Source organism: Chrysemys picta, chromosome 10, assembly GCF_011386835.1.
Source record: "Chrysemys picta bellii isolate R12L10 chromosome 10, ASM1138683v2, whole genome shotgun sequence".
Lineage (NCBI taxonomy): Eukaryota > Metazoa > Chordata > Testudines > Emydidae > Chrysemys > Chrysemys picta.
Window position 1 is genome coordinate 7,656,720 of NC_088800.1, and position 288,358 is coordinate 7,945,077.

Here is a 288,358-nt window from a genome sequence, read left to right on the forward strand (position 1 = left end):
AGGATGAGATAGCAGGAGCTGGCAATGCTATACTGGGTACGGCAGCCTCCTGTTAACTCTGCCATGGGCATCATTCCCACCACACCTTTCCCCACCTGGGCCTGACTTGGTACTCACCATATGGCCCAGAGATTGTTTGTGGGCCTTAGCCGTAGCTCTGACAGGCCCTGTCAGTGGATAAGGCCAAGGGGCTGTGTGGAAGCTGCTTAAGTGCATGGCCAGGCCTTTTGGGACAGTGATTTGTGCTTGATTTCTGGGCCTCGGAGCGTGATCATTTGAGCCTTTGACAGCGAGTATTATGGGGGCTCAGTCTTCAGTCCCTTCGGGCAAATCCAGAAGTGGGGCAACTGGAGAAAGTTTCTGCCAAACACAGAAATGGGAAAGAACATGGCCTGGCAACTTCCATCAGTTGGTGAGGGACCGAGGCGCACCTTCTACTAGGGGCTGCTGGGAGGGGGGCTGAAACTGGAGTGATGGGAGAGACTGGAAGCAATGAGAGGAAGGTGTTGGGGTTTCTTTATTCTCTCATGCGACAAGCAGGCCTGAAAGTGCTAGGCCGAGCACAGGCCCTGTGTTCTGAGACTAGGAGTTTGTAGAATGTCACTGGCCCATTTTATCCCTTTCTCGGGCACAAAGCTCTCCAGTAGCATGGACAGTGGCTTCTAGCAACACAGTCCCTCTCGCTCTCCCCCCGCCATCTTTGTTTCATGTTTCAGGAACATGCTTTGCAGGCTGTTGTGTGGAGATAATTGGCCCTTAGATGTGGGAGCATTTGACCTGCGGATCCCTCTTCCCTCCAGAATAGTGGAACTTGTGTCTCCTTGTGAGAAAAGCCTAAGAGAAGCTTGTTACGTTGAGGACGTGTTTTGAATCCAGCCCAGGTCCCCAGCGACTGAAATCTGTTACCACCTGATGGCTTCGGGCGGGTGCGCCGAGCAATAGAAATAGGGTGTGGCCATTACGAGGCGTGTCCAGTGGCTGTTTCTAAAGTGACATAAGACATTTTCATTTTGGGGAGGCGGTCACCGTTCGACACCTGAGCCAATCTCAATTCAGGAAGGAAAAGATGATAAACACAAGAGTTAGCAGCTGTTTGACCAGGGGCCAACAGGTGTGTCTGCTGTGCACCCCTTTGGGTAGAGGCTACAGAGTCCTATCACCCCGGCCACTGGGGAGAGCCATCTACAACTAACCCAAGATCGGGAATGCTGCCAGCTGTAAGGATCCCAGCCAACAAGACACTGCAGAGCTTGGGAAAGAACCGAGACGCTGCCATTCTTGTGAAGCTCTGAAGAGTCCGGGTGACACATGCTGCATGTGGGTCCCCTCTGGAAGAAGATCAGAGGGGAATGTGTGTCCTAATTAGGAGCGATGGAGGCTCCCTAAAAGTGGGGGGGGGCCACGGGTGCCTGAACCATGGCCCTGCCCTTGCACTGTCCCCTTTCCCCCAAGACCCCACCCTCCATTCGCTCCTCTCTACCTCGCCCTTACAGCCAGTAAAAAGTGATGGGGCCATGGCCCCATTTCCCCCCCGCCTCCCCCTGTTCCAGTGCCCTGGTCCCAATGTATAGAAATGTAAATGTTATCCTGCATTTAAATATATACAACAGCAACTAAGTGGGAAAGTCTATATAAGAATCAGTAGATTTGCTACCTAATAAGTTTTATTTAAAAATTATACAGAGGGTTTCCCAATATTGTTCACAGTGTTTTCTTTCATACGTTCTCAGGCCAGAAGGGACCATTGGGATCATCTACTCTGACCTCCTGGATAACACAAACCAGAGAACTTTCCTGAATGAATTCCTTTTGAACCCGAAAAACATCCCCTCTTGATTTTAAAATGTCCAGCCATGGACCATCTCCCCCAGCCTCCGGTAAGTTTTTTCAATGGTCAGTTACTCGCTCTGTTAGAAGCTGGCACCACATTTCTTGTTTGTGTATGAAATGTCTGTTTGCGAAGGAATTGTACAGTGGTCTGTCTTTGACGCTGATTGGGAACTGTTATTAGCTGTTACAGTCAGGATTTTACATACAGCAGCCCTAAGGTTTGACTCTGTGTTAGGCGTCCTGAAAAGCCAAATCTCTGGCCTTTGCTTCAGCAGAGAGTTAGGCTGAGATGCAGAGAGAAGAGGAGTTAAACATGTTCTCAGGGTCCCCTACCCTATTACACCTGCCCGTACTCTCTCCTTCTCTGCATTCGAGATTTTCCCCTCATCAGTGCTGTAAAGAAACCTGGACAGCTCGCGGAGGCTCTGTCATTCGGTTGCAGCCTTTCTCCTCAATGCTGAGTGACAAATAGGGGCCTGGAAGGCGCCTCGCTCTATTTGCCAGTCAGAGGCTTGGCTCCGGATACCAAACATATGTCTGTCTTTTCTCCTGTGGCTGCTGCAGCATTATTGGGTAAGGAGGAGGCGGAGTGCACCGAGCAGAGGAGGAACCAGCTCTCTGGGACACAGGCAACATTTACCTTTTCCGACAAAACTCTGGCTTGTGCTGTTTACCTTCTTTTGCCCTCTTTTCTTAAGTAAACTTGAGGGCAGTAAATTGTGAAGAGGCTGATCTGGGTCTTATCACTCACTGTGGGTTGTATTCATCTCCCATGATCTGTGACCTCCTGACTGCATCAGCAGTTGGCAGGAGCAGAAGGTCATAGATCATTATTCCTTAACCGGTCCCAGAAGGTTTTTCTGTTCTGCAGGGGTTTGATTGTGAAGAGCCACACAAGACTGGCAAGTGTATGCTTAGTAAATGACTCCATCCATCTTTCCTCATTGCCTCTGCCCCCTCGGCTACGGGAGCTTAAAATTGGCTCGCTCTTAAACTTTAAAAGCCAAATGCATTTTAAACGGGGTGCCAGGACCTACTCTAGCTGGCAAGAAATATTTCTTATACAGAACCGGTGTCTCCTTTCACAGCTGGCAATTGAAAAGCCCCGGATCAGTCTTTTTCTCTCCAGAACCTTTAATTGGTATCATTCACTTGGGCTAGAAACTCCCTCCTGGAGTTCAATTAACATAAAATAGGAGCCAATTAGCCTTTCCCGGTGCCCTCGGGAGCATGCTCCGTATAATTCACCGAGACAATAATTCACTGAGACAATGGCTTTGTTTTATGGAGACCCCTCAAGGATATGTTGTCCTTAGGAGTGTTTGGGCACATTCATTGCTCCAACGGACGGACGGATGTCCCAACTCGAAAGCCCTGAACCCTGCCCTGCCACATAGAGCTGATAAAGATTGTTCACATTTTTGGCAAAAATTTGAAATAAATAAAAAGTTAAACAAAAATTTGGAGCAATTTCCCTCCCCCTTCCATGGTTTGACCAGTAATGACGCTGATTGGCAATCTTCAGATATTTCAAAATGCAAATAATTTAAAATTTTTAAACTTTCCAATTACGGGGGGAAGGAAAGTTTTATTTTTATTTTTTTAAGTCACTGACGTATTTCCCTTTTTCTCTAGCCAGCTCTGCTGCCCCATCATGAATTTTTTTGCGACGGGCCCTCCCACAGCTGGGAATTGGAGATGAATACAGCCCTTGATATTGAAATGACATCTCAGATTTGTCCTGACTACACTGGAAAGCTTTGTGTGGTTTTACTTTCCCATAGATGGCTGGTCGAACGTCAAGGTTTTCTATGGGCCAGGTAGAATACAAGGTGATGACAGAGGATGAGCAGTCTGGATTGTGGGTATTTCATAGCTGGTGGGGCATACTGGTGAACAGATCAAATATCAGGGCTCCCTACGCAAAGGGTTAGTGTGATGGGGTGTGGCCCCCACACAGGCAACGAGAGAGTTAATTGCGTCTGAGGCCAATTTACCATATACCTAACCCCTGGAGAGTGGGCCAGGCCTAGTTAAGGATGCAGCCCAGCTGGCAAAAGAGCTGCATGGTGACCTTAAAGAAAGGACGTCTGGAGCAGAAGGGGCCTGTGGACGGACAGGGAAGTGCTAGAGAATAGAGTGACCAGGGGAGTTAAGGAGGGAAGGCCAGGGGGAGAGTTGGCCCTGGGAGTCAACCTGAATAACAAAGTCTGGCCAGAGGCCAGGGGAGACAGAGCAGCTCCGGGGGTAGGGCTGCCTCTTATCCGGGTTTTATAGGATGGTCCCATTTTTGAGGTAGCAGACCTGTGTCCAGTTATAAGGGCTCAGGTTCATCCCAGAGGTCCAGGTTTCTTGCACCTCAGAGGTGGCAATCCCACACTGGGGTGGAGCATGCTCAGGCAGTGAGGAGCCTGGATAAAAGAGCAGGATCTGGACTCCCAGGGAGGAACGGAGCCAGGGGACATTCAAAGGGAGGAAAGGTCAGGCCTGAGGCGGGCAGAGTGGGTTTTCACTTTTACTTTGGGGTTGGTTTTGCTGGGGCATTCCAGGGGGATCCCTGCAAATTCCTGCAAGAAGGGCGAACCCGGCGAAGCGGTGGGAGAGGCCTGCCGACAGGCCTGGGTGGTAGGAAGAAGTCCAAGGAGGTGGCAGCAGGGAGTTTGGCGGAGTGAACCTTGATTGTCTGTCCTGGGCTCCCTGGCCTGGAACACAGTGTAGAGGGCGGGCCTGGGGTCACCTACCAGCCACTCATGAGGTGGCATGAAGCCTCTGAGGCAGGAATATGGACTACGGCAAGCCCTGAGACAAGGGTGTATGGACCACAGGGCCCCGAATCAAGGGCGGCAGACGTGACTGAGGGAGCGGACTCTTGGTTTAGTTGGACTTTTTTACCCTGGAAGGCGTGGGACTGAATGTGACCTGGCCGGAGAGCTGAGTCATGAGAAAAGGTGAACCACCGTAGGACCTGGGTGCCATAGGCAGGGGGCACAGGGGAGGAGAGCCAGCTATGCCACGCCCAGCCAGGAGTCCACCCTTCCACCGTTAAATAATCAATGGATGTTTATGGTATTCAGCTTTGGGATGCACAACTGCTGCAGGCAGTAGCATCCAATTGGGAGGGATAGTAGTAATGGAGGTATTATTTATGAGGGAGGCAATGTGGTGTCGTGACTAGAGCCCTGGACTGGGACTCACAAGACCTGGGTGACCTTGGGCAAGTCATTTCTCGTCCCCGTGCCTCAGTTTCCCTATCTGTAAAAGAGGGATAATGATGCTGACCTCCTTTGTACAGCGATTTGAGATCGACCGATGAGAAGCGCTAGAGATGAGCGTAGAGAGACAAGGTGGGTGAGGTAACATCTGTTACCGGACTAACTTCGGTTGGTGAGAGAGACAAGCTTTTGAGCCAGGCCGAGCTCTTTGTCAGGTCTGGGAGCTCTGTGTGGCTTGAAAGCTTGTCTCTCACACCAACCGAACAAAGTTAGTCCAATGACAGATATTACCTCACCCACCTTGTCTCTCTAATATCCTGGGACCGGCATGACAACAACTGCACTGCATAGATAAGAGCCTGGCATTGTTATTTTTATTTATTGTTTGTATTATGGTAGCACTAGGAACCCCATGCCTGGACAAGGTCCCATTGCGCTAGGCACTTCCAGTGATGATAATTCCATGTATTTATAAGGCACACACCACTCAGTACCTGCTCTTACTAAGGCGGTACGTGTTTTATTCATCTCTCTGCTGCTTCTCGACAAGAATAGAACGGTCTCTTTTAAAGGTAACTTTGACTTTTATGGCACATTTGATACAAATCAGACCTTACCCCTGATCATGCTGCTTCTGCAGAAGGGGAGGAGGTTGTGGCACATCAGAGTGGGTTGCAGAAGAGACGGTGCTCGGCATCAGACCAGCTTAGACAGCAGCAAAACAAGTGCTGCTTTATGCAAATCCTCAGCATCGCATTGCCATCTTAGGCTTTGATTCAGCAAAGCACTTAAGCAGGTAGGCAAGTCCCACCAGTTCAGTAGGATTGAAGTAGCTCTGTAAGTGCTTTCTAAATCAAGGTCTTAGATCTGTTGTTCTCCACCCTTTGCCTTCCTCTCCAAGCAGAATTAGGTTGTGTAAGATCCAAAATAAAAAGAACATCAGAAATCTGGAGAGGTAATGGGGTTCTGCAGGCTGCGACAGGTGAATAATATACTATCTCCTGTAGGGATGAAACCTACCTTGAGCTGGTGAGGGTCTGGAAGATGTAGATGGAAAGAGGAATTAATTGGGAAAACGTTCAGTGAATCCCATTATAAGTAGCAAAAGCTGGGGAAAATATAACTCAGATACTTAAACGTTTGAATCTGAATCAGCTTCGTCCTTTAAAACAATTAACTGGGGTTTCTTTTAGTCATTCATCAACATCTACTCCAGGAAGAAGGCTGTTTCCTTTCTCATCTGTAATGGAAATGTGACTGAGCTGCTGCGGAGACAAGCTGATAGGCGTGGGTGGAGATAAGGACTTCTTGGTGATGGTTAAGCTGAAGCCGCTCATGAGGTTTTATTCTCTGAGTGATCACAGCCTCCTCTCTTGGCTACTTAGCTGTTTATTTAAAAGTTCAGAGAATTCCACTTCATTTGAAGTGACTTGAGTACGGAGTTCCAGTTAGACGCCAGGGTCGTGTTCTGACGCTGTTGCTGTCTCCACCAAGAGACTGCTTGTGTGAGTTAAGATTGTGATCAGTAAAGATTTTGGGACTGGGCTAAAATGCAATCACCTCTGGGGTGGAGTGCTCAAGGCGCGGGTGAGGCAGCCATCTACTCCTCACTGAAAGTGCCAGGGGACCTTGAAGACGTACCTGGCCCCTGAGTTTTCATCCAAAAAAGTCAAATTCTGAAGCCAGAGATACTGACCTTTAACTTGGCTTTAACCTTTAATGGGCTTTAACTTGAGAAGTAGAGTGTGCATGTGTGACACAGAGAGCGCATGCTTTGCTCACCCCGTGTGCATGTAATTTTCTCGGGCACGCCCTCTCAGAGGGAGCATGTACACATGTCCTAACCTGGATTTTAAAAAGGGAGATAGGTCCTGAACCTGAGCAAAGGCCTGCTGGTCTGCACCCTGCTCCATCTCTTTGCAAATTCTCTTTGTAAATCATTTGCTCCATTGTTTGCTTGGGGGTTGTTTAGCGCGGGAGACCTTGACACACGATGGAAGAAGCCTATCAAACCAATTTAACTGGGCTTTTGCAGCCATTGGGCAGTGTTCCACAGGCCCTGGATGTGATGGTGAAATAAGTAGATGGTACCGGAGAGATCCAGTAGCTTTGACCCGCTCAGCTCAGGGCAATGGGTCTAGCAAAATCACACTCCCGTTCTCGCTCAACAGATCAGCCATCGCTGGTGGCCATTCTCACCCCTGTCAGCCATAATAATACTAACGGTGACAAACTGACAGTGAGGCATTAGTGGAATAATGGGCAGTGATGTCTTGGTTTTGTGTCCAAGCACCGTGAGCCTTTCCAAACGGAACGGACATTCTCAATGGCCACAGACAAAGCGCAGGAGGTTGAATTGTTTATAAATCTAAAATGACTTTGCTTCACTTGCAAGATTATGGACTGAGGATCCAAATTCGCTTGCCGCTAACGGAGAAAATATTCGTTTGTTTAGATGTGGTGATGGCTCCCCGGCCCCAGTCCCACTGGAGTGTCCCAGACATTCCCTGCTCTGGTTTGTTGATTGCCAAGGATCTTAAATCCTGGTTGGCTGCCCTGTTGTCACTGCAAAGTGGTGGCCGTTCCAAGTAGTTTGCACTCTTCCCCTGTGCCAGCACTGAACCAGTGCCTCAGTCTGATGTACCAAGGCCCCTTCATTGGTGGAGGTAGCAGCTCTCAAGTTGCATCAAACAAAAATCTGGCCCTGGGGGGGGGGGGGGGGCATCCTAGAGCCCAGGACACTTTTCACACAAAAAAGGGAGGTGTTAGCCCCACATGTACTGGCTAAATTCCCCCTCAGCTATTGCTTAAAATACTCCCTTCAGCCTCTGTTGCTTAGGATGTTCTTCACTTCACGTTCCCACTGTTGTGTACTGTTTCTGTGCACTGTTAAACAGCTGGCATGTCTCTCCCCAGAGTAGGCTGCATTTCAAGAGGGGTGCGAAATGGTCTGTATACACCTCCCAGTTCGTCTTTGCAGTGCCCCAGTGTTGTGATGCAGGTGGGGTGGGCTAAGCAGGGCAGGCAGAGAGGAGAGGGACTTGGGTACAGGTATTGATATAAGTACCTGGATGGATAGCTTTTTACACCTGGAATGTCCTTGGAACAAGCCAGCGTTACTCACTGCGCAAACTGACTTTCAGACCAGAGCTGTCAATTGGCCTGGGTTGAGCTCTTTTAATAAGCAGCTGTTAGTCCTTATTAAATTGCATGTCCCCAGATGTGTGCTGCGTATCTAAGCACACTGTAATGAATTGATACTGCAATGTGATTAACACGCTCACAAAATGCTCTGCTGTTGTTTTGCCCCTGAAATACTGACATCTGTGCTGGGCATTCCCCAGGGACATTGCTAACAGCGTTCCCCTATGCTATGCCCTCACTGTCAAAGCAAAGGTACTTCAACCTATGAGCCCCTTCCCAGTTTCTTTTCTTTCTCAGGCCTGTGCAGGTGCTGGTCTCGGTCTGGTCATGTCCAGGCACGGGAACGCACACAGCTGTAAATCGAATTGCCCAAGGAAGGCTTTGGTCCTTCAGTCCAATGTCAAATTGAAAGCAGGATTTTTAAACGTCACTTATCTGAATCCAAAAGGGCAGAGAACTCTGCTTTCTCTGGGTGTAAAATTCAGCTCTCCCATGCAAAGAGCGTGGAGATTGTCCAGAGGCATGGGCCGATGCCAACTACACTGCACTAGCTCATGGGCGACAGACAAGTTTCCGTTGAAAAAAAAAATAGTTTTTTTCCATTATGTGGTTTATTTAGAGACTGAATCGCTCTGGCTACTCCTGAATCAGCGTCAGAGCATGAGCCGGGTCCGAATGGTTCTTACTTAGACAAAAGCTCCTTTGAGATTGAGCGGCGTTTCACCTAAGGAAGGGCTGCAGGATTGGGCCCCGTAGGTGACCCGAATGTTGAGAGAAATCGGTGGGAAAGACATAGCTCAACACCCCAGAAATGTTCCCTGGTTGCCCACATGCGAAGGGACCCTACAACCAGAGCGAAGGCCTCTTGTGATGTGACAACAATGACCGACTCCCAGCCATGGGCCTTTCCAGTCTCTTTCCTTTCTCCCTTCTAGCCTATCGCTGCTCAATGCAAGGTGGTGGGTCCTGATTCCCAGCCATGATCTGACCCCTTTCTGCTGCTGGTGCCGTGTAACCAGCATAGGAGAGCTCCCCGAGCGAGATATGGCTGATTATACCACCTCCCTCTTGCAGCCCCCGAGACGGGGGAATGCTGGGAATCGGGAGGGGGCTGTCAGGGACAAGGGGGTAGTGTGATCAGTGACTCTGCACTCCAGCTGTTCTGAGCAGTGGAGCTGCAGCTTATAGGTGGCTGCGGGAAGTGGGGGCCCTGATATAAAGACACCATAGGCCCCTCCCTTTTGGGCTGAGCTTCCTTGGAGATGCTCCAATCAGAATCTGGCCCATTCTCTTCAGATAACGCAATCCCACTTGAAATGGCCCCGTTGATGGGGTCCCATTGCTTCCCTCAGATGTCATCTGCACTGTGTTGACTGGTAATAGATCTCACCGTTGGGGAGAAAAGGGTGCTGGGAAGAGAAGTGCCCTGTCGCACGCGGTTTTCCCTGGGTACAGCGTCTTGCAGACACGGCCAGTGGGCATCTTTGATCTTTATTTTATTTGAAGCTTTGTTTATTTCTGGAAAGGGAAAATATGTTTTCACTCTTCTTTTCAGCTGCCCCTCCGGGCAGTGGCACATGGACAGTGCCTGCTGGATCACTTCGAGCGGCCGCTTTCTCTGCAGGACCCAGAAGCTGTGTGCAAACCAAGAGCTCGACAAAGTGGCTGTTTTCAAACTGAAAGTATAAATATTTTTGGAAAATTTAACATTTTTACCAAAATGATCCATTTTTATTGGGTAATAACCCTCCCCCACCCCCTATGTGTTCACAGTACACCCAGGCAAACAGCTTTCCTGCAGTATCATGGATTCGAGATTGTAACAGGCCGACAAGGTCTGTCCAGGACACCCTCATCTTGGGAGCTGATGTTGGGAATTAAGTGGGTTCTCATGGATATGAGGGAGGTTAGGTTGGGTTGGGTGGGGTGGGGTGGGTGTAGGTTCTCTGGGTATTTAGTGTGTGGGCTGTGTCGTCCTGAGGGTGAAATGAAAAAGAGGGATCGGAAGGTTTGAGATGAATTTCTTAATTTGTTTTTCATAAAGCCCAACCTCCGGCAGCCGGGGGTGAATTTGAATGTTGCACCCTGTGTTTGCAGAGTACATTGGGAATAGTACCTGCTAACAGGGATGTCACAGGAAATGGACAATGTCCAAAGCAGTCGAGTCGGCCAGCCCTCGGAACCAGCAACAGTGTCCTGCCAAGGCACCTCTGACCTGGCCATTAACGTCCTTCTAGTCTTAGGCCTTCCTTGCGCCACAGCTTGCAGTCATGGTGCACTTCTGATGATGTGGATAAACTAGCGCTAGGGATTAGGGTGAGCTCATCAGTGTGGTTTATCTCCATGGAAACCTGGGTTGCTAGAGGCTGGAATAACCAGTCTTCAGAGAATATTTTATTCGGAACCAAAAGATAATTTGGAAGTGTTTAATAGCATTACAACCTGGAAATAGCTCCATTAATCTTCGCCTTTACTAAAATCCGGAGAAAAGAGAGCCTGGAGATTAACTGTGTGATAACTAATCTCACTCGACCCAGGTGTAGCTTCATTCTGCTCAGTGGTTTGAGCAAAAGCACAATTGGGCCCTTCGCTTTTAAATCTCTGTGCCCTGGTATCAATAACTCTTTAGACACACTCCAGCCCAGTGGTTCTCAAACATTTGCATTGCTGACCCCTTTCAGGCATCAAGTCTCTGAGTCCGACCCCTCCTTAGACATTAAAAACACATGTTTTTATGTTTAACACTATTATAAACAGCAAAGTGGGGCTTGGGGGTGGAGGCTGACCGCTCACAACCCCCATGTAATAATCTTGTGACCCCCTGAGGGGTCGAGAACCCCTGCTCTAGCCTGTGGGTAATATCTGTGAATCACCATCACTACTCGGTAGTGTAACTAATCAGCACACTAGTGGTTTCCCGGCCATTGTTGGTTTTCCTCTGCTGGAAGCAAAAATTCTGACTCAGAACGAGTGTAAAGGAACCTATTGTCAAGAAGAACTAAAAAATATAAAGGCGCCTTCGACGTCTAATATTTTTCATATGGGGCAATCCCTAAAGGAGGAGGGGTAGGGAGACGGAAAGGACTTTGAAGCCGTGCAGCAGAATGATCCTCTACGTTATACCTTAATGTTTCACTCCAAAATTGTTCGGCTATAAAGTGCCCCTTTATGGTTCTCTTGAGCTCTGGGATGAATGGGGCCCTGTAGCCTCGCTGTGCGGTCTGGGGCCTGCAGGTAGTGATTTATTTTCATTCTCACACAGTTAGCGAGGGCGGTGGGGGTGGGGTGGGGCTTGCAATAGGAGAACAATATCAGTCATTAATCAAGACTGGTTAAAGAAAACCGCAAAGCCAGTATAAAGAGAGATGTAGGATTCAGAGCCTCTCGGCAGTGTCATCTGGATTGAATAAGGGATGAACCCACGTGATATTGCAAAGACACTAGCTGCGCTGGCCCCTCCTCTTGGTACAAATGACAAATATACAGATGGCCTGAGGGAAGGTTTGAAACACTGGAACTGGGCTTCCCCAAACGGCGTCCAAGTCCCTTTCACAAAGTCGGAGGGCTACCCCCTCGCATCCCGACAGCCGGGACTCAGAATCACTGGGCCGCCCTAGGTCTTTGCGAGGTTGGAAGGACAATAGCCATGGAGATTTGGGGGGAAATAGCTGTCTCAGTTGCCCATCCCCTGCTTACCACAAAATTGCCAAGCCCTGCAAATATGTCACCGCGTAGAGGTCAGTCGTTCATCAGAAGGTTTAGAGCTGTGAAATCTCCATTGAGCTTCCAGGATCTGCTAGTTTTCCAAAGCTTGCCCTTCGTTTTTCTCGCCTGAGCATATCCCTGTGTTGCACTTTCAGAGCCAAGAGACTATTTCAGTTTCTGATTTTTTGGGGCGAGGGGGAGTTGTATAATCCTCTGAATGTGCTTCGTAATGCTGGACGTGAAAATCATCCAGTTCTAGGCAAATGTATAGCTAGGAGGGCGTGGGAGTAGATACAAATATCAGCTGTATGGTCTGCCATTGGGGCCCAATCCTGCAAGGTGCTAAGTGCCTCGTGAGGGGTGCCAAGCACCTTCTGCTCCCACTAAAGCAAACAGGAGCTGAGGGCACTCGGCACACTGCAGGATTGGGCCCTTCCCTAATAATGATTAATTGCTTTCTAATGAGCCAGAGAACCAGATCTAATGCCTGAAGAGAAACCAGAAGCTTGAGGATCAAAAAGGTGTTCTGTAACTGAGGCTAGTAGTTATACCTCATGGTAACGTCTTTGTTTTGACACTTTCCTTCTGTGGCAATATAAACATGACGTGGCAGATCTGACGTGGCTTCAGTGAAGTCAATTTACGCCAGTCAATCGTTAGAACATAAGAATGGCCCTACTGGGTCAGACCAAAGGTCCATCTAGCCCCGTGTCCTGTCTACCGACAGTGGCCAATGCCCGGTGTCCCAGCAGGAATGAACAGGCGGCTTCCACGTCTCAGCTACATTCTCCTGTAACGCTGTTATCACTCCTCTGAGTGTGTCGGCTTTTACTACTGCAGGGAGGCCAGGCTTCCCTTAATGCACATCGGCGGAGACGAGCATTTGTATCCAAACCTCTGTCCTGGGAGAGGAAAAAAAACGCTGCACTTTAACTGCCCCAAGTCAGACACCCCCGTCCACTCTTGTGACATTAATGGAGTTATACTGGGAATGAATGTGTCCTGCTGCCCCTCCCCCCACCATCCCCGTGCTCCTAGCCAGAGTACAGCACTCAATGCCTGATTTATTACATCTCCCCAGGTCTCAAGAGCTTCAGCCTGATTCCTTCTTGATAACATTTCTACATTGAACAAAGAGTCCCGTTTATAACTTGAACCAAGGAACTAATAATAATGCCTCGCTCTTATCTGGCAGTTTTCAGCCGTAGATGAAAATGACTCTGTCCCTTTGCATCCATCCAAGAATTTTAAGGTCCTTCTCTGAATCTCGGAACCCTTTACTGTTCTCCTATCACTAGTGCAAATCCGAGCTTTACGCAACGTTAGTGGAGAAGAAGGAAGGGTCATGAGCTTCGCTGGGTTTCCTCTGTCACCATGCTGCTCTTTAGCACGGAGCCCTGTGGCCAGGCCCTTACCGAAGCAGCAGTGGGTAGAATGTGATTTTATTGTTCTATAAAATATCCTGGAGGAGCCCAAACCATTTAACAAAATATGTGTGCACACATGCAGAGGCAGGGCATTGAAATGCAGCCACTTCTGGGGGTGGAAGGCAGCAGTGACTGGCGCACAAGGCACTGAAGGGCAGGGATGTTTTTGCTTTCCAGAGCTCTAATTCAAAAACCTATTCGTATACGACATTTATGTCCCCAGAGAACCTCCGGGTTTAAAGTCTCGTTTGAAAGACCCTAATATCATAAACTGTGGGATCAATTTGCCCTAGAAGGGTCCAGGGCTCAGTGGGTCCTGCTGGGATGGGACTGTGCTGTTTCGGGACATGCTTTGCTAGCTATTCCACCCCTGGTACTAATCCCACTAAGCCAGGGGTCGGTAACGTTTGGCACGCGGCTCGCCAGGGTAAATACCCTGGCGGGTCGGGCCAGTTTATTTACCTGCTGACGCGGCAGGTTTGGCTGATCGTGGCCCCCACTGGCCACGGTTTGCCGTCCCGGGCCAATGGGGGCAGCAGGAAGCCGCGGCCAGCACATCCCTCACCTGCGCCGCTTCTCGCCGCCCCCATTGGCCCGGGACGGCGAACCACGGCCAGTGGGGGCCACGATCGGCCGAACCTGCCGCGTCAGCAGGTAAATAAACTGGCCCGGCCCGCCAGGGTGCTTACCCTGGTGAGCCGCGTGCCAAACGTTGCCGACCCCTGCACTAAGCCATCTGCCATGCCTAAAAGCATCAGAGCTGGTAGGAATGGCCATGTTATAGAACACACAGAGGGAAGCAATTGCCTAACTTTTCTGCCCCTGGGATGTTTCTGTGATCAGCAGACCCAAACCTCCAACTGGAAGAGAAGAAGTCTCTTATTTTTCACCCTAAAAATAGCAAACAAGCTGGGCATTGATGGTTCAGCCACAAGGACTGAACTTGTGACTGGCTGCATTGCGAATAATTATATCAGAGGATCTTATGACAGCAAAGAAAGCCCTGGTCTCCTCTACGCCTGTCTTGGTGATTTCCACAGTATTTCAATGCCTTCTTCCCCTCCCTGTGTAACTTCGGCTTGGTCTACACTAAACCCCCAAATCGAACTAAGGTACGCAACTTCAGCTACGTGAATAACGTAGCTGAAGTTCGAAGTACCTTAGTTCGAACTTACCTCGGTCCACACGCGGCAGGCAGGCTCCCCCGTCGACTCCGCGGTACTCCTCTCGTCTAGCAGGAGTACCGCAGTCGACGGCGAGCACTTCCGGGTTCGACTTATCGCATCCAGACAAGACGCGATAAGTCGAACCCAGAACTTCGATTGCCAGCCGCCGAATTAGCGGCTGGGTGTAGACATACCCTTACTTACCAGCTACACTTCAAAGTGCCTCGCATTACCTTTCTCCACCTTCTGCCCTGCTATCCCTTATACTCTATGCATACAAAGGGCCTCTCGCAAAGTCTATTGAAGTCAATGGAAAGTCAAATATCAACTCATTTGTCTATCACCCTTTAGAGAACCAGGCTAGCTCTAAAAAAGAACAGGAGTACTTGTGGCACCTTAGAGACTAACAAATTTAGCTAGCTCTAGTGACTACTAATCGGCGCAGTTTCTTCCCCAGGCTACTGTATCACTTTACCTACAGCAATGGCCTTCCCCCAACCCCCCAGCTGGGAGCCTGTGGCAATGGCATTGTGTAAGAGCTGTGCAGCAAAGCAGTTCAGGAGACTAGTCAACAAGAGGAACTGCATACTCCTACTTATGACTAAAGTTTCATAGGGCGAGGCTGGTGCCCCACATGCATGGCAGTACCTGCTTTCCCAGGTGGAGTTACTCTAATCATGTGCCTAAACGGGCTGTGGGTCCCTTTTGCCCACCCGAAGGTCCAGTTTATGAAAATCTGGCCCTTGCGATTCTCCCGGGGTAGTCATTGATACATACAGTGAAATAGCTAGACCCTTCCTTGGCCGTCCTTAGGAGCAGATCTCTGGCAGTGTCTTGCTGTTGGACCTCTCAGTTCATAAAGAGGTGAATTTAGGGGCTTCATGACATCTCGGGTGAGAAGAGAGGGCCCGTGAAAGCTTCACTTTCCCTAGTTTCTTGCATTTTTCTTTGATCTTGAAGGAAATCTGAAATCATTTTGGTCATTTCCTGCAGGCTTCTGGGAATTCTTTCCTGTGTATACATTTCAGGAGCAGAAGGGTGCTCTGTGAACACTTTACCGTAAACTCTCTCCATGCCAGTGAAGCTAGAGTGCACAAATGTACATATCAAGACCTTATATACAAGTTGGAATCATTATTAGCTCTTCTAGTAAATCCTCATCTGTAAAACATATGGTTTATATCTCTTCTAGCAGCAGAGCTCAATTGAATGTTCTGCTAAACTTTCATGATACGTTGTGGTTTTAAATGGGTGGTATTAGCAGAGAAATAATGCGTGGCCTTTTTCTATTTGTATTATAGCCAAGCTTCTGAATCATCCGAGAAAGTCCATGAAAAGAATTGCTGTGTCCCTTCTTAAAACATGTTAATGTAATTCCTGCCCTTTGATGATTCACTAGATGTGCAGCAAGAGACAGAAAGCTCAGGGAAATGTTGACCAACTGTGCAGGTTATGTTGTTGTAGTGAGAGATCATTACTGTCTTCTCAGGTTTTGAAACTATTCCTATATTCCAAGCCTCATGCTCCTGATAAGATATAGGACTTTATGGTTAATAAACTACAAGATCTACACGGGTTTAAGAAAGCTAAAAGAACTAGAGTTACTCCAGTTTTGGGTCTCCCACTATAAAAAGGATGTGGACGAATTGGAGAGAGTTCAGCGGAGGGCAACGAAAATGACTAGGGGGCTGGGGCACATGACTTATGAGGAGAGGCTGAGGGAACTGGACTTATTTAGTCTGCAGAAGAGTGAGGGGGGATTTGATAGCAGCCTTCAACTACCTGAAGGGGGGTTTCAAAGAGGTCGGAGCTAGGCTGTTCTCAGTGGTGGCAGATGACAGAACAAGGAGTAATGGTCTCAAGTTGCAGTGGGGGAGGTTTATGTTGGATATTTGGAAACACTATTTCACTAGGAGGGTGGTGAAGCACTGGAATGGGTTACCTAGGGAGGTGCTGGACTCTCCATCCTTAGAGGTTTTTAAGGCCTGGCTTGACAAAGCTCTGGCTGGGATGATTTTAGTTGGGGTTGGACCTGCTTTGAGCAGGGGGTTGGACTAGATGACCTCCTGAGGTGTCTTCCAACCCTAATCTTCTATGATTCTAGGGGTATGTCTACACTACCCGCCGGATCAGTGGGCAGCAATCGATCCAGCAGGGATTGATAGACACGATAAATCAACCCCCCGAGCCCTCTCCCGTCGACTCCTGTACTCCAGCGCCGCGAGAGGCACAAGCAGAGTCGATGGAGGAGCGGCAGTAGTCGACTCATCGCGGCGAAGACACCACGGTAAGTTGATCTAAGTACGTCGACTTCAGCTACGTTATTGACATAGATGAAGTTGCATAACTTAGATCGATTTCCCCCCCCCCCCCCTCCCAGTGTAGACCAGGGCTAAGATTCACTTGCAGATCTGTGTGCAACATACAGAGATCAGGGAGAAAAGAAATGCTATGACTGAAGAAAGGGAGAGTTCAGTTATTCTCCTGCTGTTTTGTTAAATTTTGTTTCTCAGATGGCGTGCCAGCAGCTCACTTCCTTAAAATAAAACCTGTTTGCAGCTCATCTGGTTTAAACAAAATGCAAATGACTGAGCAAAATCAGCCAACAGCGCAGAAAAAACTGTCAGAATTATGAGTTAAATCCTGCTCCCCGTGTAAAGCTGGAGTCATTCTCCTGAATTTATTGGCAACTCCCTGGCATTTCACCTGTGTTCCTGAGAGCAGAACCTGGCTCAACAGAACCAGGAAAGGAAGATTTGATGCTCTGGAAATGAAGTTTTTCTTGTAACCCTTTCAGATTAGAGTGGCCACCTTCCCGTGAAAGGACTCCAATACTTTACTGCTTGCAGTTTCAGGAGCAGCATTGTAAACCTGCGCTCTGCTGTGCCAAACATCAAGGTTTAATTATCTTCAGCTGTGTCTCTGGGGAATAGGGTAAAACTCTTCACTAACACATACATACTGGAACTGATGGTCTCCATGGTGTTCCTGGAGGGAAAGGAAATGGACAGGCTAACAGAGGTAGGGTGACCAGACAGCAAGTGTGAAAAATGGGGACAGGGGTAGGGGGTAATAGGAGCCTATATAAGAAAAAGACCCCAAAATCGGGACTGTCCCTATAAAATCAGGACATCTGGTCACCCTAGGGGCTGCAACTTTTAAAAGTAGATAATTGCCATAATTCCAAAAATTGCTTAACAACTTATACATACAACCAGGAGCCTTTCATGACTGATCTCTCTCACACACAAGCACTTGTAAAATGTAGCTTACAAAACCATGTTGATTATTTTCTAAAAGATTCATCGATGCTTCATGGTTTCAATTCTGTTTAGAAACAATTTGCTGTAATAATAATGAACCTGATACTGCAGGCAAACCCCGGCATCCCAACAGAACAGGGCTGTGGGCCTTAACTCTTCTAATTGTGGAGGGATGTTTCCTATGGCCCAGATTCTGGGTTCCATTCTACTGGTGTAAATGCAGGAGAGGTCCACTGAAGTCAAACAAGTTATTCCAGATTGACTCTGGTTTAGCTGAGGTCAGAGCCTGATTCAGAGAAAATGTCCCTCTACAAGTAGGACAGCTGAAATTCATGGTCCTGATCCTGTGAGCTGATCCATTTGGAGGCTGGGGGTTGCCTACAGGGATAAGAATCTGACAAGCTGCATGACGGCGGCTGCTCCGTCCTGAGCGTATCAGAAAAGCTGGCCCTGTGCTCTAATGAAAATGCTGTACTAAATTTTTAGCAAAACATTTAACCATTTTTGTAGTCTGCCACACCTTCAAAAAATCCATCTACTCTAATCTGTCTCAATGGAAGCTAAAAGGGTTTCTCTGGGGTTTTTTTGCTTAGGAATGTTCCTATTAATTGCAATTGAATGTTGAATCTGATGTACTTGTAAGCCCTAGAGAGTAGGGAGCTCGCTATTGACACCTGCTGGTGAATAGAGAAAAGAGGCCACAGCTGCTCGACCGCTTCAGAGGGCCCACAGGCTCCAGAGGGGAGGAAGCTGTTAGCCACCACGGCGAAATGAGTGCGTGGGCCCGGTGTCATCTGCATTGCAGTTATGTGACTGTTTGGGTCATCTGGGTTAAAACACCATTACATTTTGCGTTTGGGGGCAATAAACGCTGTTGTCCCTGTTGGGAAATAAAAGGACAAGAGAACTTCACCCCTGAAAGGCACAGTTGGTGTGCGGGTCACCCTGACCGTGACTATGGGCTGGCAGAGTCGGGTAATGGTACCTGGACAAAGCATGAGCCAGCAGAGAGACTGCTAGTGGCCTTCTATTATTGCATAACCTTTGCTGAAGGCTCAGCACAGAGGAAACTTCCAGACAGAAGATGGCTTTGAGGGGGTGGACGGAGTGGAGCTGAAGGCACCTTTGAGGGTCAGGGTGGCGCTGAGCTGGCTTGGAGCTGTAGCCGCAGAGAGCAACAGCCTGCCTGAGGGACTCCAGTGGGAGCCCCCTACTCAGCAATCCAAGCTGAAATCACTGGAGCAGCCCAGGGAGCTCCCTCCTGAGGGGCTGGAGACTGACCTGACCAAAATTTTGGACTCCATCAACCCTGGACAAGAGACTGTGAGGGGGAGCTGGACAGGAGGTAAAGTGGCTAGAACACATTAGCTACTCAGGCTTGTTAATTGCTGGCTTTCCTCAGTCTATTCAGTTGTCATTCTTTGTTTTAAAGCCCTGGACTCAATGCTTGTGAGTGGGGAAGTATTGCCTATCACAGTGCTCTGGGGGAGGGGCGGTATATATATATATAGATAGATAGATAGATCGATCGGGGCTGGAGGCATTTAAGTTTTCAGAAGGAACTAGGAAATTAGACCCAGCCCTTTTTGCTCCTGACAACACCTGCCCAAAAGGTTACAAAGGACACCCAAGGCTTTGTATAACAAAGGAGACGGTATCCTGAAAACAGGGCCTGTACAGGACTTCATCCACTCCTGCTTCAGCCATGAAAGCAATTCCTTGTTTGAGATCACAGTGCAGTAGATTAACTTTATATGAATTTAAAAACTGGCAGAAACTGTTGTGAAACAGCAAGCAATAAAGATCTGGATCGGCTTATCATGTAAATGTCCTCGGCACTAATCAAATAAATAAACGGAATAAAAAATGAAGGAAATAAAACTTGAAAACGGTTTGTCGAAGGCAGAAATTATGTGAAATTTTAGAAGTGGAATAGTTTCTAAATGCACTTGGCTATTTTCCAGGAGACATCAGCATGAGGGTTGGGAGGGAGAGGGGAGCGAACAGATTTATTAAAGCCTGTCTGAATTTTGCTTTGTGAACATGTTGTTAATATCAATTGTCTGCTGATTTTCTTTATTTAATTATTTTTAATTTTCATGACGTTTTGTTAGAAATTAGGAGTGAAGCAATGCCCAGGACTAGAAATCCTCCTTGATTAGAGAAAACATCTTGGTTGGTTGTTTAAAATAAAAGAATTAGGTTGAATGCTTGACTTTAAACCAACAGAAATCAGTGAAAATTCATATGCGAGTTGAATATTCAGATTCAACCTCCCCCCACCCCCCCGCACTGTCCCCACACCCTCCCCTCTGCTTTTACCTAGGACACAGGGTTTTCATTGCAGTCTGCAAGACCATATTTGTTGAAATATCTGTGTGTACTTATGGCAGGGTGAGCTAAGGACAGACTGGCAGCCTAAAATCCGAATTTCCTGTCCTTTAAAGTTAGTCTTTAAAAGTTAATTTCCTTTGTCTATTTGGTAGCAGAATACAAATCAGAAAATTGTCCTTTGTTTTGTTTTTTAAGCACATAGCATTGGGCCTGTTCCTGTTCCCGCTGAAGCCAATGAGAGTTTTATCATTGACTTCAATAGAATCAGTCCCATTTCCCATAACTTTCAGCGCACCCTTAATGTCACCTTAACTGATGATTTCCAGGTGTGATGGTCTTACAGGGCCTGATCCTGTTCCCAATAGTCAGTGGGAGGAAAACTCCTACTGATTTCAATGGTGCAGGATAGTTCAGGGTCCACCAAGTTCCAGTTCAGGTTTAAAGGCTGAGTTTTGAGGATTTGTGGGAAAGAACAGCCAGGAGGTTCAATCTCGTTTTCATATTGTGGCAGATTTGGCATCCTCTGCCAAGCTGGAGGGAAGATGCTAGTGATGAGATCCTGTTAGGAAACTCAGAGATTCCTAGGCCAGAAGGGACCATTGTGATCATTTAGTCTGACCTCCTGAATCACACAGGCTGTTGAACTTCATCAAGGTAATTCCTAAAGCAGATCTTTTAAAAAAAACACCCAATCTGGATTTACAAATTGTCAGTGAAGGAGAATCCACCATGACCCTTGGTAAATTGTTCCAATGGTTAATTACTCGCACTGTTAAAAATTTGCACCTTATTTCCAGTCTGTATGTCTAGCTTCAATTTCCAGCCATTGGATCATGTTAGACCTTTCTCTGCTAGATCGAAGAGCCCATTATTAAATATTGATTCCTTACCGACAGTGAGCAAGTCTCCCCTCAACCTTCTCCTTGTCAGATCAAAGAGATCAATCTATTTAGCTTCTCTCTGTAAAGCAGGTGTGTTTTTTTTATCCTTTAACCATTTTCAGGGCTCTTCATAGATTCATAGATTCTAGGACTGGAAGGGACCTCGAGAGGTCATCGAGTCCAGTCCCCTGCCCGCATGGCAGGACCAAATACTGTCTTCTCTGAACCCATTCCAATTGATCAACATCTTTCTTGAATTTTGGACACCAGAACTGGACTATTACAACAGTGGTTGCCTCAGTGCCAAATACAAAGATACAAGAACTCATTATGCCGTTTGGGGTTGTTGTTTTTCCCTGCATGTGGTTTGGTTTTTGTTACAACACACATGACTTAGGGTTGTGCGAAACATTCTTGCTTCAATGGCTCAAGGCTATGCTATTTTTTTTTATCATCGGCATGCATTTGACACTTCCTGGCTTTTCAGAAGCCTTGTGTGTTCATAATCTAGTGTCCCTGCATTGGAATGGGGGGAAGGAGACCTGCCACTGACTTCCTGTGACATTAGCCAAGTCACGTTGTCTCTCCACACCTTGTGTTCCCCTCCTGTAAAATGAGGACATTGCTCTTCACCCTCCTTGGTCATCCACTTTCGGAATGAGAACCACTATGGAGGAGCTGAAGTATCATTCTATCGATTTGGCTTAGGTCGGAAAGTGTATTTCAAAATACTTTGCCAGGTGGGGAATATCTCCAAAGCACCAGGGATGTGAACTGTGACTTTTTAGCTCAGGTCTATAGTGACTTCAATTATTGCCATCTTGACTGGCATCTCCTTGGGAGCTTTAGCAGGAAAGCTCCAGGATGGCTCAACACAGAGATTGAATGATCCTGAAGCATCTTTTACTGGCATTTAGTTCACAGTAGAATTGCTTTTTCTCATGGGATAAAGCCCAAGACAGGGTGGTCCAGCGGCTGGCGTATTATTTGGTGTTTCCATTGAGTCAGCATTGATCTGTATCAAAATGTGCAGTGTTCCAGTTGGGGAGAAGGAGCAGAAGGTTTGTCTTTTCTGCAGGCTATGTGCTGCCTTCTTCCCCTCCGGCGTCTGCAGATTCCATCACGCTGCTAACTGAATGCACCGCAGTGCATGGGGGAATGTTTGGATTTAAAATAAACTTTTGCAGGGCAGGACCATTTGGCAGCTGTTTTGTCTGCTGGAGGATCTGCAATCTGTCCTTTCTGAGCAGGCTTTCAGTGAGTTTCAAGTCGCCACGAAATTGTGCTGGCCTGGTGTGTTGCTTCCTTTCTTCCCCTCTCTGCACTGGCTCAGTCAACGGAGTGGGCTGTATTGCTTGGAGTCATAAACAGTAGCTGTTCCTCATGCACTCATATTTGCTCTGCATGACCCCTTGTGTTCCCAAAAGCTTTATATCGAACAGCTGAATATGGTTTTCTATTAATCGCATATGGAGAAGGGAAAACGTAAGTGTAGTTTTCTTCATACTGACCTTCTGCACGAGACAGACAGGCAGAACTTTGGTAAAAACCATCACTCGAGGCACACGGATATTTAGCACTGAGTAGAGAGATGCATGCGAGGGGAAAGATGAGGGAGAAATTTAATTAAACAACATCCTACCTTGCAAAATTGGCAGATTATGATGATGCATTACAGACGTGTCTAGAGGTCCAGCCAAAATAAAGAGTCTCTTGTACCGGGTGCTGTGCAAACACATCATGGGAGAGCTTGAAATGTAAGTAGCTGGGAGAAGGAAGGGAAAGTGACGTCTAATTTCACTCATCAGAGCAGGACTAGAACTCGGATCATCTAGTGCGCTACCCGCTAGACCCTGCTCCCTCTCTGGCTCTATCTCAAGCTGCTGACGCATGAAAACTTTGAATCCATTTCCGGTGCAGTAATTATTCTGCCTACCTCTCCTGTGTGGCCTCTGCCCTCTTTCTTCATTAGTTATTAGGAAACTGATCCCTCATTGCTTAACAACTCACTTTCTCTCCCCCCTCTGAAGCTCCAGGCCTGCGCTGGTGCTGCCCTACTCCTTTCCCGACAAGCCGGTTGGGATATCACAGAGAGCGATTGTTTCATTCGGGGGCAGAAGCAGGAAGAGCAGATGGAGGCCGAAGAAAGCTGCCGCTAAAGTCTGCTTTCAAATTGTCCCTATTCATAAAGAAGTAGGAGAGAGAAATACGGGGAATAAATGAAAGAGGAGAATTGATTTCTCTCTCTAAATGAAAGTGGCTTTAACGTGTGAGACAGGCCTGTTGCACGCTCTCCCTGAGGACCTCCGTTTAGCCACAGGCCATGTTAGCCAGGCTGGATTCACACTAGCCTTTGTTTAGCACCAGCAAGGTTTCTGGCACTGTACGGTACCTGAAGATCGAGAGATCACGTGACCAGACATGCCGCAATCTAAGGCTCTGACTCTTGTGTGTGGACAGGGGTGCCCAATGAGTCCGTCCACGTGGTGCCCCATTGCTTGTGTGGAGTGGTGCGTGGCCTGAGCTGCTACTCACTGCTGGTCACAAGAGCTGCCAGATCAGACTTCAACATAGATACAGGGAAGATGGCATGCACGGGGGACCCAGAGCTGGATGGGTTAACGTATTACACGTACATATGCAAGGATTGGCACTGTTCCCTCCACTCCACGCTCAAACGCGTTTTCCTTGGACAAGCTTTTTTTTTAAACGGAAACCAAACCAAACAAGTTTTGAATTTGATTTTTAAAATGTAGTGTCAGGCAGGAAAATCAGGAAATTCACTGCCAAGGCTTGCTCTTTAGAGGAACTTTTTCTCCTGGGTATGACAGCTGAGAGGGCGTGTCAAATGACCCCCTGTTCACACACCTGGTAGCAAAGGGGACAAGTGGAGATGGCATTGCTGACTTTCCTAATATTGGAATGACAAGGTGGGTGAGGTAATATCTTTTATTGGACCAACTTCTGCTGGTGAGAGAGACAAGCTTTTGAGCTGTTCTTCGGGTCTAGGGAAGGTACTCAGGGTCAGAGCTAAATACAGTACAAGGTCAACAGATAGGGAATATTGTTAACTACTTATGCTAAACTAAGGGACCATTCAAGGTGAAGTGACCCGTTCACACCATTGTAGTCATAGGACAAAAACGGGGGTTAGTGAGTTACAGATGGTTGTAATAAGCCATAAATCCAGTGTCTTTATTAAGACCATAATTTTTAGTGTCTAGCAAAGTTAGGAATTTCAGCTCCCAGGCTCGTCTTCTGAAAGTGTTGTGCAGGAGGAGTGATAGGTCAGAGAGAGAGAGCGATCACTGTGTGAAAAGTGTTCACCCACCGGTGCTGTGGGGTGTTTGTCTTTTAGGGTTTTCCTGCGTGAGTTCATTCGACAGCATGGTGATTGTCTGAGATACAACCCACGTTGTGATAGGCACGTGTTAGACCCATGGATCTGGAAAGATGGGGCGTGGGGGGTGTTGATCATTGCAGCAGCGGAGATATGTTTGCGGGTTTTGCATCTGTTGTTCTGGCAGGGTGCCACTTTGAGTTGGGGTGGCCTGGTCTGTGGTCCTAATATAGGTCAGTTTCCCCACGAGCGAGGATATTCTCATCACACAGTCTCTCAGGGCTGACTTCTCTTGCTCTCCCCTCTGGTGATTAGCAGCGCAGGCATTTCGCATTTGCTTCTTTGCATTTATTCGGCTTTCTTGACAAAAAAGGAAAACCTAGAGGAGAAAGAGAGCTGCCTGCCTGGTAACTGGTGTCACTCTCCTGCAGACAGCAATGGCTTAAGAATACAAATGACTCTAGCAAGGTAGACATGATTGCTTCTAAATCGAGACTTCCTAGCAAGCTCATTTGCAAGGCATGCCTCTGAGGAGAAGGCTTTTCTTGTGGGTACTTTCAATCATCACAGAAGCTATTTCCCCTCTGTCAGAGGACATGAACGTGAGAATGTATAATGCTGTCTGGGCATATTTGCTGATGACTTTGCATTCTCTCCTCCCAAATCTAGTATCCCTGAAGGTTATGTTATCTGTAACAAGCATACAATACCCCTCCACATGGCATTTTGAGAAACTACAGAGAACAGAGCAGACAAACAGAGTCAATTGGCAACCACAGACTGGAAGAAATTGATAGGCAGGAAAGCTGACACAAGTTGGAAAATTTGGACTCCAATTTGTACATGAACATCCCCAAAGTTTTTGGATTTGAATCCAGTTTGAAACCATTCTACAAATTGTGGCCAGCTGCAACATTCGAGTCTGGATCAGAATTTCCCCTAAGTTTGGGGGCGTGGGATCCAAGTTTGGGTTCACTTGGAACTAGGAAGGAGCTTGAAATCTGCCCCAAAGACTCTAAAAATGTGTTGGACAAAGAGACTTTGAATTTGCCAATGGGGGAAAAGACTCCTTAGCAACACAGCTGTGAATAGTTTGATTAAACGTCTCTGTCTCATTTTTATTGGTCCAATGTAATTCCTTGTGGTATCCTGAGTGGAGGGGTAACTTGGAACCACTCACAGGAGGGGCGCTTAATGTCATGCAAATTAGGTGACAAAAGCCAGAACATAACTAAATACAGCATATTTCCCAGTTAGCCGTTACTGGATCGTTCCGATTTGTTTCTTTTGAAAAATATATATGAATTATGGAGTTTTCAACCTTTGAATAGGAGTGAAAATAAATCTGCCACTTGTTTGGGCCTGTTAATCAAGAACAGGCAATGCTTAAATTCCTTCATCCACCCGAATCCAACATATCCAAGGCTAACCTAATACAACAGTGGTACTATTGTCCTGCGAGACACACAGTGATGGAAGAGGTGAAAGCAGAAAGGTTCTCAATAAAACTCAATTTCCTCTTTGCCCCTCCCCTTCCCGATTTATTACATCCCAGGAAAGGGGGAAGGAGATTTGCCCTGGAAATGGAGAGAAGTAATGGTGGCTCTTTTTAGCAGCTAAAGGCATCCTCACAATCCCCTGTGTTGTTGTGATTACCAGAGGCTTTCCTGTTAGCTATCTGCTCTGCTTGGATCCAGATGGAGAAACAAAGCTTTGTAAACAAAGAGCTGTCATGGGTCTTTAAGCAGATTGGGGGAAGGGAGGGGAGGGGGGAAAGCTGCTTTCTGGGAAGGCTGCAGCGCTTTGTGTTTTCAGTCAGCCCCTTTGAGTGAGTAGCTTCCTGTCAGACTTTACTCTGAGAGCGAACCAGCCACTTCTATCCCTTATTAGCTAAAGAATCAGGCAGTGTTAGGCCATCCCAATGACATCAGCCCTGCAAGCGAAGTGAGGGTGTATAAATAAATGGAAAGGAAGCCAGACGGCTGTCCTGCTTATCCAGACTTAGCCAGGAGCATAGTAGCCAGTTGGACTCCTGCACGCCGACCGTCCCCTAAGACGGCATTAGCAGCACTGTTGGCATGGAATCAGCAGGCCGATAAGCTGATCAGCGGGGAAGTGGGTCCCACAGTGGGTGGGAGCAGTAGGCAGAGGTTCTTGCCTTTATATCTGAGCTCGGTAAGATGCTTTGTCTTTTAACCTCCCCCTGGGTGGCCTCTCCTGGCCTGTTAGCTTAATGCCCCATAGGAATGACACTCTGTGCCTCTATACCGCCTTTTCCCAGGAGGTCAGGGCACGCCACATCAACTAGCTAATAGTAAAACTTACAGCATCCTTCATCTGAGGCTCTCAAAGCACCCCGCAAAAATTAATGAGCTCAGCCACTCTGAGAAGTGTTGTTATCCTCACGATAGCAATGGGGAAACTGAGGCACATAGGTTAAGTGGCTTGACTAAGGTCACACAGGAAGCCCGGTTGGGAGTCACAGTAGTATCCTTCCCGTCTCCATAAAGCCTCACAGCACATTGGTGTGGTGGCTGAGAGAGTGAGAGAAAGGAATCCCACTACTGAAATGCAACCACCTCTGGTGTGAAACGTGGCAAAAAATCGACAGGAATTAAGAAATATCATATCCCATTGAAATAGCAAGGGGCAGGAGAGTTAGGAAGGTGGGGTGGAATCACCTCAGCTGGAATCTGACAAGGATGTAGGGCTAGCCCCTCTAACTGTGATGGGAATGGTGCCCAAGGGTATTGAACCACTAAGGCTATGTCTACACTACTGCCGTAAGTCAACCTACGCTACGCAGCTCCAGCTATGTGAATAATGTAGCTGGAGTCGACGTACCTTAGGTCGAGTTACCGCGGGGTCTACACCATGGGGGGGTCAATGGGAGAAAATCTCCCGTCAACTTACCTTACTCGTCTCGTTGGGGGTAGAGTACAGGGATTGACTGGAGAGTGATCTGCAGTCGATTTGGCGAGTCTTTACTAGACCCGCCAAATCGACCACTGGTGGATCGATCTCAGAGCATCGATCCCGGCTCTAGTGTAGACCTGCCCATGCCCTTTTCCATCTCCTCCGTGGATCTCCAGCAGCACAGCGCCCCCTAATGGCACACTGAAGCATTTGCTCATTGCTGATTTAGTGCCATGTAATGAATCGCCTGCTGTCCTTCCTATAGCACCTTGCAGGTTCCCCATCCAAGTACTGAGCCAGAGACCTACAAGGGTCAAAGCACATTGTGGTAAGATTGCAGGCCATCAAGATTCGACTCCTATGCTACAAGTTACATGCTCCATTGGATTCATTTTCAGAGGCAGCATTAGCCAATTGGTTGAAACAAAGGGCTGGGGGTCAGGAGACCTGGAGTCTGTCCCCTGGTCTGCCACTGGCTCACTTGGGTGGCCTTGACAAGTTGCTTAACCGCTCTGTGCCTCAGTTCTACCATCATCTTTCCCTACCGCACCCATCACTATTCGTCAAATGTTTGGAGAGCCTCTGAGATAAGCCACCTACAAAGGTGCAAAGTCTCCTTCTCCTTCTTTCTTTCTTTGTTATTGTCCCTAAGCTTCAAGATGAACTAGATAAATTCATGGAGGATAGGTCCATCAATGGTTGTTAGCCAGGATGGGCAGGGATGGTGTCCCTAGCCTCTGTTTGCCAGAAGCTGGGAATGGGCAACAGGGGATGGATCACTTGATGATTATCTGTTCTGCTCATTCCCTCTGGGACACCTGGCACTGGCCACTGTCAGAAGACAGGATATTGGGCTAGATGGACTTTTGGTCTGACCCAGTATGGCCGTTCTTATGTTCAAACCCTGCTGCCAGACCTGCCACAGGTCTTCCCCCCCCCCTCATTGATGGGCTTTCCAGCTGCTTCCACGGAACTGGAGAGTCCCATGCTATGTCCCATCCAAGTGTAAGGTTTGCTCCGGCTTCAGGCGCAGATCCAGAAAGCTGAGGGAGGACAAATTGAAGTTACTCCTTATGGAGTCCTCCCTAAGTCCTGCCACCTCTTCAGGGGTCTGACTCTCTCCCATACATCAGCCTCAATCTCAGGATGCTCCAGCGACTTCTTCAGATCTGGCTCCAGTGAGCAAAAACCAAATAGTTGCTTCAGAGACTTTGAAGCCTTAAAAAAGGAGGAAAATGTAAATCTCCTGGCAGTGAAGCTAAAAAGGGAAAAAATCGCGCCAGGGCTTGGGACTAAGGTGACCTTGCAGCTTAATATGGCTGCAGAAGAGGCTCCTATCTCCTGTGGGAGGGAGATGTCACTACTGATGGAAATTGGGCATATAGAGAAGTCTCAGGATAAACAACCCCATTTGGCACTATGGTTGGTACATATGGTACCACCCAAGCACGGGGCTCAAAGAAACGGCCTCCAACCCCACCTCAAGGCACAGCGGGGTGAAATGATGTGCCCAAAGTCAAAGAGCACGTCAGCGGTGGAACCAGGAATAGATCCTAGACTCCCAGTTCAGTAGACCCTACTGTCGCTCAAAAAGGGCCAATTTCTGTCCTCAGTTTTGAGCCTCAGACACTGGGGTGATTAGTTTTATCGTTATTATCTGTATTGCTGTGGTGCCGAGGGTCCACAGACATATGCCAGGTGCTGTACACTCAAAACACGTTTGCTCATGATGGTGGTCATGTTTGATGCTATAAAATTGTACTTCCGAAGGTGATAGATTCCTCCACTCGGATATTGCAACATACTTCTAATGTCATGGAATCCTCTGATTTACCAAACCCTATAAAAATGGCAAGGAACATTTTTTTAGTGTGAACTAACTTCCTCTTGCTGTGTTTCGGGCCCAAGTGACAGCAATGCCACAAAAGGGCCTGAGAACCAGAAAGGGAAATTCACGCTAAACAAAAGAGGAAGTGTCCAAGCTGGCTTCATCATCCAAGCTGATTAAAAGGCAAAAAGTAAACCTCATAAATGGGAAAAGCCAGTGAAATGTTTATTCTTTCTGTTTTGGTAACCTAACAGATTGCTAGTAACAAAGACAGCAGTGCCAACCCCACAGGTTCAAAAATCACGAATCAGACTCCCCGGATCACGCAATTGGCTTAAAAGCCACCAGATTTGTAACGAGTAATGAGTTTGGGCTTTTTATTTGTCTTCTAGCTCCTGAGTTTTTCAGTGCATTTGAATCACACTTCCAAGCTTTTCTCTCCAGCCAGGAGGGCTAGAAACTTACTTAAAAAAAAAAAATTATAAAAGCTTAGATTCTCCCCTAATCAACTGCCTGCAATTATAACCCATCCTGCAACCAGGCCATGCCCGTTAGCTCCTAGCACAGCTGGAAAGGCTAGTGTGGATGCTAGCATTTATTCCAGGATAATGTTTGTGGTTCATTCTCAAAATCACTCCACAGGAATGCTTGTGGCATGTCCAGAGTTGTCTTTACAAAGTAAGTCGAGGTAACTGGCAATCAATTGATTGGAGATTAAAAAAAACCCAGAACTCTAGTGCAGGGATCGGCAATCTTTAGCATGTGGCTCGCCAGGGTAAGCACCCTGGAGGGCCGGGCCGGTTTGTTTACCTGCCATGTCCGCAGATTCGGCCGATCGCGACTCCCTGGCCGTGGTTCGCTGCTCCAGGCCAATGGGGGTGGCGGGAAGTGGCGTGAGCCGAGGGATGTGCTGGCTGCCGCTTCCCGCAGCCCCCATTGGCCTGGGATGGCGAACCGCGGCCAGTGGGAGCCGCGATCGGCCGAACCTGCGGATCAGGCAGGTAAACAAACTGGCCTGGCCCACCAGGGTGCTTACCCTGGCGAGCCGCATGCTAAAGGTTGCCGACCCCTGCTCTAGTGTATATATACCCCTAGAGGGTGGTAGGTGTAGGGACAGGGGAAAATGTGCCTGTCTGAAGGCAGTGTTGTAGGTTTAATTGGTTAACATTTGTGAAGTGCCTTGAGATTCCCGAATGGCGTGTGTTGTTGAAGGGTAAAGCCCTATTTTTGTTTACTCAAACTCTTGCCCTTTAGACAAGAAACAGGTTGGTGGATGGTTTGATTTTTTTTTTTTTTTTTGTTCAGTGTTCCTTTGGAAATGGTGAACTGTTCTGTCAAGAGTTAAGGAAAGCATGGAGCTGGCTCAGGATTTCCCATAAAGGAAGAGAGCGAGGTTGCTTTCCAAGGCCTTGAGCTCGTCAATCATTTCCACTGTCCTGTGAGGACTGGGGCTGAACCAGGAAGTCACGAGGAGAACCGTTCGACTCCTAAAATATTTAAGATACAAATTGTCAGGGACTGGGGGTGGGGGAGGAGAGCCAGATGCAAACATTGTCTTTCCAGCTGTGGCTGAGGGAGTAATTTCTTCCCTTGCATCCAGTAGAAGTTAGACTTAAATGGAAATAATATTAGTGCCATGTTTCATTATGAGCTGGTCTCAGCTCCGGCAGAGAGCAGAAGACTGATGTATTACCAGTTTGTGCTGGCACAGGCCCCATACCACAACGACTGTAGCGGCTAGACTGGCACCCTGCCAAAGGTTAGCTCTTTATATACTGTCCTAAGGAACATGCCACAGAAAAATTGGCCCATTAAGGGTTCTGGAAATAAAGCCGTTTTTATTTTCTAATCATGCTGAAAGGTTACAAAATATAATTGGAGTTGCTATTCTCCCAAGTCCTGCTTCTGATACTGAGTTTATAAAGGAGCCTTTGTCTTCGCAGAGAGTTCAAAGTCAGCACTCTAAAAGGAAAATTATTAGCAATTAAAAGTTGGAGACTCGCCGTTTTACAGCCACTGGCTGTCGGAGTGAAAATATGTTACAAATCAAATTTTCTGCAAAGGCACAAAAAATATAGAGGGGCAGGACTGCTCAAGCTCCCTTTAATGGCTTTTCACGGGAGTAGGTTAATGTAAGTGTTTAACGCACACCCGCAATGAGAGGGACTGGCACTTTTCAAAACGAAATCAGACCTATGGCATGAAGTCATTCGGATACCACCAAAGATTAGGGTTCAGCAGTCCTAGAACTTATTCTGGAGCCAGCCCAGGGGCTGGACTGATCCCAAACTAAACTTGGTCTTGATTGGACACGGAACCTGGCTGGTAGATCTGTGTAAAGTAAAAATGGATGATGGGGATGTTGTCCCACAGACATCCGAGTCTGTCTTAACAAACGCACATATTAAGCTTCTTGTTTTTAAATCCCCCAGTCCACATAGGGCTGAGCAGAGCAGGATGTCCTGCCCGATATCTGCCAGATATATCATCTAGCAATTGACACCATTTTCATCCTTACTTCCACTCATGCACTTCACGAGCTGCGCTGCTTCAAAGATGAGCGATCATTATTAGTCCTATTAAGAGGGATCAAGTTTCCCCATCAATGTTTTAGATTAAGACCCAGTGAAAACATTTCTGCATCTCTCAGCAGGATCAGTCGATGCCCTGTCAAAGCTGACATGCTAAGTCTTCTACCATTGCCGTGGCTGGTGCAGAAAAAAACCTTTGCTCTTCCCAGCACAGAGGTAAAACCTATCCCTTCCCAGTGCATGCTGCAGACTCCGCTTTAAGATACAGAAGGCAACTCAGGCAAAGCCACAGAGCTCAGCCGCATTGGCTTGCGCAGCACCTACCGTGCTGGCTTTAGAAACAGCATCCACAGAATTTACAGGGTGCTAATGTGGAGATGAGGGTTTGGCTTGCATCTCTCATCTGAGACGTTTTCTGGATTCCGATGGTTTCCTTGTTGTCATAATGCCACATGAAACCTGAGCATGGGAATGAAAAGCCCGGGCTGGTTCTGATTAATTTAAAAAGAAAGAAAAAACCCCCAATTTTGTATTAATTTTTAAAAGAAAAGCAGGATCACCCTGAACTGGGGGGAGATTCTTATCATGAACTGGGCTATGAACGCCTCTCGGGGGGGAAAGCATTATCACTGGTGCTAACCTCCTCAGCAGTAGTGCAGAAAGTTGCCTCCTGTGGCAGGAGAACTTCAAGAAGAGAGGATCCCAGCACACTTGGAATGGGGCAGCTGTATTATGACATATATATATAGTGCCAACAATGGGTGTACAATGAATAGGTCCAATAGATGGCATGGGCTATACTTCAGCTAGGTTTTTGGCTCTACCAGTGAGATCGCTGACCCCAAGTACCGCAAAGATTGCGCCCGCCAAACTAACCGCTGGGAGTTTCCATATCCAGAGCTGTCTGTGAGACCCGCATTCTTCTGCTCCTTTGTATTTTTACAAGGCAGAGACGTCAACAAATAAAATAAACAGGCAAGGCTTGTGGTTAAAGGCCGGCTGGAGAGAGGAAAGGAACGGACCGAGCGGGTTATTTTTAAAGGAGAATCAACCCACCCTCTAATTTTTGCACCCACAATGAATGTGTACAGTTAAGGGAGGAGGCAAAGGTTAGTGTGTCGCTGCTACCTAGCTGATTCCCGAGTGCTGTCAGGGAGAAGTCTAAAGTCTGACATTTGTGCCTACAATTCCCAAGTTTGGGCTGAGGTCGATTGGTTTTTTTTGTTTTAAATATGAGCCCCGCGTATCATGTCACTGCCAAGCTGGATTACCAGGGCATCAGGATGATCATCGCCATTTACCTAGTCAAGTTAATCCTCAGCTGTCTCCTATAGCGAGCTGCCTCATTGCATCATGGCCGTGAGGTTGTTGAATCAGAGGTAGCTGGTTGTTTCCAGTTGTCTATTGCACCACTGATCAATCTTAGGGGATGTGTGACGTTTTCCAAGTTGTCAGAATTGAATGGCCTGTCTGCCAGGTCCCTTGCTGAATTATCACTCACCTTCTGCTGAAAATAATCTGACAGCCATCTGCCCCAGCTGGCTCAAGCCAGGCATCCTGAATCACAAGGTCTTTGTTTGTGCCCGCTGCACACCTGGCCAGAGCAATCAAAGGCTCCCGCAAATCAAGGATGGCAATTAAAGCCCGATGAAAGAGTCATTTAATGACATGTGCATGAGACTATTTAGAAACACAATAACAATTCTCTAATGTGCATTGGCAGAATAATTCCCTTGGGGGGGGGGGAAATGCATCCATGCCAGGCATTTGGGGGTCAGCCAAGGTCATTTGCCATTGATTCCACTCTTCAGAAGATCCACCTCCAATCACAGATGAGTTTTGTTTTTCCTGTGTGAGGGCCTGAAGTTCAGACTCTTAGAAACATACAGTTATGGGTAGGGTCCTACCAAATTCAAGGTCCATTTTGGTAAATTTCAGTCATAGGATTTTTAAAATCTTAAATTTTACAGTTTTGGATATTTAAATCTGAAATTTCACGTGTTGTAGCTGTGGGGGTCCCAATCCAAAAAAGGCTCATGGGGAGGGGGGTGTTGCAAGGCTATTTTAGGGGGCTCATGGTATTGGCACCCTTACTTCTGCACTGCTGCTGGTGGCAGCGCTGCCTTCAGAGCTGAGTGCCTGGCCAGCAGCCCCTGCTCTCCAGCTGCCCAACTCTGAAGGCAGCACAGAAGTAAGTGTGGCAATACCGTGACCCCCCTAGAATAGCCCGATGTCATGGGGGAGACCAGATTTCACGGTCCGTGATGTGTTTTTCATGGCCATGAATTTGGTAGGGCCCTAGTTATGGGCCTTCTGTGCACATGCACCGTTGGACATGCTCATGCACTTGTGATTTGAACACTCTTGTGTCTCTAGGCATTTAGCCGTGTATGTTCACTGAAGGGGGTTTGTGTGTCCACACCTGCCAGGCCTCTGGAAAATAGCCATTTAAATGCCTGCCTGCTACTGCAGCGTATGTATCTACCTGTGGCTGTCTTGTCCTTGTGTCCTCTGTTCTGCACCGTAGCATCTCTGCGGACTCTTCCAGCTACAGCTATTTTGTGTATCGTGCAGAATCAACTAGACGAGATACTCAAACAGGGCCTGACTCTCTGTTGCCCTGTAGCTTGTTATAGTCAGTTACACCCAGGACCGGCTCCAGGGTTTTTGCCGCCCCAAGTGGCGGGAAAAAAAGCCGCGATCGCAATTGCGATCTGTGCACTCCGGCGTCAGCTCCACTGCGCCGCTTTCTTCTTTGGCGGGAATTTGGTGGCAGGTGCTTCCCTCCGAGAGGGACCCGCCGCCGAATTGCCGCCGAACAGCCCGACGTGCCGCCCCTTCCCCTTGGCCGCCCCAAGCACCTGCTTGCTGGGCTGGTGCCGGGAGCTGGCCCTGGTTACACCAGTGCAAAGTGAGCACAAAATGCTACCCTTGCATTTTAAATTCACTCTCTGTGGATGTAGATGACTGTACCAGTGGGAGGGGGACAGACAGTTCCCCAACGAGCTCTGGCAGACAGTCTTCTTTCTTGTTTTGTTGTTTGCTTAATATAAAATGAAGGTCATTTAACTGGAAGGGTCTGTTTGCTCTGTTCATGCATATAAAAAATATACCAACCCAGGACCTGAAAATCAGGCCTTAATGTGAATTGATTTTAACCTAGCTTTCAATTAGAGATAGCATGTTGGTCTGTGATCTGCAGCTTTTAAATATCAAATGGTGCTTGAGTTCACCCTTTTAAGTCTTTCCTGAAAGCAACTGGCTCAAATGGCACTGAACTCCCTACAGTACAGGGTCAGAGACCCGAGCCTGCTCCCACTGGCTCCAATTGGAACAAGATTTGGCCCGTAACATGTGGCTGTAGACCGCCAACAGAGTAAATGTAAACGATGCTGCTGCTTGTCCCTGGTTGCTTCCTTATAGGTCTGCAATAGATTGGGGGCGGGGCCATAACTGGACCAAATGTTGGGCCTCATATTAGTGAATCGCTGGGCCAGATGTGATTTCATTTATTTAGATTTATGCAAATATTTTTAAAAGGGGCATCTAGCCACACACACTGAAGGTGCCTTGACAGTAAACCCCAAAGTACACTAAGTGCAATAAAAAACACACACCTGCAGGAGACAGTCAACAGAACAGTCCCACTACCCCCTCCATCAGTTCCCCACCGTACATCTTTCTCCTTCCTTTAGTGGGTAATCACTGGGATTGCTCACGTGAGTAGAAAGTGCAGGATCAGGTACTTTGGTACACTTGGCACCATATTTCTCTCTGTAAATCTTTATAACATCCAGGGCCAATCAGAGGGGCCGGGCAGGAGGGCCATTTGGCCTGGGCCTCGAGCTCAAAGAGGGCCTCAAATTTAGACACTTGTTAATATTTTGGCATTAGATACGTTTCGCAACTAGTTTTTATGCACATACCTATTGGACCAAAATGTGACACATACTCTCTCAGTTCAGAGCTGCAGATTTAAGCAAATAAGAGATGTGATGTGGTAAAAGACATAATTTTTTTGTTAACTGCGATGCATTTTGTCATATTAAAGAATTAAAAATGTTCATCAATATTAATAAAAATATGTCGGTTCTGATGGCACAAGATGAGACCGTGATGAACTCTTCCTCTCAGATCAGCTGATTATATAAACAAGCCACTACTAGATTTTTCCTCAATAATTAATGCATTTGCACAGAAAAAGGCTAGAAAAGCATTTGTTAAATAAAAAAATATTCAAACTATGTCTAACTCTTTTTTTTTTTTTTTTTGGTGCCTTATTTTGTTTTCATGTGTCGTCGTTTTTTATTTTTATTATGGCTAGCGGCCTCAAAAGCTGGAAGTGGCCTGGGCCTCTCTGGACCTCTGAGAGGGCCTGATAACATCTCTGTGTGAGAGAGGGAAATGGGGATGGGCCTGAATTGAAACTCCAGCCCCACTCCCTCCCCTGAACTTTGGGAAAGTTTGGGGCATAAACCTTCTGCCTTCATTCATTTCTTCCTTATCAGCTGGATAGCAATGGGGCCTGGCACACAACACAGCCATCCATGTTGGCTAGGTGCCAGCAGCCGTGAAGAACCCGATTTGTAACAATAACATAGAGGAAGTTGCAGTGTGGTAAACTCTCGCGATTTTGTTACAAGTCTCCCAATATTTGGTGTTTTTCTGAAAGCTGCCGCTCCGTGAGTCAATTGCGTGGGGCCTGATTCTTGCTTTCAATGCTTGGGGTGGCGGTTCTGGCGTTCATCCTTTTCCCAGCGCAAAGCCGATTCCAGAGCCCTCGGGGATCAGAGTGCATGTTAGAGGCTTTGTTTTATTCATAGTGCTGATGGCGTGCCGCAGACCTCGACGCCGCTCAGGGAGTCCGTAAGCACTTCTTCATTCTTTTCTCACATTCGTTCCAAGCATAGGCACCGACTCTGTGGGTGCTCCGGGGCTGAAGTACCCACAGGGAAAAATTAGTGGGTGCTCTGCACCCACCGGCAGCCAAGCTCGTACATTGATCGGGACACAGGACAAAGGGTTAAATATCGGGACAGTCCCAATTTTATCAGGACATCTGGTCACCCTAGTGTCATCTCAGTCCCTGGCCAGCCGTCTCTGCTCTGGGGAGTCCCAGGAACTGAACAGAAGCTTTTGCAGCTGGCTAGTTCTGATGTGTTGTTGCAGAGCAGTACGTGGGGGCAGGGTCAATTGCACAGCACCTGCTGGGTTGTGCCTAATGCAAGACGATCCCTTCCCCAAGTAAGCCAGGTTCTAAAATAATGATCAGAAACACTGTGTAAAACTGTCATTTGACTGAGAGTGCAAAGTCTTTGGGACAGGGGCTTGGTGGGCTGCCTTCTTGCTAAATAGGCTGAGAAGGATTCGATTTTTATTGGTAACTGGCGGTAAACATTGATTGCACTGAATGCAGTGAAGAAAAAATATTTCCATAGATGATCATTGCAATGTATAGATAGGAAAAGTATGAAAAATGCCCCTTGAGAAATGATTAGCATTTGATTTAAGGGTACTTACGTTGTAGATTTTGACATGTGATGTTGACAATTTGTATATTAATGGTTATAAAGTTTTAAACGTTTTGAATCTCAGTGTCTCCGGTCATTAAATAATTATGGTCTGATGCCCCCTCATTGTCTGACCTCCCAATAATTTCTCCCATCGGTGTGTGACGCATGGCTAGAAAGGGTTAAACATCCAGCAAAATAAATAATCCTCAAAAGCCACGTGGGAAGATAATATTTGTGTTTTTGTGTATTTACATACGTAGGAGTAGGGTGGACAGTCCCTGTCTATGCTGTATTCTGATATCATGTAAATGAATTGAAAACACGGGCTAGCTCGGTATTCATCTTTCTTTGAAATGTGCTGTGAATGGTGGAGGAAAAAGCAAATGGCCTTACGTGAATTCATATTGCTAAGTACCGGTGACGGACCTCCTGCAAGGTCAGCCTAATTCCCTTTTGTTCTCCGAGGAAATCCCAACTTGTCAAAGAGGACATGAAATTACAGTCAAACCTCGCAATAACGCGCCCTGTCATAATGCGAAATCACATATAACGCAATCATAAGTTGGCTCCCCTTTAAGGCCTAATACCAGTGGTCCCCAACGCCATGACGCCCGTTGGGACATTGATGTGCCCCCGCCTAGTGCCCAGCAGGGGGGGAGAAGCTGTGGCCCTGCGCCTGCCAGGGACAGAGAGCACCGGTGCCCGCAGCCTCGGAGTTCTCTGTCCCCGGCAGGCGCGGGGTCGCGGCTTCTCTCCCCTGCTGGGCACTAGGCACTAGGCGGTGCACATCAATGCACTGCACTGGGGACCACTGACTTAAACTGACCGGCTTGAAACCCCGCTATACCGCGACCCCGCATTTATCACGATGGAATTTTTTGGACCCCAAGCATCGCGTTATAGCAGGGTTTCATTGTATATAAAAGATCCTTGGGTCCTGATTCTGTCATCTCCTATCTGCTTCAGCTTCTTCCGGGGAAGTTTGAGTCGCACGATTGAGGTCCCAGTTATGCTGGTACCGCCCTGAATGTGAGATTTGGACATTGGACTATAAACTATGAACTATTTCTGAAAGAACTCTTTGCAACCACAAAGCTCACCATATCTGCTACGAATCTGCACCTAAATGAATTGAACTCATGTCTGTCTGTATATTGATCTTTTAACCAGACTCTCTCTCTCTCTCTTGTTTTTTAATACATTTTAGTTTAGTTCATAAGAATTGGCTGTAGCGTGTATTTGGGTAAGATCTGAAACATTCCTTAACCTGGGAGGTGATGTGTCCGATCCTCTGGGATTGGTAGAACCTTTTCTTTTATATGATGAAATAAGATTTACAGAAATTTTCATCATATTTGACCTGGGGACCTGGATGGAGGCCTGAGGCTGGATCACTTTAAGGGAACTGTGTTGTTGACTTCTGAGTAACCAGTGAGGTAGTAAAGAAGCTGTTTTGTGCTGGCTTGGTGAATTGAAGTATTGGAATAGCCACCAGCATGGCTGCCCCGGTCTCACTGTGAAAATGTAAATTGATAAAAATGGGAAAAAAGCTTAAAACCCATAATTTTGTGCACATGTGAACACGTCAATCCATCATCTAACAAAAATGCTTCAAATAAGACTTGATATTATCTGTCAAAATGATCAAAAAAACCCAACCCAGAAATGCACCATGCCTATTGCTGAAGCGCTATGCATACCTATGATGCTGTATAGATAACAAAGTGCTAGTCATTGTGAGCAGCTGCCTTTTGAGCAGGGCCGGAGCGTCTACTAGACGCCAGCAAAGGTTAGTTCCAGGAATCCTACTTGTCTTTCCTATAGGGCAGAACAATATAGTCAAAGTCATTTTCTATTAAATTCTACAGGCTTATTTTTTTCTATAAAGCCTCATTAAGTTTCTATAGAAATCGTATCGGTTTGTCCCTATTACTATCTATGGGACTTTCCCTGAAGGGTCTAGTTGCTGCAGAGAAATTCTGCAAAAAATTGTAGGCTTGGGTAGATGACACCAAAATCCTCTGACAGCTGCTCAAGGGGTGCATGGAGTCTTCCATTTAGCTCGTGTGCCATATGCGCAGCACACGTGATCATATCAGAAAAGCAATTTAAACACAAATCCAGACTGCACCACTCCTACACCCTCCCCTGTTCTGTCTCTTGATAGAGCTCTGCTATGCCCTGTCTTATGACTGACTGGGTATTCGTTATCTAATGAAAGCTAGAGAAGGGATTAAACAGAGATTCCTTTTAATTATAGCACCGGGGCAGCCATGTGGCTTAGCCCGGGTCCTGTTATACTTCTCAACAGGTCTGATTGCTGCACTCTGTGCTGTCTTGATGCCGGAAGAACAAATTCACACAGGACGACCTGCATGGACTTAGAGAGCGATAAAGAATGATAAAGGTCACCAGGAGGAGCGGAAGGGGAGCGGGACATGAAAGCCACACAGCTAAAAGGGGCCATAACAGCTGCATCATGTTGTCGGAGGCTGTATGTGGGAGAAACTGGCTGATTCCCAGCGACAAAGCCCATTCGAATGCTTTTAAGGTTGGCCTAGGTGTGCATGTCCGTCCGTCAGTAGGAGAGCAGGGGGCCCCAACGCTGCAAACAGCAAGGTCTCTAGTCCCCCGTCCTTTGGTGCACTGAATGAAAGACACTATAGAAAAATATACAGTGCACGAGTTGCTAAATAAATAGGAATCCTCATCAAAATGTAAATACAAGTGATTGTGGGTGGCAAGGCCGGGGACTTAAATAAAGTAGGAGCTTGTTTCCAAAGGTGAGAGGGATGCAGTCTAAAACAACTGCATGGTGCACAGTTTTGCAATGAAAAGGCCCTATTGTGTGCAGTGGCTTTTAATAAGAATGGGTTTATTTCTAAGGGAGCTGTGGGTGGCAATTCTTTCTCATGGAAATGCTCTCAGGTCTTGTTCTACTTCACTGTAGTGCATAGGGTTTCTTTTACAGCTGTACTCACTTTTTTCCACCTTTCATTTGAGGATTCCAAAGCACTTCACAGTTAATTGATCGTGAAGCCTCATCATCCCTCTGAAGTAGATCAGTGTGCGCCTCGTTTTACAGGGGGAAACTGAGGCACAGAACGGTGGCGTGACTTGTTTCAGGTCAGGTGCTGCATCAGTGGCAGTGCCAGGAACAAAACTATGGGGGTCAGACTCCCAGCCCCCTGCTTTAACCACGGGATCAGTAGCCCGTGACATTGCTTGTCTAGTGAGCAAGGAGTAATTAACCTTTTAGTAACAGCAGTCCAGATTTTGAAACAGGAACAGCCCAGGCACTAGAGTGGGGTGAATGAAGGGTGTATGGGGTTCTCACTGCTAGCACTGGGAAACGCTCACCTGTGGCGCTGTAACATTACTTACATAGGGCCGGAGTCTGTTCTCACACCAATTTTACACTGGGGTCATTCCCACCAGCTTCAGTGGAGTCCGTTACTCCCAGTGTCTCCAGCAATCTGAACATGTCCCAAGCGCCCTTCGCCACTCTGGTTTGTTTTGCATGGTTTACCGAAGTGTAAACCAGCCAGTCCTCTAATTGAAACCCTAAAGCCTATTGGAGGTGGCAGTGCCTATGAACACACGAATCGGCTACCTCCTGCACCTCCCCACCTGCTTCCAAATGTCACTCTTGGAAGGCGGCCTCTGTTTCCTAGTTACTAGGCCTTTCTGCTTTCCCACCTTTGCTCTGAATTCTTCTGGGATGTTAAACTGTGCTCAGCCAAAGGGCTCCTGCCGTTGTGTAACTCTGGGTCTAGCACAATGCTTTCCAACTCCTCTTCCTGCACCCAATGGCTTTGCATTTCCCAGCGGGCATCTGCCAAATGAGTGGTTTTCTAATAACCGCTCTTCTCGAACCGAATCCCCTGGGCATGTCGTGTTGTCTTTTGTGCAGCAAAATTCCCTCTAGGCAGAACGCTGCATGTTGCCAAAATGGTGCCCCCTCGAAAAAGAAAAGCCTGCGTCTCAGTTGGTACAGCCCGTTACAATAAAATCTCATGACAGTCCTTAGCACAGGAGGAACTGAATTGCCATTAGCACACATTATTTTTCCATTAGAATATTTGCCCTCTATTACTGAGCAAACATGCCAGCTCCAAGGAGTGGGGCTAGAAGAATGGTGACGTTAAGCAATTACGTAACAAGGAATCGTCCCAAGCAAAGCTACCTGAGCCATTCCCAATGCAAGACTAGGGTGACCAGATGTCCCAATTTTATAGGGACAGTCCCGATTGTGGGGTCTTTTTCTTATATAGGCTCCTATTACCCCCCACCCCCATCCCGATTTTTCACACTTGCTGTCTGGTCACCCTATGCAAGACACACTCAGCAGCCCAGACTAAATATGAATGGTAAATAATAAAAATACTTGTTGCCTATAAGTACCAGTTTAGGGTGACCAGATGTCCCGATTTTATAGGGACAGTCCTGATATTTGGGGCTTTTTCTTATATAGGTGTCTATTACCCTCCAACCGCTGTCCTGATTTTTCACACTTGCTATCTGGTCAGCCTATATCAGTTCCTTGTTTTACAGGTGGGGGGAACTGAGGCAGTGAGGTGCTGTGACCCACCCAATCATTAACACATTTATTTTATTAACCTGAATGACCCATAAACTGCAGGGCCAGGCCGTGATCTCAGTGAGGGTAAAACTGGAGTAACTCCAGGGACTTCAATGATCCTGAGACTCAGATTCTCAAGGTTATTCAGGTGCCGAACTGCCATCAATTTCAATAGGAGTTAGCACTGAAATACCTTTAGGGCTCTGGGCCCAAGAGCCTGCAGCGTCCATTCTTGGAAGAGAATCCATGCCGGAGGGTGAGGCTTGGGGTAAGGGTACCTGGAGCTGCGGGTGCTCAGCCATCTCAGGGTTTGCTGCTGATGAGGGAGAGGACTCGTGTGGCATGGTAGATGAGGGGGTATTACTAGGAGTGACGGGGAGCGATGCAAAATTGAGACTGTGCAATCTCCCCGACACCGCATTAGCCTGGGGAATAATCTGCCCAGGGCAGTGGAGGAATCCCTGTTCCTTGGGATTTTTCGCACTAGAGAGGACAAAAGTCTTTACGGAGCAGCTGTGACAGAGATTGCAATCCCAGGCGCTGTCTTTGGGGGCCACGTTGTATTAAAGCTCTGAATGGTGTGTGTGGCCTTCTCCACGGAGAGGGCTCCCGCAGCACTGACAGGAACTAGCAACAGTGCGGTGGGCTATGGTGAGCCCGAAGGGCCCAGCCCAGCTGCATTCCAGCCACGCCCTGTCCCCTCCCGCCTTCAGCTACATTCCCTTTGGCCAGTGGACGGCACGGGTAGCAGTGGCACTGAGCGTTCTAAGGAATTCCTTGGACCAAGGACATTCAAACTCTCCCCACTCCCAGGTGGTGCATTCCGGGGAAGAGCACCTCGAGAGAAAATTACCCGGCAGCCTAAAAAGTGCAGCAGTCTCTGGTCCTGAGGAAGCTGCTGCCTCCAGCAATTTCCCTAACTGCTGCCTGCTTTCCAGCCTCCCTTTTCTTGGCAAGGTCACTGGAGAAGTTGTGGCATCCAAGCTCCAGCAGCGAGTCCCCTCTGCCAGCTGCCTGGCTCCCTCGCAGGCTGGTCTCAGCCCAGCCCACAGCACAGAAACGGTGCTGATGGATGGCCTTGGATATGAAGCAAACCAATGTCTTGCTGCCTCTCCCTGTCTCTCTGGCCTGTGACACCATTCAGGATGAGATGCTGGAGACACATGCGGCAGACTGCAGGAATAAACAGGGCAGTGCTCAGCTGAATTCGTTCATGCCTGAAGAACAGACCCCTGAGGTTTGTCCAGCTGCTCCCCATCGCCTAATGGCTGTTCAGAGAGGCGGTGAGAGGCCACAGACCCATGTGCCACCAATATGCAGGTGGCACCCAACTGTACATCTCTTCTACTGACACTGCTTCTGTTTTCTTCCCAGCAGTTGGAAGAAACCAGCAGCTGGATGAAGCTCAGCCCACGTGATGTAAATAGGAAATTGGGAAACACGCGGAAGAGCTTGCAAATGTGCTGACCTCACCAGTGACTGAAGGCATCAGATCAGTGTGTCCTAGTGGTGCCTGAGAGAGTTGCTTTCCCATGGGCAATGCAGATGGCCACAGAGAGAAGTGCTATTTCTCACCTCTGACTGACTGCGAACTGTGCCCTTTCTTGTCAGATGAGGACCAACCCTGAGGTCCATGCTTTCATCTCCTCCCCGACAGGCTGCTACAACTCCTCCTGCTTCAGGCTGAATGAGGTCCATGCAGCATCGAGATACACGCCTTGTGCCTCTGCTTCACAAACACCACTGGCTCCCCCTTCACTTTGGTACAGAATTCAAAGTCTTGATCCTACTGTACAAAACCCTTATCAGACTGGGACCTGGCTCCACCCCTGAGGGTCTCGCCCTCCGTGACCGTCCTGCATGTCTACATTTCACAAGTGTGACCGAGCTGGGGAGACCCAGATGGAGCCACTCAGCAGCTGGAGACAGAGTGTTCCCAGCAGTGGGAGCCTGGGTATGGAATGCCTTGCTGGATGAGGTCAGGCTCATGCCAAGCATGACAACATGCAGATGGAAGTGTGTAGGACATGCATTTCCCATTAGTTGTCTTTTCCCAGGAATGACACCCAAGCAATGAAATAATAAACTTTAAAAAACCCCTGAATGTAGAAACTCCTACACAGCTGAACCCATCGCCACAGAGCGAGAGCAAGGCTTGTTCCAGCCTCGCTTGTTCGGTGCTGTGATATTGAGGTGAATGGGCACTTTAGAAACACCATGGAGAGGATTCTTCTCCATTCTTCATTACCCCAGCAAGGACAACCACAGAGGGAGAGGAATCGGCCATTAACCCTTTGCGTGCTACAAATGCTCATGTTTTCTGGAGACATGGTGAAGTGTGCTTAACCTTTCCTTGTGCCCTCCAGATAGGGGATCTGGGTTTTGGTCCTGCCTCAACCACTGCCCTGCTGCATGACCTTGGTCAAGTCCCTTCCCCTCTGTCTCCTCTCCCACCCCTATTTAGATTATTAGCTCTTTGGGGACAGAACCTGTTGCTTATTATGGACATCACCCCATGCAACGGGGCTCTGAGCTGAGTCAGGGCTGCTTGGTATCCCCATAACACAAACGGATAATGGCAGTGTCTAAAGGAGGATTTGAAGACAGGCAGGGAGCAGGGCTCATTACTGTGTGATGAATTGTAAAGGCTGCAAATGTTCGCACTGAATGCAGTTCTTGTTTCCATTAGGGTGTCATGCTTTAGAACGAAAACCCATTTTTTCAGGCATTATTGTGAAATCAATAATCTTAATGAACGCTGGATGTGGAGGGAGACTTCCTAGGAAAGATTTTTTCAGTTCCAACCCTGCTTAGCCTGTGAGAAATAACAATGGGCTTTCGAGTACAATCAATCTCTAGCAAAGAAAATAATAGCACATAATGAATGAATGATTCAGGTGTGTAGGAATAGCTTCCAAATAGACCCAGCCTTGATAAGGGCCTGATTGCTGAAAAGTCCTGATTCCTATTAGTACATTTTGTAGATGTGCCCCAGCCGGATCCCCGGCTAGTGTAAACTGGCACCGCTCCACTGCTGGCCATGTAGCTAGATCCATTTGCACCAGCTGAGGACTTGGCCTGCCTGTTCAGAACCAATATTGAGAAAAGAGGGTGCTGACCATGTCCCCAGCATAATCCTTCCTTTCCTGACTACATAGAGGGGTCTTTCACTTCGAGCTGCATTGTTAGCAGGGAGGAGACCTTGATTTCCCATCTCCCCTCATGCAATGCACCTCTTTCACCCAGCACAGCGCAAGTGTTAGCCCGTGAGTCTGGGTCTTCCATTTGTTACCATCTAGCACAGAGCCAACAGTGCTCCCCAATGACATCCTATATGCATGCATAATTCTGTCCACTCTGTGACTTTCCCATGCAAATTCCAATGTTAGTATTCAGCCTCCAGAGTGGAGCACAAAAGAGCCTCTTGCTGTCACCAAAAAAATTCACAGAACCGTTTTGGTAATCATTAAGTCCCCTTGATGCTAGTGTGAGCCTATTAACTCTGTAACCAAAAGCTCTTGTTGAAACATCTGCAACTGATAGAATCGCAGAGAAAGAGACACAGCAAGGATCAGCGGTGGGCAACTCCCGGGAGTGAACTAATGAGCTGATTCAAGCGCTCGGCTGCCAAACTGCACATTTCATTGCTGGGGGGAAGCGGCCAGTGCCAAGTTGCAGCTGCAGGAAAACCTGTGGCTTCAAAGGAGAGCCACGTAGAAAGAATCGTCATGGAACGAGGGACTGGCATGAGTGGGAGACAAGCTGGGGGGGACCTCCCCGAGACGGAAAGATAAACCCATGCCTGCTGAACAGCCTTGTTTGAATTTTGAGGGCCAGGCCCTGTGTATCGCTCTGTGTTGTAACCAGAGTGCGTGCCTACAGAGAAGGGATGGGACACTGAACTGGGGCTCAGGAGACCTGGAGCCAATGCCAGCATGGCCAGAGCTGTGTGACTTCAGGCCAGTCCCTTCATCTAGCCCGGGGCTCAGTTGTGAAAAGAAGATAATATTTTCCTGTCTGCAGGGGTGGTTGGATAAACTCCATTAATGAGTATGAGACTCTCACATGGTAGGAAGAGGTAGATAGACCCTGCATGGTGGATTCGTTCGGTGGATATATTAGGGCATGTCTATACTACTGACACTCTAATGGCACAACTCCTGCACTGGAGCTGTAGTGCCCTAGTCTAGACACTTCAGGTTGCCCATCGCTGTAGTGGATCCACCTCTCCAAGTGGCAGGAACTTGCTCCACAGCAGAATTCCTCCATTGACCTAGCCACGTCTACACTGCATGTTAGGTCAGTTTAACAACGGCGCTTAGGAGTGTGACTTTTTCACACCCGTAGCAACGTAGCTAGGTCGATCTAAATGTTAAGTGTACAGCAGGGCATTTTACTGGTGATAAGGGGCAATGTTCTGTGCAGATAAATGGGTCTGGCTGGGATTGGAGAAACTCTTAATACAGTTAAATTACCCTTTCTCTTCCTTTCTTAATAGACAAAGTGTGGATTACGATACGACTGATAAAACTCTCATAGCATAATCCTGGGAGCAGTATTGCTGCATATCAACGTGAAAGCCAAAGTAATGACGCTAAATTGTTGGATTACTGGACAATGGAAAAGGCAGCACAGACTTTAATCATCAGAATTCAGAAATATGAATGAAATGCAGTTGGTGCGGCAGACTGGGGAAACCTAAATACTTCTGCTATTCCTTGTCATCTGCAAATAATTCTGCAAGTATATGCTGCATTTAAGCCCTTTATTTCAACCAAGCTCTGTAACTTGTTCATCCCATAGTCAAGGAAGCAGCTGATGTAGTAGAAACTAAAGGCGCATTTGACAATTTACAGCCAGATTCTGAACTTGGTTACCTGGGGTAAATCCAGAGAAACTCCGCTCACGTCAACAAAGTTAATCCTAGCACAAAATTGTGCAAGCCAGCTCAGAAACAGGCCTCTTAGGGCTAAACAGCTGCCAAAGAAACGCTCCGGGGGCTGGGTAAGTCAGTGAATAAATATACATTAATTAAATAAACCTCTTGCTTAACCCTTTTGCAAGCCGATGCTGTGGGATACAGACCAATGGGGTTTGCATTGGCAGATCCAACAACTCTCACTTCGGGGACGGCTTTTCTTCTTGGCCTGACTGAAAGCCTGGCATGCTCTTTGCATCAGAGAGTAAATAAATGAGGTGTTGGGAACGCCAGTGTCAGCTCGACAGTCTCAGTGCCGTCTTTCCGGAAGCTGCTTCTTCCCCCTCCCCCGTCTGTGCTTCTGCTTCCCTGCTGCTAACACTGTGTTTAAGGCATCTCGGTCCCATCTGTTCATTTCTAGCGCTGATCCCCTCTAATTTAAGCAACTCTCTTTATTAGCAGTCCCAATTTGTCATCAGGCTGGCCCCAGCATGGGCGGGCAGCGTCTGAAAAGGATTATTAGCCCTTGGGGCCTTGCATGAAAACTCAAGCTCTCCCCTTTAAAACAGGGGTCGCTGTCAGTGGCACTGAATGGAGCGAATGTGTGTGCCTGTCAGGCCTGGGCCGTGACAGCTCGGACTACAGCTAACAAGCCCCTTGCTCCCAGGTGCTGGGTGGTTCCTGCACCCCTCACTCTCTGGGACCATGCATGCGCGTAAGAGCTGCTCGCAGGATTTGGGCCTTGCAGACTTGGGCCCTCAGGTTATGTGGCACGTGATAAGTCATGACATTGGGCTGCGCCCCTCAGGCAGTGTTCCGTTGCCGGCCTGCTTTGGCAGCTGAGCAGCGAGGCCAGGCCAGGCACCAAAGGCCTTCAATTTGTAGGTGTCGGCGAGTCAACGTCTCTCTTTTTGATGGCGAGTTGTTTAGGGACAGAGGTAGCCTCTCTGATTCATAATCCAGGGGCAGCCGTCTGGCCCGTCCTGCACAGCGTGTGCTTGTGTTTAAAAAGAAAAGACACTAAGCCAGTGGTCCCCAAACTTTTCAGGGTCATGCCCCAACCCCCACTTACTCGGTCCGTGCTCCCCCCACCCCCGCCAGGGCCGCAGCTCCATGTGGGAGGGGGACAGGGGTAAGAGGACTGAGGCTGGGGCCACAGGGCTGAGGCTGGGGGCGGGCCAGGAGCCAGGCTAGGTGTGGCGCTGGGGCTGGGCTGCGGTCAGAGGGTGAGGCTGGGGCAGGGTGGTGTAGAGCTCAGAGTGGAGGGGTTCCCTTCTGTCCTCTCCCCGCTTCTCCCCCCCCCATTGCAGGAGGGCTGGAACAATGTTTATAATGGGGGTGCTGCGTGCCATTGAACCGAACTATAAACCCTGTATATAATGGAAACCACGTCAAGCTGGGGGGTGCTGCGGCACCGTAGCATGGGCGGTGGGTGAACTCCCCACTTCTGCCTGAGGCCCCTCCCCCCCATTGACCAGTGCCCTGAGCTCCTCCCTCTGCTCAGGGAGCTCAGAGCTGCCGGCTGGAGCTGAATCCCCACCCGCACCCGCCGCTTCAGGTACAGGGGCAGGGAGGGCGGGGCCTCGTGGCGGAACATGGGCGGGGCCGCAATCCGGTTCAGGGGAGGCTTAGCCTGCTATGATACCTGCCCCCCATGCCCAGTACCCCTGGGTCCAGCACCCATGTCCCCGTTGGGGCTGGCTCAGGCCCCACTGCACCTCCCAGGGCGCGCATCCCCCAGTTTGGGGACCTCTGCACTAAGCAAACCCTCCTGGAGGGACAATTGCAAACTGATTAGCCTGAAATGATTGGGTCTGTGAAAGGCTAGCCGATACATCCTCCCCGCCCACCGGCCCGGCTGCATTACTAGTTCTCTAGGTGGGGACGATGCTTTACAAACCAACAGCCACGCTGGCAGGCTCAGTCTGTTCCTACAGCACGGTCACTGCGTAGCACCTACACAACTAGGCCCACTGAGTGAAGCTGCGTCTACACTGCAGAAAGGGGGTGTTCTTAACTAGGTTCAGCTCGCCGTGACGCTGCAGCAAATCGGCTTTGAACGTGGCTTAGCCCAGGTTGAAACCCCAAGCGCCCTTCTAGGCTTTGTTACCCTGCGTGAAAAGCCAACAGCTCGCGTCAAGGCCAAGCTGGGCGTCTGGGGCTGAATCTGAGCAAAGTTCAAAGCCGCGTTGGCTGGGCTGTGTGGCTAGTTTAACACGCGTTTGCTAACTTGGGTGACTCCACACCGCTTGTTGCGTTTCTTTCCTGGCCATGTAGCCTGCACCATGGCAGAACAAAGGGAACCAGCGAACCTGCCTGTGACTGGCTTGGCCTTAGGCAAGAGCTGCAGCTTACCCCAAGCTCCGTTACATCCGCAGCCCCTGCCATTGGGCCTGCCGCCCCACGTCACGCCGCCCCGTTGGGCAGGCCGCAAAGGGAGGATGTCGTGCTGGGGCGGGGGGTGTACCAGCAAATGCAGGGGCACTTCACTGGGTATTCTGCCTCCCGGGTTCCCCCATGGTGCCCCACTGCCCCCAGAACACCAACTGCCACCACAGAGCCCAACCGGTACCAGCTCCATGCACCCACACAGCCCTCATCACTCCCATGTGGCAACGGGCCCATGTAGCCAGCGCCGCGCCAAACCGCCTCTCCTGAGACGCTTGTCGGGGGTGTGGGCACTGTCAGAATGACGCTGCGCTCCAGCCATCTCCTGATTAGGGTGACCAGCCAGCAAGTGTGAAAAATCGGGATGGGGTAGGGGATAATAGGAGCCTATATAAAAAAAAGATCCAAAAATCGGGACTGTCCCTATAAAATCGGAACATCTGGTCACACTGCTCCTGAGGCCAGAACAGTCCCTCAGGGCCTTTGCAGCTGAGCACAAGCGAGCGGAGCCACGGGGGACGGGGCACATCAGTAGCCAGAAAGCTTCAGCAGCTGGGACATGAAGGGGACATACACCTGGAGACCAGGCATGAAATCCTGGCCCCATTCATCCAGGGGGGGGGAAAGGGGGTGTGTGTCTTGCTTTAGCTGCCGCCACATTGTGACAATTGTATTGTTTAAGTGGGTTTGTGTGTGCAGTTTTTAGTTACTGTCCTTTGCAATGCTGGTCATTTGAAGAAGCACAGGTCAGAAGGCAGGAGTTGAGGTCATCGGCCCTGCACAGGGGGGCTTAAACCACAGAGCGAGGAGTCGAGCTGAGCCGGATTATTAAAGGGGCGCCTGCCACGTCTCAGCTGGCACGAGGCCACTGAAGTAACTGGAGCTGTGGATTTTCTTGGCTTTGTGGCTGGTGTGTCACATCTTTGATGTGTGCTGGGCAGAGAGCGTTTGTATTAATATGTCCACAGAACTGAGGCAGTGACATATGCCAGTGTAGGCACTTAGTGGTGAAGTTCAAGTGTGCTTTTATTTTTCACTCAGGTGCTGGCCGTACCCAGGGCTTCCTGGCAGTTGCCAGTGATCAATAATAAATGGTGATGACTTCTGCAGCTCTCACCAGCTGCGGTATAATGGCTAATACTGTACGGCTCAGATTACTGAGCACAGAGTGTCTGGGCAAGTTTGTACCCTAAAAAAAAAAAAAAAAAAAAAGCGGTCAGCTAAGGATCTTTGTGCTTAGTGAGGAGTCCCTGAACATGCTCAGTAGCGGCTCTGAAAGCTCTTAATAGCTCATCTGCACCCTCTTCTTTTACGGTGAAATTCACCCCGTGCAAAGATCCCACCCTAAACCCCTGCACCGCTCTAAGGCCTCACACTAGAGTGTAAATGGGGCATAAGCATTGGGCAGCTCCTCTGGGGAGGGGTGAATTCTACCCCAAGTTCTCTTTGGGGAGGAAATGCTCCTCCGGCGTTCTGTGGTTCAGCTGATGACGTGGCGAATAGGGGCCCAAGTGTGTGTGTGGCTAGAATCGGCTCAGACCTGTGCAAAGAGGGCCAGACGCCTAACCCCGTTCGGCTTTGTTAGACTTCAAAATGTAACCAAACTGCAAGAAACCAACTGCCAAGCCGAAAGTGGTCGGGCCAAGGATTAGCTAGGTATGGTAACACACAATGAGCGCCTTAAGAAGAGGCAGGCAGGGCTGGGCAGGAGCTGAGGGAGCGTTAGGGAAAAATTGACTTACACAAATCAATGTGCTGTCCAGACACTGAGGAAAGATGAGTAGGGAAGCAGCTCTCCCCTTGTGCACTGCTCAACACACAGGTGCTAGCTGCAGGGGCAGGGAGCTACAGTGCAGGTCTGAATGGGACTGACTTTGCGAGCTGGATTTATTTAGTCTGGAACAAAACAGAACCCTCCTATTGTCTGAATCACCTTGAAGCTCGAGCGCCCTCTAGTGCCCAGATGGGGGAAAACACCCAAACCTCATTCAAAACCAAGGCCTGGTCTACACTTAAAAGTTAGGTCAAAACGTAGCTATGTCAGCGGGGGTGTGAAACACACACTCCTGAGCGCCACCATTATGGCCACGTAAGAGTGTAGACGCAGCTATGGCAATGGACGATTGCTTCCACCTGGTGTTGCCACACACTGATGACAAAAACCCATCTGTCAGCGTAGGCTGCATCTCAAGCACTGGGTAATGACAGCATAGCGACGGTAGCCTAGCTGGACCGGGAGAGTCTCCATAGTGTAGCCATACCCTGAGTTAGCAGATGATGTCTCTCTTTTGCTGGTAACAGGGACAAAGCTGCAATAGCGAGAGATGTAAACTCATTCATGATTAGCAAAAACCACCACCTTTGCCGGTCATCGACGCCAATGCTGGCAGCCAGAAACAGACGACGGGCTTGCCTACAGTCAGAGTTATTCAGGCACAGCTATTGCCCTTGAAACTCACACCCTACCGTCAGCCAAATTGCCTTTCAAGTGACGACAAGCCCTTAGTTAACAATCAAAGAGCTGCTTCCCTCGCATTAGAAATGCAGGCCCCAGATCTTAATGCAGGAGGAGAATCTAGGGTTACCATACGTCCGGATTTTCCCAGACATGTCCGGCTTTTTGCTGCTCAAATCGCCGTCCGGGGGGAATTGCCAAAAAGCCGAACATGTCCGGGAAAATGCCGGCATCCCTGCCCCAGTCCCCTGCTTACCTTAGAGCGGCTCCAGCAGGCTGCGAGCTGCAGGCGGATTCCCCCGCGGTGGCGGCTGCTCCCCGCCAGACACCTCAGCTCTGTGCAGCTGAAGAGTCGAGCTGTCCGAGCGCTACTGGCTTCACGGTTTGCCGGGCAGCCCCCAGACCTCCAGACCCTGTGCCCCCGGCCGGGCGCTTCCCTTCCCGGGCTCCGGCTGCGCTGGGGAAGCACCCGGCCCAGGGCGCAGGGCCTGGAGGTCTGGGGGCTGTCCAGCAAACCGTGAAGCCAGTAGCACTCAGGCAGCCCTTTTCGCGTGGCTGGGAGAGAGAAGGAGGGGGACTGCAGGGCGCTCAGGGGAGGGGGCGGAGTTGGGGCAGGGACTTTGGAGAAGGGGCGGAGTTGGGCGGGGCTGGTGTGGGGAAGGGGTGGAGTTGGGATGGAGACTTTGGGGAAGGGGCGGGGCCAAGGGTGGGGAAGGAGCAAGGCCAGGGCCCTGTGGAGTGTCCTCTTTTTAAAAACCTTTAATATGGCAACCCTAGAGAATCAGCATAGACGTTTGAGCCAGATCCTCAGCTGCTGTAAATTAATGTCACACCACTGGTGTCACCGCTCTGTTCCCCTCATCCTCAACCCGCTGGCCACCAGGCCGAGCCCCTGACACTACAGTAGCCTGAGGACAGTGCCAATGCACGGGGGCTTGCCAAGGACTGGAGATTAATGGGGTGCAGGGAAACCGTGGCCATTCCCTGGTCATGCTCCCTGTGTCATAGCTCTGTGTGATGAGGAGCCGTTGGTTACCAGTTGTAAGGTCACGTGTGCAGAGAACACAGAGCAAAGCACCCTGAGCCTGGGGGAGAACCTGGGCCTAGATTTTTTTTACACCAGTAAATCAGACCGACCCTGGGAGCTAATGAGCAAAGCCGCGGAGAGGCCTCAGCCCTACATGCAGCCAGCACAGGCTGAGGGCAGACCCACGGCTCCATTAGCGAAGAGATGGGCTCGCGCTAGTTGTGGTGGGTTCATTACGTTATAATTGCACTTGCCCTTCATTAGCGTCTCTTCCTTTAACATCAGTGCCGTTTGGCAAAGAACTGGGGCTTTGAGTTGCCTCCCCTGTTCCGGTCGCTTGCCTTTACACCGACCTTGTCTTTCTGCAATGTTTTCTTAATTGTCTTTGGTTATGCTAGCGCTCTGCTTTCTCTTTATTAATGAATGCCACAAAGTAATCACATGCAAGGCAACTAAAATTGCGTATTAAAGAACAGTGGGAGCCGCGATCGGCCAAACCTGCGGATGCTGCAGGTAAACAAACCGGCCCGCCAGGGGCTTTCCCTGATGGGCCATGTGCCAAAGGTTGTTGATCCCTGTTTCAAACAGAGGAATACTGCTAGAAGCAGGTGGCTTTTTTTTTTAATGGTAGATAAAAGACATCTGATTAAATGTTAAGCACTTAAAAATCCAGACCTGCTTTGTGCACGCCCCACGACAGACTAGGGAACAGATTTCACCTGCAGGAACACGTTGTGTCCCCTTGGCGGCATCTAGCTAAGTGCTCAGTCTTCCTGAGCCGCACTGGACATGGAACTAAGTGGGCAATTTGCTAAGGCCGTTGCAAGGCTGAAATACGGGAGCTGTTACACTTTTCTTTGCCACTGAAGTAGCTAATGATACGAGCCAGGCTAGTAATGTGTCTGTCAGGTAAGTTGAGGAGAGGTTAAGACACTTATCAAACAGCTATGTTCAAATGGTAGCCCGTGTCTATTCTGATTTGATTAAACATGACTGTAGTGTATTCAGGACGATGCAGGGATATTATTCTTCTATGTATAGGCAATGGTGTCAATAAACTTGGGGTGGGGTGAAACAGGCAGGATTTTCCGTGGCAGTGTATGCAAACACAGAAATGCCCACACATTTTTAGTAGCATTAACGCCGCCATCATGAACCTGGATTCCTTGAAGACATGGTCATACCTGAAGGATAGTTAGGCCTCGAGCCCTACAGAGGTGTCTCTTAAATCTTCCTTGATTCACCTTTTTTCCTGTAGTGACTGACTGGCCTTTTAAAACAGCAACATTGCTGTAGCCTATTCCTGTGCTGAGTGGTCTAACAGGGCATTCATTCATTTGGAAAATGGTTCCTGTGTATTTCCTTATTTAGGCTTTCTTGTTAATTGACAGAATTAAAAATACTCTGGGTTTTATTGTCTGTGATGGATTAATCTAATTTGAGTGCAGCTTTTTGGCTTGAGGCATCTGCAACCCTTCTATACATTCCTGCAGCAGGGAGAGGGGCTTGAGAAAATGTGCACCTACAGGCCTCGACTTAGTACAATTTACAAAACAAGGCTGAGCCGTGGGCTTGCTCCAGTTGGTCAACAGAGGAAGTAATTCACTTTCTGTTTAAAAAAATATGTTGTAACAGATATCAAACTACACTGCCCAAATGCACTGCCTCTTGGGCAGTACTTGCAAATGGTCTGAATTCCCTCTCCCTGAGGCTGGAATGCCTAACCGGGGAGATCCCCACCCCAAAGGCTCTAACCCTCTAGCTGCTGTTTTACCAGCCACTGATTTTGACAGCGCAATCTTTGGGCCAGATCCTGATGCTGTTATTCATCTTGAATGACGCCTGAGTTCATGACACTATTAACCAGAACCTGGCCCTGCTGTTTCCCCTGCACTCCTGCTCCACAATATCCTTTTGTCTTAAACAAATGATGCTTTTCAACGTACATGGAGTGGGTGCATGACCTGATCCACTCTGTGCCCTTCATCCAGCCCAGTGGAGAAAGAGGCCTCACGGTGTGGATTAATTCTGCTCTGATTGTGGCTGGGTTGTATTGGGGGGAGGGATGGGAGTTGCAGAGTTTGGGGGAGTCTTATGAAAATTGTTTTTTAATCCTCTAGCTCGTGTTTTTTCCTTTGGGGCGTTACTACATCAGCCTAGAGCTTGCTAACTGAAGAGAGGCCCGTGCTAATAATCAGTCAGGTCTTGTCCTGCTCCAAGGAAAACCAGGGAATAAAATATAAGCACCCCCATCTGCACAGCCCCCAGAACTGGTTTTCATGCCTGAGCCAATGGAACGCAGGTCTCATAGCCGGTAAGGCCAGAAGGGACCATTCTGATCATCTAATCCGCAGGCCACAGAACGTCACCCACCCCCTCCGCTAATCGGCCCAGACCCGCAAAGTGCTGTGTTCTAAACCTCGAGCCCCCTGCACTCAAGCAGGTTCTACAATTGGCAGGAGACGTTCTCCCTGCTCCAAATGACAGGCTGCTTTACCTCGACCGTGGAGGGTCAACAGCACAGAAATAGGTCAAGAGCTCCAGTCTATACCTACACGGTCACGTCCCACTGCTGGCTTCAGAACTTTCCCCCACTGCCTGGAATGGTCTCGGCTGGGTGAAGACCTCTTCACTTCTTTCACCTCCCTGCTAAGAGCCACACGCTCTGAGCTGCCCACAAGAAGTGAGTCGAGAACAGTGACCAGTATAACCCCCTCCCTTAGTCATTCCCGGGGTGGCCCTTGCTCAATTGTTGGCTGGCTTTTGGAGATGGTAAGAGTTTTTGGGAGAGGGGGAGGCAAGGGCTGTGCACACAGGTGGTACGTAATAACTAATAATAATACTACGCCGCACTGCTGAAAGCAGAGACTCTTTCATGCTACCGGGGCCTGATCCGGGGCCCACTGAAGTCAATGGAACGATTCCAATTGATTTCAGCTGGGTGTTGGATCAAGCCCACATAGCGCACAGCCAAACACAGGCCTGGGGAAACAGTAGTACGTGCGGCCTGAATGCATGCGCAAGAGTTACTGCTTGAGAAAGAAGCCACCACAGTGTGAAATTCCCACTGCTGAAGGAATGCGAGGTGTGCACGAACAGATGCTTACATTTCAGCCATCTCGGCTCTCTCCTGCCCTCCGACATGTGTCCGGATTGCTGGTGTTTCCTGCTTGCTTTGATCATCTGAGTTATTATTTGCTCTCAAAGAAACGTACAAGGCAATGCTGCTTTGGAACACACCAGCTTTTGGCAAGTTCGAGCCCATTTTTGGCCTCTGTGTGGTTTAAGGCCTGCTAATAACATAATAATAAATAAGCACTTATAGAGCTCTTTACAACCATTCAGGCTCTCACCTATTGAATGCGTCTCCCTCGGGGCTCGAATACCAGCCCGGGACTCAGGAGACCTGGGTTCTATTCCTGGCTCTGCTGCTGATCTGCTGGGTGACCTTTGGCAAGTCATTTAGCCTGTCCGGGTCTCAGGTGCCTCATCTGTAAAATGGGGATAATGATACTGCCCTCCTTTGTAAGTGTACAGATGGGAAGGGCTACATAACAACTAGGGGTTGTTATTGCCATCCAATGGAGGAGGCCTGGGACACGGTACAAACGGGCTTAATGTTAGTGTATAGCTCACTGTGGAAGCCCCGGCTTGGTTTCTCAGGCCCCACCCTGGGGAGGCAATGGCATGGTGGAGGCTGGCAGAGCACACTGAATACAACCTCCATGCAGGGGCTGAGTCGTCTCTGCTCTGATAAATATGGGGCATCCCCAGATGTTTTCTGGGTCTACGCAGCCTGTCTAGCTGAGCGCACTCTGGTGCTAGTGTCTGGACTGGGATTGGATGGCGCGGACACAATTCCAGCCTGACGAGATCGCTTGCTACAAATGTAGCTATTTTGGGGGCTACGCCTCAGCGGAGGTCGCGCCATTGCCTGCAGTGGAGTTACTCTGCTTTACACGAGCTGGGGATTTGGCACCTTAGCGTTTCACTCTCCGTGTGTCGTGCTCCCCTTTACTGCAGTTGTATCAAGTAACCCCTGCCCATCACCATGAGACGGACGGAAGGGGCTCCAGGAAGGATCATCCAAGCTGCATTACTCAATGGCTCCAAGTCCCACTCTACAGTTGGAATAGCTTTAAGTTGGAGTCCAGCTTCTCCCCAAAGTGTTTGTGTCATACAGTAGCACAGCGGATGGGATCAGGTCTTTCACATTCATGGGGCTGCTTTTGGTCCTTCCCAAATGTCGTTTTTTTAATACCCATAGTCCCTTGCACCATTCCTAACTGGTATCCAGGCAGATTGTATCTGTAACCCTGATGTGGTTTAAAATATCTCAGTTATGGGATACTCTTGTTAGCAGTGCTGGAGAATCCAAGGGGGAGGGACCCCGTCTTCTCCCCGCCATTCAGATATCTAGTGGGGGAGAGAGAAAGCCTGCATTTTAATCAGATGCAACAACTCTTGAATTGATCATGGAGCTGTGCAAGCCTCCAGTGGCTGATGCAGTGACCAGCTGCCAATAAACAGTGACACTGACGCAATGTAATTCTTGGAGGAGTCTGTTTATTTGGAGATACATTTTGCTTCTGATGGTTATTTTAACAGCCTGCAGTAAAAGTGTAAATCTGACATTTAACCTGCTAATTCTACATCAAGCAGCCTTGCAGATATGTTCAAACTTAGTATAAGTTTCTCAGTATAAAAACAGTTCAATACACAGTACACATTCACGCATCAGGAGTTGATTCACTTTTTACACTCTTCTGTACATGCTATGATAATGTGATTGTGTGTACACCGGGTACAATGCTTTCCAGGGTCCAGTGTGACCTTAGTGATGTGAAAAATAAACTATATAAGAACCTCTATCTAAAAAATAACACACTTTTATATACCAGTAAACTCAGCTTACTTCCAAATGTATTTACAGAGAAAAGTAACAGAGGGACAAGGACCATTTCCAAGTTCTGCTGATTAAATTACTCCCTTCAACTGGTAAAGCATCTGAAATGCTGACGTGTTTTGCTCTGAATTCGATCTATGTACAATTTACTTTGCAACAGTGCAATTAAATAGCTCATTAATGTACTGAGATTGTGCAGTATTCATTGGCAGATCATCATCTTTGGGTCTTTCACAGTAACTCTATCACAATATCTTTTACAGATCGGAAATACATTGGGCACTGAAGGATTATTGCCCATTGGGACAGCAGGTGATAGGAGTATTGTGTAAAAGCTCAGTCTCTGAGGGAGAGAGATGCATATCTGTGTAGTTAGTAAAGCTCTTTTGGATGAGGACCTAAGCAGCAGCTGCCCAGATGTGCGGGGGTTGTGAGGGAATTTACAGTGGAAGAAAGGAGGCTCAAAAGACAGAAGTGAATGGAAATGGGTGGAGGGATAGGGAGGGTGGTACACATTAGAGCAATATTGTTGAGAGACCACCCGCTTTCTGGACTTAATACATCTCTATCCCCTGCTGAAAAGAAAGGAAGAAACAAACAGAATGGTATCTAGTTTGGTCTTCTGCGTCTCTGGCAAATACACTGCAGGGGAGATAGCTTCTGCAAGAGCCCTGCAGTGTTCCTTAGCAGCAAATGTGGAAAAAAAAAAAAAAAACACCCACAACCCAAACCCTTCTCTAAGGATACAAAAGTGCCCAGGCTGGAATGCTGTTTCTGTTCCCTGTAGTCCATCCTTCCTGGATGCTGGATTTTAAATTCGACAAGCACTACCTTCTTTTTCGCATGCAGGTTTCAAGCCTTCCCAGCTCTTCATAGGACTGGTAGAAAATGTCAAACTCTCGAGCACCCCAGCTCCTCCAGACAGCAAGGCACCATTCCATGTTTTTGTTCTCAAAGCAGCACACAACAGTGTCCCTTGCTACGATAGCAGCTTCGACCAGCGCCCTGGGAAAGCAAGAACAGGGTTGGAGAATGGAGTGTGAACTGGGGTGCTGCTCTCCCAGAAAACAGACAGCCTCGCAAAAGTGAGACCCAAAAGTGCTTAGGGTTTGTCTTACAGTCAACGAATCTGCTTTTCTAAGAGGGCTGGAGATATTTAACACAGGAAAACATAAAGTAGTGTAACTACTCGTTACATTATAGCCACCTCCACCTCCCCCCAAAACCCCAAACCACCCCAAAAAACCCCAACAGTGACATAGTTCTACAAGGCTCTTTTGATTACAGCAGTACCGTGCAGTAATGTAAGGCCAGATTCGACAGACCTTCATCCCATTGATTTCAATGGGGCTGCTCACAAAGTGGGGGACTCTTCAATGGGAGGAAAGGTGGCAGAATTGATAAAGGAGCGCTGGGGTAAAGGAAAGAGACCTGCCCCAGCACAGGGACAGGGGAAACAGGAATGGCAGGAGTAGCTAGAGAGTTTGGTATTTGGCAGCTGTGGGGAAGCTGTCCTAACTCAGAGCAGTCCCCCAGGAAGTCACCCTTATCTCTCCCCCTCCCCCCGACTCCTCAGAGGCACAGTACAGTATCTGGCTCCATCTTAGTGATATTGCAGCCTTGCAGACGCCTCCACACCCAGGGGAAGTAAGTTGTTGTCACTGGGAGAGCAATATTGTTGGATTTTTCATCATATTCATCCTGCTGGTAGAGGATGAGCCGATGGACTTTGTGCCTGAATCAGCAAGGCTGCAATATTGTAAAATGGGACACGTCTAGCAACGGCCACTTCATCTGGTCTTCGACTCCCCATACTTTTCCTTCCTGTTTTTTTTAAATAAGGTGAATCTCTGAAACGAGTCCACCTAGCTAAATGGGCCTATGCAGGCAATAAAAGGGACCAAGCACTATACCTGACATGACATGGAAGTGAATGAAAGGAAGGCTTTGATTTCATGTTATCTGTGCCGTTTATTAATAAATGGCCATTCATAACACACAGCCCAGCTTAACTTCTCTTTGCTTTGTCTTGCCATGAATAGCACAATCACATATGGGTGTTTAAAGGGTCAGCAACCCCCCCCCCCAACACTATACCCTGGTTATTTATTTACTTGGAAGCTCAGTTGCTACATGAAGCATTTTAAATTAATGTCCATAACGGTTTTCCACAGAGTGCCAGGAGCCACAGCTGGTACAAAGGTGCTTATTTAGAGCCAGAACGTCAACCTGCTCTGAGTGAATGAAGCCACAGACAAGCACTGCGCTCTGTAGTAAATACACTTCTTGTTCTTCACGCAGGGACTGAGTCTGCCGAGCACTGAGGACCTCCTGCCAGGTGCTGGGTGCCTGCAAAGCCCAGGGAAGTCAGCACCTGGCAGGATTGGGCCAAGAGTTATCGCAACATCACCTTTTGCAAAATGAGAGGCGCTATCTTCACACTGATCCCAGCTTGGGAAACAAGGCAGCCAGTTAGTGCTCTGGAGGTGTAACTTGCTATGATGTTTCTGGGGCAGATCATGACCATTGCCTGAAAAGCCAATTTGGATTGATCTGGCATGCGGGAGAGGATCTATCCCAACTTCTCCTGCTTGTTCCAGTATAAGGAGCAGGAGGGGCCATCCCAGCCTCAGGGCATGCTCTGCTCTACCAATCCTGGGCCATCCCAGCCTCAGGGCTGCTCTAACTTGCACTGAGGGCCTGTCTGTGTAACTGAAGCCTAATCACAGTGACTCCTCCAGCTGGGAGCTTGCTCTATGGAAGGGATTGGCAACCTTAAGCCCGCGGCCCACCAGGGTAAGCCCCCTGGCGGGCTGGGTTGTTTACCTGCCACGTCCGCAGGTTCGGCCAATCGTGGCTCCCACTGGCCGTGGTTCGCCGTTCCAGGCCAATAGGGGCTGCGGGAAGTGGCGGCCAGCACATCCCTTGGTGCCCGCTGCTTCCTGCAGCCCCCATTGGCCTGGAGCAGTGAACCGCAGCCAGTGGGAGCTGCAATCGGCCAGACCTGCAGACGCAGCAAGTAAACAAACTGGCCTGGCCTGCCGGGGGCTTACCCTGGCGGGCCGCGTGCCAAAGGTTGCCGATCCCTGCTCTATGGCATAGAATCCACACTAGAATGCCCCGAAGGGAGAGAGGCCAATTGGAGGATTGCAGGCCTTGCACCCTGACACTGATGGTATATTTCCCCTGATGGAATCCTTTGTGAACATGCAATACAGGCTCTAATTCAATCTCACCCATAGGGAGCCAGTTCTCCGGCCTTCAATACGGCAATGACTCTGCCGCGCTGCGTGCCACATTCCTTCTCCAGCCCGATAACTATGATGTCGCCACCTCGCCTGCAGACAAAAGTGAGACAATCATGCTCAACAACATGGGCCAGGGACAGGCAGGGAAAGCACTGTACAGTAGCTTTTCCGATTACATATGCTGAAGCTGCCAGCAGGGGGGTAGGTCTGAAATCCAGAGAGGCTCACAGACCTGGTTAAAGACAATGGGTGTACCAAACACTCTCTTTCAGGCTCAAAAGGAGGAGCAATCAAGTTCCTTATGTCATAAAAACAATTGCCGACAATTGCCCACTCAAAGCAATAGGCCAGTGAAGGCCCTGGTAGGTCAGCACTAAGCCATGTGGACTGAGGGGTTTCTCTGGCTGCAAATGCAGGGATATTGGCAGCAGGGTGTGTGCAGGTTAGGGTACATCTACACTGCAATGTAGGCCCAGGGGGGTTGCACTCAGGCTCAAGCCTAACCCCCTTCTCTTTACACACACATCACGCTAACCCATGGCACCAAGAATACACCTGATTTGTATCAGGATTTCTTGTCCTAATGGAAACAATCCTGCCAGACCTCAAATTTGCCAAATGGGCAACGCTAGATACCATCCAAAAGTTGTAGAAATGTTGGTTTCTAACTTGAAATTCTGGGACAGTTACGTAGTTTTTTTTGTTGAATCTTACTGCTAGACACCGCCCTGGGTAAGTTTGATGTGAAATTACAATTAGAAACAAAACCCAAGTCCTTGAGAGCTTCCCTAAAGCCAAACTAACTCATGCTCCACTTGTGACTCGGATCTGGTTTGCTGAGTATGTGTTTACCTCGGGATCCAGATGAGGTCTTTTACTGGAAGAATCTTTACAGCTTGGAGATGAGATGTGTTCTCATCTGTTGGTGTAGAATCATTTTCAGATCTGTCTGGGGAAGGGATAAGTTCATGAAACTTGTCGGACTCCTCGCAATCCATGGAGAAAGGCGCGCTGGATGAGCTTGCAGGAGAGCTCGGCAGACTGGAGAAGGACCTAGTTATTCTGTTAGAAGGGGAGGATGAGTAAGAAGACACGGAGCAATAGTCTGTGAGGGAGTCCTGATGGTTTAATATTTGTGTGCCCAGCTCCGGGCTGTAGATAATGCTCATATCAGCCAGAGAGTTACTCTCAAGCACCGTCCTGTGTACAGCTGTTGTAGCAGGGATCCCTGCGGAAGGCTGCTGGATTGTAAACATGTCTCTTAAAGGGCTGCAGTCACCACAGAAGTACCGCGCGCAGAGCTGATAGGTTGCAGTATGGTACATCACCAGGTAGTTCGTTTTATCATCCAGGCACCAAATCACTTCCTCCCCATGGTACTCCGAGTTACACGCCATAGATGTGATCACAGATGGAGGGTTGTAGGGCTCCAGCCTCCTGTTTATATCTATGGTCACGCAGTCTATGATGAGAATCCCAGGGCCATTGCTGTACCAGACCTCGGCGCCGCTGTTTGTTATTTCCATGGCTTTCACAGGGTAGGGGTTCTGCCGGGGATCACTGTCCAAGATGTTGAACTTGGACCTATTCGCAGTGTGTGAGCACAAGTAGGAGCAGCTGTCCTCTGGGATGCCACGTGCCACTGAAAAAACTGCCACAAGTCCATCTGACAGTCCAGCCAGCACCAGGTAGGAGTTCTGTGGGGGAGAGAGATTTGTTTCTCCATGTAGACGTTTACTGTTTTGCAATAAGAGAGCTCCCGACCCAACGTTCTGGATGCCCCAACAATATCAGAATAGACCGATCCGTTACCCCAAAAGCAAATTAAATTACCCCGCAACAACATCACTACCTAAAAAACCTAATGAACCTATACACACAATCCCCTCACTCCCTCTCCCCAGCCCTACCCATCCCCCATCACCTTACAGGTATGGGAGAAAAGATGGGCCATGCAGCCCACAACACACAGCTAGAGGGTCTCCTTTGTGTGGCAGCCAAAGTCAGGTGTTAAATTATGCACAGCACAGATTGCTGTTCTGCAACATTGCTCCCCGGCAGAATGCTCAAAGTATAACAAAACAGCCAGCAAGAGAGAATGTTACAGCCTGTCAGAACTTCTGCCTGGCCTGGTCATCCCAACGACAGTGAAAACCTGGGAGACAGCAGTTAGAGGACGGGGAAATGGGTATCTTGGGAATCTGACTCACTGTGTGACCATGGGCACATGCCAGAACCCTCCCTATGTCTCGGCTCCCTCAGCTGTGAAACAGATAGAATAACGCTCACCTCACAGAAAGGGAGTTGGGTTTTTCCAATGTATCAGACTGTAAGAATGTGTCTATCCCAGATGCTTGGTGCCTCTTAACACTTTATCATACTGTGAAAACCAAACCCAGCAGCCTGACCCTGACAAGTACCTTACCCTTCCTAGGTACCAACCCTCAAACCAGGACCCACTCCTGGTACAAACATGTATTTTGCAGCATGCCCAAAAGGACAGCAAATTCAGGCGATTTCAGACCAAGGCAGGGGGAATGAGTTCCAAGGCCAAGGGCCGTCCTAGAGGCCCCTCTGCCGAGTATAACTATGTCTACGTCTGCACGTGTAGCGTAGACACGATAAATCGATTCCCGATCGCTCTCCCGTCGACTGCTGTACTCCAGCTCGGCAAGAGGCGGAAGCAAAGTTGACGGGGCAGCCGCAGCAATTGACTCCGCGCCGTGAGGACGCGAGGTAAGTCAAACTAAGATACGCCGACTTCAGCTACGCTATTCTCGTAGCTGAAGTTGCGTATCTTAGGTCGATCTCCACCCCTAGTGTAGACTAGGCCTAAGAAATTCTAGCCCAAGCACCTCCACAGAGCTTAACTTATCACACAGGGAGAAGGGCAGTCACACAAGGAGGTGAGTCACAGGCCATTTAGGTCATAAAAGGTCAAAAATCAACATCTATATCCATAACACAAAGGGGAGCAAAAAGACAGAGTAACCCATCACTTAGAGAACACTGGGAACAGCAACCTGTGAAAGTTGGATCCCCTGGTCTGGCAGGCTGGAGATGCTGGTAACTTTATGTGAGTAAGAAAACTGCTTAGGCAAAGATTGTAACTTGCTAAGATTAAGTTTTAGTCACTAGAAAGCGTGTTTCATTTTGTTTTGTTTGTAACCAGACCTGTCTCTTTTCCCCTTGTTTAGTGTCACTTAGATCTCTGTTCTTTGTTAACAAACCTAGTCTTCTTTTGTTACAAAATCATCTCAATGCTGTGTATTAAAGTGAAGTGTGAGTCTCCTGATGGGCTGATGTGTGCTCTGTCCTTTTGGAGGCAGCGAACATAGAAATTTCTAAGAGTGTCCCGTGAGTGACGGGACACTGCAGTGGGATATCTGTGGGGAACTGAGGTTCACTGATTGTTACCTGCAAGGCCAAGTTTAGACTGGCAGAGTCTTGAAGAGTATGCTGCAAGGCTGGTGCATCAGGGAGCTGACACAGCTTAGCGGTAGCAAAGCTCTCACTCTTGCTAAGACAGAGGGATAACAGAGTAGCTCGCAGATCTGGGTGTCCTAAACATTACGTCACAGAAGGTCATTTTACATTAAAGAGTTTTGATGGGGAATTGTCAGTCAGTTCTACTAGCCACATTTTAGCAGGCTTTAAGCTGGACAGTGAAAGCTATTCTCTGACCTTTCACTCCTTCCGCCCTCATCCCCAGCTCTGAGTCACTGTTAGATCTTTTCAACTCCTCCGCAACTAAGTGCCTTGGGAGAAGTCAGGCTGGCTAGCAAGCGATGCATTTCTTTTGGCTTAGCATCATAAAAGTCTATTTGATCTCCTTGGTTAGTGTCAGCTACAACAGAACAGAACAAGGTAGCTTTCAGACTCAATGGGCCAGCTTCTCAGTGTGTATAATTCAGCATAGCTTCACTGAAGTCAACACAGCTGCGTCAACTATACTAGCTGGGGATCGGGCCCAATATATCCCAAGGAATATTACAAAACACTGAGACAACGTTAACACCATCACTGTGGAGGCAAATTCAGCAGCCATTTTATGCTCAGCCACAGCATGATTCAAGCCTTGGACATTAGAACCTGTTTTATTCAGGCACTGAGGTTGCCCCCAACACTTTGGCAAGCATGGCATGAGAATTCCTGCCCCAAGAAGGGGCTTGAACCCACATTTGTCACTGCATATCCCGAGGTAAGAGTGCTAGCCACTTAACATGCAAGAGCTATGAAAGCCACATGCTCACAAGGGCTAGACACTTCATTGATGCTATCAAGGCACCAGTGTGTTGGGAGGTGGTGGACGCAAGGCAGACCTCTCCAAACCATGGTATTAAAAAAGTGACCAAACCCAAGCAGCACAGCAGCCTCCATTAACGTTAAGTAACTTTCTTGGAATTCACTTGCGACATATTAGCGGAGAGAAGAGCCAACGAAAACACAGAAACAAAACTGCATTGGAAGCCTCTGGCCTGCCAAAAGTCCAGCTGTGCCAGTGAGAATGGCCTCTAGATGGGGGCGTGTGCCATACTGTACAGCACAGAGGGTGAGCCTGCGCCAAGACGTTCTGTCCTCATAACTACAGTACAGTGTACGGCGTAAAGCCTACTGGAATTCACCAGATACCAGGTAAACGAAGTCCTCAAACAACACAGACTTTGTCACTCCCCCATCCCATTTCCCTGGCTGATCCTTCTGGCACAGAAGACTTTGGCAGGCTACAGCTTTTAAATGTTTTTTTGTGTTCTAGGCTCCTTATGAAGGCCAGGTCCCGACACATGTTCCAACCTCTCTCTTGCTTTTCTTTGTGAAAATATTGGAAACAGATTGAAAAGGAAATTGCTTTTGGGGGGGGGTCTGGAGGATTTTATTGTTATCTGGTCATCAGAATTAATCATAAAAATTAACCACCAAAATTACACTTTCAATTCCTCTGGTGGTTTGTTTTGTTTTGTTTTTGTTTTTTGAGGCGGAGGGTTTATTTTCAGGGCTTCACTCTGCGCCTTTCAAATGTCTATGGTGTTTCCTTTGGATGAGAAAAGAAGCATGGGAAACTATTCTTTTGGATCTGTCTTCCCAAATGTAGCCAGTCAAAAGTATTTCCCTTATGAGCAAAATCCCAGGGCAGTGATCTGACTGCGTGTTACTTCAGGTTTAATTAGCTAGCTGGCTCTTGTGCTTGGAAAAGGCCGATGTTCCCATCTGCCTTAGCGCAAGATTCTTTTCTCTTTAGAGGCTTATTCCATACAGCAAGCTTGACCGATTAAGACAACAGGCCTTATGTGACTTGTTCAGCAAAATTGTCAACTCTTGTAAACAAGTTTAGCTTCTTGCAGACCTTGCATGCACTTCCTCCTGGTGATTGGCCTGGCCATACACAGATAAGGCCATACACAGAAAGGAGAAAAAAATATCCTAGAAGGAATTCTGCTGAAAGGACATTAATGGGGGCGGGGGGGAGGGAACGGGGAGGGAGAATTGTTTAGATTCAATATTATTGTAGGGCCTGGAATTATTTATTACAGTCACTAGACATATCACAATCTGGAAAGAATCCAGGAGACCTAGGACCCCCTAGAAATCCCATAGGGTTGTAATCAGTGTGACAGCAGAAAGTCTCAAAATGAAAGGCACATTCTACTCTTCTGGACAAAATACAAGGTAGCAGAAGAAAGATAAGTCAGGTGTCAGGCATCAAACATTGGGGAGGAAAAGTTCTGTAGCTTTGGGAGCCAGAAAAAGTCAACAGGAGCAGCCTCCCAGGAGGTGAAATTCATTCCTGTGTCAGCACCAGGTCTGTGCACCCTGAAAATCCCACTTACCCGAAGGGCGAGGTGGGATGTAAGCAGCGCACACTAACCCTGCGCTCACCCTCTGTTCAGGGACACATCTCACTAACTATACAGCAGTCTGAGCCACTAAATCAGAAATGCACAGTAACACAGAATGAGCACAGGGTATAAAATAACTCCCCACAACCTCATTACCACTGTGAAAACTGTTCTGTGCAGTTACTAGACATAGCATGTTGGCATGCGAATAAGCTTTCAGATAATTAGAGATATTGAAAATAAATGGATAATAATGTGACTTTTTCACTCTAGATTGTTACAGGTAAAACCGAGGATAATCTAACCAATCAGAAAATATTTTTATATATATCCTAAAACTTGACGGTAATAGCCAATAATGCCACATTTCTCTTAAGAGCCTGCTCATGCTAGGATTTTAAATGTCTCCAAAAATAAGACTACTAGCTATACACCACGTAATGCCTCCCGTTGTTATTACCAGGGGGAGATAATATCCCTAGCCTGCCTTTTTGTTGTATGCAAATTCCTAACCCAAGAGAAAAAGGGCTATTGCTAAGGCATAGGAGATACTTATGCATATGCATGTAGACTGTCCAATAAATATGCGCTTAAAAGAAATACTCAAGTCCTACATTAGGAATTAACCAGTATCTATCCTAATCACTCAGTTACTTCCCTTCTACCCATCTTCTCATTCACTTACACTAAATTTTTTCTAATGATGGGGTGGAAATGCAGCTGGAAAGCTTCAATGTAAAGAAAGCAGGTGTATTTTGACTACCACCCTAGCAGGTTCTGAAGTGCTATTTCTAGACCCTCCTGCCTCAAGTTCTCTCCATACCACTTTCAGGCCTCTGCTCTCCTTGGCTGGGAAGCAGAGACCTGTAAACTGCTCTTTTTGCTCTGCCAGCAAGTTCTAGTGTAGAGGAGATCACAGCAATGTCCTTTAGTTATGCAGAGGATAGTGAAAAACAACATTATCTTGGACTCCTGGTTCCATAAGCAGAGCCTTTGGTTCAACTGATACCCTTTTCCAATGGTGAGAAACATTCCTCTTTACCTTTTTTATAACAGGCACCGCTAAGAAGCAGCTCACGGTAGCCGGAGTGTCTAATCCCTTTTGTGGAGTATTTAAAGGACACATGCCTTGTAAGCCATATACATAAATCTTCTGGTCCTGCAAATGAACAAGAGCAGATGAAATTATGTTGAATTCAGTAATAATTTAACTTAGCTGCTTTTCACATGAACACGTAAACTGTCTCAAATTTGTTCCCTATAAAACGGTCCAATTTGTATTTCTGGAAGTCAAAAATCTCCACTTTGGATTTAATTTAGTTCTTTTTTGGCCAACTTTTATCTTAAAAGTCCTCTCCCGGATGATTGCTTTGGCTTCTGTGATCTGGCTGGAGAGGCTTGGATTCCCCTTAATGCAATGTACAAGGATCAGATTTTTACCAAATCTGCAATCAGGTGAAAATATGATTGACTCCACACATAGTTCACATCTACTAACGTTATTAGGGAATTTTCTGCCAGGAAAATCAAAATTACATATGTTGTTTTGGTTAGTTTGCTGAACTGAACCAAAATATTTCATTTTGAGTCAGTTCAACGTCAAACTGCATCTCCCTGAGGTATTGCATTGCCTTATGGAAGATGTAGTTCAGATGCTTCATGCCCCCACCCTACTATATGGACTGGGCCTCTTGGCTGCACTACAGCTCCCATGATGCACTGCAGTTTCCCCTCTGAACAAGCTGTAGGGTTTATCATGGAAGATGTAGTCCAGCCTGGGAGCCCAGCCCATACAAAAGAATGAGGGCATGAAAAAACAGAACTACAGCTCTGAGGAAACGGTGTGGCACCATAAGAAGATGCAGTTTAATTATGAAGTTACTTAAAACTAAACTTTTAATTTCAGTTCCAGTTGAAACAAAATATCTCATTTGTCAAAATATTTAATTTTTAATCAAAAATGTCAAAATGAAATGTTTCAACCTTTCTAAATTTAAATTTTTCTGATCTTTTCTTTCTGTGAAAAATGCCTATATTTTAACTTTTTTTGACCTGATTCAGGACAAATAAAATGTCAAAATATCAGAATTACCTGCAGGGATGTAAATTCCAATTTTCACTCAGCTCCAGTGTCCATGCACACGCAATTAGAGCTGATTGAATGATCTATTACAAATAATTCACCCAATTCATCTAGCCCTTTTTCCATTTGTGAAGCTCTGACTTTTAGCAATTCATTTATAATGGTTCAACGGCTTTTGCAAGAACATTCTTGTTTTGTGTCAGAGCCTGGTTACACTCAACATAGTTCTGTCTGAGGAGTAGATAGGGACCTAGAGAGATAAATCCACTGCGCTATCTTGGTCTTATCTTCTTAGGCAGGGATTTTAAAGGGCATAGGAGAGGTAGGCCCCCATTTCCCACTAACTTCCAACTCCCTTCATCCTCTTTTTAAATCCCCAGTCTCAATGTGTTTTCGTCCACCCCTTCCCCTTATCATTTACAGCCGTGTTTCCCAAACTTGGGACACCGCTTGTGTAGGGAAAGCCCCTGGCGGGCCGGGCTGGTTTGTTTACCTGCCCCGTCTGCAGGTCCGGCCGATTGTGGCTCCCACTGGCCGTGGTTCGCTGCTCCAGGCCAATGGGAGCTGCTGGAAGTGGCACGGGCTAAGGGATGTACTGGCCACCGCTTCCAGCAGCTCCCATTGGCCTGGAGCAGCAGCGATCAGACGGACCTGCGGACGTGGCAGGTAAACAAACCGGCCCTGCCCGCCAGGGGCTTTCCCTACACAAGCGGTGTCCCAAGTTTGGGAAACACTGACTTACAGATAGGATTCTTTATCAGATAGAATTTCTCAGTGCTGATGTGCTATAACCTGGGACAGTTTTATGTTGGACAGCTGTCGTTTCCATGTTCATTCAGAACAGCAGAACCATGGTCTTGGGACCAGTAGGCTCTAGACACTAGCTAAATAACAGGTGGAAACAATATACCAGTGAGAAAGCAGATGTAAAGTTTGATTGCCCATTTGAGACATCCATTGTCATGCTGATTCTCTGAGCTTTACATTACTAATTTATTAAGCTAATAGCATGTTTCTTTATAAACACACACGAATAAAGATTTCTCCAGTAGGGCAATGAAGCGCACACAACCAACAAGAAGAGCTCACATTTCAGATAACGTTTACCTCTGTGGCAGTCCATAGTGCACTCTGAACTTTTAACTGGCAGCATAACTTCATTCCTGGGCAGCTCATTCTCTCCACTTCTATGAGTCCTTTCTCTGTATTTACCACCGTGTAGTTTCTGAAAGGAGCAAATGTAATTTGCTATTGCAACGGTGCCAACAGTAAAACGGCATTAGCAAGTATTTGCAATTAATGTGTTTACACTGTACAATTTGGAGTTCGCCTAGTATTTTTGGCCAGATCATGCATACTGTCAGCTCCTTAGCTACCCATCATCCTGCAGATGTATAAAATGCTCTTAATCTTTTTTTGGGGAGAGGAAAGTATATCATAAAGGGAAAAAATTTCAGACACTTAAAAGCTCTTTCTGCTATTAACTGTTTGCTAAGTGTACTCCAACTGTTGTCTTGTTACTCTGATTATTTTGCTGGCTAAATGAAAGAAGTGACACATCAAGAAAGGATGAAGGCCCTTGAGGTGGTAACATAATTTTTAAAAATTTGATTAATGAATATTTTTGTGAATAAAAGCACTATGTTTGTTTCACTATGATTCACTCTGATTTTATATGGGTATTTGAACAAACCCTGGGTATTCAAAAACGGGTATATGAATCCCAGAAGTTGCAACTATTTTAGCATAAGTAGTTATAAGTTCTGAAATATGTACGAGATGTGCATAACTTGTTACTCTCCTGTCTAAAATGATTTAGTTATCCAATCAGGGAGCAGAAATAATAATGTATGGCTTAAGTAATCAACCAAATGCTATGAATAACAAATAGTGAAAGCAAGGAAGAATAGAAAAGGATAAAAACAAACCCTCTACCTGGTGTCTTCCTTCCCATCCCAGAATACCACAGTGTATTCTTGGCCTTGGGAAGAAAAGAAGGAAGACTGCTTCCCACAACACAGCAGGTACATGAAAGTAGAAAACGTAGGATCTTTCATCTGTCCTACAACAGAAATGGCCAATGGACGCTGAGAAAAAAAAAAAAGTACATACGCTGAATAGTGTGTATACAGCAGAGATTCTTTTGCAGGTCAAGAATAAACAATACATTCATAATAATCACTATTTATTACATCTATAGTTCCATAGGCTGGGGAGCTCAAAAGAACCTAAGGGTGCCCAAATCTGCACCAAATCCCTTAAACTTCTTTCAAAATCCTGTCCCATAGGTGTCCCTGAGCTTTGCATTTCAGTGTAAAACCAACATAAATTACAAGAATCAAGGCCGATCCCTCTCCTTCCACCCCTCTCCCATTAGGATTTTATCTATGAGCCTCTTGCGCTTTGAAAATTTAGGGAAGAGAGCTACGCTCATCACAGAGTATAAGTGTTTGTAAATCAAAGCTCTGCCTGGCCCTTACGTGAAGGACTGTGGCTCCAAACATGCAAAATGATTAAAGAAAGATATAGTACAGTGTAATCTCCTTTTGTATTTGAAACCCTTTCCTGTCCCCATGGTGTCTTTTTTTCAAAGCTCCTGAATTCCTTATAGATGTATTCACAGCATGACACATCAGTGGTTTTTAGTAATCAAGGGTGGAATCTTGCCCCACTGAAGTCAATGAGAGTTTTGCCATTGACTTCAATAGGCCATGATTTCACCTTAAGGGTAAGCATACCGTTGCTCCACTCATGGAACCCAAACTGAAGTCAATGGAAGTCAATGGCCCAATCACTAGCAGGTGTAAACGGGTGGAGCGTCTCCACTGATGTCAGCGGAGCAGTGCCCATTGATACCAGCTGAGGATCTAGCCCTTAGCATGTAGAGGAGGGCTGCCCCGGTAACAAGCAGTAGATAAATGGTCGAAAAGCATCAATTGTCAGGCCCCCCTTGTACCTTTTCTGGCTTAGTGTCCCAACATTCCATCATGAGCGTCTGCATTCTGTGGAACTGCACTTCCCCCGGCTGCCCCAGAATGGGCCGGATCCCTTTAGACAACTTCTTCGCAATCTGAAGCTGATGTTGTCCGAGCACAGGCCGCTGTCCAGACAATAGTTCATATAGGACCATTCCATAGGAGAACATGTCCACCTAAGGCAAATATCAGACAGTTAAGCAATTAGCTGCCTCCATAGATGGGGTATGGCTATTTCTTTGGAAGGGAGTTTTATTGTATTGCTAGAATTTGGGATAACATTGACAGCAGTGATGGAAACCAAACAATACATAAACAAGCATTACAAGGTAATAAAATAAGATCAGCAGCACATTCAGCATATGCATGGAAGGTGAAATGCACCCCTGTGCAGTGGGCCAGGCTTATGCATCTCTTAAGTGCTGCATAGCCCTTAGGCTGGCTCGTACGCACGGGGTTAATTTCTTCTAGAAAGAATGAATGGACCTAAACGAACAATTCAAATCACTTTGTTCCCAGCAAGGAATCGTCCATGGCACATACAGACATTTCCAACCTAGCTGCAATCAGTGTTATGAACAAGGAGTCCAGTTTGCATGTGCCTTGCTCATATCTTGAGGACAGTTAACACACCACCACCACACTTAGTTTCTTCATCAGTGACTCCATTAAATCGGGTCTCTTTGCAAAAGTGTGTGTCTCAAGTTAAGATTCCTAAATCCAGTTAGGCACCTAAATAATGGTCTGATTTTTTAGAGGTGCTGAGTACCTGAAGAGAATTTGTTGTTGGGCACCTCTGAAAATCAAGCTATTTACCTAGGTGCCTAAATATGTATTCAGGAGCACAACTTTAGGCACCCACTTTTGAAAACCTGGGCTTTAGTCAGCACATGTGATAAAACTCCATGAAGGGCCTTGATGAGCATCTTTTTCACTGGATTATAGATGAGAGTTGTGCCACTCTAATGGAAATTTCGTAGTTACCTTTTCATCGTAGACTATTCGAGGCCTAATCTCTGGGGCTTGGTATCCAGGAGTGCCTTCCACTCCAAGAGCTCCTTCATGGAATGACTGCCGAGAAATCCCATAGTCAGACAGTTTGATGTTGACATGCTCTTTAATGTCCAGGGACCACACTAAAATATTGTCTGACTTTAGGTCACAGAATATGATGTTCTTCTTATGCAGGTAGGCAAGGCCCGTTGCAATCTGATATGCTATTTTCTGGGTCAGCATATGCCCCAGTGGCACAAAGGAAGCCCCTGTTATAAAGGAAAAACGCTGTGTTCAGTAGAGCAAACTTTCATAAGGATAACATTTCTTGTCATTTTAATCTGACCTAGTGTAAACAATCTACCTGTTAAAATGTCACTCTGAATGGGATGATCTGAAGGGGCACCATTCACGTTACTTTAGACAGAACTCTGTCAAATTTTTTAACCCCTTAATTTCAGCGGTTCATAACGCTCTCATAAAAATTAATGTTGGGCTGAAACTAGACAAAGTGCTGATATGCAGACAGGGCCAAGTTATTAAAGGGGCCTCATCCCAGTTCTGGATTTTACACCATTAATTTAACAGCAGCAAAATTACAGGTACATAGGATAGCATTTAGATCTCTAAATATCTGATTTGCATGGGGAAAATTGCACATGCAGAATTAAAATGATATTTGGATACCCAATCCCCATTAATTTTAAGGGGAACTGGGCATACACATTTCTTACATAGTTTTGAAAAGCTCAGCCTTATTGGCAGTTTTCATGAGACCCCACCAAAGTCCCAACTTGAGAGAAATTCCATCACTGCCCACCGAACTTGGAAAAAACATTATTTCCTTCTACCTCTCAAAAAATAGCTTCAGTGTTGCAGGCCATTTGCTCACACTGTGACATGGGGATTTCATTATTTTCAGGGAGCAGGTCTGGGGCTGTTACCTTTGGACTTTCCAGATAACACCGTCGTGAGGCTGCCCAAGGGGGCCAACTCTAAGGCAAAACAGAGAGGATGGATGCTAATCCCAATCAAGGAAACGATGCAGGGGTGTTGCAAGGAGTGGAGCATGCTGGCTTCCTGACGGAACTCTGAGAAGTTCTTCATGGCGTCCATAGCTCGCAAGTGCTTCAGCATGGTATCTAGCAAAACACACAGACCTCTTTTCACTTCAGCACATGGCATTGCAATAGGTGAACCAAGCAATGCGGCTTTAGCAGTTTTCTTTGAAAGCTAAAACTTTATAGGATTCTAAGAGCTGAGAAAACTACTGTAGGAAACAAACAATGTCTTTGCTTATTCTGATTATGCTGCTTTGGGCCTTCCCCTCCTTAGCATGAGCTGCTAATAGGCATTATTGCTACTGTCAGTGGGAGTTACACAAGTGCATTAGGAAGCAACTGGGGGTGGGATTTTTTGACTTAGGAGTGTAAGACCCACTGAAAGTCAGTGGGACTTGTGTTCTTCCATAATGTAAGTGCTTTTGAAAATCCGTCCCTATTCTCTTTAGAGCAGGGAGTCAGCAATTCATAAGCAGCATGTTACTATTATATAAAACTTCCAGCGCAAGAGACTTGCCCCCTCTGACTGCAACCCCAGCACAGGAGCCGTGCACAACAACAGTCCTCGTGCTAAGGGAAAGCAGAGGCCATTCATGGCTAGCCTTGCTGTTAGCGCTTGCCATTGGTGCAGTAGCTGTGCTCCTCCACAGTTCATGGAGGCACTGTATGCTTCCCCTTTAAAACCAGAAGTGAGGACAGTGAGGTGCTCTCTCCCAGTCTCCAAGGCTGTGGAATAGTCTCCCAAGGGCAAGGAGGGAAGCCCCATGATTTGTGATCTAAAACTAAACTGGCCAAAGTACTGGTAGACTCACCATACTAGCCCCCATGGGATTGACCGGATGATCTAACTGACCTTTCCTGTGTTTAACTTCTAGGACTCGCTATCAGTCCCAGTGAAGGGAGCACCTCAGAGAAGACCAGCTTTCAGAAGGTATGAAGACTGAGTTAGTAGTAGTAGTAATATTTGTATTATGGTAGAGGTCCCAATTAAGCCGAGTGCTAGGTGCTGTACAGACACATGAGAGACAGTCCCTGCCCCAAAAAGCTGACAGTCTAAGTAGAAAAGACACAGGAAGTATCATCACCCCCATTTTACAGGTGGAGAACTGAGGTACAGATTGATTAAATGATTTGGCCAAGGTCACAGCTGGAAACTGAACCCAGATCTCTGGAGTCCCAGTCAAGTGCCTTGTCCACGCAACCACCTCTCGATAGCCAGACGGCTCAGGTTATGAGAGTCACAAGGAAGATGGAAGCAGGGGGATTTTGTCTTCTCCCCCAAACTGAGGGTCCGCCTTGTCAGAGCTCCCAGCCCCCTGCTGGCCAGCACGTGAGGTTTCACATCAAATCGGAGAATGCAACTCGAACCCCCAGTGCGGAAGTGCATTGTGTGCCAATGACCGCCAGCTGGCCTCAGTTCTCCATTTCTTATGCGTGTTTTCATAGGGTAAGCCTACACTGCACAAAACCTCTGCAGCAGCATGTCTCAGAGCCCAGGTCAGCTGACTCGGGCTTGCGCTGTGGGGCTAGAAATCGCAGTGTAGGCATTCAGGCTCAGGCTGGAGCCTGGGCTCCCAGACCCTCCCTCCTCCCCAGGTTTCAGAGACCAGGCTCTGGCCCAAGCAGGAACATCTACACTGCTATTATTAGCCTCCTAACGAAAGCCCCATGACTCCAAGTCAACTGACCCGAGCGCCGAGATTTGCTGCTATAGGGTTGTTGTTGTTTTTTGCTGCAGAGATGTACCCAAAAAGGCTTTTTTCAAATACATCAATCTTCCTTCCCTTACAAGTTTTGCTGTATATTGGGAAGCTGTATTTAAATAGGTGCTGCCAGCCCTTAGCAGACTGAAGAGGATTCAATCATAACTCGTAAACTCATTACGGACAGAGCAGATTTTAAAACATTACCCCCCCCACACACACACACGCGCATTCTGTGCACTGTACCTGTAGCCGAATTAGGAGAACTCTTGCATTTCTTAATCTGATATCTCTTCACTGCCACTGGTTTTCCTTGGTATTTTGCCTGATATATAATGGTTCCACTTCCACCCTGGCCAAGAACATTGTTTTCATTTTCACTGTATTCTAGTTTACTATTTTCCAGAAATAGTCTGCCAGTAATGTAAAAAAAATACATATATGTTTAAAGGAACTGTCATTTGTACAGTTAATCTGATTTTTTTCACACTTTTAAAAAGATTTTCATCTCAATAAAAGGTTTCCACTGCGAGGATGAGACTGTAAAAGTCACTTCGTTGTCCTTAGATATTTTGCATGCCGGTACACATTGCACATTTTTCTCACAGGAAGAGCGACGTGGGCAAACCTGCAAAACGGGCTGTCCACTGAGTCGAACATTCTCATCGGAAACCAACAAGATCCCAAAAGGCATCAAGGTGCCAAGCTCCGTTTCTAGGCTGATGATGTAAATCCAGCTGATATGGACAACGTGTGGCCAGTTTAATAGGGTTTTACTTCCTTTGCCTTCCAGCAGGACTTGGCCGTGCTCTGAAATCTGATTATTCTAACCAGCCTGCTGTTACCAGGCTGCAGTTCATCATTTCCCCACCCTTCCCAAGACAGCTTTTACAGCCACTCTGACATCAAACATTTCCACTTTCCTTGTTGTTAGTCAAATAAAACTCTAACAAATGACACCCCCGATGAGGGCCCACATGCCGCAGTGTTGGCAAGTTTATCCAGAATGATCCATTAAAACTACCTGGAGAAAGGAACGCCTGCTGTTAAAATGATTTATTTGATGGGCATACATGACTCAGCGCAAATGTTGGGAGCTCAGGGAGCAGCTGGTTAGAGCCCTCAGAGCTCTGCACCATGTCCAATCATAGGCACTGACTCCGGGCTGGAGCACCCATGGGGAGCTCCTCACCTCCGCCTCTGCTTCGCCTCCGCCTCCTCCCCTGAGCACGCCACTTCTCCCCCTAGCTCCCAGTGCTTCCTGCCACAGCAGCAGCATGCGCTGGGAGGGAGGGGGCAGGGCGGGGAAGGCAGCATGCTCGGGGAAGAGGCGGGGATTTGGGGAAGGAGTCCAATAGAGGCAGGGAGGGGGCAGAGTTGGGGTGGGGACTTTGGGGAAGGGGTTGGAATGGGGGCAGGCAGGGGTAGGGCATAGGTGGAGTTGGGGCGGGGCCAGCGGGTCACGAGCTCCCACGGGTGCCGGGAAAAGTTGGCGCCTATGTGCCCAATAGAAAGATCTGAGTCATACAGACAGCATGAGCTGTAAAGGACACAGGACTGCTGTCTAAGTGCCCAGATGTCCTTATGAAGGACCTCCACACATTTTATACGCTAATTCAGTGTTTCCCAAACTTGGGACGCTGCTTGTTTAGGGAAAGCCCCTGGTGGGCCGGGCCGGTTTGTTTACCTGCTGTGTCCGCAGGTCCAGCCGATCGTGGCTCCCGGTGGCCGCGGTTCGCTGCTCCAGGCCAATGGGAGCTGCTGGAAGCGGCATGGGCCAAGGGACGTACTGGCCGCCACTTCCAGCAGCTCCCATTGGCCTGGAGCAACGAACCGCGGCCAGTCGGAGCCGTGATCGGCCGGACCTGCGGACGTGGCAGGTAAACAAACCGGCCCGGCCCGCCAGGGGCTTTCCCTACACAAGCGGCGTCCCAAGTTTGGGAAACACTGCTCTAATTAGTAAGAGTGGATTCTTTACCCTCTGGAGCCCACTGCATGCCTGTCTTATACACATCACACATATGGGGTCATTTATCATCAGAGCCAGGCAAAATGTTTGCACTGGGAGCAGGTGACTGACGGCTGCTTACAGGCTTGATGAAAAGGCAAAATTCAGCCCAGTTTCATCAAAAGGGTCAGTGCAAACATTTCAAGGGCTGGTTAGAGGTTTCATGTCAAATCCAGGTGAAACTTCATGGCTCTGGCTCAATGTGCTTTGAGTAGGTGTGTTCACTTATACCCAAAACTGTGCTGCTTGAACCAAAAGCAAATATTACACCACAGGTGCAATGCGAAAGATAGAATCTTAGTTATATGAAACTCTTATCAATTTAATCTAAGCGTGGGAATAAAAATGTCTACTTTTCCCTTAAATCTGATCCTAGATTGTGACTTTTCCCCCCACCCTCCTTATGAGTTCCTTCAGCCTGCCCTCTGACTCTGTAGTAGGTTACGGCAAGCCCTCCTTTTCTTGTATGTGCTTTGGTACACAATGCATCAAACACTGGTTAAAAATTAGCGTGCAACTTGGAATGGCCTTTGAGTCCAAAAGAAAGGTCTGTCAGACAGGCAGACAGAGATGCATTTATAGAAAATCATCCTCCATATGGAATGCTTATCTAGTCTGTAACTTGGATCTGCAAAACCTTTTGATCCAACCCCACACTCTCCTGGTGACCTCCCTGACGAGCTTGAGAGAGAAACTTGCCTACCCGCTAATCCTTTGGGAGATTTTCTTTCTTGCCTTCAATGCCCCAACACAGGGAGTGAGTAGGAATGGGTTAGGGTTTGGTTCAGAGGGGATGAAGAGCATGAGGAAAAGGATAAAGATTTAGACTTGTGGTTGGGTAGAAACAGCAGAGGAATTGGGAAGAAGCAATAAACCAGAAACCACAGGACATATATGAAGGGGATAAAGGCCTTTACCAAATCATTCAGATTCACTTAAGGGCATGAGGAAAAAAAATTGTGCCGGTGTTCTTTTCTTTTCTTAAAGCAGCAGTTCTCCCAGCCTCATTCATTATTAGGTTTGTAAAATGCATTAGTCACTGTGGAATAGGCTCCATTACTCAGAGGATTAAAGTTTTCCTGAAGTAATGGGAAAAGTAACCTAGAATAGCTTTTAGGGGACCAAGGTCTAGGATTTTGGTCTCTGTGTAAACTTCAGGAAATATCATCACTTCCTAGAGCAGATTTGATTTGATGCCCACTTTCTGCTGGGTCAAATATGCTTTCGACAGCAAAAGTGCTTTAAATTTTCTCAAGGAAGGAAACTGTGCTATCCAAACCAATTACAGGATACAGGATTCAATCCTCCTAGAAAAGTAGTTAAATAGTTTAAAGTTTCTGTCTGGGGCAGCACAGCCTTCTATAGAGTACAGGGCTTCCTGCAGAGGAGCAAAAGTCTCCCTGAATCTGCTGCTGATGCTGCATGTCCTATATCATCTCATAAGAGCAGAAACTGCAAACTGAGCAAGTGTCACCACGAAGGGATGTTTGTAATTGTTCACCGGGAAGGGTCTGAAGAAATTCATTGTATATAGGCTGTGTAAGGGCTAGAGGTTGAAGTTAACCCATTTCAGTAACCCGCTCATGGCTTCCAAATTAAAACCCCAGCTCTGAACAAATCCAAATTTGAATCCAAGTCTGAACACTGTGGCTAATCCCCAAATCAAAACATCCCCAAATCATATGGACGTTCAAATGCAGATCTGGATGGGCACTTGGCAGCACTCTATATTGTTAGTGCCCTATTAAAAATCTCCTGAATGAGACATATTGCACCAACTCCTGGCCAGAATATGTTATCAGGGACAGTAGAGAACAGGGTCACTTTTTAAAAAGTGACTTTCACATCGTACTACAGGAATCTCAGGAGACTTTACAAGGCGATGAGTCAGATACTGACAGTGCACTGTGATTGTGTAAGCAAATGTAATGACTATGTAGGCTAGGATACAATGACATGGCTGGGCGTCATGGGTAGATAAATTTGTCTTCACATCAAGGGTCAATATGAACCTCCAGTGGTAGTGAACTACAAGAAATGCAAACTGAATTATTCATAGAAATGTTGAAGTCCAATCAATGACTGTCAAGTAACATTACCTGGCAGGAAAATCTGTCATGAAGAGCTCTGGGACCAGCTCTTGTAGAGGAACTGGGATGTTAGGATGACTAGGACATGTGATACAATCCAGTTCTATAGCAGTCAGAACACAATCCTCCATGTTAAAGTACTGCTCATCTTCCGGTTTATCTGGTGGCTCATTCTCCTGTGTCCTAGAAGTTGCACAGATGTGGCATGGGACATACTGTTCCATTAGCAAAGTCCCATCACTCTCCGTGGCCGTCAGTGCTAAAAATGTTAAAAAAGTGATATTGAACCGCAATGTCCAGTACATTCAAATGTTTACCTCTTCTGCATGAAATCAGTGCTTGAGAAGTCCCATGTAAGTCTCATGTAATTCCTCACTTGACTCCCACTCTTTCAAAACTGGTGATAGTGGCTCCTCTAGTTTACCAACTGTGATAAAAAGTAGCTATTTGCCAAATACACAAAGGCAGCAAGGACAGGGCTGGATAGATACATACTCCAGATTGTTGAGATAACTCAAGAGGCCTGGCAGTTTTTCATTTAGGTATCAGGAATAAGTAACATGCAGGGCGTGCAAGTAATACATTTTCAGCACAATAGAAATTTAAAAGTTCATGGATAGGAAAAGCCTTCTTATGACGCAATTCTCCATGGCTTTAGTTAGCTACACTTCAGAAAGATGGAGTCCATTGCAATGAATAGAAAGGCACAAGTATGTCTGTCCCTTTAAAACAGAGAGGGAGAGAAAACTGGCAGAGCTCCTTCCTCTTTCTGACACTGCTTTAGCCCGAATCAAGCAGACAAGGAATCAGAGACACAGCACCCGGGGGTCATGGGCCAAAGTGGTCTTCCGTTTGACAGAATCTATTGTAAATGTTACTTTAGAGCGGGGATTCTGAACCTGTGAGTTAGAGGGATGTGACCAGTCACAATCTGAGGCAGTGATACTCAGACCTCAGTGGTTCGGGAGCCAAATTAGCAATCAACATTATCCAAAAGAGCCACAGGAGTGTGAAGTCATTGTTTCATTTGCTATATTATTATATATTCCTATTTAAACAGCATGATGGGAAATTTTTAATATATATAGTTCTGTGGCTACCAGTGTGAAAAGGAATGATAATAAATCCTCCTTAGACAACTAGAGGCACAGGACAGGGACACTAGACATGTGCAATGTACGTTTTAGAAATGGGTCAACGAGTCTTGCTGGATGGACTATTGGTTTGTCTTTTTACCCACATGGCCCATTGGCTGGCATCTTCCGCTTGTATCTATATTGCTAATCATCACTCCTTGTCCGAATATGCTTCTTTGGGATTATGGCTCTGCTCAGTCTTCAATGATTAAAAAAAATACCAATCCAAACTCAAATGAAAGTCTTATTTTTTTTCCTTTTCAGAGTGATCTCAGATAAAATAGAAAAGCAGAGTGGATATAGGACAGCTCGCAGCACAATTTTCTGATGAAGATCTCAGATCAATACATGCCAACACTTATCTCTAAAGCAGCATGCGGTGACCTGGAATACAGCACATCGTTTTATAATCAAAATCTATTTGTGGATTACAAACATCACTTGGGGAGACTGTGGGCCTGATTCTGATTTCCCTTATGGTGTAAATCAGGAGTAACGCCATTAAAGTCAATAGAGTTACACTACTATAAAACTAGCACAAGGGGCTCAGACACACTGATTTAACTTACCTAAGCAGTATGGACCTGACGCGGCTTCCACTAAATTCAATGGAGGATCTGGTCACTGACTTCTGCAGGAGCAGGTTTGGACCCTGATTGCACCATAACATCTAATTTGTGTTTGCTTTTAGGATTTTGAGGGATTGGTCGCTCTGGATACAATGCTCACACCACGTGGTGTCAGTAAAGATTTGTATTATATTGCACTGAATCTGCTGTTGCCTCTAGATTGTAAAATCTTTGGAGCAGGGACCTATTCTGAGGGTTTTTAGCACTCTTCATCTATTGCGTAACATTGGGCACACTGACAGCACCATCAAGGAATAATTTCCAAAAAAGAGTGTTGAGATATAACAAGAAAGATGTGGAGAAATTGGAAAGGGTCCAGAGAAGAACAACAAGAATGATTAAAGGTCTTGAGAACATGACCTATGAAGGAAGGCTGAAAGAATTGGGTTTGTTTAGTTTGGAAAAGAGAAGACTGAGAGGGGACATGATAGCAGTTTTCAGGTATCTAAAAGGATGTCACAAGGAGGAGGGAAAAACTTGTTCACCTTAGCCTCTAAGGATAGAACAAGAAGCAATGGGCTTAAACTGCAGCAAGGGAGGTCTAGGTTGGACATTAGGAAAAAGTTCCTAACTGTCAGGGTGGTTAAACACTGGAATAAATTGCCTAGGGAGGTTGTGGAATCTCCATCTCTGGAGATATTTAAGAGTAGGTTAGATAAATGTCTATCAGGGATAGTCTAGACAGTATTTGGTCCTTCCATGCGGGCAGGGGACTGGACTCGATGACCTCTCGAGGTCCCTTCCAGTCCTAGAATCTATGAATCTATAACAATGTACAGAATGCTACAGTTCTTCTTCTTACCTGGAAACCACTGATCTATCAAGGAGTTGACATGATCTGTGATGAAAGCCATTGCTGAAAAATCTCTCGCTTCTGATTGGCAAATGATTTTAATTCCACCACTTTTTTTCCTTTTCCAGTTCACATCAGAAGATTCCACACTACGTAATGGAGAGCATGAAACACCCAAATAAAGCATTTGTAAAGCAAGAATGTTAACAGTTTTTCTGTAGCAAAATCATTGATAAGCAGAGCCACAAAACCATAAGTAATTAACAAGTACTTAAAAGGCAAGTGTCTTCAGTTACATATAAATATGATCCCCAAACTGAATCTATCATGCAAATGTCTTTGGAGAGAGCATTCTTGCACAGAAATAAGCAAAAACTGGATGCTTACAAAGTGCACATGGTAAAGAAGGTCTTAGTCTGAGTGAAGAGAGGATGGTGGAGATTATACTGGAAGCAATAAAAGTGCTGCAGGGTTAAGAGTCTTAAAAACCAACACTAAAACTTTAAGGTCCATATTTTCAAAGGAGCTTCAAAAACATGCTTGCAAAATATGTGGATATATCCTTTTGTGTACAGCCCCGGGTATTTGTGCACAGAAATGGGTTCTTGTGCAAACTGGGTAATTTTATGCAAAGAGCTGAACATTCTTCTGCCCCAACAAAGCCGGAGTAAGTGGGCTTTGTGTGAGAATAGAATATGGATAGGTAGATAGTACACATCCGCCAAAGCCAAGAGAGAGGAAGGATGGTCCAGTGGTTTGGTACTAGCAGAGAACTTGGGAGTCCTGGGTTTAAGTCCCTGTTCTGCCACAGACCTCCTGTGAGGAGAGTCACTCAGCCCAGATTCTCAAAGGTATTTAGGTACCTAACTCCCATATATTTCACAGGAGTTAAGCACCTAAGTCCCTTTGAGGATCTCGGCACTAGCCTTTCTGTGTCTCAGTTCCCCATCTGTAAAATGGGAACAGCACTTCCCTATTTGCAAGGGCTGCTGTGAGGAGAAATACACTAAGCTCGTGAGGTGCTCAGATACTACAGTAGCTCCATGTCTGCTAATCTATCCTAGTGGGTGGAATAGTGTCCACATGCCTAATACCCAGACTAATGGGCACTGCATCTTTGTAAGAATAACTACAGTTGTTTTGCTTCACCCAATGGAAGGCTTTGCACTGGTCTAGCCCTACCACATCTCACATGCCCCCTTCTGCAAGCAAAGCCCCGGGGCTTAAGTAGCACAGAAAAGAAAAGCCCTCTGCGGGTGTGAATTGCAGCCATATGGCAGAGAGTTTTAAGAGCACTGTGCAGAGGTCTGTTCATCCAAACACTTGTTTGCAAGTGAAAATGCAAGATTTTCCAAAAGCAAACAGTTCTGCTCCAAACATTACTTTACATTTTTTGGAGGTCTTTATATTAGTAGCTGCAACAATATCTGTAAGAAATAATAAGCGATACATTCATAATTGGCAAACAAAGACTGATCCATCACTGTTGAGCTTTGCTTATATATAAAAAAGCCTCCTCTTCAGTTGAAATTAGTGAATGTGTAATATTTGGGTCAGGTCTGTGAGTGTCCATTTAGCATTCAGTTTTATGAAGTAGGCTACAGGCGAGCACAGATTACCTGAGGTAGCCTCCATCAAAGGTGACAAACAGACCTTCCTGCCAGTAGACTGTATGAGTTCTTTTGACTCGGAATGTGCTGCAGCGGTTTCTTTGAGTGCCTGTAAAGCTGTAGATGGTCACATTTTTGTTCCTGCTCTTGGTGTTCTTCTTGTTCTCAAAGAGCTGAAATGAGCAGCGTGACACAATAATTCAACACCGAGACGTCTCACATGGGGGTTCCCCTTAATCAAGCAAACAGGGCCGACCCTTCTTTCTCTGGCCATCTTGGATACTTTCCATTATTTTTGTAATTAAAGTGCCCGTGACTTGTAAAACAGCTTGTGAGGGGATTAAAATAAATACAGTCATGACTATGTCAGCAGCTAAACAAGAATTCCAGATCACGTATAGCGGAATGGCCTCAAGCCAGTGAACATGGTTCATTCTACTGCCCTCGTGCGCAATAATTAAAATGAATTTTGTATTTGCAAATACAAATAAGAATAAACCCAGGTACTCGGTGAGCAAACAATTATCTGCCTCCAGTGCACCGAGCTAGTAAATCACCTGTGTCAATATTTGAGAAGCTGTTTCAATAGGTGTTTAAAAATAGCATGTTGAGAATTCAACATGATCATCACTCATAGGCCTACCCAGCTGGCGCTTGAACCAATACCCAGTTAAGTCAATGGGCTCCTTCCCATTGATGTCAGTGGGTACTGGATATAGGCACTAGTGAGATGCTTAAGATTTACTTCCTGCCCAATGGGATATAATCAGAAATGCTGCTATGAGAGATTTTTACACTATTTAAAAAAATATAACCTGTAAAAAAAATGGACATTCCTAACATTTTGAGAAGCCTTGGAATTGGAGCATCTCCAAATATGACTAATACTTTTTCTTTAGGTGTCCTATAGTATTGACAAGCTGATACAAGTTAAGTGGGCAGTTTTAAGAGGTGGCAAGATAGAGTTAATGGGTAATTATAATGGTTTCCAATGGAGCTTCCAGATTATCACTGGAGAGATGCGGCCACATTAACTTGTGCCACCACCAGCAACATTAATAGCTTTAACCAACCATGCAAACTATTTTTATGACCAGGCTCATCACTTTTTCTCTTAAGACCCTGTCCTGTAATTCTTGCTCACACAAGTAATTAGATTGAAGACAACGGTCCCAATTCTTCTTTTAGTTAAACCTGCATAAATCTGGAATTACAATACTGCTTAAGTGGAGTTCCTCTAGATTTGTACTGATATTGAATGAGAGCAGATTCTGGCCCAAATGAACCATTTACATTAGCAAGGGTTGCAGGACAGGACTATAAGGTTATGTCTACACTGCAATGACAGGGTGTGACTGCAGATCATGCACACATCCCAGAGGCTAGCCGTAATCTAGCTAGCTCAGGTCCCGAAGCAGTGAAGCTGCGCAGCGCAAACATCAGTGCAGGTAGACTTGCAAGTAATTACCCAGGATTCTGTGCTGAAGTGCATTCTGCCATACCTTCGCTGCTCCGGTGGGACCTGAGTTAGCCAGATTAAAGCTAGCACCCACAATTGCAATATAGACAGACCCTAAACGATTACAAGCAATCCGAAGACTTTGGATGCAGCAAAATTGCAAAATAAGCCACCTCGTATGGGGGAGAGGGGAATAAACTTTGGGCTATATTAACTCTAAACAATGCTTAATTGTATAAAAATGGAATCAAATTACAGTAGGACATTTCCTGCTCACCTTACTCACATGAACAGTGCAGTTGAAGTCAATGAGATTTCTCGCATGAGTAAAGCAAACAGAATGTGGTCAAAGAGTATTTGTGAATGAATTCCCAGTGGTATTTATGTTTTTATTAAATGACATCTTTTATTGTTTTCACTTTCTATTTTGTGAATATAGTAACCTACCTGGAGATCCATCTCTGCAAGACTAATTAACATCCGAGCTATGAACCTTTGCCAAAAGCCAACTGGGACAAAGCTCATCTTGAACACTCTTTGGACGGTGTTTGTGGAATGGTGGCATAAGCCATGGATATCTAATGCTGGTTTGGCTGGGAGGAGATGAGGTAGGAGGTAGCTGAAACAAATCAAATGTGACAGTTCAAATCTTCAATGACAGCTTTACAACAGCAGATACCTTGTACTGTGTAATAACTCAGTTTCAGTCGCCACAGAGCATTTTAATAGCACAGCCTACTGCATATAAAAAGCTTTGAGATATCGCAGCAACATATGAAGAAGGGGCAGAGAGTTACTGCTTTGAGGACTGTGCTTAATGTATGGCATGGAAATCAGCAAGTGAAGAACAGGCATTGTGCACAACACAGTAAGGTCTAGTGGAGAAGATAAAATCAATATGAAGGGGAGAACATTTGCATAAACAAAAATTAACTGCATACAAATATGCTATAGTCACTGCAATGGTATTTGGTTTCCATCAAATTCTGAAGTGACTTTTGGACTCATTCAGGCTGACACATGTGAAGATGCTGTTGTGATAGCAGAGAATTACAGCTCCATTCCTGTAGGAATCTTTAAATATAAAACCTAGGGGCAGTTGTTTACTACAGATGAGCTTCACTCAGCACAGATGAGAGGTATCAGAGAGTTACAATTCCCTAATTGCGAGGGCCAGGCTGGGTTGTCCCTCCCCACCCCATGCATTAGTGCAGCCTACGGGTTAGTATAGTTTATCCCTCTATTGCAGTGTTTCCCAAACTTGGGACGCTGCTTGTTTAGGGAAAGCCCCTGGGGAGCCGGGCCGGTTTGTTTACCTGCCGCGTCCGCAGGTCCAGCCGATCGCAGCTCCCAGTGGCCGCGGTTCGCTGCTCCAGGCCAATGGGAGCTGCTGGAAGCGGCGCGGGCCAACGGACGTACTGGCCGCCGCTTCCAGCAGCTCCCATTGGCCTGGAGCAGCGAACCGCGGCCACTGGGAGCCGCGATCGGCCAAACCTGCGGACGGGGCAGGTAAACAAACCAGCCCGACCCCCAGGGGCTTTCCCTACACAAGCGGCGTCCCAAGTTTGGGAAACACTGATCTACTATATGGCCCCTAAAGGATTATAATGCAGCTGAGAATTGGCTGAGTACAGTTCTGTCCTATCCCCTACATACCCTGGACAAGCTCCTTTCCTCGCTCAATATGCCCCCATGTTGAGGTAGGGGAGGCGAGCAGCTGGTACAGCAGCCAGCTCTGCTAGTTGAGAGAACCTTTCTCTGGGGAAATTCTCAGCTGGCCAGTTATGACCAAAATCCAGCTACTCCATGCCATGAGAGCCACAGAAAAGGGCTGGGTTGTTTTTGAGAGTCAGACCCATGTTAGAGTTACAGTAGAACAGAAAGCTTTTGGTTTCCATAAAGCTACTGTAAATGTGTTGTTAAGCAAAGAATATGGATTTGTCCTATTGCACCGTATTTGAGAAGCTAAGATATGGTAGGAGAACACTCCTATTTTGAAAAGCAAAACGAGAGGTTGTTGATCTGCAAGAGAAATCCATGCACAAGTTATTATTTAGGTAAATTACAGTTTTCAATGACTGCTCTAGCAACGGTCCTCAAAAAAGCAAATTGTGTGTAACCCTCCTTTAAAATGGGCTTTTGATACTTACTAATAATACCGCTTTTCAAACCAGATACGTACTACTACAACAAATACATTAACAGCCACACATTTAATTTAAAGGGATCTCAGCCCAGCCTGGACTTTTGTACTCACAGTCAACTGTATGTGCAAAATTGTGCATATGAATGACAAGATTTAGACATCAAAATATCCGATTTGTAGTCACAATCGAGTAGCTATGTAGCTGGCTAAATTCTATCCTTTGTGAATTGTGAGAGTTCTTTTTATTCTTTGAATGTGGAAGCAAAATTATGGCTTCATAGGGAGAAGATTTTTTTCTAAAAATATAACTTCAGGGGGCTAAATAAATAAATAAATAGCACTTACAAAGAACCCCTTTGCAGAATTTTAAATTCTACAGTATTATACCCTGGAAAGGTAAACTGAGGCAAAAGACTAAGATTTAACCAAGGTAGCAAGGTGTCAGTGGCAGAGATGGGAAAACAACAAGGTAATCTTGGGTCAAAGTCCCAAGCTCTAGCCACTAGATCACAATCCCTCTTACACAGTTAAACCTATAGTGTCCCGTGAAGGTCTGTTTTAGAATAATCAATTTAGAAAGCCATGCATCACCAGACAACAGACTATCTTAAGGACATATTTTTGTATATTGTACATATAATATATGATAACATTTTATATGATAAAAATTAATCATCCTACAAACCACCGTTGGCATTTAAAACAGTAACCTCCATTTCTTCAATTTGTAAACTGAAAACAGAAAGGTCAGGCTTTGAGCCTTAATTTAAAAACCAAGACAAGGCTGAGCTACATACATCTTAGGCAGATTGAATTCCAGAAGAGATGCAGAGCATATCAAACTAAAAGCTCTTACTCCATAAAACTAGTGGACACACCATGTGACAGCCAATAAATTTGCCTTAGCAGATCTAAAAACATGTCTAGGAATGTAAGAAATATGAAGGCCAATGATGTCTGCTGGACCAAACCCATAGAATGGTTTATAATACAGATGGAGATTCAACACAGCATTTGAGCAGCAGCCAATGTAAATTTTGAAAATATGTGAAATGTATCCCTGTCCGCCCTTCTCAGTATGTAAACTGGCAGCTGCTTTCTCTGCCAATTGCAGGGTGTGGAAAGCCCTATCAGGCAATCTAGACAATAATTGCAAGAGCCCAATCACAAATAACTGCTCCGGTCTGCCAGGCACAAAAATTAATGCAACCTACTGTAGCAACTCTCCATCAACAGTGGGAAGGCGTATTGTAACCAAGAAGCTTAGATGGCTCCAAATAGATCGGTTAAAGTATAAAATAACAACCCCTTTCCTTACTACTGAGCCAGGGACAATGTAATTGTCTTTGAGAAAAATGGCAGATAGGGACAAGGAGTCAGGAAGGCATTTAGGATTAAGCAGAAACATTATTGCTTTATCTGTGTTAAGCTTGAGAAAATTTGCTGGCAACCGGGACTGGGTAACTGACAGTCATAATGACAGCGCTGAGAATGCAGCACTTGTAGTAGCATTAAGAATTCCTGAGGGATTTCGAATGATGAAGCAGTGCTAGCGGCAGAGCTAGGAAATGACATGCAAATGTTATACCGGAAAGGCAATAGGGTTACGACTTAACTATTAATTAAACAGACAATCGACAGACAGAAAGAAAAATAGTGGGGAGGAGAAGGGAATGGGGAAAGGGATTCAATAACATTTAACTGAACACAGTCCCCATGTCAAATTCCTAGTGCAACACATGGAGGAATATCTAGTGATGAGTTTTATCGTAAGAAATAAACCTTGTCACTTAAAATGTGCTTTCTTGTGCTCACTGAACTGGGGATTAGATATTTAACTCTTGTTCTCAGGGTTGACGTGATCACCAACATTTGGGAGCAATTTGTCCCCAGCGCAATACTAGTGGGAACCTAAAGGTTTTCTGCCTTGCTCTGGAGCATGGATCATCTGTTCGAATCAGATGGTCCGTATTTCCTGTAAGGCAGTCATTGGTGGAACTCTGAGCTTGTCTACACTGGAACAGGAGATGTAATTTCCAGCTTGGGCAGACATATTTGCATTGATCAAGTTAGCACACTAAAAATACCGGCGTCGCTGCTGCTGCTTGCGCCTCGGATACGTACCTAGGGTATCAGATGAAACTGTACACGGGGTGACTAGCCTATCTGGCTGCCCATGCTGCTACAGCTACACTGCAATTGTTAGTGCGCTAGCTCAGTCAAAGCCAGCACAGGGATGTCTACCCGTGCTGGAAATTACACCTCTAGTGCCAGTGTGGACACAAGTGCCGACTCTGTGGGTACTCTGGGGCTCAAGCACCCACAGAAAAAAACTAGAGGGTGCTCAGTATCCACCAGCCACAGGTTTCATGGGACAGCCGATCAGTTGTTTGGAGCCCAGTAGGATGGACTCAGGGGAGGGCAGAGAGCAGTGGGTTAGCAGAGGTCTCGGGGGAGAGGACGGAGCAGGGGTGGGAAGAGGGAGCCTTAGGACGGGGCCTCAGGGGAGGAGCAGGAGTGGGAAGAGGTGGAATGAGGGGTGGGTCTCGGGAGAAGAGGCAGAGTGGGGGCGGGGCCCTCAGGACAGAGGAGGGGTGGAGCATCTACCCAGAAAAATAAAAGTCAGCGCCTGAGAGCGTGGACATACTCTTTGTCTTTGCAATCTTCTACTATAACTAGTTGACATAGTCCGATGCTTTCTAATGGTGAGACTATCTTCACTATGACAACTAATTATAGGGAGACGAGTTGGATGAAGCAGTATCTCTTTTTGGACCAACTTCTGCTGGTGGATGGTGCAAACTTTCAGGTCTACACAGAGCTTTTCTTCAGGTCTGTGTAGCTCGAAAGCTTGTTCCTTCCATAAACAGAAGTTGGTTCAATATAAAGATATTATGTCACCTGCCTTGTCTCTCTCACATCCTGGGACCCACAAAGCTACAACAATTCTGCAAACAACTATGGAACCTTCTGCCAGTGACATGGCTGGCTAATATTCACTACCTAAATAACCATTTGCTGTCCCTCTGGCTTAGCCATCACCAGTGATCATTACTAAGGCTACGTTTATGTCACGGAATCCCTGACTTCCAGAGACCTCTGTGACATTTTCTGCTTCAGCCTCTGGGGCCAGGGGACTGGAGCTGGCAGCCAGTGGGGCAGGGTTCCAGCGACAGATGACAGCCTCCTAATGGGGGCCCTTCTCAGGTTCTAGTGACGGGTGTGGGGGGAAACCCCACAGCTCCCAGCCACCACGGTAATGGGGGGAAACGATGGAGCTGCAGCAACAAAAGGCACAGACAGGTCACGGCTTCCGTGAATTTTTGTTCATTGCCCATGACCTGTCTGTGACTTTTACTAAAAATAACCATGACAAAATCTTAGCCTTCATCATCATTACCAACATACCTGTTATTGGCTACTGGTAGTGCAATTTCAAACTTGGCCAGGAACTGGAAATACTGTTCTTCTGTTTGTTCAGTAAACCCCGTCCCAACTAACAACATCCTGAAATCCTCCGCTTTGATTAATCCGTTCTTAGCAACAGACTTTGAGCTCTTAATATTAAATATTCTCTGAAGACATTCTGATAACCAGACTGGATCAAGGAAATAGAGGTTTCTCAGTCCATGGCTGGTGTCTGGGAAATGCAGCAACGTTCCTGTTTCTATAAGGAAACTGATGGCTGTAAAAAAAAAAAACAGAAGAGCAAGATACCAGTGTTATGAAACCATACTACAGACAGCAGATTAGAAGAAAGCCTTGATCACTTCATCCAGACAATGAATAGACCAGAAACATGCCAGGATGTAGTCAACAACCAGCATATAGCATTTACATGCAGAGGCTACAGCTAACTAGATCTCATTTCTTACAACACAGCTGCAAATACATCTTTATTGTCGGCAAGATGCAAGCTTTCAGGCTACACCAAACTCTTCTTCAGGTCTCTGCCCCACCGCAACTCAGACCCTGATCCTGCCGTTTGCACGGATGCAGAGTTCCCACTGGTGGGAGTACTGCTTGGGTGAGGATTGCAGGACTGGTCCCTCATACTTGAAACTCAAGACAGTTTTAATAAAATACGTCAATATTCATTTCTGCGGGACTGGTTGAGACCATGTCACAGCATGTGGGCAGACAAAGAGATGGTACTTAAAACTAGCAGCACGCACAATACTATTCTGCATCCGAAGAAGTGGGTTGTAGCCCACGAAAGCTTATGCTCTAATAAATTTGTTAGTCTCTAAGGTGCCACAAGTACTCCTGTTCTTTTTGAGGATACAGACTAACACGGCTGCTACCCTGAATACTATTCTAGACTGGCAGCAGAATGATTTTAACTTGGAGAGAACTGCCCTTTTTAATGACAGTAGATGGAATGTGACTAGATTTTAGGGCCCTGGAGACCTCCTGGAGACACTGATTCCATGATTGTTACCAATCACCTGAATAGAGATCTGCACAGACTCAGAATCTTTTACAGTAACAATCTGAATAGCAGCTACTTTCATTCTCATAATATTTGTAAATCCCAATGAACGTTAACTTTGAAACAATTACTGGGCTCCCGAGACATACCAGCTTGTAAGTCCTCATAGTCTTTGATATCATTTCCAGGGGTTTGCTCTACGATTTGCTCTATTTGTTTGTCTGTCAGATACTGCACATCATCATTTTGACTCCTTTTCTGTTGTTCTGCTAGGACGGCTTCTTGGAGACTAAGGTAACTTCTTGGTATCTGTAAATCACATCAGAAAAATAGCACAACCAATTCCAAACAACAATCACGCTACCCAGCAGTTGGGTTCAAAGACAGGTTTGAGAAGCAAGCTTATGAATTTGTTTGTTTTCCAAAATCAAATACACTTGCAATATTCGTGTTTGCTTTTTTGTTGTTAGTTTATGGTTGCTGATACACTGTATATATTTCCTATAGCTATAACCAAAAAACAAACATAAAAACATAAAACAAAACAAAAAATAACCCAGGTTCGCTACGATTCTCATTAGAAAAAACAAAACAAAACAAAAAAACCACTCACCAATCTCGCTGCAAGCATCTGCGAGCAAATAGAGCTGCCGACATCCTTCATGTTGCAAGTGACTTGAAATATCAGCTGGCGGAGCCCATCAAGGCCTTCTAGGGTCCTACATGAGAGCTCACTGCAAATGAAAACCAGGGGGAAGGATTATGAGCCATTAATACAGGTTATGATCCTTCCTTTAGGGTCTGTCTACACTGCAATTAAACACCTGCAACTGGCCCATGTCCACTGACTCAGGCTCAGGCGATGGGATTGTAAATTGATGTCTAGATGTTTGAGCTCAGGGACCCTGAGAGACAGGAGGGTCCCAGAGCCGGGGCTTCAGCCCAAACCTGAACTTCTACACAGCAATTTTACAGCCCCACAGCCCAAGCGCAAGTCAGCTGACACGGGGCAGCTGCAGATGTTTAATTACAGTGTAGACGGACCCTTAATGTCACTATGTCTTTAGCTGTTATTTGGAACCTCTAATTTCCGGTGCTGGAATAAATGGGGTGGGATAGAGGCAGGGTGCTCTCAAGGAGGGTCCGTGGCTTTGGGAAAAAATACCAAGAAATGTGAGAAAAAAGACACATTGGTCCAGATCCTGGCCCTCCCAGTGCCATGTGCTGTGCATTGTTCAGGGACACAGAGCTCCCTCCCTCGGGGGAATGCCACGGTGGTACAAAGCCAATGTATCCAGCTCTCTATCATCCACTCTCCTCCCCCTGCATAGGCAATGCTCTGGGATGAGCCGGGAGTATGAGATGTCAGCAGTCCACAGGCGACCGTTCTTGTCCAACTGGTTCGGCCAGCCTCAGGTTCAGGGAGGCAGAATGGCGGCTCACAGCTGCCTTTCCCCCACCCTAGGTCTGGCACAAAATGCAGCTGGCTGGACCTCCTTTATGCTGAGTCCCTACAAGCTGGCCTTCTCCATTCTCTTACAGCTAGGAAATGCCTGTCTCCATATCATGCTATTCCTGGCCTCCTTGTTTGCTGCTTCTCCCCATAAAGACTCTTTCTTACCGATTCCACACATGGTGGGGAGGGAGGGAGGGAGGGAAGGGGAAGAAATTTGTTTTAAAGGAGTATCCTGTATTTTAAACCCTGGCCATTGAGTGGTGGGGGGCAGGAGGATGGGGGGAAGTATGCGCTCACACAGCCGGGAGCTGAATGAATGGCCGATAAGAGTGCTTTTGTCTCACGCGCACAAAGGCATTCGGCAACTACTCTGGCTGTCCCCCAGCAGTGCTCTGGGGAGCCACGTTCCTGCCAGCTCCAGGTGAATGATGGTGAATGAATGAAATTGTTTGGGGTTGGGGTGGGGGTAGCGGGAAGGAAGTGGTCATAGTGTCTCCAGCTGAGAGGAAATGAACGAGGAAAGCTGGACAGGAGTCTGGAGGCGGACAGGAGCTGAGAGCAGACTGTGCTGGGGAGAGTTTGAGCAAGAATATTAATGAGAGTTCAGGGTCAGGGTGAAGGGAGTTCCCTTTAGAGAGAGAGAGGTCCGGGCGGGCTGCTTTGCGGGGGCAAGAGAGCGGCTGTAATGAGAGTGAGTAGGAAATGATGGTACCATGGTAAAGTGCAGCACCATTAAATTCAGTGATATGCTGCTAGTGCAGCCAGCACCGTATGCAGGGGAGGCCCAGGTAAAAGCTGGACTCACAAGTGTGTGTCCTGGACCTAGTTTTAGAGCAGGTAGGAAATACAATGCCTATTGCACGCGGATAAAAGGAGCCGCTCTGAGAGTGTGAACGCTCTGCCTGGGTGGGAGCTCGGCCATACACCAAGCATCAGGTGGTTTTCCTGACTTTGGGGCGGATACAGGAGGCTGGGAAGCTCAATGCAGTGTCTGTTTAGCAGATGCAGAATGTCACAGCAGAGCGCTTCACACGGACAGTGTGTGCAGAGTGCGAGCAGCTGGTGCAGCAGCAGACCCCATTTCCCAGCTCTGGGAATTGAACATCAGCTACTGGGCCTCGTCAACTGTTCCCACCAGAGATATCAGGAATTTCCAGCTGTTAGGGGTCAGTGACAAGTTGCTACTGTATCACCACAGTGCTCAGCAATCGCACATGGCTTGGACCCTGGGAAATGTAAGTCATCTATTCAATTTCCCTGCCCAAGGATTCTGTGTTCCTCAAGTGCACTCTCTCACCAGGCAGACGTGAGAGAGCTGGGTTGAACTCCATGACCTGATTATATATGAGCAGTCAACGACTCTTTGGCCTTTCTAAAATAAAAAATGATGTAGACTGTAAGCCCTTTGGGGTAGGAGCCAGCTTTTTGTTCTGGGTTTGTACAGCACCTAGCACAATGGGGTCCTGGTCCAGGACCAGGAATCCTCGTTGCTACGAGAATGCAACTAATATGTAATAATAGTGTTGTAAAATTATAAAGGCATTTATCTTGCAAATATTGCCAATCCCATCAATCGATTGCTAATTGGCAGTAATAATGCTTAGATCTTATAGAACAGTTGCCATCTTTATCTTTAAAGTGTTTGCAACATTAATCACTCAATGGATACAACTCCCCTGTGAGTTAGTTAATAAACTTTATCCTTATTTTACTTAGAGGGAAAATGAGGGGCAATGAAGGCAGTGTAAGTGATTTGCCCAAGGTCACAGCTGTGATTAGAACTCAGTTCCTGCCTCTCAGACCACTATAGCATGCCATACTTCTCTCTTTAATTATACCAGAAAAAATCCAAAATACAAATGAAGTACAAAGCTAATGAGTTTTTAGATCTATTGTTGGCAAGGAAACAAAATATTTACAAAAGTTACTTACATTTAGGGGCCATAAAGTATAACCCATTGGTTGAGACACAGCGATATAAGGGATATTGTACTTACTGTAAGTGCTTGAATGTGATATCTGGAAAGCCAGTAGCTCTTGATCCAGAAGGAGAGCGACAAAGAGCCAGGACATATGCTCTAAGAGTTGCTATCCTCTCAACGCGAAATTTAGTTTCGATAAGGTCAAGGTGTGTTCCTACCACTAACACGACAGAATTCGGGGCTTTGGCCTGAAAGGAAAAAAAATGGACCCTGATTTGCACCCAGACTATGTACTGTACGGAACTGACAAGTGATCAGATGTCAAGGAATACATTTCACCAAACTCAATGGGATCACGTCTGAACCTAACCCCTGGTTAGGGGGTTACAAACAACTTTGGGGAAATTCAGATCTAGAACCAAACTGTGTTGCTAGCCCCATTCTCAGGGTACGCCCACACTACACTTATGGGTATCTGCTACCAAGCAGAAATACCAGAGCTGCCTTTTCTCTAGCTCGCTCAGGTATCAGAGCAGTGAAGCTACAACAGTACATTCTTCAGCACAGGCTTGAGAAGCCCCCAGGAATTCTGGGTAATTATGTGCGTGCCGCAACCGTTTCACTGCTCTGGTACCCGAACTAGCTCGATTAAAGCTAACTTGGAAATGTCTACACAAGCTAGTGTCACACCCCATGGTTCCAGTGTAACCAGACTCTCTGTTCTGGTATTAACTCAATCTCCAGATCCAAACACCACTGAACACTGAATCTCAGCCCTATCTTTATGCATTGGAATGGAATTCAGCCATAGAGAGCACTGGAGACCTACATATCTGCACTAAAAAAATGTTAAAACAGAACATCTCTGGGCCAGAAGACTAGAATAAATGCGACTAACCAGCACAAGATAGAAACTGCTTAGAAATCTCCTCAACCCAAACTGACTAGGCACTAATTTGCAGCTTTGGCTTAGTCTGAATTTACGAATCAGCTTTTGTTTCACTCTCTGATGTGCATAGGTGATGAATTTAAACCATTAAGTGTAGTGACCTATCTATGGTACAATGGCAATTTATATCCCAAGAACAACATAACATTCACAGATAGCTGAGCTTATAAGAAAGGTTCTAAATGAGTGTAAAACATCCCCACTGACGGACAGAAATGCTACTAAAAGAATCCCACAACCCAAAGTGACTTCTTACCTCAATGTTCAGCAACCAGAACTGAAGGTTTGCAACAGCTTCTTCCCCTAGTGCCAAGTTCCATACAACTACATACAATGCTTTGTCCGTGAAGAAACACTGATTGACTGTCGACATGCTTGCTGGGCCCCCGATATCCCAGACATTGAATTGCACTGAATCAATCTACTTAGACAAAGAGAAGTGGTCAAATAAAACAGCTACAGTACGTCACGGGGCGATAACAGCTGACGTCTAAACCGAGGCCTGGGTGTCTGCATAATGTATGACATTAGAATGGTATCGATGTTGCAATTGTGCCTCAAGGAAATCAAAATCCACAAGCAATTTTTAAATGTGGCTGCCACTTCCACGCAGGAAATCAGAACTAATCACTTGCTGCTAAGACTATAGTGGCACCGTTGATACTGGTAAGTCTCCAGCTAATGCTCCAGCATGAACAAAAGACTGATTCTGAGCCATGTAATTCACTGGCTCAGGAATAGGAACTGTTTCCATACTTGATTGTGGCATATTTGATAGACTTGCTAAAGCTAGTTAGCCCAAAGTGCATCAGAGAGAGCTGGGGTAGAGGGAAGCCCCCTGCAGAAACCATTTTCATTCCCCAGACGGTATGTCTACACCTTGAGCTGGAGGGGAAAACCCTGGTCGAGCTACTGAGCCAAAAACAGAGCAGCTGCAGCAGCACAAGCAGTAGCAGGGCCTAGCTGCCTTGAGTACAATCCTGTCCAAGATGCTAGGCACATACGTGGGCGACAAGCCCCTCCTACCACTGCTGCTACATTTCTATTTTTAGCACGCTAGCTTGATCAGAGCTAGCACAGGTATGTCTCCTTGAGCTGGTGTGAATACACCTCCAGCTCAAAATGTAGACGTACCCTTAGTCCCGATTCCCATCAAGGCTGAGTTTACCTTGAAGAAGGGCGGGATCTGTCTAGATACTTTGGCGTTCAAAGCTTCTCATGCCACTGATTAACACCTGCTGGATGTCATTAGAAACCCTGATGCCAGCTGCAGTGTAATGCCAGAGGTGGGCCAAAAGAGCACTCTCAAATCCAGACTCCTGTGAATTTGATAGGAAGTTTTAAAGTACTGGATATGACTCTGCCCCCTACAGCTTGGGTTCTATCTCAGTATCTTTTGTGTATTTGTTCGTACACGCCAGGGGCGATGGATTCTTCCTAAAAGTGGGGGGCCCTGAGGCCCCGCCCCCTCTGTGGCCCACATCTGCCGCTCCTCTTCCCCATGAAGCCCCGTCCAAGGCAGAAGCCAGAGCCGGGCCAGGGAGTGTGGGCCCCTCCACCGCGCCAGGGTGTGGGAGCCCGAGAACAGCCCTGTGTTCCCGCCCCCTGTGATGCATCTGAAGGAGAAGGCTCATTTCTACTGTCCTGGGTGGAATTCAGTGTTAGTAAGGGCAGAGTCTTATGGCTAGACAGGGCCTGATACTGACCTCATATTGGTGTAAATCAAGAATGATTCCACTCAAAATAACAGTGACACCATTGTAAGTGAGGTAAGAACCAGACCCATTGTTTACAGGATTCTAGTCCTTTGCAGATCAGTCAATAACTTTGTCAGAATATTAAATTCCACTTTAAAGGCCTAAGACCTCAAACTGGATTTTCCTGATCAGTGAAGTGTTGTCTGCAGGCTGCATTCTGCAGAAATGCAGGAGACAGCTTGGTTAATTGAATGGTGCTCCACGGATGCTAATTCTTGAAAGATTTGTATCTCCAGGGCTCTCTGTTCAACATACAAACATCACCATGTTCTTTCACTGGGCTGTGACTCACTGCACCCAACTTAGAAAGAATGGAAAAGAAACACCCTAGCCTTAAGGAAAAGTTCCATGGGACCAAATAGAAAATGTTTACATTTCTATAGCTGATTTGAGCCCTACAGAATTCATCCCTGCTTTTCAATTCTATAAGTTAGTTCAACTAGCCCATAAAAGATCATTCTCCATTAAATTCCATAGGATTGTACAGTAAATTCTGTTATGTTTCTATAGGATCCTACTGGTCTCATCCCAATTAAACTCTATAGGGTTTTATCATAAGGACTGGCAGAAATGTCTTTCCCTTTTCCACCAATCTAAAAAATGTTTTGCAGCATCTGTTTTCTATTGGAAATTTTCTTTTTAAACTGTTCCCCCTTTTCACCACAGGAGCTTGCCTCACAGAGCCTGATTTAATCTTTCATATGGTAAGCATCTATTTAAAAAATGGCATATGGTTTGCCAAAAATGGGGCGGGATCAGTGTCTTGAAACAAACAGTTTAGGGGAAAAAAGCTCTTGGCCAGCTGAAGATTTGAACACAGTTGTTCTGCTGCAGTCCTGAAAGTGGTGCTACAGCCACTGGTTATAAGCAATATTTGGTTTCACCATGCTCTCTCTGTCAAGAGTGTACATTCTTGTCAATGCATTACCTAGGAAAGCAGTATCTTATGTCTATGACCACTCATTTCTCTTCCAAATCCTTCTTTTCCACTTGGAAGCTGGCAAATAGGCCATTGATTTCAATCAGTTCCTTGAGTCAGATTTTCAAAGGTAACTAGCTACCTAAGATGCAGACAGGCACCTAATGGGATTTTCAAAAGTGCCTACATGGATTAAGTTCCTAATGCCCATTGAAATCAAAGGCAGTTAGATGACTCTCCTTAGATTCACTTGATTTCAAGGGGAGTTAGGAGCCCACATACCTTTGTGGATCTGGACTTAGCGCCCAGAAAAAAAATGATGAAGGGTTGTCAGAACTGGGCATGTTTAATAGAAAGGGAAGATGTGAGAAATGACTAGTGATAAACACAGGCAGTGCTTAATTTGTGCCAGGGCTTGCCAGAGCTGAGCCCCGGCACCTCCGGGCTTCCTGCATCAGTTATGAATGTAAAAAAATTGCTTGTGCCCTGCCATGTCTTTCATTACAAATTAAGCACTGAATAAAGGATGTTTTAAAGAGGGCAGAGACCACTAAGCAAAGAGCGAACTAGAAGAAAGAGCTTTAGGCTGTACTAAGAAAAACATTTTAACTACAGTGTAGGAATGTAGACAACTGGACAATGAAGCAAGCTGCCAAAGGAAATGGTGAGTCACAAGAGTAAATTAACACCATCTACAAGGTCTGATTTAGGGATAATGAAGTCAGTCTAGCACTGTTTTAAGGGCCAGTGGAGATCCTTCCTGCTCCAAACCATTCTACACTAGCGAAGTATCTCTGACCATTATTCACCTTGGCTTTGAGTCCAGCTGGTTTCTGAAGCTCCCATTTTGTTGTCCGTATGGTGGCGTCACTGTGCATCATCTGTGGCGCTTTCCCTGTCTGCAAGATCTCTATAAGTGTTGACTTTCCCTGCCGTGGAGGACCGACAATAATCATCTTCATCAGCTTGCATTTCTCTGCTTTGCGCAGCTGTGCCCGCAAGTATGCTAATATTGTTTTAGGGCCTATTGGAAAAAAGGGTGGACATATCCTGTGGTTAGCAATGTGAAAAAGTGCCGCAGGGCCATTTAAAATCTAGTGCAGCAGGCAGGCCAGTAGTATAAGTATTTTCACTGCAGTTTCTCTGTTGATCGAAAGGGCTCAGAGAATAAACAAAAGGAACGAAATTCCTAATGGACAGACCTGAGCCCACCGAAAGGTCAGCACAGCAAGAGGCTACAGTGAGCCAGTGTAAAGAGAAAAAAAAAATACTTTCGTTTTCGCTCTTCAAAAGCTCAAAGGAAACATAAAACACTAATACAGCATTGGCATATACTCAGTACATTCTTATACTTTCATGTTTCTACTTAAAACTAGGTTTAGACCACAGCACTTTATTTAAGAAAAAATAGTTTTTTTAAAATAAAAGACTGTGCTGTTTTAATTGGTCCAAAACATGACAGCTTACACAATAATGTTACTCTGCAGTGTTTTGGGCCATTACTGCAAAATACTTGAAAAGGGCTGTCAAAATATTAGAAACTATTTACAATCCTATAAAATCCACCACAAAAGTTCTCTGGCATAATATATTGCCAACAAAAGGTTGCATTTACAGGTCATTCTTCTGACATAAAAATCTTTTGTAAATGGAACCAATGGTTGGTGTTTCACATTGAGGGTTGAACAGTGGTGCAACCAGAATTTTCCCAAGATGGGGGCCTGGAACCAGAAGAGGAGGCTGCATTAGGAGATGGTTCACAGGGTTCTGGTAAACAGGGAGCCAGATGCAAGGTGTCTTGGGAGCCAAAGCCCCAGAAAGAGATGCAGCCCCCACTTCAGGCCATGCTGGTGGCTGACAGATTCAATAGCTGCTTCTTCCCCATCTCCAAGGACTGGCCCTGGGTGAGGGAGATCAACTGGGGTCTCTCAGTCACTCCCCCTGCCACTGAAGAAATCGGAACCAGCCTAGATCTCTTCCTACCTCCCCATCCCTCTCCTCAGAGAAACTGGAACCTCTCCCCATGTCCACTCCTCTTCCACTGGAGAGACCGGAAGACACTGTGTGGTAGCATCCATTGCCAAGGAAGGGCCTGGACCCCTCCCCTGTTGTGTCCTGGGGTTGACTTTGCACTGTGTGGGAAGTTCCCTATGCAATTCCTTTTAACATTCCCTATGCAGATACAGTTCTTTCCTGTTCAAGACGATTAAAAAAAAGTGATTCTGATGATCTGTTTAAAGAGATGAATTTGTTAAAATAGGTGTAGAATACAGACTTACCCTCTTTTATGATCTCTGCAGGAATGTTGCTGATATTTAGTTCCTCAATATCCAGCTGCCAAAGATTAGCCAGCTGTCCAAGCTCTGGAGGGAGCTCTCGGATACCAGGATTACTGTTGGAAAAATAAATAAATCTACCAACAACCGGGCTTTGTAAGTACGTAGCTACTGTTATGGGCTCCCATATTACACAATTCCGTCTTCACAAAGATCTGCCTCTCTCTTCCATTAACATTTTCATAAGAATACTCAGCACTTCCATAGCGCTTTCCATCTTCAAAGTGCTTTGTAAAATTTAATTAACCCTGTGAGGCAGGTACGTACCATCATCTCCAGTTTATAGATGAGAAAGCTTGGGCAGAATGGTTAAGGCTCAAGGCTACAGAAGGAGACAGGGGAGAGTCAGGATTAACGTTTAGGCTAGCAGCATCCAGTTCTCTGCTCAGCCCATTAGAACCACTGTCCTTGCTCTAGAGTTTAAAGGTTAAAATCTCCAACCTAATTATGCAAATCTATGGGCCCAATCCTATGAGGTGCTGAGTGCCTTCAACTCCCTCTGACTTTACATGTGGTTCATCCCCTCGACTCTAAGGCTACGTCTACATTTGGAGATTGGGCTTGAGCAGGGTCTGGGTCTGGGCCTGGGTGGGGTTGTACTTGGGGGTGGCTAACCCATGCTGCTGCTTGCTGTTGCCCGAGTTACCATGTCTACACTAGTATTTGTAGCCTGCTAGCTCAATGAGAGCTAGCATGAGTCTATCTAACGGAGCTGGGAATCACATCCCCGGCTTGTAGTGTAGATGTAGCCTAAGAGAGAAGTTTGATCGTCAAAGCAGCAGAGTAATAATGTGGCTTTTCATGGCATGTACTTACTTCCCTAAATAAAGCTCTGTTAGACCTTTCAGAAGGCAAATGGATTGTGGGACGGTGTCTAGCTGATTGTCATTTAGATAAAGGACTTCCAGAGAGTCATTCAGGAATGCCGGAAACTCCAAGAAGGGACCTGAAACAACACAAGAGAAAATAAATGCTGAGATGAAAGCAAACATAATATGCCACAAGGCTCTAGACCAATAACCCTTGGTCCTAACATTTCAGTGAGGTCATTAGGTAATTGAATTAGTTACCATGAAGCAACGCATGCAAAGCAAGTGACCACCAAAAGAAACAATGGTAATAAAGCATCCAGGCCCAGATTATGGCTTTTACAATCACAGCATTGTTGGATTTTGCCCTTGTGTGGAGGTGCAAATCCCCAGCAGTGAACAGAGATGTTCTACCTGTGGAGCACTTAGGCAGATAGAATGTCTCCACAGTCATTGATGGGAATGTGTCTAGAAGAACATTTAATTTTTCTTTTTTGGTGGAGCAGCATGTGTTCCCTTGTGGTTGGACAGTATCTCATCTGAGATGCATCACGGTTCGAGCAATGACATCCATGCCCAATCCAGCCCCATAGCTTGCATGCAAAGAGCACAAGCACTGGGAAGTTTGTTCCCTGCATTCTCACAAGAGCAGCCAAAATTTGGCCACAATACTGTCTGATAACTACATGTGAATAACTCAACAAGAGTTCAGGGTCAGCAGAGAATCTGGTCAATTTACGCAATTAATCCTGCACAGAGCGGGGAGCCAGCGAGCAGCAGGATCTGCCAGTGACTACAGTGGGCAGATGAGACAATGTAGGCCCCTCACCACAGGCAACAATAAAGCTAAAATTTACTCAAGGGCCCCAGATGGAGGCACAGAAGAAGCTGCATTGTTCTGGAATGATGCTGCACAAGACTGGCAACCAGTGAATGACAGAATGATATGAGCAAGATTTCAGACACGCTGTATGAAAATGACCATCATTCAATGCTACGCCCCAACAAGAGAATATAATGATGATGATAAGGATACTTTTTATAACATTCTGCAGAACCTCATCAGCAAGTCCCACATGATGACATTTTCATTGTTATGGGTGATATAAATGCTGTGGGGGGGAGAGACAATCATGACATGACACACATAACGGGCATAAGTGAAACCGGCTCACTTAACAGTGAACACTTTCTTAAATTATGTCAACTGAACCATCTTATTGTTAGAAGGATACTCCATCATACACCACCATAAAACAATGTGGTTCTCACCTGATGGCAAAACTGAGTGATTGGGCAACAAAATGGCAAATGAAATTTAATGTGGATAAATGTAAAGTAATGCACATTGGAAAAAATAACCCCAACTATACATACAATATGATGGGGGCTAATTTAGCTACAAGAAGTCAGGAAAAAGATCTTGGAGTCATCGTGGATAGTTCTCTGAAAATGTCCACGCAGTGTGCAGAGGCGGTCAAAAAAGCAAACAGGATGTTAGGAATCATTAAAAAGGGGATAGGGAATAAGACTGAGAATATATTATTGCCCTTATATAAATCGATGGTACGCCCTCATCTCGAATACTGCGTACAGATGTGGTCTCCTCATCTCAAAAAAGATATACTGGCACTAGAAAAGGTTCAGAAAAGGGCAACTAAAATTATTAAGGGTTTGGAATGGGTCCCATATGAGGAGAGATTAAAGAGGCTAGGACTCTTCAGCTTGGAAAAGAGGAGACTAAGGGGGGAATATGATAGAGGTATATAAAATCATGAGTGATGTGGAGAAAGTGGATAAGGAAAAGTTATTTACTTATTCCCATAATACAAGAACTAGGGGTCATCAAATGAAATTAATAGGCAGCAGGTTTAAAACAAATAAAAGGAAGTTCTTCTTCACGCAGCGCACAGTCAACTTGTGGAACTCCTTACCTGAGGAGGTTGTGAAGGCTAGGACTATAACAGAGCTTAAAAGAGAACTGGATAATTCATGGTGGTTAAGTCCATTAATGGCTATTAGCCAGGACGGGTAAGGAATGGTGTCCCTAGCCTCTGTCTGTCAGAGGGTGGAGATGGATGGCAGGAGAGAGATCACTTGATCATTGCCTGTTAGGTTCACTCCCTCTGGGGCACCTGGCATTGGCCACTGTCGGTAGACAGGATACTGGGCTAGATGAATCTTTGGTCTGACCCGGTACGGCCTTTCTTATGTTCTCATGCAAAAATCATATGAATAAAGTTCTGATCGTCACCTCAAGACATCCAAGTATACAGAAGGGCATTTGTAGGCAGTGATCATCAACTGTGCATTGCCACAGTGAAAATGAACTTGAGGAAAGTACCAGTAAAGTGAATCACAAGGAAAATTAACGTCTTTAAATTTGAGGATGAACACTCCTCAAACAGTCGTGGGTTCAGTTCACTCATTTTTTGACTCATTATGAATTTAATCTTTTTAGTGTTTATTGCTCCTCTTCTGTATGGATGAATGGAACTAATCTAGTTATATATATAGAGAGATTCAGTCCATCGCGGACACACAGGAGTAACTACCAAAAATAGCAGCAATGCTCCCAATTCATTTCCTAACCCTAGATAGAAAAGAGTGTGCTATGTTAGAACCAGGCTCGAGGGGTTTATGAATTGTAATTATTTATTCATGAATTATGTATGACTTTTCTGGCTTGGGTCTGGATTTGCTGTTAAAATAATTCCCATCCTAAAAATATTTTTGGATGGGTAAACTACACAAATGCAACCACATGCATATGCAAGAAGTTTATTCTGAGTTTTATCAACCTAGTGTACGGAGTATCCCTAAATCATCCTCTGTAAATAATTTCCTAGACATAAGTAAACAGTTTACTTGGTAAAATTATATTAAATATAGGGAGCTTTTTGTACGAAACTGATGCATTCTGACTCCTGTCTTCACTAAATGTCCTTTAAACTCCTGGTCACGTCCTCTGGTCTCACCAAGCTGCACTTGGGACAGGAGGAGAAGCTGGGAGACAAAGGTGATTTTACTCCATCTTTGTGGCTGTCCAATCCTGGCGCCAGCCAGGGAGCTGGTTTGGCCCCTGGCCCAAGTTTAGTCACACCCCGATACCCACGTATCAAAGGGGACATTCTAGCTAGGGATTGTCAGAGAGCAGTGGCATTTAGGCCCCACCCCCTTTCACTAGGTCCCACCCCCTTTTCTGGGGGAAGGGGTTGTTATGAAGACTGGGCTGGCTCTGCATTGCTTGGTGATTCTCATTGCACAAGGAATCCCCAGGGAGCTGGTTAAACCGGCTTTACGTCCCTTTGCACGACCAGAGCAGCACAAAGGAGCTATGGCAGAGCTGAAGATCTGGCTCTCTGAATCTGGCATCGTCTTGCTATAACATTCATGTTTCTTATTTCAGTGTAACGCACACCAATCCTTTTTGCTGAGGCCCTTCCCCATTTGCAGCAGATTGCTGTATTGACATCACCTAGCCCAGACTGACAAATGCACCTCTCTTATCCCCTTGCTCCATGACCTGACACAAGTGCCTTCATCTCTCATTTTCTCTCTCCTTCTCACCTCTTCTTTTCGCATTACTCCACAACAGTGGGCACAGAAGATGGGCATTAACTGGAATAGCAGGAGGATTTGTGGGGGGTGGGATTGGTAGTAAGGCCAGGACAAATCTTTGGCTCAAAGCATCCCTGGGGTTAGTCCTCCATTCACCCCCTGACCCAGCTGTTGTAATAGCTTTACAGAGTGGATATGATGCCCCTGATGCTGACAAACTCTTTAGAACAAAGGTTCAGGGTCATATTCCCACATGTTCTACACTTGGGATTGATGTCACAGCATTTATCTTTCTAGGTAAATCCTGCTATTTCTCTTTTCATTTGTAACTAGTTAAAGAAAATCTTATGCACAACAAAGATTTCTTTTCTTCATATGAACACACACATTACTTGCTGGACAGCAGTTCCTACCTCCACCGAGAGGAAATTTTGCAAGTTTCATGATTCCATAGAATTTAAGGCCAGAAAGAACCATTAGATCCTCCAGTCTGACCTCCTGTGTATCTATCACAGGCCATTAAATTTCACCCAGCTAAGCCTGTATTGAGCCCAATAACTTGGGTTAGAACAAAGCATTTCAGTCCTCGTGACACTTGTGTGCCTCAGGCAGAGAACACGAGAAATCATAAGAACGGCCATACTGGGTCAGACCAAAAGGTCCCTCTAGCCCAGTATCCTGTCTTCTGACAGTGGCCAATGCCAGGTGTCCCAGAGGGAATGAACAAAACAGGTAATCATCAAGTGATCCATCCCCTATGGCCCATTCCCAGCTTCTGGCAAACAGAGGCTAGGGACACCATCCCTGCCCATCCTGCCTAATAGCCATTGATGTACCTACTCTCCATTAACTTACCCAGTTCTTTTTTGAACCCTGTTATAGTCTTGGCCTTCACAACATCCTCTGGCAAAGAGTTCCACAGGTTGACTGTGCGTTGTGTGAAGAAATACTTCCTTTTGTTTGTTTTAAACCTGCTGCCTATTAATTTCATTTGGTGACTCCTAATACTTGTATTATGAGAAGGAGTAAATAGCACTTCCTTATTTACTTTCTCCACACCAGTCATGATTTTATAGACCTCAATCATATCCCCCCTTAGTCATCTCTTTCCCAAGCTGAAAAGTCTCAGCCTTATTAATCTCTTCTTATACAGAAGCCATTCCATACCCCTAATCATTTTTGTTGCCCTTTTCTGAACCCTTTACAATTCCAATATATATTTTTTGAGATGGGGCGACCACATCTGCACACAGTATTCAATATGTGGGCATAGCATGGATTTATACAGAGGCAATATGATATTTTCTGTTTTATTATCTATCCCTTTCTTAATGATTCCCAACATTCTGTTCGCTTTTTTGACTGCCGCTGCACATTGAGTGGATGTTTTCAGAGAACTATCCATAATGACTCCAAGATCTCTTTCTTGAGTAGTAACAGCTAATTTATATGTATAATTGGGATTACGTTTTCCAATGCCTGAGACCCCTGCAATGGCTGGGTATTGATTAGGTGAGGTGTGCCTGGATGATCTCAGTAGGTGATCCATGCTCTATGCTGCAGAGAAAAGCAAAAAACCCTCAAAATCCCTGCAAATCGGACCTGGGGGGAAATTCCCTCCTGTCCCCAAATCTAGAGATCAGTTTGACCCTGAGCATGTGAGCAAGACCCAGAAGCCAGGCATCTAGGAAGAGGATTCTCTCTGTGACCTCAGAGCCATGTGTCAGGTGTCCTGTCTCCAGCTGTGGCCAATCCCTGATGCTTCAGAGGAAGGCAAAACTACTCCCAGAATATATCTGGCCAATGGTGCTCCAGGGGAAAAACTCCTTCCTGATCCCTGTAGCTGACCAGCTAAAGCCTTGAAGCATGAGATTTTATTATAGTCTTTGTCTTAATGCAGATTTGCAAGGGTCATGGGTGTGTGAGGGTAATGCTTCTGCTCTGTCCATGACCCATGAAGGAAGGGGAAAAATAGAGGGATTCATTCATAGTGCAGTGAGGTGAGACTATATGGCTAGTGGACTATTCTCATCAGGATGTCTAGGGCAATGTTAACTGTCACCACAAAACCTAAATTTTATTCTGTTCTGTGCAATTCCCCAGGGGCATTGTAAAATCCACGGTCAAGAAGGTACTCCCCTGGGAGAATGCAGCATATAAAAGATCTGAGTGGCCTAAAAAAAAATCAAACAAACAAAAAGAAAAGCAAATGAATCCCACAGAGATTAGGGATCAGTGTGGATATCTTCAAATGGTTTTTTGATCTTTATGGTCACAGATGGTAATCCAGAGAATCTCCCACCAGACCTTTGGCAATCATCAAAGAGGCACAGGGCAAAACCTATTTTGCAAGTTCAGCCACATAGTTGTATTGCCCTTGGGATCACCTAATTATTGGTTCGTTTCCCCATCTCAGTGCACCAAAGGGCACACTAGCTAGAGTGACGAGCTTCTCGAGCACTTCAGTAATTTGGACAAAGAGAGGGACGGATAGTTCAGTGAGAGAAGCAGGTTTCACCCATTAGCCATTTGGGCAAAGGGGATAGACCAGTTCTACAGTAATTTGTACATTAAAAGCATTTCCAATCTTATTTACATGTCACTGCACTAAAAGCTGCAGCTGTGCTTACGCTGACCACTCATCTGCCAGACTCCTAGAGGATCTCTGTACCCTTGGAATTCACTTGGCACAATCCACCATCTCCTTCCCAGGAGAGGAGGTCACCACATACCATACCTGCCTCCGCGCCTGCACGCACTCTGCTTCTTGTGGTAAAAAAGGAAATCCGCTTTGTTTTAAACCCCTCCTCACTCCTGCAGATGAAACAAAATGCACAAAGCGATGCTTGAGAAAGACAAAGCCACATTGGGGGACATTCACATGAGCTCATACTGTTATGGGCCCAACCTGTGGGAGCTCAGCACCGTGTAGGATTTGGGCCTCTGCAAGGCTTCATAATGTCAGAGCACAGCCTTTGCTAGTTCTCATTCCCCATGCATGTGGAAGAGGGGTCTGAGCCACACAGCTCAGTAGCAGTTCTGAATGCCACCAAAACTCAGAACCGTCTGGACCCAAGGTTTTTGGTTCAGACTCATCTCTGTCATTCAACATATTAGCCTACCTCTGGGGCATTATGTTGATTCCATTTGGGAAATGCACACTTGACTTTGTGTTCTCTTTACTGGTATCAAGGTTTAGGAGATTGTCAAATAGCAAATTGAACAAGCTGCATAAGAGACTCTGTAGAATAGCCTTTTCCTATTACAGCTAGCACTCCTCTGACATGATGACCCATGAATGCTATTGTGGAGATGGATTGAGACATTTCTAAAGCATTTATACATCCTTGTTTATTGACACTGACCATGCAGACTATTGGCAGGGCAAATCATAATGAATCTAGCAAATCTGCTGGGCATGCACCCAAATGACGTATATGGAAGTTTGATGCGCTTACATTCACTGCTGGAGAAGGGAACATACCTGCAAGTCTGCATATCGAACATCCTTATAATGTTTTCTAAATGGAAAAAATATCACTCCTAATTTTTGTTTTCTTTTCTAAATAGCCAAAGTCATTAGTCTGGCCATGAGCTAATGGCCTGTTACATTTTAATTTAAAAACAAACAAAAAGATTATTAACATTTTTCAAAACACATACTCCCAACAGAAATACGAAAGTTTAAGCCCAGACAAAATACCTATGGTTAAGATATGCTCCCCACAAATAAGTACTTGCATTGGTAAACCACTCAGAGTGAAGCATGTTCTACATTTTATTACCAGTAATAACTATTCACTCATGAAATAATGTCATGTGCTATATCCAAAGAAACTCTGAGTAATATTTCTTCAATGCCACAGGTGTACAAGACACTTTGGAGATGTAAAAGAAGATATGGTCCATGCTGTATGGATAACTATATACGATATAGAGGGAATTAATCCAGTGAGTCTGTAAAAGCACTTTCTACCACGTGTAAGGAATTGGTTTTGTTATTAATTTTGAATCTTTAGTTTAAATTTTAGCTCTGACACAAACTAAAAGGAACACTTACTTCCCAAGCTGATTCTTAGAAAGATCCAGTGATTTAAGTTGCTTGCAAGTCCACTTATCTTGAGAAGGCAATGAAACTAACTGATTTCCCAAAAGCTTCAGTGACACCAGTGCCTGAAAGAGGAATAGGCAGCACTTACAAGAAGCAATCCATTAAACACGCAGAAAGAGGTCTGGTAAGTACAGCTGCTTAAATAACAGGAAAACTAAGAAAGCACTTCTTATTTAACAAAGATACTAGCTTCCTAGCATATAAACATTCCCCTCCTTAACTCTCTCCAATACACACATTTACTGCATCTCCTTGTACAAAGCAATGCAGCTTTTAGCCCAACACAATTACTGGCCTATTTGCTGAAAGATTCAACTATACATTCCAAATGCCAGCTTTGGTATTAATGAAACAGTCCCATGTAGATAAGAGATATGTTTCATATGGATACTATGCCATATGTTTGTCATAGGTGTGGCATATGTGTGTAGATTAAGATATGAGTGGGCCCTCTCCTACTAATTCATATTTCAGACTATATATTCTCTTGTATAAATCCAAAATGCAAAATGTGTGCTACCTATACAGTACAATCTGCATATATTTTTATTACATGTGGTTTAGATTATTAAAAGTAGATTTACATTCCTTTTCACCATTTATACTATTGGTTTCTCTTTACTTGTACTCAGATTGTAAACTGAAGCTGGATAGATAAGTTTCATTTGCTTGTTCTCATGCATTAAGTAGCACCACGGAGATACGGTAAAATTCCAAATACCACAGAGTTTAAATACAACCTCCCTCCTACAAATTTAATTGACATTTACAAAAAATTGATTTATGCCAGATTTTGTAAACCTCCCCACTCTCCCACTTTGCTTTACAAATAAATTGGAAGCTAAAACCATTCCCTTTAATAAAACAAGAGTAGATTTTCATTGAAGAGATGTTCTCAAAATAGTAACGCAACAGGACAATACCCAAAGGCACTATCAAGTGCTTTTAAAAGCTGGACAAGACAATAGTACTTGAAATATGTCAGCATTAGATGGAAAATTGGGGATGAGGGGTTCCCCCATGAGAAATTTCAACTTTTAATTAAAAAATGTTTTGGCCTGAAACTGAAATGTTTTTGGTTTTTCAGCAAGTCAATGTTTTCCATGAAAATATTCATTTTGTCAATGACCCAATTTTCCATAGAAAAACAGTTTTTGACTGAAAATGTAATCGAGTCCTAGTTAATACATCTCCTGATGTAATCTGAGATAAGCAGAATTTTAACCTAGAAATGCCAAATTCTTTTTAGCATAACTCCACTGAAGTTAATGTAATATACCCAAAGTCAATAGAGTTATGCCAGCAGAGAATTTGGCCCTAGGTATTTTAGACAACATTTATGTTCCATATGCCATTAAGGTTTAGTGTAAATGGTGCAGACCACTTACAAGGTTGTGCTGGCATGGTGTGGCAAGTACTTAATCAAGCCACAATAACACTGTCTCATCATCATCACCACAGGTTTCCTGAATCGTGACTGTCCAATGGCAAAGTTTCAGAGGGATGGGGCGCAGTCAGGAGTGAGAAATAGACCATAGTAGGTAACTTCCTTCTCTTTTCTGCCACAACACACAATAGGGGAACTGTCATATAGTTTAAAACAAAGTGGAAAAAGCTACTGTCACTTAATTATGACAGTGGCTGCATGGGTCAACTTGTAAGGGATCTGGAAAACATGACAGGACTGCTTTGAATATGTCCCTCAGAGAAAAGTTCCTGATCTTTCTCCAAGAGTGATCGACTAGAGAAGTGAGCCATGACTTGGAAAAGTACCAGCTTCTTTGGAAAAGGGTAATGGCCTCTACAGCAAAGCTGACAAGGACTCTAGATGTCCCCTGTAGGAACATCTGTGCTGCACAAGGAATCATAGAACATGAGCCAGTTTAGCTTCCTCTTCTCATGCCACATCTGAACAATGACATATCTAAATCATATACTTTACTATGGACTAGATCCTGAGTTTATGCCCAGCACTGAGCAAAGGGTGAACTACCACATTCCAGCAGCCGCATTATGCCAGAGATGCTCCTCTAAGACACACTTCTTCCTTGCTCCAGGGGCTTGGGATAGTAATTTACTGCTGGCCAATGAGCGTGTGCCTGCATGCGGGGTGGCACCAAAGTTCTGCCCATTTTCCACCCCTCACCACCTTCATAAACCTAGAGAGGGTGCAGGTGGGTGAGTAGTACATTTGTTCCAATGCACCCACAACCAAGATGAAGGTTTACTGTTCTTATTTCCTCCGATTCCCTTATGCAGGCATGTAATCACATCACAGTCTAGCTCTGAGTAACTTGGGTGAGTTGGCACTTTTTAATGTTATCTGATTAGGACTAAAGAAACAGAGATGTGAGCTGGAGCTACCTAGGATGCCCAAGTGCCTGCCAAAGTATGCCAGCTTCTAAATCACACAGCCAGTGGAGAATTTATCCAACTCCATTTAGATAGGGTGACCATTTTGGGGACTTTTTCTTATATTGGCTCCTATTACCTTCCCCACCCCCTGTCCCGTTTTTTCACAGTTGCTATCTGGTAACCCTACACTTAGACATGCTGCCCTGGGAACTATCACATCGTGCACAAATCCAGCCTTCCATACACAAAAACTACAGTGTAGGATGAAATGTGACCCTGGAGCACCATCTAGCGTCCAGCATTTGCTGTGTCGACTGAATCCCTCCCATTTGTATTTTTACTATCTTCAGAGAAAAAAAGTGATGTTAGGGTGACCAGATGTCCCGATTTTATAGGGACCGTTCCGATTTTGGGGTCTTTTTCTTATATAGGCTCCTATTACCCTCCACTCCCTGTCCCGATTTTTCACATTTGCTCTCTGGTCATCTTACAGGTTAAAGTAAAGTAAAGTAAAAGTGATGTTAAAGCCAATAGCACATAGATTTCACCTTTCGGGAGATGTGCCAGGATAGAGGAAATGATGAGCAGAAACCATTACAAATATATGTTATGAAAAGGCAACTCAGGAAGAAAATGATCTTCTCTGTTCCTATTAGCAGGAGAAAGCCAGAGGCATCTCTCTAGCATGCTCCTCCTTTCCCCTGTGGGCATTCCACTGGGAACAGGCTAGCTGAGTGGGATTGAGGAGGGAGGTGCAGAATTATTCCCAGTGACATTGTTCTCCCACTAACTTTATGGGAATTTCAAGTGAAATCAGGGCTGATCAGGATGGCTTCTCTTGAATGTGATTTATCTTACACCTTCCTATCAGATGCTTTTCCTGCTACAACTGCTCCCTTGGTGTCCAAGTACACTGACTCAGGCAGACATGGACATATGCTGTCACCACTCAATTTTCCATGCTGGTTAGAGCTGTGAAAATCTTAGCACTTTCACAAACATTTTCCCTGATTTCAACCCACACAAGACTATGCCCCCTGTGCTTCATAATCTGAAATGGAAACTCAGATGAAACCACTGAGTTCTGCCTTGTTTCATGTAGAAACCACAAATTCTGAACAAGTTTGGAACAAAACCATGAATCTGTCCTATAAGTGAAAAGAGGCCCTACATTTGCATGAAAGGTTTGTCAAACCCAATGAACCTTTCAATGAACGCGGTCTGCCCTTCGAGTTTGTAACTCACCTTAACCCAGGTCTGTTTCATATGCTACCAGGTTTCAAAGCAAATATTTCACACAGCACTAATGTGGACCCAATAAACAATATTATATAGTGCTTTCTGGGCCAGATTTTGCACTCATAATTATCTGTGGGTGCAATTAAGTACATTGGACGTCTAACTCTGACTTGCAACTACCAAATGGAGGTTGGTTTAAAAAAAATGCAATCCTAAAGACACAGAGTTGCAGGTACCAAAACAGCTCCCAAAAGAAACCTAAAGCACGTTACAAACGATACACAGGATCATTTGGGACATGACTAAAGCGCACCACCGGGGGAAACGGGGCAGCTATTTAATATTGCATGGAAGCCCCGGACAACAGCTCAGCATAGGGAGCAAAGGGCATTATCCTACTGAACACACAAAGACCCTCTAATCCCTTGATCATAATCACATACAAACTGCACTTTGTGTTCCTGTCCTGAATAGGTTCTGCTGGAAAAGCTCTAGGAGGGTTTTACACTTACTTCAAGTTGGAAAAGTCCTTGTGGAACTTCATTTAGTGAGTTCTCAGAAAAATCCACTTCTCTGAGGTGATTTTTCCAGAAAACAGCCAGTGTGTCCGGGAGGGACTCCAATGAATTTCTAGATGCTTTACAACATTTCTGGAAGCATGAAAAAAAAATACTGAGACAATAACAAATTCTAAGACACATACATCTTTAAAGAAACATGCTGATCAACTGTCACGTTTTATACATTAATACATTTGATTCATGCAGCCTTCCTAGGTGTTTTTTTTTTAAAGTGTATCTACTGCACAACAAGGAATTGCCCACATGTTGGTCTAAGATCCCATTCCTGCAAGTCTAATTCCAAGCAACCCCCAATAAACTCCAAAAGCATACACTTAATTGATAGGCAAATCCATTTTTAAGTATATGCATTTTAATTGTTACTTTGGAGACTGTCACTTACTCTTCCCCATAAATATACATTTAACCAACAAAACACATTCTTGCACTCATTTTTTACCACTATCCATAAAACACTGACATTTATCTCCTCCTGAAATATACAAGGACATTCGGGTATTGATATCTTATAATTTATCCACTGGCTTGATTAAAGTTAATCTTAAGGAAGGCTGTGAGTTTTGTAACATGACCCAGTACATCCTTCAGCTCATATAAGCAGGGTCCAAGCTGTTTGCTTTATCCATGGCAGTGGTACCATTGACCCTATTGGGAATATCCACATGAACAGAGTGAACTGCAGTGGATCTCAAAAAACCCACCCTGAAAATCCAAAAGATAAAATCACCCTGGTATCACCACTGCACTGGAAGACCATCTTTTCAGCCTAAGAAGCTGGATAGAGTCTTAATGTATCACATCCCATTTCTTTGCGCTGTCCTGTGAGTGGAAAGCTTTTCTCAGTCCTTTGCTCCCAGCAGAGCAGTTTGACCTACCAAGGGGCAGGCCCAGGGGTCTGGAAACACCTTCAGGTTGTTTTTGGAAACATTGAGGATGGTTAGGGATTTGAAGCAGTAAAGGAACAGTGTGGGGAGCTCCACCAATCTGTTGTCAGAGACATCAAGTTCTTGCAGTTTCCTTAATCCAATCCAATTAGTTGCTAGAAAATACAAAACATCACAAACTTAGTGAAGGGCTGTCACTCGGGGTCTAATCTTGCATGGTTCTCAGTACTTCGTGGGTGTGAGCCAAATCCCAGTGACGTCAGTAGAAAGACTATTGACTTCAATGTGCTTTGGATGAAGACCCCATAGCTTTGCTAAGCACCCAACCACCATTGGCTTTGGTGGGTTAGGGGTCAAAGGAAGCTTGGGTGCCCCTGGCAAGATCAGGCCTGGGAATGGAAAGTGTAAGGGTAACACTGATCACTGGAACTAACATACCACTTTCCTCATCAAATAACTTTTCCAGATAATTTTTGGTGGCGATGAGTTTTTGAAGTTTTGTGAGATGTAGGAATCCAGAAGGGAGAATACAGAGCCTGTTGATGGACACATCCACCTCAAGTAACCTGCAAATGCGGAAAAACATCCAACAAAGCATAAATAAAAGCATGAGCATTGAGTAGTGTTGTATAAACACATCTATTTTATCATATTTTTAGCTCCCCTTGGGCAGAGGTATGACATATTCTCGCAAGCCATGACAAAAGCCACACTTTAAAACATGACCATCCTGATAACTAACTTGGAAATAACTGTATTGTAAAGTATGGAGCAGAACTGAGTCTTCGTAGTGAAAAGATGAAACCAAGAAGCTCTTCATCTACCCAAGGGACATAGGTTCATTTGTTCTCTTCAGGTTTCAGTCTGTCACACATACACAACTGATTGATCTGAAGCAGCTCTTGGCACTTGCTATCCTTTGATTTAAGAATACAGCACACACACCTTGTGCATATAATTTCATCGGATGACTGGACGCTGGGCAGTTCAGTCAGCTGGTTGTCAGATAGGTTCAATTTCCTGAGGTTTATTAGTCCCCATGGAATCACGGATGGGAGGGAGGCCAGGCAGTTGGCAGACAGATCGAGCTCAGTTATCTGACATGAGATATCAATCAGCCAGTCCAGATCCACCCAAGGCAGCTTGAGATTTGACCAACCCACAGACAGTGCCTGTATGCCAAAGAAAGAACAAAATGCAATTTTAATATGATTCACTCGCCTTATGGTAATAAGCCAGGGCCTGTTACGATACTGACAAATCATCAAGTGAGCTGTAAGTGCTTCACTTTCCATGCAACTAGCTTCTAGGAACTTAGATGACCCAGCTATGAAATAATACATTGATGTCAGAGGCCCTGGTCATGAAGCTGCTCCGTGGGCTCCATCCAACGACCCAGTGCCCAGCCTAAGCAATGGAATAGCTACAGAGCTGCTCCACTGAGGGTGAAGTGGTCTTCCATGAAACCTACACAGTCTTCTCTGTTGGAGGCAGGGTAGATCCTCAAACCCTGCCCCATCCCATACTGTGCAGGGAGCTGAGCACTGTGCCATCCAGGAGGCACTCAGATGCCTCAGTGATGGACACAGCCTGAGAACCTAGACATGGATACGTACTGCAAGTCCTTCTTAAATCCCATGTCCTTCACCTCTTTCCTTGTTTGTGTCTTGAAGCTATACGGGGTCCTTCGCCAGGAGGATCCTTGCGCCTCTGGATGTACAGGCTAGATTTCCTCCAAGTGACACTCTTACAAGGACTAGTTTAGAGTTGTGCCTGTGAAGCAGGTGCAGGATGGCATCCACATCTGAGATGTGGGGCAGCGAGTGTGAAACACTCAAGGAGTGCTGCCTAAGAGCTTGTGGAAAGGAGTCAGTGCAAGCCCATAGGGTAGATATGCTGCACTTGGGTAAAAAAAGGCCTTCAACCAGTGTGGTCAAACTACGGTAAATTACACTAGTGCCGTGGTTCCCAAACTTTAACAACCTGTGAACCCCTTTCACCAAAATGTCAAGTCTCGCGAACCCCCTCCTAAAAATGAATATTTCCAGGGATTTTCTCTTTTACCTGAGTATAAATTATAAAAGCAGTGATCTTGGAAATATAAAATTTGTTTTTATGACATGCTTATTACACACTATTATTAATTATTATTTATCATTACACTATTTTTATTACATTATGAAAATGGCAACACTCTTCCAAGATCTCACTTTTGTAGCTTGTATCACTTTGAATAAGCCTGTTATAAGACAAGGCTCCTATGTTTAATCAAGGAGTATCAGATGTGAAACAGCATGAAGGTATTTACGAAGCCAACTCAAAGAGTTCCTCTTACACAAGCATTCAGGTCTTGAGCAGTCCAGGCAAACAACACATGTTACAGCAAAGCTTAAACTTGTTCTTCATAATCATTTTAAAAACAATACTAGCTGCCTATTTAATTTTAAAAATAGCAAAAAATATCCACCTCCCTTTCCATTTCTTATAAGGAGTCTTGACTTTTAAATCTCTTCAGTGTGATAGATGTGCTTGCTTTGATCTGCTTAGTTCTTGGAAGTCCAGGGGCTCCGGGCTGCTGGTCCCGTGCTGCCCAGGGTTCCTAGGGACAGCTCTGTCCGCCATTAGGGAATTTTTTCCCCAAGAACCCCCTGTAACGGTTCGTGAACCCCCAGGGGTTCACGAACCCCAGTTTGGGAACCACTGCACTAGTGCAAGTCACACGTACATGAGAGGTCTGTACCACTGCAGCGAGATCGGTCTAGCAACACCAGTCCAAAACTGCCCAGTTTGGACCTGCCCTAAGAGGGAGTTCCCATAGGAGATTAGCAGCAGTAGAATAAGACTTATTGCTGGTGGGCTGTTTGCTAGAATACATAATATTTTCACATGTATCATTCTTCCCTATCAAACCTTGGAACATCACCAGCTCTGAGCCATTTCAAGGAGTGTTTTACAAAGGCATGTCCAGACCAGAGAAAGAATGAGAGCTGCCCTATTGGAAAGAGAATTTGTGAACAGGGGAAATTTGCTCAGGAAGTTAGAAATAAATTGGCAAAATAGCACCATTTATTGTGAGACACTATTTGGGCAGCAACTCCATTACAGATACCACAGAGGCCTGTGAGAACAGGACAAAAATAACATTGTATCCTCTGTTCAAAGAGAATCTGAAAGTTGTTAAAGGCTAAAACAAAGTGGAAGCCTGAACTAACAGGAACACTTTGGAAATGGGAAAATGTGACCACCTAATGATCATCTCTGCATTGAAAAAATATCACAGGCAAGCCCCAAGCCTCCATGCCCCCCATGGCGGGTGTGTGGCTTGCGATTAATTTTTTTATGTGGGTCAGTGGCCCGTGACAGAAAAAAGGTTCCCCACCCTGTGCTATATGATATAATGCTAAACCTTTAAAACTGGGTTTAATGGAGTGATTCACGAATGCACCACCAGGAGGCAGCAAGCAACTGATTAGCTGATTTAATTTCCTTTCAAACTCTGAATTTATAGCCCCGTGATTTATTTTTACATTTTATTTTAAATTAAAAGGAAATACAAAGGTGGTTTCCAGGTTGGTCCCAAATGCTTATTTGGTATACAGAATTCCAGATAAAGAAGAGCAAGTGGTGAAGATGCAGAAGAAAGTGGAATTATTATAAATAATTGTGCAGTCTAACAAACAATATATAGGATACACACAGTCCTTTAGACATAAAAACACTTAACAAATTCACTAATGAAACCTCAGAACCTCCCTGCGAAGTAAGAAGGCAATTATTATTATTATCCCCATTATGTATATGGGGAAAATGAGGCACAGAGGGCAAGGGACTTGCCCAAGGCCACACACATCACACTGCTGCGTGGCCATGGCATCTGATACAGGCTGCATCAGTCCGCAGTGAGAAATCAAATTACCCAGGGCATCCAATACAATGGTGAATACAGAGCACTTTGTGCAAAGTACATTTTAGAGCTTTTACAATGACACCAAGTGAATGCAGTTTTCTCACAGAGTCTCTTGTGCCTGTTTATTTAAAGGTCTGTTCATTACAAACTCCAGTGGTTACATTTTATATGTCATCTGTAAACATTTACTCCCAGTTGAAGCTTGTACCAGCCCAAGAGCAAATTTATTTACAGCATTAGACAAAAACCAGTGGGCACATTTTGAGTTGTGGAATAAAGCGGGCATAAAACACAGACAGGACTGGCACCCTCCTCCACTGCCATCGTTCCAGAATACAATCAGAAGGTCGCTGCCAATTAGTGCTGGCGCAACAGGGTTGCGGGAGTTAATAAAACTTCAGCTAAATCATCCCCAACATGGGAAAAACTCTTCCATATGAGGAGAGAAAACATGGGCAGATAAACTAGCAGAATTTCTTTCCGGTCAGATTGCCCCTTTACCAGGAAGAGGTGGGGGAAAGATTCAAACCTGTGGGATTCAAGAAGCCTGTCTAAGGCTAGGTCTACACTAGAAGGTTTACCATCATAACTACACCAGCAAAACCTGCTAGTGTAGACACAGCTTATACTAGCAAAAAGTGCTTTGGCCAGTATAGCTTATTCTGATGTTACCCACTATAACTGCGTCTACCCAAAGGCTATTTGCCAGCATGGAACATTCGCAAATCAATCAATCAATCAAAAATCACACCCCTAACCAACATTACTAGGCTGGTAAAAGTTTCTAGTGTAGATCTGGCCTCAGACAATGTTAAGAGGGGACTAGATCACAGTCTGCAAGTCAGGGCCGGCTCTAGGCACCAGCAAAACAAGCTGGTGCTTGGGGTGGCACATTTTTAGGGGCGGCATGGCTGGCGCCAGAATGCCACCCCTAAAAATGTGCCCCGGCCGCCCTAGCTCACCTCCACTGCTGCTGCTCGCGCGCCGCTGCTCGCCCTCCCTCCCAGGTTTGAGAGCCTGGGAGGGAGGGGGAGACTCCGAGTGGCCGCGGCGTGCGCGCTGCTTCTCCCCCTCCCTCCCTCCTAGGCTTGAGAGCCTGGGGGGAGGAGGCAGGGCTGGGGATTTGGGGAAGGGGCGGAGTTGAGGCGGGGCTGGGGGTGGGGTAAGAAAAAAACGGGGGGCGGCCAAAATTGTTTTTGCTTGGGGCGGCAAAAATCCTAGAGCCGGCCCTGCTGCAAGTACCTCCCTGGGGAGAAGATTTCTAATAGTAAAGGGTTCTTTAATTTAGCAGACAAAGGCACAGCGAGATCTGATGGCTGGAAGCTGAAGCTAGACAAATTCAGACTAGAAATAAGTCTGTTACAGTGAGGGGAACTTACAATTGGAACAACTTCCGTAGGGGCTTCTACATCACTTGGAGTCTTTAAATCAAGACTGAATGTTTTTCTAAATGACATGCTCTGGTTCAACCAGAATTTATGGGATTGATGCGCCTAGGACACGCAGTCAAAGATGAGGACCCCCCCCCCCCCACAGGGCTAGGCACACAATGAAAATATTTCACACATGAGCTTTATGTCGACAATCTAGCATTCATTTTACAGGGAGATGGATATGGAAATATTCTCAGGGTTTCCCCAACCACCCCACTCCAAATTGCAGTGGATGTGTGGGATCCATGATGGCTCCAGGGGAGCTGTGAACTAAAGGTTTTACAAATTTTAAGCATCCAAAGTTCATTGCTGTCAGTAGAATGATTTCCAGTGACTTCAGCGGGCTGCAGATCCCAGAGAACCGTGAAAATATTTCGAGGCAACAATCCACTAACTACGATGTCTCTTAAGCGTCATTGTGATGAGCTGCTTGCCAGTGGCTCCAAGGACTAAATATTAGCACCAAAAACCCAATAATTAGGTTTTAAAAAAAAAAATTGTAACCCCCCCCAAAAATAAATTATGAAAGACAATTTGAATTCCTGACTTAAACCCACAAAAATACGGAAATCCAGAGTTACAGCCAAAACACTGGGCTATTGTTCCATCCAAAATTCTATGCTTAGGAACTGCAGCCACTTATGCGACAGATATTATGCAGTGCTCTGACATTCTTGCAATGTTGGGAATCAAGTGCCAGGTGTTAGCCAGCGTGGTTGTTTAGTTTCCACTCTAGGGGAGGAAGGATGGGTTAGTTAGGGTTGTGAACAGGGACCCCAGAGACCTAGATTCTGTCCCTGCTCTACTGCAGACAACTTGTGTGGCCTTGGACTAGGCTCTATACCTCATTTCCCTATCTGCAAAATGGGGATAACAGCACTTTGCTACTTCACAAGGATGTTGGGAGGAGAAATACATAAGGACAGCGCAAGCAGGGGAGGGGAAGGAGTCCAATGGGGCCCAGCTGGAGCCATTCCAACCCCAGAACTTTGCAGGAGAGCCTTCCACCCTTTGGAGGCACGAGGGCCCATGTGGTAGCCCCCGCTCCTCAGTCACGTGGGTTTTTGAAAAGAAAGGGCAGAGAGAAACCAGACGGAGACTGACCCGGGCACAGCAACTGCAGAAAGCTGTTCAAACAGGGCTGATGGACACTGATGGTGTTGTCCGACTTTCTTCTACAGACCTCACTCTGAACATTCTCCCTAATTGGCTGTTTGCTCCAGCCCCTCCCTCTCTCTGTCTCTCCATTGAGCTAATCCCCTTCTAACACAACGCCACTGAGAGGACTCAAACAACAAAAGCAACAAATCATGGCGCTGACACTACCTTTGCTGCCATCACATTGCTCATGCTGCTTCTGTGTTCTCTCCCCTTCCTGTGCCCTTTGTCTATCTTTCTCTTTAGATTGTAAAGAACTAGGGACGGCCTGTGCCTACATTTGTACAGGGCCTAGCACAAGGGGACCCATTCTCAGTCGGACCCTAGGCACTACCATAAGCATAACAAATAATAATTGATAGAATTACCATGCTTCTGTGGGTGCAAGTAAGACCATGCGTCTCAACTGCCTCTCATTTGTGTCTCACCCTTTTATTACTGTGTATCATTTACAAAGAAAATGCAGAGTCATGATCCTGAGGTTATTTAATGCTATAGAAATCTATCACCGTAGCACTCAGGCTGACTTCCAAAGCCACTTTAGGGATTAAGACCCAAATTCCCATTCAAATTAATGGGAATTGGGCATCCAAATCCCCTAGGCATCTTGAAAATCTTGGCATTAAGCTTTTTGCACTGACTTGTCCTTCTGATTTTGGATCTTGGACTCACAGCGCTCTCATACATGAGCCTTGGAAGCCAGAGGCATGAGTCAAACCTTGCTGTCTGGCTTAAGCATGGTGAGCCAAATGCATCCTTGGTGTAAACACATTCAAGTCAATGGGTTTACAGTGGGGATGAATTTGGCCTTGGATTTTGTGGTTATCTCATAATAAGTTGAAACAAAACTTGGCTGCAATGCCATCAAGAAAGGAGCTTTCTTTCCTAGCTAGCACTTAATGATCTCCTCTAGCTTCGCAGGCAAGCCTGCGTCTGTGAATGTCACTCCCAGAACCCCAGGGCTTAGAATAAACAAACAAACAAACAAACAGAGTGGCATTGCATTGGGGCATACAACTATTCTGTTATTGGCTCCACAGAGTGCGCCCCATGCTCTCTAGTCCTAATAGACTAACAGTCTCTATACACAGCCTGCCCACGAATGGCTTACTAGTTTCAATACCACCAAAGAAGGCTTCTACAGACTCCCTTTACCCTACCATGGTAAGCATTTTTCAATCATCTGTCCCCTTCCCAGTCTTGAAAACTAACTGGAACTAGTCAGGAGCGGCCTGCTGCTTCTAAATGGAAGACTTTGGTTACATTATGCATCCACAATCAGAGGGAGGTGTAGGATAATTGGCTGGAGTTTTGCTATTTGTCCTATTCTGTAATTTCCTTTAAATCTTGGCAAGGAGCTGGCTACTTGATTCTGCAGAAGTGTAAAAATCCTTTCTAGCTAAATTAGTTTCTAAAATTCTTTCCTAGTTAAAATTCTTCTGCTGGGTGCGGTGATGCTGATTTACTAATTGCTAACGAGCAAATATTATTTACCAGAAACCTAGGCTGTCTGATAAGCTCTTGTACATGAACCAAGATGTTGCATCATCCACTTTCTTTAACTGGCTTGACTTGGTCTAATAGACTGCCACTCTTGCCATGGAAGGGACAATGTAAGGGTTGTAGGCCCAATGCCAGAGTGACTCTGGAGCATATCCAGTGAATATTTCTGTATCAGCAATTGAGTAACTGATAGCAGCAATCAGCCCTGTGCATGGTGAAGAAGTCAGAGAAGAGTCTCTCTCTCACACACACATCAAAGGGGCTCATTAGGAAAGTGACAACAGTTTCTTTTGCTCTTTTCCTATTTGTAATGGAAAAAATATTCTTGACACTACGTGCAGCTGGAAGGTTGTATATATATATATCTGTGCACAGACTACATTCATCTGAATGCCTTGAATCTGTGCCCTGCTAAACTGCACTTTAATGCAGTGTATATTTTGGTGATTGCAACCTGTTCCTAAATGAATGGACCATTTCCTCTTTTTATTGTGGCAGTGGTTGGGTGGATTTTTATATTAGGAAAAAAGAGAAACAGGCTTAAGAAAAGTGAGAAATAGGCTTCATCTTTCTCCCTCTGTAGCATGACGAGGTGAAAGCAAGTAGTGCTCTGTACAGCATTGCGGCTGTCTGAGAGGTTCAGTAGGTGTAAACAGACTGTCCTAATACTAAAATATTTTAGGCATACTAGGTGAAATTCATGGCTGTGCAAAGGGCCAGCATCCCTTTTGAGCACCTAACTGGGATGTTTTCCACCCACTGAAAGCAAAGATGGAGTAATCTCTTTTCTTTTTCTTTTTCGTCCTGGCCTGAGACTAAAAATATTACCACCTGGTATGTCTCACCCAAAGGGAGAGAGTTCATATATGCCTCTAATTCCCATGGAATGCTATGGAGTCTGGGGCCAAATTATCCATTGCCTATCTTAGTGGTTGCTGTTGTCTAGTCCTTGCTTTAATTAGAGGAAAGAAGAAGAGAATGTTTACTTTCCTCCTCCTTCAAGTGGGCACCGGGGGCATATTCGTCCCAGCCCAGATTCAGCAAACCATCTCTAGTCAGGAAAGCACTTAAGCACATAATCAACTTTAAGCGCACATGTAAGCGCTTTCTTGAAGTGCGTCATTCCAAATATTCAAAGACCTGAACTTTGCAAAGACATCAGGCCAATTTCATGCCTGGCAGGAGTCCTTTGATGCCAGGGGATTTACACTAGATGTGAATTTTGGCCCAGTATATCAAAGCTAATTCACACAGAAAACCTAAAATATTCAACATACAAAAATAAACCATGAGAAACAGGGCCAAGTTTCTGCTAATCGATTCATCATTCAAAACTCCTCTCTTCTTCCCTCTTAAGCAAAGTATTAAGCCATTTATAATAGAGCCTACATTAAATATGTCAGGATGTTCACATGGAAAACAATTCCCTGTACTGCACTTCAGACTTGTATTCTGCGACGTATTCAAGTGGGATATCTACTCGTTTGGAAAGCATCTCTTCTGCACAAGCACCAGTATATTACTTAGTTGTCTCAGCTGCTATTCAGCCACTCCTGGGCTTAATTAATCTCCTTTTATTCATTTGTCATCAAAAGCTAAGAAATAACCTTAGATTCATCCCCACTTTCTTCCACTTACACTCCCTTGGGAGTCTCATATAAAACTATTTTGCTAGTTCCAGACTGTAGTAAAATGCCCTTAACTCTAGAGAAACTCACTTGCTGTTCTTGTGACATATGACATCCAGCCTCTTTCTCACATTACATAATGCAACCCCTAAATTTACAAGCACCAGTCTCCTGTGAAGCTAGTAGCATATAATCACAGAGTTAAAGTGACAGCTCGGCCGGGAGCCTAAACTTGAGTGTTTTGCACAGGACAATTTATTGCTGCACAGTAAGCTGCGTCCTGTGCAATTCTGCAGTCTGGGAAACCATCACCATCACTTTGGTGACAAGTGATTTGGTGTAATCTGTTAAAAAAAACAGCTTCACTGGGGATTTTACTCACTTTATGTCATTCCATTTTGATTGCAGACAAGTATAAATTGGGCCAATGTACAGGCTAATGAGGTTAAAAAAAAGCCAAGGATGAATGCTGCATGACTTTACGAGACTTCCAATGGACTGTCAATAATGCATTTACAGTACAATATTTGTACGCATAGAACAATATTTTGCACAATGTGTGTGCATGTGCAGTTTTTAAGCACATGCACTTCCACAAAGAGTTGTTGGTTTTTTTGCTCACTATCACCTGTGCATGCAACTGACAGAATTTGCTAAATAAACTCTATTTGTGTACACAAATGGGTGTCCTGTTACCAGTCTGTGCAAGGTTGTATGCACATAAATGGAGTCCTCCCCAACATCACTGATAATTTGGTCCACATAGGTTTTCCATATTTCACAGCTCTTGGGTATTTTAGTGAGGCATAGACATATAATGAATATAAATAAAAATCATAGCTGGGAGTTTCCAAGGAACTTATGTGAGTCGGTGTCTGCGATTTGTACCCTTAAGTTCCTTTGAATATCCCAGCCCCAGTGCTTTATACCTAATATTAAGTTCTAACAGGTGGGTTTGAAAATGTGAAGAAGAATGTACAGTGCGGTTCCTTTCACTGGGCAAACTAAAAACAAGCCCTGAGCTTGCAAGAATCAGTCTCCCCACCAGGCCATATAAAACTGAGGCAATGTCTACATTACGGAACCTATGCTGGCATAGTTATATCAGCATAGCTCTGTAGTGTAGACACAGCCCAGACAGACGGAAGGAATTTTTCTGTCAGTGTAGGAACACCACGTCCCCAGATGACAGTTAGCTATGCTCATAGAACCCCTCTTCCATCAACAAAGCTGCATCTACGCTGGGGGTTTTGCTGGCATAACTAGGGGGATGTTGGTTTTTCACTTCGCTGACTGATGTAGCTATGCTGGTATGACTTAAGTGTAGACAAGGCGTGAGTAAGGCAGAATTTAGTGCTCCTGATTAAATTGAGGAGATTTGGTAAATCAAAGGGCAACTGGGTAAAATAGAATTGACATGTGTGGATTGAAGTTCCTGTCTTGCATAGCTTTATCTCGAGTAGTGAGAGGGAGCTCTGGCAATCACATGGAGAAGGGAGAAGCGTATAACACTAGAGCCCCTTTATTTATTAGTATTTCATATCTATATTGCCAGAAGGCTCCATTGTGCTAAGTGCTCGGCAAACATCGACACTGACTCTGCAATGGGATTTGTACAAGCAGAGCTTTTTGCCAGTGTCATCTCCCTCACCCAATTTTCTATGACCTGATGAAGAACGTGACTATGAAAGGCTCAGGGTTATCTATTCATTTTTAGCCTCAGTTATCTAAATGTCAAGGGAGAAGGGGAGTAATTTGAGATAATTTAGGTGCTGGAGTACTGAGAAAACGTTCTATTGATTATCTACATACCTATCTATGTAGCTCCGAAAACAGGTGTTGTAGGACATAACCCAGTTTTGGATAAGAGGGAGCTGTGGATAACTGAAGTTGAAATAATGAAGGGGATAGTGTAGTTAAACAAGTACGATAAAATAGTGAAATATAATAATACTTTGCATTAACACAGCATCTTTCATCTGAGGATCTCAAAATAATTATCACAGGTGGGGAAAGTGAGTCAGTTAAGTAATCTGCCCGAGTTCATGCTATAAGTCACTGGCTAAGTCATGAATGCCCCTCCCCGCCATCAACCTAAAACTTATTAGCTTCTTATTCAGAGGAACAAAATGACTGCACCCATATACATCCTATCAAAAAACTGCATAAACGACCCGAGCGTGGAAAAGTAAATATGAACCATTTTATTACTGCAGTGACACCTGGCAGCCTTGACTGACACCTGGGCCCTACTGTGCTAGGCACTGTACATGCACATAGTAAGAGGCTGCCCTGATGTTGTTACAATCTATATAGACAAGACAGACAAAGGGTGAGAGAAAAGAAGCTCTACTGGCCATATTTGATAGATGGGGCACTGAGGCACACAGAAATTAAGTGACTTGCTCATAGTCACATAGGCAGTCTGTGACAGAGCAAGGAATTGAATGCAGGTTTCTTGAGTCCCAATCCAGAGCCTGTACTACAAAACCAACCTTTCCTTTCCCAAACACCATCATAGTTCATGCATAATATTAAAATGACCAAGTGGAAATTACTATATATATATATATATTGTGGTTTGCAAAAGGATATCGTTTAATGGGCCCAATTATTTATGGCTTATACTTCATCATTGCCTTGTAAGCCACTTTGTAGCAGACATAATGTCAGGTTGCTCTGTATATGATAGCAAACCACCTCTTAGATGAGATGAAAAAATACCCATTGCACAATATGCAAAGATAAGCATCAATTATTAATATGACGCTTTCTTATATCACCTTCTCAGAAGACAGATAAATGGCTACTTACCGTTTTTGCTGGAGCGCTACCAGGTAGTAAGGCTGTTTCTATGAAATATTTCCTCAGAAGGTGCTTGCTAGAATCGGGACTGTCCATCAGGATGTAAGAACAAAAACAAGCCCCGTTCTGAAGTAAAAACACAGCTATATCTTCATTCCCTTTAAAGAAAAGACAGACTATGTGTCCTCTTGTTTTCAAAAGGACGAAGCCACAAGGAGCCACACCGTAAATACTATGGAACTAACCCTTTAAAAAAAAAACACCAGCTTGGCTGTGTAAAAAAGGAACTAAACTAAATAAGCCTGTTTCCTCTACCTATGCTTCTTGCTCCAGTCAAACCTTCAAAACATTGAACAAAGTTAAGTGTATTTGTTTGGCTGCTACTTCATTTTTAGCATCTTGTAAAGATGTATGCGCGGCAGCAGTGTTTTAATATAAATGATATTCATTCCAAATCAGATCTAGATGTCAAAGAATTTATCTGACCGATGTGTTTGTTTATGAGGTTCTTGCCTTTTTTTTTTTTTAAAGAAATTCTAACTAGAAAATGTAAGCAGAGAATTTATTATAAAAGAATTACCATCTGGAGGAAGTTCTGAGTCTCCCATGGTTTGAGTTTACTCCATTTTGCAGGGCTCCGCCTTAAATTGGACAAAAGGCTCAGGGCCAAATTGACAATGGTGTCAATCCATAATAACTCCAGATATGTCAATCCACATTGACACCAACGTGAGAGGGAGCAGAATTTGGCCCATTCTTTAGAAGACATCATCATCGAAAAAGGGACACAGGTGCGGAATGTGCAATTACGTACCTGCCTTTATAGCTGCATACAGGGGCAATCTCGTAAGAATGGGAAACTCATTCTTCCTCACTGCGCAGCTCCCGGGGTCAGCATTGTAAGTGAGAATTAAGAATTTAACTATCGCCAAGTGTCCCTGCTGGCAGGAGATGGCCAGCATCCAGTTCAGGAGTCGCTGGAAATTACTGGGACCTGTCAGAACGATAAGACATTGGCTTTATTTGCTGCTTTGGATGCGAGATAGTTGATCATTAACAACTTAAAAGGCAGGACATACAGGAAGAGGCCCCAAATGGCCAGGCAGTTGATTATGCTGTTACAGCATCCTTTAGAGGAATCCTAACCTGACGAGATGCACTCTCTTTTGCTTAACTGAGGTGGCTGCTAAGTGCTGTCCATTCTGTTCTTCCTTTCCCAACAAGCCGAGGGGTAATTCTCATGACATTCACCCAGCAGCGCTGGGGCCCCAGAATAGCAGCAGACCTGCCATGGGGATACGTGGCTGCAGAGCAGGCATTCAGGGAGACTTCACACCCATGGCAATGCTAAGCTCTATACCAGCTCTTCACGGGCCAGTGCAGAAGAGAGTTTGGCGGCTGGTTAGCAGGCTGCAATTAGGTGGATCGAGGGTCCATAAATCCCAGCAGGATGACTGAGTCCAGAGGCTGCAGAGCTGACCCACCCTCTGCCAGTGGATGAGGGTTGGTTTCCATCCCCCAAGATAGCTTTTCCTTAGGCTTTGCGCAAGAATGTGCCTGACTTTTGCCTTATATGATTAAATGGCTTCCTGACATGGTCTCTCAGCATACACCCCAGGCATTCCTCATAAACCTACATTTAATATGCACAAACTAACAGTCAGTTTCCATTTATGTTACCAAGTAACATCCTGCATAAAATGTTCACAGCAGGCGTGAGCTGGAGCCCTGCAAGGTCTACACCCTTGAATTTACATGCAACCTCTTCACAATTTCTCAGCTGAAATTACCTCACCCTCTTCACCCTTAGCAACTCCATAACACCACCGAATCTCATATCCTGAAAGCCAGGCGCCAGTTCAACAGTAAGCTACAGACTTGAACGTTTTAACTGGGCCATCCCTTCCCAACGAGAGTCATGTAGCAAATCTGCCAGAGTATGACTCCTGGAACGGGATATATAGGTCATTTATTATCATCATGCCCTAGTGCTGATGCAAACATGATATTTTCATGGTAATCAGTCAGGAGTCCTGCATAAAAATCTACTGAAGGTTATAGTGCTTGTAACTCAGGGGAAAAAAAAACGAAAGTGTAAAAGAAATCATTGCAATGTTCTTATTAGTTAACTTCAGAGTCTACAGGGACTTGGTCAGCATCAAACTGATCTAAATTTCCTGTCTTACTAAAATCATCGTTGATGACTGAGACTGAACAGATTTTTTAAAATCTAATTTAATTTTCACTGTTTAATATGGCTTGCTTCCTCCCGTTTCCCCTTCTCAGCTTGGGTCATAAAAATGGTCTGGCCAGTGTGATTTTCTGTTCCAGCGACCCAGCACGATAATGCAATGTCTGCATTGCAAACCTGGTAGGGGGATGTTTAAACTCAACCCCCAAACTGTTTTTAATAGAGATGGAAAATTTTCTATTGCTATTTCGCTTTCTAAATGAGCTTTTAAATTTTAAAAATACATCTATCTGTCTTAACGGGTTCATCCTGCTTCCACTGCAGCCAATGGCAAAAAAAAACACTAGCCCTCATGAATGAAGGACCAGGTGTTTAAAATGGACTGCCCTGATGCCTAGAGTATTGCAGTTGCAACCTTGTAGGGCTGCACCAGAACATTGCATCTGCTCTTACACTGGGGTTTGGAGCATTAGCCTTTTCCATCAGCAGTAACTTCACATCATTAAAATAAATAGCATGTTCAAAATAACAAACAACCCTCCCGAAAAGAAAAGCTGAAAAAGCCAACAACAAAAGAGAAGAAAATGTGCTGCTGTCTATGAGCTCGAACCCATGCTCACTCAACAGGCACTGGCTCACGACCCATCTGAACTTTATCACTGCAGAGTGCCAGAACACTTTTTTAAGTGGGATTGTGCTTCCTGAAAATACTCTCTGTTCTCTGCAGGGGCTGGGACATAACCCAGCTGTGATGATTGATGGGAATTAACTGCCAAAAAAGGCTTCTTGTCCGATTTCCAGTTAGCAAACATAGAATATTTTTTCCCAGAAGGGAAGTTGTCTCAAGGCACAAGGGACATCAGATCCTGCCACCCACTTTCCCTTCCCAGAGGAGACACAAAAAAAGTAGTGCTGGTTTGAATCTACAACACAACTGTGCAATCCCATGAGGCTGGTGCAAAAGTGGGGCCGGGGAGGAGGAGAACAAGCAGGTCACCAACAGACAGTGAGACAAAAAAAAAAAACCGTACCGAGCAAAGAATCCAATAATTCCTTCACAATGTCCTCATGTCCAAAATATGCCGCCACCACAGCCGGATTATCATCATTGGGTTCCGTTGGTAACCCCACCAACGCTTCCTTGAGTAAATACCTCACTGCATGCAGATCTCCATAGGCTGAGGCAATACTCAAAAGTTGGCACTAGTGGAGAAAACACAGCATAATAAAGCAAGGTAATCTCTCCCTCTCACATCTTTTTCTGAGGACTATGAAGTACACAGACTGTGATGACAGGGACCTTTTAGCTACGTAGTTCAATGTCCCCCATCACTGTAGTATAAGAGCTCTATTCACAAACACTAATGAATTTATCACAACACCCCTGGGAATTATCATCCCCATTTTACAGATGGGAAATTGAGACAGAAAGAGATTAAGAGTCCAGGGTCACAGAGGAAGCATATAGTAAAATCTGGGCCTGAATACAGACCTCCCAAATTTGGTCCTGAATACAGACCGCCATTCATTGCCGATTGTAATACTTAGGACTTGATATTACTGTATTACACATGCTATGGCTTTTGGGAAAACCAGTCTCTCAGCTGACAAAATCTCTTTTCTGTAAATGCCTTTCTAAATTACCTCACCGACTCCATCTGTTTTCTTTATTGGAACAGTCTACTACAGTGAGTAGATAAGATTTTACATTTTTTGTGTAACCACAGAATGTAAGTTTTCATTCTATATTAAAACAACTCAGTATCTTCCAAAGATAATCAAGGTCTGTGATATAGACGCTGGAAGAGGCTCAGGGCAGCCAGACACATTGTACATTTCCTTTGAATTGCCTCATATGAAACCTCAACCTTGACCTGAAGGAACTGCCTGCCTGCTCTGTGGCTGGCGTTACGCAATGCCCCTGGAGAGGTCATTGATGGGAACTGAAGCTGAGACCTCTGGATCTAAACGCATGAGCCTTTCCTCTCAAAGCTAAAAGAACCAGCAGCCAGTAGGGTAGGCAAGGTAAAAGTCACACTACTCTTGGCATGAAAGAAGCCAATAGCTTTGTCTAAGTGGCTGCAACAGCCCCTTTATCGTCTCCAGTGACATCCAAACAGAAATGGAACAAAAACAAAACTCAAAGCACAAGCCTCTCGTGGGCTAATACATTTTACTAAACCATTTACCCCATAATCTATAATGTATTTTGCCATGAGTGGCCTCATTTTCTGGAATCATGACACACCATGACACTAACCTTCTTCCCCAAACCAATTTTACAAAGTCATTTTTCTGAGTAAAACCATTCACTTTAAAACAGTCACTGAAGAACGAATGGTTAATTGACAGTTTCTGAAACGAGGGTGCAAGAATTATTTTTCCTTTCCCTGCAACCAAGCAGATCATCTTGAAATAGCATCTAGAAGTGAAGAGTTAAATCTTGCAGTGCTTACCCAGGCAAAACTGCGGTAAGGTCCAGTGGCCAGGGCAGAGGACTGGGAGTCGGGAAACTTGGGGTGAAATCCTGACCCCATCAAAGTCAACAGAAGTTTTGTCACTGACTTTACTGGAACCAGGATTCCACCTGCTCTCCACTGATCTGTTATGTGAGCTTGGATATGCCACTTCACCTACCTGTGCCTGCTTTCTCTCCAAACCATTGGCTCTCTTGTCTATTTAGAAAGTTGAAGGCAGATCTGCCTCTTATTTTGTGCTTGTGCGGTGCCCAGCACAATAAGACTCCAATCTTTTGTGGGTTTCTGGGTAACAGTGTAAGATAAAAGTGAATGGGCCTTTTGCATGAGAAACAACTGCAGATCCAAGCCCAGAGTTGGTAGGTTTCTTTTCCAGTGAGACCTGATGACAGATAACACATACTCTACCTTTTCCACTTGTAGTATGTTCTCCTCACATGAGAGTTTAATCAGCTCTTGGGCCTTATTGGTGTCTCCACTTTTGTAAGCATCCTGAATGCTTCCTATCACAGGGGAGTGACCTACGGAGACGTCGCCAACTGTGGACTGTTTGCCACCCATGTCCACAGTACCTGGGTTAAAAGAAGGAAAGAAAGGAAAGGAAGAAGCATTTACTTATTACTAGTGCAGTAGATTATTTTGTGCATACAGTAAAAAAAAAAAACAAAAAAAGAACATCCTAAAAACCGGTGGTGAGACAACTTTCCAATGGGGACATGAAACTGAAAAGGGCAATGACTTCCTTAATCTCTGCTAGAGGGGCTTTCCAACGGGTGGTGCATAAAAGCAAACACACTTGGATTCTGCAGAACAAGTACTTAGGCAAGGTTGCCACCTGGAGTAGTTCTGAGGAACTGAGTGGTCCCTACAGGTAGCAAGACAACTCTGAATTATTATTTAGACCTATTTCTTATATCATACTAAAGTCTTCTTTCACCATCAGTATAGTCACACTAAATAACAAGCCACTGTCATTCTGTGGCCCCACCTATCAGAGGGACTCACACGATCTTTGTAACATTAATTAATTAAGCCTCGCAACATCCATATGAGGGGAGGAAAAATCATCTTCCATTTTCTGGATGGGAAAAATGAGAAACAGAGAGATTAAGCAAGATGCCCACGGTCACACAGGTCCACCTTGGATGAGCCGGGAATAGAAACCAGAGCCCTAAATCCTGTGTTTTAGCCACAAAACCATCCCAGAAAGATTAGATCCATTTTGTCTGAGGCTGTGTGATGGGGTGTATATGCACCACGCCCCCAGCTGGGGAGCAAAGGGATTAACTCTTCCCTTTAAAGGTGCATGAGCTGTCAGGACCGGCAGAGAGAGGCCTTCATTAAGAGGCAGCCATAAAGCTGGTGTTGATAGGGAGTGCATTATGGGGCAACGAGTTGGCAAGGCTGCTTTTTCAGCTCATAAAAAAACCAAATTCCAGATAAGTTTATATCTAAAACAATCATGACTAAAAAGTGCCCAAGAGGCAGCAGGAAGGGCACTGGGCAGCGATGTCAGCAGGTCTGGATTCTGTTCCTGGCTCAGTCACTCACCTGGTGTGTGACCTTGGGGAAGTCATTTCACTTCTCTGTGCCTCGGTTTCCTTCCTCATCCTTTGTCTGTTTTGTCTATTCAGGGTGCATACCCTTCGGGCCAGGAACTGTCTTGGACCATGTGTTTGCGCACTGCCTAGCACAATGGGGCCCTGACTTTGGCTGAGGCCTGTAAATGTTACAACACCACCACCAACCACCAACAACAGCAGCAGTTAACTCCATTACAAATGATATTATGAAAAGCCTGAAAGAATGAAACATAATTATAATGGAAAGAAAATCAGGGGTGCTTCTCACCAGTGAAGAGAGATCTGTTAGTGCTTAAATTAGGGTTACCATATTTTGTGCCTCCAAATGGAGGACACTCCACGGCCCCCGCCCCCGGCCCCGCCCAACCCCTCCCCCTCCCCAAAGTCTCCGCCCCCTCCCCTGCTTCCCGCGAATATTTGATTCGCGGGAAGCCTGAAGCAGGTAAGGGGGGTGTGGGGGGAGGAGGCGCGGCCCAGGTTGGCCCCCCGGCGTTTCCAGCCTGGGTCGGCTCGGGCCCTGGGGTGCCGGCCCCGGCCGACCACCCCCGGCCCGCCCAGCACTGCCGGCCCCCGGTGGCCCGGCGCACCCCCCGACTCCCGGCCCCGGCTCCCCACCGGCCCAGCTCCCCACCGGCCCAGCTGACCGGCTCCTGGCCGGCCCGGCTCCCCGCCGGCCCGGCCGGCCCGGCTCCCGGCCGGCCCGGCTCCCCGCGGGCCCGGCTCCCCGCCGGCCCGGCCGACCCGGCTCCCCGCAGGCCCGGCTCCCCGCCGGCCCGGCCGACCCGGCTCCCCGCCGGCCCGGCCGACCCGGCTCCCCGCCGGCCCGGCTGACCTCCCGATTTTCCCGGACACGCCCGGCTTTTGGGGATTTCCCCCCGGACGGGGATTTGAGCCCCCCAAAAGCCGGACATGTCCGGGAAAATCCGGACGTATGGTAACCCTAGCTTAAATAAGTTTTTCCTACTAAACCAACACTATAATTCCTTTTACATCTGTCTCAAAGAACCCTTCAAAGCCACCAACAGATCAGTTGTGCGTAGAGTAACCAGATGTCCCGCTTTTATAGGGACAGTCCCAATATTTGGTGCTTTGTCTTATGTAAGCAATTACTCCCACCCTATCCCAAATTTTCACACTTGCTATCTGGTCACACTAGTTGTGCGCCTGGGTTTATTGCATGAGTTAACAAGAAGATCTTTGTGAATTTTAGTGTAACGCAGGCAGGAATAAGGACTAAGTCTGGATCAATCTATAGTTGTCAGTACATATCCTTGGATAATGCAGTCTGAATTACCAATACATTCTGACTAACGTTGCTCATTAATTATTTAAATCAAGCTCAAGTCACCGAGACATCTGAGAGGGCTCCAGAGATTCATGCCATTAAGATAAGCAGGCAACAGTAATCCTTCTCAGGAGCTGCAAAATGTGTGAAGGGCAAACAGCAAGAATTCAAACCAAATGAACGTGATATTAAATGAAACTGGAATGAGCAGCAGCTCTGAATTCATGCAACAGGAACAGCGCCTTGACTGCATTCAGTTTTCACCCCCAATTTGTAGACGTTTTGCTGAATATATAGAAGAACATTTAACATTTACTAATCTCCTGTCCTGATCATTTAAAAATCACTGCACAGCCATAGGTCAGCTATCAGAATACCTATATTTTTCTGTGCTTTTATAAAATAAGTTACTTTTTAAATTGTCTATTTGTATGCATTCATTTCTTTGCTTGTTTTTAAATGGATGTGGAAGCTGATCAATGCAGATAATTCATTAGAAGACAGTGGTTCTCAAAGCCGGTCCGCCGCTTGTTCAGGGAAAGCCCCGGGCGGGCCAGCCGGTTTGTTTACCTGCCGTGTCCGCAGGTAAACCGGCCCGGCCCGCCAGGGGCTTTCCCTGAACAAGTGGCGGATCGGCTTTGAGAACCACTGTTATAAGACACTAGTTCAAATGGTGATAAGATGGTACTTCACTAGCTAGGGAAGTTTAAAGGAAAATGGGTCTCTAGCCCAGTGAGCTCAGCACCTGCTAAGGTATAACCAAGAAATAACCCATTAATGCTCCATTTGAACACTCATAACGTGTGGGAAAGATAGGGTTCATAACTGCTTCACTGGGAGACGTGGATCAGCATTCATGTCACACACCCCATTGGTACCTGGCCTGGGCCAGGGAAGCTAAAGATCCAACCAGCGGACCAAATTCAGTGATGATTCCTGGTCACGTTCAACCTGAGGCATATTGCGCATATGCTAAGAAGAATGCTTCACTGAACCTAGCTAACTTCTAGTCTTTGAAATGAAATGAACATTTAAACATCATAACAAGGGCAAAAAGTCGATATTGCATATTACTTAACTCAGTTTTGTAACTGTCATCAAAATGTCTTTCTAAGATCACATTCTGCTTTTCTGCTTAAGGGAAACTGATCTCACTCCTCAAAAGCCTGAGACCCAGTGCTATCATTAGATCATTAGCAACAGAAAAAGCTTGCAACTCAACCAACTTTCAACCAGAAAGAGAGCAAAACTGAGGCGTCACAGGGAGAGAAAAATTCTGCCCTCAAAGTCAATTACCTCCATGTGACCAGACTGAAGTTAATGAGGTTTCACAGATTTAAGTGAGAGTGGAACCCAGTTCATTCATTCGTGGGGTCTCAAAAGAAAAAATGTCATCTGTTGCATAGCAATGGGTCTGACTGAGTCACACTAATTACCTGATTCACTAATGGCAGCTTGAGAAATCATGTATCTACTTTTGTCATCAATTTTGCACTGGTTTTCTTAAAGCAATTGTAAGACTATTAATAACATTATTTAAGAGATAGGAAATAAAGGGTAAGAAGTGTGTTTATTTGCTTACTTTATATTAAGTATTAAAAGAAAAGAATAATGACCTCTTATTGATCAAAGACGATTTTATTTCTAGAAGTTTTCTGACTGACCTACCTTTAATACCTGCATTTATGTTGCTGGGGAAATTCTTTGCTAAAATATGTTAATTTTGCCATATCATATAATCCATTTTTAAGCCGAACTCCCCATTGAAATCAAGGGTAAATTAAGTTTTGCGTAAGTCTTTTATCCTGCAAACTGTTACACGTGAATAACTTCAACACCTGTGAGGGGTCTCACTAAATGGGCCAACTCACATGTGTAAAATTACTGAAAGAATGTACTGTGTGACCAGCTGCTGAAGACAAATGACTCTGAAAATGCCCATAAGGGTTCAATCATGCAAGGTGCTGAGTATTCCGGCCCAGATCCAGTGTTTAGCTCTAAGCATGTACGTCAGTAGCAGGAACTTAACATTAAGCATGTGCTCAAGCCCTTTGCTGAATAGGGGTCTACATGAGTATAAGATAACGTATAGGGACTAGTGAATTACATTACTATGAATACAAGAAGTTCTGATAATATTGTAAGAGGCCATCAGAATCAAACAAAACAAGGCCCACGGGCTTTCTCTTGCCTATTCATACCCCCATCTCTGATATCTGCCCTATTTGAGACCTCTGAACCCCAGACTCTGTTTGTTCCAATAAGGACAGTAAGCGAACCAAGCATTGTTTTAAAAGGGAAAGTTGTAGGCATTCACTGACTTTTAACAGTGCTTCGTTCTTTCACAGTTGAACCCACTTTAGATTTCATATTAAAGGAACTAACTTAATTTGATTTCAATATTATTTAAGGCGTCACCACCAATTCAAATTTAGATTATTCAATATCAGGCTTTTACTAAAGTTAAGAGCAGTAGAAATATCTCTGATTTTCTTTTTTTAAAGTATGCAAGGAAACTGTTGTTTACAAACAAACATGACCCCTGCTCGGTTTGCAATCTAAATGTTATGGCACTAACAACCTGGAAGTGAAATTGACAGCATTCTCCAAGCGAAAAGAAATGCAATAAAAAGTAAACAAATGTCATTAATAATGAAAACTATATGGGGATTTTATAATTACGTGCAGTTTTATTAACTCTAAGGCCTTGTTAGTAACCTGGATAAGGAAACTGTTTGTTTAAAATATGCCATTTCTAAATTGACACTGTTCTTTCAATTAAAAAGAAGTGACTGTTTGCAGGTAAACTCCACTGCAAACTATCAATATGTCAATGAATGATAGCACAATAAAGGGGCAGACTGTGCAGTTTCATATGGGTCTCTTTACATTCCAGATTATCTACTCACCACAATATATGAGCAATACCTGTCTTTGAGAAGTCACAATATAAAGTTTTAAAAGGCCACAACTCCCTATAACAGATTAGGCAAAATATGTTTGGACACAATAGACATAAATACTTTCATATCAGGATATTTCATTTACCGTAAAACAGACAGGACACAAATGAGATGTTTGATAGAAGATAAAATGGGAGCAGGGAGTTATTCTGTTTCAATAAAGGATTTAAAACAAAACCCCAATTACCCTTGCTTTAAAACTGCTACTAACCTTGTCATACTTTAGGAAGGCGATTCCAAGGATTGGAGCAAATCAAAGATCATTATTTTAAGACCATCTCCCATAAGGTATCAACCTATTCAGTGATGGTCCATTAAGCTATTAATTCCTTGAACTGTTAACCATCTAAACTCTGCTTCAGCAGAAATAGCTTCCAGACAGTCCTTACTGCGGCCACTAGATGTAACGTCTCTTGGCTGGAGAGATGTCTCTTTGTCTGAAGTGACTACCGCATTTTAGCCTTGATGGTAATTTTCATCTCCATGTCCTATTACAGTGAAATTCAACCCTCTGGTTCTTAAGAGAGGATTCAGGGGGTGGGGATGGGGGGGTGGGGAGATAGCAGCTCCAGGGTGACCTCAGACATTAATTCCTTGGCAGCACCAGATGGCTAGTGCTGAGGTTTATCAAATTAATCTTTTGCCATTTTGACTCTTGAACATTGTCACAGAGCAAATTAAAAAAGGGAAAAAGTGATGGGTACTGGCCTTGTTTAAAATGTGCAAAATAGTTCAGACTAAAAATAAATAAATCACCAAACCCAGCACAGATGCTGAAATTTGACAATAATAATCCAAAGACATTTTAACAAGTATTTGTGAAACTTTGAAACAAACTCCAGACCATGCTAATCCTAGCATGCCTCCTGCACCTTCTGTAACAGACCCAGGCTCCAATTTATTTCCTGTTTCTATGAAAAGTTTTAAATTAATAATACTAACAATTATTTTGCACTTCTAGGACCCTAATTAAAGCCTACTGCAGTCATTGGAAAGACACCCATTGCCTTGGGTGGGCTTTGGATCAGTCTCCTTTAGAGAGAACTTCACAATCATTATGGGCCAGGTTCTGCCACCATGACGCACTCATTCGAAGTAGTACTTTACTCCTTGATTCACCCCAAAGTTGCCAGTAGCCAGATGAGGTAACTGAAGCTCTACTTTCTAGAGAGTCTGAGAACAGGTTTCACAAATCCCCTGCCTGCGTCTTTGCGGCTCCCAATTTACTCAACAAAAAACCCCAACAACCCTGAAATCGGGGTTAAATATGCTGGGTTTGCAGAAGGAAAGGGAGACACTGAGTGAAACGTCCCTGTCCCTCTGAACAAAATCACACTAGGAGAGAATTTAGATAGTGCCCCAACCATGCACAGGTGACTGGATTGTTACTCTCCACATTAAACAAGGGGGAGAGGGGGAAGAAGATCTCATTCCATGATGACAAACTACTTTGGGGCATATTCTTTGTTTTCTTTAGTAAATTTGTATGGTCAAACCACACGTCCTTCCCCCACTCACCACAGCAGGCCCCAGTTGTGGCAGAACCACCCGCCCCACCCTACGTGCTAGGGAGCTCACTCCACCTCCAGAAAGGAGTGAGGACAGTGGAGTGACAATGCTGCAGCTCCACCAGCCATTGACCACGCACATGGGGATTAGGAGGAATAGCCACAGAGGCTACAACTGAGGCCACAGAGTGGCTCTACTATCTCGCTGTGGTCTTTGAAGGGGATTGTTCCTTCTCCCAGCCCTCAATTCCCTGTGTCCACACAGGCCCATTACTCTATTGTGCAAGGTGCTGTACATTCCAGTGGAAGACATGGTTCCTGCTTTGAGGAGTTTACAATCTAATTTATATGGTTCTTATGATTTAGATGAAATATACAAAGTCCCACCTGTCTGATTTATAATCCTGGTGGCTACATTTTGAATCAATCAGAACCATTACGAAGTCCCTGCTGGGAAACCCATCAGAGACGTTACAAGAAATCCATCCAGGAGATAACAAAATGGCCTGGATCTGTTGACGAGCCAAAGTGACAGAACTGGGCAAAGCCCTCCTGATGGTAAAGTGATCTCTCTCTGTGACTAGTGTGATGCAATGACTGGAGACACAGGCTATAATCACACCAAAGCTTCTCATTCTCCATGCAACCAACATCACGTCACTTCTTCAAGCAAAGAGGAAATCTCTTTTGTGGTGATTCTGAGGGCTTAGCAGCTCAGTTTAATCAAACATCCATTATTTAAACTAATTACAGCAATTGTTCTACACTGAGAGGCCCTGGGTAGGCCAGTGGAAAAGAGGATGTAAAACTGGGCATAATCCACAGCACATAGAATATCAATAAAAAGAACAGGAGTACTTGTGGCACCTTAGAGACTAACAAATTTATTAGAGCATAAGCTTTCGTGGACTACAGCCACTATGCTCTAATAAATTTGTTAGTCTCTAAGGTGCCACAAGTACTCCTGTTCTTTTTGTGGATACAGACTAACACGGCTGCTACTCTGAAACCTGTCATAGAATATCAATGTTAATCAATGCCCAATTCCCCTAAAAATGGAGCCGGTAACGATGTAATTAGAGGGCCAAAGATGAAATCTGGAGGAATAGTGCCAGGCTGACTTCAGAGAAAAATCAGACATCGAAGGGGTCTTTTGCTGCTGCTGTTTAATTTAGTATTATTTTTAAATTGCTTGAATGCCAGTACCTTGCATGTCAATGTTTGTCCTGCATAAAGTGTTTGTCACTGAATTAAAAGGACTTTATAAGACAAACTTTGACAAGCGGTAACTACAGTGATGCATAGTGCACCATGATAATGAAAACCATTGAAAATCATCAAAAGCAAAATTCTCTTAATCTGAAAGTGAAATCATTTGTTAAAATTGTAAATTAGGGGTCAGAAACGTTCGCCACATGGCTCGCCAGGGTAAGCACCCTGGCGGGCCGGGCCAGTTTTATTTACCTGCTGACACGGCAGGTTCGGCTGATCGCGGCCCCCACTGGCCGCGGTTCGCCGTCCCGGGCCAATGGGGGCGGCAAGAAGCCGCGGCCAGCACATCGCTCGCCCGCGCCACTTCTGCTGACCCCGGTTGTAAATGAAAATCAGAAAGTGGAAAAAAAAAAGGACTCTGGGAAGGAAAATGATTTGGGGTTTTATTCCCTTGAAAAGCTACACCCAGAGATGAATTACAAAAACCTAGCACACCTAGAAAGCTGCAGCTTCAGTTCTACATTTATAGGATATTTTCTGTAATGAATCATCTGCATTTGGATGTATAGCTGTGTATACCTTGGATTATGGGAATGAATTACTTTATTCTGGGAGTCTGAGTGAAAATGGGTCAGTTATTCCTTTTGTGCTGGACAATAACAAATTCAAGGGGCCACTTAATCCCATGAAAGGGCAGCAAGTTTAGAGCCAATACAAAGAAATACACTTCAGTGCATCACAACATCAGCATCAACCTCCAACCTGTGTTATAGAAAGTTAAATCACATTCAACAGAGCTGGATAAATTCATGTCTACTAGCTATATTTCTATGCATGGTAAGGGAATATGGGCATTCAAATTTCACACTTAAAGGTGTAACTTCTCCCCTGTGGTCATCAAGAAGGAATGTTTGCCTTATGTATAGCATTGCACCGTTGGCTAGTTGTTCAAGTGCATGGTGGTATTTTGTATGTCTGGGCTACAATGAAAGGCTTATTATCTGGTTTGACAATTCCTATGTAAAATCTCAGCTCACAATACACTCAGACATTCAAATGCACATTTCTCCATATCTCATCCCCAGCTCCCTCAACTCTAGTTATAAACATTGTCCTTTACTGAGAGAGTTAACATGTAACATTGATCCCACATCTTAGGCAAGCTAGCCAAACTGTCGCAAGCAAATGACAGGGAGATGAAAGCAAACATAGATCTGCCCCTTTCTCTTTCTGAATGGGACTCAGGATGACTAAATAAATAATATATGGAGCTATACCTATCTCATAGAACTGGAAGGGACCTTGAAAGGTCATTGAGTTCAGTCCCCTGCCTTCACTAGCAGGACCAAGTATCAGAGGGGTAGCCGTGTTAGTCTGAATCTGTAAAAAGCAACAGAGGGTCCCGTGGCACCTTTAAGACTAACAGAAGTATTGGAGCATAAGCTTTCGTGGGTGAATGCCCACTTCATCAGTCGCAAGTAATGGAAATTTCCAGAGGCAGGTATAAATCAGTATGGAGATAATGAGGTTAGTTCAATCAGGGAGGGTGAGGTGCTCTGCTAGCAGCTGAGGTGTGAACACCAAGGGAGGAGAAACTGCTTCCATAGTTGGATAGCCATTCACAGTCTCTGTTTAATCCTGATCTGATGGTGTCAAATTTGCAAATGAACTGGAGCTCAGCAGTTTCTCTTTGGAGTCTGGTCCTGAAGTTTTTTTTGCTGTAAGATGGCTACCTTTACATCTGCTATTGTGTGGCCAGGGAGGTTGAAGTGTTCTCCTAGAGGTTTTTGTGTATTGCCGTTCTTGATATCTGACTTGTGTCCATTTATCCTCTTGCGTAGTGACTGTCCAGTTTGGCCAATGTACATAGCAGAGGGGCATTGCTGGCACATGATGGCATATAGAACATTGGTGAACGTGCAGGTGAATGAGCTGGTGATGTTGTAGCTGATCTGGTTAGGTCCTGTGATGGTGTTGCTGGTGTAGATATGTGGGCAGAGTTGGCATCGAGGTTTGTTGCATGGATTGGTTCCTGAGTTAGAGCTGTTATGGTGCTGTGGGCGAGGACTGGCCTGCCTCCCAAGGTCTGTGAAAGTGAGGGATCATTGTCCAGGATGGGTTGTAGATCACTGATGATGCGTTGGAGAGGTTTAAGCTGAGGTCTGTAGGTGATGGCCAGTGGAGTTCTGTTGGTTTCTTTTTTGGGCTTGTCTTGTAGCAGGAGGCTTCTGGGTACACATCTGGCTGTTGATTTGTTTCCTTATTTCCTTGTGTGGGTATCGTAGTTTTGAGAATGCTTGGTGAAGATCTTGTAGGTGTTGGTCTCTGTCTGAGGGGTTGGAGCAGATGCGGTTGTACCTCAGCGCTTGGCTGTAGACGATGGATCGTGTGGTGTGTCCGGGGTGGAAGCTGGAGGCATGTAGCGGTCGGTGGGTTTTCGGTATAGGGTGGTGTTAATGTCGCCATCGCTTATTTGTACTGTGGTGTCTAGGAAGTGGACCTCCCGTGTAGATTGGTCCAGGCTGAGGTTGATGGTGGGGTGGAAGCTGTTGAAATTGTGGTGGAATTCTTCCAGGGTCTCCTTCCCATGGGTCCAGATGATGAAGATGTCATCAATGTAGCGTAGGTAGAGAAGGGGTGTGAGTGGACGAGAGCTGAGAGATGAGCGAGTGCCCATGGCGGTGCCACTGGTCTGGAGGTATATAATGTCACCAAATTTGAAATAATTGTGCGTGAGGATAAAGTCACAGAGCTCAGCAACAAGTTGTGCTGTGCCATCATCAGGGATACTGTTCCTGACAGCGTGTATTCCATCTGTGTGTGGGATGTTTGTGTAGAGAGCCTCTACATCCAGACCAGTGGCACCGCCATGGGCACCCGCATGGCCCCACAATATGCCAACATTTTTATGGCTGACCTGGAGCAACGCTTCCTCAGCTCTCGTCCACTCACACCCCTTCTCTACCTATGCTACATTGATGACATCTCTCCAACGCATCATCAGTGATCTACAACCCATCCTGGACAATGATCCCTCACTTTCACAGACCTTGGGAGGCAGGCCAGTCCTCGCCCACAGACAACCCGCCAACCTTAAGCATATTCTCACCAGCAACCACACACCGCACCATAATAACTCTAACTTGGGAACCAACCCATGCAACAAATCTCGATGCCAACACTGCCCACATATCTACACCAGCAACACCATCACAGGATCTAACCAGATCAGCTACAACACCACCGGCTCATTCACCTGCCCATCCACCAATGTTATATATGCCATCATGTGCCAGCAATGCCCCTCTGCTATGTACATTGGCCAAACTGGACAGTCACTACGCAAGAGGATAAATGGACACAAGTCAGATATCAAGAATGGCAATACAAAAAAACCTGTAGGAGAACACTTCAACCTCCCTGGCCATACAATAGCAGATGTAAAGGTAGCCATCTTACAGCAAAAAAACTTCAGGACCAGATTCCAAAGAGAAACTGCTGCGCTCCAGTTCATTTGCAAATTTGACACCATCAGATCAGGATTAAACAGACTGTGAATGGCTATCCAACTATGGAAGCAGTTTCTCTTCCCGTGGTGTTCACACCTCAACTGCTAGCAGAGCACCTCACCCTCCCTGATTGAACTAACCTTGTTATCTCCATACTGATTTATACCTGCCTCTGGAAATTTCCATTACTTGCATCTGATGAAGTGGGCATTCACCCACGAAAGCTTATGCTCCAATACTTCTGTTAGTCTTAAAGGTGCCACAGGACCCTCTGCTGCTTTTAGCAGGACCAAGTTTGTTTGTTTTGCCCCAGATCCCTAAATGGCCCCCTCAAGGATTGAACTCACAACCCTGGGTTTAGCAAGTCAATGCTCAAACCACTAAGCTATCCCTCTCTCCACCAACTGAGTTAGGAATACTGGCAGGCATTAGCTAGCTAACCCTGCTGTCCTCAGATCATAAATATAGAATGCTTATCTGTCAGAAAGTCCCTTGGTTCCTGTTTGCCCTTCCTGCTCTGAGTGCTGAAGAGGAAGAGGTGAAGCTGAAACCAAGTGAAAAGTTTAGTCTGATGCATTTGTGCTGGTGGGATCCTGACTGGTTTGCAGAGAAGCAAGCAGAGATTGTGGGAGGGCACAAGAACAAGTCAGAGCAACTTGCTTAATTCATTGGGAAAAAATGAATTAATTGGACTAATCAGTCACAGAGGTGACTTCACCTGTTTAATTGAATGCAAGATCTGGCCTATTAACTTTAATGTTATTTAACAAATTTATTCCCCATTATTTAAGAGCTTTCAAAATTCTCGTGGTCACAATCCATTTTTTGGTAGGCAGGTGTCAGACTCATGAAACTATCATCATAACCAGCAGGCTGGGTGTCAGCACTCTATTTAGGCCAAGATCAGAATGGGCATGCAGGAAGCGCTGACCTCCTGCTCACAGATATAGCCCCTCCAGCTCAAAGGCGAGGTGCCCTGGTGAGCAGTGTGAAGAAGTTTACACTGTCTTTACCCGTATTATACTACTCTAGGCATAAACAAAAGACTTTAATAGAACATCAATATTCTTTGGAAAGAAGTGAAAAAGTTGACATTAAATTCCATTCAATAGGGAAAACAATAAAATAAAATAAATACCAGGGAACAGAACCCTAAAATGGCTGGATATGTGGTTATTGTATAGAAAAATTAAAATGACTCAGCTTTTAAATGAAAGTTCTATTTCTGTGGCACGGTTTCGGTGATTTCATCCCAGTCCTATCGTTTGCATCATTCACAAACATGCTTATCGCTATAAGCCACCTCGACTACTCTTTTTCTTTACCAGATATATATTTTTAATTTGAACATGTTCTCTCTTTTGTTCTCTCAGTTAGTGTTCTCTCTTTGATTCCCTTCACGCTGCTTTTCCAAATATTGACTATGCCAAACAAAGAGAGACTATTAAAGCACCGCTCCTGGGCCTCCAGTGGGAAGTGATAAAAAGGAGATTTAAGGACAATACCTCTTTAACTGAACAAAGTACAAGCCATGAAATCCAGACCAAGAGAAGGAATTAATTAGTATAACTAGAGCTGGTCAAAATTTTCAACTAATTTTTTAAAAATAAAATATGGCCACCATTTTTCACAATTAAAATTTTCATCGCCAATTTTACTTTCTTTTGAAATTTTCAAATTTTCCCACAGCAACCTTCTCTCTCCCCCCCCCCCCCCCCAACCCGGTAAATGTTCCAGTGTTCGGTTTTTCATTGGGAAAAAAACCTACAAAACAAACAAACAAAAAAAAGGTTTTCATTCCTTTAAATATTTTTCTCAAAAACATGTTTACTATTTCCCAACCAGCACTAATGATTACTTGTATTAGCTGCTACAGCAATACCAATAGTGAACTGGGAACAGAGCCACCCTGTGCTAGCCAATGTTCAAATGCATACGATGACTCAGTCCTCACCCCAAACAGCTCACAATTTGAGGCCTGGAAATCTTATTCAGGAAAGCACTTAAGCACATGCTTAACTTTAAGCACATACTGAAACACTTTCCTGAAAGCACTTAAGCACAGCTTTAAGCATGTGAGAAGGTCCCAGTCAGACTTAAGCACATATTTAATTGCTTTCCCGAATTAGGGCCTACGTATGCGATAGATAGTTCAATTATCCCACCAATCCCTGCTGGCCCTTTCTATAGCTCTTAGCCATTGACGATAGGGATCACAACAGAAGCAAGCCTGGAGATGGAATTTGAAGAGGGGTTAGCAGCTTTACAAGCTAGTTTGGAGAGGATGCTCCTTCCATGTGTCAGGGGTAGAGCAGAAGAAAAGGTTAAGGGCTTGTGGGAGGATCAGACGAGGGGTGGTTGTGGTGGACACTAGGGGAGCACGGGGCAGGAGTGGCAGAAGGTCCCTAGAAGTGGGGTGGCCACTGGAATCCAAACTTTGGCCCCACCCCTCCACTGCCCCTTCCCCCTGAGGCCCTGCCCCCATGACACCCCTTCCCCTACAGCTCCCGCCCTCGCACCGCCCCTTCCAGGGCTGGCCCACAACATTTTGAGGTGGGGAGCTCAAATGATGTCCCCATGCCTCCTCACTTGGGCCAAAACTTTGAAAGGTCTCAATTCTGCCTTCTTCCTGTTCTACTCTTTTCATGGTACTGCTCTGCTACCTACCCCAATAAAGGAGAATTAACAACTTAGAATGCGTTGTTCAAATATTTTAAGTAACAATTAACTTTCAAACGCCTGAACAGCAAATGTAACTTTTCTTGTCTGCATAGTAAACACTGACATTTTTATCTGTTTGAATAATCAAAGTGGTGCTTTCCGTGCCTTCTTGGTTGCAAAGATTTGAACTGCTTCCTGAAAGTTCACAGTCTGGGCCAGCTCATGCTCTATTGAGATGGTTGCAAGGCCGACCAGCCTCTCCTGTGTCATTGTGGAGCGTAGATGTGTTTTTATTAACTTCAGCTTGGAGAAGCTGTGTTCTCCACTGGCAACTGTTACAGGAAGTGTTAGAAGTATGTGCAGAGCAACAAAACCATTTGGAAAGAGGGTGGTCATCTTATTTGTGCACATATATTCCAGAACAGCCTTTGGAGTGGATCCTGCTGAAATGTATCTTGAAAGGGCTTTCAGTTCGTCACCTAAATCACTCGCATCAATATCGTGCATGTTATCATGTGTCAACACTGTCTCTAGTGCCCTGCATTGCTGGTGTAGGTCTTCTTCAGATAGTGAGGAGTTTTGGAATATCATACAACATCCCAAATATACTGCTGTGTTCCTTGAGCTGCATGAAATGTTCTTCAACTGACTGTATTGCACAATCTAGCACCTGGTTAAAGAATTCAACTTTGAATTGTTGTTTGGGGTCTCTTATGGGATTATCCCGTGCCTCGTAATCAAAATATCTTCTTCTTGTATTCTTGAATGGGTGGGAAAATAGCTTCAGTGTGAAATTCCTCTGCCAACTTCTGTGCACTCTTCAGAACGTTTTGAAATCCCTCATCTGACTGGTAAGACTGTAGGTATGACTTTGCTTTGTCCAGTTGTTCCATTGCTCCAGATATATCAAGGTCAACACCTTGGAGTCTCTTGCTTACAACATTTATTTCAAACAGTATGTCATGCCACAACACTAAGCCACACAGAAATTTGAAGTTATGTATGTTTCTGGTGATTCCATTTCCCTCTGCCACTGTTCTCCCACCAACAGTTCCTGTCATAGCATTATCCTCCATAATGACAACTATGGCATCATCTATCTTCCAAATTTAGTGTTTGATAGGCTTTACCGCCTCCACTTGATTTTCCCATTGTGTGGCACTCAGAGGTTTCAGTGTCAGAGAGGATGTTCCCAGATGTTGCTTCAAAATTTGCCATTGATGAGTTGATGCAGAGAAAAATACATAGATGCTTTGAATTACATTAAAAAATTCAGCAGCCCCACAAGAGGCTGATGCTGCATCACTGACCACCAAGTTCAAAGAATGAGAACTGCATGGGACGAAAAAAGCTCGAGGGTTTAACTCTCGGATCCATGTCTGCACTCCTCTGTTCTTTCCTCTCATGTTGGCACCATTATCGTAGCCCTGACCTCTCATGTCAGCTATCGCAATTCCTGTATCTTCCAGCTTTTTAAGAAGCACATTTGTCATACCAGCTCCTGTAGTATCATCAATGTCAATACATTCTAGAAAATGCTCTCTGACAGTCACCATTGCAGGGACATTTTCACTAGGTTCTGTTGTTGTTACAAAACGCACCATTAAAGTCATTTGTTTTGTATGGCTGATGTCAGGTGTGCAGTCCAGAATAACAGAGTGATATCTTGCTTACTTCAGATCTGCCACAATCTTCTGTTTGACTTTTGTTGCCAGTAACTGTATGATCTCATTTTGAATGGTTTTTCCAAGATAGTGGTGTGTGTACATTTCTTGGGTGGTGATTATTCTTAGATGCTCCTGGAGTACAGCATCAAACTCAGCCATCAGCTCCACAATTTTAAGGAAGTTTCCATTGTTTGGCACATACAGCTGATCTGAAGTGCCACGCAGTGCTAGGTTTTGGGTAGCAAGCATTCTCACAATAGCAATGAGCCTTTTCAGAACATTTTGCCAGTAAAGAGACTCTGATGCAATCTTCTCTTGATGCTGGTCATCTATGGTGGCCTTTCACCTTAGTCTCATCTCAAGCTCTTTCTACCTATGGAATGCTCTCTGGTGATTTGTTGCCTTCTCATGGCATGCCAGATTTCTAGCCAGATTTTTCCAGTCCTTTGTTCCTGTAGAACCCAATGTGGCTGGAACATTAGACTGGAAGAATTTGCAACAAACACAGTATGCAGCATTCTGGGTTTTTGAGTACTTAAGCCATGGCCTCTCCACTTTGTCACCATTGAGGATTTCACGCCACTAATGTGTTGGATGGAAACTTCTATTTTCATTAGTTTTGGGAAACATGAAGTTTTTCACTTGCTGTGACCCATGCAGTACAAGGAAGTCCCTCAGGCTACTGCTCAAATGGGTCCACAGTCCTGAATCATCTAGATTTAAGGAACTAAACTCTGCAGCAGCTGTTTCTTGCGCCTCCACCACACTCCTCTCTGATCTACACTTTTCTTCAGGAATATGCATGGTTACATCCATTTAAGATGGAGATATGGATGCTGCAGTAGCTGCCTGGTCACCTGCACTCTGACTAACTGGAAGATCAGGCATCTCCTCACCACTCGCATCCTCACTGGGGCCGGAAGGCTCATCGTGAACATTTGTGTCTATGTATCTCAGGAGAGCTTAGATAGAAAAGCTTCCTTTGCTTTCTTTCTTTTTCTGAATGCTGCCCCAGAGGGGCGTTTTCTTCTTTCACTCATGACTGCTGTTATGTGCCAGTTATAGTGGCTCTCAACACTCAATTGAAGGAGCCAAATAAGCAGGCTGGTAGCAGGGCCTGAGTGAGGGAAGATATTAGCGTCTTAAGGGCCTAACTGGCTCCTACTACTTCAGTTGACTGCCCGTTCTCCTCAAGTGGGTTGAGGGAAGCAGCAGGAAACAGGAAGCTCCCTGAGAAGCAGGTGTTAATCAGTCCAGGCTCCTGGGGGATGCTGGAGAGGTACATAAGAGGCTCCTCCTCCTCTCTCTCCCTGCATCTCCTGCTGCTTTCTGTTATTCCCTCTCTCCTTTTCTCCTGCCTGCCTATTGTGTCTTGTGCCCTCCTTCCTCCAGCACAGCACTCCACCATCTCTGTGCATCCAGAGCAGAGAGAATACAGATGCATCAGCAGCAGACACAATGTTCTACACGCTGGGTCCTAGTGGTGCCCCCCGCACCGTCTGGCACCTGAGGCGGCCGCCTCAGTTCGCCTCCTGGTAAGGCCAGCCCAGGCCCCTTCTCCCAAGGCCCTGCACTCATACCACCCCTTTTCCCTGAGCCCCTGACCTCGCACCACCTCTTCCCCCGAGACCCTGCTCCTGCGTGGCCTCTTCCCCCCACGACCCCACCCCCCGCTTGCTCCTCTCCTCAATGATAATTTTTCCATGGACTTCAATGGAAGCTGGATCAGATCCTCAGCGAGGTGGGTATGGAGAGAACAACATGGAAGAAAGTTTATCTTAGCAGCTGTGCTTTGAATGGACTGGAAAGTGTCGAAAGAGTGACAAACATCCACAAGCAATATCCAAGATAAGCAGCATTGGTCCTGAGTCAATTTGTGCAGTGATGTGCTGTCAAAATTTCAGCAAGCGGTTCCCACAAAAAAAGTCTCCCTGAGTCTGTGATAAAGCTTAGGTACCACAGATGCTTGTGCTTGCAAAAAGGAAGGACTGGGAAGCACAATTATTTGTTTTCATAGTAAACACAAGTTCTCTCTCATTAGGAGGGAGGTGTTTCCACTGAGCAAACCAACTTCTACTATGTGTATTTTGCGGGAAATACATATACTTTGTTCTTGAAAAATATATTGGATAAAACCCTGGCCCCAGTAAAGTCAATGTGAGTTTTGTCAGCGACTTTGATGGGGGTCAGGATTTCACCCATGGAGTATACCGATAGTGTAACACAGTGATCAACTGGTATAATTTGAAGGGGGAGTGGGTTGAATGAGCTGAGAGCCTTAAGAGACCTTTACAAGCCAATGCAACTCAGAGCAACCTAGAGGCTGATCTAAATTGCACCAGGGGCCAAAACAGGAAAGCCACTTTATATCCACTCTCCCACCCATGTGTGCTAAACACAAATCCAGTGCACCTGAGGATCTGGCCCAATGAGTGCAAAGGGGGTGCAAACTGCTACCATCAATGTAAAGACAAAGGAGACTTCAGATGTGATAGCATTTTATTCCCACTTTGCCCAGGTGACAAAGAGTACTCAAGATGCAAGGCAATAGAAAATCACCCCCACAGCAATGAGCTGAATACAGAGCGCTATACTTCAGTGAACGATATGGAGCTATATTTGAGATATGTAAAGGGATCCCGTCCATTAGTGTTTAAAAAAATTCTGTTTGATGCAAAAATAAAAGCTTTCCCAAAAGCTTTCGAACATCTTTGATGTGAGAGAGAGACAGATTCTGGGGGAGTTCTTGTCTGAAGTGATTATCAGCATTCCCTTTGAATCTTACTCCCTTGACAGATTTTTAATGTAAGGTAGATAATCACACTGAAGTGTGCATCCGTTCTAAATCTTGCAAATTCAGCTTTGTGGCTTTTCAATTAAGCAATAATCTGTAGTCAAACACTCCTTCCAAGAAGGGGGGAAAAAATCAGTAACTCCAAAACAAGAAATCCGGGTGAATCATTTAAAACAATTTTAAAGAATCTCAATTGTAAAGTTTTGTCCAGTCAGTGACGCCAGTTTTTCTAAACGATAATACGATCATTAAAGCATGATGCGGTGTAAGTTCCACAGGAACCACAAACATACCAAGAATATCTGAGCTAAATTTATCCAGACTTCTCGTTTCTCTGAGTTTGAATCTCTGCCCTGCTTCATTATTTTACCAGAACTTGCAACTGTATGCAGCACGGGATTATGGACAGTTTGGAGCTGAGCTTTTCCCAATGAGTTCTGTGATTATGCCCTGTAACACTGCAAGCCATTCATTGACTATTAGAAGTCTAAAATACAAAAAAGAAGGCAGGGAAAATGAAGGGAAGGGTGAATTTTAACATTCCCTAAGTACAATTTCAGTACAAGTCTTCATGAGGTACTCTGTTAACACAGTCTCCTCAAACACCGCTATGAGAGAGAAAGTGCTGTTATCCCCATTTTACAGATGGGAAACTGAGGCACAGAGACACTAAGTGACTTATCCAAGGTCACATGGGAAGTTTGTGGCAGAGGAGAAAACTGAACCCAGATATCCAAAGTTCCTAACTAACCACTGCAAAAGTTCTTTTGCTTGTACCAACTCAGCACCTTAGAAACCCAGCCTTTTAAACTTCTTGGAGAACAGAATTTTCCCTTTATGTATGTAGGTGGCTATGTTACTGCTAATAGGAACACACAAGCAGAGAGGGAAATTCCACCTTTACGAGAGCGCTGGATGAAAGGTACTAATGATATGTGCCTGCCCCAGCCTATAGCAAATTTATGGAAATGCATCTTACTGAAAGAATTTCTGTGGTACTGCCAAGTGGAAGGAAGCTTCTCCTTATTTTTCATTTTGCAACAGGAACCAATCCCTAGACAGCAGCAGTAGGTCAGCATTACTAATGAAACCACAAAGAGCAGTGAGAAAGGGTGGGAAATTGCTAATGGACACAATCTACCCTCTTACACACATGTATATGACTCCCATGGATTTAAATGAGAGTTCTGTTCGTGTATCCCTGGGATTAGTTGATATGTTCATGGCATATACTCAAAAAGTTAGATAAAAACAAATATTCTTGCTGGAAGGTTGCAACATAACCATATTTTATTTTGTAGAAAACACAATGATAACACACCAGAACCCCAAAACAGAGAAAGAGAAAACAGACTGCTCTCTAAAGCATCAAGGGGGGAGGGATAGCTCAGTGGTTTGAGCATTGACCTGCTAAACCCAGGGTTGTGAGCTCAATTCTTGAGGGGGCCATTTAGGGAACTAGGGTAAAAAGCTGTCTGGGGATTGGTCCTGCTTTGAGCAGGGGGTTGGTCTAGATGGCCTCCTGAAGTCCCTTCCAACCCTGATATTCTATGATTCTAAGGCACAGCTTGCCTCACCTTGCTTCCAGGAAACACCCCTCCACACACACACACGCACAAAGTGATAGCTTGTGATTCCAACACAGTCCTTGATAAACCACATTAATAAGCCATTGACATAAAGAGCTCAGTCTTCTGAAACCTACATCTTACAGCTGATACAGATTAAGGGTGAGCAAAAGTGGTCCTAGAATAGGGCAGAATCCAGCAGCATTTGAGCATAAAAATGTGGCCCAGTGACTTAAAGTAGAGGTCAGCATAATTGGGAGTCTTGAACACAGGGCAGAGAGTACAACCCTGAGTTCTAACCCTGGCTCTTGCAACTGACACACGCTACAGCTTTGGGCACATCATGGTACTTCTCCATCTCAGTCTCCTAATCTGCAAAATGGGGACAATAAATCTTGCCTCACTCGTGGGCCTGAATTAGTTAACACTTACACTGCTCTTTGAAGGTGGATGTAATTTCTAAGTATTACTCTGGGGAGGTTTGGGTTTGCAAAGGTTGCCGAATCAGCTACACAGTGACCAAAAAAAAAAATCAGCATTGCTATGTTATGATGGAAAAGCTATTTTTAACCAATCAGACTTTAACAAAGGGTGAACTTTGCGTTGTTAGCTCCATTTTATTTTTATATCACATTGTCATTAAAAGCTTGTCTGTATACAGTAAAAATAAACTTTATGGGTACAGTTTGCGTTTATGGATTTAGCTGTTTTTATTAACTGCACTAAGGTCCCACTCCTCCAAACAGCAGAACGCTTGTGGCAGCACTCAGGGAAAGACACCTGTACCAACACAGAACCACGCTGATTGCAGGGTCTGCCTGTGAGGGTCTCTTTACAGGATCAGGGTCTAAATGCACTTCCCTAGTATTCAGATCAGCCAACCTCCTTTGAGTTGGAATGAAGTACAGATTCAAACCATATCCAAATATAAATACAAAGTCAAACTATTACAGCAAACATTTCCTCTGGGCTGACTGTATTCTGAAGAGCAAAACACTGGTAGCATCTTTAGTGAAGTTGGCCTTATAGTTAGAAAGTTTTTCCTAATATCTAACTTAAATCTTTCTTGCTGCAGAATAAGCGGATTACTTCTTGCCCTACCTTCAGTGAACATAGCAAACTACAAATAACTATTCTTTGAGTACAATTTTTGAACCAGTTTTAAACCCACTTTATAGTAATGTTGCTTATGAGAATGTCATGTGGGACTGTGTGAAAAGCTTCACTAAAAATCAAGATATATCACATCTACTGCTTCCCTCCATCTGCTAGGCCAGTAATGTTTGAATCAGCGTGGACATCTGTACTTCTTTCCACTTCTATGGCCTCTCATTCCTTTTACAGTGTCTTCTTCATGGTGTGGGTTTGGAACAGGTTATATTATCCAGCTTGTGTAGCAGTAGTCTCCTTTTTTAAGATCAGCTGTTTTTTCTTCTAGTTCATGTGCATGCTGGGGGGATTTGTGCTATGCATTATCATTATGTGTTTTATAGTCACTGAGATAAATTTTGAGCCAGCATAATTTAGTCTCAGTTTGGTCCTGAGAGCAGCTGGCTTCTGTAAACTGGATCCTTTGTAACACCTAGGTAATGGTTTAGAAGGAGACTCTCACCTGGTCTGTTCGTCTTACTAAATTTCTATTGTCTTAATCAGCTTGTCTTCAGTAATTGGGTCAGGAACACTTCCCTCGCTTGCATGTTGTATTATATTCCATGAGTTGTTGTTCCATTTGTGCCTCCTTATCAGAGCAACATGTGCAGGTCCAGTTCCCACTAGCTCCTGTGCCTGGTCCCTAGTCAAATCCCCTTCCCCTCATTGCCCCTGGCTTCCTGCCCCTGGGGAGGCTGCTGGCTTCCCCAGTTTTGTGGATGTGTTCCTGATTCTCTGCTGCAGCTCTCTCCTCCTTGCAGTGGAGCACAGGGTCAAGAGATGCAGAGCCAAACTACCTCTACTAGTTTTTTGTTTTGTTTTTGCTTTGCTCACTACTGTATAACATTTCTGCCCCTGTAAGTGTACAGCACCAACTAGGCTAAGTCACTGAGCAATCGCAGCTGTATCCTACTCACAAAGGCCAAGATGTTCAAAAGTGACTCATTATTTTGGATGCCTCCATCATTTTTAGGCACCCATCTCGAGACAACTTGAAGGGGCCTGTTTTTTAAGAATATGCTGAGCGTCTGCCCTCTGAAAATCAGGCCCCTTCAAGGTGTCAGAGAACTGAGGCACCAAAATCACTAGTCACTTTTGCAAATCTTGGTCAAGATAATTGTGAATGTGCAATGTGCTGCCTTGGTATTACACAGCGTGTTTGTGTGTGACAGCAAGCATTCTAAACAAGGCTGAATTTCTGTTAGCTTTTGGGCCTCCACCAAATCTTACTACTTCTGTATACGGTCTACATTTCAAGAGGATTAAAAATAAAACCTGGTTACTGCTGTGTAAGAGCACTTCCTATTTTGGCTTGCTGTTTCCTACTTCTGTTTCTGGAGGGCATGCACAATAAGTCCAGCTCACGTAGCTACTTGGTTTATTTGCTTGTAGGATTATTTTTGATTCACTGTTTGCCCCAAAAGACCTCAGATTCAGAAGCAGGAAGAAAAAAAGTTCAAGCTTCGTTTATTCTCATTTCTATACCATAAACTTCAAACTAACGCCACACACAGTGCTTCTATAGCGCATTGCCCACCCCAAGTGTGTCCAATTCATCCTCACAACACCAACCTGAGGCAGGTTACTGTCATTACCCTGTCTTCTAGATGGGGAAGCTGAGAGAAACTGTGAGCCTTTTGCTGAAGGCTATTCAGTGCATCATGACATGGCTGGGCCTAGAATGACAGTGCCCTGACCCCTAGTCCTGTGCTATAACCATGACACCTTTTTGCTGGCATAACTCGATCTTGTAAAACGTTACACTGAGAACATTTATGTGACGAAGTGGGAATGTTCTTAATGTTTTCTCTGAATACTGTGTGGCTGCCTCGGTTTCCCCTATGCATTTCTTAGGTATCTAGGTGGGGGGATCAGGGTGTATAATTGTTGCAGAGCCCAAGAAGGCCCCTGTGATACTGTCTACACAGAGAATGGCTGGCACTCTGTCTCCTGGCAACTAATGGCCTGGGCACCTCCTCTGCAAAGATGCAAACTGAAGGTGTTGGAGAACAAAGATCAGGTGACCTCCTTGCCCGGGAAAGAGACAAAGGCGAGAGAGGAGGGGCTGGAGAGTTTCAGTTTGGAGCTGGCTGGGGACGTGGAGTGAGTGCAGATGTGGGTGTCTGGCTCACTGCCCCCCAAAATGGACCCGGCTGAGAGGTCCAGTTCTCTGTACCTACAAGCTCTGTTTTAGACTGTGTTCCTGTCATCTAATAAACCTCTGTTTTACTGGCTGGCTAAGAGTCACGTCTGACTGCAAAGTTGGGGGGCAGGACCCTCTGGCTTCCCCAGGACCCCACTTGGGCAGACTCGCTGTGGGAAGCGCATGGAGAGGCAGAGGATGCTGAATGCTCCAAAGGTCAGACCCAGAAAGGTGGAAGCCATGTGAGCTTCTTGCCCTGAAGACAGTCTGCTCACAGAGAGGAGACTTCACCAGAGTCCTGACTGGCTTCGTAGGGAGCAGTTCCAGAGCATCGCCCGGGGACTCCGTGACAACTTAAATCAGCTACTGTTAATGAAACTTCAAAGCCTGTTTCTGCCCTTCCTTCCTCCTCTATCATTCAGCAGTAAAGATTTATAAACAAAAAAATAAAACATTCACAGTAATAACTGCAAGTCCCTGCCCTCAACATTAAAGGAAACAGTCAACCAGGGAGAATTTTCCAGAAATAAAAACAAAGATCTAATCTGGAGGCATCATATATGTTAACGCCCAGTGTTATGTGGACTTCGGCTATTTTTATTGCTAGGAGGCAGTCACTAGCTGCTGCTGTGGACTTTTATTTTCTAAACTGATTTAAAGTTGGTGCCAGACTAACAGAACTAGTGGTTTAAGTTTGCACAAAAAAGAAACAGCATGGGCAGGAACAGTGTAAACTCTCCCTCTCTCTCTCTCACCCTCCCATCCCTCATCAGTGTGCTTCAGCGTGAGAGGACAGCTCAGCCTCCCGCCTCTCACAGGCTATTAGTGAGGGGGCCGGTAGTGATGTGGGCACCTACCCACTATGAACAGGGCTGAGCCAAAGGCTGCTTAAGGCACCCAAGTCTCTCTTCCACATTTGCAAATCTGACCCCCCAATGCAAATACAGCAGAGATGGAGAAGGGGGCCTTTGGACAGCAGTTCAAATATGGCTTATGCTGCTACTAAGTAACCAAACGTAGTTACTATCTAATGACTTGTGAAATTTTCTACAAGAAATTGCTTTGTAGAGTTAACTACTTCATGAGCAAGCCAATTAAAATGATGCTGTGAGATCTCACAAGCGAATCAAGGTCAGGGTGGGTCATGACTTGGATGGGAGACCTACAGGAAAGACTTTTCCATGGTGCAGGAAGTGGTGTTGGTGATGCACAGGCAGCTCATTTTCATCTGAGTCGGGCTGTGTCTACACTTAAAATGCAGCAGCACTGCCACAGTGCTTCAGTGTAGACACTCACTATTGTGGCAGGATGGTTTCTCCCATCATACTGGTTAATCCGCCTGCCCATCAACCCTACGCTGTCTACACCAGGGGTTTGGTCAGATTAACTAGGTCACTCAGGGTTGTGGATATTTCACACCCTTGAGCGATGTAGTTGGGTCAACCTAACTTTGTAGACCAGCCCTCAGTACCGAATTAATGGCCCAGCATGGTTGCAGGAGCCTCTGTAATGACAGGGAGGCTATCTTTCAGGTGAAATAAAAAGGGTGGATTGGGCCACACGTGTTCAATCAAAGATCTTCTTGCATTTTTCAAGAGACATAAGGGCATTAAACCTATGGTCTGCTCTAAATTCCAACTCACGTAATTACACTCTGGCCAGCTAAATCTGCAGGGCAAATTTATGTTCTTTTTTCTTCAGCTCCTATCCTATACCGTGATGCCATGTGTCTCTGTGCTATTGGACAGCTGCTGAATTCCAGTGGTGGGCAGCGTGATCCTTTTACTGTACAGACTTGTCTCAGTGGGGGTTGTACGTGTTTAGTTAATTTTTGTAAAGCTGGTATGGAAATAAAAAAGTATTATAATAGTGATAATTATTCTCTCTTTACTTTAATCATTACTGAAACCAAGGAAGAGACTCTCTCCATGTTTTTGTCGTGTGGCCCAATTCCCCTTAGAAACCATCACACAGAGCTATCCTGACCACTCTGGGGTTCAAGACCACATTTGTCATTGCACCTAGACAAGCTTCACCAACTTAGAGGTGTCACTAAGTATTTTTCAAAGGAGAGCCCCGATGAATTCAATAAACAGTGATTACCTTTCTGTAGCTTTCTTGAACCATCCCGTAGAATTTAATAGAGAATTATATCCCTGCTACAAAATTCTATAAAAATAAAAAAAACACCCTAGAAAGGAACTCATTCTTATTATATAATTTGTAGAGTAACTTCTTTAGAACCCTATTGAATTGCTGCAAAATCCCATTTGGTTTCATCTCTATTAAGTTCTAAAGAACTTTTCAATAAGGGTGAAGATCTTTTGCTTCACAAAAGGCAGGAATATCCCTCATATCACTACACTCGCCCCATACGGGTCACAATGCTTCATTTTAATAAGCATGATCTTAATATGTAATAGGGAGGGGAAGCAGAGGTGGGGTGGGGGTGAGTCAATTATTTACACAGCTGAAAAAACAATATATATTACTCTGCACTTCTATAGTGCCTTCCACCTGAGGAACCCATTGTGCTTTACAGACATTAGCTAATTAAGCTTAGCGACATCCCTGTGAGGCAGCAAAGGATATATAGGGACACTTCACATACCACTGAAATGCAGCTACCTCACAGCTGGAGTAGAGCAGAATTTTAGCTGGACACAAAACTAGCATACAAGTTAGGGCAGGAATAACATACTAAGTTGAAACTGTAGGGGGAACTTAGGTAGACAGAATGGGAGAGATTCTCAGCTGGTGTAACACTGAAGTCAACATAGCTAGGACAATATGCTCCAGCTGAACATTGGGGCAGATCCTCAGCTTTCATGAAAAGTGGCCTAGGATTGTAAGGCTGGTAAGCGATCAGAACTCAAGTGTTATTTCTCATCTAAGGGAAGGGGCTTTCAGCAGCACACGGCCTCCAATATCCTCCTGGATGCAGTAGCCAGTGACTGAGCCACAAACACCATTTCACTACGTGTGAGAAGCCACACATTCATATACTGACCAGACCTGCCCTGCTCTGCTTGTGAGAGCTGATTGGATCCCAGCATAAGGTGATAGGACTACAAGAAATACCTCTAGGGTCTCCTAGTGTTACTGGAATCCCTGATATTTACAGATGAGATGCTATGGCCTATTATTATTCCCAGTGGTTCTGCACAATGAAAGCAGCCGACACCATCCGCATGAAAACAATATATTCACATGTGAAGGTTTAATGACTCACATTCCAGCATTCAAGTTAGGTAAGTAAATCCAAATGGCAAGCAAGGACCATCTAATCTAAGGAGTGGACTGACTAGCTGACATCATTCATCCTTGGAAGAAACTAAGCAATCCTGGACCAAAATAAGTTTAAACACCTACAGCATACGCATAGGGAGCAAACTTTCTGAAGTAGTACATGATTGAAAACCTAACCTCAATACCACATGGCCATCACATACAATTTCTTACACACCCAATTCTATGTATAGTGGTTATACTGGTATGCTTTGTACACTACATGTTACTAACTTACCGCACATTTTATACAACAAAGCAATATAAGAATTTCCATGAAGAAAGCCAGCTGCTATTAAATAGAAAAACAGTTTATAGCTTTTTTTCCCCTTCCCACCTCATTATTTACGCACAGACAAATTGGTTTATTTACCTTCTCTTTGAAACACGGAGAAAAATCTGCCAAATCAGCATTACAGGCTAAAACTGTTGGTAATCCATTAAAGTCTGCTAATCGTTACAGCAGATTAAAATTCTTCTCATGGTTTATAATTTAGTATGCCAACAGAAATGAATTCAGATTTCCAGAAAGAGAGTTTAGACATACAATTAACAGATTAAGGCATATACCAGATTTAATTCCCAAGAGTTCCTGATCACTGTACAAAGATAAAGCTTTAAATATAGAAAAAAAAAGCCACCACAAAATAACCATAATACATACGGGGAAAGGAAAGGAGTTCCCGGAGCTCTGTGTGACACTGGTGCGAAATGTCTTTGATAAAGGTAAAAAGGCCCCTGAAGAAAATATCAGGCATTGCTTCATACTTGCTGATAAAATCCAAAATAAGGTTGCTAAAACATTAGGCTCTTCTGAGCTCTGCTTACTCACTACCCAGCGTCAGAAACACCTTCATCCCACACTTCTAACGCAAAGACTGCCTCCTTATGAATTGTTTATTATGGGGGAAAACACTAATATAATAAGCCAAAGACCCGTTCTTGTTGCTGAGACATAACTGTTTTTGACTTGGAGAAAATTAACGTTATTGTCCTGTGACTGACAATTTTGGGAACAAATAATATTTGAAGAAGAAATTATCACACCAACAGAAACTAACCTGAAACATACATCTCCTTTTAAAGAAGGATTTCTACCTATGGATTCAAAATATTATTATATAAACACAAACCTTCTAATCCATGCTTTGGATTTTTAACATTAAATCATCAGTAATTGCTGAATCAAAGCCTATAGTACAATAGGAGCAGGATCTGTTCAGCCTTAGGAATGATGCTCTGATTTTAAAAGCTTTGGTACCCTGAGCACATACTGCATCAATAGCTGGCAGCACATCTGTACTCATGTGCTAAAAATTAAGAACCTTGTAACACATTTTTGAATCAATAGTATGTGATAGAAATATTGACTAGTTCCACTTGTAAGGAACGCAGTTCCTTCTTTATTAATAGATACATGTCTTTCATCTTGCAAGTAAAATTAACTGTTACATTTTGTAGATTCTTGAAGATATGGTCTTGGATTTTCAAAGCTATTAAAGGGAATTAGGTGTTTAAATCTCATTGAATTCCAATGGGAGCTGTGCACCTAAGTCCCTTGGGCACCTTCAAAAATCAAAGCCTAAATATTTAGTGCTGCTCCAAATAGGAAAGAAAAAGCTGTTCCATTTACCATTTTGGGGCTCCATGTTGCACTCTCTGCTAACAGCGGATTCCTCAGTTCCCACGCACCAGTACATTCTGGGCTGTAGTTGTGTAGTTTCAATAAGCCAACTTTCTGTAGCATTTAAAATTAAATAGTGTTGTCAAAGTCAAACGAACTCTCTCCAGGTGCAGGATTGGAGAGTCACTGCCAGTTGTCACAGTCATGAAGAAACACCATCTGCCCTGCTTTAAAAAAATAAAATAATAAAAAAAAAAAAGCAGAAATCATAAATCATCCCAGCGCAGGAACTGCAAGATGTTTATTCCTCTGCACATACAAAACGTGCTTCTCTAGACATTATCTTGCAAAAGTGCATTCATTTCATGCCACTGTAAATACAATTTATTATAGAATACTTTAGCTACCCATAGTGTGAATCAACAATATAGCCTGACAATGTCTCCACACGAAAAAAGGGGGGCTAGTCTCAATTTCTCTCAGCCAAAACTACTAAAGCGACTACAGTCAGAGCAGGGATATTTTGGATAAGGATTGCAGATCCCGTTTCAGACTCTCAATGGACGAATGTAAGGCTGAGCACTGAAGTGGTGTATCCCTGTTGGAGGGAATTCTTGAAAATTCCTAAAGAAATTCCACTTCAGAACCATCTTTAGTCACAAAAGAAGTCGAAATCTAAGCAGAAATTGTGGATCCCATTAAGAGTGCACTTGAGAAACTCCGTATTATCCCCAACAAATACTGATCTGGTTACCAAAAAGGGGAAATCCTCTATGGAAGGAAAGAATACAAGGGGAAAAGAAAAGGACAAACTTTGTATCTAGACCAGTAATGCACAAGGATTTCATTGCAAAATAAACATTTTGCAGGAACATATCCAAGGAGCCATATTCGATTTCTGCGAGCTACAAAATGTTCGTTTCTTTTAACCGCCCTGCAAAATTAGCAATGACCAGGGCATTGATTGTCTCACTCTCCGAGGGAATTTTGAAGTTCTTACCTGTTTAAAGTTGAGTCTCTGAAATTTTCTCTCTTTTTAAAAGTCTTCTGTCTAACACTGCTGTTAGACAGTATGCACACAACTAGCATACTTTGTTCCTTTATTTTCTGCTTTCACTTTCAGTATGTAAATTATTTCAATAATGTAACAGAGCATCACTGAAAAGATCTGATTTTAATCCATTTTTTTCATGTCTGCTGCGTGCCATCAAAGGTATGAAAGGAGGCCCCCCAATTCAGCAAAGTACTTAAGCATGTGCTTAACATTAAGTATGTGCTTAAGTGCCATTAAAGTCAATGAGACCTAAGCAGATGCTTCAGTGCTTTACTAACTAGAGGTGGTTTGTTGAATTGGGGTTTAAGAGCAAGGGCAGTAAAAAATACACTCATCCTTCAACTGATCTACATTCAGCTTCCTCACATTCCTCCTTCATTTCACAGGACTTGAAGTCAAGTTGGCAATGCGTTACAAAATCTGTGAATGGCAAGTGATTTGTTTCTATGCAGATGTTTGAGTCTGGTCCTATTTTACATCCATACAGACAAATGCAATTTCTAGTGATCCCCACTTTGTGGAGCTCGTCTGACAACAAGGACCAAATGCCCATTCCAGCTACTGCTCGCCCTAAGGCTATGTGGATCATTGACATGTTCGATTTTAAAGGTCATACTGAATGGCATTTTTTGATGCTTTCAAAGCTAGGAAATGCATTTTGGGGTGCTCCTTGGTTGCCAGTAAATTCTGTTACAGCTTGTGGGAGTACCTGCTCGAGCCAATAACAATGTGATTGACCTGCTTTGGAATTAGACAAGGTAAATTCTACTAGCCAGTCGGTGTTTGCTGACTATGCACATGTCTGATTTGACAAGTTCACCATTTTACGAATCCGATTGCAGTGATCATTTAATTCTAATGGTCTATATTGCGGCTGACCCAGGATTATACTCCTTGTAAGCCTGTAGACAGAGAACGGGGCCAGAGTCACTAGATGGGTTATGTCTTGTGTGTACTGAGGTGGGTGAAAAGAGCAGTAACCCAACTGCAAGTGCCCTGCAGAGTGTTTCTCTGTGGTAGAATTGCACTCTCTGCTGATGCATGTATACTGCAGCCAGTCCCTGCACCTCTGGCCCTTTTCCCAATGCAAGGGGTATCATTGGAGCAGATAAGAGGCACGGCCGAGCTCTGCTATGCTATGCCATGCCAGTCCTCCACCACCTCCCTAGGTAACCCATTCCAGTGATTCACCACCCTCCAAGTAAAATAGTGTTTCCTAATATCCAACCTAGACCTCCCCCATTGCAACTTGAGACCATTGCTTCTTGTTCTGGCATCTGCCACCACTGAGAACAGCCGAGCTCTATCCTCTTTGGAACCCCCGTTCAGGTAGTTGAAGGCTGCTATCAAATCCCCCTCACTCTTCTCTTCTACAGACTAAATAATCCCAGTCCCTCAGCCTCTCCTCGTAAATCCAGTGCCCCCAGCCCCCTAATAATTTCCGTTGCCCTCCACTGGACTCTCTCCAATTTCTCCACATCCTTTCTGTAGTGGGGGGACCAAAACTGGATGCAATAGTCCAGATATGGCCTCACCAGTGCTGAAAAGAGGGGAATAATCACTTCCTTCGGTCTGCTGGCAATGCTCCTACTAATACAGCCCAATATGCTGTTGGCCTTCTTGGCAACAAGGGTACACTGCTGACTCATATCTCATCCACTGTAATCCCCAGGTCCTTTTCTGCAGAACTCCTGTTTAGCCCAAGGGCAGGCAAACTTTTTGGCCTGAGGGCCACACTGGGTTTCTGAAATTGTGTGGCGGGCCGGTTAGGAGAGGCTGTGCCACCCCAAACAGCCAAGCGTGGCCCGGCCCCCGCCCCTTACCCAACCCCCCGCCCCGCTTCTTGCCCCCTTATGGCCCCCCTGGGACTTCTGCCCCATCCAATCCCCCCTGTTCCCTGTCCTCTGACAGCTCCCCCGGAACCCCTGCCCCATCCACCTCACCCTGTCCTTTAACTGCTCCCCACCATACCATCCAATCCCTCCTCTCATTCCTAACTGCCCCCCCTGGGACTCCTGCTACATCCAACCACCCCTTCTTCCTGACTGCCCCCTGCCCCTCCATCCAACTGCCCCCTTCCTGACTGCCCCTCCCAGGACTCCTGTCCCCATTCAATCCCCCGGTTCCCCGCCCTCTGACCGCCCAGACCCCTGTTCACACTCCCACCCCCGACTACCACCCCGAACTCCCCTGTCCTCTATCCAACTCCCCCTGCTCCCTGCCTGCTCACCGCACTGCCTGGAGCACCGGTGGCTGGCAGTGCTCCAGCCGCACCGCCCAGAGCACCAGGACAGGCAGCCGTGCCGCCCGGCTGGAGCCAGCCACGTCACCGCGCAGCACAGAGCACCAGGTCAGGCCACATCTCTGCACACCGCCCAGAGCATTGCGCCGGTGGCCCAGTGAGCTGAGGCTACGGGGGAGGGGGAACAGCAGGGGAGGGGCCATGGGCTAGACTCCTGGGCCAGGAACTTAGGGGCCAGGCAGAAGGGTCCCGCGGGCCGGATGTGGCCCGCAGGCTGTAGTTTGCCCACCTCTGGTTTAGCCAGTCGGTCCCCAGCCTGTAGCAGTGCATGGGATTTTTCTTTCCTAAGTGCAGGACTCTGCACTTATCCTTGTTGAACCTCATCAGATTTCTTTTGGCCCAATCCTCCAGTTTGTCTACGTCACTCTGGACCCTATCCCTACCCTCCAGCGTATCTACCTCTCCCCACAGCTTAGTGTCATCTGCCAACTTGCTGAGGGTGCAATCTATCCCAGCATCCAGATCATTAATAAAGATGTTGAATAAATCCGGCCCCAGGACTGACCCCTGGGGGCAGTCTGCTTGATACCGGCTGCCAACTAGACATTGATCTGTTGATCACTACCCACTGAGCCCGACAATCTAGCCAGCTTTCTATCCACCTTATAGTCCATTCATCCAATCCAATCTTTAACTTGCTGGCAAGAATACTGTGGGATAATTTTGGTCACTTCATGTGAAACCACCCAACGATGATTGGACAAACAACGTTGGGGGTTTTGTTTTGTTTTTTAAAAGAAAACTAAAATAGCAAAAATATATGCCAAATAACGGAGCATGTCATTTTAACTATTAACACAGGGGTTCTCTGCTTTCCAATGCCTGCAGTCCAAGATTTACTGTGTGTGACATTTCTACAGGGTTGAATGATGGACATTGCAGCTCAAATTCATCTTGATCATAACTCCACTGAGTTACATCAAGCATGAATGTGTCCTTCTTTTGCAAAGCAGAGACTAGTTCAATAGTTCTTTCCAGCACACATTCAGACTTATGTGGCATTTCTTTGCAGTACAATTAATGGCACACATTTGCACAACTTCAGAAATTGTGGGGAAAAGTTCTTTACTGAACAGTAATTTTTGTTTTCTGAACCTAGTGCCCATTAGATATTTGAAAATCATCCCATTCATGATTTCAGGAACTCCTAATCCATTCTACAGTCCTTCACTGTCCCCTATAGTGACACCAAAGGGGGGGGGGGGAAATATGTCTTTAAAAATCAGTTTCATTTAATCTGAGACTACAAAATGCCTTAACCATAATTATATTATTATTGCATGGTCTCAATACAAGGCAGAGCTAAGGTTGTTTGGATGCTTTACATATGCATCTCTATATCTTAACACCTTTGCATTTCTTTTACATATAACCTGAATTTCCTGGATTTGTCATGGTTGGTTTGGAGAACATCACTATAATGCTTTCTACCCTAAAGATACGTATACATACACTCAACTTTTAACTCCATTAACATAGTTATTATACATTCCAGGGCACAAACTAATTGACTATTAGACAGGCTGGTGTTACACAAGATTCTGTAGTTTCTGCGAAATTCCTCTCAGCAGGACTAAGAGCAGGGAGCAATACATTTTAATGCAGATTTAGATTCCATTCAGCATCTGCCCAGCTTCTCTTTCAAGATTCACTAGCAGACAAATGGCTCACTTTTAGAGACAGGCTAAAGGAATTACTGCCAATTTTTTAAAAATAAAATAGTATAAAATATTTTGCATTCACAGCCTTTTTCATCCAAAGATCTTAAAGCACTTCATAAAAACATTCATTAAGCCTCACAATACCCCTGTGAATGTATCAGACCCATTTTGTAGATAAGTACATTGAGGCACATAGAAGTGCAATGACTTGCTCAAGATTACTCACCAAGTCAAAAGCAGACTGGAATAGCATCTTGAGTCCTTTGCTCAAACCACTGCCTTTGAAAACAATGTTATGCCACATTCAAGGCCAGAGATGGTGTCAGGGGTATTCACAACAGGTAATATTGTGGAGCATGAAGGTGGATGAAACATCACCGGTACAAACCAACTGTGGGCTCGTGTCAGGACGTAGTCACACTCAGAAGAGGTATTAATACCTCGAATACCTACCAATGCAATGAGGAGAGAATGTGGCTCTTGGCATTTTGTTAGTGCTAAATCCCTGCTAAACAGCAATCCATCTTCGGTCTTTATAGGAAGCCAATGTATCCTGAGCTGTCTTGGATCACCAGAAGCTCTGTGCAGAAAAAAATAATCCAATTATTTCTATAGAATCATAGGACTGGAAGGGACCTCGAGAGCTCATCTAGTCCAGTGCCCTGCAACGACTTGCTGGCAGCCACTAATATCGCTCATAACATGTAATAAATGCAGACAGAGTGAAAAATAAAGTACCCCGTGCCTATTTAGATAAAGAATGACTGAAAGATAAAAAAAAAAAAAAAAACAGAAGTTGGAACCAGAAGAGAGTTTGTATTCCAGGCTAACCCTTTTTACCTGTTGCATTCTCTACTGGATTGCCACCTTTCTCCTAATGTCCCATGTGACTAAATCAATTGTCATAATACCATGACATTACACTGCATCTTTCAACTTAAGTCATTTGTGGAGGACTTTTTTAAGTGCTCTGCAAGTGACATGTCAAAATTGGGAATCTCTCTCAAGTTTTGGGATAAGTGACAATGCATTTGTACACTATATCACTGGTCATAGCAGCAGAGAGAGGGAGAGCTAGTGGTCAGAGCAAGGACTCCTGGGTTCTGTTTCCCGCGCTGACACAGGTATGCTGTTTGACCTTCAGCAAATCCCATAAATTCTGTGTGCATCGGTTTCCAAATCTGCAAAGTGGTTATATTATTTATCTCCTTCCAGACATATAGTAACATTTGATTAATTACTATTTATGAAGCACTCTGAAATTACCAACTGAGAGGTCTATATAAACGGAAAGTAATAATAAATAATAATAATAATAATAATTAAAACTCTGTACTATAAAAGTGAAGTGTTTCTGTTCTGAAGCCCCAAAGTGCTTCCTGATGGCAGTTGTCATGGTTATTGTATAAAAGGAAGGTTTTCCTTAAAGCTAATATAAGTTATTTCCCTTCTACCACCAGCTTTCAGGAAAGGACAACAGTTTCCTGCTTATGACTTATTTAACCCAAACATTTTCTTTATGGATCCCAAATTTAGGTTCTATTAAAAATGTCCCCAAATAATCCATATCTATAGAAATGTTTTCTTTTTGTGAACTTCTTCTCACCCTTTAATTTCTCCTAAGCACCAGACTGAGACAGCCTCTGAGCTTGTAATCACATATGCATGTATTTAACTTTACTTACATAAAGTAGTCTCAGTGATATCAATGTGAGCTTTTCCATGAGTAAAATTAACCATATGCTTAAATGTCTGGAAGCTTGGGGCTTTAGACTGTAAGGAAAAGGGATCTGGACTAGTTGTGTGCTATGTAATATGTTGCCTGTCTTTATTATTCTATATGAACACATACAGAATAAACAAAAGGCGAAACAGACTATTATAGTCTCCTCTTCCAGGGCAGGTGAAAAGCAAATAATGTGACCAGGATAAATGGTTAAAAATAAATTAGATCTTTAAAATTCTGATGAGAGCGGGTGAAGAAATGATTTGCCCCCCCCCCACCCCAAAAAAAATTATTTTGGCAAAAACAAACTTTTCTTCAACTTTTTTTTTAAATTAAAAAAATTAAAAGCCTAAAGTTTGTTTTTTCAACAAAAACCTGAAAGCTGTTTGGCGCCGCAAGCCTGGGAGGAGAATTAGAGCGGGAGCGGTGTGCTCGGGGGGAGGGGGAGCAGAGGTAAGCTGGGGTGGGAAGGTGTCGCATGGCTCGCCAGAGGGGATGGGGAGCTGCCGCGGGGGTGCCTCAGGGCAGGGGAGCTGCTGCAGGGCTCCCCACCCCAGCTCACCTCTGCTATGCCCCCTCCCCGAGCACGCCATCACTGCTCCACTTCTCCCGCCTCCCATGCTTGCGGCGCCAATCAGCTGTTTGGCGCCACAACCCTGGGAAGGGAGGAGAATTAGAGCGGGGGCGGTGTGCTCGGGGAGGAGGCGGAGCAGAGGTGAGCTGGGGTGGGGAGCTGCCGCAGGACTGGGGGAGATAAATTAAATAAATAAATTAATGGAGATACCCCATCTCCTAGAACTGGAAGGGACCTTGAAAGGTCATCAAGTCCAGCCCTCTGCCTTCACTAGCAGGCCCAAGTACTGATTTTTGCCCCAGATTCCTAAGTGGCCCCCTTAAGGATTGAGCTCACAACCCTGGGAGCGCAAGGTGGAAGTTTCGCCTAGGGCACGAAACTTCCTTGCACCGCCCTAACTGTAAGTCATCCCACACACCACAGTGCCAAGCGCCCAGTAGCTTCAAACCTCAGAGCTGACTATTCGGCTGCTATGTAGGTGCGACACCTCGCTCGCCACAGGCCTGGCAAAGTGGCGGAGCAGAGTGTGCCCCATTGGGCACGGTGTCCCTTGAACGAGCCTGCCCTGGCCCCGGGCTGGGGAAACACCCCTCCTCTCTATGGCAGCACAAGCTCCTTCAGGACCTTTCCCCAGCCCGTTTTCAATTCATTGTGTACCCCTCCAACTGCGGTGAGACGGCAGGTGTGGGTTGCCACCTCAGTGCCCAGCCCGGGGAGGGACAGCCAGGAACGGGGGGGCTCCGATACCATGGTGCTGAGGGCCCTATAACCCCCTGCCTGGGGATCACTAGGGAGACCCCGGCTTCCCCCTCCCCGGAGGGGCAGGTCCCGCTGCCGAGGGGAGGCGGTGCCGAGCCCTGCTGCGGGGGGAGGGGGGGGACCCTGCAAGGTCCGTCCTCGCAGCCATAAGGCTGCAAAGGGGAAGAAGCAGAAGCAGCGAAACCCTACGCAGCCCAGCGGGGTCCCCGCGAAGCCCTGGTACCTCCTGTCAGTGTCCCCCACGGGCGGGCGGGGCAGCGCGTCCTGACTCCCCGCTCTGGGACGCCGCCTCCCGCTTCTCCGGCCGGAGCAACTTTCGGGCTGTTGGTGCTCGGGGCGGGGGAGGGCTGGAGAGAAGAGAGCGAGGAAGCGGGGCTGTGCGCAGCCTGCCAGGGCCGCCAGCACTTCCTCAATCCAGAGAGCAGCGTGGAGGGGGAGGAGAAAGGGAGTGTGTGTGTGGGGAGGGTGAGGGGGGTGAGTGTGAGGGGAGGGGGGAGGAGAAAGGGTATGTGGGGGGGGGGATGAGTGTGAGGGGAGGGGGGAGGAGAAAGGGTATGTGGGGGAGATGAGTGTGAAGGGAGACGAGAAAGGGGAGTGTGTGTGGGGGTGAATGTGAGGGGAGGAGAAAGGGGAGTGTGGGGGGGTGAATGTGAGGGAAGTGGGTGCAGAGAAAGGGGTGAGTATGGGGGAGTGGGTGAGGAGAAAGGAGTCTGCGTGGGAGGTGAATGTGAGGGGAGGGTGAGTGTGAGGGGAGTGGGTGAGGAGAAGGAGTGGGTGGGGAGTGGGTGCAGAGAAAGGGGTGAGTATGGGGGGAGTGGGTGAGGAGAAAGGAGTCTGCGTGGGAGGTGAGTGTGAGGAGAGAGGGTGAGGAGAAGGGGTAGTGTGTGGGGGTGATTGTGAGGAGAGGGGGTGAGGAGAAAGGGGATTGCATGTGTGTGTGTGTGTAGGCCAGAGGAGAGCTGGAGGACGGGGAAGGGCTAGGCAAAGGGTGTGGAAACGGTGTCAGGAGGAGCCAGTGTGCACAGGCAGCTGGAGTTTAATCAGACTGGAGTGTGTTAGACAGTGGGGAAGAGGGGTAGAGATGTAAGGGGGCGATGGAGAGCAGTGGCTTTCAACCTTTCCAGACTCCTTCCAGGAGTCTGATTTGTCTTGCATACCCCAACTTTCACCTCACTTAAAAACTACTTCCTTACAAAATTAGACATAAAAATACAAAAAGTTTCACAGCTTACTATTACTGAAAAATTGCTGACGTTCTCATTTTTACCATATAATTACAAAATAAATTGATTGGAATATAAATAGTGTACTTACATTTCAGTGTATAGTAGATTGAGTAAAACACTAACGTTTTATATTGCTCTCTTTGCTAGTACTTTTTATGTAGCCTGTTATAAAACTAGGCAAATATCTAGATGAGTTGAGGTACCCCGGATGACCTCTGTGTACCCCCAGGGGTATGCATACCTCTGGTTGAGAACCACTGATGTAAAGGAGCAAGTGTGCGAGAGGGGAATGTCCATGAGGCAGTGTGTGCATGCACTATTGCCAACCCCACATGTGCAAAAAAAGCAGGAGATTGCCCCCCAATTGTGACTTAAAAAAAAAACAGACTGGTGTTTTCAGTCTGGTTTTTGAGGTTTGAACTCTCCCTACTCACCTGCAGCGTGTGCACACTAGAAAGGGGGGTGGGGAGGATTCTCCACTGCCTAGTCATTTACACGTGTGCAGTAGGGATACAAGAGGATTGGGTAGTGTTTTACACCCGCTTTGCCAATGTGGCCAACTCTCACAATTTGACTAAGGGATTGTCTACACGGTGCTTTAGTCCGCACTGGAGGGGTGTAAAGTTGAGAATGCACTTGCATGTTGCACACAAACTGGCCCGTATGTGCCCTGCTGACATGCATGAAAAGTTCTCTTGTGCGCGTAGTGCTGTCTAAAACAAGTCTACATTAACACACACTAGGAAACTTTTTGTGCACACCAGCAGGATCAGTTAGTGCACAACACGCTAGTGTGGACTAAAATTTACATCTCTCCAGTCCACACTAAAGATCAGATGCTTTTCTAAAAGATAGGGTCTAGGAATTATTTTGGGGAAGCGTTAGGGATGGTGTTATACGGGAGGGCAGACTAGATGATCACAGTGGACCCTTTTGTCTTTGGAATTGATGAATCATGTAGACAAGTTTTCTAATATTTAGTATTTTTCTGAAAACCCCACCTCCTGGAGTTATGTGATTGCATGAAAAACTCAGATTTCATTTTTTTAAAATAGATACACTTCTGTAGTCATAAAGGCAAATAAAAAACTCAGTATTTATTATTTTTATAATTCTTGTGTTTTTTATGCCAATCTCATGATTTTCTCTGGCCTCACTCATGATTTTTTAATGTTTGAGACTGGCCATCAGTATTGCCAAAAGTCATGCGGCCACTCCCAAATCATGAGATTGGCTTAAAAACATGAAAACTTTAAACAAAAATATTTTGTCATTTTGACACAAGAGTCCAAATTCAGAGATGATGTGAAAGGAGGGTTAGTGAGTGAGTGCAAGTCCAATCACATCAATTAAGGGCCTCCTCGGGAGTAACAGACACAACGAAGAGGATAGAAAAACTGCAAGTTACCCCAAATTAGACTCTCTCTACATTTACTCAGAGTGATCCCTTTGTCTATAGCTATCAGTTAATAATTATGGGACAAATTTGTAACAATATTTAGACACCTGGGCACTTACCAGCACCTAAATGCATTTGAAAATCCCACTAAGTTCCTATGTAACTTTTAAAAAATCTGCATCTATGTCAGTGGTTCTCAAACTTTTGTACTGGTGACCCCTTTCACACAACAAGCCTGAGTGAAACCCCCTCTTTTAAATTTATAAGACTTTTTTATATATTTAACACCATTATAATGCTGGAGGCAAAGCGGGGCTTGGGGTGGAGGCTGACAGCTTACAATCCCCCATGTAATAACCTCACGACCCCCTGAGGAGTCCCGACCCCCAGTTTAAGAACCCCTGACCTATATCTACTAGATAATTGGTCCATTACTGCTGTATGATTTATCCTATGCTATGAATCTGTATTGGTTATGATATATTACATAGCACATTAACCAGCTTCTAACCCATAGGTGGGCAAACTACGAGCCGCAGGCCACATCCAGCCCATGGGCTACATTCACAGGAATATACCCTGAAAGCCACATCTCCTGCAATTCAAAGGAATATAGCAGCCCTGTGCTGTTTACTGGGGACTATACTTCCTTGTATGTATTGTCAATAAACGTACTGCATATTAACACCTCTTTTTAGAATGCAGCTGGCATCTCTCGATTTTGTAACAGTTGGGTCTTTCCCTTTCTAGCTTCACGCCACTATCACGTTCCCACAGCAGATGAGCCTATGTTTTCTAGAGTTGTGTTCAGTGCTCATTTCCTCCCCCCCCCCCCCCCCATTATCATTTTGGCTTGTTTCTGGACCAGCTCTCTTCATTCCCTACATGGTGTTCTCTACATTTTCCTCTCTCCTTTGTGCTTCCTTCCACAACTTCTTTCTAGTCCTGTCTACTCATTCACACCCCGGCATCACCAAACACAGGGCTTGGAAATGTGGCCAGACACTTAGGACTTGCGTAAGTGCTTTGGGTAGCTGGAGCTTTAACAGCCAGAGTACCTAGCCTACTACCCAAGATCCACATGCAAGAGTCCCAGTGTCCAGGATCAAGTCTCCGGTGAAAAGCCAAATCACAGAACCAGCTCCCTCTACCATTGCTACCACAGTGCTATCCCTAGTCCCTGCTTGGGAGCCGGGGCCTTTATTTTTCCCTCTCATCGTGTAGCTAGTAGGTGCCTGATAAAACAAAGCCCTTCCGACCCATTCTTCCTGCTTCCCTGTTCCATATACATGTCCTGCCCTACAAGTTTAGCCTAAACTGCTTGACGTTGCCCCTTTAAGAAAAGGTAAAGCAACAATGAGGATGTAGTGAGGCCCACTCTTGCAGTAGACCTTAATCCAGTAAACCTTCCAGTAGAGAAAGTAGGTTTTGCACAAATTAAAAACTGCAGGAGGGAGACTGGGATGAAGCAAAAAAAAAAAAACACCCTGCATTGATATAAAAAAAGCAGAAGATAACATTGCAGACTTTTTGGCTGCATTCATCTGCCCCCTTCCTCCCTCCCCAATGTAGTTTCCTTTTAAACTTGCCTAACAACGCGGTCATCTGCCACCGCAGTGACTTGTAAGCCACTGCAATTTGTCTGTTACAGAAAAGTGAGTCTTTTTACTTTTCTATGGCATCTGTCACCAAAGAGCCACTACAGACATGAATGAATCAGCCCCCAACCCCCTGAAAGGTAGGGAAACAAGTCTGCCCATATGAAAAAAACAGTACAAGGGTCAACTAAACCAACCAAAGCAGGGACATTCTAATTTAATGCTCCCATTGCATCCGTGGCTGCCCTGTTGTGCCTAGGTGTGGCAAATTACTTAAGGCTAGTCTACACTAGCAGCGATTTTACACAGCTTGTGTAATCACGAGCATCCAGTGCTCGCAAACACCCACCTCGACGATAGGCGTAGCTCCCTGCGCTGGTGCACTGTCGACACTGGCACTTGGCTGCACTCAGGGGTGTGTTTTTTCACACCCCTGAGCGACAAAGTTGCAGCACTGTAAAGTGCCAGTGTAGACAAGCCCCAAGACCTCTTCTGATAAAGGCCTTATTGGTTACAGATCCTACCCACGTAAAGGGGATCTAAGGACAGAGTGAGTGATCAGACAGACAGGTGTTTGGATTAATAGACACTTCTGCTGGATGGAAAGTCCCCAGATTATTTAGGTTTTACTCAAATAAAGAGAATTTATTTATTCAGAGCAGATTTCAAAGTAATCCATAGGGGGTGTAATTAAACCACACTGTAATTTTCTTTTTAAAAGCACCGAGTTTTAATATGTAATAGTACTAAATTACCTTTTTTTTTTGTAAGTTATTCATTGGTGCTAGAGCATGATATTTTTACACCAAGGAGATCTTTATTCTGAATATTCTCACTGAGTTCAATGAGACAACCCAAGATGTCAGGTACTATTCAGTGTGAGTATAGGTATCACAATCTGGCTGTAGATTTTCAAAGTCTGTTCTGTCAAAGTTTGTTTACTTGTTTGAGTAAAGTCAGCAGGATTCCCCCCCCCCCCCCCCCCCCACTCTTTAGTGGACAAGATCGCATCTGTAACATTTATACAAACCGTACCACAAAAAGTTAAACATTTTTATTAAGAATTGAAAAGCTAATATTACAAAAAGATACCCATATTCTAAATATATACATGAGGTTTAAACACATAGTATTTCTATGTACCTTCAGCTATAAAAATACATTAGATTAACTGTACTCTAATTTATAAATATATTTTAAAAAATTAAGTAGTATTTCATATGAAAAGTATTACTGTGCAATGAAAGAATATAAATCCTCTAACGGGTCATTTTATGTTAGTGGCTAATGTTACTTGATATATAATTTAGAAAATTCAGTGTGTAAAGTCAAACCCTGATTTATACAGTAAGAGAATACATTACTAAGTCATTCGTTTAACTTGAGGGGAAAAAAGAAGTGAAAATATTATATATAAAAACCAAATGCTAAAAAAGATTGTACATTTCAGATGTTGTCATGTTTTCATTCCCCCAAGATGTTTCTCAAACAAACAAACAAATACAGACAGCTATATTAGTTATTATTGTTATTCCAGCTTCATTTTACTATTTACCTTGCCTCCAGATCATTTGCGTGTAGCTCTAGAAAACATAAGTCGGCAATAGTAAGCTGCTTGTCTGATAAGACAGTTGAGATCTCGCTAAACGTACTACAAAAATAGAAATATATTTACAGTTTTCCCATTTGGACTTTCATGGGATCTCTTCTGCATTTAGGTGGAGATGCGCATCTGTGGAAGTCCCACCGCTTACATCCATGGGAGAGCAGACCCCCACCCCTCTCCTCCTGCCAGTTGCGTACAGCTGTCAGTGGTATGTTATTTATGAGTGATCAGAGATTAAGGGGCACAAAAGCCTCATTTCTTTCAAGATTCAGTGACTAACAAGGGAAACTTCTTTCATACCTCCTCATCTATCAGCATGGTAATAATTCTTACTTATCCAGGAGGAGCATCTCTGGTGGAAGAAAGTTATTGGGTTATGCTCTAGCTTTGCGGTTTGCCCCACAATGCATTTCCACGTTAAACCCTAATTTCTGGGGTTTGTCATCTACTGCTGCTTTAGACACCTGCATAACTTCCTTTGACAACAAAGGGCCCTTAGGAGCACTCCAGTGAAGTCAACAGGCATTCGCTGCCTTAGGAGTCCTAGGTATGACACAAAGGAGTTATGCACCTCAGGCCAATTTGCTCCCATGATGCCTGAGTGGGGTATTTGCCCATTACCTGCCTTCCCTCAGCTTTGATCTTGGTTGAGGATTCTAGACAGAACATTGCTGGAGCTGGCTGTGGAATCAGAGCATCTTCCAACCACCCTCATCACAAATCGCCCTCCCCAGCTAGTGCTGCCCAATTTGGGGCCAGATTGCCAGCATGGCAGGAATTTTATACCACTGCAAACTGACAGGGACCCACCTACAGGTTGCACAATGGCTTCCTGCAGCATAGACCCTAGGTGATTTAGCCCATGAAATGGAGACAGTTGAAACTTTGCATAACAGTCCTGGCCGGGGAGCAATTTCTTGTTCACAGCGTATTTTCAGAAATCTATGTTAAATTACATTCATCTGCGGGGCGGGGGAAAACAGAGGTTTAGGGGAGTTTACCAATCCTGCTCAACATAAAGAACAGCTCCAGCTGAACAAAATGAGATTCACATGTTGGGATAAAAACGATGGCAGAGAAGCGAGACGCATGTTTTGCTGTCTCTCCAGCCTTCTGTTTCTTTTGGAAGATTTCCATTTGGGTTTCTAGCCCATGGATGTTTTCTGCAGTGTGCGTGCCCTGCTACAAGGCTGGCAGGAGCGCTGGCGTCTTTACTGTAGATGCAGTGCAAAATCCTCTTGTGAAAAGTGCCTTAGTGAAGATTTATCATACACCGTATGAACTCTTCTGAAACCAGACAGGTTAGTGAGTCAATGACTTGTTTTCAGTACGCGTAGAGTACATGCGTCACAATACAAGGGGTACAAAAGTTCCCCTCCTCCTCAAGTCTAAATATGTAGGATGAAACTGGTCCCACTGAAGTAGATGGCAAAACCCCTATTGACATCAATGGGGATATGCTATCACCATTATGGAGGATGTGTGTGTATTAGAGAGACCAAGACAACTCTTTTAGATAAAAGTGCTTTACATAACCTTCCACAAAGACATAAATAAACTGCCCCCCTCATAGGGCTCAATTCTCCTCTTCACCCCAATATAACTCCTGTGATTTCAATGCTGTTATACTGGCTTATATCAGCAGCAATGCCACTGAAGTCAATGGAGCTATGTTGGTTTATACCAGCTCAAGTCCACAGGTCTTTCAACATTCCATGCTAGTGATGCCTTGGGTCTCTCTAATATGGCATTGGGGGTGATTTTGCCTTCAAAGCCCCAGTATGATAAAAACAAAAACTTTCTGTAAAGCACTGTGTGACCAGAAGTTTGGTCACTGGTAAGAGACTGATGTAAAGCCAAGGACTAGTCCACTGAAGGCAGCATACAGCATGTGAGGGCACAGAATGAACAGCTGACAGGTCAATTAAATTCTCTCTCCAAAAGCTAATTGACGAGCATTCAAAGTCCAGTAGATTCAAAGTTTCTATAAAGTAAAAAAGTTCTCTTTGAAAAAAGAAGAAGTGCTGTTTTCTTCCTCCCACCCCTTTCCCCATGTTTTGAACTTGTCCCCCATGTCTGCGTGTCACATTCAGAGTGTCAGAGTTTTTAGGCCTCCAGCTCTCTCAGTGATTCTTCTGGGATATTTTAATAGTGACTGTTTTCACCTCAGTATATTCGGCCAGAGCGTATTCACCACTGAAAGAAAAAATAAAGCCATTTCAGTGCTTGCATTTGCCATTTTAATCATACTACATTTTCATGTATGATAGCTGCTTTCACCCAGCACGTCTTATTTAATAATATCACTACATCTTATATAAACTATGCAGGCCCAGATCATCTGTTGCTTTAAATCAACGTAGGTCCATCAAAGCCAATGGCACTCTGCTGACTTATACCAGCTGGAGAGCTGACCCATCGTGTCTCATAATTAGGGCCCCTACCAAATTCACTGTCCATTTTGGTACGTTTCACGATCATAGGATTTTAAAAATCATAAATTCCATGATTTCAGCTATTTAAATTTGAAATTGCACAGTGTTGTAATTGTAGGGGTCCTGACCCAAAAAGGAGTTGGGGGGGGGGGAGGGGTTTGCAAGGTTGTTGTGTGGGGGGGGGGGGGAGGGATTGTGGTACTGCTAGCCTTACTTCTGTGCTGCTGCTGGCGGGGCGCTGCCTTCAGAGCTGGGCAGCTGGTGAGTGGGGGTGGCTGGTTGGGAGCCCAGCTCTGAAGGCAGCGCCGCTGCTAGCAGCAGCACAGAAGGGTGGCATAGTATGGTATTGCCACCCTTCCTTCTGTGCTGCTGCTGGCGGGGCGCTGCCTTCAGAGCTAAGCTCCCGGCCACCAGCCACTGCTCTCCAGCCTCCCAGCTCTGAAGGCAGCACAGAAGTAAGGGTAGTAATACCGCGCCCCCCCCCCCCTCCCCTCCCCAAATAACCTCGCAACCCCTCAACAAACTCATTTTGGGTCAGGACCCTCAATTTGAGAAATACTAGTCTCCTCCATGAAAGCTGTATCGCATAGGGTAAAAGCATACAAAAGACCACATTTCATGGTCCATGATGCGTTTTTCATGGCTGTGAATTTGGTAGGGCCCTACTCATAATGCACTTTATAGATGAGATATGAGAGAGAGAGAGCGCGAGCGCGCTAGCTTTGATACAAGTCTAGCAATGGTTGAATGGCTAATATTGACATGAGGAATGTCCCAATTCCCAGCTTGGTGGAATTCATGAAGCATTTTGGGAGTCTGCAGAAGGGAAGGCATTGCATGCACACTATTACTACCTTCTAGACAGTAACTAAAATGACACTTGCTTTCTTCTTCCTTAGAATAAAATAAGCTTCTGTGTGGGAGCATGTACTATACGTATTATATAAATATGTGGGGTGGGGGACGGACTTGTAGTGTGTGTCCTAAGAAATAATGTTAGTGTAAAAACAACTCTAATTGGATGATAGGTGCAGTCATTATATTACATCCAGGTCGGGGGGGGAATATGCCCCTTTTCCCTTCGTTGCCCAAGGAAGAAAGCCTGGATGAGATAGGGCTACGAGGTGCACACCAATGCTCTGCTTGTTGGGGCCCTGGGTGCCTGGGACCCATGTAACGAACGTGTGCTGAGGACCTGTGGGGTGGGCTGTCATTACGTGCGGCTCATGAGACGCCTAATGGTCTCGGACACTATTCGTTGGTCCTGGGACATCTACACAGAGCACATCACCGACCACCGCCAATACAGAGAGTGAGCCGGGGAGACCTCGTGCACCCACAAGGGGGAAGAGACCTATAACCCCCCCCCTCCCCCCGCTGGACTTTATCCCCTGAGCCCCGAACCCGCCGAACCTAACTGAATCCCACCACGCGAGGTTTGTCAGCTGTATCCTGATCCCACCCACCGGTTTACCCCCATTGGGGACATTGCAGTCTGTATATATTATGTGTGCTGCCCAACCCCAAAACACTAACATCCCCACTATACTCTGTATGTTACCCCACAATGACCAATAACTGACGCCTCAAATTTTCTGTATTGTTTATTCTTCAAATATTCTCTAATTAGGCAGGCCCTCAGGCAAAGGAAAGCCATACATTTTCTCATGGTCTTTATATCCTTTGGAAGGATCATCCTTGCTCTCCAGCTTGTTTAGCAAATCAAACATCTGAACGCATTTCTCTTCCAACACAAAGCCAAGAGAAATGGTTAATAATAGATTGTGAGTTAACACCTAGGGAGGAGCTCTGTGATTAGGACAAAGCCCGGCCTTAGGAAGCCCCTGAACAGAGTAATTGCAAGCTGCTTTCCCTATGCAGCGATGAATCTGCCTCTGGAAATACGAGTTCTGCTCCCAGGACTGATGACTCACATGGGACCTTGGGCCAAAATTTTCAAGAGTGGATGCTAAGTTGGGTGCTAGAATGTTGGGGTGACTAACCTGAGACAGACCTCATTTCCAGAGGTACTGAGAAAAAGCTAGCAGCCCTTCAGTAACTGAAAAGCCTTGGAATGGGGGAAGGCAGAATTCATTTTTCTCTGGCAGGCTCTCTGCAGAGCCACAGGAACCCATCCCCACCCCCAAGCACCTTCTTAAGCCCTAACCTCCATCAGCAGGTGAAGCAAGGGGAATTCATTACATGACAGCCTTGGTCTGATGTTTACCTGGCAAGGAAATATCCTTCACCGTTAAAGCAAGAGGAGGAGCTATTTAACCGAGTTTTGAAAAGCGGTTTTAGGACGGAGAGCACTGAGTGCTGTGGATGACTTGCAGGCTGGGCAAGGGGGATTCGAAGGGCACTATTCACACAAACAAATCACAATAGAAGTTTACACACCCTCTTACCCTCACTCGATCATTTCCCTGCCATTGCAGGGGCCTCGGGCACATAACAGTCTAGTCTCCTGTGGGCTGTAATACTTGGGTCTCATTTTTTTTGGTTGCGGGGTTTAATGTGCAGGGGTTGGTGGCCTACGATATACAGGTGGTCAGACTGATTTGGTGATCCCTTCTGGTCTCAAACTCTAGGATACATTGCACTGGTATAAATGACTACATAGAGGTGTAAGGGCAACAAAATCCAGCCCCAACAGTTTAAGGCAAGCTTGGTGAAATCCTTACTAAGTCATCACACTTACAATATCGCATTTAATTTTCTACATCAGTGTTTCCCAAACTTGGGACGCTGCTTGTGTAGGGAAAGCCCCTGGGGGGCCCAGTTTGTTTACCTGCCGCGTCCGCAGGTTTGGCCGATCGCGGCTCCCACTGGCCGTGGTTCACTGCTCCAGGCCAATGGGAGCTGCTGGAAGCGGCGTAGGCCGAGGGATGTACTGGCCGCTGCTTCCAGCAGCTCCCATTGGCCTGGAGCAGCGAACCGCAGCCAGTGGGAGCCGCGATCGGCTGGACCTGCGGACGCGGCAGGTAAACAAACCGGCCAGGCCGCCAGGGGCTTCCCCTACACAAGCGGCGTCCCAAGTTTGGGAAACACTGCTCTACATTAAAGAGAGAAAACAAAACAGTTAAAAAAAAAAGACAACCCCAAAACAAAAACAAACTTACAGTTCTCTGCCATTTCCTGACATCTTAAAGCCACCAAAAGGAGCTTGTGCATAAAGGGCATTGTAGCAGTTGATCCTATGGTCAAACATAAATTTTTATCAAATTAAACAGTTGGAAGGTGGGGGAAATAGATTCATCTTTATTAATATTCATGAGTTGCCTGACAAATGTGTCTCTTCCCTTTATTTACTTCACTAGGTGTTTTAGTCACTACATTTTGATCATTTCAGCCACAGGGTTTGATTTTTATCATAGCACAAAACATAGAATATTTGAGAAACCATCATTCTCTACAAAGATTGGTCCTTTTTCCCCCTCATTTTCCAGCCAGGACCAGCTAACACATCTGTAAATATCTTAAGCTGTGTCTATGCTGGTTTCAAAGTCTCATTTAAAAACACACTTTTAAAAAATATAACCTATTTCCTTGTCTAGACACGCCCACCTCAGCTGCAACTGCTTTGCTACTGTCCAAAGTACAAGTGGTAGCTGTAGGAATACAATTGTCTTAGACACATTTGTGTTGGGGTGCGAGTAGAAATTGCTAGTGTAACCCACTGGTGAGCGTATGGTACACTAGCTCCCCCAAGGGCCTACTCCTATAGGACACTAGCTGTGGTGTGATTACGAGATTCAAATCCTGTTCCCTTGACTACAGCACCTGAACAATGTGTGCAGGATTTGGCCAGTTGCAACAGACAGGACTGTAGCATCACATAAAGAAGTGTGGTGGATCCTGTCTTCAGAACCAAAGACAGGATATTCTCTTGAAAATATCCTTAGAGAGGCTGAAAATCTTGGATAAATACAAAGCATTGTTTCTAAATAGAAAAGATTTAAAAAAAAAACAAAAACACCAACATACTATCAGACACCAGAGCGAAACTGCCATTGACTACAGTGGGGCCAGGATTTCAGCCCTGTGCTTTAAACTGTCCTAATATTAAAGAAGGAGCTTTGTACACAAAATACTGACTTGCCTCTTTAAACAGTGACATGGTGCCATCTACTGTCCAGACCAATTTGTTACATAGTCGGAGACCTTATACAATAACTACACAATAAACAGCATCCCAATAGTAGTAGTATTTTTTTTTTTAAATAAAAATTTCTCAGCAGGCATAACCATGTTATTCAATAAGGCAGTATATGCTGTTGGGATTTTCCATATGAGAGATTACATTTAAAATGTGTGGGAACTAAAACAGTTCCGTTTCTCTAAAATACATTTCACTCTCACGATCTCATTTTCGGCAACGGCTATTGCTTCTTAGGACAAAATTTCAAGAGGAAGGGAGTTCAGGGTCAGTGTTAATGGTCACCAGGGCTCAGACATGTAAACTACCTCTGTGTATCGCACCCCATAGGCAGAAACACATTTACCAGACTGTTCCAGACTCCAGCGCAGAAGCTAATGTCAGAGCTCTGTCCAGATTCTTTGTGAATACGGCTGCTGTGAGTCCATATTCAGTGTTATTCGCTCTTTTTATGACCTCTTCTATACTTTTGAACTTCATTATTGACTGCACTGGTCCAAAAATCTGTAAGCAATTAAACAGGCATTACTCTGCAAAGAACAGTGAGTGTTCTGAAAATTAAACTTAGAAATGTTATATGGACATCTTCAGTTTTGGTGTTTTAACGTTTTCAATCTGTACGATGGACCTGCTCTTGCAGAAGAGAATGACAAAACTCCCCACTGATTGCCAATGGAATCTGGTTCAGGCCCAGTGTGAAGTGAGGTGCTACAGTAGTAGACCCATGCAAAGCTCCGAAGATTAAAGATTTTCCTTTGCAATATGGCATCTTGTAATCTACATGAGCAAAAGTTATTTAGTTAAAATGGACAAGAGTTAGTTCTGGATACGTTTAAAATGGTTCATTCTTTCTCCATTCAGAACTCTCTCTATGGGCACAACAGGCACTTGCTGTAGTTGAAATGTACGACATTTACATACATTTTCACCCAGGTTGTCTACACCTTTGCAAAATCAGCTGCATGTATCAACACACACAAGTGGCTGCCCACCACTGCATACGCTAGCTCTGCAGGTGCATAACCTGGCTCATGTATTGATAAGGGCAATCTGCAGCCACAGAATAGTACAAGCCTATTTTTCTGAGCACAAGTGGGCTGAAGTTTCGTACACAGTGCAATACAGAAGCAATGCCAGGACACGTCTATGTGCTGATGAACATATGCTATGCAAGCTGATACTCCACTGATGAAATGGAGACATGCTCCTACACGTAGCTTTCCACAGGGACATCCCCTGCAAGAGCTTAATCAATTGTTTCACAAAAAGGTGGACTGCAAACAAGTTGCTGCAAATTCCTGCCTTTTTAAGATCCGCGTTCTTAATGGACTCTTGCTAGCAGACAGTAACAGGACATGAAACTGGAGAAGCCCCATGAATCATGAGTTTGGGATCTGGAGGTAATTCATTTGAAAGAGGTTTGTCATGGGATTGTCTGTTCAGCTCTTATTCTTCTCTATTTTTAGGACACTCATGCCCAGGCTGACTGAGGTTTTTCCAGGTTCCTCAGAGACTGCATGGCATATCTGACACATCAAGATGAAACTCTCTTTCCCAGGAGTATACAATAAGTGACCCCATAAAAAGGTCTAGGCTAAACTATCAGACACCTTGGCATATAATAGGACCTTGACAGCCACTTTATTCCCATTCTATTCCCCAATGGAAATACATTTGTTAATATTGTTTCAAAGGGAAACCTCAGGGTCTAATCACAGGCCGCTTGTTTCAGCTTGCTTGCTATTAAAATACTGAAAACCAGAGAGTGTCTGACTTACAAGTCTGGTTTTCCCAGTATTTTGACACTAGGATGACTGAGCCAGCACAGACAAGGATATCAGCAAGAGAAGAATAGCGTTTACATCTGCAATTACTGGGCTCACCAAGTTTCTCTTTGTAGGTTATTGGAATATTCTAACTTGTCCATGAGTTCCAACATCAGGGTTTCACTGGGAGGCACAACAACTACTCACGGCTTTATAGCAACAGTGGGGTTAGAACTTAGATCATCATGCCCAAAAGCACAGGGGGCATATCCCTGGAGCCAAAGGGGAACCTCTCCTAACTTTAGGCACATAAACCCTGGCATGCACAGCTGAGCAGTTCTGATTCCATCCAGTAGGGGGCACAAACATGGTGCCCTACCTAGCCAGCTAGGTATAATATGCAACTGTGGATTTAGATGGTCCAAGAATTTTCTGATCCTGGAGAGGGAGCAGGCAGGTGAGGAATTTCTGTAACTAGTAAATATATGCCTGAATTATTGCAATTTACTGAATTTGCAAGTCAGAAAAATACTGTCAATGCCCTTCCATTAAAAATGGTTTCGTTTTCAGTAACGTTTATAGCAACTACATGAAACCCTAATTCGGCACCACATTGAAGCATATGCTTAAATGTAAACAGGTGCTTAAGTGCCATTGACTTTAATGGGGGCGTAAGAAGCTTTCCTGATTAGAGGCGCTTTCCTGAATGGGGGCCTGAACGCTTACAGCTGAAGTTCACACATAGATGTGTTACTGTAGCGTGCTCATGTACTATGCAATCACACTCCGGCTCTAACAACTTTGACAGTATCCCCTCCCCTTTCTCCTCCTATTAAACTTCCACTTCTGGTTATTGGTCAGATTAGTTTTTAAATAAACCTCGGAAATTCCCTTATTACCAATATGTCGGAAAATAATTTCTGCACCATGCAGCTTTTTGGGATGCTCGGTCAACTTAATAAATTCTGCAATTTTCAGTCATTTATTTTGCTTGACATCTACTAAGATCATGGCAGAAAAATTTTCAAATTAGTGGGACTGTCACTGAAAATAACGAAGGAAAAGCACCGTTAAAATATTGTACTGTGGCTGCTACACGTGACCTGAAATCTAAACCGCCGATGGAGTACTGTACCTCTTCTTTGGCAATTCGCATGTTGTCAGTAACCTCTGAAAACACGGTGGGTTTTATGAACAGACCTCTGTCTCCGATGGCTAAACCCCCACACTCCAGCTTGGCACCTTCTTTCTTCCCGCTTTCTATCAGCTCCAAAATTTTATCAAACTGTTTTTGGTCAATCTGTCAGATACAAAAGGCATGTCATGGAACAGCAGCTCTATTATTGTCACTGTAATTCCAAAGACTTGGTTCAATTGCAGCTATGTTATCGGACAACGATTAAACTACTTCAGCACATGGTTAGATTGTACTATTGAGGTTTGCATTTCACTTAGGATTCAGCTACATTACGAAAATGACCATATCTAAGCACAATTAATAGAGCTTGTCTATACCTGGACTTATTCCAGAATACCTATTGCACTTAAAATTCACTCCCTCCCTTAATGTGAATTAACACTCAAACGTAGACAAGCCTTTTGGAGACTAAGGGTATGTCTACACCAGTGGCTCTTGACCGTTCCCCGACTACTGTACCCCTTTCAGGAGTCTGATTTGTCTTGCCTACCCCCAAGTTCCACCTCACTTAAAAACTACTTGGGTGCGTCTACGTGACCTGCAATCACCCCCCTCCATGGTACTAATGCAGACAGACCCATAAACAGTGTCGCAACAATTTCTGGTCCTCGGTCATCCTCTTTCCACACTGGCAGGACCAGACAGTCCTAGAACACAAGTATCAGAGGGGTAGCCGTGTTAGTCTGAATCTGTAAAAAGCAACAGAGGGTCCTGTGGCACCTTTGAGACTAACAGAAGTACTGGGAGCATAAGCTTTCGTGGGTAAGAACCTCACTTCTTCAGATGCAAGACTTCTTCAGATGTATCTTGCATCTGAAGAAGTGAGGTTCTTACCCACGAAAGCTTATGCTCCCAGTACTTCTGTTAGTCTCAAAGGTGCCACAGGACCCTCCTAGAACACAGTTAGCCCCCACCTTGTTAAACCAGTGAAGATCTAAGCATACCACAGCCCTCGGCTGGGCAGTACTACAGCCTATTGCTTTTGAAAATCGTTTTAATAGCAAGTGCACATCAAAATGATCCAGTATTGGACTGTCAATCTTTCCCACTCGCTACAACCTTTCATTGGTAATTTGGGCTCTAGTCAAAGAAGGGTCCTGTTTTGACTTCAGTAGATGCGTGCATCAGGATGCACAAGTCAGGGTTTGCAAGACCCAGCCCAAAGCAGACGCAGTTATATAACCCCCGCTAGATTATCCACAGGCAACAGTTCGCCATAATTAATTCTGACCTCATGCTTCCAATCTGAATTTGCCCAAAAACAAAACATCAGAGCTCTGGGGAATAATGAGATATTTGGGAAGCCAGGTACACAAGGAAGAACACAATATAATGTATGTTGCTGAGTGCATGCAAAATTTGCCTCTGCAACGTAAACACAAAGCAAATACAAAGTATACATGTTGCACTCACATATAAACACATAGGGTAGGTAAAGTAGGGGATGGAAAACAATCTTTCAAGAATGCACAGTACTGCCCGGGGAAACGGCTGCTATCACAGATGATGCAGCGTGCCACTTACAAGAGTTGGCAGGTGGTTTGCATATTGTTTATTTGCCCGGTTGCTACATGTGAATAACTTGAAAGTATCTGAGAGTGCTTTCCATGCTGTCCTGTCTCTGGCCAAGACCAATCTAGGTCAACCAACCACTTTACATCATAACAAGAATATTTATACAACTGTAACTTCTTGTAAAGCAAAAGCCTGTCAGATGAAGAAACACACTGAGGAAAAGCAAAAATAACAACCTGTTTCCAAAAGCGAAATAAAAGCACCAACAGTCCTACCCTTGTTATTTCAACTACAGCTTGCAAGACTCTTAACTCTGACCACTATTTTATCAAGGAGAGGAAGGAGGGTCCAGTGGTTAGGGCAGTAATGTAGACCTGGGAGACTCAGGTTCAGTTTCCTGGTCTTCCACAGACCTCCCCATGTGACTTTGGGCAAGTCACTTAGTCTCTATGCCTCAGTTTTCCCCATCTGTACAATGGCAATATTAATACTGCCCTACCTCCCAGGGGCATTGTGAGGAGAAATAAATTAAAGATTGTGAAATATTCTGATATATTATGTTTCTGATCAAACAAAAGCTATTTAATAGAGGGTAAAACCAAAATTAAAACCTGTAAATAATAAAGAGTAAATAATAATGATCTGGTGAGACAAATCCTGCTATTGGTCCATCTAAATCAGAAAACAGTGGTCAATAGCTGATTCAGAGGAAAGCAATTTTTATATATACATATATATACACACATACACACACATTGTATACCCCTCCCCCAATGACCATGGTAGAAGAACCTGGGGGGGGGGGGGGGGGACAAAAACAAACAAACAAAAAAACCACACACACACACACACACACACACCCCTCCTCATAGCACACCTGATCAGTTGGGCAAAGGTCTACATGGAGAAGCTTTGCCTTCCTGGCGCCTGCAGTATTTCAATATTTTTTTTTATTAGCAGATGTTTCTGACCCGATGTGTGAGATTTGATTACTCTTATCTGGTCTTGCTCAACTACACATGTTATTGAAATTATCCAGCACCAATGTCGGACTCAGCGGCTTCTGCCCAGTGAATTCCTTAGGGTGACTCTAGGTTGCATAAAGTAATATTCCCTTTCATGTGTTTTATGGGTGTTGTCTTGCTCATTTATTACAAGGAAAGGTATTCAACCCACAAACGCACACCACAGACTAACTGGAGTTGAAGATGCCACTCAGAATTTTGTAGGGCCCCCTGAAGGTCCCTCCAACATTTTCTTCCCAAGCAAAACATATTTCTTATTTGTGGTTTCATTTTAAATTGCTACCCGTAGGGCTTGTCTACATGGCAAGTTAATGCATAGCAAGCCAGAGTGTGAATCTACAGCACGCTAGCTTGCTGCACACTAGCTGGTTGGGAGGACCCAGCTGCCACAGACTAAAAATTTTCCATAGTGTACTTGGACACACTTCCATTTCCAAGTGCACTACGGAACTTTTTTTAGTGTGCTGTAGCAGGGTCAACACAGCCACTTAGCACGTGGCAAGCTAATATTAGCACTGTAGTTTCATGCCCTGGCTTGCCACGTGCTAACTCACCATGTGACAACCCCACGGTATCTGTCGAGAAGCACCTGCAGCTGAACTGGGACCAGAAAGTCTGTCCACTAAAATCAACTTTAGCCTGAAGACAGGCAGTGTCCTGTTCTGTCCACCAGAGACCCACAATCCCAAAGTTTGTCCCAGAGCTGGGTCTCCTGACAAACTAAGATGGTTACGAAATATCGGATGAGCCACAACTGCTTTTCATGTAATAACTTCATTCCCTATGTAAATAGAGTCTGGATGAGCTCTCCCCTGACATCTAGTGGGGAGCTGTGGAAAAAAGACTTCAGAAGCGGATCTCGTTTGCATGGACACACCCACCCTGCATAGGTGCTCAGCATGATGGGACTGCTTGCCCAAATGATCACTTGTGGCTGGTGTGGGATCCCCAGTCTTCTTGTTATTGGGGCAGGAGTAATAAAGGGTTGCTATCCTTGTGTGAACCAAGGGCAGCAGAACTCTACCTGGCATACGCCAATGGGGGGACTCACCCTCCACTGAACAGCACTCACTAGGCAGGAGACATGGGTTCGAAAGCCCAAGATGGGGGGGAACAGGTACTTGTACCTGGTAGTGTGGGCCCTGTTTAAGGTTCTAGACACCATGTAGCCCTTCTTCTCTCCATGGGATAATAAAAGAGTGAAGTAAGACTCAATTGAGAGTCTGGTTACGTGCTGCAGAGCTGAAATCACCAAGACCTAGGTTTAAGTATTAGGCCTACTTTGGGACAGTGTCTCTATTGCAAGAGATTGCCAAGTGTGTACCAGTGGGGCTCCCTCATTAACAGCTGAAATCACGGAAAGCTGTGTTAAGGGGGGGGGCTGAAGACATCTTGGTGAGCGGGCAGCTTCCTGAGAGGGGTGGCAAGCAGCTAGCAGGGCGGCTGGTGAAGAGACGTGGCAAGAGGCCTACAGAGAAGCTGGTGGAGAGGGCCAGTGCAGAGCCCCACAGAGGCATGGCAATTGGCCTTTGGGGTAACGAGTGAGTGCCCGAGCAGTGCAGCATGTAAGGTGCCTCCTTACCTGCCCTGCCTTCCACACAGGGTGGGAAATGAACTCTGGGGCTGCACTGGCCCAGGACAGCAAGGGTGAGTGGGGTACAGAGAAGGGACAGGCACGTTAAAGGGACTTTTGGGTTGCTGGACTTAAGACCCTGAGGGGAAAAGGACACTGTCCAACTTACTTGGGGGTGGGTCTTTTGCTCATGGTTTGTGTTATGAGCCCTAGTTGTGGTGTTTTCCCAAATTAACGTGGAGTTACTTCCCTCCTTTTATTAAAAGTTTTTGCTACACTCAGACTCTGTGCTTGCAAGAGGGGAAGTACTGCCTCTTAGAGGCGCCCAGGGGGTGGTGTGTAATTGTCCCAGGTCACTGGGTGGGGGCTCGAGCCACTTTTGTGTTTCATTGTTGAAAAGGAACCCCTAGATACTGAACCTGGCCCTTGTCGCTGCTGGCTTCACCTGGCAGAAGGGTTACATGCATGTTCCCCTGAGGCACTACAAAGGGGAAGCTAATGCAGTAACTCGGCCGCTCGTATACACATACATGTCCTTCCCATGGATCAGAGAGACAGAAATGGATGTAAAGCCAGGGGATCCACGGGAAAGCAGCCTCCCAGCCCCTGGGCATCTGCAGGGAGAGTGGCTTTCGACACACAGTAGTATTGTGGCCAGCTCCCATTGGCTGTTGGTCACCAACTGCACGATATGACCCAGCCCAGAGGAGTAATGCAGTGTGAGTGGCTGGTGCTATTGCCACACGTTTTAACTTTCGATGCAAAGGGAATAAGACCCTTTGTGCAGATGTTTGCTGAGCCCCAAACTCCTTTTCTATGTGGCCTGTCAGTCACGTGGATATTCTGCAGCAGGGAAAATAGCATGCATGGGGCGAGAGGAGGAGAAATATTCTGTGTAGCTTCCTTGCCCTGACATTGTGCTCCTTCTCCTTATTGTTTGGATGCCTATTTGACTCCCCTCGGGGTGGACCATGTCCATCACAACAGCTGAGGCTTTTAAGTATTGCAAGTTATTAACAAACATAAATCTAATACGTGCTCTCTCTGTATTTATCTTCCCCACCCAGGAAAACGCAATGGAGAGAACAATGGAATCTACCTGCTTCAGCTCTGACCGTGGAGACAGGCCTAAGGCGCCATTCACCCAAAGTCTCCCAACTGTGCTTTTTAAATGTGTCTCGAACCTGGGCCAGGTTTCCAGCTGCTGTCATTCTGCATGGACTTCAGTGGAGTTTTACACCAGCTGAGGAGCTGCTCCTATATTCTCACAGCAGCACCAAAAAAAACCCCTCTTGATTTAGGACATCAGGGATTTTTTCTGGAAAAATAGTTTGCTGAATTTTTAAAAAAAAATACCCCAGACCCGATTTTAAATCTCATTCAGCCTGGTGTACATCAGGAATCTCTTTACTGACTACAAAAGGAGTAACTGCTGAGTTACATGGGTGTAAGCAAGAGGCGAATCGGATTCAGACACGCTGGGCCAGATGGTGTAAGCATAGTTTCAGTCGTGTTGCAGTGGTTTACAGCAGCTGAGGCTCGAGCCCTGTATCTTTGGAAACTACTTTTGGAGGATTTACTGGGTTTTGATATTTTAAATGGTTTTGAAGGTTCCCCCCTTCAGATTTGAACCATTTTAGTTCCAAAATGCACATTTCCCCAGTGCCAGCCTGGAACACACCCTGTCCAAAAGCCAGACTCCAGAGAAGCAGCTGTTCTGATTATGTGCAGACAGAGGAAATGGTTTGTGTTGCACTAGGAACCACATGAAAGCTCTGAAAACAGCTTCCCCCACTCCATTCCCTATCTTGGGTCTCCTCTTGTTTAGATGGTTGGCACGCAGACATGCAGGAGAGAGGGAAAGGTCATATGCAGCTGGTCAGATAGAACAGGAGAAATAAGACATGTGGTCCTGTTGTATGTGAGCCAGTGAGCACCCCCAACTTCAGTACTAGCCACTTTATCATCTGTATTACCATAGCACCTACTTATGGACCAGGACCCTGTGGTGCTAGGTGCTGTACAAACAGAATAAAAAGACAGCCCCAGCCCTTAGGAGCTTTCAGTCCAAGGTACCCTCACTCTCACTGAATAGCAACTAAGGCCTGGTCTACACTAGGAAATAACGTCGCTATAACTACATCACTCAGGGCAGGGGCATGAAAAATCCACCCCCCGAGCAACGCTGTTAAACTGACCTAGTGTAGACAGCACAAGGTTGACAGGAGAACTCTCCAGTCAACCTAGCTACCGACTCTCGGAGAGGTGGATTACCTAGGCCAATGGGAAAACCCCTCACGTCAGCCTAGGTAGCTTCTTTGCTGACGCTGAGCTGCTGCAGTGTTTTAAGTGTAGACCAGCCCTTACTCTGCAAGCAATTCTACTGGCTTCAAATGGGACTGTTTGCAAAGGAAGGTGTTGCTTAATGCAAGGCCATGTCTACACTACGGCACTGTAGCCGTGCCACTGTAGTGTAGATGCTTCCTACAGGGCCAGAAGGTTTTTTCCCCCCTCCCAGTTGCGGTAGGTAGTCTCTCCCCCCAGGTGGCAGTAGCTAGGTTGACAGAAACATTCTTCCATTGACCTAACTGCATCTACACCAGGGGCGTAGGTCAGCGCTCAGGCACACAAATTTTTCACGCCACTGAGCAATGTAGCTATGTTGATCTTAATTTTAGCTGTAGACCAGGCCTAGGCAAAGGTATCAGAATCTGGTCTTATCGCACTAGCCATTAGGTAAGATTCTTTAATGACCGCATACCTGTTATCAAGGGCCCCATTCGGTCATCCTTATTCACCTTGAGTTGTAATTTACTCACACAAGCAGTCCAGGGATTTCAAAGCCATGACTTGCACAAGTCAGTCATTATGCACAGTCAGAATGGCTGGCAGAGCTGGGCCCTCATTGGTTTCAGAGCTCCAACTGTAAGTAGAACCTGCCTATTTTATACAGGGCTATCACGGCGACGGCCTAAGCCTTTCCACTCGGTGTTGGGAAAGGTCAGAACCAATCGAAAATTATGGATTCCAGAGTTCGAACAAGCCGTGAAACTTTTTGGAGTGGCATTTTCCCATTTACCTTTGGCAGAGCACAAGTTCTGGGGTGCTACTGGTTTGTTATGTTTTATTAATAACTGGCTGCCCTAGGAGAAGAGGAAACATTGCCCTCAATCGTGGATCTTTATGGCTTCCTTAGAAGGGATAAGAAGAGGCGTAAAAGCTCGAAATGTTGGGAAGGCTGATATTCAGGTCAGCTTGGCATCATCCTGCCTTCTACAGACTCTGCTTAAACCCCCCTGTCCATTGGGGGTTTTGTTCTCCACTTCTACAGATAACCCATCCTGTTATGAGGTAGCATCAGTATTTCATAGCTGAATTATAACACATCTGCAGCTACCATGCTCTGCCTGCACAAAATACTCCCTGTGCTGTAATATGTTTTGTATTACTATGAAAAGGGAAGCCCACTTGTGTAAATTTCTTTAGCATCAAGCTTTCAGTTCATTTATAGAAAGAGCCGACATGTCAACCATCATGATTAATTGATGTTTAGAAGGGAGAGAAGAAACAATAAAATGACATCGCCGGATCAGGACTTCAGCTCACACACGAGCAACACTCGCACCCGGAGAACAGAAAACTATTCTCAAGCACATCATTACCTGTGGCCCTTGTTCAGTTTTGGCATCGAATGGGTCTCCAATGAGTCGTTTCTTGGCGTACTCAACGCTGCGCTTGACAAATTCCGGGTAGATCTGCTCCTCCACAAATACTCGAGAGGCAGCAGTGCAGCACTGGCCTTGATTAAAGAAAACTCCTTGATGGGCACATTCGACCGCCAAGTCCACTGGAATGGAAAGGTCACCAGAGAGAGAGTGAGGCATTCTACTGACTTAAACCAGAAATTAACAAGACTTGTTGAAACTCCCTCATTACCAGTTCCCCCTCTCAATGCTTCCTCAAAAAAAAACTCACTTCAAGGAGGCTTATAAAACTACCGAGAAAGAAATCTCCCTGTAAGCCTCAAGACATGACCAAATCTTCTGACTGTCTGCACCACCATCCTCCCTCCCGGTACAGTCTCCGGTCACACATCTCCGCTAAGGGCCCAGTTCTGTCACCTTGACTCACACGGAGGAGTAGCTTATTCCCCACAAGTAGTCCCATTAAGGATGGCAGAATTTAGTCCTTATCCCCTGTGACGGGAAGTATTGTGGGAAGGATGCTGCCTTGACATAAAGCAGGAGTGCTGGCTGAGAAAATTGTGTGGCCAGCCAAGCAGGGGTACACTGATACAATACACCATCTCTGCAGCCTCAGCCAGCAGAGCTCTTCCCAGTGGGTCGCCCCCAAGGAGGGCAGCATTCGGAACAGTCCATTCCTGTTCCCATGAACCCTCCCTTTGTAGCCAGGCACCTGGCTGGTGCAGGGAGTGACATAGCACACCCTCTAGCAAAGGAGTCTTGGCCAGGCTTTGTAACAAGTTGGACCACACTGCGCCCTCTGCTGGAGCCCTGTGAGGTTACATGGGAGTCACTAGCGGTGCTGTGCTGGCCACTGAGGCTAGAAAAGTATTGAATTGCAACGTGACAAATACTTACAGTCAGCATCCGCACACACAATGCAGGGGTTCTTCCCGCCGAGCTCCAGTGTCACCCGTTTGAGATTACTTTTAGAGGCTGCTTCCTTGATCAGTTTCCCAACCTATGGCATTGGGATTCACAGGGCACAGGTTTATTCCTCAAAAAAAAATTACTTCATTCAAAGGGTCGTGAGGTTAACAAGAGCAGGACAGGCTGTGAAACTGCTGGAATTATAAAATAATTCTTCCAGGTTTCCAATCTCTGAATTTTCTAGTTTTCGTCACCTGCTTCAACAAGGTACTGAGCCATCCAAGGTGGGTCTTGCGATTTTAAAATCACAAATATTTGTCTTAGATATAACCGACATGTAGGGGCCTGATATTATATAGTTCTTGCCTACGAACGCGGTCCCCCAGAAGTCATTTTTGGACAGAGTCGGGGCTGCAGGATCAGGCCCCTAATTGGACAATGCAGGAGGTATTGCTAATGGACTACTGTTCTTATAAAAAGTACAATCTATCAGGTGACACCCTGTCATTTATTATGACGGTACCGGTCATGGCTCCACACTTAATGAGGTGAGTTTTGCACTTAAAGAAGGGATTCGATCTCTGCTATCAGTGTGTATATATATACACACACACACACTATTATATAAAAAAATAATATACACATACATACCACCACATGACCAGTTTTACTTTTTGGCTACAGAATGAATTGCCCTAGGAATTCACAATAGTCATATAATTAGGGCTGGTGGTAAAAAATTGTTTCATTTGAATTTTCCCCTAGTATTTTCTGACAAAATGATTTGAAATCAACCACTGTGATCATCTCAACTCTCAAGGTTCCTTTCAGTCCTAGAATCTAGCCTGTCTTCCTGCATAACACAGATCACAGAACTTCCCCCAAACAATTCATGTTTGAACTACAGCTTATCTTTTAGAAAAACATCCAATCTTGATTGAAGAATTTCCAGTGATGGAGAATTCATAGGTTGTTCCAATGGTGAACTACCCTGGCCGTTAAAAATTTAGGCCCTATTTGCTGTCTGAATCGGTCTAGGCTCAAATTCCAGCCACTGGCTTTTGTTTTATCTTGCCTGCTCGACTGAAGAGTCCATTATCAAAGGTTTGTTCCCCAAACACGCATTTATAAACTGACCAAGTCACTCCTTAGCCCTCTCTTTGTTCCGCTAAAGAGATTGTGCTCCTTGAATCTATGGTATGTGAAGGGCATGTCCTCTCAACCTTGTACTCCGTTTTGTGCCTGGGAGAAACACTCAGATCTTGTTGAATCAGAACAGTAAAAAGAACAAAGCAACAGAGGGTCATACCTCTCAATCAGCTGAAGAGTTCATTGCTACACTCAAGTTTCATCTGCTACCTTTATAACCAGAGCAAGATTCCCAAACCAGAAGTGGACCTGGTCCTTCCAATTAGCAGTGCAGAGTCCTCCCATTAGCTTACCTGGCTAGCCCTCAAGATAATAGAAACAAAGCTGTTTTCTGCTGAAAATTAAGATAACTTGCTATATAGCTAACAGGGTAAGAGAGACATTAGTATATGGTAGCTGCTTGATTAGGAATAAATTAAACCCGCTGAAAAGTAGGAAGCTAGAAGGAGACACTGTCAGGTAATTGAAGATTAAAATTGTTATGTCTTTATGTTAACCTAAAACATATTTTTTTTAAAATGTTTTCATTCTCCCCTGCCCCATGTTCATTTTGATTTAAACGTTCGCCTGCAATATTTGCACCCAAATATTAAAGCACGATGCTAATGCACAAGAACCAGGAAGTGAAACTGGTTAGAAATAGTTACCTACCTAATCTACTCAATATCGCCTTCATTACTGTATCAGAGCACTTCAATTTTTAAATGCCCACCCACAACTCAAAGATAAAATACCACACGTAAAATCCTGACTCCAATGAAGTCAGGATTTGACTCCATCCTGACTTGGATGGAGCCAGGATTTCAGCCCGAACTTTAAGAAAGAGGATATCCAGTGGATTTTCTTGTGATGACAGATTGTTCATTTTTTATAAAAAGTGGATCCATAAGAGGCCAGACTATTTGTTACAAAACCAAGAAAGTTCATAGGATTTTAGAACAGGGAGTGCCTGATTTTGATGATAGAAATAGATTATTCTTAGCCTACAAAAGGTAATTATGTATTATACAGAGTATCAAATAAAGGGCAATACCCGACAGGAGCACGCTGCTGATGCTCCATGCAGTGTCCCCTGTGGGAGAACCAATGGGAATGCACATATGTATGATAAGCCACTAGATGGTGCTGTTAAACACAAAACATTTGGCCTTCAGCAGGTCTTTGAACCTTTAAAATGAGACACCTCTGGTGTTGGAGAAGGCAGCTCAGTGTAATTTATCATAATTATGCAAATTATAAAAAGCAGGCAGTGAATGTCAAAATGGAGGAGTTGGAAGACTGCTCAAGTAGGATGTGAGTACTCAAAGGAAAATGAACAAACAAAGTCCAACACATGGCCTGGTTGAATAGCCAACACACGTAGATCCTTGGCATAAGCACCTTCCTTTATTGGATGCTGCCCTTTGTCATGTAGCAGATGAGGATACACACATGCTGCATACACATTGCTATAGATTTTCTTGCAATATTGCTACAGGGGCAAAGGAGCTAAGCAACTAGTGAAAAAACTGTTCAAACTTGTAAACAAATTTTGATTCCGCAGCATTCTCCGCCCTTGTGTGTTCTCTTTTGGCCTGCCATTAGAGCACTCAGGTTTTGGTAGCTAATATCCAGCTCAAAGCCTCACTGAAAGTGAAATTCAGTAGATAAGTTGGTTGTCAATTATTTGCTCAGGACTAACAGACAACAAAAAGAGCAAGACAGACCAGCACAACACTGACCAGGCATACGCCTCTCCCTTCCCCCACACTGCTAACCCCAAGCGAGCACTTGGAGAGGTCATTTTCCCTGATCAAAGCAGGCGTACATCTCTATCATGCATGTACAGCCAAAAAGGATTCTTATTGTTGTGATATTTTAATTGTATGTATCTACATTTAAAGGGAGCAGAAAACATTGGGTTGAAGGTGTTTGTACTATACCATTTTTACTATCAGAGGGTCAACTTTTAGTCCCTTTCATGACAAATTTTGTCATTGACTTGGACTCCAATGGGATCAGGATTTGACCCAGAATGGATATCGCACTGGGTGATATTTTTTTAAGATGCAATAACTAGTGTGTGATTAAAACAGCAGAATTGTTTAATATGAATATAACATTGTTTTATAGTTCAGCATTGGCCAACAAGCCTGCATATGTCCAACTGGCGAAGGCCAAGTTACTCCAGATAATGTGATTTTTAAATCATTATGATGCGAATGACCGCTCCAGCAGATCACCTTGTTTATAGAATAGGCACCATTCGTGATGGACCTTCAGAATTTTGGCAAGAATAAGGTTAAAAAAAAAGTTAGAGATTTTCAAAAGCATTAAATGTTGGCCTAACTGCTTCGACAGAAGTCAGTGGTCATTGACTACAGTGGGAGCAGCGTTAGACCACGGCCCAAAACCTCTGAAAAATTCCACCAAGCAGATTTCTTTTTTCCAAGCACTGAGTATCACTGAAATTACAATGGTCCGAGCTTCCCCGGATGGCACTTCTACCAGAGAAATACTCCTCCTTGCGAAGAGCAGTGTCCAGTAATTCAGTAAGGCTAAAGGCAAGTTTAAGCAGAAAGTGATCACCTACCTCTGTTGATCCAGTGAAAGCTATTTTGTCAATGTTCTGATGGGCAGAAATGGCTGCCCCAGCTGTGGGGCCATACCCTGGCACTATGTTTACCACACCGGGAGGAAAGCCCACCTGAAAATGAAGTTAGAGATTAGACTATAGAAATAGGGCAATAAGAACCATTCAGATTTCCTCCCGGAACTCCAATTTTCTTGGCCTAAAAACCAGGATATACATGTGAACTATGCTCCTGTATGGAGGATTTACCATCACCCAATGGAAATAATTTCTATAGTGTTTTCTATCTGAGCATCTCAAAGAACTTTCTAAATATTAATCAGCTGAGCCTCTCAATGCCCCAGCAAGTTAACCAACCCTCCTCCCCCAATCCCACAAACGCTTTACGTACGTGCACGACTTCTCACATAAGGGGTCACATTGAAACCAGAATCAGGGCCCAAATGTTCATCAAACCCCAAAGTATGCTTAGTACTTTAAGAACGAGGCATGCAGCACACAAAGGTTTGAAATCAAAGGCAAACGGACAATTTGCCAGATTTAGAATGGTTTTCATGACCTTTTCCAGCACTCACTTTTCAGAGGGGTAGCCGTGTTAGTCTGTATCCGCAAAAACAACGAGGAGTCCTTGTGGCACCTTAGAGACCAACAAATTTATTTGGGCATAAGCTTTCGTGGGCTATGAAAGCTTATGCCCAAATAAATTCGTTAGTCTCTAAGATGCTACAAGGACTCCTCCTTTTTCCAGCACTGTAGCTGCTTGCTACTTACTGGATTGGACATGTTGAAAAGAGCCACTCTTAAGTGCCTGGAATCACCAGGAGAGAATTATTGGAGGATTTGCATTTCACAGCTCTGCTGTTATAACAAAAAAGTCTTCTGGCCAAATTTAGCCTTCAGCCACAGCTATACAACCCTAGTCAATGGATGACTAAAGGCAAAATTTGGCCCTTTAAAGTTTGTTTTGAGCAGAAAGATCCCGAGGTTGCCTCTTGTGGTTCTTCAGAGGCCAGGAGGATTAAGATGCCAGTAAGACACCACTAGAGGATGTGTTTTTTCCCCCACTAGCTCCAAGAGAGCAGATGGTAAAAGACTTGCACCAGTTTTCACCACATTTATAATGTATTAACCTATGACAGCCATTTCGTGTGTTCTGGCACAAGGACAATAGGCAAAACTCTGGTAAAATTCTAGTGAAATGCAAGCCAAAGTCTTGGCCCAGCTGATCTGTTTATTGCTCCCTGAAACGTGGGCTGCTGCAAAGAGGTGTATTTCTAGGCTGGCCAGTCTCCATTTCTGACTGGGAAGTGCAGGCACACAACCTGCTTTCCTAGTATCCCATGAGTCGATTGTTATTCAGCTCCCTTCATTTCTTGTGGATTAGTACACACGTTCATGAGGCTAATAATTTGTGTAACTTACATGAGATTCTTTTTAAATGCATCTGATACAGATTTAAAAAAAGGGAACAAGGTTTGGTTATAAATTGCCTTGGAAAATTCTACTTTCTTCTGGGTAAGGTTTTAGGGTTTTGATGGTTGTCTAGCTTGCCTGTTCCAGCTTGGGGGAGGGGAAGAGGGAGACAAAGGATGTTCAACACTTTGCTGCTCACTGTGCCGGGAACATTGGTTTAAACTCCTGGGTATTTGCTAAACCACTAAAAAAAAAAAAAGCACCGAGCAAGAGATGCGTGTGGCCATATAAGCATTGTCTTTGGGACTGCCTATGGCAACAATTCAGCAAAGCACATAAGAACACGTATAACTTTAGATCTGTGTTTAAGTGACATTGACTTTAATAGGACAACTGACTTGTTTAGGCTAGGCTGTGCAAAATTGAGGCCCATGTGAGTAAAGGCTGCAGGACTGGGCCATCAGGAGGGAGGGATGGATGGATGACGGAAGGATGAGTTGGTGGCTTCCATGGAGGGGGAAGCACATTCATCCTTGGCTTAACTGCATTGACGTCAGTGGGTTTGCACCAGGGGTGAAGTCAACTCCCTGGTTTACGAAGATTTAGCCCATACATCTGAAATGTATTTTCCTGGGAGGGTTTTGGGTCCTGATCTTTCAACCAAGAACTGTGGGGGCACATGGCTGCACCTACATTATTTTCCATGCAGGATTAAGGCCCTGGGTCATAACCCCTATGCTCGGTATGGGGACTAGATCTTCGTTCTCTGTTAAGCACCAGGCACACTTTCATAAGTCAATCGTAATAAAACGGTCACAGTGATGTAATGCAATTTCTGTGCATGAAGCAGCTGCAGGATCTGGTCCCATATTCTAAGGGCCAAATTCTGCCACCTATACTTGTGCCGAGCACTATCATACTTTGTGATCAGTCCCATAAATTGTAGGACAATTCCACTAACATGAATAAGGGGGGGGCAGAATTTAGCTCCAAATAGTCTCACTAAACGTATAGAAAAGAGAAAAAACACGTGACATACCGGATGATTTAGGCATTGTCTCAGCAAGATACTTAAACATGTGCCCAACTTTAAGCATGTGACTAGCCTGATCCCATTGAAGTAACTGGGATTACTTGCATGCTTAACACTGGACACTTGCATAAGTACCTTGGTGGATTAGGGCATTCATACACAGAGATCAAGAGATAAAGGTTTGAAAGAAAAAGAGGAGGTTGTTTCTAAGTCTGGCATTGAACGGAGCTGGCAGCAACATCTTTGGGAGCTGACAATGGCTACGGCTGCCTTTTCAACTGGACCCGCTGCCTATGAGAAACAATAACTTGGAAAAACTCCTTGAATGTGCTGTTAAGATTTCTTACCTCCTTGACTAAGGAACCAATGTAGAGGGAAGTGAGGGGTGTCTGCTCAGCTGGTTTAATAACCAGTGTGTTCCCGCAGCACAGTGCTGGTGCCATCTTCCAAACAAGCATGAGCAATGGAAAGTTCCACTGAAAGAGAGTATAAAGTTGATCAAATTAGTGCCAGTCAGCTCCCTATTGAGCTCTGTGCAGTATTCCCCTTTGCTTTCGTAGAAAATAAAAGGTCTAGGAAGAGATCCACCATTACAAAGGACTCATGACCGTGTATAGCGCCTGGGTGGGTTACACAGGTATCGCCTTTGAAAAAAAGTTTAGAGTACAAATTGCACCAGTCATGAACGACAGGTTCCCTTACTCAGACAGCTATGGAAGAAGTTTTACTGAGCTGGAGATCAGTGAAGCACACAGAGACTTTATGAGCTGTAGTTAGGACAGACAAATAGAATTGAAATATTAAAATCAATATACATACGTACAAGTACCATAGTTTCCTGCATTGTACATACTTGCAGCCTTACATTGTGCATAGTCACAGCCTATGGAGGCCATTAGAAGTGAAGCTGGAAAGAAACGTAACTGGAGAAACTCATAAGTGGAGATGTCATTCTGGGCTGCCACCTACTTTGTCGCTCCAATGTCCCAACTAAAAGTTGGATTTACACCTCATTTTATACCTCAGACCTCCTTGCCCTGCACACCCACACACCAGAGGACCATAATTGACTGAATAGCGGCCCCATGTCCATGGATGGCTGTCCAGGAAACCACAATTGGAGTTCCGATTTGCTGACATGCAGCAATACATTTCCCAATCTTCCCAGTACGTTAATGAGGTTAACCTCATGGCTACACATTAAAAATCTCCAAATAATTCCATTGGGTTTGTTCTTCTGTGGTTAGTTTGTTTATTACAAAGCACTTATTACTTAAATTTTATAACCCTAGATTAAGCACTTATTCTTGTGCTAATTTATCGCTTACTCTTAGGCCTCAACTAAAACATTGTGTCCAGTTCTGGGCCCCACATTTCAGGAAAGATGTGGACAAATTGAAGAAAGTCCAGAGAAGAGCAACAAAAATGATTGAAGGTCTAGAAAACATGACCTATGAGGGAAGATTGAAAAAACTGGGTTTGTTTAGAGAAGACCAAGAGGGGACATGATAACCGTTTTCAAATACATAAAAAATTGTTACAAGGAAGAGGGAGAAAATTGTTCCTCTTAACCTCTGAGGATAGGACAAGAAGCAACGGGCTTAAATTGCAGCAAGGGCAGTTTAGGTTGGACATTAGGAAAAACTTCCTAAGTGTCAGGGTGGTTAAGCACTAGAATAAATTGCTCAGGGAGGTTGTGGAATCTCCATCATTGGAGATTTTTAAGAGCAGGTTGGACAAACACCTGTCAGGGATGGTCTAGATAATACTTAGTCCTGCCGTGAGTGGAGGGGGCTGGACTAGACTTCGAGATCCCTTCCAGTCCTATGATTCTATAACTGTTAGGCCTCTGCTAACTACCTGCTACTTAAGATAACAATACTTAAAATTAACAACTTACTGAGCCTCAACTTATTGCAAAGCCTATCTCAAATATTAATATTTTATGTTTCTCTATTAGCATTACAGCCCTAATAGCTTTCATTTTACTATCTTAAAGCATTTTAGTAAATCTTAGCATATATAATTTGATCTTGCACTCTAAGATCAGATCAATGGTTACAGGTCAACAGAAACACTTCTTCCAAGAGATTATGGACTTTCCTTGGAATCAAAATATCATTGGCAGCTGTTAATTAAATTCTACTCTGAGCTGCAAAGTGTTGTCCATAACACAACTCCATTCTTCCCAAGAACCTCAGATCTTACTTTGCAGAGATTTTCAGCTGTTAGCTGAGCTGCTGAGAAAGACTGGCCCTGTGTCTGAAATCAGCTCCTCTGCTGCCCATCTGTGATGCTGTGTAATGTCACAGATGGACAGTGTGCAAATGTGATAGTTCTATGGAACGAAGCTGTTTATTCCAATAATCTTGTCCCCCGCGGCCGCTGCAGTGCAAATCCAAACACAGCACTGTTAAAACGAAGCCTGAAGATGAAAGGACAGGCCTAGTATAATCCCCCCTGCAGAGTCAAATACTACGAACAGAAGTAGTAAGTTTCACCTTTAAAATGCAAGTTATGTTAATAATCTAAGGAGTAGTTACCAATCCTGGTAGGGTATTTTCAGTTTCAGCATGATCCAAACTCATCCCTCGTTAGACGCTAGTGAAATCAAGGGAATTGCACACCAGAATTGATAGTGGCCTCGGTTTTTTATTAGGACAATGTCCTTAAAGTGGAACACTATGCCTCAGGGTGCACATAGTCATATCAGCCTGGATTAGGGTTACATTTGCAATTTAAGACCAATATTTATGTATAATTCCCATAGATTAAATAGCAACAAGATAGATACAATCTTGAGATAGCATCCACTCAGTTCTCCCTGCCCCCCATGATATGGTGGCTTTCCAAATCTCCTGCCTGAAAATAGCCACAAGGGGCGTAAATCCACAAAAGCATCAGCCAACAGTCAGATCCGTTTGGAGGATGGAAATAAAGGCATTTAAATCAGTGGTCAATGCAAGCTGGAGCTTGCTAAGTGTATGAACAGGATTGTAAGATGGGGTTGGCTGCGGTGGCAGGGAACTGGATTCGATGACCCAAGAGGGCCTTTTCAGTCTTATGTCCCTAATGCAAAACGCTTGAGAGTCTCAACTTCATTGGACTCAAGTCACTCAAATGCAACTCATTCCCAAAATGACAATACTAGGTTACTTCAACCAGCAAGGCTCTGTAAAACAGAGTGAGACAGCTTTCATTCCCAAGCCAAACTCTGTCTCCGCATGTCGATCTATCATCTACAGGACACTCTCCTATTCCATCTCCCACTCACTCTGCAGTCACCTCTCTCAGGGAAAAATAAATAGACCATTCAACTCCAAGATCTAGGTCAGAAGTCAGTCACGAGGGACCCAATCCTGTTCCTACTGAAGTTAGTAGCAAAAACTTCAATTGATATTAATGCAAACTGGGTCAGGATCAAAGTCTCCAGCATCCCAGCAAAAATACTGAGTTGTTTTAGTCTCTGGTATAGTCCAGTTCACCCTCCACAACACTGGCCCGAGATCTTCCTCTGACTTTCCCCAACAGACTCCCACAGCAAAGTAGCTCACACACTACTCTTTGCCTCTAACACAGATGTTCAAAGCACTTTACAACCATTATGGCTCCTCTACAAAAAGTCTGGCTGCCTATTTTTTCTTGCTGAAGAACTGAGGAATTTTAAGAACTAGCCAGAGTTTCTCACCATCAGAAACAAACCCACCAGGGAAAGGAAAATGGTATTGATCAGCTATAAAACAAACAATGGGAACAAGGAAACAAGCTAATAAATGACAATTTAAAAACGAAACAAACCACAATGTCTCGGAGCCAGTCAACAACCGTAACGGTCAGGACAACTAGCTTGCAATCACCCAATAAGAAAAGGATCAAGAAGTAAGAATAGCAGATGATCATGGATGGGTCACTGGTGACTCTTATGTAAGTATGTGCCATATGGGAGACTGACACTTGATCTTGAGACCCAGCCTTCTGTGCCAAAGAGCCGTTCAGAACGCCCTAGGCCAATTCCTTCTGAGGAGTCAAGAAACATCATCAACAGGCTCCAAAGGGAATGCCCTCCAGTCCACCCTTCTCATCTAGGAGGGTGTGATGGGGCGCACTTGTCCCGCACTGGTACTGCGAGGGTTAACTCCACTCTCTGGGTCAAGGAGGCCACGCCCCCGCAGCCCTGCTGGGCATGCTCCAGTTGGAGAGTAGGTATAAAAGGGAGCAGCTCATCTCATTCAGGGCTGACCACCAAAGAGAGAGGACGCACGCTGCAAGCTCCAGCCCAGGAACCGCAGAAGTCCCAAACTGCGGAAACCCGGGATGCTGAGACTCCGGAGGATGCCCAGTGAGTGGAGGAGTTGTTGGGAGCCGCACTGACCGAGTAGCCCAGAGACCATGGCAACGCCGGGACCACGGCATCAGGAATCGGGTAGGAAGTAGCTCAGGGAGACTAGTTCTGTTGCCAAGTGGAGTCAGCGTATTTCGGACGGATTCCCCATTGACCTGGTGGCAGGCATACTTGCCACTGACAGGGCCCTGAGCTGCGACCTGGTGAAGCAGGGAGAGCCTGGGCCCCCCCTACCAGGCTGCTACCCACCCTGGGGTGGTGGCCCACTCCCCTGACAGGCCACTAGGTCATGTAGCCCCATGGAAGGGGCAGTTATACTGACTCTGGTCACTAGGCCCTGCGTCCCCGAGAGAGGGCGACCTTGCTGACACTGGCCACTAGGCCACACAGCCCTGAGTGACGGTGGCTCTACTGACTCTTGCCCGCTAGGCCATACCACCTTGCTGAGCCAGGTGGCCACACGGACTCTGATGACCACTAGGCGATATACCCCAGTTGAACTGAGGAAGACATAGTGACTCGGGCCATTGGGTCCCACAGCCCTGTGGGAAGGGGCCATCACCCTGACTCTGGCCATTGGGCCACACAACCTTGAGAGCGCGCGTGCATATTGACTTTTACCGTTAGTCCACACAACCCCAAGACAACGGTGTGGTCGTAAGGACATGACCAACGGGGAAGTAATTACCCTGCCCCAAGAGGGGATGGGATGCACTTGCCCTGCAACAGAGGGCAATGGCTGCAATGCTATGGGGGGGCATGCATATACATTTTTGTAAATAGAGGGGACTCTCAGGGTAGGAGCACCTCGGGCTAAAAACCATTAGATAGTCTCTACTTACCGGCGTTATAGCCCCACAGACCCCCATCGGTTCATGCATGGTGAAACAGACAACCATTTTCATCTGCAAAACAAAAACGTGTAAGGGATCAAAGCTAATATTGCGACATACCTGCATGTACTGCCCTTGTGGGGGGTTGAATAGTGGGAAACAATATAAAATGATTATATAAATAAAACCGGTGAGGCAGAATTAATATAAACTAGTTAAATGAGGTGAAGCTAATCTGAGAAGATTGTGGAGTCACCCATTCTATCCCACACCCAGACGGGGGTGCTCTTCGAAAGGACGAAAATGATCTGATAGGAAACATCTATCCCAGAACAATTCAGATCTTCTGCTATATACAGAGGGCCAAGTGCTGCTCTAATTCAGACTGGTATAACCCCTTCGAAATACCACAGACTTTCATCACATCAATTCCACTGGGTCAGTTCCTCTCTTACACTTGCTTCTGCTGCTCAGACACGTTCAGTTGGTGTAATTCTTCATTTCAGTGAAGAATAAAAGGAAAATGAAACGCTTTTATGATTTTTTAGTTTTGATGGGGGGGGGGGGGGAGAGAGAGAACGAACAGGTTTATTTCCCAGGGAAAAATTCAAAGTTTGGTGACAAATTCCCACAAGAAATATTTAAATAACAAAACAAAAAATATTTCAATTTGATTCAAAAATCAAGTTTTGTTTGATTTCAATTAGCATCAAACATTGTGTTTCTGATAATAGAAACAAAAAATATTTTAGTGTTAATTTCCTGTCAAAAGATTTAATAAAACCATTTGCCATTAGAAATGTTGCTTTCTATGAAGCTCCATTTTGGGGGGGGAGGGGGGAGAACCTCTAGTTATTACGCACTTTGGAAGCGATTTCAAACAAGACTGAGAGCCAGTCTCCATAGAGAGCAGATCTGCAAATTAAAGCTTGGGTGACAGAAATATCTGATTTGTCATAGGCTTGGACTCTGCTACTCTTAATCAATGCTGACTGGTGGAGGGCGGAGGGGGTGGGGGAGGTGGGAGCAAGTGCATTCCTTCAGCGCTACCAGAAGGAGCCGCTCTTTAACCTTCGTCTCTGGTGCTCTTTCCTTCATGGACCACCAGCTATCACGAGGGCAAAGGAAAGGGGCAGGCTGCCGACTTTTCAATTTGCTGTTCACTCACTTCGTGCAAACACCCTTCTTATCTTAGGCAAACCACCTGTCATTTCCCAGGGCCACACCTGTGCTCACACATGAGCCGATAGATTCTTCCCTCAGTTACTCACACTAAATTCACTGGTGTGGGTATAATGAAGCACAGAATTGTGCACAACCCCTGGCAGAGGAGTTTAAAAAAAAAAATGCTGAAAGTGTTTAGAAATAAATGAAATACCCCTACAAACTAGAGCTTGACCAAACCCCCAGGAACTGAATGTCTGCCACGTACTTTGATTACTGACAGATCTGGCCTCTCTCCAATAAACCTAATTTAATTAACAACAAAGAAGGTACTCAAAAATATCCTTTGAACTTTGATTTCCAATGCACTCTTACTAACAGTGAAACCTTTAGTTTCAGTGAAACTGGATGCACAATAACCAGGGATAGAATTCTCATAAGTCTATAGGGCAGTTCCAAAACTCTCAGGGAGATACATAATCTTCTGTTACACTCTATGGCTTTTCCATAAGGGATAAAGTAATTTGGGGGGTGGGAGGGAGGGATGATTTTTTCAGAAGGGAAACTCCCTAAACTGGTTCTCTCTCAATGTACTTGATATCAGACTGAAGGAGCTTTTAAATGTGAACATGGAAGGGTTCAACTTACCCACTGGGATAGTTCTGCCTTGGATTTTATCAGCCCACCCAGCATAATATCTAAGTGTCTTTATACAGCCTTCCAAGTCAATGAAGAAGGCATGAAGAAAAGGTTTCCCTGTGTCCATTGTTTCCAAGGTCTGAAACAACAAATCACATGCATGGTTATATACTGCTCAATATTTATGGGGGGGTTGTTGTTTTTACAGATTCTAGACAAAAAATTCTCTTCTGCAATCTACAAGGTTTATCTTTCTCCCACCCTGTACAATGGAGAGGGTGTGAACGAGAAGCTGGATATGAGTCAACAGTGTGCCCTTGTTACCAAGAAGGCTGACGGCATATTGGGCTGCATTAGTAGGAGCATTGCCAGCAGATGGAGGGAAGTGATTATTCCCCTCTATTCGGCACTGGTGAGACCATAGCCAGAGTACTGTGTCCAGTTTTGGGCCCCCCCACTACAGAAAGGATGTGGACAAATTGGAGAGCATCCAGCGGAGGGCAACAAAAGTTATTAGGGGACTGGGGTACATGATTTATGAGGAGAGGCTGAGAGAACTGAGCTTATTTAGTCTGCAGAAGAGAAGAGTGTGTGTGTGGGGAGTGGGTGGGGGGGATTTGATAGCAGCCTTCAACTACCTGAAGGGGGGTTCCAAAGAGGAAGGAGCTCGGCTGTTCTCAGTGGTACCAGATGACAGGACAAGGAGCAATGGTCTCAAGTTGCAGTGGGGGAGGTTTAGGTTGGATATTAGGAAACACTATTTCACTAGGAGGGTGAGGAAGCACTGGAATGGGTTCCCTAGGTGGAATCTCCATCCTTAAAGGTTTTTAAGACCCGGCTTGACAAAGTCCTGGCTGGGATGATTTTGTTGGGATTTGTCCTGCTTTGAGCAGGGGGTTGGACTAGAGGACCTCCTGAGGTCTCTTCTAACCCTAATCTTCTATGATACTCTGATAGAAAAAGCTTTCTTTGTCCACTGGATGATGGAAAATGCATTTGGAGAGCACGGGCCTTTAGTAAAGTAATCTCTTTGGGCCCAAATCTGCTCTCACACTGGTGCAAACCAGGGATATCTCCAAGGAGGTCAATGGAGTTATAGCTTGGACCAGTTTTATACCAGCATGTCAGAATCTGGCTCCTCCTCTTTTTGCAGTTCCAAGTTCCAGTGACCCTGTTCCTCTCCTCTAGTCATGCAAGCTGGACAATAATGGGAAAGAACCCGCATAAAGGAGGCACTACTCCTTGGTTGAATTAAATGTGTGAACAAAGATGAAATTGTACACTGCCACCCTTCAGAACCTTTGAGGTCCAAACAGGATCTGAATAGACTTCTTCACAGGGAATAGGATTCTTATCCAGCTGGAGTAGTGCCTGCTAAAATTATTGTACACGCAGTGCCCCGATTTCTAAAAATAAACAGACAAAACTGTCATGGGAATGACTGAAAAAGCCATACCGGGGCTGGCAGGTTTGTTTATGGATCAAGAAGATTCTCTTAATTTTCAATTTTTGACCTGAATTTAAACTTAGCGAGTGGTGCTTCGATCACACAGCCTTTTGCAGGCAAGATCTGGCCATGAAAATGGGCAGAAACATTTACGTTTCCAGTAGTGTTGGAACTGAGCCACATGGATGCAGACCTGCATTTTTCCTAAGTCCAGGGATGTTCAGAACTGGGGTTTTGGTTGTGCTCATTCTTGAGATTTGAGTCAACCATGAAGGCAGGTCAATGAGGTTGCCCCAGGAAAAGCCTCAACTCGCCACAGCAAGTTGTCACATCCTTAACTTGAAGCCCCCGGCTAAGCCCATCCCTATTCACCGCAGCACTTAAGTATGTGCTTAATTTTTTTAAGCACGTGCTTAAATCCCAATGGCCACAATGAGACTTAAGCATGTTCTGAAGTGTAGTGCTAGGTAGGGGTGGATTTCAGCTTGTGCTTAAAGCTAAGCACAAGCTCAAGCGTTGTTTTGAATCAGGGCCAATATGAACACACAATTTGGCCTGAGTACAGATACAAGCCCTCCTGGAGTTCAGGGATGTCCGATATGTTTTTAGTTTAGCCCCACATCCAAGTTAGAGAAGAGAGAGTCCCACAGAAATCAATGGAAGTCTCTCCACTGACTTTATCAGGTTGTGGAACAGGTCGTCCTTCCCTTGGACTGACCATGAGGCTTCATTCTTCAAGACCAAGATGTTGTTGCAAAATGATATTTTCCCTTTTTGGTGTAAACAAGAGTGTGTCCAAATTCACACAGCATCACATCCTACTTGAAGTTTCATTTTGCAAGCAGCATGTTCATGAAAAGTATGCCCAGTGATACATTTTAAGTCCTGAACTAAAAGCAGTAGGAAGCAGTTGCTTCCCCCCGCCCCTGCCTTTTACTCTTGGGAGGTGGGGGGAAGTAACTTGCAAATTGACAAGAAAAGACTCCATGACAGCATCACAAGAACGAAGACCGAAAAAGTGGAGAAGGGAAATTTTAACAGTTTAAAAGAACTGTTTGTATTAACACCCGTTTAATATCAATGGCCAGTCAACGTTTTGGAGACAGTTAAGTGTGAGCGTTAACAGACATCCGCTGAAATCCTGTCAAACCCTTTGGCAAAAAAAAAAAAGACAACCAGACAGGACATTCCTGATACTGAAGGTTAAAAGCAAGCAGAAAAATTTGTCCATTGGAAAGAAAAAGGGGCACAAGGCCAACTTAAAAAATGATGTTGGTTACTGAGATCAAACATTCTAATTTCTGGGGGAAATTTGAGCCAGAACTTTGTGGCTTAGGCCCAAAGTTAATTTTTGCTTTTTTTTAAAAAGATGACAGATGTCCAAATGAACTAGTGTCTCTCCTCCTGGTCCCAGCTTGCCCATATCACACAGCCATCAAAGTCTAGCATCACTCACCTCTCTATCGGGCAGAGTCAGGACTGAACTGCATGGACCAAGCTTCTCGGGGGAACCAGATTCGGAAGAGGGAGGAGTTGCAATACACAATGCAGGTGCCTTGGTTCTGTGAGCAGTCAAGTCACAGTGGAATAATTTTTATGAAGAGCCAGAGGCACAGAGGGATGTTTTGTGAACAGGGCCAGCTCCAGCTTTTTTGCCGCCCCAAGTGGCGAAGCCAAAAATAAATAAATATTTTTTTTAAAAAGCCACGACCGGCGGCACTTCAGCAGCAGCTCTACCGCCACCGCTTCATTCTTCGGCAGCGGGTCCTTCCCTCTGAGAGGGAGTGAGGGACCCGCCGCCGAAGACCCAGACATGCCGCCCCTTTCCATTGGTTGCCCCAAGCACCTTCTTCCTTTGCTGGTGCCTGGAGCCGGCCCTGTTTGTGTGAAGATTTTGAGCTATTCACACATCTTTCTGCCATTTATTTCAATTGCTATAAGGAAGTTACATCCTGTAAACATTCCATTTGATGTTGTTTACTGCAAATCAGTCGTGTTGTTTTATTGTTGCCATTGTCACTTGTCCCCTTTAATGTTCTGATAAGTAGAACACCCAAGTCAGGGATGGCACAGACCTATTTAGGTCATCCTTTGCCAATGCCAGATTGTTCCCAACTCTGTATCTTTGTTATTCTCTTCAGATGTTTCTTTCATTGAATTCCACGGACACGATTCTTTATTTAACATAGTGATTATAGAACCTTTTAGCCTTAGCCGGTTGTCTTTGCCTGAAAGTTTTAAACAGGGTGGGGGTTATTTGCTCATTTTGTTCTAGGACTTTATTTATTTAAATATTTATTTAATACCATAGGTAAGAATGTTAACTTCAAGTAAGGATATGGTCTTGTTTAAAAAAAATAAAATAAATAAAAAAACCCTCAGTAACTCAAAGCTAACACACGACACGGACATCTCCAATGCATGACCTAAACTCTCTTAAACCAGAGAGAGTTGACTTCACCCCGGCACCAATGCAGTTAGCCAAGGATGAATATGACCACCCATGGGTGCCACCATCTCCCATGAATCCACTCTGTGGATGCAGGCCCTGATGGCCCCATCCTGCAGCCTTTACTCACGTCGGCCTCAGTTTTGCCCAGCCTAGTCTAAACAAGTCAGTTGCCCTGTTGAAGTCAATGTCACTGAAGCACCTGTCTAAAGTTATATGTGCTTTGCCGAATTGCAACAGACTGCTGAACGATCGCCTCAGAGGCAGTCCCAAAGACAATGTTTATATGGTGCCACTGCTCAATCTCTCTTAAAAAAAAATTGGTTTAGCACAGAACACCTAGTAGTTTAAAATCAGTGTTCCCCGCAGAGTGAGTATAAGCAGCATTAAGTGTTGAGCATCCTTTATCCTCCTACCCCCCCACGCTGGAACAGGCAAGCTAGACACCCATCAACTGTATTTCACCAAGTGGACAAGACCAGGCGGGGCTAGGGGAGGGTAAACAAACCAGCCCCACGGCAAAAAGAAAGGAGTTAAGAAGGTGAGGCTTTGCCGCTGTCGTTCCCCGACGGCTCAAACTCATTGACTGGGCAAGGGTTCCTAGCCTCCCATTGCGTGGGACATGGAGGTCAAACAGGGGAGGAGAGGCAGCTTTTCCAAGTCAGCACTCAGCCAGGGGCTTTACCCTCTCATTGTGTGTGGGCATGGGGGAGGGAGGGCAGAGAGAGGGGGGGGAGCGCAAAGCACTATTCAAGTTTGAAGAGGGAGGTAGGCTTCACCTGCAATGCTAAGGTCTAGGGCGACCTCATCCAGAACACTGAAAAGAACGATGGATTTGGAATTTTTCCCTTTAATGAGGGAGAGATGCCCTTAAACAGCTCTCTCAAAATCAGTGACTTTTTTTTTATTAATTATTATTATTATTATTAAAGTCACTCTATCCAAATGTTACTAAACCAAGCTGGGAGCTTGGGAAACGAAAGCCTCCCTGAAGATGAGATTCCCCTTTAAAATAAACTAAACACAAGCTACAAACAGCCCCAGATCTCCAGGGCAGCCAGAGGGACAGAATTAAGTAGTCAGTCAATTGCTTTTGGTTTATTATCACTCCCCCACCACGTTTCACTTACCGCCAAAATGACTCGGTCTCGCTCGATGAGATCGGCTAGTTTGTGGAGAAGCCTTCCTCTGCTGAAGGCATCCATTTGTCTCCATAGAGATCCTCTCTGGAATGCTGCTTTCGCTGCCTCTACTGCCTTATCTATGTCGGGCTAAAGCAACCAAACACACAAAATATTCAGGTGAGAGAGAGAGACACAAATTGCATAGTGCTATGAACAGCTACCAAGCAGGTTGCTTCCTATGCTGTGTCCTGCAGAGCCTGCCTACTGTAATATTGAATCATCTGCTAAAAGAGTCTCCTGGTTTGCTGCTGAACATAGGTCAGATCTTGCAAGATTCCAAGCGGCTTCAGACTCTGGTAGGATTTGACCTTGCCGGATAGGAACCTAAATTCAAATTTTGCAGAGCTGATAAGATCTTTCAGGGTGAGTCATTAAGTTTATGGAATTGGACCAGGCTTCACTCACAGGATAAAAATTAGACACACACACACACACACACACACACACACACGATATAACAACCAGATATAACACAAATTCAGATATAACATGGTAAAGCAGCGCTCCCGGGGGGCGGGGCTGCTCACTCCGGCGGATCAAAGCAAGTTCAATATAACACATTTTCACCTATAACGTGGTAAGATTTTTTGGCTCCCGAGGACAGCATTATATCGAGGTAGCGGGGTGTGTGTGTGTGTGTGTGTGTATATATGTATATTACTGAACATTCAAACTGTTACTAAAACTGGGTTGTTCCTTTAAAACAGCAAACATCCCTCCTGAAAAGCAGGACTACCTCTCTGCAAAGGACGGCCGAGACTCAGGAGCGGAGTATTTATAAGGCTAGTCCTGCCCTGGCTAGTGTAGGAAGAAGGAACAGAGATGCTGCCTGGTACATACTCTGCAAAAGGAGTCCTGCCAGCCAAAGCAAAAGTCCTCTGGGTGGTGGGATGGCCATTAGCGTGTCTCTGAGTGGGAGCATTGTGTGTCCCTCCCTCCTGTTGGGTAGCACTTGCAGTTGATTGCAACATACTTGCTAGCCAGCTGGGAGGCTAGATGTGCTCCCTAATCTGAAGACCACATCCTCTCAGGCTCCTGAGAACTACATAAAGATCTTGTTCATTTCCTTTCATGGGACCACGGTTGGGGAAAGGCCCCCTTCCTGCATTGACTACCCGGTGTGCTAGCATCACAAAAGAAGTGACTTCGCCCTCATCAGCTTTGCAATTTTCCACTGAGATCATCATCATTACTAACAATCCAGACCTTCCCAGTAGTCACGCTAGGAGCAATCTTACAGATCACACCATTACTGTGGACCACGACTGTTCTCCAAAACCGGGCATGTGGGCGGCTCTGTGGTTAGCTATGTTCATTCCTACTCACTGCACTCCCAGATACCATACATGGTTTGGTATTTTGTAGAGTCATTAGGTATGCAAGCAGGAGAACTTCCCCAAAATACCTCAATGGAAACTCAACTACCCCTCACATTAAGCATCTGAGTTCAAACCACCAAAGACGAGGAAATTCTTAGGTAAGGCTGAAATTCCATTCTTAATCCACCCTATGATGACTAGGCACAAAAGGGGTCAGAACTGTGCGTTACAGTACACAGATGTTGCAATCCGGAGGCACCATGCGTGACATAAGGACAGAGTCATAGCTGTCAAGGTGCCAAGGACAAAACGTGGGACAAAAAGGAGGGACACGCAAGACCTAACAATTCACGGAGTTTCAATCTGTGTGAGATTTATTTAGTATTGCACACACAAAACTACCTCAAAAGAGAGTTAGGGTTGCAAAGTCAAATGCTAAAAGGTTAGGAAATGCTAGAATTAAAGTTGCCTGTGAAACCTTAATTCAGCCCCCTTGTGTGTCTGTGATTGTGATACAGTCTCTAATTACGTGATCACAGACTACTTTTTCCACAGGACCCTTATGGTTCTTGTCCCCTCTCTTCCCCCCTGTCCTCTACTCAAACTCACAGGTCCAGTTCATCACCTCTGCATTTGAGTCAGGCCCCTTCCTCCTCCTCCCTGCCAGGGCACCAGGAGGTGGAACACGGAGTCCATAAGGAAGACAGTATCAGAGGGGTAGCCGTGTTAGTCTGAATCTGTAAAAAGCAACAGAGGGTCCTGTGGCACCTTTGAGACTAACAGAAGTACTGGGAGCATAAGCTTTCGTGGGTAAGAACCTCACTTCTTCAGATGCAAGACAGTTTCCTAACTATTCCCGAGCCCAGTGCCACAGCAGCCCAGAGGAGCAATGGCAGAGAAAGTCCTGGTCAGCTCCAGGCTCTGTGGGGATAGCACACATGCACTACGGTTAGTAGGTGATGTAGGTGCAGAGAGGGGATAGAGCATGCCCAGTGCAGATGGAATCGCCAGGGAATTCTGATAAGTCTCTACTGAGCACGTGCAAACAGATGGGCAAGTCTTTGAACACTTAAGTCAAATTTGGGCATCTCCATAGGAACAGCAACATGCCTGAGACCAAGGTGCCCCCCCCCCCCGCCAAATGTCAAATCCCTGTTTCAAAGCACGGAGGCACTAGAGCTTCTCAATGAAGCAGCTCGACGAATTTTGTTAACATGGGCAAAAACAATGTATTCTCCCCTCTAATCTCTCTCTCATAAATGGCTGAATCATTTCCCCTGAAATATCCCAAAAATATTCAGACTGAGACAGACATTCAGCATGGAAAGTTTCAGCCCAAACAGTCAACGTTGGACAAAGTTATAAGCAACTGAAAACGGGGCAGAGGGATTACAACGGGAAACGTTGGGCCACCTTAACTACAGCACCACCAGCTCTGCCCATAGTAAGTAACCCCGTCTATAACTGCTTCTTCTAATCTCAATCCATCCCTAAAATACAAGGGTGGCTGGCATGGATGGCAACAGACACCCTTAAGAATCACAAGTACGGGAAAGGCCGACTCCTCTGGCCTAGCTGTGATGCATAGAGCCAGCGCATAGCATTGCAGGTTTTCCACTCCAAGGCAGAACTCAGCCATGTGCAGAAAGACAAAAAGCCAGGCACCCCTGCAGCACTTGAAATTCACTCCTGTGCACAGGACTATGCCAACCACAGGGAAACATGGAGAATCTTTTCTGTGATCGCACTGGAGGCAAACTGGGACAGGTTGAGTATTTTACATGGAACTGGTCTGCCAGGTCAGGATGCAGAGTTCCGGGGCTGGTAGGATGGGTAACAGCCTGCAAGCAGCACAGTGGCACAGCCTTAACATTAGTCAAATCAGTTCTTCCCATGCCTGGTATCAACCCGACAGACGTTAACACTCAGACCTTATTTGTAGGCCAATGAAAATGCCAGCAGAGCATCACTGCCAGCACCTCTTTCCCACCCAGGATTTCCCTCTGACTGCAGGTGACTGCAAACAATTCCTTTTTAATTTTGTAACTAAAGAAAAACAAAACCTTTGCTCCCCAGCGAATAACGAGTTGGCCACGTTTCAGCCCCAAAGCCAACTGTCATCGCCAAATTATTCGTTGCCAAATTCCCATCCCTCATGCACAGCCTAAGCAAACAGGCATCTCAAGGGGGACTTACCCCGAGGGAAATGGAATCCAGCCCCCACAATCTAGAGTCAAGGTGAGCAGCAGCCACATGGCAGCTTCTGTAGTGACAGAACCTGCAGCCCCCCAAGAGTTTTGGCTACCGCAGCTGCATAGCTCCTGTCTCCTCAAGCCGCGCCACTGAGAATGCCCCAGAGCCCGGCTCCACAGCGGTCTTCATTTACGAACCTAAGTCTGCCTGCATGAAACACCTGGAGATCTAGGATGGGGGGGATTAAACTGGGGCTGGGTTCATCTCAGGGGATTCAATTTGCACAAGACTCTTTGGTTCCAGGCCATGTGGATTTGCAACCACCAACCTCCGAGTGTCATTTTTAGGTACTAACAGACCCAAAGTTGCAAAGCAAAACTCAGGTGAATACACCCAGTTTGGCCTGTTTTGGGCCCCGAACACAATTTTTTAAACTCATTCAGCCCCAACCCCAGCCTTGCCTGCTGCCCCCTTCCCACCCCACACACACAGCAGGAGTGTCTGCACGTAAGATTTAGGGGATGCAAGGAGAGAGTCTCTGGGTACAGCTAAACCGCAATTAAAAAATAAAACCCACAGCAGAGAGTTTCAGCACCCAAACCCCACAAGCCTGAGTTAGTCGACCCAGGCCAGGCATGCCCATGCCACAGGTCTTTTACACTGCAGTGTAGACATACACTCTGTGACCAAAATATCCTGCATTTGCCCCCCACAGAGATTAGCCTGCACACCGGATATCCACAGAAACTTCCACAGCTTGATCCTTACAGGCCAGAGAGTCTCTCAGGAGAGCCCAGAGAAGGAAGTTTTCCAACGACAGTCCCATGAGCTAGAAGTTAAAACCTCTCCCTGGCACCCAGGAGAGAACAGAGTAATGAGAGCTCTCTCTGTAGGCGAGACATGAGGTTGCCATCTTTGTTTTGCTCAACGGTTTTCTTTAACGGAGGCATGAAAAGCAGGCCTGAAATACCCACCAACTTTGTAACTACTTGAGGAGGCACTTAGCTCACATAACTATAGCGGAGCCATGGTTTCTGCCTAGTAAAAGTTACCACAGGATTAGCCTCACCCCATAGTTTATACAGTAATTATAATTAGATGCAATGATGTGCTATATAAAATTAATGATATTATCTGGCCACTTTACAATTGCCTCCACTGCTGCATTGTGCATGGACAGTCCAAGTCTTCTGGACATCAGGCATGAAGGCTGCTGCTTATTCCAAGGGGTCCTTCTCCCTGGATGTGGGTGCATTAAGCAGGTTATGAGCTTGCACCACTACCTAGGCTTGCCCTCTTCCCTAGGACAGAATCATAGACTCCACCCCATTTCCATATATAGCTAGGGTGGCCACCTGCCCAGGTTTTCCCAGGATCATTCCTTTTACTGGTGGTAGCTTTCTGGGAAACCTGGAGACATTCTGGTTTTTTGCACTGCAGAAGTGGCAACCCTGTTATAGCATTATGGTCCATGGGGATGTCATTGGTATGGGCAGGGGCATTCTTCTAACAAAGAACCTTTGCCCCGTCAGTTTTCCTGTCCGAGAACCAGGGTGTGTAGTTTTAAGCACAGTGTGTATCATCACCTCTGTGGTCAAGCATTCCCCATCCCACCGCTGATATGGAGGGGACTTCGTTCCACAACGTGAGGGTAAGGCCTCATCACTAACAACGGTGACAGGAGAGCCTTCCAGTCATCAGATGGAGAAAGGCAAGTTCTTGGACCTGTCCTTCCTCCTACCGCACGTCCACAAGGCCCATGTTTGTGAGGAGTTGTGGTATGGGTAGAAGGCAGGTCTACTAGTGCCACTGACTCCAGTCAGAGGTTTGTGTGCACAAGCAGGGCTGGATTACGGTTCCGAGGGGCTAAACGCTAATGGGAGGGAAGAGCTTAAGTATGAATGCTATATTGCAAAAAAAAATTATGAAGGCCTCAAACATTTCTCTGCATATTTACATATTATTTGTGTAAAATTAACAAGTTTATTCTACTCTCTCGACACTCAATTCTTCAAACATACTTCTGAGTAAGAGTTAACACGAGGGATGCTATGCTGTCCTTCTCTTAGGCTTCCTCCCTCCTAGCTAGTGGAGTGCTTATCCGCATGAGGATCAACATTGCAACATTCCCCAGTGCCTGCTCAATCTACACCCATGGCTGGCACAGGTTCCTGTGGTAACCGGATTTTTAGTGTCCGGTCACCAGTGTTAACCGGATACCTGGCAGTGTGTTCCTGCTGCCAGCTGAGCTCCTTCCAAGCCACAGGGGGCTGCTACATGAGCAAGCTCGTTCTTCCCCCGCCCCACCTGGCCCTGGCTGCGTAATGGTTAATCCGGCCCTGTGCACAAGGCATGGACTATGGAGTTCTTGACACTTATATCAAATATTGAGCACTCATTCATCCTTTGGTTTGACTGATCATCACCTTTAATGGGACTGTTGCAGATTCACTGAGAAGGGACCAGAATCCAAGAAGGTTTGTTTTTAAAAAGTGGCCCTAAGAGGATCTTTAAAAATAAATGTGCGTTCCTTCTTTGGTCTCAATCTCCGTCCCCAACTCTGCAAAGGCTTCGTTTTACACATGTGAGTAAACCCACTGAAATCCCTGAGCCTGCTCCTATGTGCAAAGCTAAGCAGGTGTGTAAAGCATTTGCAAGTTGGAGGGAGGGGGAGCTGAATTACATCAAATAAGTGACCAAAAAAAGGGCTGCAGTGGGGCAGTAGTTGTTTAATCACTTACTTCTAAACCGTGCAAACAATACTTGGGATCATGCCTAAGATTTGGTTAAAATCGTTATAGTAATCGCCATTCTTAGCAAAGAAGCAACTCTCATGATTCTAGCGGCGTGGGACGTAATTGATTCTCTCTAATCCGTTTGAACAAGCTTGCCAAAATGTCAGGGCCGGCTCCAGGGGTTTTTGCCGCCCCAAGCGGCACAAAAAAAAAGCTGCGATCGCGATCTGCGGCAGCAATTCGGCGGGAGGTCCTTGGCTCCGAGCTGGAGTGAGGGACCATCTGCGGAATTGCCGCCGAACAGCTGGACGGGCTGCCCCTCTCCAGAGTGGCCACCCCAAGCACCTGCTTGGTAAACTGGTGCCTGGAGCCGGCCCTGCGAAATGTTTAGCTACCACAGGCTTTAAACCTGCAGCTGGGCCAACCACATTTTGTGGCAAAACCAAGAACGTACCCAGAACGCTTTCCTGATCTGTCACTCAGAGAAACTTACCTTATCACCTTCCTCTACATCACAGATTTTCTCAGCCGTTGAGGGATTATATGTGGGAAACTTCTTTCCACTCATGGATTCGTGCCATTCGTTGTTAATAAATATCTAACAGGGGTCAAAAAGAAAAAAAAAATAGCAAACACACATGTACTACCACGTGGAGGCTCAAGTAGGTCTCTCTATGGGCCTGATCCTGCAAGGAGTAGAGAACCCACTGAAGCCAAAGGGAGTCAAGAGCATTTAGCACCTTTGCAGGGTTAGGCCCTAATGTTAACGGCTGTTTCCGTTTTTAATTGGCAGTCAGAAAAACCAAACCAAGGGAAGTACATGTACATAAAGATCCAGTGAAGTCAGTTTTGATTGACCAAAGAATGCAGGATCAGGTCCACACAGTGTAATTCATGGGATTTAGACTTGTGAAATAGCCAGGGTGTATTTCAAACCCATATCCTTGGGTATGGCAAGCAGACACCAAGAGAAATCTACATATTTCAAGCACCACAGCTCCTTCTGCTGTACAAAGCACGAACATCAAAGATGTTGGGTATATGCTGCTAATGTTGCTTATTTGGGCTACTCACCAGTGGTTTCTCCATTAGTATTTTCCACCAGTGAATGTGCAGTATGGACCCAATCTTGCAATGCTACCTCACCCAAGAAGTCCTTACTCACAAACGCCCCTAGCACTTTGCCAGTCTTTTGTCTTTGTCAATATCAATTGGAAAAGTTGTGTCTACGGCAATTTATTCTTAAATGAAAATTAAAAAAAAAAAAAAAAAAAAAACACAAAAAAACCAAACCATAAGCCTTTCTATAGTGAGGACAAATAGAGTCCCAAATAGTGTCGTAACAAAAAATGCATTCAAATACTTTTTAAATGATTAAAATTTTGATATTTAATATAAACTGTGCATAGTCACCAGTATATAATTGATCAATTCAACACGCATCTGCGCTATTCTGACCCAGCTTGACACTATCTGATGATGCTTTTATTAATGATAAATAAATGAGAATAAATCAAATGAGATTAAACACAGTCTTTAGATAATGAGCCCTGGTTAATCTTTGCAAGCTAGTAAATTATTTTATTTGAAGAAAAGTGTTTCACCTTTCCAATGCAACGTACAAGTCTATTGGCACATCAGCTCATGCTAGAATTCAGTCCCACAATGAAAAAGAAAAAACAAAACCCAACCAATCCTGCAGTCTTTGCACACTCAAAACTCCCATTGAATTGGATCTCATGGGTTTCTTTTCTTGCCCATTTCAAAACAATTACTCCTTAACATTAGTATCATAATAAATAAATATTTTTCTCTGAATGCTTCTCCAAAGCACGTGCAGCACATATTGGAGGAAGCTGCCTAGATGCGAACTCATCTGAAAGTTGATTTTTAGATCCACCTATCCTGGTGGATTTTCACTGTTTGGGGGGCGGGGGGGGGGAGGGGAGGACAGAGGTGTCACGATTACAAAACTCAGTGTGATAACTCCAAAATGAAGTTTTTGCGCCCGGGAAGTTTTAAGTAGCCTGGAGCTCACAAATTACAATCCAGCACTTTGGATGCAAACATTTTAAAACGGTAAGTGTGAGCAGGTTTATGGACGACAAAGGCAAATTTGGATCTAAAATGAGGAACATTTCACTGCAAACTTGAGAGATACAGGGGAGGGAAGCCCATGAAATGACAATGGAATGTTTACAGCTACTAATGAATGGGGCACCATTTTGCTGCATCTATGTGTTAGCATTAATTATGGATGAGGGAGCTGGAGAAAGGATGAAATCACTCTAGCGAATGGCGGACTCAAGGTGACAGACAGAATCGCCAAGATTCTTTTCAGTTTCATACAACTAAGCTTGGGTCTTCCATAAGAAGTCACTCTGCATGTATTACATGGATCATCACCGCACTCTCTTTCATGTTCATCTCTAGGGACATTATAGAAAGATCATTTGTGAGCGATCGTTGCTTCATAAAAGCATGCTGATCAATACAAGACTTGATCTTGAAACAATTTCCCCAATCCAATAACTAGTAGAACTGAAAATAATATTCTCACTTTAGAGGGATGAGTGCTGTTGGGAGACAGCTGCAAACATCTGGGACAAGTCGATAGAGTTTGCAGAATACCCCCATAGATGTGTATTTATCATCATTCTAAGCTTAATATTGCCCATAATTTTCCTCATCAGATGATGTGTTCTGAGCATCAAACCAGAAGCAGAACTTGTACTCTAATTAACATTTTCCACTTTTGAGACAGTCTATTTGATTGTGTAGACATCTTTAGGGGTCCTATTCTCCACACCCATCTCACACACAACCGCCAGTGAAGTTAATAAAAGTCTATCTAAAGTCACATTATGCCACTCCGAAACCAGCAGCAGAAGATGCAAGTTCCAGGTTAGCAGAAAGCTCAGCTTTTAAAAAGCAAGGTAAGGAAAACTGGTTTAAGAAGAAGGCTTATCTGCTGACAAATTATTAATAAATAGCTAATCAAATTTGGTTCATTCGGTGTGTACCTGGATCACATTCAACTTGAGAAATTAATGCAGTTCAGCTTTATTTGTCCTCTTGCAGCTGAGGGACAAATTATAATGATCTCTTTTATATAACGTAGGAAGCTTGAATTATTTTATATTAATTAAAACATGCTAAACCCCACTAGCCAGTTTAGTTCAGCCACATAGTTGAAATTAGCAAAGTAAAGGTCATATGTCAATAGCGCAGCATAAACCTGAAGAGTCCCTCCACTACAGGAACCGGTGTGTTAGGATACTGGTGAATACAACATAGGGGGTTAACTACCACAATGTGACAATTCCTAAAAAAAGATGTTGATGTCTGCAATGACTCTCAACTCTGCCTTAGAAACCAGCAATGAGCAGATGTCTTGAATATCAAGAACAAAGTAGGAAAACCAGGAGCCTTCTAACAAGGGCTTTGGAAGTTTTACATTTCAGTGGCTTGGGATAACCAAGGCGTTTTAAAGGGAAGCTCTATTGATCACATAAGAGCTGACTGGACTTTTGGTTGTGTGTTTTTACACTGAAGCCCTGACTTTAGCAAGGATACCAGGAGCTTTTTTCAAGTGTAAAAATCAAACATTTTGAAAGGGGTAAGATCAGCGCAACCAGCAATTTTGGGTCTGATCCTAAACGTTTCAGAGCACCCTTCACTCCTAGTGCCTCTGGTAGAAACCGAGGGCATTCTGAACCTTGCACCATTGATTCCCAATTCCCTTTCCTATACTATAAATATAGGGTCTGATCCTGCCATCAATGAAGCCAATGCAAACCCCCCAGTATCCACAATGGAAACAGGACTGAATCCACAGGGGGAAAAAAAAAAACTGTTTTAAAGGAAGTTTTTTTTTTAAATCCTCTTCACAGCTTCACTCTATCCAGATCTGACTTCAATGGAAACTGCTGAGTCCTCTCAGTTCCCAAGAAGTGCTCCATATCTTGGAGGACTGGCTCTTGTAAGCCCAACATACTAATTTGGGAACATGGCATCACCCTGTTAGTGACCCAGGATGACACATTATGTCCATATTCAGTACAAAAACCATTTTCTTCGATAGCAAAATCCTGGAGAACAGGGTGACTAAGTAGTACAAATTCAGGAATACACAGAGGCACCTTTATTTGGTGCTGAAGTGAGTCTAATATGTAAAAGAGGAAAACTATAACACCTTCAACTTGTAGCAGAAATTGCTAAATCAAACGTTGGGAGGGGAACACCCCCCCAAAAAAAATCTATTTCATTTGATTTCCTGCAGTTGACATGTCTGCGTAGGCAGGATAAGTCCAGTGACATGCACTTTTTTGTATCACTCCTAGAACTGACACCTTTCTCCACTTGCTACAAATACCAGAATAAACTTCCAGTCTGTTAAAATAAAAAAGAGCACAGACTGAGGTGGTGGAACATCAAGCTTAAAAAGAAAAAGAAATTAAACACTGCATGATCAATGAGGATGTAACTGAGCCTCTGAATCACAGCAGACAGTGGGGAAAAAAAATCTGCTGTTAATTAAAAGTACTAGACAGATGTATCCTGCAACAATGGGAAGCGCAACACTTTTCTGTAGGAGCGGGACTCCAAACACAGAAGAGTTATAACAAAGCAGGGAAAGTTTTCGCAAACTCAGGTTTTGAGGAGGAAATGACCTAATTTCCCCCATTTACTCTTGACTAGGATTGTTGACATAATACAATAAAGAGGTGCACAGAACTAAGTTTCTTGCCTGAGAGGTCAGACCCTGCGTTCCTGAAGCACCTAGCGCTCCCCTGGGATCCAATATGGATTTAGGGGATGCAGGACCAGGCCCCAGTGCATTCTGCGTTGGAGATGTAGGAGTTTAAAGTCAGCTTACGTTGATTTGGACATTTAGGTGTTGGTTTTTTTTAAATCACTGTTGGCTGCTGACCAGATTGGCCAATCAATCTGATTGGTCATCACCTGGTTCCAGCCAGGCACCCTGAATCCTGGCGAGAAGAGAGAGTCTCCCGAGGGGGGCTGTGCAGTTGGGTCTCTCTGGATTTAGCGGAGTCCCTCCTCTCGGGGGGGGGAAGAGGGGTTCCCCTTTCCCAGGGCGCTGTTGCTGCGGGACACGCTGCTGCCTGGGGACACCCCGCGCCCGGGCAGAGTGCGGGGCTCCTGCCAGGCACCTCGGGCAGGCAGAGCGCAGCGCAGCGCAGCGGGCGGTGCGGATAACGGATCGCAGGGCTCCGCTCCAGCCCCAGCTCCAGCCCCAGCCCGGCGGCAGGTGCGCGGGGTGCCCGGGCCCGGCTTACCTTGCTGTGCCGGATCTCCAGGTTCCTCACGGGCCGAGGCAGCGCGGGCGGCTTCTTGTCCGGCTGCCCGTTCTCCACCGCGCCGTTCATCGCAGCCATCGCGCGACGGGAGCGAGCGCCGCGCTCCGGCTGCCCCGCTGCCAGCCCTGCCTCTGCGGCTGACAGCCCGGCGGCGCCGCCTTTAAGGGCTCCCGGCCGGCGAGCGCCCATTGGCTCCGCTGGCCGCCCAGGCCACGCCCCCTCCATCCCCGGGCCCCGCGCGGCGGGGCAGGTACAGCTTCCCCCGGGGGCGCACCGCGCCGGCTCCCGGTCCCTCCAGCAGCTGCAGCTGGCCCACGCTGTGGCCCTAGGAATGAGGGCCGGGCTCAAACAAGGAGGGGGATTGTAAGTGTCTCACTGAGCCGGGGGGTCCTCTGGGGAGGTCAGCTGCATGGCCACAGGGGATGGATCCTCCCTGTGAGATATAAAGGGAAGGGGGGAGGATTTGATATCAAATTAACCTACTAATAAAATTGCATAGGTCCAAGAGCAAGCCTGGAACATGCAGCGCAGTGGCTGGGCCCCGAACCCACGAGCTAGGTCGCTCCGGTCTTTCAGGGCAACCAGGGACCAACTCCCCCTCCCCCCCGTTAAAAGTTTAGCCACTGTCTTTGGAGCAGGGTCAGCTTCCACCTTGGTTGGGTGCTGCCGCGTAGGCGAAGAGTTTTGGCAACATTGAAAACAGTTACACTCATCCCAACCAAAGAGCATATGAATGACCACCTCAGCACTTGGCACAGGTATCCCATCCCTCCCCCACGGGTCTGAGATGGGAGGAGCTTTGAGACTCCTCTCTCAAGAGATGCCTGGAAGCGTATTGACTGGGGCTATTTGGATCAAGTCAGGGCAGGCAGAGAGTTCTGGAGAAGGCCCTGTTGGCAGCTCCTATTTCAAACCCTGAAGATCCAGTTTGGGCACCTGCATGACTGCAGGGCCCAGGGAGGAGGTCTCTCCAGTACGCATATCGCAAGCCATTCATGCCTTTAAGTCAAAACTAAAATCTTAACCACAAGGTGTGTGTCACAAGGGGGGGGGGGGAAGGGGAAGGGGCCTTCACCCTCTGTTCCTTGCTACAAAGAGCCCTCATGCACACTGCTGGCAAGTTCAACAGCAAGTGCTTTATTTCCAGTGTGCTATACAAGTCCTTCTCTCCCCCGTATGGCTTTTGTCTTCTTCTTAGGCCCAGGGCAACAGATCTCACTTTTCTGGCCTTCCCTTCTCCTCCCTGTCCTCAGCTGAATCACATGGTTAACTGGTTAATCATCCGGTCCTTTACCAATTATCTCCTCAATTTGGCCCATGCAAGGACAGTCGCCACTTGCCAAGAGTGGTGAGTCAACCTCAGGCTACTCACCGTCACACCTCCCAAAACCAAATAGCAGCTTGTTCACACCCTGGAGAACTGACTGATACATACCCATGATGGGTAGCTCCACCTATCATGAGCTTCTAGCTAGTTTCAATTTCTCCACTAGCTTCAGTTTCCAAGTGTGGCCCCACTTGGAACTCTGACCCCATTTGCATTGAAGCCCTCTACTCTCAAGGTGACAATAGCATGGATCTCAGCAACAGTGTCCATATCCCACAAAAAAGGCTGCATCTTCCTCATTAGATGTATAGGGAATTGCCCTATATCCCTGTCTGCTGGCTCACTCTCCCCTTTGGATCCTTCTCCTGCCCTCAACTTCATGCTTTCCTCTATGCTGCCTTTGTTTGGAATTCCCTCACTTCCCTGGCACACCAAACAACTTCCCTTTACTTATGCAACCCTCCTCCCCCCCATCCCCCAACCTGCACACTGCAAACCAAAAAGCCTCCCAAGAATATTCCAAAGAGACTGAAAAAGAAAAATTAAACAAAAACTCCAGACTAATATGATACCTGGATTCCCTAAGTCCCACATGCGTCACTGTATTATCTGGGTCTGACTTCAAGCCCAAACCTGTCCTAGTTGAGACAATGGCAGCTTTGCTGTAGTGACTTGAAAAGAACCAGAACGGGGGCCTTCAGCTGCAACTCGGTTGAGGAGATGATCGGCCATTATGTGTGCGCATCACACCTTGGTCAAGCTATCAATAACATTATGCAAGTTGATCATCAGGAGAAGTCCTTTCCTTCAAAGAGCTGTAAGAGACTCAGAGCACGTCCAAAGAGTCAGATTTGGGGCTGAATCCTGCAAAGGCTTACCCAGTTGTATAACTTCACTCACTGTAAGTAAAATTAGGCATGTATGTAAGTTTTTGCAGGACTTAATGAATACTGAGGGCAAGTCAATATATGTATATAGAGAGACAGGTTTCAGAGTAGCAGCCATAGAATATCAAAGGTTGGAAGGGACCTCAGGAGGTCATCTAGTCCAACCCCCTGCTCAGAGCAGGGCCAATCACTAGACAGATTTTTGCCCCAGATCCCTAAACAGCCCCCTTGAGGATTGAACTCACAACCCTGGGTTTAGCAGACCAATGCTCAAACCACTGAGCTATCCCTCCCCCTCTGTATCCACAAAGAGAGGTATGAAAAGTACTCCTGTTCTTTTTATAGAGAGACATGCACTTATGTGAAATACACTACAAGGAAAATTTACTATCAAAATGAAACTTCACCACACTTCCTTTTGTCAGATATAAAATAAATGTTCCACAGAACACATTAAGATGAGTCAGGACACCAGAGTTACCCTACAAAATGTTTTATGGTGTCTCGAATCTCCATGAGAAGTCAGGATTTTGCTTTTATATCTTGGCCAAAAGATTAGCACCATCAATGGCAGTAGGCCCCATAACATCATGCCCATCCCATGGTTAATACGGACTTAGAAGAGAAAGCATTACAACATGAATCATAAGCATCACTTCCTGTATTTCCTTTGAGATCTTCCATCCGGGTAATAACCCAGTCAGGTGCTGCTTGGCTTGGTTTGTGAAAGCTGATAAGTAACACAACATAATATTTTCCACAGCCAGAAGAGCCACATTAGTCACAAATCGCTATCCAGATTTCCCTTGTGAGCTGCAAATACTGAAGGGGACAGATGCCTGGCAATAATAAAAACCAAGTGGAGAGGTGCATGATTTCTAAATAATTTGTGGGGGATATTATTGTTTTAAATACATTTTCACTTTTTTGTTGCAGCTATCCTGGTATGTAGGTGTCACTTTAGGGAATACTGTCATCAAATGAGTCAGACAGAAAATTATGGAATAAATTATGTAGGTAGAAACTATTTATTTATTTATAAACTATCCACCACTTTTGAGCTGGTCACTTCTCATTTAGGCTAGAGAAGGGTCAAAGCAAGAATCTCAATGAAATCCCCAAATTTTGGTGGTACTGAACGTGGAACTTGGATCCAAACTATCCTTAGTTTTCATTAGGGATCACTAAAACTTGGCTGACAAGATTTTGCAAAGTCAAAATCATCCTAGCTTGCCTGTTGCAAAAGTTGGACAAAACCATGACCTTTTGGGTGGAGCAGATCTGGAGTCCATTTGATCTGGACAAGCCTTTATTTCAGACTGGTTTTACAAAACTAAAACCTGCGCTCGCTGGCCCATCTCAGAGTTATGCATATTTTATGAAGAAGATTTTTTTGGTCCCCCATAAATTGCAATTTCCAACTGGGCCACTAGGTGGCATGGGACTATGTGACCAGTCCTTAACCTTAGACCAGGGGTCGGCAACGTTCGGCACGTGGCTCGCCAGGGTAAGCACCCTGGCGGGCCTGGCCAGTTTTATTTACCTGCTGACGCGGCAGGTTCGGCCGATCGCGGCCCCCACTGGCCGCGGTTCGCCATCCCGGGCCAATGGGGGTGGCGAGAAGTGGCGCGGGTGAGCGATGTGCTGGCCACGGCTTCTCGCCGCCCCCATTGGCCCGGGACGGCGAACCGCGGCCAGTGGGGGCCGCGATCAGCCGAACCTGCCGCGTCAGCAGGTAAATAAAACTGGCCCGGCCCGCCAGGGTGCTTACCCTGGCGAGCCGAACGTTGCCGACCCCCTGCCTTAGTCCATCCCATGCTTTGCTGCACGGTGGGCTACCCACATTTGCCATCCTTGCCGGTCAACTGCCATTCTCTCCAAATCTTCCCATTTGAGGTGCTGGATGTCGTTCAGAACTGTTCGTTTCCATGTTATTCACGGTCTTCCGGCTTCCATTCAAGGGCGGTATATGGTAAGCATTCTTTTTCCATTCTGAGCCCATGTCCCAGTCACTGAGGTCTTCTTTTGTAGAGGATTTGGGAGAGGGTGCCTTATCCAGTCATTTTTCTGACTTCATGTGTCTTCCTATATCTCTGTATGTTATTCCCAATATTCTTCTCAGACATTTGTGATGAAATGCATCCAGTTTTAGCATATCTTTCTTGGTAAGTTGCCATGTCTCACTGATATATGAGCTGATGGCGATAATTCACATTCAGTTTTGTCTTGAGGGAGATGTTTTTGAGTCTTCTAAATGCAGCGTTTGCCTTCCCGATTCTTATTTCCTCGGAACTAGTACCATCTTGGCTGATGGTACTTCCAAGATACATAAAATTGTCCACCTTCTCCAGTTTCTTCTTCTATTTTGATTTCTGTCCCTGTAGTCTCCATTAAAAAGACTTTACATTTCTTTGCATTCAGTGTTTCCCAAACTTGTTCCACTGCTTGTGCAAGGAAAGCCCCTGGCAGGCCGGGCCAGGCCAGGTTGTTTACCTGACGTGTCCACAGGTTTGGCTGGCGCGGGCCAAGGAACATACTGGCCACTGCTTCCAGCAGCTCCCATTGGCCTGGAGCAGCGAACCGCGGCCAGTGGGAGCCGCGATCGGCCGGACCTGCGGACGGGGCAGATAAATAAACTGTCCTGGCCCACCAGGGGCTTTCCCTGCACAAGCGGCGGAACAAGTTTGGGAACCACTGTTTGCATTGCATCTCAAACCTATCTTCTCCATTACTTCTTTTACTTGGTTTGTGCATTTTTGTAGTCCGTTGGCATCTTCATTGATACGAGTGATATCAGCAAAGTCCAAATCAAATAGCCTTGAATTCTTGCATTTTAGGCTACCTGTATCACGGTCATATTGTTTTAATCCATAGTCTTTGACTAGCATAAACAAAAAAGGAGACAGGAAACACCCCTGCCTCACACCTGTCTTGATGCTGAATGGCTTACTCAATCCATTTTAATGCAGCATTTTGTGTTGGCGTAGAATGCCTTCATAATGTTGATTAATTTTGTTAGAATTCCATATTGTTCCACAATTTTCCACATTGTTTCTCTGTTTACATTATCGAATGCCTTCTGAAAGTCCACAAGATTGATGGCAAGACTGCCTTGGAATTCAATTGTGTTCTCGTAATCCGTCTCAGGATGAAAATAGCGTCTGTGCACAATTTCCCTTATCTAAATCCAGATTGTTGTTCATGTAGGATGGTATCCATCTTCCCTTTCATTCTGTTCAGGAGGACTGCTGCTAATACTTTTCCTGTGACAGACAGAAGTATTACTCCCCTCTAATTTGAACAATTGTTCAGATCACCTTTCTTTGGTAACTTGATTATGATACTGAGGGTCCATTCTTTTGGCACTTTTTCCTCCATCCATATTTTGTTGCACAGCAAACAGATGACCGATTCCACGTCTTCGCCTCCATATTTAAGCATCTCAGGATGAATGCCGTCCAACCCAGGTGCCTTGTTGTTTTTCAGCTTCTGCAATGCTTTTTTTAAACTTCGATTTTTACCTCAGATACATCTATATCTAGGTCTAATGGTTTATCATTGTTAAATTCCAGTCTTGTAATTGGTTTAGCATTCTTCAAAGTGGTCCACCCATCTAATTTCTTGTTCCTCCTGGGTTTTCAAAAATTCTCCTTGTTTTCCTTTCACTGCGACACTTCTGAATTTTGATCCATAGCCTGTTAACTGTTTCAGGATTGTGTAGACTGTTCTTCATCTTCATTAGCCTTACTGTCTATCCAATTTCGGTTATCTTTTTTGCCTTGTTTCTTTACTGCTTTGTCAAAGTTCCTGTAGGTTTGTTTTGTTCCTTCAGTCGTATGTTGTAGTACTAGAACCTTTGGTTTTCTTCTTTTGTCTATAATTTTCCATGTTTCTTCTTCCACTGTTCTTTATTGCTCCCTCTTTCTACCAATTATCTTTTCAGCTGTTTCTAGCAGAGCTGTTTTGAAAAGATCCCAGTATTTTTCCACTTGTTTTCTTCAAGATCTTTAAGAGCCTCAAACCTGTTCTTGACCTCTATCTGGTACTCTTTTCATATCCTGTAATCTTGTCGTTTCTGTGTATTGAGTAATCAGAGTCTGTGTTCTTTCTTTCTGAGCATTTTAAATTTCAATTTGCTGTTTGCTTTCAGCAAGTAGTGATCACTTCCTATATCTGCTCCTCTGAATACTCTTGTCTAACACTGATGTTTTCCACCTCTAACACAGATATAGTCCATCTCATTGTGTGTACGCCCATCTGGTGAAATCCTTGTCTTTTTGTGTGTGTTTTTATGTTGGAAGAAAGAATTGCAGATGCTAAGATTATTTTCAGCACAAAATTCAAGTAGTCTTGTGCCATTGTCTGTCATTGTTCCAGTTGTATGTGAGCTGATGACTGTTTCCCAACTTCTTCTTTCATTTCCAATCTGGGCATTAAAATCTCCCATAACCAGGACAAGATCGTGGTTTGGTATTTCTTTCATGACATCATTCAATTCTGTATAGAATTGCTCTTTGTCCTCTTCACCTGCATCATTTGTTGGAGCATATGCCTGGACTATGTTTCACTTAATGGGCCGACAGTGGAATCTAGCTGCCAGTAGCTTATCTGATATTGGCTGCCAATTCGGAAGTGATTTCTTTGCAGCGCTATTCCTGATGATTCCTACACCTCTGTCATGTTCGGTTTCCCCTGAATAGAACATTGTTTTTTCTCCAGATGTTATCAGACCTTGATCTTTCCATCTAACTTCACAAAGTCTTAGGATGTCAGTTTTATCTCTGTCCATTTCTCTGATTACCTGTGCTAATTTTCCTGCTCTATTTAGAGTTTCAGACACACTAGACACAATCAACTCCGGTTTGAATAAGGACTGGGAATGGCTGAGCCATTACAAACATTGACTCTATCTCCCCTTGTAAGTATTCTCACACTTCTTATCAAACTGTCTGTACTGGGCTAGCTTGATTATCACTTCAAAAGTTTTTTTTCTCTTAATTAATTGGCCTCTCAGAGTTGGTAAGACAACTCCCACCTGTTTATGCTCTCTGTATGTGTGTATATATATCTCCTCAATATATGTTCCATTCTATATGCATCCGAAGAAGTGGGCTGTAGTCCACGAAAGCTTATGCTCTAATAAATTTGTTAGTCTCTAAGGTGCCACAAGTACTCCTGTTCTTTTTATTTAGAGTTTGTACATTCCAGGTAGCTATGGATGTACTCGTTTTGTCCGTCAGAATTTGGACCATCGAGTGGGTGACTTCCCGATGGATTTGATCATCTACGGTCAGATGTAGAGGAAGTTAACGGGATAAGGTCTGGCCAGAGGGAATGCATTAGAAAATTGGTAGCATGGAAAGCGCACTGTTAGAATTAATGCATTGCCCTCAGTCTTTATTTTGCCTACCAGGACTGCTCAGCTGAAGTGCCAAGTATTAGTGTTATAGCAGGACAAAATATCTGGAGGAGAAGTAGAAAGAGGAAGAAGAAATTTCAGAGCAATCTAACAAGTCATGCCAGTGGGTCACTGCCGATGGAGTGAAAACAAAACAACGCGTGTGTCACACCATAAAGGGAGATGATCTATTTTTATGCCATTGTTGGGAGAGTATTTTAGTCATAACTGGTTTGTTCTTGGTGTGAATTTATGGATATTGGGGGGATAAGTTTAAGGCAGATGTTTTGCATGCTACTCATTCTTTTAAAAGGTTGCTTGGAAATAACATGAATATAGGGCATGAGCTGGTGACACAGAAAGGATGGGCAAAAATAATGCACTTTGACCAGCCCCAAGCGTGTGTAGCCTCCCCTAATAACGCCACCCATAAGAAGAAAAACTTTTTCACCTTCAAGAGAGATCCAAAAACGTTTATTGATCCCCTTGTGACAAAGGCAAGAATGATCACCCCCATTTTACTCATAGGGAACACGAGACACAGAAGGACAAATGCAGTCCTGGCATAAGCAGCCACAACTCCCCTCAGCTCAACAGGAGTCCTGTCTATTTTTGCCAGTGCTTGAATTTCATCCAGAGAGGTTGGGGCTGGGTCAGGGGGAGTCAAAGGCATCCAATGGGGTCAAACTAATTGATTCACCCAAAGCCATACAGTAAGTCTGAAGCAGAGCCAGGATTCAAACTCCGGTGTTTTTGGTTCTCAGCCCTACGCTCAGTGCAATAAGCCCAGGCTGCCATCTAGATGGTGAAAAATGGGTAAGCTCGCAATTGTTCACAGATGTGTCAGAAGTAGATGTAACAGGAAGAGACTATTAAAATAAAGGCCACACCACGCTTGACTCACCCTATTGCGTCCAACCACCGCAGCAATATTTACGGAGGTCTGCAATACCTCCGGCATAGCCTGACGCGTTAAGGATGACAGCTTCAGCTCTGGATTCATTTTGTTGTTTTGCATTGTTGCAGAGCCCCGTCTCTCAACACTTTTCTCCCATCTCCTCTCGGGCATCCGGCACTAGCTCCTTTGCCTTCCTGGTGCTGGGTCGCACGCCGTTTGCTCTTCACGCGCGGCCGCCAGTGAGACCTGAACACACCTTTGTGCGTCAGTTTTGTCTGCCCAGGCCATGAGGGTGAGCTCACTGGTGGGCGGGTCCCTGTCACTTCAAGGGACGGTGCATTGCCATGGCTGTCTCAGGGCCTAATCTGTGCCTCAAGGGCTGCTGGGATTAAATCCAACTACCTCAGGGAGGCATTTTCCCCATGTTTTCCACTCTCATTTAAATCTTACTGAGGTGGATTTTTGCCTGCAATTGGTTCTTGCATCCTGGGTACTCAGGTCACAGCTCTTGTGCTGTTTTCCAGGTTCACTTGCTTTGTATCCAGGGGAACAGACAGGAAGCCCCTAGATCCTGCCTCACTCTCTCAGCACAGGGTACATCTACACTACAGGGGGGAGTCGATTTAAGATACGCAAATTCAGCTACGTGAATAGCGTAGCTGAATTCGACGTATCTCAGCCGACTTACCCCGCTGTGAGGACGGCGGCAAAATCGACTTCTGCGGCTTTCTGTCGACGGCGCTTACTCCCACCTCCGCTGGTGGAGTAAGAGCGCCGATTCGGGGATCGATTGTCGCGTCCCCACGGGACGCGATAAATCGATCCCCGAGAGGTCGATTTCTACCCGCCGATTCAGGCGGGTAGTGTAGACCTAGCCACAGTGGTACTGGGGAACTTCAATGGCAATACCTGGAAGCAAATCTGGTATAAAAGCCTGGCCCACTGGCTGACTAGGGAATCGACTGTAGGATAAATTAGTTCAACTTCAGTGTAGCTATGCTGATTTACATCAGCTGGAAACCAGGCTGCGTCTAATGGAGGGGACACCATTCTGGGTCAAGAGACAGTGTTGGACATCAACTTGTATGGTCCATTGTTCTTCCTACACTTATTCTTTCACCCCACTGATGTACCAGCATCCATTGTAATAGTTCTATGACTGAAGGCAAAAGTTTCCCTACTCCCCCAACAAAACAAATTGTGTTCTAAAGGTAAGAAGATGCAATGACACAACATAGATATGGCTATGATGCTAGTAGTAAAACACAAGACCGTCTAATCTCAGTCCTAAATGCAAAGCAACCATTTGGTTTTCAAAATAGCCCTTTATAATTTACATCATGTTTATCTAACTAAGCAACAGATCGGGTCAAAATAATCTTCTTTCCACCAAATCACAGGCACTGAGCTATGCTTTCTGAAGACTAGGAGAGGCCTTCTCTTTGGTGTTCTGGTGCCCACAAATATTTTGTGAAGTAGGTAGGGAAAGAATAAAATAGCAAAATTTTTCGACGTCTCACATACTGAAGGAGTCTTTAATTCCCTCCTCCCAGCCCTTGTCTTTGCTGGCACCAGGCTCTGGGGAAGTGGGAGCATGCATGGAAGTGAATTTTATCCTTGGGATGGGATAACCGCTCTTAAAACATGGAGCACACAATGAAAAAAAACCTTGATAACGCGTGTTATAAACCAATCAAAGTGGCCCATACTATGAAACTACAGCAAACATGATAAGGAAGTTTGGAACCACTTCCTGGATTGATCCAGCAATCTAGACCAGGGCATTATTTTGCCTGCAAAGAGCTAGCTGCATATTATCTGCAGGCAAATACAGATTATATATAGAAAGATTATGTCGCTATAGATTTTAGACTTATCCACCTCACAGTGGTAAGAGGCCTTGTAGGCAGGTGCACACAGTGTTGCAAGCAGTGGATGCCTACTAAGATCTTAGGATCCTAAAATATGCTTTTTCCTTCAGCTCCTCTTCGTTCTTATTCATGATCACATCTGCTCTGGGCCCAGTGCCCAACAATTTTCCATTAACGCCTCAGTACACACAGACTTGCACAGCTGAACAGTTTACAATGCAACATGCCCAATGCCATTACCTCTTCTCCCTCCCCACATCAAGCTGCTGCAAACATTCCTGGTTGCAGGGATAATCATTTGACTTTGTAACATTATTAGTGAGCAGCAGCAGACAGCTCACCCGTCTCAGGTTTTCCCGTAGGAGAACGTTGCCTGCTTCAATCATGCAATTAGAAAAAAAATCAGACTAAATTAGGTAAACAAATAGACTTAAAGAAGATACCCTCTCAGGCCCTGATCTTGCCGACACTTCCTGCTTAACTCTAGGCATGTGATCAGTCCCAATTGACTTCACATTAAAGTTAAGCATGTGCTTAAGTTGCTGCTGGATCAGGGCCTTAATGTCTAATTGCAAAATAAGAGGCACGTCTCCCAATTTCGTCAGCAGTAATAAATTGTTATTAACACCACATTTAAAAAACAAACCCCTCTAAAATGAGTCTTTGAAAATAGCAATGGGGCAGAAACCAACCAGTAAGTCCACTTGGGACAGACCGTGATCCTGAAATGGTTTGTTCTTGGACAACATATTATTCCTGCCTTATGAAACACAAACATTACAGGGAGATTTTAAAGATTGATCTGCCTTATACTAAGCAAGGGATTTTGTTTCATGTGTATGTGCTTGTCTTTCTAGTTAGTAAATATATATTATTTATTTTCTTCCCCTTCTGGGCCTAACTCATCCCTTCCTGGCCTAATCCAGTTTTCTTTTTACTGCTACCTTTTCCATTTCAAGGCCTAGCCCTGTCCTCTGGGGGTGGGGTGTGAAGGTATAATTTCCCCCTACATTATGATTTTATGACTGTCCTTGTAAATTGGCGCTCCAGTAAATAAAACACTTAAAAGCCAAGTACTCGTCCATTGGGCTCCATGATCCCACCCTGCACTGGGATTTGTTTCTTTCCGCTCCTAGGTGGGGGTAATGAACACAAGAGGAAACACTGTGACCTGCAATAATAAAGTACAAGTCCCTGCTTTCATTTACAGGGAGGGGAGTAAGGAGGTCCTGGGAGGCAGCTAGGCTTGTCAGAGAGAGAGCAAACACAAAGAGTCCAGTGGTACCTTAAAGACTAACAGATTTATTTGGGCATAAGCTTTTGTGGGTAAAAAAACCTCACTTCTTCAGATGCATCAGAGAGAGAGAGAAACCCACCCAGTTTTAAATGATTATATTACACACACGTTAATGACGGCCCTTTCCCCCCACTCCCTGCCTCGTTAACAAAGGCCCCAGCCTGGCCACCAAGCGCGCTCAGTGCCCCCACTCGCCAGCCCCATAAGGCAGAGTGATAGAAAGAGTGACAATAATTCATTTCAGGGCAAAATATTTACACTGTAAGGGAGCCGTTTTGATGCGGTGCCCCATGGGAGCGGTGCCCTGATTAGCGCTGACTGCAGCTCTTGGAAGGTGGGGTGGGTTCCGAGGGTCTCTGGGGCGGATGGTGTTTGCACCTGGGTCTGATGAAGTTTAATGGACTTTAACACATGCAAACAACTGCTTTTGTTCCCGGGGACAAAGGCTTTCCCAGCTCAGGCCTGCGTCCCCAACACTGGTGGCATTGTTTCCCCTCCATTGCCTCTTGTCACTCTCCTTGTCAAAGTTTAATGAGGACAACGAGCTTTTCGCAGGCTCATTTCGCACTTCAGCAACTTTCCAACACTTCCCTAACGAGGAAAGAAGGGGCTGGAGAGGCCTGGGCTTTGGGAGGCCCCATAGGAGCTGTGCCCAGCCAGGCAGAGGCCAGGATCCAGCCGAAATGGAGCCCTGCTGCGCCCAAGGGGCGTGTATGTGATCAACCGGACTCAGATCTGCACCACAGACAGCATATGCATGTGTAATAACCATAGGGTGACCAGATAGCAAGTGTGAAAAATTGGACAGAGGGTGGGGGGATAATAGGCACCTATATAAGAAAAAGCCCCAAATATCAGGACAGTTGCTATAAAAAAAAAAAAATCAGGACATCTGGTCACCCTAAATAACCAAGGTATGCATGTCTGATACATCAGAGTCCCACCTAATCCCGGATCCCTGGAGAACTCTTCACAGATTGGGAATTCACGCCCTAGCTGTCCTGTGAAGTTTGGTTCTTTTGCATTTGGAGAGGTATTTTCCATTCCCCTTTAGACCACCTCCCCATATCCTGCACACACGCGCCTTCCCTTCCGGATTTTTAAGCCACCCTCAAAGCATAGTCAAAGGGCTGGTCAACACGACCCAGTTAGGTTGATGTGAGCTGCCTTGCATCGACCTACCCATGGAAGCACCTTCACTTAAATCATGTCACTCCTGCTGACATAAGTCCTCTGTACACGGATTTAGTACCACCACCTCACAGTCAATGTAGTTACAACAACGCAGTCAGTGTAGATACTGAGTTGCTTCCGTTGACTGTTACTAGCTTTCAGGAGCCATCCCACAATGCCCCACACAAACCATCCAATCGTTAGAGCGCTCCTGGGGAGCAGAGGTGGGAGTTAGGTCGACATAATATTGTAGTATAGACATGGCCAATGGTTTCCCAGATCTCCTACTCCATACATGTCTGCCCCCATCCTCCTCTCCTGGTTTTAACCTGGGCATGAGAATGAACTGGCAGAGGGACACTATTACCGAGGCTAGGGAAAGAGTCTTTATGCCTATTAAGGAAATGCCTTCTTTGCTTCAAACACAAGCCGGCCCATAGAAACCACTTGCTGTTAATGTGCCAGGGTATCGGAGCTGCCCCTTAAAATGGGTTGGGATTCAGGATAAACTTCAGGGAGGATTTCTGTCCCCCTCAAAAGAAATAAAGGAAAGGTGAAGCTCTGGCATTAAAATGTGCTCTCTATACAAGGAGACAAGACCCCTTTCTCAGGGGCTGGCTGAAATGGGGACTTTGCTTACGAAACAATCAGCAAACAGATTCATCCGCCTGAAGAAGCCATTTGATTATTGTTCCTGCGCCGGATTTACCCGTCAGGAAAGATAAACCTTTGAAATACTGGGCCGCACCTCAGAGAGAGCAGCTTGCCAGTGCTGCAGAACCCTCCTGAGCACTGAATACCGTTTCAGAGCCTCGAAGGCCGTATTTCAGTGCCTACCTCCCACTGCAATCGATTTAGACACCTGTTTACCTGTGAGGATTTGGGACGCTCGCTGTCCAAACCTCAGGGTCAGCTGGAGTGAAAACCCTCCCCAGGTACAGGGATAGGGTGACCAGATGTCCCGATTTTATAGGGACAGTCCCGATTTTGGGGTCTTTTTCTTAAATAGGCTCCTATTATCCCCCACCCCTGTCCCGATTTTTCACATTTGCTGTCTGGTCACCCTATACAGGGATGATGTCTTGCTGCTCAAGCCAGTAAAACCTATGTGTTAGTGTAAAGGCCTGGTGTGGGGCTGCCAAATCTCACACCTCCTCCAGCACTCCCTCCGTTGGGTGAGAATTCTCAATGTGCAGCAACAGTCAAAAAGGCTAACCGAATGCTAGGAACTCTTAGGAAAGGGATAGACAATAAGACTGAAAATATCATAATGCCGCTATGGAAATCCACGACGTGCCCACACCTTGACTACCGTGCCCAGTTCTGATTATCCTTTTGGCAACGGGACATAGTGGAACTGGAAAAGATTCAGAGAACAAAGATGATCAAGGGTAGGAACGGCTTCCGTACAAAGAGGCTAAAAAGATCAGTGCTGTTCAGCTTGAAAAAGAGGCCACCAAGGGGCGATATGATAGAAGTCTATAAAATCATGAATACTGTCAAAAAAGTGACTACAGGAGTGTTATTTGCCCTTTCCCACAATACAAAACCAAGGGGTCACCCGATGAAATTAATAGGTAGCAGGGTTAATACAAGCATATGGAAATACTTTTTCCACACAGCACACAAATAACCTATGGAACTCATTGCCAGGGGATGTTGCGATGGCCAACAATATAACTGGGTTAAATAAAGAACTAGATAAGTTCATAGAGGATGGATCCATCAATGACTATTAGCCAAGAAGGTCAGGGATGTACCTCATTCTCAGGCAACCCTAAACCTCTGACTGCAAGAAGCCAGGAGGGGAAGACCAGGTGGAGCGCTCCAAAATTGCCCCGTTCTGCACACTTCCCCTGAAGATCTAGTGCTGGCCACTGTCAGAGACCGGATATAGGGCTAGATGGACTTTGGTCTGACCTAGTACGGCCATTCTTATGTTAACTGCATCTTCCCCGAAGGAGGAAGGCGTTTGCACAATGCTCCAGGGAGACCATTCAACACTGAATCACCATTTAGTAAAACAACCCTCATTCTAAGTGGCCCAAATGACGTGCAGGAGTCAATGAGCTCACCCTAAATTGACTTGCTCTGTGCCGGGAAATAGGCACACTCTGGGTTTTGGCTTCTGTCCTGGCAGGTGTGTCGTATTAAAACAATTAAAGAAATAAAAGTCAGGGAGGCCCAGATCCACCCAGGTCTTCAGGCTCCTAACGTCTATTGATTTCAGTGGAATTTAGGAGCCTAAATACCTGAGGATCTGAGCCCTAATGTCTAGGTACCAATGAAGCTCAGCGTATCTGCTTCTGCAGATAAAGAAACTGAACAAAAGGATACTGCAGTTGTGTGTCTAGAGTAGGGGTTGGCAACCTTTGGCACGTGGCTCGCCAGGGTAAGCACCCTGGTGGGCCAGGCCGGTTTGTTTACCTGCCGCATCCACAGGTTCGGCGGATCACAGCTCCCACTGGCCGCGGTTCGCCATCCCAGGCCAATGGGGGTGCGGGAAGTGGCAGCCAGCACATCCCTCGGCCTGCGCTGCTTCCCGCCGCCCCCATTGGCCTGGAGCAGTGAACCACGGCCAGTGGGAGCCATGATCCGCCGAACCTGCAGACGCAGCAGGTAAACAAACCGGCCCGCCCCTCCAGGGTGCTTACCCTGGCGAGTTGCGTGCTGAAGATTGCCGACCCCTAGTCTAGAGAAAGGCTTGATGCTGTTCTCCTTGAAGTTAATATGCCGCTGACTTCAGTGGCAGCAGCCAAGGTTCTTTGATTTCCTTTACAAAAGCAGAGTGATCTAGAGCATGCAGACTGGATTGGAACAGGATAGGTTTAATTCCTTCCACAATAGCAATGTCTGGTGTAGACAAGGCCTCAGGGAAAGTAGCTCTGTGCTGGGCTATAGCTTAGGTTCAAGACTAAGCAACTTGCTCAAGATCACACAGGAAGCCTCTGGGGGTATGTCTACGTAGGGATAAAAGACCTACGGCCTGGCTCACAGGGCTAAACATCACTGTGTAGACATCTAGGCTCTGGATGGAGCCTGGACTCTTCACCCTCACAGGGTCCCAACCTGAGCCCAAACTTCTACACAGCAATTTTTCAGCCCCCAGAACCAGAGTCAGCTGACCGGGGCCAGCCATGGGTATTTTAATCTCTGTGCAAACATACCCTGGGAGAGCAGGGACACCAACCCAAGTCTTTGGCTTGTGCCCTGACCATGGGACCATCCTCCTTCCTTGTGCATCAGGTTCAACTGCATCATCTTCAGACATTCCAAGCTAGAATCAGAGGAGCTGATTACTAGATCTCAGGGCTTGTGTCTACACACAAATGTAGCTAGTCAAGGGCCACCCGAGGTGTAGGTTATAGTGTTGACTTCAATTAGCTGCACAGACATAAAAATTATCTGCAACTTGCCTCCACTAGGCTTTTACAGCAAGATAGATAGGATATTAAAACCACACCTTTTTGGCACTGAAGACTGTCACACACACCAAAAAAAAGAGTTCTATATATATATATATATATATATATATATATATATATATATATATATATATACACATACACACACACACATATATACACACACACACACACAGGCTAAAACAAAGCAGGACACTTTTATTCTGAAATTACAGACACCCTTGCACTGAAATAACAAAAGATTATTCATTATAGTTATTTTGGTGCAAGTTTCTGTTTGGAGCAGCCATAATACACTCAGTGACTCCTTTACAATGCTTAGATGGGGCCCAGAATGATGAGATCTCTGTCTTCTGGACTCTCCTCACTGACAAGTGAGTAAAAGCCCTTCTTTGAACAATCAAGAGGGGCAAATTCTGTCCTGTTAACTCCTTTACTTGGCGGTAAAACAGGAGAGACTCTGCTGAAGTTAGTGAGCTAAAGCCTGCTCTCAGTGAAGCCGGCACAGGTCTGGAGTAACTCCAATAGGCAATTAAGTTACTCCAGATTTATACCCATGTAAATGAGGCTGGAATTTGGCTCAGTGGAGTCACACGGGTGTAAAATAGTTGTGATGGGAAAAGTTAAGCCAAGCATGATACTGAAGGTAGGGCTACAACTGCCTACGGTTGTAGTGGTGTGTAGGGAATATAAAAGCAGGCTGCATCCACACTGCAGGGTGTAGCTACACACAGCAGTGAGAGGATCTGGCAGTGGGAAAGGCTCTGGCCGCAGGACACTACCTGGCTAAAAAAAGAGTCAGGATAAATGGGGGAGGCAGTCCTTGTGCGTGTAGAGTGCCATGTAGGGTACCTACCCATACGGTTCAGATGAGTCTTTACTCACCTCAGCAGTGCCTCTCTGTGTACACTGCTATTTATACCCAGGCTAGGGAGATGGGCAGTGTCTGTGCTCGAGAGGCTGCTGAAAGGGGTGTACAGTGTAGATGTACCCAAAGGTACGGAAGAGGGCTAGGACAGGGTATGCTGTAGCCAGGAGGAAGGATGGTTTTGCAGTTAGGGCATGATCCTGGGATTCGGAAAACAGGTTCCATTCTCAGCCCTGCGTCTCGCACTATGTCCTTAAGCAAGTCACTTAGGATCAGAGCCTCAAAGCTATTTCCTCTCCTCACATTCACTGATTTCAATAGCTGTTAGGAGCCTAACGCCTCTGAGGATCTGTGCCTCACTTCCCCAGGGACAGTAGCACTCCCAGGCCCCCGGTGTGTGTTTGGGGGGTATGTTAAGGATTGTGGGGTGGTCAGCTATTACAGTAATGTGGGGGAACAGAAATACCTTAGGTAGAAGGTGAAATAACTGCTGGTCCAGTCGCATCTGAATAATTATCTCCCCACTGGATTTTATTTTCTGTCCTGCATTTACTGGATCAAAGTCCAGCCCTACTAAGTGGTCACTTCTAATCCCTGCAATTGTGCTTTCAGATCAGGTAGCAGCCTGGCCACCTAGTCATTGCTGCCTGACAGTCACACGATTAAAAAACAATTAACTAATCATCAGCCGAGGATAGGAACGCAATCACATCCCCCATCAACACAGGCACCGCAGCGGCCCAGAACAGGTAAGGCGGGTGAAGCGGAGAGAAGCCGGTAGAAACGGGGGCGGAGGGAGAGAAGAGGTGAGCAGGAAAAGGAAAAGGTGACTTTGAAAAATAACTAACTGGAGAAGCTCAAGGCAAAGCCAAAGGAATCCAGCCAGCAAAGGCTGGTGCTTAACCAAACACGACACATGGGCAGAAGGCAGGAATTCTCCCTCCAGATACAAAGATCACGCGAAGCGGAGCGAGTTACTAACCAGATCCGTGTTTTTAGGGTGTGAGCCTCTTTTGCAAGGGCTGAGACTTGCAAATCTCCCCTAATAAGGGAGCAGACTTGTGCATTTACACGTGTTCGCACCCGGGGAAATCGGGAGCCTGCCTGGTCCTTGCGAATTTGATGCATTCACACAATGATCGGACCTTGCCCAAGCACTGGCTTAGATGACAAGGCAACGATGGTCGGACCATATCAGAGGGCGGGTGGGGGGCACGGGAGAGTGGCTGGAATTAGCCAGCGGGTCCGGGGGTCCCACATGAGAAAAAAACAGAGTGGCGGAGGAGGAATGGGGTTTTCAGGTCATTAGTAGGGGGAACCCCAACATAACCCTGTAAATCTGCCCACGCAGGGTAAATGCACTTGCAAAAGAACAGCCCGGATATGAGACACCGCTTAGGACGGACAAGGACCCAATTCAGGGGGGAAATCCCGGGGGTCTCGGATTAAAGGCGAACCCTACCGTCTCCGTACAGTCCACTGGGCCGGAGCCGAGATCCGCGCTCCTAACGCCCATGATTTAGTGGCTGCTACCCTCTCCAAAAATATCCCGCAGCTCTGCGCCGCTTCTCCAGGCAGAGAGGAACTCTAGCACCGCCCCGAAGGGTTTCTTAACATCTCTGCTCCCTACCTGCAGCAAAGGGGATCGAGTCGGCAGAGCCGCCGTGAATTAACGCCGCGTATTTAATGGGAAACTAGAACAGGTGTGGATTCGAATCAGGGGACAGGGCGCCGTGTTTGAGTGGGGAATGCGCCTTTCCCCGACCCCTCTTCTCAAGCCCACCTGCCTGTCTTCACGCCAGGGGAGCCCGGGTTGTTCTGTATGGGATGCGGGGGTAAAAGCGGAACAGATTTTAGGAAAGAAAGAGGAAAAAGAAAGAAAGCAAAAAATTAACAGAAACCTGATTTCCTGGGGATTTTTTTTTTTAAAAGATCGATCCATTGCAAACAGCCTCGTAGCCTGATGTGCTCTCGGTCTCCTCTTTCAACACAATCCCCCAAACAAATTCTGCCCCCAAAGCTTAGTTTATTTCAACAACAACAACAAAATCCAGCCCTACGGATGGCTTAATTTACCTTCCACGGTGGATAATCAATGGAAAGTGAACACGTTTGCTGCAAAGGGAGTTTGCTTCTTTTAAACGCCTCGCCCAAGTTAGCTTTGAAGTGAAGCAGCGCGCAGGCATCGGACCGGGGTCTCTTGCTGTTTCTCCTTGACATCCTTGCTAATCCGAGCCGCCTCCAGCCGAGGAATCGTGTTATCAATTTCTAGGCAACACTTCACCTTCCATCACCCCGAAATTATTTCCTGAGGTTTCTGAAACACCTTTGATTTTAAAAATCAGGACTCACCATTTATTTCAATAGGGAATTCTCTCTCTCTCTCTATATATATATATATATTAAAAAGACCCTGACTACAGGATAGGGCCCTAGGCAATTAGAAAGGAGTTGTGTGATTGCTAATATTTCTGTTTTATTCAACTTTCCTTTGTACATGCTCCCCAAAGGTGCTGCAATATAACCTCAGTATTCACTGACTGGGACTGTTGTCAGTAATGCTATGACAGACCAAACTAAGTTACTGATACACAGGAAAACAACAGGAATATTTTTTCCAGATCATTTTAGCCATGCATAACAACATTTTATAATAAAACAGCAACAAATATTTTAATTTTCTGTCCCTAGGTGCAGTCTATGTAGGTTACAATTTGGAATTGTATTTTTTTAAATGTATTTTAATTGTATTTATTACTAATCTTTTGTTCAGACCAATTGGCATTAAACTTTTTATCCTTTCCTTGACAATCCTGACCTGGCTTTGCATATCTCCCTCAAGGTTGTCAAAACCCTTTTTTATATTCAGAAGAATATTGTAAACAAAGCGTATATGTCTTTTATGGCAGGATTATAGTAACCTTCCAAGTTTCCTGTTTGAATAACTTTTGCAGAGGTGTCTTTCATCATTCCAGTAAAACCTCAAGATTGCAGTTCAGAATTTAGCCTTGCAAGCTTGTCTTTGTCAGGGTGTCTATGTGTGTGTGTGTGTGTGTATACATATACACAACATTTATATTTAATTGTTAGGTTTCCTTTTAGACATAAATATGTAAAAACTTAAGTTTATAAGTTCCAGATTTGCATAATTCAAAGAAAGCTTTGATTTTAAAATAACTGTTGGCAAGAAATATTTCCTTAGGATGTTTTAACTGCTTTGATTACTCAGGAAATCATCCAAATACCTAAAATATTGATTTACTTTTTTAAAAAAACCCATACAAATAAAAAAATAGACTGTGGTTTCATTCCAAATTGTGGCTGCATTTCCTCCCACCCCCAAACACATTTTGATGAGGATTTTTTTGTTTCGTTTAACCATTGCAAATCCCTGTTTTAAAGGCACATCCTAATGATCTAATTACACTGTTTGTGAGAGATTTGGAAAGCTCAAGGAATTATTTCAGTGCAAAGGGATTTTAAAAAACACAAAGTATGCATTACAAGCGGGAAAAAAAGTACCCCAAACACCTAATTAGATAATTACCCAAGGAGCCATTTTACTCTATTGGGTATAGTACACAGTTTATAACCGTCTCTGACCACAAATATATTCAGTAATTACCTTTTCTCCCTCACAAGGGGATGAGTTAAGAATGGAGTATGATAACTTCATTCTGTTTCTTGGCTGTTGTCAGAATAACCTTTAGATTTGTTCGTATGTACTGAATAAACGGGGACAGTTTGATTGCTGGTTCCTTGCACTAGCAGCAAACTTTTCCTCTCTGTGTGTTTTAAATATGTGCTACAGCCATAAATTTTGTTGCTCAAGATCGTTATCCCAAGAATACAAATTGGTGGGGGTAGGGAGATTGGTTTTGCCTGTGCCTATACTATCTCGTATACCTAGAAAGGCAAAAAGTGCTTACAAATCTCGATGGGGTTTCTATTGCCAGGTTCTGTGATATTGGATACTACATAAAAACTAAAAAAGCCAAGAAGATAGACACAGAAACACACAGACAACTATCTGTATATTTTGTTTCAAAGGAAAATCTCTGCTGTTGTCCCTGGTTCTGTTAGGCCTTGGATCCACATAATTGTTAAAGCAATTCAAACAAATCCAGCTATAGACGGCAGCTCCTACGTAATTAAACTGGGTCCCCAACTTTTGATACAAAGCATAGAGGAAAATGTTCAAATCCTTCCTAAAGTTTCTCCCATTTCTGATAGCAGATAACAGGATTGCTGGCATGAGTAAGGTGTAGCGTTATCATTGAGATTCTTGGAGCATTAGAAAGGGAGGCAGGATTCGATGAATATACAACCTTAGGTTTATGTGTGGAACAGCTGTTGGTATCTGGGTAAAGACTGAAGGTATACAAGGTACAGATACTCTCTAATATACAAATTGCTTTAATCTGAACAAATACGCAAAGGCTAGTCCCGTGCCAAACTATTGGGGTTTGTTTCATGAGAACAGATGGTTCTGAAATAAGATCGTCTCTAGTATTCCTAGGGAAAATGTTTGCTATTTCACTTGGCAAACAGAGCCAATCTGCTGTGAAAACAATGAAAAATCCCATCTCGCCTGGACAAAATAGTGAATTTACCCCCAGGGTGGTATTGCAGAGAAAAAGGGGTTGGTGGTGAATTGTTACTTCCAGCTCGTGTGATCCATCTTTGATATTAGTTGAAAATGAAAGGTGTTAGAAATATACCAGGCCCAATCTTACAAGAAACTGAGCATCTTCTGACTGCAGTGACTACTGACAGCTCCGGCCACTGGATTTTCAGGCACCTTGCACTAGATTTTCGGGCTCTTGGCTGACTACTTAGAAAGTGAAATCTTTCATTATAATACTTTTGTCACTCAATCCTTCAAGCCCATTGACTTCAATGGAAGGTCTACACACACACAAAGGGCTTGTAAAATTGGGCCCCAAAACTAACTCACAGGAGCCAGATCCTACTTCCACTGAAGTCAGTGGCAAAATTCCCATAGGCTCTCATGCAAGCAGAACCGGAAACATGGTTAATATCCATTAAGTACCAGACGACAGCTCTATAGGCACATATACTTCGATTTCCCTTTGTTTTCTTCTTGCCTATGGTGAAATATTTTTTTTCTAAATCCTATTAAATGTGGGGAAAGAATGAAAAATGGGGGGTTTCTTTTTTACGCTGGTTTTGCTGGTGATGAATTTTTTTTTTTTTTCCTGTATAGTTCTGCTGTCATATAACTTGATTTGAAAGGGAAACTCTTCCCCGGGTCACTAATTGACCAGGTATGTGGATTTTGCTCTCATTGAGTTTCTGGGTGAACTTGGGCCTAATGCTCTTCCCACAGAAATCACTGGGAGCGCATTCATACATCAAAGTGTAAACTAAATGGGGCTATGAGGGTCAGGGTGATGTCCCTGCCTCCAATGCATTCAACCATCCCAGCTGGAAGATAACTTTTAACTCTGGCCTCTTACTCTGAAAAACGATTTTTGGCTTGCACACAGTAGACTGTGGTTTCAAAGAATGTATCAATGACTCCATAATTCTATTCTAGGCTTATACCTTCCACATCACCACAGTATTTGTGCACCTTCCAGAAGCGTTTTAACGTGACATCTCTGGACGTCTTTAGGAGGGTGTCATTCTCCACCACTCATGATTATTTTTACTCCATTCAGCCCCTGTACAGAAGCAAAGGAGCCCTGCTGGCTTTAGGAAGGGGAGAGAAAGAAAATAAAGGACCTGCTCCTTCCACAGGTCCCTCTAGAGCGGGGAGTCAACTGAAAATTGACCGTGCAGCTGTCCAACAGACGCACCCATCGCTGTTCTCTGGGGCGAGCAGTTCGCCTTGTGCCGATACAGATGCAAATGTGCCTGGTCCCTGTGGCAGCTGCTCAGAGCACTGGGCCCAGAGAGGCCACCTCCGATAACGCTGGCCAGGTGTGCAGGCTTTAGAACAAAGGGCCTTTTCACCAGCTCCTGAGAATGGAGAAGCCTCCTCGCTGTTTGCAAAATGGCTTTCCTGAACGGTAATATTTGGTTACAGTGAGATCTGTTATTTCAGAGGAAGGCCAGCAGAGGGGAGGGTAATTTGACTCAGCCAGTGTGTATAAAACCCAAGTGGGGACCCTTCCCTCCCCCACAAACACCGGGTCAGAGGAGAGTTGTAAAGTTTCCCCGGGGACACGGAAACAGTGCAGCAGAGTTAGTCTTGTACCAGAATTTCTCTAGTTTTCTTAACACCTGTTTGCACAGGGGTGAACTTTTTCAGAAATCCCCAAAATATAAGGATCCCCACCTAGCCCTGGGTATTTAACTGCCTGACACTAACACAACAGGTGCTTCTGAGTCTAAGGATGAGCTGAGACAGTCTGCAAACTTGCACTAGCCCAGGCTGGGGAAGGAGGCTTTGCCCCATCCAGGCTTTCTTTTCAAAGGGCCTGTAGGGGCTTCTTGGACAAAAAGGCTTCATGGGGCACTTTTGATTTGCCTGACCGGTTCATGCAGGAGAAAGCATTAGTTACAAGCTAGGAACGATTTTGTTCTGGAGATGAGGATCGGGCAGAGAAAGTTTTTCTGTGTTTCCAGATTATTCTGTTTTAGGGCCTCTGGGATTCACGGAAAGGAGGCTGCTTGACAGAATCATGGTGGACGATGGGCGGTGGCCCCCTCCCACATTTCCAGGCAGCCGACTCCTGGAGGAGAGCAGCTACCCCCCCCCCCCGACACCTCTTCAGGGTGCTGTCCCATAAGTTTTCCCATCCCCACCCATAGGAATACATGTCTCCCATGCTAGCTCCCTTCAACCACCACCCCACATGGTTGCCACCTACATGTGACATGCCACATAGATGCTCTCTTCAGGAGACCCTCCCTCTCCATGTGTGTTAACTCACCCCCCCTGCGCAGCTCCCCCTCTACCGTGTGATATGCATTCTTGCCCACAGGCGGGATCCCCTCCCTCCATTACACTGCCCCTCTTTGTGAGACATGCTGCCCCTTCTCCTCACTTCCCAGAGAGCAGGAGACACCATCAGTGGCTTCCACTGACCTGTCCCACTTTGGAGAGAGCAAGGGTATTTCTCTCACAAATAGGAGAAGGTTCCTACTTTCCCAGCTTCCCTGTCCCATGCTCTGGATGAGAAGTAGGGGGGAAGACGTCTCAATCACTCCCCAGTGCACATACCTAGTGGAGACGCAAAGAGAGAAAGGGTGACAGCTGATTTCCCCTCCACGGCAGGAGAGACCTAGGAAGAGAGAGATGACCCCATTCTCTAGTCTCATTCCTAGGTACACAAGTCTAGGTTTGAACTGAGCCCAACTAACTACAGAAAATTATACACATTTAAAGACGGACTTTGTTTTTCCAATAGGCGGCAGAAAACCACCGCCGGCAGCTGTTATAAAATGGCATCGTTTCTTTATTAAAGACAAAGCTAGACTAATTATGTAAATACCCAAGTCACTATTTCTACAAATAAAGGGATCTGTCTGCATACAGTTAAATATATATGATTACTGCCCTTTTAGCTACTTCTAGGTTTACTGTACTTTTACCTGGACGGCGAATAAGAAGTCCTTTTCTTGGAAGCGACAGCAGGGGAAAGAATCAGGTTGCTAATTTACCTGAGACACAGGCGTGTGTAATGATAGATGGGTGCTGGAAACTCGAAAGTGATTTGTTTTGTTTTTCGGGCAGAGTTTGAGATAGGTCATTCTTTAAACCTAGTTGCACTTTTGCTGATAAACTTTCCAGATCATAATTAAATGTACTGCAGGAAACCAGCACTGTGGGGGGAAGGTAAAGGGCATGAGGGTTGGCGCCTAAAATACTGTGTCAGGTGGGGAGAATCTTGTCTATGCACAAACCTGCACCATCTTAGTTAAACCAGTGCAACCTGCAGGGTGTACAATGAGGGTCTCTCTTCAATGCAGAGTTAATTCAGGTGATCAGCATGTGGGTTGGCCTAACCTGGATCATACTGCATAGCCCTGAGTGACTGTGTCTTCCCTGGTGCTGTGCTCACCCAGGTGTGTTGGTGGGACTTGGGGAGGGGAGGTACTTCCCATGGTTCTTTGCGCCATAGGAGGTTGAGCTGCTCTAGGATTCCTTCCCAGTGAAGTGTGGGAGAGCTTGTCTTTCGCTCTGGATAGGGGAAATTGTGGGAAAGCACTGGAGAATTATTAGCACTCGAGTCATTTAGCCTGTGTCCACACTGCAGCGTAGGCAAGTTACCAGCCCGAGAGCAGCACCCAAGTGCTAGCATCTATCCCCATCTGTGCCAGCAAGCCCGGGTGTAAAGCACCACCACGCAGATGAGAGGTTTTCATGTGTGTGGACGGGAGGGGAGTTAGAAGCAACATCCAACTAAGAGCCTGAGTTAACTCTCTAGTGAAGACATACCCTCAATTTGGCTTAAGAGGAGCATGCCTTATCTCACTGACGTAAGGAGATTTATATCAGCACAACTTTTGTGGGTAATCCAGCATGAAACCTGTTCCTTTTTGGATCCTCACCTTGACTCGGTGGATCTGAACAACCCCCCTCAACTGCAGCGATGCAGTCCACTTTCTTAGAGGTCTGCGTGAGTACGGCGCATGCATTGCCTGCTTGGGGGCTGCCCTATAAATGGCCCTACTCCTGCATGCACTCTACGTACAGGGCTTCCATTGACTTCAAAGAGAGTTCTGCACATAGAGGGGTTGCAGCACCAGCTCTAAATATGAGGCAAAGAACATCATTATTATTATTTATAGGGTAGCAGCCTAGGGGCTGCAACCAAGGTGGGACTCCACTGTTAGACTCAGCACAAACACCTAGTAAGAGATCCCCATCATGAAAAATTTACAGTCTAGATAGACAGCACAGCCAACAAGCGGGAGGAGAAATAGAAGCACAGACAGGTAAGTGTTTGCCCAAAGTCACTCAGCAGGTCAGTGGCAGAATCAGGAATAGAATCCAGGTCTCCTGACTCCCAGTCCAGTACCACATCCATGAATACATTACTCCAATGCAAACTATTTTGTTTTTCTAAGAATTTGTAATGTTTCATGAAAAAAGAAACAATCCTTTCCTTTACTTCCCATAAAATATTCTGTCGACTAGTTCTCCTCAGAGTCTCCATTATGTGGCTGCGATTGAAACTTTAGTGTACAATTTGCTATGTAAAGATCCACAGAAATGCCATTATTTCTTGTAGGGATAAACATTCTTCCTGCCTATTCTGTATTTGATGCCCATGCAGCAGTCCATATTTCACTAAAATTGTCCATGTGGGCCTCAGAACATCCAAGGACCATTTGTTTTTCTTTATTGCTTTGCAGAGAGAAATTGTATCCCAACTTTCAAGTAGAAGAATTAAAGAAACATTAACATGACCCAACCGCAAAAATATTTTTTTCCATGAACTGCACCAATCATTTGGAAAGGCAAGTAGTAAAATGAATTGCCAAAAGTATCAAATATTTTTGTTTTCCATAACTTTTTTTGTTACCTAGTAAAATAGTTTTCTCGAAGTATTGTTAAGCCTCTTTGTGCCATATAAAGGTACAGTAATGTATTGTCTCAGAAGTGGTTTAATAGACATTTTGGGGGGAGAGGCATTTTTGCACATATTTTCAACACACGGCGCATGGTCAATTTGGATTTATAATATGCCAGATATTTTCTTCCGAGCAATGATCTTAACTTTTAAAGAATGTTGCTTAGTTAGGAATGTGTGTGTGTGTGTGTGTGTGCGTGTGTGCGTGTGTGCACGCGCGCTTGCATTTTGGCAGGGCAGCAAATAATGTACAATATTTATGTCACTTGAGAAAAGTGCTCTGCGTGTTTGCCAGAAAGCAGCCCTCTGTGACCCTGCAGATATTCAAACTGCTCTCTAAAAAAAATAATAGAAAGGGGATTAGGAACATTGGAGCAGGGAGGATGGGGAAGTGGCGGGATTAATACATAACCATTAAAATACAAAGTAGGAAAGTTTAAATGTATAGGTCAGATTCTGACTTCAGTTAGGGCAGGTCTACACTAAGGGACTATATCGACCTAAGTTACGTGACTCCAGCTACATGAATAACATAGCTAGAGTCAACGTACCTTAGGTTGACTTATTGTGGTGTCTACACTGCGCTGGGTCAACGGGAGAAACTCTCCCATCTACTTACCTTACGCTTCTTGTTCTGGTGGAGTACCGGAGTCAACGGGAGAGCAATCGGCGGTCGATTTAGCAGGTCTTTCCCCCGGTAAGTGGAGACAAGCCCTTAGATCCATGCCATTTTACTGATTTACCAGTAAATTTACCAGATTTACCTAGCTGAGGCTTTGTTTTCTCTGTCAAAAATGTGCATTTTTTATTTGGTTTGGTTTGTGTTTTTTAGCTAATGCAAGTTAGTTTGCTCACTGAAAAGCCCTAGTGGAGACAAGTTTCTGTAGTTTTTACCTCAGCATAGCTGGGTGTTGACTTTATCTTGCTACATGGTAAAAACTAAACTGTGCCTTGTGTCCACTAGGATTCGACAGTGAGAGAGCTCACTTGCATTAGTTATCTCGCTGTAAAAAAAAAAATCACCTTTTTTGGCAGTGAAGACATAGCGCTAGCCTCCGAGCAGAATCTAGCCTTGTATCAGTGTTTGTTACAAGAAGACCAGTGTTAAGAACGAACAAACTCAGGCTTGTCCTCACTAGGCGAAAAGATGTGTTCTTATCACGTTAGCTGATACAAAGTATTTAACACAAGGTGTATCCTAGGAAAGACAAGGAAGTTTGTAGTTTTCACACGTGTTAGCACGTGGCTTGCCTCTAGTGTTCGCCTTGACCTGCTAACAGACATGAAAACAACAAACTGCCTTGTCTTCACAAGGGTGGTATCTCAATCTCATGTTAGTTAGCTCATGTTAACTGCTGCACATAAGCTAACACGTAAGAAAATACTCCTTTTTCCCTAATGTGGACTCCCAAAGTGACAGATTTCACAATATAGTGAAGGGGTTTTGCATGTTCAAAGTTTAGGCCTGGATTCTTATCTCACTTATTCTGGATGGCCTTACTCCAGATGGGCACCAGTGTAACTGAGACCAGAATCCATCCCTTCCTGACTTGTATCAGCTTCTGCCGCTGCGTACTGAGTTTTGAAAGCACAAGCACAATGATTTGCTCACACCTCAGACAGTCACACTAATCCTTTTTCACTGAAATCCTAGCACCAAACCTAATGACCTAACATTTCATTCAGAGAATTCCCCCACCCCCCCCATTCCTTTTTGCTTTATCTCTTCCTTCTATCTTCAGCCTGTCAGGACTTTCACATACCTGTAGCTGACAGCTAGGAAATCAGGGACTTTGATGTTGTAAAGGATATTTTATCTCGGGTGATTCTCACCAATTCATACATTATTGTGTGGGACATTCAAGGGCTCAGAGAGTGAGGGATGGCTTTGTCTGGTAAGATCAGAGCAATTTGCAAGCCTTTCTGAGGAACAAGTTCCAATAAAGGGACTTTAGAGATGAAATCTGTCAACCCTGTTGAGATACTAGCATGCCAGAAAGCCTTATGATTATTGATAGCTTAAGCATCAGCAGGTACAGAACAAGGCTGGAGGAATGTAGCTGTTTGTAGCAAGACACTACATTTGCTTTGATTAATAGATCCCAAGGCCAGAAGGGACCCTTGTGATTATCTAGTCTCACCGCCTGTGTAACACAGGCCAGAGCACTTCCCCAAAATAATTCCTAGAGCAGATTTTTTAGAACAAGATCCCATCTTGATTTAAAAATGGTCAGTGATGGAGAATTGACCATGACCCTTGGTAAGTTATTCCAATGATTAATTACTCTCACCGTTAAAAGTTTACACCTTATTTCCAGTCTGAATTTGTTGAGAAAGTAAAGGGAACCTCCCAGTTCTCTTTCCCAATATCTAACCTAAAACGCCCGTGTTGCAAATTTAGCTTATTACTTCTTCTCCTATCTTCAGTGGACTGGAGAACAATTGATCACGGTCCTCTTTAGAACAGCCCTTAACATATTTGAAGACTGTTATCAGGTCCCTCCTCAGTCTTTATTTCTCCAGATTAAATATGCTTAGGTTTTTTAACCTTTCCTCCTCGGTCAGGTTTTCTAAACCTTTGATTATTTGTGTTGCTCTTCTCTGGACTCTCTGCAATTCATCCACATCTTTCCGAACGTGTGATGCCCAGAATTGGACACCGCACTCCAGCTGAGGCCTCACCAGTGCTGAGCAGAGCAGGACAATTACCTCCCGTGTTTTCCACACGACAATCCTGTTCATACACCCCAGAATGATAGTAGTCTTGTTCTAAGTTACAGTTCAGGGCTCAATTCTGCTGCCCCTAGTTGAAGGAACAATTCCGCTACAGTCTATTCTGATCTTGTAGCCACTGGGGCTGCACCTGAGAGGGTTGAAGGATCAGGCTCTGAGATTGTACACTCCTTGGTGAGTAGATTGCCAAGCTTATGTACAAACCATGGCAGACATTCTGTAACTAATAATCTCTAGCTCTTATCTAGCACTTTTCATCCATAGATTTCAAAATGCTTTATCAAGGAGGTCAGTATCATTACCCACATTTTACAGATGGGGAAACTGAGGCACAGAGATGGACATGACTTGACCACGATCACTCAGCAGGCCAATGGCAGAGCCAGGAATTGAACCCCCCCAAAGCCCTATCTAGCAGGAAGGATGGCCTTGAATTAAAGCAGTGGACAGGTGTCAGGAGGTCTGGGTTCTGTCCATGACCCTGTCACAAAATGTTATCGGATCAGGTCACTTAGTCTCTCTGCGTGCATCAGTTTCCTCATCTATAAAGGGGATAAAACACTTATTGACTGCACATTCACCCTGGTCAAGCAGTGTGTGACCCTCACACAGAACGTTCTATAGAGCGAAGTGCCATTGTTGGGATCAGTGAACATATCTCCTGTTGGGTCACTGATGGGTTTCACAGAGCACGGTACCTTCAGCCTGTCAACGATACCCAACATGCATTCTTGTTCAGCCTAGCCGTGTTTCCAAGATAAACGCTGGCACCTCCAAGCTCTAGAGCCTGGCTTCCCGAGTGTCACGGGACGCCCTGGTGCCAGCTATGCCTGTGCAAAGGGTCTTCCTTGCTGTCACAGGAAACCCTCCCTGCAAAGCTCAGGGCCAGCTGAGGACCCCTGGCACAGGGGACTTTCTTGGATCATGTCTATGGCCTGGTCTACACTTGGGGGTGGGGGGGGCGATCTAAGATACGCAACTTCAGCTACGAGAATAGCGTAGCTGAAGTTGACGTATCTTGAATCGACTTAGAATCACTTACTTCACGTCCTCGCAGCGCAGGATCGACGGCCGCCACTCCCCTGTCGACTCCGCTTCCACCTCTCACTGTCGAGAGTCGACGGCAGAGCGATCGGAGATCGATTTATCACGTCTACACTAGACGCAATAAATCGATCCCTGATAGATCGATCACTACCCGCCGATCCGGCAGGTAGTGTAGACATACCCTAGATGTACAGCACTGCAGCTGTACTGATGCAGGGCCGCTGCAGAACGTCTGGTGAAGGCAGGAGAGACCTCTCCTGTCGGCATAATAAAACCATCTCCGAGAGCAGCAGAAACTTCTCCTGCCGACATAGCGCCATGCACACGAGCGCTTAGGTCGGTGTAACTTATGTCGCTCAGGAGGGTGGTTTTTTCACACCCCTGAGGGACATAAGTTCTGCCGACCGAGGCCGTTGTGCAGACATAGCCAGTCAGTAGTGGGCAGGAGGCATTCCAGTGGAGGGGGGGACAGATTATGTGCCTGACTGATCTGCAGCTGCTGGAAGGCCCATAGGGGCTTTGAGCAGCTGGATATGAGTTAGGGAATGCTGAAGGCTGCCCCGATCAGTGCCAGGGCAGAACTAGACCCCAGAGACTCCAGGATCAAGAGGGTGCACTCTCCCCTCTCAGGCCAGCTGCCAGGCGTGGCATGGGCTCAGGACTGGGCTTCTGTTCCAACTGTCTCAAGAGGACAGGACGGTGGAAGCCAATCAAAACGCAGTTGTGTGACAGCACACTGAGATGCTCCTGAGAACCTTTGAGATCTTCAGGGCATTGTTTTGGGTCACTCTTACTCTGTAACAAAGATAAGGTCCATGGTCCAAATCATTCAGCGCCATTTCGATACACAGTTACCTATGCAATAGTATGCTGTTGCAACACTCCCGAGTACATCCTGAAGACTCCATTCTGACTTGTTTTCCCAAATAGTCCCACAATGACTCAGTGTGCATGAAATGATGCAATTCTGAAGGGAATCATTAGCTCCATGGCTATGTTACCCTCGGCCATCCTCCAGCTTCAGCCCGTGTGGCCGTTGATTGTGTTGTTGTTTCATGCAACTCCCGTCGCTTTACGCACTCAGGGCTGAGAGGGCCAGGTCTCGGGCGAACATTCTTTCTGGGGATATCTCACCAAATCTGATTACTTCAGCGAGTGTTCATGCTAGCGCTCTCCTCTTAGTCATTTAGGAACCAGGGGGCAGGGGGGAGGGGGAGAAAAGGGCCAATCTGTTTTCCATTAGATGATAGCAGACGTGACAGCATTACAGCATTGCTGAGCTGGTGGACGTTTTCAGTTAAATCCTTTCTATTGTCCCTGAGATGGTGAATGGGACAAGCTGGGAGCTTCTTCCCCTCAGCTCAGTGAAAAGATAGAGTAGGATTTCACTGAGAACTCTCCGGAGGAAACACCTTCTTTGCTATCATTTGTTTGTTCTCTGTGCTGTCAGTGGCTCTGACCCCACATTCACAGGAGAGAAAGAGACAAGCTCTCAATCCATCACAGAGATTAAGGCCATTGATGTCTCCCTTGGTGATGGGAGAGGAAGACCCTCAGCTCCTCAAAGGTGCTCAGCTCCATGCAGGATCAGGCCCTATGGATTTTCTGTTTGTCTGAATTAAATCATCGTTCCCAGTGTGGGTCCTTCTAACAGGCCGTAAAGAATTGGATGTGAGGTGTCGAAAGGGCATTGATTTGGGGTCTTCTGGCTTGAGCACATTCTCCAGATGCTGCAAGCCCATTGCCGCACCAGCCTGGCACCGCTAGCTTTTTAAAACACTGAGAAGTCCTAAGCACTGACGGGATTTGCAGCCTTGCATCCCAGAGCCTTTCCGTAACGGAATAGAAAATCACGTGTTCTCTCCGGGAATCTCCTCGGCCCCTCTAGAACTGTTTTTTTAATGGGCCTCAGACTGCTTTGCAAACAGTCACTAATTATATTTACCACATCCTGTCCTATTAGCCCAGTGGTCCCCAAACTGTGGGGCACGCCCCTCCAGGGGAGGACAGAGGAAAGTTTGGGGGGGCACAGTGGGGCCCAGGCCAGCCCCCACAGGAGATGGGGAGGGATCACCACCCAGCCCCACTCTGGCCCTCAGCCCTGCCCCCCAGCCAAGACCCCAGCTTTGGCTCCCAGCCCCAACCGCAGCCTGGCCCCGGCCTCAGCCTCCGACCGCAGCCCAACTCCTGGCCCCCGACCACGTCCCGGTTCCCGGCCCCACTCCCACCGCGGTTTCCACTTGCAGTTGCAGCTCCTGGCCCTGGCCGCAGCCCCATCCACTGCCCCAGGTGCAGCTCTGGCCCCATTCCCTGCCCTGGCTCCTGGGGGGACATGGACAGATTACATTAAGGGTAAGGGGGGGGTGCAACGTAATATGCTTGGGAACCACTCGATTAGCCCCATTTTACAGACTGGTAAACCAAGACCCAAAGTTGCAAGTTGTTAAATGACTTGTCACCCAGTGGCAAAGCCAGGAATAGAAGCCAGGTCTCCTCACTCCCAAGATGCTGTGCCAAGCGTTAGACAGCATGCCCTCCCCCTGTAACACACGGTTATTTTCATTTAGCAAATCAAAGCATGATTCTTTTGTTTTATTCTTAGCAGCACGCTGCACCACTGGAGACCTTTTCAAATGAAATTTATCTTTCTTGGTATAACTACCAGACGGTCTTGCCTTTGTAATTCATTCTCCTCACAGTTTATAACCTAATTTCTATTGAATGTATTGTTTTTCTTTCCCTTAATTACGAAATGAGATCATTAAAATGAGTATTGGCGCTCAGCAGGTTGGGGGTGGGGGGCAGGGACTTACTTCACCACAGACTAAGCCTAAATATAGCATCTCAGGTTACGTCAGAACCATTCGCAATAGAATGGCAACAAGTTGTCGGTTATTAATGCGTCTGTATCTTCCAGTTGGATGGTTTGGGGACAAGATGTAAAGCGAGATTCTGAGCCCTGGCGTTGCCTGCAAGAGCCGCCGCCCCCTAGTGCGATCCTCGTACATGGGAGGAGTCAAGCAAGAAGAGCCATTGGGCCAGAGTCGTCTTCTGCTTACGCACAATAAGGAGGTGACGTTACTCCAGCGTACATGAGATGTGAATCAAGCCCCCTGACTTCAATTAGATGTCGCGTGTGACCAGAAGCAGCGTTTGGGGGGGGCATGCGGAGTCATGCTTCTTGACTTGTACTGAACATGCCCACCTGGACCGAGCATTCTTAGTAACACTGCTGAAGCAGGCTACCCTAATTCTGCCCCCCCATTATCGGCAGGCACTGCTTGTCTCTGTGAGGAAAAGCTCCTTACAGGTGGATCAGGACCTAGAGGTGCTAGCACTGCTGTCTCCACTAACTCCAAACCTGAGGGATTACATTCTGCCTAAAACAACAACAAACAAAATCCCGCTGCAGTTGCGCTGGATACCATGTTATTCTTCACTTCCTGTCCTAAACAAAAGCCCCATCCTTCAAACTAGTATGTTCATGAAAAATTTCATTACGTGTAAGGGCTACTCAGGTACTTGGGGGATTAGCCCCTATAGTGCAGGGCTGGCTCTGCAGTGTTTGGGGCCTAATTGTGTTCCCAAATAAGGTAGAGGCCAAATTCAAGTGTAGGGTCCTTTAAAGAGCAGCCACTTTTCACCCCACAGTGAGTTTCCTTACAGTGATGTGTGAAGTGAGAGAAAGAACTGGGGGATCCTTTGAAATGCAGGACACTATGCAAATGCAATATATTAGCTGACCCTTGATAATATAGAAATAGGTCCAGATGCAAGGACAACAGGTGATTTTTTTGGTTAAAGGGATATTGGAAAAATCAGACCAGTTTCTGATCTTGATTACAGCAATGTTAATCCAGAGTAATTCCACTGAAACCTATGGAGTTACTCTGGATTAACACTGGGGTAAATGGATCACAGTCTGGCCCAGTATCTCTGGTCTTGTCCCCACCCGCGAAAGACTGAAGTTTGAAGGTTTAAACATATGCAGTTGTTACGCATATCGTATTTCCTGTCTTAGAAAATCTCAGGGGACAGTGATGTGGAACAAGATGGTAGAAATAATCAGTTTAATTGAAACTAAAGACATGCAACTAATATAAAAAGATGAAAGCATTTTTACTTTGCCAGCTTTAATATGAGCACTATTAGTAGCAGCTGCATTTCAACCCATTTTGCAGATTGACTTGGAGAAGTGCTCTCTGAAACTTTACCATTTAATTGCATAGGGTACCCTATCATTTAGGGGGCTGAGCATGATATAAGAGGCTCATTAAATCAGGACATTAACCATGTCAGAAAGTAAATCAGTTCCTTTGTTGCAACCAATTTTTGCTACCCTACAATCACTATGGTAAATTGTTCACATGAATTGCAGCAAGGGAGGACAGATGGATGGATACAGACAGAGAGAGAGAGAGAGAGTCTCAGATTAAAAATAGTTGTTATAATGCAGTTAAATTAATTTAATAACAGCAGATCGGGGCTCTTAATGTGCCTAAAGCCAGGGAAGAATTCCCCAGTGCAAGCACAGTACAGGGCTGAGATAAAAGGCCCAGTGCTACCCCTCTTGCAAGCGCTGGGCTGCTCCAATTTTGGAGGCTGTCATGGCCCCCCTCCCCCACTGTAGCCCAGTATATCAAGGGTACAAAGCTACCCTTGTCCTTATTCCCGCTGGGGTGCAGCACAGAACTGGACCCATCTTTGCTGAGGCTGTTTCTTCACATTTGGACTAGTGTGAATATAATGAATTAACTCTCGTGATGGTTACATGCTGGAAATCTGCTACCCTGTTGATTCATTCTATTATGGTCATTAACTAATGGAGGTGCTCCATGCAGAATCCGGGCCCCATTGTGGTAGGTGCTGTACTCACACACAGGAAGGCAAGAGAAGAAAAGGTTCTGTTCTATGTATTGTCTTGCCTGTCTCTCACTCTGACTTTTTCATCTGCATGGTTTGAATGTTTTGCTTTCTTGGATTTCACTGTCCTCTCCTCCCCATGGAAGATCTCCCTTGGCACCTGATTTCTCTCTTTTTGTTGGTGGGTAATCAGTCAACATTTACAGCTGGAATTCATGCATGAACCAGGAACAGCTCTGATGGGTCAGGATCCGTGGCTAATGGCCAATTGTTACAGCAGCAATGGGCAAGCAAATGGCTAGCCGTGCTCTAAGAGAGTTTAATAAACATCTTTTTAGTTACTGCAACATGTTGAGTAGAAATGCCACTTGGCACAATCAGAAGACGCTTAGAATCATAGATTCCAAGGCCAGAAGGGACCATTGTGATCATTTAGTCTGACTTCCTGTAGAACATAGAACTTCCCCCAAATGATTCCTAGAGGGGATCTTTTAGAAAAACATCCCATCACCATTTAAAAATGGTCAGTCATGGAGACTCCACCCTTGGTAAACTGTCCCAGTGTTTAACTACTCTCACTGTTAAAAACGTATGCCTTATTTCCAGTCTGAATTTGTCTAGCTTCAACTCAGAATCATAGAAATGTCGGACTGGAAGGGACCTCAAGAAGTCATCGAGTTCAGCCCCCTGCGCTGAGGCAGGACTAAGCAAACCTAGACTATCCCTGACAGGTGTTTGTCCAACCCTGTTTTTAAAAACCTCCAATGATGGGTATTCCACAACCTCCCTTGGAAGCCTATTCCAGAGCTTAACTGCCCTTATAGTCAGAAAGTTCTTCCTAATGTCTAACCTAAATCTCCCTTGCTGCAGATTAAGCCCATTACTTCTTGACCTATCTTCAGTGGACATGGAGAACAATTGATCATGGCCTTCTTTAGAACAGCTGCTAACACATTTGATGACTGTTATTAGGTCCCATCCCCCCCAATCTTCTTTTCTCAAACGTGCCCAGTTTTTGTAAACATTCCTCATAGGTCAGGTTTTCTAAACTTTGATCTTTCTTGTTGCTCTGCTCTGGGCCCTTTCCCATTTGTCCACATCTGTCCTAAAGTGTGGCACCAAAATTGGACACAATGCTCCAGCTGAGACCTCACCAGTGGTGAGCAGAGCAGAACAATTACCTCTGGTCTGGTGTCTTATAGACACTTTCAGCCACTGGTTCTTGTTAGACCTCTCTCTGCTAAAAGGGGGCAGGTTTGGATCTAACAATTCTTTTATTGTAAGGCTACAGTCATGTAGCTTAAATCCTGACCCTTTACATCACGAGTAACTCCACTAAATTTAAGTTAAACCAGTGTGAGAGGAGAATTGGGACCATAGGGTCCAAACCTAAACTGCCCTATGCAGGCAAGCAAGGTACAAGCACATCTTTAAAATTATGTGGCAGCACCACCATTCACTACAGAGCACCAAACCATATGAGCATAAACCTAACTGGGACAATGGGCCACTTGGTCTGTGTTGGGCAGTATTCAGCAGTAGCTAGAAGCAGGCCACTCCCACAGGTCACTGGACCTCAGTTCCAGGGTGTTAGCCATATGCCAGGAAAGTGGCTCCCTGTTACCAGCTCTCGCAATTTGATAGCAAGTCTCACAAAAATTGGTGTTTTTCTTAAAGCATTAGCTCCTGGAGTCATGTGATTCCATGAAAAGCTCAGATTCCATTGAAAGCCCCCCCCCCCATAATTCTAACACCCAGAGAAGAGTAAAACCTGATTCCAGAAGGTTCAAAAACAGAAAGGAAAATAAGAACAATGCAACATTCATTATTTTTTAAAATCTCATGATTTTGAGGGCCCACTCTTGATTTTTGAATGCTTTGGGTTGGCGATGCTGATGGCTAGTGGGTCAGTACACAGCAAAGAACCACATGAGCATAGACCTAATTTGGACATGGGTTGGGCAATATTCAGCAGTAGCTGGAAGCCCCACTGGTCACTGGGTCTCAGTTCCAGTATGGACGTGAAGGTCTGGTGCTGTTGCCCCCACCCCCGGCTATCCGTGACCCTTGCAAAGCTCTTTCACTGAGCCTTTCCTCACAGGCTCAGGATTGGGTCCATAACATAGAAAATGCATTTCGATACCAAATGAAAAACATGTCTCACACAGCCTGTCATTCCTTTCTATGACTAGTGGAGGAGAATATTTCATTTGGCAAACCAGTCAGACTTACAGAACCTGTCCCTAATCGCATTAAGAGCTCTGAACTGTAACACATTTGTAACTCCAGGTGATTTTGCTCTGTCTTTTTGGACTGTGACCAGACACAAAATGCCCTTTTCCTAGATTTGGATCCAACCAAAATTGAGGAGAATCAGATGTCAGTAAGTACTTTCCAGTCTGATCTTTACCCAGGGGTATCACAATATGCTTCCGCTACAAATTGTGTAGAGATTTGCTTTTAAACCACGGGCTCTTTTTTACATTAAGCGCATATCTCCTCCTAGTTGTCATGCATCTTTTGTGGCACATGTTATGCAGAGGTGTGTGGAAGTATACCCCATGTTTTATCAGCTAAGTTGTGAGGCTGGGAGTTGATTCCTAGGAGACAGAGCGAAACTCGGTAGTTGGATACATAGACACAACTCCCCTTGTCTTTCCATGAGAATTAGGTTCTTAAGTTGCTTTCAAAAAAATGTAACCCCCAGCTTTAAATGAGGCAAGCAAAGATGCTCCCTCCGCTCCATCTGGGAACCTACAAATCTGATCTTGCGAGGTGCAGAGCCCACCCCAAAATTTCAGTTCCTATTGAAATCATATGTCCAGCATCCTCCAGGATGGGGCCCTAATTTCCCTGCTAGGAAATTTCACATCCTGTCTTTACTAGTGCTTCTGCCCTTGCTACCAAAGGTGGGGCTGTAATAGGGCTACCAATCAGAGCTGCACAGGGGGCCTCACCCAGGGATCAGAAAGGGGAAAATTATATTATATTTACAATTTCCAAAAAACAGCCTTTTTAGTTAGTACAAAAATCCAACTTCTCTCTCCTGAGGAAATCTCATGATGGAAATTTAAGCATTAAATAAGGGGGGTTGATGTGTAGTTCTCGTTGATGTTAAGGGCAGTTCCACAGCCAATAGCCCGCAGGAAACGTTGTAAGCTGGGCCCCCTAGCCCTAGGTGGGAGGAATTTGCTTCGCTAAAATAGAACCCCCTAGATGACAGGGCTTCAGAATTGAAACCCATAACTTCAACCTCATGCCTGGGTGCCATCATAAGACTGATACTATAAACAATTTATGGCTGGGGCTTTAAAGCTCAGATATGTGAATTTTCTCTTTGCTGACAGATTTATCACTTTCCACCAGGAGGAAAATTGAAGCAAGAATGGAACAGCATCGCTTCACTGAGTGCGGAGCTCCGAAAAGAGTCAGCAATAGAAAAAAACAGCCTTGTGCTGTATATTTCGAGGTCTTGCTCACGCCAGATGGTCATCATACCCAGTTCATCGCACAAAAGAATACGGGGAAGTCTTTGATGGTGGTATTGATCTATCTAACCTCTTCTGCCCCACAGCTCTGCTTTATGAAGGAGCACAGAAAAGAAGGCTGTTTGGGGCCATCTGAGATAGGTGTTCATCTCTACCTCCCTCCCCCGCCCCCAAATGGGGAATCGATGCCTGATACCAGAGGACTCCCTGCTTTAGCGGACAGAGGCATAACAAGGGCCAATGGTTGGAAGTTGAAGTCTGCAACATTCAAACTGGAAATAAGATGCAAATTTTTAAGTGAGGGCAGCCAGCTATTGAAGTAGCTAAAGAAGAGATGTGGTGGATTGTCCATCACTTGGAGGCTTTAAACCAAGACTGGATGTCTTTAAAGTATAGGGTCTAGTTCAAGTTGCCAGGCTCAATGTGTGAATCACTTAGGGCTTGTCTACATTACCTGCTGGGTCAATGGGCAGCTATCGATCCAGCGGTGGTCGATTTATCGTGTCTAGTCTAGACACCATAAATCCACCGCTGAGCGCTCTCCCATCGACTCCGGTACTCCACCAGGGTGAGAGGCGCAGGCAGAGTTGATGGGAGCACATCAGCTGTCGACCTACCGGAGTGAAAACACCATGGTAAGTTAGGGTAACCAGACAGCAAATGTGAAAAATCGGGATGGGGGGGGAGGGCGGAGGGGGTAATAGGAGCCTATATAAGAAAAAAGACCCAAAAATTGGGACTGTCCCTATAAAATCGGGGCATCTGGTCACCCTACGGTAAGTAGATCTAAGTACGTCGACTTCAGCTACGTTAGTCACGCTCTCCCCCCAGGGTAGACCAGGCCTTAGTGAAATTCCATGGCCTGTATTAATACAGGAGGTCAGACTAGCTGATCACAGTGGTCTCTTCTGGTTTTCATATCTATAAATCTCCATTACCCAGATGGGGATTTGCATTCTGCAAAGTTTCACCAGAGAGATCATCTATGTAACTAAATACACACAGGTGTGTGCACGCAGTTAATCTAGTGAGGAAGGGTAGCAGAAATATCATGTCTCTGGAGCAGTGAATTCATGTTCCAGAGAAACAAACAGAAGGACAAACCAGCAGCACATGAGTAAACTTAAATACAACCGAACAGCTCAGTATTTTGTCTTTGTCCTTTTCCACACGATTCGAGATTTTTTTTTATGTCCTGGAAAGTCAATTGTTAGGGCCCAAAAAACAATCTTTACATTATTACATATAATCTTTACAGTATTTCCACAGTACAAGTACTTATGTACTGGTGTCAATCTGGAGTAACTCTAGAGAAACCAGTGCAATTAATCTGCATGTACTAACTATTCAGCAATGGAAGCAACCAGAATCTGAAGGCCAGAGCACATGTTACTTCTGATCCAGGCTCTTAAAGACATTAAAAAAATCCTAGGATAGATCTCCCACTGGGGTATATTCGTGTAACTCTTCTGAAGTCAATGGAGATCATCTGGTGTCATTTGGTGTCCTTACTGACTGTAGGGTGACCAGACAGCAAGTGTGAAAAATCGGGATGGGAGGTAATAGGAGCCTATATAAGAAAAAGACCCAAAAATCGGGACATCTGGTCATTCTAACTGACTGCTTAGAGCTACAGTATTTTACACCAGTTGAGGATCTAGTGGGAAGATGATCGACCCAAATAAATTAAAATTGGAGCTGATCCGGAAGTGGTTTTTTGTTCCTATGAAAAATTTAAATAAAAAAACAAAGTTTTTGTTTTTATTGGAATTTTTCTTCAAAAGTTCAGGTTTTCATTAAAAAAAAGAAGAAAAGAGACTTTTGCCTCAGAATGACAGTTTCAGTTTTTCAAATAAAACCTCCCCCAAAAATAGATATTTCCCACAGGAAGTTCTAATTTGACCCCCCTCCCAAAAGCCCTATTTCTTCAAAAAACATATTTTGAATAAGAATTATGATGAACTCTAACACAGCTGTTGCTCTCACCTGCTTACTGTGCAGCTCCCGTGGCTAGTCAAAGATGGAGGCAGGCAGGGCACATTTAGTATTTGCAGGGACAAATACCTAAGAAGAGACAGAGACACAAGGTGGATGAGGGAATATATTTTATTGGACCAGCTTCTGTTGGTGAGGGGGACAAGTTTTTGAGCCACACAGAGCTCTTCTTCAGGTCTGTGTAAGGTACTAAGCTTATCTCTCTCACCAGTGGAAATTGGTCCAATAAGAGATATTGCCTCATCCACCTTGTCTCCCCGTCTTGTGTCTCTAATAGCCTGGGATCAGCATGGCTACACCAACACTGCATATAAGAAGAGACACAGAGTTTAGGTGCTTGCTAGGTGCTGAGAGGACCCTGCTAAGGGGTGATGAGTGCCATCAGCTTTCTGCAGCCTGGACCAGGGAAGAACCTTCGGCATTAGCAACAGATGCTCAAGAGGGCTCCTCCTATTGGGAGTTGCGGGCACTCAGTGACTCGAAGGACTGGATGCCCTGTCTCACCTCTATTGAGATATATGCACCAGCTGTCATAGGTTTAATAACCCTCGCTGCTATTTATTGCCCTACTCACTGAAAGGTTATTCTCTATGAGCCTGCAGAGAGGAATCAAAACACCACCATATGAGAGCACGGTCACGTCTACAGCCCTCTGCTGTTAACCTTTCGTGCCTTCTTTCAAAGGGGGAGGCTTGCTCAAGACAACGCACGGAAGACATACATATTTTATATATTTAAAAATGGAAAGAAACCCTCAACAAAGATGAGGAATTGTTTCTCTGTGTCAGAATAGTATACATCAAGCAGCGGGAAAACCACTAGATCATATAGCAAAGTGCATATAACGGGCCCAATTCAGCCCAAGTTAGATTTCTTTGAAGTAAATGAAATCACAGAATTTGCCTTTTTTAGAGTGGCTGCGTTGGTGACAGGCTTTGCTAATGCATGTTACTGTTCAGGGCAAGGTAATACCTTTCCTGTTTAAAGGTTTACTGCAGAAGAACGTCAAGACAACAGATTCTTGTCTGATATTCTTCTTTCATTAGCTCCAAGCCATTTCTTTAAAAAAAAAAAGTGTTATCACAGGTTTGCAACTGGAAACAGGCATTAATATTACAGCTGGGCCCGTGCTGCAAAATTTAGACCCACAGCAGGCACCCCAGTGCTGGAAACGTTTGGACCCAGGATTCTGGTCTGACTGCCTGTAAGGAGTTGGACTCACCCCTGTGGTGCCTCCTGCTGGTTGTCTCCAGGAATCAGACAATTTTCCAGCCAGGAGCACCCTTTGCAGGCCGGTGATCTGCCTTACCTCACTCTGGCCCCCAGGTCCCTCCCAGGACCCCAGTGCCCCTTCACTGGGTTTCTGTCCCCCTTGCAGAACTCCTCAGTCTCAGGGTCTCCCCCACAGGGGAGCCCCCATCCACTAACCCCACCTCACTGTACGGCTACTGCCAGTCACCATCTAGCCCCACTCCCTGGGGCAGACTGCAGTAGATGCCACTCATCACAGGCAAGGTTGGGCTGGACCTGCTGCCTCTCTCTATAGCTGGGCTGCCCCTCTGCAGCCCCTGTACTGGTCTTAGGCCCTCAGCTAGGCCCACAGCCTGGGGGTTTTCCAGGCTGGAGGTCCCCAGCTCCTCTAGCTTTCCCCCAGCCCAGCCCAGCTCCACTCCCAGTACCCTGCTCAGCTCCCTTGCAGCCAAGCCCTTCTCTCTACAAGCAGAGAGAGACTGTCTTCTTGAGCTCCAGGCTCAAGCCTTTATACGGCCAGCTGGGCCCTGATTGGGGTGTGGCCCCTGCTGATCCTGCTTCCCACTCAGCCTGAGTGGTTCTCCCAGCCCTCCAGTCTCCTCAGGCTGGTTTTAACCCTGTCAGGGCTGGAGCGGGTCGCCACCTCGCTACACTGCCCGTGATTAGGATATCCCGGATCACGTGGGTTTTCTCCTTTACGCACAGTCTGACAGATGGTGCAAATGGAGATAGCTCACCGCCTCAAGCAGGAGTCGGTTATGTTCTAGGCAGTCAGAAGGCATTTCCTGAGCACTTTCTAAAGCCCCTGATCTTGCACACAGGTACACTCTATGCAACCAACCTCATGAAGCCTTTTTGTAGTCAGTGGAGCTTGGTGTGGTCAGAGGGGTGCAACTCATTGTCAGATGGGGGCCAAAAGTACTATAGGAATTGAATTGCTGACTTTAGGACTAATCTGTCTGTCTGTCTCTCTCTCTTTTTTCCCCAAGTTCAGCCATTTTTCAGATACCGTAGGGAGCAGGCTGAGGAACCTCTACAGAGCAGCTACATTGCTCCAATGAGAGGATCTAATGTGTCCGGAGTTCTGTTATGTACGGTTATTATTTCTATTCCAGTAGTGCTTAGGCGCCCCATCTGGGATCCAATCCCACGGTGCGAGATGTGGTAGAGAATATTCCACTCCCCCCCTCCCATCCATTCAGCAGGTTTCCAGCCCGCACACCAGTCAGCTAATAAGGCTGCCTCAGTGAAATGACATTTAAAAGGACACAATCAGGTTACATTTGGCACCAAATAGGAATAAGCCTGTACAAACCCCAAGACCAATAGAAATACATCCGGGAATTCAAATAATAATAGTGCTGCCCCATTGCTGAGCCGTAGCAGATTTCAAGGCCTTGCAGGTCAGTTTCCTGTTAGAGGAGAAATCGGTGACAGAAAAATATATCTTGATGGGCCAAAAGCGTGAGTTCCAATCATGTTAGCTCAACCCTAGCCTAAGGGGTAACCTAGACTCCACCGTGGCCAGCTAACATAGCTTGAATCACATTAGCTCACATTTAGCAGGGCTTTTCAATCGTGTACAGCTAACTCAACTGAGCAAACCATTGCAACACGCCCCCTCCTTCCGCCCAGCAAGTCAGGGCTGCAGAGGGAGGGTATTTTCTGAGTGCGATGTGTTTATTTACAGAGAGCAGTTCCCATTCGTAGCTCGGAGATGGTCACATAAACAGCACAGGAAAGTCCCTCTTGCATAAACCTCTCTACTGCCCAAGAAACAGCAGCCTTTGTCCGCCTTCTCTCTGCAGACAGTTCCCCCTTCCTCCTCAGCCCTCCCCCGGCCTTTGCACCAAGGGAGCCTCACCAAGAACCACACGGTCTCCACAGGTGGGCCTGGGTGACAACTCTCCTGGGTGCAGTTGTTTTGTAACACAAAGACACCTCCGAGCTTTAATGGCCAAGGAAAGAGCGTTAACTTACACAATGTCTTTAATGAGCATCTGGGCACGTCTGCGTCAATGATCCAGAAATGGGCTCAACGATAGCATCTTTTGCCATGACAACATGGACATCTTTAAATATGTTGCTCATACAATTGCAGCCTAATCGTTGCATCATTGCTCTAGAACAGTGTTTCCCAAACTTGGGACGCCGCTTGTGTAGGGAAAGCCCCTGACGGGACGGGATGGTTTGTTTACCTGCCCCGTCCGCAGGTCCGGCCGATCGCGGCTCCCACTGGCCGCGGTTCGCCGCTCCAGGCCAATGGGAGCTGCTGGAAGCAGTGGCCAGTATGTCCCTCGGCCCACGCCGCTTCCAGCAGCTCCCATTGCCCTGGAGCAGCGAACCGCGGCCAGTGGGAGCCGCGATCGGCTGAACCTGCGGACGCGGCAGGTAAACAATCCGGCCCAGCCCGCCAGGGGCTTTCCCTACACAAGCGTCGCCCCAAGTTTGGGAAACACGGCTCTAGAACACGAGTCCTGGAAAAGGAAAGTGAGAAAAGCCCACTCACCAGTGTCCTTTGCTCCTCCTTCACACCGTCAGCTGCTTCTTTCCCCAGGAAAAGTCTCCCTCCTCCTACAGAAAAACCCATTGACCACTTAGACCATAAAGAAACACTACAGCATTGTAGCACAACAGTCAAAATGACTACGGTGCACAATCGTGAGACTGCAGTAAGCTGGTCAATTACTGTTCCGCCCTGGGGGGCCTGATTCTCATTTATACCAATGCCCCACTACACCACTGTGGCAGAGTAAAAGGACCTTACATTTAAACCCACCTTAAGGCCCTTTACATTGCCAGAGCAGTGCAAAGGAGCCCCAGGGCCCTGAACTTCTTCACAGGGTGTCTGGGAAGATGGATACATTCATCTGATTCATCTGTTTGTAAGGTGGTGAGACAGATCAGCACAGAAAACACATGTTTAGCCAATTCATTCCCCCTTTCCAGGGAAAGCCGCTTCTCCTGGTCACAGGGCAACAGACCTGAAAATGTACCGCAAGACTATTCTCTAGCTTGGGTTCCCACCGCATTGGTCTCAGAACACGGTCTTCACCTGCAGCTGCTGCTGCTTTATGGCTCCTGCCTGGAACACCTGTGTGAGCCCAAGTTGCTTTTAACTCAGGAACAGGGGAAGGTCTGTGCATCCACCCCGTCACGCTGCTGTAATCCAAACCCCTTTCACTACTGGGGGGCTCAGATTCCCAACCTGCGACTATGGGGCTTTGGTTTGAAATCAGCTTCAACAACAGACCCGCCTATTCTCCTGATGTGGCTAAGATGTGACAGACGTCTCACCAGGCTCTTTTTTAAGCTTCGGATCCATGGCGGGTGAAATCGCCTGAGGCCAGCGGATCACATGAGACTCCTGCCATTTTGTACCCAAATCTCCCGGGAACAGCCCAGGGGATTTCAGCACCAGTGGATCTCAACCCCCCAACCCCAGCGCTCATTCGGCCCCAGGCCCCAAATTCTTCTGCTGACGATGGAAGGAAATTTACTGCCCTGTAGCAGAGCCAATTTTCAAACACGAATAACTTGCCTGATGAATTTTTTGTAGAAAAAAAAAATACATCAAAAGAGATTAAATCCTCATGCTGGAAGAATTTAATTTAAACAACTAAAGACATCATAGCAATGCAGAAATATCACCTCAGCCTGGTAACTTCTGGCGTCTGCATTCACTTCCATGACTAACAAACAGCAACGTTTCCTTTAAAATATGAGAAAAACAATGCCATTCTGGAATGCCTGGCATCAGCCCAGTTAAAAAGGAAACTAACAGCCCTTCACTAGTGGGGCCTCTATGGACTCCTGGACTCTGCCTCTCATACCACATGCTTGTAATAATTCCCACTCTCTTCATAACACTCCAAGGGCATCATTGCCAAAGGCTGCATTAATGAGGATCACGGAGGGTTCTTCAAAATAGACACTGCGGGTTTTCATGCTGCAAATCCAGTGCTTGAGGAATCCCTTCTCAGGAGACCCTCTACAATTTATGGCCATGTTCTGAACTCCATGGCATTAAATGCACATAGATCACAGCCTGTCCAGACACTCTCCCTGATGTGAATGTCAGCGAAAGGACAATTCGCTAGGGAGATAGATAATAATCCCGATTAAAGCAGAACACGCTGAGGGTGTGTGCCAGTTCATTCAAGCCCAGAGAAGGGGTCCTCTGTGAACATTTGATACCTGACCAGGGGAAGGAATAAATTCACTTCACACTAATGTTAAGCATTTAAACAGGACGCTGTGTATTAATAGCATTCCTGGCGAGTTGAAATTACATTTAAATGGTTGACAGGAAACAATGAGCCTTCTGGTATGATCTTAAGTTAATCACTATAACCCAGGGACTGACTTTGGCTGCTGATGTTACCATATAAACCATGCAGTTTCTGCAGTTTATTGGCTGCCGTTTTTCCCCAGCGAGTTTAATTTATGGAAATTACTAAGCGCAATGAGATTAATCTTGATTTTCGTAAGGCTTTTGACAGAGTCCCACATGACATTTTCATAAGCAAACTAGGGAACTGTGGTCTAGATGAAATTACTATAAGGTGGGTGTACGAATGGTTGAAAGACCATACTCAAAGGATAGTCTTCAATAGTTCGCTGTCAGACTGGGAGGTTGTATCTAGTGTGGTCAGTCCTGGATCTGGTACAATTCAATATTTTCATTAATGACTTGGATAATGGAGTGGAGAGTATGCTTATAAAATCTGTGGATGACGCCAAACTGGGTGGGGTTGTAAGCACTTTGGAGGACAGGGTTAGAACTCAAAATGGCCTTAACAAATTAGAGCAGGGATTGGCAACCTTCGGCACATGGCCCGTTAGAGGAAGCCACTGGCGGGCTGGGCTGATTTGTTTACCTGCAGCGTCCGCAGGTTCGGCCGATCACAGCTCCCACTGGCCGCAGTTCACCATCCCAGGCCAATGGGGGCTGCGGGAAGCGGCTGCCAGCACATCCCTCAGCCCACGTCACTTCCTGCAGCCCCTATTGGTCTGGAATGGCGAACTGCGGCCAGTGATCGGCCGAACCTGCAGACGCTGCAGGTAAACAAGTCCCGGCCCTCCGGTGGCTTTCCCCAACGGGCCGCATGCCAAAGGTTGCCAATCCCTGAATTAGAGAATTGGTCTGAAATCAACAGGATGAAATTCAATAAAGACAAGTGAGAAGTAGTTCACTTAGGAAGGAAAAAAAGTCAAAAGCACTGCTACAAAATGGGGAATAACTGGCTAGGTGGTAGGACTGCTGCAAAGGATCTGGGGGTTATAGTGGACCACAAATTGAATATGAGCCAACAATATGATTCAATTGCAAAAAAAGCTAAAATCATTGTGGGGTGTATTAACAGGATTATCGTAAGACATGGGAGGTAACTGTCCCGCTCCACTCAGCCTCCATTGGAGTACTTTGTCCAGTTCTGTGAGCCACCCTTTCAGAAAGATGGGGACAAAGTGGAGAGAGCCTACAGCCGAGCAACAAAAATGATCAAAGGTTTAGAAAACTTGGCCTAGGAGGAAAGGTTATCAAAACTGGGCATGGTTCGGCTTGAGAAACGAAGACTGAGGGGGCAGGGACCTGATAAAAGTTGTCAAATATGTTAAGGCCTGTTCTAAAGAGGGCAGTGATCAATTGTTCTCCATGTCCATTGAAGATAGGACAAGAAACAATGGGGTTAATATGCAGCCAGGGAAATTTAGGTTAGATATTAGGAAATACTTTTTAACTATAAGGGTAGTTAAGCTCTGGAATAGGGTTCCAAAGGAGGTTTGGAATATCCATCATTGGAGGTTTTTTAGAACAAATTGGACAAACACCTGGTAGGGTGGTCTAGGTTTACTTAGTTCTGCCTCAGGACAGGGGGCTGGACTTGATGACTTCTTGAGGTCCCTTCCAGTGCTACATTTCTACCATTCATTTCTCTAAATTATTGAAAAGGAAAAGATAAAGAACGGAGAGCAAACTGCTTAAGAGGGGAGCACTTCTCTACATCCCACAGGCCAGTCCAGATCATCTTCTGGCAGAGAAAAAAATGGATGGTTAGATCTGACTGTTCTGCACCAGTGTAGAGGTACATTGGAAAAAAAGACCAGGCTTCAGATGAAATAAACTTAGGATATGTACTAACCTGTTCCACTAACACCAGCCCTGGAAACCCTGTGGATTCACTATGCAACTTCATTAACTGGCAGAAGACGTAGGCTGTTATCTTTTATTTGGCGTGGACATGACACGCACTTTACAAATATGCTACACAAACACTAAAGGATTCTTGTCTGACAATTCTCACTGTGCTTCTAACAGGGGAATAAAATATAAAAAATAAAAATCATAACACAGGAATCCAGAGCTAAATATCGCTTGAACTGCAAAAGTCTTGAGTTCTGTTCTATATCCAGCTCTCCACATTTTGACTGGCAGAATGAATTGTACTCTTCCTAGACTTCAGTGCATGTCTTGCCGCTTACAATTCATATATAAAATGTTGACCTTTAATGTCCTGTTTGTGCTTATGATATCAGGCTTTCTGATGAAGGCAGATTTTGATTCACATTTACCCCCGGGTTTGCAGAGAGCACCAGGTCAAGTTTTCTTTGCAGTCTGGGCACAAACAGCGACTCATTTTCACAGCCGTCAGAACCAAAACTGTAATAACAGAGAGTGAATGGGCTGCATTTCCTCCTCCGCTTTCCCTGTGACTAGAACAGCGTGAAAAGGAAAGTGCTAATTCCTTCCCTCAGTTATCGTACACCGGTGTATAGCTGCAGTGACTCCGTCAAGGTCAGAGCATGGCCCTTTATGTGCTGTTTGTTTCAGCAATGATGGCTTTCCGATAAGCCGACACATCGTCTGCACGGTTTGTATAACACCGTAATTGTCGGCAACACAAACAAAAATACATCTAATGCACTCTGCAGATCAAACTAATGGCCACACACCGCCCAACCCAAGATGGCCACAGCCACCGTCAAAAAGGGTATTTGAAACCTCAAAACCATTTAAGCTTCTTATGATGAGTAAGCAAAGAGGGCCCCAGCGGGACAGGCTTTCGATGGAAGATTTAAAAGAACATTGGAGGCCAAAAAAGTACATGCGCAAGCTAAATAAATGCAGCGCGTCCACCAATCTGTATTTGCATTTAATAAATATGTGCTAGAGGTCTGAATCCCAAGAAAGGTACTGAGAAGTTCCTGGATTCAGCCCCAGCAGGTTAGGCTTGAAGAAGCCTAACTAACATGTACAGTGGCCAATTGTTATCCTGAAAACAAGCCTGGCAGATTGTGTGTCACTGGGGAAGGATATCAGTGTCTAATCTAGGTGAAAACGGAACATAGGGGTACCTGGAGCCTTGTCAAACTCAATGCTCTTGTGTAGTAGGTTGAATAACGGAACAATGTTTACATTTCCCCTTGTGCCCTAAGTAGTTTGGAAGCTGGACACCTGAAAAGCATGAATGATTTTAAAAGCAGTGTCAATGTCAGCTCTTGATTACGGAAAGCCTTGACTGGGAAGCACTGTTCCTTGCAAACATTCCTAAAACACAACCAAACAAAGAGGAAACTAAAAATCGGACTTTCCCTGTGTTTTAACATAGATGTCTTGAGGTCTTTGCTACTTGTGCTGCCAAAGGAAATATATATTATTACAAACACAACAGCTAGTTCATACTGTATATATCAGCCCGGCAGCAAAGAAAACATAACCATTTGAAATGCAGGCGTTCCGAGGGGGCTCTGATGGATTCAAGCCGAGGAAGAAAGAGGTTCCTCCCCACCCCTTTCTAGAGTGTTGAAACTTCATATTAAAAAAAGCCCTTGTAGTACACAAACACCACAATCTCCACAGTTAATGATAGAAAAAGATGTAAGACTTGAGATATGGATGGAGAAAACATTTTTATGTCCCCCGGAGAGCAATAAACAATATACAGGAAACAGTATAACAAATGTATTAGCAAATACAGGGGGATACTAAAACCCTGAAAGAATTAATAAACTGGATCATGGGGCGTAATTGGATTTGTTCCTAGATCCAATGAAAGATAAATTCACTTGTCCAATATATTTTAGATTCTAATCTTTCTCTTTACAGCTACACTCAGAGGGGGATAATCAGAGCACGCCAGGCCTGCCAAGCCTCCTGAGTTCGGAGCCAGCTGACATCCTCATCAGAACATGCTTTCTTGGCTCAACGTGCCTTCTAGGCACAGCCCGGTCTTTGGGGGTGATGCAGAGTGGCACCCCGCCATGGCGCAATGGGAGGCATCACAGAGCTCCCTGGTATGCAAGGGGTGGATGCTCAAACCATATCTCCTTGTCGGATGCCACATATTCCTACTTGTGCACCAGTCCTGTCCCGCAAGCCAGGGTAGAGGGATAGCAAGCAACAGCCTCCCATTCCTCCTTGCCCCATTTGAGTCTCTGTATGAGCCCCAGTGCAAGGCTGCAACTGTACTCGACCCTTACATTGCCTGCACAGGTTGCTGGTAGGGTTCCTCATACCCCAACATAAGTATCCTGGCTCTCGAGAAATACCAAGTGCTGGCACTTGGCCAAATGGTTTGACTCCAGATGAAGTTCTCAAAGGCCTTCGTAAAACACTAAAGGCCCAATCCAGCTCTCATTGAAGGCAATGGACAAACTCCCACTGACTCCAATGGGAGCTGTATGGGGTCCTTATTGATTAAGTCCCATCAGGTAGATATGGTGAAGTGCATTATTATCTCTTTTTAAGAAATGTGGAAACTGAAGCACATGCCCAAGGTCACTCGGGGTTAATCACGTGTCCCTTAAAAGTGGCCACGCTGATTTATAATTAAACTTGGTTTTCGAATAGCCCTAGGCTAGAATCCGGCAGGCCGACTGTCAGAGGGGAGCACATTTTCTCCCCTTACATTTACATCTGGATTTAGTGCTCCTGGAAGCACCACACGGACCGCCTGGGAGCCCAAAGTCCTGTATTTATCCCCAGAGCACCCATCCAGCAGCAGTGCAAGCTCTCCACATGTTACTCTGCCAACAGGACTCAACCGTGATCTAGCCGGACCTCCTCCAGTCTCAGTCTCCATGGCTCATTCTGTTCTTGGCCTCTCTGCTGAGATTACCGATAAGGTTGCCAATTAGTGCTAAGTGCAATGGTGGAGATTGCCATATGCACACATCACCAATAACCATAAGGCAGCAACGACTTTACATCACCTTGAACCTACAACCTAGCGCTGTAACGCTCGCCTTCCCATTACCAGTCCAGATTGCAAGTCATTTTTAAGCCAAGTTACATTCATAAACTGTGGTTTAGAAGCAATATATTGGCAGATAAGAATAAAGGTACTAGCACAAGGGTTGGCAACGTTCGGCACGTGGCTCGCCAGGGTAAGCACCCTGGCGGGCCCGGCCAGTTTTATTTACCTGCTGGCGCGGCAGGTTCGGCCGATCGCGGCCCCCACTGGCTGCGGTTCGCCGTCCTGGGCCAATGGGGGCGGTGAGAAGCCGTGGCCAGCACATCGCTCACCTGCGCCACTTCTCGCTGCCCCCATTGGCCCGGGACGGCGAACCGCAGCCAGTGGGGGCCGCGATCGGCCGAACCTGCCGCATCAGCAGGTAAATAAAACTGGCCCGGCCCGCCAGGGTGCTTACCCTGGCGAGCCGCGTGCCGAACATTGCCGACCCCTGTACTAGCAGATTCCTGGACAATCCTCAAAAGCATTTTAAAGTTTTTGATGAGCAAATTAATATCTGGCAACTGACGTGATGTTTGTTGGGCTAACGATTTGGCCATAATTTGGAATTGGGAAATGCTAAAACATAATTCAGCTGTGCTAGTCACAATCCAAGCTCATGTGAACTCCAAAATGGTGGTTCCTAATCCAGTTTGAACTAGATTATTCCATTTTTTTCTTGAAGCAAAGCCTGGGTTTGTATGACTGTCAGTCAAAAAGCTTCTTTGAGAATTGATTTTTTGCAGATGAATTAGATTTTAATAAAAAAAAAAAAACAGATTTTTTTAAATTATTGAAAAGAACTTTCCCTTCTTATATAAGGATATAAACCATATGTTTGGTAAAGGGCCTGGGGTTTACTGCTACTTGCTGAGAAAACAGAAAAAAAAAAAGGATAATAAGGTGATAATGATTAGAGATGTGTGGATTTAATTTGTGATTTATTAAAATACAGGAAGACAATTTGTGACTCAGTCAGTGGATATATGAACGCAGGAAAATACTTGTGGCCCAGTTGTATATTTTAATACAGGAAAATGCTTTGTGGTGAACTCTATTTTTCTTTTACAACAAACAAACCCTAACCAAATCACCAGCTGTTAAATGTGTGTTACCCACACCAATCAAAGCAATTAAGAGGCAGGAAGAAAGGCTGGATCTACACGAGCATTTTTCATCAGATTTCCCACTGTAGCATTAACCACTGGTGCAGCTGTACCAGCAGTAGGAATGCTGATGTAGATCGGCTACTTGGGGTTTTAGCTACTATGTCATCTACAAGGCTGCTAGTTAGTATTATAGCGGTAGTGGGCTTTGCAATATGGACACGTATCAAAGCAGATAAAAAGGTGGGAAAAAATGATGGGGAACAGTCTACAGGAGTGTTCCCACCATGGCTAGAACTGCATTGGAGGTAGTGAAATGCTAGTGTAGACAAGGCCAAAAGAGGGCAAACTTACCCCAGTTGCCAAGGATGAATTCGGTTCACAAGGTTGGGATGGCTTGGGATGGGCGGAGGATGGTAAAATGCAGTTTAGTTTTGCCGTATTCTGCAGACTTTTCACCTCAGGGCCAGTATCAGTTGTAAGGGAAAAGGTGCAGTGATGGGCTCATGCGAACTAGAATTCCACACTGTAAAAACAGCAGGGTCAAAAGAATATATATGTCTATTTACAACAAAAAACACCAAACTGATGGCCCAGTCATTTTCGTTTTTCCAGCTAAGTCGCCAAATGGAAGCTGGAAACTGTCCACAGTGCATGTGTCTGCAACCATAGTCCTCCAGCTGCCCCAGACTAAGGAGGAGAGGAGCAACTCCGCACTGCACCTTCAACCACAGCTGCAAACACGGCTTTTTTCCATCACTTTGTACCCTTCACGTCTCTCTTTCCACCTGCTCCCATTTTGCTTTTTATCCAAGGAGGTTGGTCTGAAGGGGTGTTGAGCAGGATTCAGGCATTGTGGGTCAGAATCTCAATAGATCTGTACTTTAACTGCTTGGGAAAAGTTTTAATGGAAAATACTGCAGAAGACTATGGATGCAGTCCTGCTCCAGTTGAAGTCAATGGCAAACCTTCCATGGTCTTCAAAAGGTGCAGGTGCTTCTGTTGTCTACAAGGTGCTGAATGCCCGCCATCCACATGGAAAGCAGGGGGAGTTAACGGCATTCACAGACTCAGGTCCTAATTACTGCAGAGCATCCATACCTCATCTCTAGGTATTACCTGTCTTGCGCAGTTTCTGTTCATTTTGATAAGCAAAATACTTCAGCCGTGACTGGTTCATCATAACTCTACTGAGGCCAGAGGAGTTGAATCAGAGAAGAATTTGGCCACATGAATTCTAGACTCATCCAAAAATTATCACCAAGATTTTCCAAAAGTGACTAGCGAATTTAGGTGCTCAATTTGAGACCTCTTAAAGCAGTCTGATTTTCAGAGGGCCTTTTTTCGAAATAAGGCCTCTCTAAGGAACAGGGGATAAAGCAGGAACCCTTGGCTTGAAATAATAGTAGCAAATGAATGCATGGCTTCCATCAGAAACATCGTTTACCGTTTTGTTCAGTGGCATTCAAAATTGTTCCCGTGCCTCGGCCCTCCAAGATATCTCAGGATGTCCCCACAAAACTGAGGCACCCACAATCACAAGTCACATTTGATAATCTTGGCCTAGATGAATAAAGGGTATCAAGTTGTGTTACAGATAAGTAACCACACAGCAACTCCCTGACAACAGTACTGGGGATAACGTGAAAAAATGTGTTTTTAAACCATTAGAAAAAGATGGATCAAATAAAGATTCTCCACAGGCAGAGTGATCCGGATACAACACACACACACAAACACACGCGTGCATACACACACATCCACACATGAACACACACACACACCCTGTTCCAAGGGCTTGCAGGAGTGACTCCTTGTTTCGTTTGTTTTTCACCCTGATGTGTCCCATCTCACCATAAAGAAAGATTCAGAGCAGGAAATAAATCAACCACTAGAGTGCAAAATTCCCACAAAGACATGCCTCCCAATAAGTGACTACGCTGATTTTCATTTGTATAAAAAAAAGCAGGAGGATGAACAAAATGGTTCCCAATGAGAGAGATAGACAGACAGACATATATTATATACATACATATATATGTTATATGTGTGTGTCTATATATATATATATATAAAAAGATTGTTTTCTGGTATAAGCCATAGACTGTCTTGGTCACTTTCGCACAAGAGCACCAGGCCAAATGAAACACATGTTTACAACTATAATGAGGATTAGATTTACCCAAAAAAAAAAAAAGTTGAACTACAGTCAAAATTAGATGGTGACATGGGTATTTGCCAATTGCATTAAATGAAAAATAACGGCGTATGAGGTTTCTGGAATGAATAGAAAATGTATTGTTTACAGACCTTTTTGGCCAACTACCAACATATGCCAATACTTAGACTTCTTGTTCTTATTTACATGCCCTGACAATAAAACAATTGTTTTGTGCCAATAGCCTGACAAACTGGTTATGTACCTTAAGAAATACAGATTGGATATTATTTCTCTTGTATCAGCTGAACCTAGATTTCCAAAAAAGAAAAGAAAAGAAAAGAAAAGAAAAGAAAGTAATTGAATCCAGAATCCAAGCAGTTGGAGAGGAAATAAATGAAGGAGGTAATCAATTTTAATAATGTACAAAATCAATACACATAAAAAAATCCATAAAGGAGAAGGAACATGCACTTTCCCAATTCAGAGAGAGCTGGCAGGCTTGAGACAGACTTTTTCCAGAGCACAGCTCATTCCATGTCCCTACTTTAGTAATAACGATCCATCTGCCTATGGCACCTTCTCTCTAAACATGCCCATGTTAATGAGATAAGAATTGTTATCTCAGTTTTAAAAAAGAGTAAACTGAGGCACAAGGAGGTTAAGCAAGTTGCTCAAAGACACGCAGAACCAGAAAAGTAACTGAAGTCCTGACTCTCAGTCCGCTGTAGTTTAACCTCTTCTGCCACCACCTCAGTCCTATTCTAAGTCCCTCTGGGGCACCTGGCACTGGCCAATGTCGGAAGACAGGATACTGGGCTAGATGGACCTTTGGTCTGACCCAGTACAGTCGAGATCTTATGTTCTAAGTCTTAGGCTACCACAAGTGTTGGAATTACACTGGTGACTAATACTTCCAATTGGAGAGACCGCTTCTCTCCTTGCGCCATCCTGTCTCAGTTGTGAGAGATGAGAGGGTCTCGAGTTGGAGCCCCACTCGATTTGGAAGAGAAGGCCTGGCCAGACACATTGCCAGTGGCAGTGCTCAGGGGAGGATGGTAAGGGAGGGAGTGAGCCTTTGACTTTATTGACTCTGCTAGATCACAGACAGCAACAGGACAGGCAGGATTCTTGGTCTAGCCTCAAACCCAGAGGTCTCTTCCATTGAAGTCTAGTTGAGACACTCAGGGTACTTCTACGGGATTTGTTCAGGATCACACAGGCTGTCTGTGGCAAAGCCTCAATCCCTTCACTTCCACTTAAGTGCCTTAAACCACAAAACCATCCTGCCTCCGGCATGTTACATTTCTGGCTGTGCTACCATACTCCTTTACCTTCCACTCCACAAGCACAAGTAAACCATGGCAGAAATTCCCTGCACTCTGGAGTGTGTGAGTAGTAGATGGATGTAGTAGATAGAGAGTCAGGACTTCTTGTGAGTGGGAGAACAGTTTTTTTTAGTTTGTGACTCACTGATAGGCTGACTTGGCTTTAGGGTGACCAGACAGCAAGTGTGAAAAATCAGGACAGGGGGTGGGAGATAATAGGAGCCTATATAAGAAAAAGACCCAAAAATCAGGACTGTTCCTATAAAATCGGGACATCTGGTCATCCTACTTGGCTAGACAGACCTTAGCGGCTTTGGGTGACCTAATACAGTAAGGTCTATATACTAGTGGAATGTGTCTAAAATGCTCTCATGCATTCAGAGCAGTCGCTCCCTTAGTTAACTAACTCTAGCCTATTCTATTTTTTTTAATTAAAATAACCACCCATCACCTGCAATTTGGATTAATATCCTGCAAATGGTTTCACTCCAGGAGCGCAAAGCAGCAGATGTGAGCACTAACTTCTCTGCCTTTTTTTTTTTTTTTGGTTTTGCACAGCTGTAAACAGATCCATTGACTCCCCCACCCCGCGCCCCCAACTTTTTTAATTTTGCAAAAATAAATGCTTTCCTGGACAGTCAGAGTTCATTACCGAGACGGAGTGCAGCTTTCCTTTCTCATGCCCACAATAACCAGAGTGAGGACGCTTGCTTGGCTTGCCGACCACCCCTATTTGATTGGATACCCCCTTTGTATTCCGTATGGTTCCGAGTCTCTTTTCTGAGTTGGAATGATAATATTAAAATGTGTCTTCCATCCAATAAAAGCTGTTTATTGTTATTTTCAGAGAGCTTTTTACTACAGAGATCTTTTTACTGAGTTTTATAGTAACGATTCCAACAAAGACATGTATAACTAAGTGCATGTTGTTACAAACTCACATCTGTTTCCAAACCAAGAAAGAGGCTTTACATAGCAAGGCTGTCACTGCGAATACATATTGGGGCCAGAATTCCCAGAAAGACTCAGCAGTCAGCACCCACAATCAGGGACAGATTTTCAAAAGAGCTAAACTCCCAACTAAACCCCAAAATAAGAAGCCGACACATAAGACAGCCAAGGTAATGGGGATGCTACCATCCGTGAAAATGACATCTGATGAGCTGCATGCTGCAGTCTGGTTGCCACATAGACATATGTTTTTATTCACTCCCCAGTACTTAAATGGAAATATATATGAGCTTATGAGCAACGAACGGACATTTATGAAACGTTAAAAACAAAAACTGCTTCTGGGTTAAGAAGCCCTGAGACACTTCAGCCTCCTGGGTAACTTCCTGAGGAATGTAAAGGTCAATGAAAATAGGGTTTGGGAAGGGAAGTATAAGCACCACATTAGGATAATTGTAATCACCACGACAGCATGGCTTTCTGCCAAGATAAAAGATGGACTATTCCATTAAACAGACCCAAAAAGCAAAAGTCTTACTTGCATAGTGGTCTCCAAGAAATTTCCTACAGTATTTTCAGATTAAGACCTAATTTCTGATTGTAATAAAACCATTGGGGATTATGAGATTTGAAAGGTGGATAAGGAACTGGTTAAAGGGGAGACTGAAACAGGTCACACTGAAAGGAGAATGGTCAGGCTGGAGTTCCTGAAGGATCGGTCTTGGATCAATCTTATTTAACATTTTTATTACTGACCTGGGCACATAAAATGGGAGTGTGCTAATAAAATTTGCAGATGACACAAAGTTGGGAGGTATTGCCAATAGGGGGGAGGACCAGAATATCATACAAGAAGATCTGGATGCCCTTATAAACTGGAGTAATAGAAATGGGATGATGCAAAGTGCAAGGTCGTGCATTTAGGAACTAACAATAAGATTTTTTGCTATAAGCTGGGGACTTATCAGTTGGAAGCAACAGAGGAGGAGAAAGACCTGGGTGTATTGGTTGATCATGGGATGACTATGAGCCACCAATGTGAAAAAAGGCTAATACAGTCCTAGGATGCGTCAGGTGAGGTATTTCCAGTAGAGACAGGGAAGTGTTAGTACCATTATACAAGGCACTGGTGAGACCTTATCTGGAATAGTGTGTGCAGTTCTGGTCTCCCATGTTTAAGGAACATGAATTCAAACTGGAACAGGTGCACAAAAGGGCTACTAGGATGCTCTGAGGAATGGAAACCCCACCTTATGAGAGGAAACTCAAAGAGCTTGGCTTGTTTAGTCTAACCAAAAGAAGGCTGAGGAGAGATGAGATTGCTCTCTATAAAACATCAGAGGGATAAATACCAGGGAGGGAGAGGAGTTATTTAAGGTAAGTGCCAATGTGGACACAAGAACAAATGGATATAAACTGGCCATCAACAAATTTAGGCTTGAAATTAGATGCAGGTTTCTAACCATCAGACGAGTGAAGTTTAGGAACAGCCTTCCAAGGGGAGCGGGGAGGGACGGGACCTAATTGGCTTAAAGACTGAGCTTGATAAGTTTATTGAGGAGATGGTATGATGGGACTGCCTACAATGGCATGTAGCTGATCTGCGACTGCCGGCAGCAAATATCTCCAGTGGCCGGTGATGGGACACTAGATGGGGAGGGCTCTGAGTTACCACAGAGAATTCTTTCCCAGGTGTCTGGCTGGTGGGTCTTGCCCACATGCTAAGGGTCTAACTCAGGGGGTCTCAAACTTCATTGCACCGCGACCCCCTTCTGACAACAAAAATTACTACACGACCACAAGAAGGGGGACTTAAGCCTGAGCCCACCTGAGCTCTGCCACCCGGGGGTGAGGGGCTGTAAAGCCGAACCCCAAGGGCTTCAGCCCCAGGCAGAGGGCCTATAACCTGAGCTCCGCTGCCCAGGGCTAAAGCCCTCAAGCTTCGGCTTTGGCCCTGTGCCGTGGGGCTTTGGCCCCAGGTGGTGCGGCTCGGGATTTGCCCCCAGACCCCAGCAAGCTTAATCCAGTCTGGGCAACCCCATTAAAACAGAGTCACGATCCACTTTGGGGTCCTGACCCACAGTTTGGGAACTCCTGGTCTAATTGATCGCCATATTTGAGGTAGGGAAGGAATTTCCCCACGGGTCAGATTGGCAGAGACCCTGGGGGTTTTTCACCTTCCTCTGCAGCATCACTTGTTAGGTTTAAACTAGTGTAAATGGTGAATTCTCTGTAACTTGAAGTCTTTCAATCATGATTTGAGGACTTCAGTAACACAGCCAGAGGTTAGGGGTCTATTACAGGAGTGTGTAGGTGAGTCTCTGTGGTCTGCAGTGTGCAAGATGCCGGACTAGATGATCATGATGGTTCCTTCGGGCCTTAAAATCAATGAGTCAGTGGCAAAATCCCCACTCATCTAAATCAGGGTGGATCAGGTCCTAAATGCCAGATTCTGGGTGATCTTGCATAACTGTACAAGGGAGTGAGGAGAGAGGGAAGTCCCTTTTCTTAACCATTGTGCAGCTGACCAGTGGTCAACCACCTTAGCTGCAAGGAAGGCAGAGTGCCACCTGCGCCATTAGATACCTTGTAAGTGGTAAGATGAGGCAATGGCCCTGCCCCACTTCTACAGTGGTCGGCCATCTAAGGCCTGCAGGAAGCCAGTCTTCCCGCCTGGAAAGGTTCCCCTCCCACATGCCTCTCTCGCTCTCTCACGGCTATGGCTTCAGCAGTCACAGCAGGCCCCTAACTGAGTTTGCTTTATACACACCGGGTCAAAGCACAGCGAGTTTCCCAAAGACATTGACTGGAAAACCCAACATTCTGGCAGCTGAGTCTCCTGGAGAGATTTTCACACACCCTCTGGTGCTGAAACAGGAACAGGACCCAGCACTGGATGAGAGAATAAGTAGGATCTCTCCCTACTCAATTAATTCAGTGAGTCTGGAGGGAAACTCACCATCTGCACATTTGATGAGTCATCTCAGTACTTGAACATTTTACTGTATATACCAGTCAACAGAAACAAACAAACCAAAAAATCCCTGAGCATTAAAGTCCTTCTTTTTTTCAGATCTGGCTACGGATCCCCCAGTATAATTTTCTGGCCATTTTAAACTTTTAATTCTGGTTTCTATAAACACAAAGTTAAATGACTACATCTAAATATTGGTTCTTAGAGGTCACCAGTGCTTCCCGGAAGGGGGAGGTTTTAGTTTATAAAAGACAAGAGAGCCAAAGAAAAACTTTTACTTTCTTTACTTACCAATAGCAGGGAGTGAGTTTTTGAAAAGATCTTATAATTGCCACTGAATGTTTTCTAGTTGATGACCATAGATAGCTTTATTCAATAAACTAAAAGGCAAGATTGATTTCCAAAATGATACACTGCAAAGTTATTAGCAATAAGAGCTTTAGGTTTTCCTTCCAAAGAATGAAGGCATCAGGACATGTAACTCAGGCTACGTCTTCACTACGGGGGAGGGGGAGGTCGATTTAAGATACGCAAATTCAGCAACGCTATTCGCGTTGCTGAATTCAACGTATCAGAGCCGACTTACCCCGCTGTGAGGACGGCGGCAAATCGACCTCCACGGCTCCCCCGTCGACAGCGCTTACTCCTACCTGCGCTGGTGGAGTACAAGCATCAATTCGGGGATCAATTGTCGCGTCCAGACGAGACGTGATAATTCAATCCCCGAGAGATCGATTTCTACCCGCCGATTCAGATGGGTAGTGAAGACGAAGCCTCAGACACCAAGACACATACAATAGCATCCACCTGGTCATCAGAAAGTGCTCTGCATCTGTTCTCCTTTAAAGTTCACAAAGATGAGTGGCAGAGAGAGGGCTGATGGGAGAACTTTAAAAGTTCTGAGGTTTGGGTTTGAATAAACAACCCAATGTTCATAGGTGTCTATGAAGCTTATCCAAATTGTATGAATTTCTTGGATGTATATTGTTGGGTTGGAAATTTTACAATGACATGCTCTTTCGTAAGATATCTGATACTTATGGCTTCCATTCAGGCCAGAAATACTTTGATAGCAGCTTCCCTTGCAATATAGCAGTAGTTCTGCTTATGGTTATGGATGAAATTGGGAGAAGCACAGGGGAGTGAAAAATAAAACCGGATGTATCTTTTTTCAAATTCTGAAAAGGTTTGGGATCATGACCCCAAACCACAGGCCAAGACAGCAGGAAAACCTTATTTTCTCTGAACCATTTGACCAGTCTTTAATATAGACATTGTAGCTGGGAGGAATTCTCAGGAAGTGATGTAAAAGGAAGGTCCTGGAGTCCATCACCTGTAAGCATCCACATTGCATTGCACAACAAATAATCCCGGCTACAAACAACAACAGGCACCACGGCTGATACCTAACTGTGTGTGGAAGCCTAAAGTTCAAGACTGTCGTGAGAAATTTAGAAATGTCATTGACAAATCTGATCATGCAGAAGATGGATGGACTATTTGTCAAGGAACCTGGAATTGGAAATCAGTTGCTCAGGAGGAAGCGTGGGCTAGGAGGGTGGGAAAAGCAAGGCACAGGAAGAGAAGGAGACAAAAACGGGCAGGGCTACAGCCAAAGAGAAGAAGGAAGAGCCAAAGAGAGAAGAAAAATGCTAAGCCGAGAATTAAAGAGGCGTGGGGGTCAAAAGAGAAAGTGAAAATGAAGATCCAGAAGAGCAGGAAACAGAATGAAATCATAGAAGCAACTGTACATCCTCTCAGCTGGCTCAGGTAGTCTGCACTGTCCACAGTTAAACCCTATAGACTTAGGATTCTTCAGTAGTTAAAAGAGTTGCTAAAAGAGGGGAGATATGTTGACATGCCCTGAAAACATTCAATTGGGTAGGTGCTGCTACATGTGGAAGTACTGGTGAGACTCCTGTTAGGGTGACCAGAAGTCCTGATTTTATAGGGACAGTCCCGATATTTGGCGGGGGTTTTTATATGGGCTCCTATTACCCCCCACCCTCTCCTGATTTTTCACACTTGCTATCTGCTCACCCTACTCCTGGGTTATTGTTAATAAAGCCTTTCCAATGGTTGCAGCCATGTATCTTTCTGTGTGCTCCTTGCTCCTGCCTGTATCATGTTACAGGATCTTCTCATTGTTGTGAGAGGCTACCGGTGTGGTGCTTCTGCTTTCTCCTGTTGATATCACTCGGCTGCGTGCGTGTGTTCCCTCTGTGTGCTGCCCCAGCTCTGCGCAGATAGCTGACACAGCAGACCCGACGAGAATCCCCAATAACCACAGAGTCTACTAAGATACAAAGGCACCTCGGCCAGGTTTATTGCGATCTCGGACACAATTGCAGTTCCCCGTAGATTACTTAGTCTACCGGGCATACTACTAATAGATGCCTCTTGGCAAGGACCCGGCTCAGTGGCGGGACTTTCCACTGCCCCCGTGGCCGGACAAAGACACCACCCCAGGGACACATTCTTATACACAAGTACAAACAAGTTACACATCACTCCTGACGTATTGAGGTGCAGCCCCTCTACGTAACAAGGTACAACCCCTCTATGCAGTAAGGGGCCGCCTCGCACCTTGTACCTGTTGGTTCGATCAAAACATCTCTATCCATCATTTTACCCTTTTGCCCCTGTCATTGGGATGGGTCGGTCTGTTCCCTGTTATCTGTGGAATGTTCCGGTATGGTATGTCTTGGTACCATGTTTATACTGTAACTATGCTAAATGAATATGTATTTCTGCAACATCAGCCCTTTCCTTGCCAGCTTCTGTGAGCAGGGCCTGCCTCTTGCTCACAGCTTAACTTTGCTTTTTATGCTAGCAAAGCCTTGACCATTACTTTAGTTTGGTTCAGGCTTCATACTGGGCCTTCATTAGGCCTTTACCATGTTGCCTTCACTTACTACACTCATCTACCATCTCCAAAGGCCAATGGCCCCTAACAGCTGAACTATGGGAGATTCTTCATCAGCTGTTGTAGTATTAGGGATTATATCTGTTACATGCCCGAGTAAGTGAGGCTTTGGCAGATAGATTGTAAGCTTCTAAGCACAGTTATGCCATGTCCACTCTAAACTACAGCTGCGACAGTGGCACAGTTCCTACATCAATGGAAGGCGTTTTTCCATCGCTGTAGTTAAAACACCTCTCTGAGACACTGTAGCTAGCATCTACACTGGGGATTAGGTTAACCTAACTATGATGCTCAGGGCGCAACTTTTTTCCCAGCCCTGAGGTATGTAGCTAGGTCGATCTAATTTTTAACTGTAGACCAGGCCTTAAGTTGGAAGCGTTTGGGAGGCGGGGACTGTCTTTCTGTTCTGTGTTTGTACAGTGGGGTCCTGATCCAAAACTGAGATGCCTAGGTGCTGTGATAATACAAATAATAAATATAATATTTATGGTAATAGCCTGACTTGATGTCCAGTATCACGCGGTGGCAACATTTGTCCATGCTAGGGAACAAATTACAGGAGGTTCAGTGCTATTTCACCAGGGCCATTATCTGACCATGACGAACAATATTCCTGAACTATGATGTCAGTATAGCACAGTGGGTGAACTCTCCAGCTTTTTAGCACTGGGCACAGTTTGTCATGGGCACAAGCAAAAGAACCACCCACCCAAACCCAGCAATTGCAAATCCACCGGCCACCTTGCAGCACCTTGCTCTGCTCAGGAATTATCCTGTGCCAGACAAGTGGGGCATGATACAAAACCAAAACCACACTGGGGGCCCAACAATTAGACACCAGGATGAAAATCTGGCCGGGTGAACTCACAAAATTGAGATGGAAATTTCATCATCACTCTCTTTTCCCTGGGATTTCTCACACTTGTTTTTTCCCCCAATCCAGTCAGAAATCCCTCAAGAGTCATTTTTCTGGGGTTATTTTGACACATCCATTCCCAACTGGAAGCAGGAACTGCAGAGACATGTGAAAAATAATAGAAGGGAAAATGTTGTCTGGATCTTTCCCAAAACTTGGAGAAGACAAATTTGGCATTTTGGAGCAGGTTCCAAACATGATCCCTATTTAAACAGCCACCTGGGGGGCTATCGTGATGGACACCGGTGAAATGCTTCCATAATCAGTCTAATTAATAATCTCATCCCTACCACAAATATCATTGTGCCTAGAGCTGCTGAGCTCATTTCTGCTTACGAATGACTAGTGCTGACTTCTTGGGGCACCCACTCTGCCAGTTCATAATGGTGCTTGCCCCGCCGTGCAGGAGAGGCCTGTGGAAGGAGCCTCCCTGTGTCCGAGTGCCCAAGGGCCTCTCATAACAGCAGACAAGCACCAGGTCTGGCTTGGTCCTGGTACTGTCCTGAGGAGACGTTGCCATGGTCCCGCCTCCTTTCCAATTGGGCCCCAGAATGGAACTGGTATACCAGGGGTAATCAGTGCATTAGGATGGAGCAGACTGCTTGTTTTCCATGCACACAAAGCAGGCCTAGGAGAGGGGCACAATTTCTCCGGTAATCCTCATGGGTTGGTGAGGCTCTGTATTGGCCGTGAGGTGCCCCAGTTATTATTTGTATCATGGTAGCACATCGAGGCCTCAGATGGGATCAGGCACTGTAGAAACACATAGCAAGGGTCTAATTAGACAGACCAGACAAAGGATAGGAGAGGATACAGAGGCACAGAGAAGTGAAGTGGACTTGCCCAAGGTCACACAGAGGTTCGATGATAGGAGAGCTAGGTTCTGACTCCCAGAGCAATGTCCTAGCCACTAGACTACACTGCCTCATAGACTAGCCCACAACAAGTTTTCAAACAGAAAATCAGGAGGCCTAGTTCCTCCCCAGAATTGTTCTCACTCTAAAGAGGGCCACAGGGTATGGGGAAGAGTACCCCATATATACAGTTATATTAACTATGCGTGCACGCACATCCTCACACACGCACACTTGAGAACATCCCAACTAGTCCAAGTTACTTCTCCAGCGTGTCATTTCAGTCAGCATGGTTCCTAGGGGCGTTTGGGAGAGGCGGGTCTCTTTCTTGGTTTTGTAACTGATGTTGCACATGAATGTGTAATGAATAAAGACGAAATGGAAGTAATCCAACCCGCTCCTCTTTGAGAGGAGTTCAAGGAAAATATTGTGACTGGAGACTATAAGCAGACCCAATAAATATAGTTTTTCTCCCCCACCCCCTTTGTTGTGATGATGTGACTAAGGTTAACAGTATCAGCTTAAGGTCTTAATTAAGAGTTGGTCTCTATGAGCAGAGCGCGAGGACATTTTGAAATCATGTGAAGAACACAGCAAGGAAATCGCAACATGCACACAGATGCAAGGCAAACTTGTGAATCAGACTGTTTGAAATATGCGATCCTGCTCCCAGGACAACTCCTTTATCTTCAGCCTTGGATTCCTTTGGTGTTTTATTATCCCCTGGGGATATTGTACTGGATGAGGAGAGTGGGGGTTAATAGACTACATCCAGCTGTCCTCATACTTTTGTATCCAGGATGACCACTTAGATCCTTGAATGAAAAGCAGAGAAAGTAGGACTGTAGTATTTATAAGGAAAAGCTTGTTGCTTGAGCTGCTTCTACATTTAAGGCATTATTGTTCAACCATTCTTATTTCCCAGCACTTGCTTCAGACGACTGAACTTGACCCATCCACCCATCATAAATTAAAGTCTTTGATCTCATCTGTAACAACATGGAGCGCTGAGAACAATAGATCAAACCACAGCAAGGACAATATGCTTATTCTTGACCAACTACGTTTTTAATTAGTAAACAGTGCTAAGGCAGATTCCACGATTACAGAACTAAATGGGGGGAAGGAGGAAACGCATTTAATACTTGAAAGAAATAGTTGATAAAGAGCAGAGGAATCTTTCAATGCTCGGTATTCCTGTTTTGTTCGCCTAAAACCCATCCCATCCCAAACCATAAAACGAGGATGAATTTCACATTGATTAGGAAATTACCATGAAAAACACACATCAAACGGACCTTTGGAGGAGGATACAGATCAGGTGGTACAGAATAGCACGAGGCCTTTTATTAACTGT

General features: G+C 45.4%; 3 protein-coding genes across 21 annotated transcripts; 1 reads left to right on the forward strand and 2 right to left on the reverse strand.

Moving 5' to 3' along the window:
* The first annotated feature begins 5,459 nt into the window (after positions 1–5,459).
* LOC103305902 (uncharacterized) lies at positions 5,460–81,938 on the forward strand. 14 transcript variants are annotated; one of them, XR_010590701.1, is made up of 7 exons: positions 5,460–5,614; positions 6,236–6,547; positions 9,742–9,868; positions 15,786–16,771; positions 73,425–73,640; positions 74,439–74,494; positions 75,875–76,567. XR_010590701.1 is itself a non-coding variant. In XM_065558103.1 (5 exons), exons 1-5 carry the CDS (start codon positions 5,495–5,497, stop codon positions 75,995–75,997), a joined length of 609 nt encoding a protein of 202 aa, XP_065414175.1. In that variant the 5' UTR covers positions 5,460–5,494; the 3' UTR covers positions 75,998–76,562. The 14 variants fall into 14 exon arrangements, 1 of the variants encoding a protein (XP_065414175.1); XR_010590695.1 differs by lacking the exon at positions 6,236–6,547 and adding an exon at positions 9,960–10,067 and having other exon boundaries at positions 9,742–9,847; positions 75,875–76,565; XR_010590704.1 differs by lacking the exon at positions 6,236–6,547 and adding an exon at positions 9,960–10,021 and having other exon boundaries at positions 9,742–9,847; positions 16,589–16,771; positions 75,875–76,561.
* On the reverse strand, positions 57,010–169,061 carry LRRK1 (leucine rich repeat kinase 1). 6 transcript variants are annotated; one of them, XR_010590690.1, is made up of 36 exons: positions 168,804–169,061; positions 165,975–166,101; positions 160,514–160,731; positions 131,959–132,122; positions 130,105–130,276; positions 127,697–127,876; positions 126,892–127,040; positions 115,394–115,620; positions 114,887–115,014; positions 114,440–114,603; positions 113,496–113,633; positions 109,339–109,451; positions 108,016–108,092; positions 101,725–101,854; positions 100,852–100,964; positions 99,382–99,596; positions 96,153–96,317; positions 95,023–95,195; positions 92,183–92,303; positions 91,719–91,878; positions 90,546–90,822; positions 85,439–85,610; positions 83,542–83,705; positions 81,932–82,071; positions 79,374–79,623; positions 75,513–75,679; positions 73,447–73,644; positions 72,494–72,771; positions 71,491–71,685; positions 70,470–70,621; positions 69,642–69,759; positions 67,494–67,610; positions 64,032–64,177; positions 61,467–62,311; positions 60,603–60,704; positions 57,010–58,371 (listed from the first exon to the last, which is right to left on the reverse strand). XR_010590690.1 is itself a non-coding variant. In XM_065558100.1 (35 exons), exons 3-35 carry the CDS (start codon positions 160,578–160,580, stop codon positions 58,194–58,196), a joined length of 6,009 nt encoding a protein of 2,002 aa, XP_065414172.1. In that variant the 5' UTR covers positions 160,581–160,728; positions 165,975–166,101; positions 168,804–169,060; the 3' UTR covers positions 57,010–58,193. The 6 variants fall into 6 exon arrangements, 4 of the variants coding, with proteins under 4 accessions (XP_065414172.1, XP_065414171.1, XP_065414173.1 ...); XR_010590691.1 differs by lacking the exon at positions 64,032–64,177 and having other exon boundaries at positions 70,463–70,621; XM_065558100.1 differs by lacking the exon at positions 64,032–64,177 and having other exon boundaries at positions 160,514–160,728; positions 168,804–169,060.
* A 4,781-nt stretch (positions 169,062–173,842) lies between these two features.
* ALDH1A3 (aldehyde dehydrogenase 1 family member A3) lies at positions 173,843–222,641 on the reverse strand. The gene is given in 14 exon segments (XM_005294826.3): positions 173,843–176,605; positions 179,967–180,041; positions 181,350–181,507; positions 183,905–184,069; positions 191,743–191,927; positions 192,682–192,784; positions 196,415–196,528; positions 199,208–199,336; positions 204,045–204,098; positions 204,100–204,107; positions 205,848–205,977; positions 210,865–211,005; positions 217,659–217,763; positions 222,466–222,641. Coding segments are annotated over 14 exon segments (1,539 nt in total). The 5' UTR covers positions 222,565–222,641; the 3' UTR covers positions 173,843–176,532.
* Positions 222,642–288,358: the final 65,717 nt, after the last annotated feature.

Bases quoted from the DNA above. Each gene is read 5' to 3' on its own strand.
- LOC103305902 (XM_065558103.1), top strand. From the start codon at position 5,495: ATGATAATTCCATGTATTTATAAGGCACACACCACTCAGTACCTGCTC. The intron at 5,615-9,741 runs GTAACTTTGACT...TCTTCTTTTCAG, and splicing joins TAGAACGGTCTCTTTTAAAG to CTGCCCCTCCGGGCAGTGGC. The intron at 9,869-16,588 runs GTATAAATATTT...CTATGATTCTAG, and splicing joins TGGCTGTTTTCAAACTGAAA to GGGTATGTCTACACTACCCG.
- LRRK1 (XM_065558100.1), bottom strand. From the start codon at position 160,580: ATGTACTGGTGCGTGGGAACTGAGGAATCCGCTGTTAGCAGAGAGTGC. The intron at 113,634-114,439 runs GTAGGTCAAACT...TCATGCTTCCAG, and splicing joins ACCCCTGGGCCTGCCCCTTG to AAATGTTGTAAAGCATCTAG. The intron at 99,597-100,851 runs GTAAGTCTGTAT...TTTTTCCAATAG, and splicing joins TGCAGAGATCATAAAAGAGG to GCCCTAAAACAATATTAGCA.